This window comes from Vulpes vulpes, chromosome 15 (assembly GCF_048418805.1).
Source record: "Vulpes vulpes isolate BD-2025 chromosome 15, VulVul3, whole genome shotgun sequence".
NCBI lineage: Eukaryota > Metazoa > Chordata > Mammalia > Carnivora > Canidae > Vulpes > Vulpes vulpes.
In genome coordinates, this window is record NC_132794.1 from 67,244,217 (window position 1) to 67,532,574 (window position 288,358).

The 288,358-nt window shown below is 44.9% G+C and overlaps 2 protein-coding genes, 2 long non-coding RNA genes and 1 pseudogene across 33 annotated transcripts in view; 3 read left to right on the forward strand and 2 right to left on the reverse strand.

The window, feature by feature from the left end:
• Positions 1–39,608: 39,608 nt before the first annotated feature.
• LOC140595804 (uncharacterized) lies at positions 39,609–45,911 on the forward strand. Its single transcript, XR_011997685.1, has 3 exons — positions 39,609–40,889; positions 41,021–41,144; positions 41,473–45,911. It is a non-coding gene; the product is annotated as an uncharacterized lncRNA (long non-coding RNA).
• A 17,256-nt stretch (positions 45,912–63,167) lies between these two features.
• Positions 63,168–70,782, reverse strand: LOC140595806 (uncharacterized). Its single transcript, XR_011997686.1, has 3 exons — positions 70,688–70,782; positions 66,285–66,436; positions 63,168–63,650 (listed from the first exon to the last, which is right to left on the reverse strand). It is a non-coding gene; the product is annotated as an uncharacterized lncRNA (long non-coding RNA).
• A 6,596-nt stretch (positions 70,783–77,378) lies between these two features.
• Positions 77,379–190,547, reverse strand: LOC112917187 (histone H3.3A-like; annotated as a pseudogene).
• Positions 190,548–190,634: 87 nt separating this feature from the next.
• Positions 190,635–218,940, forward strand: TPM1 (tropomyosin 1). Of its 29 annotated transcripts, none has more exons than XM_026002886.2 (10): positions 190,635–190,948; positions 192,108–192,233; positions 204,723–204,856; positions 207,113–207,230; positions 208,502–208,572; positions 209,335–209,410; positions 209,873–209,935; positions 210,212–210,281; positions 211,700–211,778; positions 213,190–213,388. In XM_026002886.2, exons 1-10 carry the CDS (start codon positions 190,835–190,837, stop codon positions 213,191–213,193), a joined length of 855 nt encoding a protein of 284 aa, XP_025858671.2. In that variant the 5' UTR covers positions 190,635–190,834; the 3' UTR covers positions 213,194–213,388. The 29 variants fall into 29 exon arrangements, with proteins under 29 accessions (XP_025858671.2, XP_025858968.2, XP_025858887.2 ...); XM_026003183.2 differs by lacking the exon at positions 209,335–209,410 and adding an exon at positions 208,829–208,904 and having other exon boundaries at positions 190,636–190,948; XM_072738741.1 differs by lacking the exons at positions 211,700–211,778; positions 213,190–213,388 and adding exons at positions 191,761–191,886; positions 218,034–218,940 and having other exon boundaries at positions 190,667–190,948.
• Positions 218,941–272,691: 53,751 nt separating this feature from the next.
• The window catches only part of LACTB (lactamase beta), a 17,556-nt gene continuing 1,889 nt past the window's right edge, over positions 272,692–288,358 (forward strand). Inside the window, exons 1-5 of one of the 2 annotated variants that reach the window (XR_011997413.1) lie at positions 272,692–273,106; positions 273,541–273,607; positions 275,267–275,457; positions 275,752–276,103; positions 278,580–278,741. Coding sequence is in view for 1 of the 2 variants with exons in the window: in XM_025995052.2 (XP_025850837.2) it covers positions 272,735–273,106; positions 273,541–273,607; positions 275,267–275,457; positions 275,752–276,103; positions 278,576–278,741 (1,148 nt within the window). In the remaining variant the exon portion in view is untranslated. Of the gene's footprint in view, positions 273,107–273,540; positions 273,608–275,266; positions 275,458–275,751; positions 276,104–278,575; positions 278,742–288,358 lie in introns of both variants that reach the window. The other variant, XM_025995052.2, reaches the window with a different exon arrangement.

Sequence of the window (288,358 nt, forward strand, 5' to 3'; positions counted from 1 at the left end):
TTACCCCGTGAAATCCCCACCACATCTGTGTAAAGCATGACACAAGCATGACACTCTTTTATCTTGCAGATGACAAGGCCGAGGCACAGAGAGGTTAGGTGGCGTCCACGGCCACACAGCCAGAGCCGGGCTCTCCCAACCACCGCGGCGGATCGCGCAGCTAGAGAGGGGCCGAGTGGACACGCCAACTCCAGTTTGCATCCAGAGCTCCTGTTTTTTTTTTAAGATTTTATTTATTCATGAGTGACAGAGAGGCAGAGACACAGGCAGAGGGAGAAGCAGGCTCCATGCAGGGAGCCCGACGTGGGATTCGATCCTGGGTCTCCAGGATCGCGCCCTGGGCCAAAGGCAGGCGCCAAACCGCTGCGCCACCCAGGGATCGCCCTCAGAGCTCCTGTTTTTAACCAACTGTACGGAGAACCTGCCCGCGTGGCAGAGGGGACAGACATTAGGCGGGCAGAGGCAGGGGCCTGGACCTGCTAGAGGGGCTGCTGGGCGGGGGCAAGGCGGGGGTGAGCACCGGGTGCGACGGGACAGGCCTCGAGCCTGCAGGGTGCGGGGGGCAGCCCCGGGCCACCGACCAAGCGCCCAGGGCGCCTCCTCCACCGCCAGGTTCCCGAGAACCCGCCTTGGCCTTGTTTCCACCTGGTGCCTCCAAACTCCTGGTCGGGGGTCCTTTTCTCTGAAACCACCGGCCCCCCAGTCTAACCCCCAGTGTGGAGAGGGACTCCCGCTGCGAGCCGAGCCACGGCCCTGCCATCCACTGAGTGGCAGCAGGTGTGCTGAGGAGCCTCCCCGCCGCGGGCCTCCCTGGGCTCTGGGGTCTGATCCCCTTTAACCCAGAAGCGCACGTCGAAGGCGGTTTCTGTGCTCCCGGGAGGGCGAGCGGCCGGGCCCCAGGGCAGCCGGGGCAGCAGGATCCCCTCTGTGTTCTGGGCACCCCACTAGTGCAGGGCGTGCAGGGGCAGCAGGGAGAGGCGGTCGGGCTCCGGGCCTCGGAAGGGGGGCAGTGTCCTGGAGGGGGTGCAGGCCCCGGGGCCAGGGAGGCCTGGGGGCGCAGGGCCTGAGAGGGCACAGCCCCTGGGGCCGAGGGGGCGGGTGGGAAGCCGTCGGCCTAAGCATGCAGGAAGGGAGAGGGGTGGGCAGGGGCCACGAGGATGGCTGACACCGGAGGGTAAGTCGAGGCGGAGCCTCCGGGCGCACTGACTGTTCCAGGGGTTACAGGGAGGCAGGCCCTTTGCACACCCTCGGCCCTGGCTTGTTAGGCGTCCTGGCCGGTTTTGGCCGCAGGGGGCAGTGTGGCTCCATGGGACACTAATAGGGCCGCCTTCTCCCTGAGCAGGAAAAGGGGCCTTTCCCAGGCAAAGACATCAAAGCACAGGGAGTGCCTTAAGCAGTGTCTAGGAGGTGTCCTGAGGGCCGGTAAGGTCCTCTCTGAAGGACCCTATGATATGTGATGTTGCCAGAATTTTTCTGGCCTTAAACTAAGCCCTTTCTGTGTTCCATGATACCGTGAGGACACAGGTTCCAAGCAGGGAGGCTAGGGAAGCTCTGCTCTGAAGTCCCATTGGGATGACCACCTCCCTAACCCCCTTCGCACGCATGGCACACCCTGGGTACCGTTACCAGGGAACATTTGTGCAGAAGCCTCATCTAGGTCACAGGGATCACATCTTGTCACATGGATCTGCCCCAGCTGTGGACGTATGAGATATGTCATAAAGACTGATGCGCCGGGCGTAAACTTGAGACCATGTAGTTGGCACCAGCGTTTATGACCTGGGGATCAGCTCTTTTGGACTCTGGCTGATTTGAACTCAAATAGGATCAAAAAAAAAAAAAGCGGGGGATTTGTTCCCAAACAGTTCCTACAGCCCCCAGCAGCCCCCCTCCTTCCCCACCGCTTCCCATGGCCCCACCATGCCACAGGGCAACACTATTGCTCACACAGCGTCTCTGCAAATCGCTTTCCTAGGATTCCCTTCCTCGCCGAGCAACACGGAAACAACTTGATCCCAAATATCCTGAAACCTCCTGGTAACACTCGCCATTGTTCAGCAAAATCCAGAAGATGTGCTCCAGCCAGAAGGGGGTTGTTAATGAAACACTGAAAGGACCTCAGATGCTGTGAGCTGATCCCTACAAAATGAGGCCGGGGGCCCAAATCCCAGTGGAATGCAGAGGCCATCTGGAAGAAAAGGGAAAGGCTGGGGGACATGAGAGGCAGGTTCTTAAATAAACCAGAGTTTCCTCCGGCAGCTCCATCACCTCAAAGGGGCACCTGAAATCCAGCTCCCAACCTTTCCTTCCCTTGTCTTGCCTCAGAAGGCAGCATGGTGAAGTGAAAAGAGCATCCACTCTGGACTTCAGGTAGACCTGGTTGTGAGCAAGTCCTTTCCCCTCCAAGCCCGTGGAGATGGACAGTGGACATTACACTGCACACTCCAGCATCTTTTCTCTATGGAGCTGCGGCAGCATTTGGGGGCAGTTGGGGGGGTGTAGGAACTGTTAGGTGTAGGAACCTAGTCAAGGTCGGGCCCAGCTGGTCTAAGGCCACCATTCCCCTGATTGGCAATTGGCGTAGAACCTGGTCTGGCCAAGAAGCTGGGAGGAAATGTCTGCTGAAGGCGTTAGCCTCCCCCTGCCACATCAGTTGTGAAGAAAGAAGCTGCTTCTGACCACAGCAGAGCCAGCCTCAGGATGCAGCCCATCCCAAGCATGGACAGAGCGAGAAGAATCCGCGTCTTTGGTGACACTGTGGGTTGGCTTGTCTAACCCTAATTCTTCCAGAATTCCCAGTCCCTACCCAGTGCCATCCTGCCGCGTCTAAACCAGCAGAGTTGGACTTTGCTGCCAACGCACTGTCACAGGTCCCAGGCCGCAGTCGTATCCAAAAAGGCCCACAAGCATCTGGCCACACATTAGGCGCTCGGCAAAATCTTGCTTCCTTTCCCTCACATCTACATGAAAGAAACCCCCCTTCAGGAATTAATTCAAGTACTCCCTTGAGCCTTGTGGGCCTCACAGGATGCCAGGCTCATAGTAGGTCTTCGGTAAGTTTTTGGATGACTCTTACCCCCCCTCCAGAGTATGATGTCCGTAATGCCTGGATTTGGGTTTCTGGCTTGCTGGATGGGGGTGGAAATGGTAACAGAAAAATTTGTTGCAGAGGTCCGAGTCCTGTCTCCAGACTCTGAGAGAAGCAACTGGAACACAGGCCTCCCCCGACCCCACCCCTGCCCCCAGGCCCCCCTGTCGCACTTCCTACACCCCCAGTCTCCATCCCTGTGCTCTCAGATAGACATCTGCCCTTGGTAAGCTCCGGAGTCTGGCCAATCACCTACAAAGCAAACCATCTGAGGAATGTCTGGTATGCAGGGTATGCAGTTTGGTGTAGGTTTGTTTTTTCTGTTCATCACTTGGCAAGGAAATCCTTCACTATTTTGTCTGGAAGCATTAGCATGGAGGACCCAGGGAGCTGGAGGTAGGGGGAAGCAGCAGGACAGTTCTCCCTCTTCGTCTGCTTCTAGGACTGCATCCTTAACCTGCTTCCCTCCACCCCCTACTCTCCCCACCCTCTCCCACCCCCCAGGCGCCCCCATAGAAGACAAAGTGAAACAGAAGTAGGGGTGGCAGCAGGGGAAGACCTTTCCCTGGGGAGGAGAATAACCAGCAGCTACAGGGGAGGACGGCGCAGGCAGGAGGCTGAGCCATTGCAGGACACAGAGCAGTGTCCTTCACCTTCAGTGTCTAGCTCCTTAGCTTTGTACAGGGGACCAAATCTGGGCTGGGAGTCATGAGACCAGGTTCGAGCTCTGGCTGGGCAACCTTGGGCACATTTCTTGACTTCATGGAATGTCTTTATTTTCATCAGTGAACGGGCAGTCCACCTTCCGCCACGACTCCAACTGGGTCTGGATAGCGGACGTCCCTGATGTTTGACAGCTAGCAACATTTTTGAGTATTAATTATATACGAAGAGCTCTTCTGGGTACTTTATAAGCATAATCCTTTCCTTCGTCAGACCTAACACTCACCAAGTACTTACAATATGCCGGTCACAGTTCTAAGAACTTTGTGTTGCCTCATTTAGTCCTCACTACAAACCTACAAGAGAGATACCCCGTTTTATAGATAGTATTTGTCTTTTTTGTGCCTCAATTTCCCTTTCTCCAAGCTCACACAGCTAAAGAAGAGCACATCCAAGTGAACCCAGGTTGCCTGGCTCAGAAATGTATCGTCAAACACTGTGCTCTATTGTTATTCATTACTCCTTTTGCGTTAAAAAAAAAAATATATATATATATATATATATATATATATCTCCATTTTATGGATAACAAAAATGAGAGTAAGAGAATCATACAATTTGTCCACAGGCTTTACATGGTAGAACCAAGAGCCAAATCTCGATGTGTCGTTCAAAGCTTTTCCAGTTTTTCCATCACCATGGACTACCTCTCACTAGACACACTCAAAATTCTTCAGACTCCCAGGGAGATTTCTGCAGCTGCAGGTTTGATCTTGGAAGTCCCATTTGTAACCGTGACGAGAGTGTCCTAACATGATTTGCAACAAAGTCAAAAACGTGACTCCTATAAACACGTGGCCAATGTGAGTCAAAGATTTATTTCACTTATTAATGAAGGGATCAGTAGAATGGCAAAATTCATTCAAAAGTTATAGAAAACCACGAAGCATCCCTGAGAGAATGCTGGAATAAGATTGCCAAGCTGCCTACGAGATTGATTACCTGGAAGGCAATCAAAGGCTGGCCTCTGGGTTGTAATCTATTGCGCCAGACAAAATCATGGCACCTAAGACAAGAATCACGTGCATGACTATTGGTCTCCTACAATCTCACATAATAAAATGGCCCAAATGCTAGTAAATAGGTCAAAATAAAGGAATATATCACCAGAGAAGGAGATAAGCTCCAAATGGCTCTGTTAGATTATCCCCCAGACAGTCGTTCTTTTGCCCAACTCCAGGTTTGGGATACTTTGTCTAAACACAGGGCAGTGAGATGATGACCACCCAGAGCTGTTGTAGCATGACGTTGTAAAGCACGGTATTTAGGATTAGGAGACCCCTGGGTTCAAGGGGTGCCCCACCATTTTGCGTGCCTGTGCAAATCTCTATACCCTGAGCCATAGTTTCATCATCATCTGTAAAGATTTTTTTCTTTTTAAATTAGGATAACGATACTCTCTCTTCAACCTCACAGAATTTGGGGGAGGATCACATAAGAGTGACTATAGCATGACTGGGTCAGTTATTGTTCCGGCTTCTGATTTAAAGGGAGCCACTGGCCACCACTGGAGGTCCCTGATGGAGAACCTCTAATGTGGCAGGATACATTGCCAAGCGCCTAGCTCTCCGTGATGCCCGGCAAACACAGGTGCACCCAAATGAGCGTGTGGCACCTGCAGACTGAACCAGCAAAACCAGTATTGCGGAAGACTCTGGAGACCTGAGTCACGTTAAGGAGTCAGAGCTGCTGCAAGGGCGCTTTTGACAATGAGGCTTTGGAGAGAGACGCAATGATCCTGAATCACTTCACCGACCGTTCCAGAGTGAGCTCAGAAGCAGACATATGTCACAGCCTTAACCAGGGTTTGGCAAACTTTCCCCCCAGATGGTAGATATTGTGGGCTTGGCAGGCCACAAACAGCCTCTGTTGTTGTATATTCTTTGTTTTCATTTTTATTTTTGTTTTTCACAACCTTTTTCTTCTCCCTTTTTTTATAACCTTTTTAAGATGTAGAAGCTATTCTTGGTTTCCTGGCTGTACTAAAATAAGCAGCGGCCTGAATCTGGCCCACGGGCCAGGGATTGCCAACCCAGATGTTAGTGGCTTTGGAGTGGCGAGAACTGCCCCTGAATCCTACTCTCTTCATCTTCCAGCTGTGCGAGTTGGGGCAAGCAGCCTCGCCCCTCTGAGCCTCAGTGTCCTCGGTGATGAAATTCTTTCACAAAATACCTGCTGCTCCTCAACTCCCTTCACAGCACAAAAGAGCATCCTTGAGGCTGAAACAAAATGAAGAGGCCCGGGTACGTGAAAGGCATGCGGCATAAGGCACAGCTATTGCTTGAACCCCAAGGTAGCCAGGGGGGCCCCGGGCAGGAGCCAGGAGAGCCAACCACGCTCCATGACCACAGAACTTCCATGACAGTGGCCTGGCTTCGGGCAGGGCTATGTGACAACACTCCGAGGACTTTATTCAGTGTGTCCACATGGGTCCCAAGGACCCATATTTGTTGAAGGCCTTGTCTGTGGGTCTGACCTGCAGCCAAGGCTGAGCAGCCCCCAGAGCAGCGTCCCAGTCCAAGGGGCCTGAGAACCTGCCCGTGTCCTGGCGCCCTTCAACGCAAAGCCAACTCCCCAGTCCGCTAAGGGTGAGCTCGTGCCCGAGGCCCCAGCTCGGAAGACTGCTCCACATCAAAACCAGTAACAAGGGTTTCTCCGGGAGCCCAGGAAAGGGAACCTGCATGGTGGCCGGTCTGCTGTGACTGTCACAGGAAAGGAACCTGGCATTTCGGAGCAAGGCCTGATGTGGGCCCGTCGTCTGCCGTGTGCCCTAGCGCCTGCCCCTTTTACGGAGCCGGAGCCCGAGGCCCTGGAGGTCCCGCTAGCCCAGGCCACAGGCTTCGCAGCAGTTTTGATAGAGAAGTGCCGTAGCCTCCGACGAGGCTGGTTTCTCCTGCTGTTACCCTCCTGTGCTCCTACCAACACCTCCCTTTATGGCATTTTCCTGTGGCCATAAGATCAGAACCATGTGGGCGCCCGGGGGGCTCAGCCGTTGAGCATCCACCTTCGACTCAGGTCGCGATCCCCGGGTCCTGAGATCGAGGCCCACATGGGGTTCCCCAAGGGGAGCCCACTTCTCCCTCTGCCTGTGTCTCTGCCTCTCTCTGTGTCTCTCATGAATAAAGACAATCTTTAAAAAGTAAAAAAAGTGACCAGAACCATGAAACATTTAGGCTAAAAATTCCAAGGGGATTTTTTTTTTGTTTTTACTCTCAAAGGCTGATGATTCACTCTTATTAAGAAATAAATTCCTCCTCCCACCATGGAGATTCAGACTTGCGGCAGTTCTGAGCTGGAGACATCCAGCTTGTCACTAATTCTCTGCTATGTCCCCAATTTGTTCCTGAAAAGACTGGATTTTTAAAAAATCATTATATGATTTAACATCATTTAAAGGGAATTTATGTGTGTGTGGTAGGTTTTTTGGTTGGTTTGGATTTTTTTTGTAAACAGGAGAATTCCTCTGCAAAGAGAATAATGTGGTTTGCAAATCTGAATTTTGACGTATTTGGTTTTCTTAATTAGGTCAGTAACTTCAGCTACTGTTTCTTTAGTGACAGTTCCTGAGTTCCCACAGATGGGGAGTTTGTTCTGTGTGAAAAAGGACTCTTTAGTACATAGGATGAAAGCAGAAAATTGGGACGCTCAGGTGGCTCAGCGGTTGGGTGCCTGCCTTCAGCCCAGGGCGTGATCCTGGAGACCTGGGATCGAGTCCCGCATCGGGCTCCTTGCAAGGAGCCTGCTTCTCCCTCTGCCCGTGTCTCTGCCCCTCTCTCTCTCTCAGTCTGAGTCTCTCATGAATAACTAAATCTTTATAAAAAAAGAAAGCAGATAATCTTCACTGCTGGCCAGCCACTGTTAGACCAGATCACATATGCTTTCTCATTTGCTACTCTCAAAAAATCTGCAACGTACTGTCCCCATTTTGTAGATAAAGAGCCTGAGGTGCAAGCAAAGTGGTAGAAATGGCCCAGTTTTGTCTGACTCCAGGGTAAGTGCATTTTCCAAGTCAAAAAGCATGAGATTTTTTTCATCATTAAAAAAAAACCAAGACAGAAGAACTCCATCCTCCACCCCTGCATTCCCTCACCCCAAATGCCTTCAGTAAATCCAAATTCTAGGTTGACATGAGAGCAGTTTACGTTAACCCTGTACTCCTCTTGTGCTTTGAGAGAAAGAGCTGGGTTGAGCGCACAGAGAACACCAGTGTGGCTGGCTTCCCCCGAGTCGGTCAGGTCCTCACCAAGCCACAAGAAGGAGCGGGTGTGGTTCAGATGCGTCCAGACTTCGCCCCGAGCCCTGGCACTGTCTCTGCTGGACGAGTCTCTTGCTCTGCTACCCGCACTGCCCAGCGACCAGGAGAGGCAGAGCTGTCCTTGCCTGTAAGAGCCCCCTCGTAACCATGATGTCCTGACCGATGGATGCTCTCCCAAGCCACCCCGCTTCGCCCTCCCCACCAGGCACGCCCTGCAAATCTGGAAGGACATTTTTTAAATTTTTTTTTTTTTTAGATTTTATTTATTTATTCATGAGTGAGAGAGGGAGAGAGAGAGAGAGGCAGAGACTCAGGAGGAGGGAGAAGCAGGCTCCATGCAGGGAGCCCGACGTGGGACTCGATCCTGGGTCTCCAGGCTCACACCCTGGACTGAAGGTGGCGCTAAACCGCTGAGCCACCCAGGCTACCCCAAGGAAGGACATTTTTTAAATGAAATTTCAGATCCAGCCTCTGACCTGAACATCTGGGCAGGTCTCAGCCGAGTTTCCCTTGCTCACCACCAAGGCAGTCCCGAGGAATGACGTGCTTACCGCAGAGCCTTGCCGCTGCGACTGTCGTCAATACGGTCTTCGTCTGTTTCCCTGGAGCCAGTGCAGTGCTTTGTGCAGGGTAGGTGGTTGCAAAGGTGACCAAACTGGCCAGCAAGGGGGCTTCGAAGGCAGCCTGTAGCTCTGCTGCCCCGTGATTACCAGTGTCATAGCCCCGTTCCAGGCTTGCTGTTAAATGTAGTCCTGGTGGGGTACCCGAGGGCCTGAGAGGCAGGCCATGGGGACGCGAAGGACAATGACTGTGGTGATGGGCTGCATGCCATGTGCTTGGAATCAATCCAGGAATCAGCAAGCCTCTCAAGAGGAAGGAAGTTTGCTCAGGACAGGAAATCATGGAAGACTTTCCAGGAATGTTGCCACAGTCCTCTAACAAACACTTCCTGAAAGAGCAAACCCACTGGCGAGAGCAGGGACCCGTCTTCCCGACCTCGGCCGACACCCTTGCAAAGTCCTCTCGGGGTCTTGGCCTCCCGAGCTACAAGGTGGGGGATTTGGACAAATTGGCAGTTCTCACACTGAATTTTCTTGGAGCCCAAGGTTTTCAGGAGTCTCCCCAGGCAGGCGGATGTGAAGACCTTTGAAAGAGCTGCTTGTACCTGCTGTTTGTACCGAAACTCCATGGGTAATTCCACTTGCGAAAGGGTCTGGTGCTGGAGGAAGGCTTAAAATCCAGGCAATCTGCAGGGCCCAGCAGCCCTGTCCACCTGGGGAAATGTGTGCCAGGCATTGTATTCTCTGCGGAGCAGGTGCCCAGCTGGGGTCCCTGCCCTCTGAGCACACGAAAGCAGATGGGTAGGCCGGGGGAGAGGTTCCCTGGCTCTTCCTTCCCAGGGAACCTCTCTGGACCCACACTTGCCTCGCCAGAGGGCATGTCCCTTGGCGGGGGTGGGGGTGGGAGGTGGCAGGAGAGCGGCGGTGTAGGACCCTAAGAAAGAGTAGCTGTGGGCCAGGAGTCAGGAGTCCTGACTTCCAGTCTGGTCCTGGCTCTGTCCCTTCCTCCCTATGACTGGCGTTGGCCTTTAAACCCCACTGAGTGTCATTCTCTTGAGTCAAGGGCTCCTTCTGAAAATGAAATTGAAGGTAGACACGAGACTGGACACTCAGACATCAGTGTCATCGCAGGAGGAAAATCAAGGTGGAAGACTTCATTTGAAGCCAACTAACTCCAAGCTGCAGATCTGTACTCTGGGCTCCGCCGAGAGACACCGTCTGCTGAGGCAAGGGCTGCCGGGGTACCCCAACCCAAAGTGCTTTCTAAGCACGCTACCTTTCCTTCCTCCAGAGGGGTGCTGTGACTGGTGATGCCCCTGGCAAACTCTGAGCACCCCACCCCTACCACAGCCGCTTCTGCATGTATTCGGGGGTAGTAGGAAAATGGCTAGGAACCAGGCTGCCTCTTCAAATCCTTCCCTGCCCCTTAATAGCCTTTATGCCTCCGTTTCCCCACTTGCAAGAGAGGAATCAAACTAGTACCTATGTCAGGGGGTGTTGGTGAGATTTAAGCGCACAAGTCCACACAAAAGGCCTAGAACAGGGTGCCTGGGTGGCTTCAACAGTTGAGCATCTGCCTTTGGCTCAGGGTGTGATCCCAGGGTCCCAGGATCGAGTCCCGCATCGGGCTCCCTGCAGGGAGCCTGCTTCTCCCTCTGCCTGTGTCTCTGCCTCTCTCTGTGTGTCTCTCATGAATAAATAAATAAAATCTTTTTTTTTTTAATTTCTTTAAAGGCCTAGAACAGTACCTGGCCCTTAGAAAGGCCTTGCTATGGGCGAACTACCATCACGCTATTGTATGATGTACACCTGTCTGTCTAGAGCAGTACATTTGGGAGCTGAGAAATATCATCCCAACACGTGAACAGCAGCTAATGTTTCTTATGTCTATAGGAAGCATTTTACATATATTAACTCACACAATCCTCACACAAGCCTGTGAGATAAACCTTACCATTCCCAATTTCCACATGAGGAGGCTGAGGCCCGGAGAGGTTTGGGGCGTCCCCCAAAGGCACAGAGCTACAAAGTGGCAGAGTCAGGATTGGAGCCCACGCAGTCTGAGTCTGTAACCCTTACTCTTTCTGCTGGCAAATATTTTATTTCTCAGAATATTTACAGGCTTATGCGACTAATATATACTCAGGGTAAAATATTTAAAACTACAAGAAAGCATAATAAAAAAAAAATCCGTTTACATTCTGCTCCCCAGAGATGAACGGTTGGCCAACCACCCTTTTCTGCACGTGCTGGGGCTGTGTTTGTGCGTATGCCTAGTGCTTGCATAGTGAGATCATGACGGAGATGCATTTTTTCTTAATCGTAAGCGCTGTTACGGGTTGCGTTGTGCCCTCCCCTCAACATTTATATGTTAGAGTTCTAACCCCCACACCTCAGAATATGGCCTTATTTGGAAATGGGGTACTTAAGAGTGGCCATCAAGCTGAAGTAAAATCATTTGAGTCGTAATATTACAAGGGGAACTGCAGACGCAGAGAGACACAGAGAGGGAAGACCATGTGAGGAAGCATCTTCTCCAAGCCAAGGAGAGAGGCCTGGCACAAATCCTTCCCTCACAGCCCTCAGAAGCAACCAACCCCACTTTGGTCTCCAGACCTCTGGCCTTCGGAACTGTGAGCAAATACATTTCTTTGTTAAGTCACCCAATCTGTGGCATTTTTGTCACAGGAGCCCTAGAAAGTGAACACAAGCACCTTCAGTACTTTTTTGATCTCTGCTTACTTGCTTGTACCTTATCTCCAGCACCTCCCCTACACCTGGATTCTACTCCATTGGATCCAACATGGTTGCAGGGCCCCTGAAATTTTTCTATAGGATCCATCTTTTTTTTCCTCTAATTTCTATCATGTCCTGCTCTGGGTGATGGGACCAGAAAGGCCTTTAGAAAATTCCTCAGGAGTATCTCGATGTGGTCTACCTCTGGCCCCCTCCTGAGGCCTCTACTTTCCTAAAAGAAAGTCAGGAGTATGAGGGCGCTGGTAAGGAGGTGTTCCCAGCTGTGGAGTAGCGGAGGAGAAGGGATGTCCACAAGCCCTTGTCAGCATTTCAGAAAAGCCTAATAGAAATCATAGCTTTAATTCCAAACAGAACCAAATGAAGTACTGGAACAGCTACCCGGGTTGCAAACCTACGAAGCCTCCAGAACATCACCGAACTAATGTAGAAAGACGGCGCCACTTAACTCCGCTCTCCAAGGGAAGAACCTGCCTCATGACGTCCTGGAAGACACCAGAAGCCCGGAGCCCTGCAGGGCCTGTGTCAGTTGGCTAGGCATGAGACACCAGTGACGCCCTCATGGTGCCAACCACTGGAATGGGGTTAGCCAGGGTTTAAGTCCCTTTTAGGTGCCTTCCAGGAAGTTATCAGCTCAGAACATCAGAAGAGACGACAAAAGAGCAAATGAAATCTATGAAGGTCAGCTTATAAAAGAGAAAACATTTAAAGCCGCACAAATAGACTTTGTAACCACAGCCATGTTAATGTCTCTGCCCTCGGTGAGCACGTGAGACCCAGGCCATCCACTTATGACAGAAAAATGGGCTGGCCTGGTGGGCATTGATATGTGCAGCTGTGAGCGACGAGAGAGAAATAACATTACCAAGGCATCAGGCTGAGTACTTAGAAGCTTTCAAGATGTGAAGGCTCATGTTGAGGCTGGGAAGAGATGACTAAAAAAGATGCATCCTTGATGGTGCAAAAGATGGAACCCGCCAGATGGGGACCCAAGGGGTGGTGGATAACCCAAAGGCAATAAATAGAAAAACTCCTATGACCTGGTGTCATGCTTGGCCAGCAGTTCTCAGACTATGTGGTCTTTGGACCCCTTTACTCTCTTAAAAATTATTGATGATCCCCTAGAACTTTCTGTGTGGGTGGGTTCCATTGACATTTACCACTTTATAAATCAAAACTGAGGAAAATTTAAAAGCAAGAATACCCAGCACACATTCTACTAGCAATCAGAGCCAGCAGCCTTTGGAAAACTCTACTGTGCCCTTGTGAGAGTTAAAAAGGCAAATAACATCTTAGAATTTCCTTTTTTTTTAAAGATTATTTATTATTTATGATAGACAGAGAGAGAGAGAGAGAGAGAGAGAGAGAGAGAGGCAGAGACACAGGCAGAGGGAGAAGCAGGCTCCATGCCGGCAGCCCCACGTGGCACTCAATCCCGGGACTCCAGGATCACGCCCTGGGCCAAAGGCAGGCACTAAACCACTGAGCAACCCAGGGATCCCTCCCCCCCTTTTTTAAGTAAACTCTATGCCCAATGTGGGACTCAAATTCACTACCCTGAGATCAAGAGTCACATGTTCCACTGACTGAACCAGCAGGGCACCCCGATATCTAGAATTTTCAAGAAGATAGCTGTGACCTCACAGCCCTCCAAGGGCCTGGGGGACTCTCTAGGGCGCCTGGGTCACACTTTGGGAGCTCCTGGGCTAGGCCATTTAGAGGAGCTCATTGAAATCTCTTACCCGGAAATGTGGAGATTACTATTCTCATTTTCCACGTGAGAAAACTGAGCACTGGAAAGGTCTAGGAGACTGCCCTGGCTGGCGAGGGCCACCAACAGCAGTGGTACCAGGTCAGCCCCGCTCTGACTCCAGAGCCCGCGTGTGATTCAGACTTGACCAGTGGCAGGGCCAGGCCCGGGAGGGGAGCAGCTGGACAGTCCTCGGGCATCCACGAGGGACCACGCGGTGGGAAATCCAGGCCTCCCCGTCAGGGAGCTGACTGGCCATGAGTTGCCACTGGGGTGTCCAGGCTGAACCCCACCCCTCGTGCATGCCACAGGGGCACCAACCTCTGACCGTCTGTGGTCCGGGGTGGAGGTCATAGAAGGAACGGGCCAGTGGAGACCGAGCTTGGCCATCGGGGGGGTGGAGGGCTGGGCGGGGGGCACCCCGGGGGGGCTGGGCCGGATGGGGCCTTAGGGTAAATCACTGGGGACTCCCTCCCCAGGCCCGAGGCCTGTCCCAGATGGTGGGGGGGGGGGGCAGGAATGTCAGGGTCACAGTCAGCCAGGGCAAGGACAGCTCTGCTGCAACCGCACGGGTGAAGGATCAGCCCAGAGAATCTGGGGCCTCTTCCAGGACCATAATAGGTGATTTCGTTCCAAACCCTGACATCGGGAGTATCGCTGAAATCCACGGAGAGCGAGAGTTTTCTACTGGAACAGCATTCCAGAGCTACTGCCCCGCCAGGAGCTGTTTCCAATCTCAGAGCTGTCAAACAGTTAAAGGCACAGGAGCTCCGCTCCCCCTGCAAGGCTGCGGAGCGTCGGTGGGTGCCCAGGCGCTTGGCCAGGCCGCACCCCACCCCAGCCCATCTCAAGGTGACACCACAGCCCCACAGCCCCACCCCGCCCAGACCTTGGACTCTGGCCCCTCGGTCCCCAGCCCCCCGGGGGTACAGTGGGGGAGGCTGGGGAACATACAGTCTGGAATTGGCTACCCATTCAGACCCTTCGGGGGGGGGGTGTCCACACCTTCAGGCTTGCCCACTTACCTACCCACTGAGCCCCTGGGCACACTGTTTGGGATCCCCGGCCCCAGCCGGTCTGTGGCCCCCACCCCTGCCACCCCGGTGGAGCCTGCAGCAATCCCAACACTAGCAACAGATCACAGCGTGTGTGCTGCGCTTCACCCTTTGCACCTGGCCCCGCACCTGTCTCCCGGGTTTCGGGTTACACAGTTGCCCCCCTCCAGAGAAGAGGAGGCTGAGGCTTGGGAGGGGGGAATGAGTGCTCAAGGTCGCCCTGGGGAGAGAGGCACCAGGGCCTGATCTCTCCCTCTAGGCCCTGGGTTCTCCCTGCTGCACAGGGTGGTGTTTGGGGGCAGCATAGGGAGCAGGAGAGGCACAGGGCATCGGACCCCATACCTGGGGGGAGCTGGGGGCCCCCTCCTCACCTCTGTTTGATCTCTGGTGGCCCACCTGCCTTGAGTCCTGGGAGAATCTTTCTTTGGGGTTAGAAAGGTACCAGTTCCGAGTGTCAAGCAGCTGAGCAGTCTGACTGGAGTTCTCTTTCCTAAAGAGCCACCCCCTGCAATCCCACTTGGGCTCTGTGCTCTCTGGTTTCTGGGAGTGAGGAGCCTCCCCGTGATGATCTCAGGGGCTTCAGTGGGCAAGGCTAGCCTTGGAAATCCTTCCTGGGATGTGATCATGACCCCTCAGCAGGTTATTTAATAACGTGCCCTGTGGGAAGGAGACCCTCTGACCTTTTAGCCACCGCTTGGTAGCCCTTGCGGCTACCTTTCATGACAAGAGAGGAGCTGACCTCACCATGGGGCCTAAAGGGAACGCTTTCCCTGGCAAAGCCACCTCTGGGAAACAGCTCTCTGCCCAGACCAGGGATGGGGGAACTTCGGGAAGCCCTGCCAGGTACAGGCCTGGAAGACCTCTGGGGGCCCCTCTAATCGTGCAGCCATGGGAGGCGAGCCCAGGAATATCCTGAACCTTTGCACTGAATGGGCCTTCAGGTGTTCGCAGGTGAATGAGGCCCAGGGCAAGGCAGGCAGGCCTGGGAAGCCTCGGGAGGGGGGCCCAGGTGTGATGTGGACGCTGCCATCCCCGACGCTTTACTCAGATCACATGCAGGTGAAGCCAGCTCACCTGCGGCCTGGCCGGGGACTCTGGTCCTCGTGTTAGAGAGAGTTGTCAGAAAGGACCTGATAGGGGAGGGTCGTGGAGCAGCAGAGAGAAACCTCGAAATAATCTCGTTGTCACTCCCACTGGGCTTGCCAGCTTCCTCCAGCAGTTACAGGATTCTGGGGTAGACTGAGGCATGGAGATGCACTCACATGGGCTTTTTGCCTCTAGGAAAAAATGTTACACTCCACCCAGAAGCTGGCTAGGTCCTGAGCTCCCGGTAAGGGGCCCCTGGAGCCACTCTCTTGTGCTGGACATAAAGCTGGTGGACGAGTCCAACCTTCGAGCTACCCTGCCAGGGACAATCTCTGAGAACCTAAGGAAAGACGCTCTACCAAACAAACCCTAAACTTTATTCCAGGAAAGCCAACCTTGCCCTTCTGAAGTCCCTCCTCTTTGTAGAACTGTGTTCTTCAGCCCTTGGCTCCACACGGCTGCGTGAGAAAGACCACATCTGGGCACCTGGGGGCTCCGTGGTTGAGCATCTGCCTTCAGCTCAGGGTGTTACCCTGGGGTCCTGGGATCACGTCCCGCATCAGGCTCCCCAGGGAGTCTGCTTCTCTGCCTCTGTGTCTCATAGATAAATAAATAAAATCTTAAAAGAGAGAGAGAGAGAGAGAGAGAGAGAGAAAGACCACATCTGTCCTTCAGACTTGGGCATGTTTGTGTTGGGGTCAGCTAGGGTGTAAACTGCTTCCTGGATCACCACCCATGAGTCAGTCCCTGGTGGCCCAGAGCCCTGAGGAGAGTGGAAGGAGGCAGGTCAGAGAATGGATTTAAAAAAACAGCAGCAAGGAAAACATGATTTGCATGCTGTTGGGGGTGAACACAAGTCCAAGAGAGTGGAGGTGTCGCGACTAAGGCCTGTGGGATCAAAGGAGGCTCAGCAGATGCGCCGTGCGCTGTGGGACACGGCCCGGTGAGGAGGCTGTCCGTGGGCCCAGCCAGGCCCAGAACAGCTAGGGGGGAGGTGGGGCTGAACGTAGGAGTGAAAGCTGACCCCAACATGCTGGTGGCCCCTGAGATAGCCCCTGGGTAGGAGGCCTGGCCTCTACATGCTCCCGAGAGAGGATCATTAGAACAGGCTTCTGCTGAAGGTGTGGGAGTGAAACGGGGTACAAGTAACAGAAACTCACGGGCCACCTGGAGCAACGAAGAAATCTGTAGGGAGACCACTGGGGTGCCCACGGAATCAGCAGGACACCTGGAGAGACCAGACTTGGGAAACAGACAGGAACCAGGAGAGGCAGGGCAGCAGCCCCCAGGTGAAGGGTGTGTCACAGAACCACTCCTGCCCAGGAAGGATCTCCCAATTGTCCCTGCGTTTTGGCATCTTTCCTTCAAAGGTCTAAGTCCCAAATGGTAGAAACATGAATCCCTTCTCTGCATCCCAGCTGCCAGGGGACAGAGAGCAGGACCCTCTGGCTCCTGGAGTCTGGGGACGGGAGGCTCAGAGTTCTCTAGGGACAGCCATCAGCCACTCTCCCGGTGTCCTTTTCTCAGGCACAGAGCTGCTTCCTGTGGGGAATGGGCAGCAGGTTTTTCTGGTGTTTTATCCCAGGTCCTTAGCTATGCAAGTTCCTCAACGTCCTGGGGGACCAGGGGGAAGGGAAGGAGAGGTTAGTTTTCAGATTTCTTTCTACCTTTTCTAATGAACTAATTCATTTCTTTCTATGGCCTTTTGCAAAAAATGTCACGATCATCGGTAGGCATCGAGAGCCCACTCTGACTTACATGGTGTAAGGTAGGGGAATCCTAAACAAAAAGGAAGGAGGACATCTCTGTAAAATACTTATGATCATAGTTTATTCAATGTCTACTGTATGTCAGGCTCTGGCTAAGTACATTTGTTAATGTAGCAGAGAGAAAAACTTATTTTAAAAACTTGCTACATGCTATGTGTAATAGCCTCAAACTGCAACTACCTCAAAGTTCACCAACATTAGAATAAATAAATTGCTGTACATTCATCTAGAAGAACACGTTCTAGCAGCGTTCTCAGGGGTGGTCTGCCCCTGTACCTGCCCCAGACCCTTTCAGGAAATCTGCAAGGTCAAAAGTATTTTCATAATAATTCTAAGGCATTATTTGCCTTTTCCACTTTATTGACATTTGCACCGATGGTGCAAAAGCAAAGGTGGGTAAAACTGCAAATGACTTAGCGCACATCGAGGCAAAGACACTCAACTGGAGTAGTTACTGTGTTCTTCATTATCATACATTTTCAGAAAAAAAATGTGGCAGTTTCACTTAAGATTATATCTTGATGAAACAGTAAAAATTATGAATTCTATTAAACCTTAATCTCTGATATGCCTCTAGTATTCTGTGTGACAAAATAGGAAGCACACATGAAGCTCTTTTGCAAAGTGAAGTACAATGATGTAGGGGAAAGGCATTCATGTGATTGAGTTGCAAGCTAAACTAGCCACTTCCTTGGGTGTGATTCTTGATGCACATGTGCAAGACACTCTTGCACTAGGAATGGAATCACTGGATCATGGCTTATGTACACATTCAACTTGATGAGAAAATACTAAATTGTTTCCAAAGCATAAGGAATGTATATGAGATCTTGTGAATCCACATTTCAACACTTGTTATTGTCCAACTTTTACATTTTTTTGCCCAAATGAATGGCTATACAATGGTATCTTGTCATGATTTCCATTTGTGTTTTCCTAATTGTTGAGTTTGGATGTGTTCATTGGACATATGTTTTGTCTGCCACTGCTAATTTTGATTCAGTCTTGTCAGCCAACGTCCCAGAAAAATATGAGCATGTGTGGCACCAGCGAGGGATGGAGGCATGGCTTAGTATTACCATATTTAATATATTATAAGATGCCATCAATTATAAGATACGTCTTCGGGATCCCTGGGTGGCGCAGCGGTTTGGCGCCTGCCTTTGGCCCAGGGCGCGATCCGGGAGACCCTGGATCGAATCCCACATCAGGCTCCCGGTGCATGGAGCCTGCTTCTCCCTCTGCCTGTGTCTCTGCCTCTCTCTCTCTCTCTCTGTAACTATCATAAAATAAATAAATAAAAAAAAAAAATTTAAAAAAAAAAAAAGATACGTCTTCAACTTAATACAGGTTTCTAGAAAAAAAGAAATGTCAAACCAAATTATACCTTTTTAAAAAACTAATAATAGTATATATTATCAGTATAATCACACACCATTTTCTTTTTTAATGTCACCATCTATAATCAGTCTTTGAATTCAGGGTCTAAAAGTTCCTCCAGTTGAAGCAAACACTATCAAAGAAGTGTAGATGTATGGAATCTGTTCCCATGAATGGATGTCCTGAGAATACTTAATAAAGACAGTTAATATGCCAGGTTTTTGTTATTATTGTTAAAACTTGTATTTATTTATTTGAGAAAGAATGGGCATGTGTGTGGGATGTGCATGCACATGCTAGTAGAGGGAGGGGCAGAGAAAGAAAGGGAAAGGCAGAGAATCTCCAGCAGACTCTGCACTGAGCATGGAGCTCAATATGGGGCTTGATCCCACGACCCTGAGAACATGACCTGAGCTGAACCAAGAGTCAGATGCCCAAGTGACTGAGCCACGCATGTGTCCCAATACACTATGTTGCACATGCATTTCCTATTTGGTTAAACTCATAGTTTCATTTTCTCTGTAATTGAATTACGTATCATTGGAAATTTGAAAGTCAGCCAGACACTTCTGACAGATGGATGTGTAATGTCTAGTGACAATCTTCTGTAAGGCACAAATTAGCCACCGCAGCCTCTCACAGTTCTCCATTCTGTGATCTGCCCAGAGATCCTGGCTAAGTGTGCACAGCCCTGCAATGACAACCATGTCAGGACTCAATCCTCTGATTGTTGCTAGAAAATTTTGGCTGATATCAATTAAAAGACACAAGCCAAAAAAAAAAAAAAAGACAAAAGCCAATCCCAGAAGCATTCAAAAGTGAAAGTATGAGTCTTATCTTTCTTAGTCACTTGTTAACTAAATTGTAAATACCTATGGATCTGTGTGTGTATATGTGGCTAAAATTTATTGAGCATCTACTAAGTGATAAATTGCATGTCAGGGACTCTCCATCCATTATCTCTAATCGTTATAGTAATTTTATGACATAGGTAATATTATCTTCATTTTAAAGAAAATTGAGATCCAAAGAGACAAAATAACTTGACCAAGACTCCTTTTGTTTTGTTTTGTTTTGGTTTTGTTTTTACCAAGACTCCTAAGAGGGAGAATCAGAATTCAAATCCAGCTCTCTCTGGCTTCAGAGCCCATAAACCTTCTACCACCCGTAAAAGGCACAAATGTTGAAGATGATGAGTCTCTTTTTTTAGGTATTGAACTCCATGGGCCACTGGGTGAGATCTCAGACAGATCACTGGCCAATCTTCACCTGTGTCGTCTGATGGCTCCCTTTATGAAGGTTAGTGGCAGGGACAATGAGAGATTTACTAGAGAGTTGAACTACATTAAAAATAACAACAAGGTATTTACTCCTAATCCTGTTAAGCTCCTCTGAGCTGCACGCAAGCTGAGCAGGGGAGGGCATGTTCATTGGCCCCAGCACAGGTGGGTCTCATGTGGTTGCTACTACCTGCCGCATTTTCCCACCCCAGCCAGGGCTCTGTGTCACTGTTTCTAGAGTCGGTTAGCACAAAACCCTAACCTTTTTTGTTGTGATGAATTGTCAACACATTTTTTGGTTGTCAACAAAGAGGCTCAGGTTCAGCCCTGGAAATATATTTCTTTTCCTTAGGCACGTCCCGTGCGGAGGAAGGAGGTACTCTAGACAGAGGGCTGATAGGCGGTATCAGAACCCAGGGGACTGCGCTTTTGCCAGCCTCCAGTTTACACACAGGTCGGGTTTGGAGCTCCCACAGGCCTGAGCCATCTGGGGAGGGGGCAGGAAGGGGCCGGTCTGCCTTTTAACAGAAGAGTCCTGAGCTATCTTGGGCAAGTAAAAGCTTGTTTGGGTTTTCAGACTTTCCCAAAGGAGCATGTGCCTTCATCTCCCTCCAATGTGTGGCTTAGTCTGGACTTTTCACAAACTTTTCATCACCAAGAACCCATTTTATAATTTCTCCCCCATGGGCCTCTTCTTTTGAAGGACTTTTATCCACCAAGCTGTATGTTGGCTTTTAAACCACTATGAAGAAAAAACAAAACAAAACAAAAATAATAATAATAATAAATAAATAAAAAATAAACCACTATGAAGGGCACCTGGGTGGCTCAGTCGGTTAAGCATCTGCCTTCGGCTCAAGTCATAATCACAGGGTCCTGGGATCGAGCCCTACGTCAGCCTCTCTGCTCAGTAGGAAGCCTGCTTCTCCCCCTCCCTTTGCTGCTCACCCTGCTTGTGCTCTCTGTGTGTGTGTCAAATAAATAAATAAAATCTTTAAAACAGAAAAACACAACTCTCTATGAATTAGGTATGATCAGCAGGAAAAAAGGAGTCACAGCCTAAAGCAAAAGAACTTGAGATTTTACTCAGTACAGGTTTTCATGTGAAAGTAAGTTTCTGTTTCTCTTGGATAAATGCCTGGAAGTGCGATTGCTGGGTCATACGATAGTGCTTCTTAACTTCCTAAGAAGCTACCCAATTGTTTTCCAGAGTGGTTGTACCATTTGGCCTCCCTACCCATAATGTCTGGGAATTATAGCAGCTCCTCAGCCTCACGAGGACCTAATAACATTAATTTTCCAAAAATAAATTGTAGTCATGCTAACAGGTGTATAGCTTTAAGTTGAATTTTCCTGATTACTCATGATGTCAAGGGGTAGTGGAAGGGGAGCTGGGTGGGGGGATGGGGTGTCTGGGTGATGGGCACTGGGCGGGGGCACTGGACGGGAGGAGCACTGGGTGTTAAGGTATATGCTGGCAAATCGAACTCCAATAAAAAAAAAAAAAACATCTCATGATGCTGAGCATATTCACATATGCTTATTTGCCATCTACATATGTTCCTTGGTGAGCTGCCTGTCCAAACCTTTTGCGTATCTTTAAATGGGTTGTTTGTTTTCTTACTGAGTTTTGAGAGTCCTTTTTATATTCTGAATACAACAGGTCCTTTGTCAGATATGTGTTTTGCAATAACATTCTCCTAGACTGTGGTTTGTCTTTTTATTTTCTTAGCAGTGTTTTGTTTTCTGTTTTTTGTTGGTTGAGTTTTTGTTTTGTTTTTATTTTGATTTGCAGAGCAGAAGTTTTTTATTTTGACAAAGTCTGATTTACATTTTCTTTTATGGATTGTATTTTTGGTGCATTTCTAAGAAATGTTTGTCTAACTCAATATTACAAAGCTTTTCTCTATATTTTCTGCTACACATTTTAGAGTTTTAGGTTTTACATTTAAGTCTATTATGCATTTTGAGTTAATTTTTGTTTAAGGTACGGAATACGGATCAAGGGTCAAGTTTCTTTTCTTTTTTCCAAATGGATGTTCAGTTGGTTCAGCACGAAGCGTTGAAAAAACCATTCTTTCTCCATGAACTGTTGTTGTGACTTTATCAAAAGTCAATTGACCATATACATGTGGGTCTATTTCTAGACAACCCTCCTTGTTCCATTGCTAATACCACCTGATCTGGATTACTTTAGTTCCGTAGTAAACACTGAGATAAGTAGTATGAATCCTCCAACTTTTTTTCTTTTTCAGTTGTTTATTCTAGGCCCTTGGCTTTCCATATAAATTTTAGAATCAGCTTGTTGATTTCTACAAAAAGTCCACTGGGATTTTAATCGGGATTACATTAAATCTACGAGTTTGGGGAGAATTGCTATTTTTAGCAGTATTTACTCTTCCCCATCTGCATATTCTTTCCCTCACTTAGTTTTCTTTGATTTCTTTTATTAGTGGTTTGTAGTTTTCAGCGTACAGGTCTTGCATATATTTTGTAAAATTTATACTAAGACATGGGTTTTGTTGCATTGGTGCTATACGTGGTACTGTTTTTTAAATCCAAATTTTTAATTATTCGTTGCTAGCATATAGAAACACAACTGCTTTTTGCCTATTGACCTTGGGTCCTCCAACCTTGCCAAACTTACTAGTTCTAATTGCATTTTCTAAGATTGCTTGGGATTTCCTATGTAGACATTTGTGCCATCTGCAAATGGAGACAGTTGTGTGTGTCTGTGTGCATTTTGCAATCGATATTTTATTTCTTCTTCTTGCTCTATTACATTGGCTACATTCTAATACAATGTTAAACTGGCCTACAATAGCACTTTGATGGGAGGAAAGGCTTTGTATACCTCAAAGATGATGGTGGAATTATTACATTCTTCTGAGGAACCCTCATTCTAAGAAAATAGCAGTTGACATTTAGTTCATTAATAACAATAGTTAACACCTCTTGATCATCTGTTCTACTCTGCAGTTTACCTGTATTATTTTACTTGATCCTGATTTCAGCCTTATGAGATAGGTATTACTAACCCCTCTTTTAAACTGAAGAAACCGAGGCACCTGAGTGGCTCAGTGGTTGAACATCTGCCTTTGGTTCAGGTCATGATCCCGGGGTCCTGGGATGGAGTCTTGCATCAGGCTTCCCACAGGGAGCCTGTTTTGCCCTCTGCCTGTGTCTCTGCCTCTGTGTCTCTCATGAATAAATAAATAAAATCTTTTAAAAAATAAAGTGAAGAAACCAACACTTAACACTTAAGAAACTTAAACACTTAAGAAACTGGCTTAGGGACGCCTGGGTGGCTCAGTTGTTGAGCATCTGCCTTCAGCTCAGGTCATGATCCTGGGGTCCTGGGATCAAGTCTCGCATTGGGCTCTGTGCAGGGAGCCTGCTTCTCCCTCTGCCTGTGTCTCTGCCTCTCTCTCTGTGTCTCTAATAAAAAAATAAATTTAAAAAAATCTTAAAAAAAAAAAAAAACTTGCCTAAGAATTTCTCCTTTACAAATGGTGAATTCAGATCTCTCACTCCTCATCTCCAGAGTCTGTGTTCCTTGCACTACACTCTACTGCTTATGGTCCGAATCATTTTGAGCAGATCTCAGGTTTGTCTACACATGACAGGCCTCTGGGGAGCTGTTAAACATTATGGCTACCTGGGTCCCACCAGAGCAACTCAGTCTGAAACTCTGGGGCTGGGGGCTGGGCCTGGGTACTTTTTCTAAAAACACCCAGTTGATGCTGAGCTACAGACAGGGGTGAGGACCCTGGACCTGTCACTCCAAAAGAGAGCGGTCCTCCTGTCCTTACAACACAGTGACCTGAGGTGCTTGGCCTCTGGATCTGGAAGCCGTGGGTAATGAATGCTTAGCAGGAGGTAACTGCTATGTCTGCTTTGGGCCTGGGAGGCTCAGAGCTATAAAAGGCAAAGCTTTCTCCTTCATTTCTTAAATGCTAGTAAATCCAAGGAGTGTGTCATGGTATTTTAGCATCAACTTATCACACATGTTTGTGCTGGCTTACAGTTGAAGCCTTGATGGAAAACAGGTGGGACTCCTCAAAGCTGCTGTTAAGGACTTAATGGGTTACAAAAGGATGCTAATGAAACAGTTTGAGGAGAGGAATGTTGCTGTTTCAGAGGATGTGGGGGGACCCTCTTTTCTCAGAGAGATTTGGCCTGCTGGGGCATTTTCAAAGCAAAAGGCAAAGTTTCTTGCATCACTGTGGGAGGCAACAGCATCCCTAAAATGTGCTGCCTGGAGTAGCCATAGTTTAAGAAATGGAACCTTCTCTCTGACATGGCAGATGGAGTCTGAGGCTGAGTTATTGGCAGGATAAAATGATTTCGGGGCCAGCTATTACTAAAGCTTTAAGATGCCTTTAGAAGTTTTTCCGCCCCAGATATGGCATCTAATCTGGGTAACGTGGCCTTCTTTGAAAGATCCCTATAACATGGATCATATTTTTGTTGTGATTATTTTAAACTTATTTTTTTCCCATGCTAAGGGTAAAATGCACCATCATGGAAAATTTAGAAAATGCAGAACAGTAACCAGTGTAAGGATGAGGAAAATTGTTGCAAGACTAATACTTCACTAGAGCTTTCAGAAACTTCATCCCCTCTAATCCTCATGAGAAACCTTGGAGGGGATGAGCTTTACTCCTGTGTTCAGATGAGAACCCTGAGGCTCATGGATACTCAGTGGTTGGCTCTGGGCTCCCACATGGAGGTAGGTGGCCTAGCCTGGAAGTTCCTTCTCACCCTCAAAACCATAGTACATTCTGGAATATTTTTTCCCAGCCATTCTTAGGCAAGCATTTTTTATTTTGATGTGATGTTTGGGTCCATACTTTTGAACACAAAAAATTCAGTTTTGCTTTGCCTGTTTTTTTCATGTAACTTTTTCATAGAAACAGTTTTCTGGGTAGTCTTTAGCCTTGGGGTGTTCATTTGGTGGATGGTACACTACAAGAACAGGCTTTGAGGGAAATTCCTCCCAGGTGAAGTTTTGTCTTGGCAAACCTGGCTATGGATGAAACTCGTTCAAGGAAAAAAAAAACTCACTCAAGGGGTACACTGCTGTCGCAGACAGGAGCCGGGGGCTGTGGGAGTGAATGCTGGCATGGCAAGGCCCACAGGAAGGAAAGAACCGGGTTTTCCCACCACTTAGAATGATTGCACTTCAAATTATTTTTTCATGAACCACTCTCCTGATTGCCCATGAGAATGGATGCTTTTGAATAGGATTTTTTTTTAAAGATTTCATTTATTTATTCATGAGAGACCCACACAGAGGCAGAGACACAGGCAGAGGGAGAAGCAGGCTCCACACAGGGACATGGGACTCGATCCTGGGTCTCCAGGATCACACCCTGGGCCGAAGGCAAACACTCAACTGCTGAGCCACTGGGCGTCCCACGATTTTTTAAAATTTTTTAAAGATTTTATTCGTGAGAGACTCAGAGAGGCAGAGATGCAGGCAGTCCTGCAGTCCCTGTGCAGGACTCAATCCCAGGACCTGGGATCCTGACCTGAGCCAAAGGCAGACACTCAACCACTAAGCCACCCAGGTGCCCCAGGATTTTATTTTTTGAAGAGACAGGATGACATGGAAAATAAAAACAGGGCAGCCCAGGTGGCTCAGTGGTTTAGTGCTGCCTTCGGCTCAGGGTGTGATCCTGGAAACCTGGGAACGAGTCCCATGTCGGGCTCCCTGCATGGAACCTGCTTCTCCCTCTGCCTGTGTCTCTGCCTCTGTCTCTCATGAATAAATAAATACAATCCTAAAGAAAAAGAAAATAAAAACAGAATGATCCGTCCACAGTTATATGCAAACCCAGAAAAGGGGAGCCAAGGGCCTGTGCTGGCTGCCTGGAGGAGGTGCCTTGGAGAGCCCCCCATGCTCGCTCTGCAGGCTGGAGCAGGCCGAGGCTGTGGGAAGCCGAGCAAACAAACACGGCAGAGAGAATCAGGCCCTGGGGACACGAGGGCAGGCCGTGGAGAGGAGGCAGACCTGGATTCCTGGCCAGAAGGCAGGGGCGAAGACCACATTCGTTTTATTTTTTTTTTTCTTTTAAATTTTTTATTTATTTATGATAGTCAGAGAGAGAGAGAGGCAGAGACACAGGCGGAGGGAGAAGCAGGCTCCATGCACCGGGAGCCCGACGTGGGATTCGATCCCGGGTCTCCAGGATCGCGCCCTGGGCCAAAGGCAGGCGCCAAACCACTGCACCACCAGGGATCCCCCACATTCGTTTTAGAATCCTAAGCGGTAGTGAACATCCCCAAGCCAGGATGGTGGGAGTCGGCAAATCCTCTCATAACCTGTTTCAGGTGGAAAGGACAAAACCCACCTTTACGTGGTTCTGGCCAAGGCCTTGCCTTTTTCTTTACTTCGCTGTAGCTTCATTGATCTCCGCTGGCGTCTGGGGGTGGGTACGTGGGGACTGCACCCAGGGACACTGCAAGGACACAGCAACCAGCTTCCCCCCACCCCCATGCAAACTGGGATCCGTCTTTTCTGTCAAGGGGTGAGCTTTTTAGCTCCCGGGCTTCCGGTGGGTGACCAGCCCCAGCTCCCCACCCAACGTCCTGAGTTTTCTCCCTTTCATACTTTGACCCGGTGCATTTTGGCTGGAGAATAAAGAAAGGAAAAATCTGAAATGCTTTCTCTGACTCTCAGGGGCCCGATTCCTACAGGGGAGAATTGAAAACAAAGCACGCTCGGACTCCAAACCCAAGTGGCAGCAATATCTCCGCTGCGAGATCTGCAGGTGAAGGACGGAGTGAGAACGTCTGGTTCTCATTAGAATTCTTGGCAAAGCCCGTGGAGGCGCATCTGGAAAAGAAAGGGGAGGGGCCGTGGGTGAGGTTTGTTGAAGAAACCCCTCTCCCCCATCACAGGTCTCTTGGCTTCGACCCCTCAAGGTCACCTGGGGCCAGGTTTCCGATCCCTCTGCGACTCCCTACATGTGCGGGTACATAATCTGAGTCCCTGGACTCTAAAGTGGAGAATCCAAATAAGGAAAACCCAGTTCACTCTCATTTTTCTAAATGTCAGCTGAAGTTCTCCTGCAGACAATCCCACTTTCACAGATGCGGTGGATTCCAAGGGGAAGGGTCAATAGTAAGGATCTCTTATATTTATTTGCATGGGATTACCGTTTTCAGGGTGATCTCAGCCATTGCTTTCATCTGAGCATCACACCATTTGCATGAAGCAGCGGATCTCCATTTTACAGATGGAGGGAAAACCCAACAAACAGAAAAAACTCTGAGTCCCAGAGAGAGTGGGGGACTCATACATACTAAGTTTTGCAGCCAGTGGGAGCCCTAGCTGGGGGCTAAGCATCTGATTCCTGCCCACCACAGCGTCTTACAGGTCACACCACGGGTCATCCCTCCTTGGAGTAGCCTCTCCCCAGCCCCCATCTCCTTCCCCTTTCCTGAATGTCTCAGGTCTTAGCTTAAATGCCACTTCCTCTGGGAAGCTCTCCCTGATTGAGCCTCACCCTCACATTAAGTTAGTTCTCTCTGTCAGCACCCTGTGCACTTTCTCCTTAGGGCACTTATCACAATTTTTTTTTTTTTTACTTATCACAAATTTTAATCAGATTTGTGTAATTATTTATTTAAGATCTCCTCCCTCTCTGGCAAGACAGCCCCCGAGGACAGAAAGTGTGTCCAGTCTTGTTCATCGTTGTAAGGTGAACGAGACACCACTCAGCACAGTGCCTAGGACGTGATGCCCACGCCCCCCCCCCCCCACCAAAATGTTTGTGAGACAAATGAACAAAAACTTAAAAGTTGCCCAACACTGTGGTGAAGGCTGAACCCAGGCCAGCTTCCTAACTTCCTTGGTGACCTAGTCAGGAAGGGATTTTCCAGGGAAATTGCTGGAGATTCTCAACAAGGCTGTGTGAAACCCTTTGCTAAACACTGAGAGAGGTTCCGAAAGGTTAGAGGCTGGAAGACTGAATTGTGCAGGATTTCTGCTTATCGCCAGACTCGAGAGCATCAGGGATAAATAGACCAGGGGAGCCTACGGAAGTTAGTTCATGCCCCACGGGTCATTTCTTTCTTTTCTTTTTTTTAATTTATTTATTTATTCATGAGAGACAGAGAGACAGAGGCAGAGACATAGAGATAGAAGCAGGCTCCATGCCGGGAGCCCGACGTGGGACTCGATCCCAGGACTCCAGGATCATGCCCTGGGCCAAAGGCAGGCACTAAACTGCTGAGCCACCCAGGGTCACTTCTAGCTCCATCCTCCTGTGTCCTGGGGGAGCCATCGCCGTTCCCTGGCTGGATGCCGGAGGACATAAGTCAGCGGAGCAGTGGGCTTGCTCTTCCGGGCCCTGCCCGCCACGACGGTGGCCTGGGAGAGTCTGGCACTTAGCTGGCCAGAATCAAAGGGTGACCAGAGCACACATCACCTAGTTCACATGGGCAAGCAGGCCAGAGAGAGGGGAAGAACCGGTCTGGTAAGTGGAAGAGCTGGAGCCAGCATCCAGGACTCCTATTTGATATTCTCTCCACCGCTGCTCAGCCCATAGGAGGCTGTGCCCTGACCTTGGGGAAACAAAGTCTTGAAAATGAAACACACAAAAAAGAAACATACAAAAAAGTGCAAGGTATGGTCCCAACTTCCAGAACTTACAATTTTGTCAGACAGTGAAAGAAATTTCTTGAAATGGTGACCAATGAAACCTTGCAAGTTTAGGCCATTACGCTCTATGCTGTGTATAGAAGAGACTAGGTCCTGAGAAGTCAGAGGAAACTTGACAATTGTATCCCCAACTCTACAATACCTTCGGTAATTTTTTAAAATACTTATGTATTTATACATGAGATACGTAGAGAGAGAGGCAGAGACACAGAGAGAGAAGTAGGCTTCTCGAGGGGAGCCCGATGTGGGACTTGATCCCAGGACCCCGGGATGACAACCTGAGCCAAAGGCAGATGCTCAACCACTGAGCCACCCAGGTGCCCCTGCTTTTGGTATTTTTTAAAAGTAATCTGTAGGGGATCCCTGGGTGGCGCAGCAGTTTGGCGCCTGCCTTTGGCCCAGGGCACGATCCTGGAGACCCGGGATCGAATCCCACCTCGGGCTCCCAGTGCATGGAGCCTGCTTCTCCCTCTGCCTGTGTCTCTGCCTCTCTCTCTCTCTCTCTGTGACTATCATAAATAAATAAAAATTAAAAAAAATAAAAATAAAAGTAATCTCTACACCCAATGTGGGGCTCAAACCCACACCCCCGAGATCAAGAGCCAGGTGTTCCCCCACCAGAGCCAGCCACGCGCCCCTGCGCTGCGTGCGACTACAGCACAGTGAGAAATGTGTGCACGTGGGGAGGTCCTCCACCGTGCCGTGAAGGAAAGTCTTTGGAGTCAGACATCTAGGCTCTGCTGCTTCCAAGCTCCACGACCTTAGGCCAGTCTTTGGGGCTCTCTTTGACTTGATCTTCTCTTCTGTAAAATGGGTTGAGAAGATAATAAAGGTACTTCCCTCGTAGGGTTGTTGGGGGAATTGCATGATGTGACAGTTGTCAGACATAAGCAGATACTCAGTCTGATTATTAAGTAGCACTAAAGCTGTGTGGAGCGAGAACGGGTTATCTCAGGGAAGCAGGGGGGCTCCCGTCACAGTGGTGTTCATACCCTGGTTCAAAGCCCCGCACGTGCAGGCTTTGTCTTTTGAAGCCACCGACAGAGGGGTCAGTCCTCCCTGCCCCACAGGGGAAGCTGGACGGAAGAGCTCATTCCATTCTCTGCTGCTCACCTGGCCCATTCTGCCCAGAGACGTGAGGCCCGCGACAAGGGTGGGCCCATCCTGGCTCACAGCAAGGACTGTCATTCATCGGGTGGCCCCAGCACCAAGGACAGTGCCTCCACAGTGGGCGCTCCAGAAGCTCTGGTGGTGTGGGGGGCCGCTCTGTGCACGGAGGGGGGGCCCCCGGCTGCACAAAGCTCCAGCTGGTGTTGCGGGGACCAGGGGTAGGGAGGGTTGTGCTGGGTTATGCTCGTTTACAGAGAAGTAGGTGTACTGGGGGGTGGGGGGGTCCAGGAGATGGGGGGGCGGTGAGCCCTGAGAAGCACGCATCCTCTCCCACAAGCTCTCCTCCCTCATCAGTGAGCAAAATCTCACTTCCTGCCGTAACTGGGAGCTGTATTATTTCCTCACTCATCCTAGAAGGACAGCAGAACATTCCCTAACCCCCCAAAAGTGCAGGAAGATAAATGGCAAAGACGAGATGTCACACAGATGCTGACTTCACTGTGACGACACGCCAGCCCCTCCCAAGCACTAGTGCGCAGGAACTGCCTGGCATCCTCAATGACTGAGGCCGGGCCGCAGGGACCAAATGCCATCATCGGGGCCTTCATCAACAGGCACTTGCTTCTCACAGTTCTGAAGGCTGAGAAATCCAGGATGAAAGCGCCGGCAGGTTTGCTTCCCTGTGAGGACTCTCTTCCTAGGATGGCCTCCTTCTCCTGTATCCTCAAACTCGGAAAGAGGAGCTCTGGTCTCTTCCTCTTCTTCTAAGGGCACTAATGTCATCTAGGGCGCTAATCTCACCCTCCTGATCTCACCTGAACCTTCTTACCTCCCAAAGACCCCACCTCCAAATACCATCACCCTGGGAGGGGGGGGGAGGGCTTCAACAATGCGAGTGGGGGTGGGGAGGAAACACATTCAGTCCTGGGAGCTTAGAAACCCTTCCCAGAACGTACCAGGGTATTGACTGCGGACTGGTCAGTGAAGATAAAGGGTCCCAGGCTGCCTCTTGCCCCTCACGTGCTCAGGCTCCTGGGGACTGAGAGCAGGCCCATCCCAGCGGGCATGAAGGAAAGCAGGTCCAAGTGTAGTCTGTTACATTCCGCACAGGTGGGCGGGCTTGAGGGGCCAGTAAGGTCAAGGACCCTCCTTACCCTCTTCCCTTTTACAGATGAATACATATGCCTGAGCAAAGAGAAGTCAACCTTGAGTACTAGATTTCATTTTTGGGGTCTTTCTCTAAATGCAAGACTCAACAAGAAAAACTCTGGGGCTCACTCGAATGTATAGACTTTAGGACTAAAGATGGAAAAGTCAAAAATAGGACTCATGATATTTAACTGATTATGTACAACAAACTTTGCAAACCACACGTCATATAAAATAACAGAGAAAGACTGCTTTTTTTTTTTTTTGTCTCTTGTATCTCATGAAACAGTTTTGTTCAAACTCTTTAGGCTTATCTCAACATCACTGTCTTATCACAAGAGCCACTTTGGGTTCTCCCCCACTGTCTCCCAGAGCCCATCACCTTTAATTACTACATTGTTTGAAAGCAAGCGTTTTGTGTTTTTTTAAAAGATTTTATTTATTTATTCATGAGAGACACACACAGAGAGACAGAGTCATAAGCAGAGGGGGAAGCAGGCTCCCTGCAGGGAGCCCGATGCGGAACTCGATTCCAGGACCCCGGGATCATGACCTGAGCCAAAGGCAGACACACAACCGCTGAGCCACCCAGGTGCCCCAAATCAAGCACTTTTTTGAACTTGTATTTCTTGTCACTGGAAATTTATTCTGAGCCATAAGTACCCACATGCATAATCCACTGTAAGACAAACTTTCTAAGCTACAGGTATGAGTATATACAGGACTTCTATGACAGTGCCGTGGTGATCGATGATCTTTACAAAGTTTGCACAGAGGGGTGTCTGGGTGGCTCATTCGGTTAAGCATCTGACTCTTGATTTCAGCTCAGGCCATGGTCTCAGGGTCCTGGGCTCTAGCTCTGGGTCAGGTTCTGTGCTCTGGGGGGGGGGGGGGGGAGTCTGCTTGGGAGTCTCTCTCTTCCTCTCTCCCCCTCCCCTCCCTCAAATAAATAAAGAAATCTCTAAAAAATAAAAATAAAATAAAAAGTTCCCAGTACTCCAATCTGTGAAGACCTTGCCCAGCTGGGAGAAATTAGTACATTTCTATTCATTTCTTTGCTTCCTCAACAAATTATGTCAAGTGATCTCCTTACCAATCTAAAAATAACATTGACAGAGTTCCTTTGGGGACTTTGTATATTCTCCAAATAGTATTTTGTTATTCAAAAATACCATCATTGAGAGAACACCCTGTAACTAAAAGCTTATCTCAGGCCACTCCCTCTTTTCTGAAGGATAATTTTAGGGAAGTGGTACAACAGCACGACCTTTGGAAAAAGTGATACTGTCTAATTACTTAAGTCCTTGTTTCCTTCCAAGAAGATTGATGATGGAACTCTCTCGATGCCATTAAGGTCTTTCAGAAGGCAGCTGCCATCAGGGACCTCACTTCTTGACTGATGCATATTCCACCATTGCTGAGCTCCTGAGCCCAGCCTCTCACCCATCCAGTGGCTCAGGAATGTGTTCATGTTTAATCTAGACAGAGGACACCAACATGAGCTGGAGAATTATATTTCTGGATTATTGACTATGCAAAAATGTGTAAGATTTAATTTCTGGAGTCAGGCACAGAAATACCTCTGCTTGGTGCTATAGTTGTAAGATTCTGACACCAACCCCAGTGTGGGTATTCCCCTCCCCCCCCCCCCCCCCCCCCCACTGACCAATTCTCTGACACCAGCTGGGTGTCCTACAATTCACCTCAATTCTGACTCTGTCTACTGGGAGATAGCATCAGATGCCCCAAGTTAGGGGTTCAGCCACACAAGACTGGCATCTCCCCGACTTCAGACACCAATTGCAAATCTAGATTATTACCTGGGCCTCTGACTGACCAGCTATAGATCAGAGGTTCCCATGACTCCCTCTTTGGGTTCATTTAATTTGCTGGAGCAGCTCACAGACTCAGAGGGACTTTTCATTTCCTAGATTACCAGTTTATTATAAAAGAATAAAATTCAGAGATGGCTCAGTGCTTCTGCATCTGCCTTTGGCTCAGGTTGTGATCCTGGAGCTCTGGGATCCAGTCCCTCGTTGGACTCCCCGCAGGGAGCCTGCTTCTCCCTCTATGTCTCTGTCTATGTCTCTCATGAATAAATAAATAAAATCTTAAAAAAAAATAAAATTCAGAAACAGCCAGATGAAAGAAGTACATAGGGCAAGGTATGGGAAGGGAGTGCAGCTTGCTCTCTGAGCATGTCACTGTCCCTAAAATTTCATAAATTCACCAACCCTGAAGCCTTCTGAACTCCAACCTTTTGGGGTTTCATGGAGGCTTCATTGCATAGGTGCAATTCATTAAATCATTGGCAATTGCTGATTGAACTCAATCTCCAGTCTCTCCTCCCCTCCCCACCCAGGGATGGGATCGAAAGTTCTAACCCTCTGATCACATGCTTGGCTACCCAGGCCACCAGTCCCCAATCTTAGGATACTCAGAGACTTTCTAAAAATCACCTCAATAACACAACACAACAAGAGACACCTTTCTGGCTCTCAGTGCAGGAAATCCCAAGGGTTTTAGGAGCTCTGTGCCAGAAACAGGGATGAAGACCAGATATTTCTTTTTATAAATCACCTTAGCACAAGTTACTTATGAAATTTTTACATAAACCTTGAAAGAAAAACTCTCTTAATTGGAAGATTATGGGCAGAATAAATACAAGTACAATTTCTATTTAAGTGCCTTCCTCTACTGAGTATTTACTGTAGGGCAAACATTATGCAAAGAATCCTAAATGCAGTATCTTGTTTATTTTCTTGTTCTAGCATCTTGTATTAAAATGTCAATTCATTTATTTTCATTCTTGTTTTTCCAGTAAGGTAGTTTAAGGCTATACATTTACTGCTAGGTACTGCTTCATCTGCATCTCTCAAGTTTCGTTATGTAATCCTTCCGCAATTCTTCAGGTCTAAATATTTTGTAATTTTTATTAAGACTTTCTCCTTAATCCAAAATATATTTAGGAGTATGTTTGTTTCTAACTTAATAACATTGTGGAGAGAAAATATAATTTGTGGGATGCCTGGGTGGTTCAGTGGGTTAAGTGTCCAACTCTTGATTTTTGGTTCAGGTCGTTATCTCAGAGTTGTGAGATCGAGCCCCAAGTTGGGCTCCACACTTGGGCATGGAGCCTGCTTAAGATTTTCTGTCTCCCTCTGCCCTTCCTCACCTCAAAAAAATATATATATATATATAATTTGTATATTATAAATAACTTAAAATTTATCAAGGCTTCTTTGCTAAAATGGTCAACTTGCTTGAAAAGGATCTATATCCTCCATTCAAAGGCAGGCTTCCATACATACTGATCCATGATCCATACCGGGTCAGGTTTACTGAATTAGCTCTTCATATCCTACATACCTTTCCTCTTTTTTGGTGGCTTGATCTATCAACTCCCGATAAAAGTATAGTAAAAATATTTTACTATAAATATTAATTAATCAACTCCCATAAAGGAACTTATAAATGTACTCATGTTAAGCACACCCAAATTCATAATTGTTATATATTCTTAATGGGATGTTGCTTTTATAATTAAGTATTATCTTGGCTTATTCTTCATAATGCTTTGATCTTAGATTTTATTTGGTCTCACATAAATATTGCTGGACATAAACATTAATTTCCTGAACTTGCCATAACAAATTATCACAAACTAGGTGGCTTAAACCAATTGAAATTTATTCTCTCACAGCTCTAGAGATGAAATGTCAGAAACCAAGGCATTGGCAGGGCAGTGCTCCCTCCAAATCCTGGAGGAGAGGCCCCTTCCTGCTTCTTCAGCTCCTGGTAACCCCCCCCCCCCCACAATCCACGGTTGTGGCACTATCACTCCAGTCTCCGCCTTCACTGCCACGTGGCTGTCTTCCCCTGGGTCCGTGTCTCTCCCCTTGTTCTCAGGGCACCAGTCACACTGGATTAAGACTCTGACATCATAATAACGAATGATATCTGCAATGGCTGTCTCTGAATAAAGTCACATTCTGGGGTGCTGGCAGCTGGGACTTATTGGGGGGGTCACAATTCAACCATAACAATATTTTTTTGGTCTGCGCTGGCTGGATATATCTTTTGCCAATGTTTATTTTCCATCTTTTTTTGTAGTTTTGCTTTAGGTATACCTCAGAAATTCGTTTACCCTAATCTAATAGTCTTTTGATGGGTAATCTATTTACATTTATTGTAGTAACTAATATATTCTAATAAATTTCTGCCATATTTTGTTTCTATTTACCATCCCCCCTCTTTTTTTTTTTGTCTCCTTCCAGTTGTCTTAACTCAGACTCCCCACCCCCCCCCCCAAAAGCAGAGTCTGAGATAAGAGCTTGTCTGTAGCTTGTTTATTTTAGGAAATGATTCAAGGGGTAGGAGCAGAGGAGGGGGCTGGGAAGAGTGAAAGGAGGGTGAAGAGAAAGCCAATCGCCATCCCCCTGGGACCTGGGCGGGGGGGAGGGCTACAGAATCCATCACAGTTGTGCCCACAGACATGTTGATGTTGTTTTTTGAATGCAGCTGTGTCATTTTCACTTCCTCTCTCTAGGTCATAGGTGGCGGGCATGTGTCTGGAGCAGAGGGTATTCCTCACAGCAGAACCACCACCTTGGCTGTCGGCCATTTAGCTTTCACACAATCCTAGGGGGCACTTTATCACCTCTGTTTTAGAAGCGAACAAACTGAAGCTCAGAGAGGTGAAATCACTTGCCCCAAGTCATATGGCTAAAACCTGATGGAGCCAGGAGTCAGACTCTGGTCTGTTTGGTTCCACAGCCATTTCTCTTGACCAGGAGCTCCACCGCCCTGCATGGCCCTGGGTGTGCGCTGAGGCTAGCCCTCATGTACTTGAGTTTCAGTGTCATTTATTGCAGTCTCATCAGGGCAGATTTCCACAAAGAGAAACAACAAACAACCACACTACTACATGGTCTCTGTGTGGCTTTGAACCCATCTCTGTCCAAACAGGAGTGTTCTAGAGAGACTGGGAATGACGGAAGCCAAGAGATGTCTTAACCTCTATTCAAAGAACTTCTGTTTTTGTGTTTTGTTTGCTTTTGGCCCACAGCTCTATCCACTCCCCAAAGAGTATGGTTTTCTAAGTAAATCAGGTAATTATTGACTAAGGCAGGGGCTACCGTGATTGAGAAATTAGCCATGTCTGTTTTTCTTCTGCAGACTCACTGGAAAAGAATGTGAGGTATTCTCATCTCTTCCTCTCCAGGGGCCCTTGTGTTTTGCAGGCCCAGGCTTCTCTTGCCCCCAGGGGGCAAGTTAGAGGCCTCTCTTAGATTGTCTAAGCGTCTGGAGACTTAACCCTAATTCTTAGAGATAGAGAGGGCTGGGGAGGGACCCAGGGGTCAGAGGTCATTGAGGGCTGGCAGGACGCATGAGTGCTGGGCCTCTACCCAGCACCCTGGGGGTGGCAGGGCTCTGGGAGTGGCTAAGATGGGGGGAGGGACATGGCTAGGACTGACAACCGCCCCCCCCCACTCCATGGCCTTCGATTTGGGGAGGATGCTACAAGCAGCAGCAGGATTCAACTGGCCACCAGGGCTTGGATAATGAGCAACTTAACACTGACCAGAACGGATCCGATCAAGGTTCTGCCAAGGTTCTTGGAATCCCCAAGGTTCTAGAATCCTCAAGACCTCAGAGTTCTGTGTGGCAGGAGAGGGAAGGCCCTGAAAAGTGGCTGAGATTGACTTTTCTGAGGGCCTTGTAGGTGGGTCTTAGTATGACTTAATTTAATTTACAAAATCCGCAAAATGTGTCATGGAACACATTCCCAAGTGTCGTGGACTATTTATATCAGTTACGCTAATAACGACCAAATCCTGAAGGGAATTTTTCTAACATACTCGGTAAAACAGGTCTTCCCCCCCCCCCCCCTTTGGCAGTGGTTGCTTTATTCATATTCATATTATGTTGGTTTTACGTGCGATGCCACAAGCTAGGTAAAACAGGTCTTAGTTGTTGTTGTTGTTGTTGTTGTTGTTTAATCCTTTGGAAATGGCTGATCGATAATTGACAGGCTATAATGATTCTAAGCCCTTCTATTGGTAAAAATATCTGCTACCCTGGTAATTTAAATTCCAAATTACCTCCAGATGAAGCTTTAAAAACACCCTGTGATTAAATCCACACCAAATGGAGTTTCTGTGGGAACCTTTGCTGACTCTGAGGACGGCCTGAGTTTGTGGAAGGCTGGGATCTGGACTGGGCTAGAAATGAAACTTGGGGCCCCGAGAACCCTCATCTACAGGACTCGGCCAGGGAGCCATTAGCCCTGGAGGCTGGCCCAGAGCTGAACAACCTTTACCTGGAAATGCCTTAGGAGGAGGCACTGGGAAACCTCTCTAGAAGCTCACAACCTGTCTCACCTGCTCTTATTAGACCATAGAGGTAGGACTCGGGGGTGGGGGCCACTGGGCAGGAGGCCGGGCCCAACGGTTGGGAGGCAACTGCCTACATCTGTCTGTGCGTCTCTATAGCCGGTGAGTGCCAGACAGGCTGGATATGTGTCTCTCTGACACTGCATGTGTGTCTCTGCACGTGTGTGTCTGTGGGGTCAGGGATGCATTGAATCAAGTCATAGTTTTCTAAACCACGTGGTTCACAGGACAGAACAGGTGGCCCAACTTCTCAGCGGGGAAGCCACCTCCGGAGGCATAGACCACCTGCAGCCCAGCTGGGGGGGGGGGGGTGGCTGTGGGCAAGGAAGACAGGGAGGAGCAGTCTGGAACTTCAGCTTGGCTGAGGGGGAGGAGGAGGAAGGAGCAGGGCGGAGGGCGAGCAGTGAGCAGCACATCCTCAGCAAGGGGCTGGGGAAGCCCAGCAGCCACAGGGAGGCCAAAGGGCTCTCAAAATATGACCTCCAGTTTCTAGGAGAGGAGCTGGGCTTCAGAGGTGTCCCCTTCCCTGCACGGTCACATCGTCTCCTCCTTCCCAGTCCTGCCACCAGGAATACAGGGGGAACATCTTTATTTTCCGGTAACTGCTTTGCTTAGGCTCGGGGCTGGGCATTTTCCACTTGCAATCTCTGTGCGCTTGCTCACTGTGACCTGTGCTTTGTTTTCCCCATCCTAAAGACCAGGAAACTGAGGCTCAGAGGGAGTAGGTGGGTTGCTCAAGGTAACAGGCTGATGGGTGTCAGCTGAGGCGAACCTGTGTATGCTGAAGGCCAGAGTAGATGTATCACTTGACAGTCATCTACCTCTGGGCTGCCCTCTCTCTGCCGTGAATGCCCGCTCCCCGCCCCCCACCCCACAGACACAGTCAGTCCCTTGATGGAGGGTGACAGCCCAGATGGCCAGGGTATCCACATGACAGTTGTCTCTGTTTATGATATACACACAAAACAACAACAACACAATATTAGACCTAGTGAAAGCCATGCTTTTACACCCTTCTCTTCTTTCTGGGTATGATGAGGCAGTTGGGGGCCAGGGAGCCTCTAATTAGCATAGTGTTAAGAACATGAACTTTGGAATCAGACAGCCTGGAACCTGAATCTCTGTTTATGAGCTCTGGGATACTGGATGAGTCACTCAACTTTTCCAAGCTCATGTCTTCATCTGAAAAATGGGATAATAGTATTTACCTCCTTGGCTACTGTGTGGATTAAATGAAGCAAAGCGTATGCGTGCACAGCATTTGGCAGCCAATAACCACCCAATAACTGGAAGCTCTAATTATTCCTAATAATAATGGTGGTGGCAACAAAACCAACCAAAGCAGCTGGATGATCACAAAAAACAAGGTGAGCTGGGTTCTATGCAGAGACAAGGTTGTGACATCTGTGTTGTTGACCAAACCAGAGCAAAAGAGGATGTTGAGTAGCCTGCTGCCTGGCCTCAAAGAGGGAAGGGGCAGATGTCGGGGACCCCTAACCTTGAAGTGGAAAGTTCTGGCATTGATCTGGATGCATGGCCTAATTTTCACCTCTTCTGCTCTCAGAGTTTTAATGGGGCACGCTGAGTGCTGGGCATTGACATAGATAGGACAAGTGTGACCCACACTATGGGCTGGAAGCCAATACTGGGAGGGAATGCAACTGGCACCAGGTGCCACAGTGTGTCTGCTCTTTGTCCCGACACCTGTCAGCTGGGAATTCTGCATGTCATCAGTGCTGTGGGGTATGACCAGCCCAGAGTAAGACCCTACTATAGACCAGCAGTGGCATCTGTCAGTGCCAGTGTGTCTCAAGGGGGGATGCATTTTTAGTGGTTTATTGTCTTGACTACCAAAAAAGATTCATGAAAATTGTGAAAAAATATATTAAAACAATGTATAGAAAGTATGAAGGTAAAACAGTAAATGGATATATGTATATATGTAACTTTTTTTTTAATTCTGGAAGTTTTCAAAGACAGAAGTAGTATGAATGGCATAGTGAATCCGCATGAGCTCATGACTTGCCTTCGACCACCAGAATAGTGTGTGCATGGGAGTCCCAATTAAAGCAACGTGGCTTTAACATCTTCCCAGTGAGTTAATGAGCTCCAGTGATCCCTGTAGTGCAAATATGTTAAATTTCCTAATTATCCAAGTGCCTGAAATTACTCCCCGTCTCCTTTCCCAACTGCCTTGAGCATCACAATCTGAATGAAGTAAGAAAGAGTGAAGTTAATTTACCCCAAATCATACAGGAAGCTTAAGCAGTGCCTGAAACATGGGTATTCCATAAGAATTGAAGTAAAATAATAATGCTAGGACAAGAGCTCCTGTTTATTGAGCACTTACTATGTGCTTGCTCACTGAATTCTCACACCAGGCTGTACCACGTATCCTATCTTCATCCCTGTTTTACCAATGAGGAAGTTGGACACAAAGTTCATCCACTTACCTAACCTCACACAGAGCAGAGCAAGGACTTTGACCCAAGCACTGAGGACTCCAGAGTCTGTCTTCTTAGCCAGCACACCAGGGGGGCTCCAAATCAGGTGACCCCTGCACCAAAGCCCGACATGGGCAAAATGAGTGCTGCTGGGAAAGATGAGGATGGAGAGAAAGCCGCTTGTACGGAGCACTGCTGTGGGACCAGGCGCTGTGCTAACTGCTCCCCTGTAATGTCCTCACAAACCCCTGCCACGGAGCTGGGATCGCTCAGGAGGCGATGACACTAGCACTCTTCCAGATGAGGCACCCTCCTGGTTTCCTCAGTGCCAGGCCTTGGGTGAGATCCCGTATTTTTTGGGGGGGGGGGGGGACACCCTATTTGCAACTATGCATAGAAAAAAGTCAGGAAAACTATCTTCTACCAAATATCAACAAGTGCTTACCCTCACCCGCCCACAGTAGAAGGGTAAGGGGAGGGGGGCTATAGGGTTTTTCTTTTCTTTTTTGTTAATCTCAACTTTCTAATCTCTCTACAATAAATTCCTTGTGTTACAGAGAGTAGGGGAGGAAAAAAGGGGGAAGAATGAAAAAAAGAAAGGGAGAGAAAATGGCACCCCAAAGCCGGCGTCAGCAGGCCGGAGCTGGGGCTGGGGTGGGCATGAGGGCAGCAGGCGAAGCGGTTGGGAGTGTCGGGCAACATGAGATGGGCAGCCCCAGGGGATGGCAGGCTCAGGTTAGGCCCAGACTGGCTTTAAAGGTCATGGTGCATGGGTGCACATGTCCTCATAGGACCCGGGGGCCCCCAGAGGGCGCAGCAAGTCAGCCCGTGTAAAAATACGCAGTATGGCCAGCTAAGGTTTCTGGGGGGGCCGCCGCCACGGGAAGCAGCCACCTCGCCCTCGGAGGCCTCCAGGCCCACGCTCCCTTGGCAGGTCCTCCCACAGCCCCAGAGCCGGGGCTGTTTGTTCTCAAATGCTGCATCTTTGGGATTAAAAATAACCCTTGAGCTTGGCTGCCTTCTCCCTGCCCTGGGGGCAGAGATGGGCCATGCTCCCAGTCTGGGCATTTTCAGCCGGGATGGCGCTGTGACCCACCAGACCCTGCCCGCTTAGCCACCCTCCGTCAGGAACGCTTGATGGAAAGGGAAAGGAAGGGACTTGCAGGGTCTACCAGGAAGGAAAGTAACTGCCCCAGAAGAGCAACACGGATGCCACCAAGATCACAACGGAGCTTTCCTAAGAGAAATGACAGGCCCCTTATGGGCCACGCGGGGCCATACGGTGTCAGTTCTGCTGCAGTGTGGAGAGCGTTCGAAGAGGGCACGGGCCTGGCCGGCCCCCACAGATGTGTGTCAGTTTAAACTCCAGCAAGAGGGGCGCCTGGGGGACTCAGTGGTGCAGCGCCTGCCTTCGGCTCAGGTCATGATCCAGAGGTCCTGGGATCGGGTCCCGCATCAGGTTCCCCGCTGGGAGCCTGCTCTCCCTCTGCCTGTGTCTCTGCCTCTCTCTCTCTCTCTCTCTCTCTCTCTGTCTCTGTCTCTCATGAATAGATAAATACATCTTTAAAAGGAAAAAAAAAAGTCCATCATGAGCAATACTCCTTTCAGATGAAAAAGTGGTGCGACCAAAGATCCCTGTTACAATGTCCGGGAGGGCTGGTGCTGGTGACTGCAGGTAAGGCCACCTTCGGGTGGGCGAGGTTACTGTGATTTTAAAATCTCACACACACAGGCCTTCCTCCGTTCTGATCCTTGTCCCATGGCTGAGGATCCCCGGGGGAGCCTAGCTCATCTGCTCTGCAGCTGGGGAGCCTCAGAGAGGACAAGGCCGCTGGGGAGGTGCGGTGGCGGCGATTAGAACCCTAGCTCCCTCCCCCTCGGGGGACTCTGGGAGCTTCTTGGCTCTCCTTAGGTGGGGGCAGAGAGCCCACCTCTGGAGATCTGGAGGAGGGGGCTGCGGGCACAGCCAAGGACACACCTCGTGGCCTCACCCCACCTCACAGGTGATGGGGGAGAGCCGCTGCTGGAGCAACCCATCCCACCCTCGGGGTGACCAAGAGGGCTCACCTGGAGTTCCAAGTGCAATCGTTTGTGATGCTGCCAGAAGCGCTGTGTTGAGAAATCGGGCATGATAGACTGTTGACGTGTGTCATCCGTGCCAGGTTGGGATGTGAGGAGACATGTGTTTCAAGTGTTGGCCGTCCCTGCCTTGTCCCCACCTGGAATCCCACAGCAAGGGTAATGAGGCAGTGTCCCCGTGGGGGAGTGATCAGGGGGGCCAGACCACAACCAGACGCTTCGTGCCTTGATACCAAGACAGCTGCTTAGACAGCCCAATGCCTTGATGCCTCGAGTGGATGGCGCAGAACCTGAGTCCCCTTCCCATTAGAGAAATGGAGTCCCAGCTCACCCACTGCCCACTGAGACACCTAGGAGAACACCGAGGGAAAGGCCTGGGAAGCGAGGCATCACACAGGGGAGACAGCAGTCAGGACTCCACAGCCGTGCCTATCTTTAGCCACTGATGTTTTCTGGAGAATCCGTGTGGAGAAGGAATGGGGTGTGCAAGATGGGGAGCGAGTGCTCCGAGTGGTGGAGCCACAGGAGCCCCTTGGACAAGTGGGAAGGTTCCACCTGCTCTTGGGAGGTGGCTCTCCTGGCCCCTGAGAATTTCTGGATGGGGAGGAAGAATGACTCTTAGGTGGATAGGACAACTCCCAGAGCCCCAGCCCTTGGGGATCTCATGGGGAGAGCGGGGAGGCTGAGTAGCAGGTGTGAGGCCTAGCAGCGTCCCTGCCTGCGCCCAACCACCGTTTCCACGCACCCCGGCCCAGCCTGGCTTCGCTCGTCCTTCCCCAGCACGGCCACCTGCAACTCCAGCACACTTCTTTGCCTCTCTTGCTTTCCTTTCTCAAGGCCCCAAACTCCCTCCTCATGCCTTTAACATGATGCCCTCAGCTCCTTTTTTATTATAAGGACCACGCTAGGGCCCCTGCGGCCTTTCTCTTTCTTCCTATGCCCCACATTCACCTGCTCCCTCCCGCCACTGTGGTGGAAGGCTGTCCCCTCTGTTCCAAGGAGAGCCCCCCACCCAACTGGGTCTTCCATCCCATCAGCCCGCTGTTCCCTCCTCCAGGACTTTCCAGCTCTGTCTCTCCACAGACACCACCCTGCTTCAGAGAGCTCCCCTGACAGGCTGTCGCCTTGCACCTGGGGCCTTTGGAGCCACCTACCAACAGCTCCTTTCCCTTCATTGCCAAATACAACATGTCTCTGGCTTGATAAGTTGGTTGGCTGCTTGCTCACTTGGTTGATTGATTAATTGCTGCCAAAGCCACCTCCGCCTTCCCGCCCCTGACTCTGCCTCTGAGCCTCAGCACAAAGGGTTCCTTATCGCCACCCCTGGGCGCTGGCCAGCGCCTGGAGTCTCCTCCCTCCAGCCCACAGACGACTCACCTGCCTCTTCCCCACGGTTCCCATGCCCCGCGTGACCTCAGGCCCCCAGATGTTCCTGGAATTCTGAGCGTGACTCAGAATGGACATCTGTCACTCCACACTGAGGCTGCCTCAGCTTGTCACAAAGCCTCTGTTTCCTGAGTCAAATGGTGATAATCACACCTGCCTCACAGGGTAAAGACGAAATAGGATAATAACTGTAAAATGCTTAGCATAGTGCCAGACAACATTAAGTGTTCAATAAATGATAATAATTGTGAATTATCTTAGCTCATGCATACCTCTGGTTACGGGCAGCTCAGTCCCCCAGAAGGTAGCCTGTTCACTGCCGGACGTCACCCTGATTTTGAGCAAGCTTTTCCCTTATTGCTTTAAGAGATATGACCTAGCACAATATTCCAAGCACTCTCCTAGTGCTTTACAAATTTTACTATTGTGACCCTTATGGCAACACTATGAGGTATCCCTAATTTATAGATAAGGTAACAGAGGCACAGAGAGACTAAGTAACTTGCCCAAGGTCACAGAGCCAGGAACTGAACCCAGGCAGTCTGACTCCAGAATTCTTGGTTCACATGGTACACAGCTATCTGTTGGGTCACGTTTAATTAAAAGGACATAAACTAGCCCCTGCTCATGGGAGTGCTCTGAAGTAACACAGAACGGTTCCCAGACCGACTTCATTCAAGTCCAGGCACTGCTTTGTATTTACCTTTGTTTCTTCATTCATTAAAAAAGCACTTATGGAAATTCTAGTACGTTCCTGGCCATACGGTGCCCTGAGGCCCCGGGGTGAGCGGGCAGGCCGTGCCTCTCGCAGCGCTCCTAGTGCCTTTTGGCAGCTGACAGTGCCTGGCACCCAGTGGAGTTCTGGGGACCAGAGTGGGCTCAGTCTCTGCATAAAAGCCCCCAGCTCTGGGGGTGCCCAGGGATCCCTTTACCCAGAGGGCTTATGGCAGGAGCACAATGTCCACGGAAAGCGCAAGTTCAGTAGAGATGCCTTGAAGCCTCGTGTGCAACCAGGGATCTTTGAAGATCAGTGTTGGTCAGGCTTGTTTAGCGATGAGGGGGATCACTTACATTCTAGAGAGGTCCCCGAGCGGAGCCAAGTTCCAGCACGCTGATGGCCTCACCAACTCACTGGGCCCTGGGGAAACCTCCTGGGAGGCACTGGACTCCCTCCCCACTTGCTTCTGGACCAGCCAGCCCAGGGATGGCCCCTCCCTTTCCAGGCCTGCCCTCGGGGCATCCCCCCCCCCAGAATCTCTCAGCCATGCTGAGACAAAGGTGGGGTGGAAGAAACAACCGGACCCCAGGCTTGGAGAAGCTTGGGATAATGGGCTAAGGTGACCCAGTATCAGTAGGACTCATCGAGCCAAACAGAAGCGGGAACAGGGCTCCACTTACACAGGAAGCTTGACTCGCAGCCTGAGGGACTTCCTTTCTTATTATGAGGATGGAGCAAATTCCTCAACATCAGTTTCGAACTGGGCCTGATGCCCTGGCATGGCTGCATGGCTCGGCAGGGTCTGACCTGGAACCTTCCAGACTTCATCTATTCCCACTCTCTCCTTTCCTGCTGCCCCAGCCACACTGGTCTCCTCAAGTCCCCAGGAGCTCACCTGGCTCTTCCTGACCACTTCTCCTACCAGGAAGACTCTTCTCCCTGGTCTCAGGGTGCCCCTTCCTTCTCATCATCCTACTCAGATTTCACGCTCTCGATGATGTCTTCTCTGAACAGTCTAAACTACGACCAGCTCCAGCCGCCTCTACCTGCTTGTTCTGGTCTATGTTCTACATAGGGTTAAAGTATAATTTTTAAAAGTGAAAAATATGGCTCTCACACAAAAATAGAATAGATACATGTCAAAGATTTGTTAACTTAGGGGCACCTGGGTGGCTCAGTGGTTGAGTGTCTGCCTTTGGCTCAGGTCGTGATCCCAGAGTCTTGGGATCGAGTCCCGCATTGGGCTCCCCTCAGGCAGCCTGCTTCTCCCTCTGCCTCTCTCTCCCTGCCTCTCTCATTAATAAATAAAATCTTTAAAAAACTTTTTTTGTTAACTTGTTAGTGAAGGAAACAGTAAGATCACTTAGTGCTGGTTCCAAGAGCGTTTGAGGATTGTGTATGGGCATCAAAATAAACAAAAATGCTGTAGGATCTCTAGGTTAGGTACAAACACATCTACCATTTTGCAAGATTGGACAGCCGTGACCTTTGAGATAATCTTTCTATGGGCTTGCAACGTACAAGTTAACACATACCTTTGGTGTCTGAGTTTTAATCAACTAGCAAGTAGGTAAGTCAAACACAGGGGAGTCCTCTGGAGCATTAAGTGATTGTTGTGTGGTGCTGTTCATCAAAGCCCACATATGACTTTCAAAGGACAGAGTGTACTCTCTTTTGCCTCTCTCGAAGTTCTGGATAATTTTTTTCAGCAATAGTATGCATCTCTATCTGAGGTTGTCTTGTGTGTATCATTTACTTCTCACCAGCCTCAACCTACTAGCATAAAAGCTCCAAGAAGGCATAAGCTCTGTCAACCTTGATGATCACCAAGTAGAATCTTGGTGTCCCCAGATTCTACTTCAGTCCCAGGGGCAAAGTAAGTGTTTAATAAATATTTGTTGAGTAAAGAAAATAAGTTATAATCAAAAGTTGTGCTTGGAGTCAGAAAGTAGAATAGAACCTAGAAGGCGCTGGGGGTGCCGGGAACGGGGAATTATTGTTCAGTGGGAAAGAGGTTCAGTTTGGGATGACGAAAAAATTCTGGAGATGGATGCTGGTAATGGTTGCACAACAATGTGAATGTACTTAACGCCACTGAGCTGTACCCTTAAAAATGGTTAAAATGGTAGGTTTTATGCTACATATACTTTACCACAAAAAATTACATAATTATAATGGCAGCCTCTTGTCAAAGACCTATGCTCTGCCGACACTGCCCTGAGCACCTTCTGTATATATAAATCCTGTATTTCCCCACAACTCTGTGCCTGGGCATTTTTCACTATTTTCCTAGCCTAAGAAAAGGAATGAGGTCGAGAGAAGGAAAACAACTTGCCCAAAGTCACACACCTAGTTAATGATAGAGTTGGAATTTGAGACCAGACAGACTGTGCTCCTAACCATGGGTACACTTAGGGTCCAGGTTATCCATCCTGTGTGACTCTCTAAGAAGGAGCAATCTCCTTGTCTAGAGAGGTCAAGGAAGCCTTCCTGGAGGAGCTGGAGTGTCAGGCAGGAGCTATCACACAGAGGTGCCAGGTCAACTTGCCCTCTACTGTGGCTGCTCTACCTGACTCATTCCTGACTCATTCCTGACTCCAGCTCACTGAGGCTAGTTCTCCTCCCCTAAAACCCAGAGCCTCCCCAAAGCAGAGTGTTGTGGGCGGGCTCAGGAGCGGCCAGGATGCAGGCACAGCCTGTGCCTCTTCCCTTGCTTCTGGGAAGGGTATAGGGATAATGAGCAGAACTCAGTGAACAGAGTGGCCAGCACCTGCTTTCAAACCGTGGCTCCCCCACCCCACGCCCGCCCCCATTCCTCTACAGCTGCACAATGAGATTGCCCTGTGTGCTGCTGGGCCCCAAGGCCCAGGGTCAGGCAGGCAGCACTTAAATACTTTATTAGCCAGACAATACCCTGCATCTGGTCCAGCCCAGCAGCCCACCAGTGCCACACCTGCTTCTAAGGCCTGAGGGAGAAACGTAGACGTGTGCTCCGGAGTGTGGGTTATCCTTCTCTTTCTGACCCAAGCCAAAGAGGCGATTTCCCTGCAGATGGTTCCAAATTGGAGCTCTCAAAATCTTGATCCTGCTACTGTAGCCATTGGACTGCATGGACCTGCCCCTGGACCCTGAGTCAGACGGGTCCTACCCATGGAGAACGCAGGCTAGTCTGAACCCCAAGCACACATTCTAGGACCAAAGGAAAGGAGCGTGGGGGCATGGCTGTGATGGCAAGGTATGTGGTGTTTCTGTGTGCACAGAGGTGCGGGATGCCCCCATCCTGAACGGTGGTGCCTTCTCAGCCACTCTCCCCTGCAAGGTGCAACCCACCCCACACGGCTCCCTGACTACCAACCACTAGTGGCCGGCCTGGAGGGGGGTTCTCCGGGGATTGAGGAGGAATATCCCAGAGCTCCCACAAGAGTGATTATTTGCTTAATCATGTAAGCGCACTCTCCCCTGGGCAGGCGAGGGGCCGAGGGGGGCATCTCTCTTCTGCAGGCTCCAGGCAGGGCTCATCCCAGACCCTGAGACCCTGACCTGGGAGCCACCTGGGCACCCTCCCACCAGCTTTTAAAGGAGAAGAGTGTTGAGCAAGCAATGTCCTGGAGGCAGAGCTGGTAAAATGAAATCTTTATGGGTCAAATCTTATTTTCCTCCCGATGATACAATGGTTCTTTCTCTCAAGTATAACTAGTGAAGCTGGCAAAGACAGAGGGTATCGTCTGCCAATTCTGTTTGCTTAAAAGAAGGCAAATCGGGCTTTTGGGAGCTGGGAAAGCATTTTATGGCCCCAGCAAGATGCAGCCCCTCCCTTGGGGGCCCTCTGGGGCCTGCACCCTGGGCAGATGCGGGAGCCGGGTGAGGGGACGGCCCCTGGCAGGGACAGGGATGGGCCTGGTGGCCGGCACGGGTCAGGCCCACCTTCCACAGCTCTCCTCTCTCCTCGCCTCAGTCTTGCAGCTAAGAAGCTGAGGTTCAGAGTCGAGGTCCTTATTGGCTTCTTTAGACCAGAAAACCAGGCCATGTCCTCTGCATTCTCTTTTCCTTGAGGTCACAGGAGAAAGGCCTGCTTGCCCTGCCTGTCGCCCGCTCCCACCTGCTTCGGGGACCAGCTGGTTAGTGGCTCACTGGGGCTGGGTTGCTAGTAAATCCCCAGGAAGCGCCCCAGTACGCTGGAGGAATGTGTATGTGTTTGGGCGGGGGGGGGGGGGGGGGGGGATGTCTTCTGAGCACTGGAAATCCCAAGGAGGCTGGGAGGCTGGGGCCCGGGGAGAGAGGAGTGTCCCTCAGCTGACAGCCGTGGGCCTGGTGCTCTGACACCTGGCTGCTCAGTCCACAGAGCTGGGGGTGCTCCCGGGGAGGACGGACCAAAGGGCAAGGCATCCGGCTCTGCTCCGGGCACAAGACCAAGCCCTGCAGGTGCTTAATCATCCCCGGAGAGTGATGCCGGGCCACCTGCAGGCCCGAGGACTGTGACTGTGACGTGAGCTCCTGTGGGATGGCTGCCCTCCCCCCGCCCCCAGGCTTTCTATCTGAAGTTGGGCCAGGAGACCTGAGTTTTCCACTCAGACCGAGCATTCGGTGCCAGTCCTCTGTCTGTCCTTGGCCAGCCTCTCCTTGGATGGACACCGTGGCCCATGAGGGAATCGGTTCACTGGTCTTGTACCCCAGTCGCTGTGGCCTTACTCTCTGCATGAAGAGGTTCCCGGGTGCACACCTGTCCACCTGCTGGGCTCCCCCTCAGCCCAGGCCTCCCTCAGCTCTCAGGGCCTTGGTCACAGGCCTCAAGGGTTTCTCTCATCACACAAAATGCAAGCACAACTGGGGAAGAGGCCTGTTGACTCTTGGGCTCAGGAAAGACATGTGTTCTGGAAAGCCAAGGTCAGAGGCAAGCAGGGCCCCTTTGTTGGGTTAAATGCTCTGCTGCCACTGTCCTGGCATTCTTTCTTTTTTTTTTTTTTTTTCTTTAAGATTATTTATTGGAGAGAGAACTTGAGAGCAGGGGGAGGGGCAGAGGTGGAGGGAGAGGGATAGGCAGACTCAGCTCGGTCCCGATGTGGGGCTTCATCTCACGACCCTGAGATCCTGCCCTGAGCCGAAGCTAGGAGTTGGACACTTAACCAAATGAGCCACCTAGCACCCCTATCCTGGCATTCTTAATAATCGTATCTTCCAATTTGTGTTTTGCAAGTGAAGCCCAAAGGACGATGAGGAATACCCATGGGCAGAGGAGACACGCAGGCACCGAGGAGCCTAGCAATGTGCACGGGCCTGTTCCTTGCTGTTCCACGTGCACAGAGCATTCCAGCTGCCCTGCGAGCACAGAATTCGGGGGGACAACACATGGGAACCCAGCAAGACCCGTTGCAAGGGCTAGATAAGCATGCTCTGTCTCTGACACTGACAATGCCAAGAGGCCACGCTTTCAAATCAAATCAGAACTCGGCTCAAGTGCAGAAAGGAGGCAATGGTGGTCTAAGAAGAGGGAACCTCTAAGCAGGTGGTCCCTCTCTTTTCTCGCTCAGGTTTCTTCCCTGTAGGAACCAACCACTTAGGCTAAGAATGACCCGATGATTTGGCGATTCCACAGACCAACTAAAGACTCTTATTTGCATGTAACACTGGCATTGCAAGCTATAAAAACCAGTAAGATGGACACAAATAGGAGGCCCTATTTAATTTCTCTTTACCTAGAATGGCATTAAATAGCAAAAACAAACTCTCAAGACCATACAAGAGGTAGACACTGAAAGAAAGGAAAATCTTCGTATTTTTGTTCCCTTAATGGTCCTTTTTCTTGCTTTTTGAGCAAGGGGTCCCTTGTTTCCTTTCAAAGGAGGCTTGGCAGTTTACGGAACCGACCCTGGAAGCAAAGCTGAGGTCAAAAATCTTGCCTGGTGCTGAGGCAACCTCAGGCAACTCTTCACTCATTTGAGTTCTAGTTCCGCATCTGGAAAGTAGAGGAAGAACTTCAGAGCTATGGAGGGTTACAGTGAGTGATAGGACAGCCACACCTTGTTGACCCCTGGAGCTGGACAAGGTGCTGTGCTAAGTGCTTCACCGCTCCATCTCCTTTCTTCCCCAGAGCAACCCTGTCAGCGGGGGTATCAGCCGCTACGCTGGGCTCCCATGGTGTTTGGGCCCATCTGGCACGCGTGCTCTCTGCTGCTGCTGTACCCAGCTCTGTCCTGGGGACCATCATGGTATTACGTGTACAGTTTGGTGGGACGGTCTCATATCCTTTCTTAGCCACAGGGCAGGTCTGTGACCCCACTAGCTCCATCAGCAGGTCTGTGACCCCACAAGCTCGGTCAGCTCTGTCTCCCAGATCTGTGTTCATGAGAGGCCATACCCCCTACCCCCAACTGGATGCAGCCTTGGTTGGTTCTAGCTTCTGGGATCTCGGAGTATACCTCAGGGGCCTGAAGTCTCTGAGACCCAATTTCTGCATCAGCTCCCCTTATTCTGTGAGCCACCTACATCTAGCCCCCAAGTCTGCCTTTGTTTAAACAAAGGGTTTACCAGGGGTGAACCAGGGTCTGCTTCTGATGCCAACTCAAAACCCCTAAATGCTTACTCCTCCTCAGTTTCCAGATAAGGATGCCAGGCTCAGAGAAGTAAAGCAATCTGCTCCATGCCCCACAGTAAGTGAGTAGCAGAGCCAGCATTTGAACCCAATAATGTCAGGATGCAGGATGCTCACCTTCTTCGGTCTCTAATATAAGGTGCCCCATGCAATGCCCTGAATGGACGCTCCCTTCTACCCAATCGTGATAGCTGCTGTGCCAGGCTCATTGCCTCTCAGCAACCTCCACCTTTAGTGCCCTCAGCTCACAGATCTTTGCTCTGTGGGTCCCTAACAGAAGAGGCAGGAGGGGAATAGGGCAGGAGGCTCTAGGCCTGCACCAGCGTGGGAAGCTAACCCTGCCTCCAGCAGTCTTAAACTGAACTGAACTGAACTGAACTGTCTTAAAGCGGAATGTTACAGGCTCAAGCCCTCTCTTTAGGGCACCAGGAGCTGTAGAGGAAGACCGAGCCCCCACCGTAACCCACCCCAGGCTGGCTTTGTGACCCCTTGGGCTCCAGTGGGAGGTCAGGCTCTGTGTGACTAAGGAGAACTAGGCCCGTGGCTGCCTTGGATGATGAAAGGCACGGTCTCCTACCCTCTAAGCCCAAATATGGGACTCATCCGGCCGGGTGCAACTGACTTCTGGCCTGGCTGGACCCACATGTCCTACAGGAGGACGTCTGATGGTTTATCTGTTACACAGAGCAAACCTGCACACCTGCCTCCCCTGCCTCCTCACATATATCATCTCCCACTCTCCTGGTTTTTATAGTCACAAATGCAACTGGCTAGATTCCGGCCCAGACACGGCTTTGCAGCTCACGGGAGGTTCCATTTTCTCTACAGGGAAAAATCATGGTTCAGGGGAAAATGATCAGAGTGTAATATGATATTAACTTACAGACCATGAGACAGTCCTGAAATGATATGATTTTTGTTAAATGTTGCATTTATGTGCTTGTGTATGTTTGTTCAAGGAACCCTCTTGTTACTTTCTTTGGTCCTCATAAAAATCCCATGGTCAGTAGAGCCAATGACAGTCTCATTGGGAGATGAGGCCACTGAAGGGCAGAGAACCAGGACTATCTGAGGTCAACAGGCAAAGCTGCTGTAGGATCAAATGGAAACTCAGCTCTTTGCTGGCCAGCCAGGTCCCACCTCGGGGTGCATCACTGCCATTGGGCTCTGGGTGGAGCATGTGGCCAGGTGCCTCCCCACTTGGCTCTGTGGGAACCTGAGGGTGATGTGTTAAGTCCTCTGTGCTGGCACCCCCTGGTGAAACACTTTGCAGATCACATGCCCCTTCTGTCTGTGGGGCCCGGACTGGCATTCTGTTGGGGGCAGCTCCAGAGCAATCATTTCACGTAGCAAGCAAACACTGAGAGCAGATTCAGATTTAAATGACAGCTTACTTCTTTCCCAGATGTCAGATAGCAATTAAGATAAGGCAGAGGTTATAAAATAAAGCCCAGCCTACCATGCTGTGTCAGAAGAACAGGTCCACGTCAATATGCTGTGTATGACTTCATGGTCCCTTGTGTCTTGGGAAGAGTCCTGTGATGAAGAGGCACCAAGGCTGGAGGATGAGTTTCAGGAGAGCAGGGACCTTGCTGGTTTGCTCAGTGCTCTATTCCACATCTAGAATAGGACCTGGCCTACAGGAGGTGCTCTGTGAATGCTTGCGGAATGAAAGAATGATGGACTTCCAATATTTCTAAGCAAGGTTGATGAGATCCCCAGGCAGGGGGCACTTTGCCATCAGAGTTTCTATTTAATTCTCAGGATAGAACTCTGAGGTGGGGGAGACAGTAGAGGCAGAGAATCTGAAGCTCAGTTTTGCTGAAAGTAACACAGTAAAATCAGTAACCGGAAGGGCTGTCATCAATAACGCAGGTCCAGCTGATTCCAGGCCTCCTGCTCCCCACACTGAGCCACACCAATAACCCTCGAAGGCCCTTCCAGGCCCCCACGTTGACAGCACTGAACCCTCTCTTATCTGCAAGGCAGCCAGCGTCACGTCCTGCTAACTGCCACCGAGGTGGCTTCTGTGTCCTACCCCAGCGCATTTTAGATGCAGGGAGAAGAGCAATGACCACAGGGTCACAACTGGGGAAGGAGTGAGGATGTGTGTGTGTGTGTGCACAGGCACATGTGTGGTTTTAGATGTCATCTCTGGATTCTCAAGGTAGATGAAAGTGAAATGTCCGTCAGTCAGTTCCTGTACACACAGCCCTGAAGGGCGTACAAAGCACTGAAAATGCAGTAAATTAGAAAATAGAAATCATGCGATCTTCATCTTTATATCACTTTTCTATTAGCCATTATAGTGGCTAACACAATTTCTGGCACATCATAGGTTCTTAATCCACATTAAGTAGGATGAAAGGGTTCATGGGAATAATCCAACATTGACTATATAGCAAAATAACAATAATCCTATAGCACTTTTAGCTTTCAAAGCGCTTGGCGTACTCAACTTCCCTTGACCCCAAGGGATAGACAGACATCAACCCCATGATAACAGATCAGCTAAAGCAGAGACATGATATGATCTGGCTAAGGACCCCAGAGCTGTCACACCCAAGAGGCAGAACTGAAATCAGACACCGGTCACCTGTCTTTCCCACTCCACACTTTGCCCCACACCCTGCTCTCTCTCTGTTTGCATTTGGTCAGACGGACCTCTGTACCCTGAACAGACCCAGCAGGGGTCTCCTTTTTGAAAACACCACACCACCTCCAGCGCACCTCTGTAGGGACCCATGTGGGTCCCTTCTAAAAAACAGCATCAGAAAGAGAGGCTTCACATGTGAAAAATGAGAACCCCGGAGAAAATTTTCTTTCTTTTTATTTTTTTATTTTTATTTTTTCCATTTTATTCAACACCGTATTTTTTTTTAATAAATTAATTTTTATTGGTGTTCAATTTACCAACATACAGAATAACACCCAGTGCTCATCCCGTCAAGTGTCCCCCTCAGTGCCCGTCACCCATTGCCCCCCACCCCCCTCCCTCCTCCCCTTCCACCACCCCTAGTTCGTTTCCCAGAGTTAAGGAGTCTTTATGTTCTGTCTCCCTTCCTGATATTTCCCACACATTTCTTTCTTTTTAATCAAGAAGCAGTTTCTCAAGTGAGCACAGACTATCCTATAGTGCTGAAAAAACCTACTTAAAGGCATTGCTGGCAGAAGGAGGCTGGCAGATCTCAGGAGGTAGGTAGGGAGAGAGGCCGCAGCTGTTAATCTGCTGCCCTGTGAGAATGTGAACTGGCAAATCCACAGGGCGGGATGCTCCCTCCAGCTTATTCCCCAGACGGCTAATGTTACTGGGGACAACTTTGATTGCTCTACCCCCCACCCCCCTGTGGGGAACCAGCCTGGTTCCCTCCCAGGTATGTGTGAGCCCCAGCAGAGCGGTCCTTCAGCATTAAATGCCTTTCTAAAATAAACTGGCTCAGATTTTATGGGCAAAGCAGCTGGGAAGGGCAGGCTGGCTCAGTCACTCTTCCAGCACCGGGGACACAGGCTTCCTCTCAGTGGCCTGAAATCCATTCACAGGCATATAAGACCTCTGTCCATCACACCTCCCTGGGGGACGACAGGCTCCTGGCCTGGGTGCTCGGGGCCTGCGCCCCAGGTTCCTCCCCTCCCGCACTCCCGCCTGCTGCCCACGTTTCAATCATTACAAGGCTTTTGTAAAAATGACCTCATTTTCCTGTGAGTCTGCCAAGTCTCATGCATGTCAAAGAATTGTGGGGCCAAGAATCATTCCAGCAATTATGATGCTCTGTCAAGAAGGCGGAGTGGGAGTGGGGGATCCTCGCCAAAGAAAAAGGGGAAGGAGGCGCAGAACAAAGATTTCCAGGAGGTATTGATGGAACAAACACTGGCATTTATCTCCCCCATGCCACCCACCCACACGGAGCCAGAAACCACTGCCCTCTCCCTTTAGTGTCCAGATCTCTTATGCACGTTTCAGCCGCAGCACTTCTCCAGAACCACTGCAGGGCCCAGCTTCAGTCCAGGCACACCTCGTCTTATTGCACTTCGCTTTGTTGCGTTTTGCAAATATTATGGTTTTTACAAATCAAAGGGGTTTTTCTTGGGGTGTTTTGGTTCTGGTTTTTCTAGCATAGGTGACACACAATGTTCTATTAGTTTCAGGTGTACAACTTAGTGACTTGGCATATATTCCATTATACCGTGTTCACCGCGAGTATAGCTACCACCTGTCCCATTACCGTGCTGTTAAAATATCATCGACTCTGGTCCTTACGCTCTGCCTTTTACTCCTGCGACTTACTCATTCCATGTTTGGAGTCCTGTACCTCCTATTCCCCTTCACCCATGTTGTCCCCCCTTCCCCTCTGGCCACCATCAGTTTGTTCTGATTCTGCTTTTGGTTTATTCATTTGACCTTTTTTATTTTTTTTGGTTCTACTTATGAGTGGAATCCTATGACATTTGTCTTTCTCAGTCTTATTTCACTTAGCCTAATACTCTCTAGGTTCATCCATGTTGTCCCAAATGTCATGATCTCATCCTTTTTTATGACTGTGTAATATTCCATTTTCTTTACATATACACACACATACCGCATTTTCCTTATCCGTTTGTCTGTCAACAGACACTTAGTTGCTGCCGTGTCTTGGCTATCGTAAATAATGCTGCGGGAACAGAGGGGTGCATACATCTTTTTTTTTTTAAGATTTATTTATTTATTTATTTATTTATTTATTTATTTATTTATTTATTTATTTATTTGAAAGAGAGAGAGAGAGAGGCAGAGACACAGGAGGAGGGAGAAGCAGGCTCCATGCTGGGAGCCCGACGTGGGACTCGATCCCGGGACTCCAGGATCAGCGCCCTGGGCCCAAGGCAGGCACTAAACCACTGAGCCACCCAGGGATCCCCGCATACATCTTTTTGAGTTAGTGTTTCTGTTTTCCTTGTTTCACTAAATACCCAATAGTAGAATTACCAGATCATATGGTATTTATATTTTTAATTTTTGGAGGAACCTCCGTACTGCCTTCCATAGTGGCTCTACCAATTTCCATTCCCACCAGCAGTGCACAAGCGCTCCTCCTCCTCCACATCCTTACCAACACTTGTTTCTTGTCTTCTTGATTTTAGCCACTCTAACAGGTGTGAGGTAATGCCTTATTGTGCTTTTGGTTTGCATTTACCTGATGATGAGTGATCTTGAGCATCCTTTCGTGTGTCTGCTGGCCATCTGTTTATCTTCTTTGGAAAAATATCTATTCAGGTCCTCTGTCCATTTTTGATTGGATTATTTGGTTTTTTGGTGTTGGGTTGTATAAGTTCTTTATATATTTCGGATACCGACCTATTATCAGATATGTCATTTATAAAAATCTTCTCCACTTCAGTAGATTGCCTTTTTGTTTGTTGATGGTTTCCTTTGCTGTGCAAAAGCTTCTTGCTTTGCTTTTGTTGCCCTTGCCTTAAGAGACATATCTAGAAAAATGTTGCTATGGTTGATGTTAGAGGAATTTCTACCTGTGTTCTCTTCTAGGATTTTTATGATTTCAGGTCTCATATTTTCATTTGTCTCCATGTATTTTTTGACTTCTTCTTTAAATGCTTCATTGACACATTGGTTGTTTAGTATCAGGTTGTTTAGTCTCCATATGTTTGTATTTTTTCCAGTTTTTTTCTCGTGATTTATTTCTAATTTCATACCCTTGTGGTCAGAAAAGATGCATGGTATGATTTCAATCTTCTTATGACCTAATATATGATCTATTTTGGAGAATGTTCCATGTGCACTTGAAAAGAATGTGTATTCTGGTGTTTTTGGATAGAAAGTTCTGTATATATCTATTATATCCATCTGGTCCAGTGTGTCATTCAGACTTTGTTTTCTTATTGATTTTCTGTCTGGATAATCTATCCACTGATATTAAGTGAAATGGTAAAGTCTCCAACCTGCTACTACTATATTGCCATCAACTTCTATCTTTATGACTGTTAATAAGTGCTTTTTGTAATTAGGTGCTCCAGTGTTGGGTATATAGATATTTATCATTGTTATATCCTCTGGTTGGATTGATCCTTTTTTAAAATTTTTATTTATTTATTTATGATAGTCACAGAAAGAGAGAGAGAGAGAGAGGCAGAGACATAGGCAGAGGAAGAAGCAGGCTCCATGCACCGGGAGCCCGATGTGGGATTCAATCCCGGATCTCCAGGATCACGCCCTGGGCCAAAGGCAGGAGCCAAACCGCTGCGCCACCCAGGGATCCCTGGATTGATCCTTTTACCATTATGTAGTGCCCTTCTTTGTCTCCTGTTAAAGTCTTTGTTTTAATGTCTATTTTGTCTGACACAAATGTTGCTACATCAGCTTTTTTTTCCCACTTCCATATTTTTCCATCCCTGCCCTTGCAGTCTCTATGTGACTTTAGGTTTGAGGTGGGTCTCCTGTAGGCAGCATATAGATGGGTCTTGTTTATTGTTGTTTTTTAAATCTGCTCCACAATTATGTCTTGTGATAGAGCACATAGACCATTTACATTTAGAGTAATTATTGATAGGTAGGGACTTATTGCCATTTTAAAAATTTGTTTTCTAGCTGTTTTGTGGTTCTTTTTTCCTTCTCTTGCTCTCTTTCTTTGTGATCAGTGAGTATCTATAGTGTTTGGTTTGGCTTTCTTTCTCCTTATTTTCTGTATATCTGTCATAGGTTTTGGGTTTGTGGTTACCATGAGGTTCATATTTAGCATTCTAAGTAAATAGCATTTCATATTAATTTGGGCATTTAAGTACAAATACATCATTAAAAAGGAAAAAAAAACTTTCTTTTCCTTTTCCCTTCTCTTCCCTTTTTGTTCTCTTTTCCACATTTTATGTATATGGTATCATAGTTTACATTTTTCACTCATTTTTCTTATGTCTAATTATGGCCATTTTTTCCACTTAAAGAAGTCCCTTTAAGATTTCATGTAAGACTGGTTTAGTGGTAATAAACTCCTTTCTCTTCTGTTGTCTGGGAAACTATCACTTCTTCAAATCCGAATGATAACCAGCTGGATAGAGTATTCTTGATTATAGTTTTTTCTTTTCAGCACTTTCAGCACGACTATATCATGCCACTCTCTTCTGGCTTGCAAAATTTCTTCTGAAAAATCAGCTCGTAGCCTTATAGTATTTCTCTTGTGTATAACTTTTTCTCTCTTGCTGCTTTTAAGAATCTGTCTTTATCTTTAAGCTTTGACATTTTACTTATTATATGCTATGGTGTGGGCCTCCTTGAGTTCATCTTGTTGAGAGCTCTCTGTGTTTCTTGAACTCGGATGTCTATTTCTATTTCTATCTCTAGGGTAGAGAAGTTTTCAGTTATTATTTATTCAAATAATTTTCCTACACCATTCTCTCTCTTCTTCTTTTGGGACCCCTATAATGTGAATCTTTGTTCTCTTAATCTTTTCCAAGAGGCCTCTTAATTGATTCTCATTTTTAAAAAACTCTTTTCTCTTTCTGCTGTTCATCTTGTGTGCTTTTCATTACCCTTTCATCCAGATCGCTGATGCATTTTTCTGCATCATTTAATCTACTGTTGATTCCCTCTAGAGTGTGAGTTTTATTTCGGTTATTATATTCTTCAACTCTGATTGGTTCTTTTAAGATATTTTCTATTTCTTTATTGAAGGTCTCACTGGGTTCTTCCATTCTTTTGCTCTAGCCCAGTGAGTATCTTTACGATCATTACTTTAAACTCTTTATCAGGTATATTATTAATCTCTCATTTATTTTTCTAAGTTTTTCTTCCTTTTTCTTTCTTTTAGAGCATATTCCTCTGTCTCCTCATTTTGCTTGATTTTCTGTTTTTCTTTCTATGGATTAGGTGAAATGACTACTTCTCCTAAAGTTGAAGGAGTGGTCTTCTGTATGGTGTTCCCTGTGCAACCACACATACGTTGTGACTTTTGCTGGTTGGCTGGAGCTGCAGCCGTATATACTGGTTACTCTTTTAAACTGTGGCATGGCCCTGTCTCTGTTGAGTTCTCTTGCCATTCTCTCTACCTTTAGTTGTTCAGTAGCTGTTGAATCAGCCCTCAGTTCTTTTTCAGGAGGAATTGTTCTATTAAAAGGTGTAATTTGGTATGTTCCATGGAGGAGGTGAGTTCAGAGTCTTCCTACATTACCATCTTGAGCTGGGACTCTATACGTTGAAGATTTTATGGCCATCTTATGTCAAGCAACTCTATTGGCACCATTTTTCTTTTCTTTATAAAAGGATAGTTGACATATAATGTTATATTAGTTTCAGGTGGAGAACGCAGTGATCCAACAATTCTGTACATTACAAAGTGCACACCACAATAAGTTTAGTTACCATCTGTCACCATACAATGTTATTAAAATATTACTGACTATATTCCCTATGCTGTACTTTTCATCCCCATGACTTATTTGTGTTTCATAATCCCCTTGACCTAGTTTGCTCATTCCCCCACTCCTCCCTGCTGGCAACCACCAGTTTGTTCTCTGTATTTATGATTTTCCAACAATATTTTCCCACTTCATGTCTCCATCAGTTTGGTAATTCTCACAATATTTCAAACCTTTTCATCATTATTATATTTGTTATGGTGATCTGTGATCAGTGATTATGACTTGCTGAAAAGTCAGATGATGGTTAGCATTTTTAGCAATAAAGAATTTTAAAATTAAAGTATGTGCTTTTTCTTAGAAAGCCATTGCACACTTAATACTACAGTGCAGTGTGAATATAGCTTTTATAAGCACTGGAAAATAAAAAAAAACCTTTTGACTTCCTTTATTGTGATATTTGCTTCATTGTACTGGTCTGGAACCAAACCCTTAATTTCTCTAAGGTATGCATGTATCCACCATTCACAGGTCCAGCGGTTTGGGTGACTGGGACTTGGAGCTATGGAGTAGATAGCCTACATAGCCACATCTAGTGACCTTAGTCTTATCTCATTATATTAGCAACTATAATTTTACCCTAATCCCAATCTCCTGTACCCCTATTTACCCAAGACTATACCACTGAACACAGGTATTACAACAATATGTCTTATTCATTTGACAGCATGTCAAATAGTGTTTCTATATAGGAGATCTTCCCCAGGTCTGTCTTTGTCCCTATTATAACCAATGTTTTTGTCTGTGTATCCTCCAGGCTTTGCTCTAATAATCCAGAGCAAAAGGACTATTAGAACAAGGATCCTCAGGATCCCTGGGTGGCTCAGCGGTTGAGTACCAGCCTTCAGCCCAGGGCACGATCTTGGAGTCCCGGGATCAAGTCCCACATTGGGCTCCCTGCATGGAGCCTGCTTCTTTCTCTGCCTATGTCTCTGCCTCTCCCTGTGTATCTCTCATGAATGAATAAATAAAATCTTAAAAAAAAAAAAAAGAACAAGGATCCTCCTTGTTCTGTGTCACCAGGTCTGACTTTGCTGCCATAGCAAAGGTTGCAGCAGAAAGCTGGGTCCTGCCTAACTGAGACAGAAGTGTTTCTCCCCAACACACAAATCCTGATTTTCTTCTTCCTACACTATCTGTTTGGCCTTTATCCATGAATAATACTTAAATGCTTAAGCTTAGTGGAAATGAATGGTTGATAAGATGTGATAACCCTCTAAAAGATCAAGAACATACATCTAAGGCCATGGAGTTTTGCTCCAGATAGACCTGAGATGGAAGGGTGCGTTTTTGCAGTTTGTGCTTGAAATAGGCAATATTTAAGCAGTCCCCATTTTGGAGAAGTCTCTAGACTAAACTCTTTGAATTTCTTTTATTTTATTTTATTTTATTTTATTTTATTTTATTTTATTTTATTTTATTTTATTTTATTCATTTGAGAGAGAACACAAGCAGGGGCAGGGGAGGGGCAGGCTCCCCACTGAGCAGAGACCCTGACACAGAGCCCAGTCCTAGGACCCCAATCTGAGCTGAAGGCAACACTTAACTGACTGAGCCATAGAGGTCCTCCCCCCCTTTTTTTAAAAGATTTATTTATTTATTTATTTATTTATTTATTTATTTATATTTTTATTTTAGAGAGGGAAAGAGAATCCCAAGGAGATTCTGTGCTGAGCATGGAGCCTAATGCAGCACTCTATCTCATGACTCTGAGATCATGACCTGAGTTGAAACCAAGAGCTGGACACTTAACCAACTGCATCACCCAGGCTCCCTGTAATCTGTTTTCTTGTTTTCTTTCTTTCTTTCTTTCTTTCTTTCTTTCTTTCTTTCTTTCTTTCTTTCTTTCTTTTTTAAGATCTTATTTATTTGACACAGAGAGAACACAAGCAGGAGGAGCTGCAGGCAGAGGGAAATGGAGAAGCAGGCTCCCCATGGAGCAGAGAGCCCGATGACGGGCTTGATCCCAGGACCCTGGGATAATGACCTGAGCCAAAGCCAGCTGCTTAACCAACTGAGCCACCCAAGTGCCCTCGAAATATATTTTCTTATTTTGTTCTTGTCACAACCCTAGGATAGAAAATTATTATTCCTATTTCACGGATGAGAAAAATTAAGGCTCAGAATGATTCAGGAATTTGCCAAAGGCACATAGCCAGTAAGTAAGGGAGCAAAAGCTTTTCAGATCTTCTGGCTCTAGAGCCCAGGCCCCTTCCATTCCATGATTGTCAAGCTATACCCTTCCTTTGTACACCTGTGGAACAAGACACAGACCTGTGGAGGACCACAGACCCCTTCAGCACTGTGTCTGTGATGAAGTGGGTCATGTCTCACCTGGGCTTGATTATCAATAGCACAGAGTAGGGGATGAGAGACCACGTGCCCCGCCCCCCCCAGTGAGAAACTCAGCACCAAGCTGTCTCTTTAGACTAATGGATAGGAAAAAGCCAATTGGACAGGGTGAGGAAGGCAGGATTCTCCATGGAGATCAAGAGGCAGGAACACTGTTCCCAGGCCCATCAAAGTAGGATCCACACCAGGGAGTCCCCCGGTAAGACAGTCAGGGTCCCATCCTACCGTGGATGTGGCCTCCTCTCTTCCCTTAGCCTGTCCTGGATCTGCACCATGCCTCCTACTCCATTTCCTCCAAGAGACACAGGGAACAGGTGGGACCATGATCGACTGGCTGCTTCCCAGGCCAGGTCCTGTTAGCCACAACAGAAGCTTACCTGTGCCTCTCCTGTCCATCACTCAGGGATGCCTACTGCCTCTTTCCCTACTGCCATCCCTGGCCCCATGGCCTTTCAAGACATTGATTGCCAAAGTCCTCTTCCAGGCGCTCAGTGTCCAAAGTCATCTGTTTATTTTATTCCTCTACCATCGTGGTCTTTATATCGTTATTTACTCCTGCTATTCTTTAAAGCACTTCTTAAAATACCTTAAAGACCTATTGCTGAGACCCCCGAGTACAGCTAGGAAATAGGTTTTATTATTCTTTAGACTCCTAGTGTCTTCATGCTGAATGAGCCCTTAGCAGTCATTTCTCAGAGGAGGGAACTAAGCCCAGAAGGCTGGATGGCTTTCCAAGGACCCCATACTGTGTTCATAGCAGTTCAGGACCTGTGATGGGAAATTACCAGAAATAAATTCTATAAAATAATTTTCATAAAATAATTAGCACTATTCCTGTCATTGACTTCTCTGTGGAGTCAGGCATCATAGGGCAGTCAAAATCCTTCACCCATGGCAGTGGACAGAGCTGGGTTTTTGACTCCACCTCTTTATTGACTATAGGCAGGCCCACCACCAATATTTGCAAGACCCAGGCAAGGACACAAATGAAGGCTCCATGCCACACGCCTCGATACTGAAATTATAAAATATACATATAACAAACTGTTAAACGTGTGAATTCTACCCTCCGATCTCAACAAACATACCTTCATAATGACCTAGAAGGCCAGCTTTGAGAATTTTCAGGCTACTTGGAGTTCTGCTCTGATGTGATAAAATGAGTAGACCCAGCCTCTAGCTCCTCCTCTGTCTGTACATGACCCTCCCTTCTCTTCCCATCCTCTCCCCACTCAGCTCTATCCTGCATCATAAGAAGCCTCATGTGTATGTGTGCAGACTGCTAGCCCACACACCCCTGCCAACATCACCCCCTTGGCAACCCCAAGGCCTAGGAATACACATCAACACCCCAGTACTCGCTGAGGAGTATGAACCCAGGAAAGAGGCTGTGAAAGAAGGCTCGAGGCTATTTGGACAGAGAATTCCAGGGTTCCAGGTACCTGGAGCATCATCCAGTTGGTAAGCACATCCCTTGCCCCTGGAACTCTTTACTTCATGGAGAGTGATGTGGCCAGAGGAAGGCCAAAGCTAGGTCCTCTAGAGCATGAGGCCCACAGTGCGGACCCCACTTGCTTAGGGGAAGGAAGACTTGCCATGAGATTTTAGGCAAACATTAAATCCTTTGTCCAAAAAATAGGACTGTTGCCTACTTTGCAGAGTGGGTTTGAGGATCAAATGAAATACTTTATATAAAAAAAACCTAGCACAGAGTAGGTACTCAACTTCCTCTTCCTTTTTCTCTACCACTACTCCCTCCCTACACCCCCCACCCCCACCCTTTTTCTTTTCTCTATAAAGCCTCAGTGGGATTGGGATTGGCACACTTAATTATGGTGGCTCTGGGAAAGGGTCATTGTCCCCCTTTCCTGCAGGAGACCTGTGACGCTTTGAGTTCTTTGTCCATTTATAAAGTATTCTTGGGTCTTCCTGATGTTAAGTAAGGGGAGATACTATGGCTTACAGAGTGGGTTAGAAAACTCATACTACTCCCTGGCTTGCTAATGAGAAGCTTTAAAAAGTCCTTTGGGTCCTGACCAAAAACTCTTGGCTTTTCCTTGGCAGAAACTTGATTTCCTGTGAGATGTCAAAACTTGCCACTTAGCTTAACTCGCAGAAGTTTATATTTCATTCTATCTGGTTTTGAAATGGATGAGAGACACTTCCTTCGTGTTGTCCTCAGCAGAAATGCACACGTCTGTGTAACTTGCTCTCAGTTGGCTTAGGCCTGAGGGTCTATTGAGGGATTCAAGACGCTGTCAAGTTCAGATTTCTCTGGAAGCCCTCCTCTTCTCCAAAAATCCTTTTTAGGAAAAGCCTTGACATCTCATCTTTGTTCCCTGTGACTTAAGCCTGCCTTTATGAATGTTGTTGCTGCATAGACAGAGCAGCTCAACCTTAACTCCTAAAAACCAGATCCTGGCCCAGAGGTCAAACCCCCCACTGTCTTGTGTCCCCCCACCACCAGCCCACACCTTATCTGGAGTTCTTGAGGCTGGGTCTCTTAGAGATACTTGTCTTTGCTATTAATAAAATTTTCCAAATCTTCTCCCATGCATCCAGTTATTAAGGAATGGAGTTTAGCCTCCAGTCACTCAAACTTGTCCATTCTTCAGTTTTACATTGTTTAGGATGAAGGTGAGAGATCCAGAATTTCTCTGGGGAGAAGTGGCCACAAAATTAATAAAACATGTATGTTGCTTTCCTTATGTGAAATGTTTTCCATAAGTTGGATTAATACATGTTTTCCTCCAACTTTTACCAGACTACATTCATCTTGTTTTCCCATCTCAAAATGTACTCTCCTTTGAGCTGTATGTGATATAACCAATTCATGATCATTTCTATCTTGATTCCATCCATTTGGCAAATATTCATTGAGCACTTCCTAAGGAAAGGCACTGTGTTAGGTACTGTGAGTGATACAAAGAGTTATGAGCTATGACCTCTGCTCTCAACTTTTCAAAACAATCTTGGCTTAGCTATTCTTTCTCTTGAGGTATTTTGTCTTTCCCACATGTGCCCAAAGTCAGTGATTCTTTCCTAGAAACAGAACCATGTCTATGCAGCTCCTTGTGCATTCGAATAAGAAAGCATTCACATAATGGGTACTCTGCACACAGACCTGAGCCCCCAGTAGCATGGAGATACAAGGGCAAACCAAGTCATGAGCTGCTCCTCAATGATGTAGCTGCAAAGATAGTTATACAGCAATGTAAAGCAAATGCCCAGATATAAACAAATGCAAACTTTTATAGTCAGATGATTTTTATTTTTTTTTAAAGATTTTTATCCATTTATTCATGACAGACACACAGAGAGAGAGAGAGGCAGAGACACAGGCAGAGGGAGAAGCAGGCTCCATGCAGGGATCCCAACATGGGACTCGATCCCGGGTCTCCAGGATCAAACTCTGGGCTGAACGTGGCACTAAACTGCTGGGCCACCAGGGCTGCCCTAGTCGATGATTTTTATATTTTGATAGCCAAAATTTAAATTTGACAATAAGAGTATCTACTAATTTTTCACATATACATAGCCTAAAACTCAGTGATCCAGCTTAAATATGTATTAATATATATAACATATATTAAACATATATTTAGCAAATATATATATGTGAACATATATTCATCAAAAGACACCTAAAAGAATTTTCATGACAGCATTCTTCAAAAAAGCGCTGTACTAGAATCCATTCAAGTGCCATTGGCATCTGGTAGAAGGAATAAATAAATGGTTGTGTAATCATATAATGGAATACTATACAGCAATGGGGATGAACGATCTATCTGAATATGTGATAATATCGACGAACCTCTCAAAAATATTTAGCTACAACAACCAGAATAAAAAAATGTTTTTCCATTTCTAGAAAATACAAAACAGACAAAAGTATTCTCTGCTTTTGCAAGTCAGGATAGTGGTTACTTTGGGGGAACAGTGACTGGACTTCCAGGGCTGGGAATGTTGTCTTTCTTGATCTAGGCACTAGGCAGGTTGGTGTGTTCAGTTTCTGATCCTTTGTTTACTTTTCTGCATATATATTATACTTCATCTAAAAGTTTTAAAGATCCACCAACTTAAAAATAGTTAGAACTTGGGGTGCCTGGGGGGTTCAGTCATTTAAGCAGCCAACTCTTGATTTTGGCTCAGGTTTGATTTCAGGGTCCGAGGATCGAGTCCCACGTAGTGCTCTACACTCAGCAGAGAGTCTGGTTGTGGATTCTCTCTCTCCTTCTCCTTCTGCCCCTCCCACCACTTCTCTCTCTCTCTCTCTCTTTCTCTCAAATAAATAAATAATTTTTTTTTCAAAAAATAGCTAGAACTCTGAATTGCAAATCAAGAAGCCTGAATCTTAGACCTGATTCTGATGATTATTATTTACTCAAACCCTTGAGCAAATCATGCTAGGCAGTGTTTGATGTTGTGTTGATCATGCTCTAGGATTTTTTTTTATTATTATTTATTTATGATAGTCATACAGAGAGAGAGAGAGAGGCAGAGACACAGGCAGAGGGAGAAGCAGGCTCCATACACTGGGAGCCCGACGTGGGATTCGATCCGGGGTCTCCAGGATCGTGCCCTGGGCCAAAGGCAGGCGCCAAACCACTGCGCCACCCAGGGATCCCTGCTCTAGGATTTTTCATCAGTGAGAGGGAGAGAAGGCTTTCTTCCTATGTTCCCAGCTACATGCTTTATTATATACGGAGAAACCTGATATACCAAGAGGCAGGTGTGGGCTTCTTTGCATTATTTCACTGTATATTTAGAAGCCTGATTTAAATTGATGTAAATTCATTTGTGCAGTCTAGCGTTTTCAATGTAGGCTCTGACTTGGTCTTTGAATCATGCCTTCCATGCACTGTGTTTATTCCCTCCAGCTCCTCCATCTGAATGTCTTACCTTATTATGTTATGGTATTTGGCCCTGAAAATATCAAACACAATATAGCATCTGCCACGACGATGGAAGCTTGATTGGTTATCCTGGGATGATGCACATGAATGCTAAAGCTAGAGCCTATGAGAGGAAATTCTACAAGAACCCTTTGGCCTGTTCTTAGTTCAATTCTGAATCTTAGAGACTGGGGCTTGTTCAAGGCTGGCTTTGTCCTCTTCCTACACCCCCTGACCCCACAGTGCTGCATGACCAGGCAGTGGTGCCCACTTCCTGCCCAGGCCCCTTCCCAGGAGTTCTGCTCACCAGTGTTCCTGACCTCTGCCCCCCCTCATCTAATCTGTTCCTCTCTAACAGTCCCAATGGAAAGCACATGGGGCCTTCCCACTTACCATGTCTGCCTCCAAGTAGGGTTATAGGAAATTTTGCAACAGAATGGCTCCATTTCTCCATCCCTGGCCATGGTGCTTATGTCACACACATGCATCTACATATTTTATAAACTCCATGCTTCACCGTGATTATTTTTGCTCAGTCCAATGTCCTTGAAAGAAAGTTAAATAATTTTAAAATCTTACTTAGCTGTGAAGTTAACATTTCTGGAACTGTTTGTTCCTTTGCTTAGATCCATAATTGCCATCAAGGACCATTTTCCTTCTGTCCATAGAACTTTCTTGGATGTGTTTATACAGCAGTTCTGCTGGTGATGGAGTCTTTCAGCATTGGTATGTCTGAAAAGACTTTTTACCTCACCTTCAGCCTTGGAAAGTATTTTTGCTAGATACAGAATTCTAGGTTGATAGGTTTTTGTTTTGTTTTAATTTCAACCCTTAAAAGATGTTGTTCTACTCTTCTGTCACATTTATTTCCAGAGAAAAATAATTGCTGCCATTCTTATCTTTGTTCCTCTGTCCATAACTGCTCTTCTTTCTCTCCACCACTGGTTTTGAGCAAAGTGATTACACGCACCTTGACATAACTTTCTTCATGGTTCTCAAGCTCATGGTTTGTTGAGCTTCTCAGATAGGTGGGTTTACAGTTTTTAATCAAGTTTGGCATATTCTTGGCCATTATTTCTTCAAGCAATCCTTTCTGTTTCCTAGCTTCCTCCATTCTCCTTAGGAGACTTCTGTTACACATATAAGGCTGTTTTAAATTGTGTCCCGGTTTACTGATGCTCTGTCCATTTCTTTCCCATCTTTTTTTCTGTCTAGTTTCTATTGGATCATTTTCGATAGTTCCTATCACTGCCTTCAAGTTCACTATTTCATATTCTGCAGTGTCCAGCCCTCCATTCATCCAACCTCAGATATGGTAGTTTTCATCTCTAGAAGTTTGATTTGAGTCTTTTTTTTTAATCTTCCACACTAATACTTGACATTTTCCTTTAGCTTCTTGTACATATGGAAAACAGTTATCATAACTGTGTTAATGTCCTTCCCCACTGACTCTAACATCACTGTCACTTCTGGGTCAGTCTCAATTGATGGATTTATCTCCTGCATGTGGGTATTATTTTCCTACTTCTTTGAAGGCCTAACCATTTTTTAATTTGATACCAGACATTATTGGGCACTGGATATTTCTGGATTCCTATAAATATTCTTGGGCTTTGTTCTGGGACACAGTTGAATTACCTGGAAACAGCATATTGCTCTTAGGTCTTGCTTTTATTATTTGTTAGGCAAATCTGGAGCAGTATCCCACCTAGAATGAATTATTCCCCACTACTGAAGCAGAACTCCTATGTATTCTCCCCAGTGCCCTGTGAATTAGGAGGTTTTCAGTCTGGCTTGTGGGAACAGGCAATATTTTCAGTGCTACGTGACCTCTGAGGATTGTTCCTCTTAATCCTGTAGGGTGGTTCTTTTTCCAGCCCTGAGTAGTTTGTTCCTATGAATGTACTGTTCATATCTACTTAGATGGCTCCTTTATCGATCTCTGCAATTTCTCTCCATGCAGCTTTCTCCTACCTGGTATTCTTACCCTGTAAAATCTAGTCACCTTGGCCTCCCTGGACTCTCAGCTCCATCTTTTCATCTCAGAGAGACCACTAGGACTCCACCCGGGTCCCCTCTCCCTGCACCTCTAGAAACCACACAACAAGCTAGGATAATTACAGAGCTCACCTCTACAATGGTTTCCCTTCATTGCCTGTTGTCCAATGTCTTGAAAACTATTATTTCATATATTTTATCCAATTTTTTAGTTATTTCAAGTTGGTGGGTACATTCAGTCCCTGCTAATCCGTCTTGGCTAGAACAGAAATATGTAAAGCCAGTTTACCTGAAGATGTTTATGACTTCTAATGTTTTTGTTTTGTTTTGTTTTTTGACTTCTAATGTTTTCCTCATAATCTGGTAGAGTTTGCAAGGCTAGTATATTTTAAACTTTTATTTTGAAATATCTTAAAAGTTACAAAAGAGTTGCAAATATAGTAGAGAATTCTGGTACACCCTTCACCCAGCTTCCCCTCATGTTAGCATTTTTTTTTATTTGTACTTTCTTTTAGTGCACAAGTCATGAATGCTAATGGTAAAAAGAAAGAAAGAAAGAAAAGAAAAGAAAAAGAATAGGTATGCTTTAATGTTATAATTTATATTTGCAAACATAAATAATATAATAATCACATTATGATTTTTCTTTCCATGTTAATATATATTAGGGAGGAGGGAACACTTCTTCTTTTCACGTTCCTACTATAGCAAATAGAAGGGGGAGTATCTCTTCTTCCTTGGAGTGTTGGAAGGACCACAACCTCCTGTCTTTTGTTCTATGCCCTCACTTACTTGCTGGGCAGAAACAGATCTTTTTTAAAAAATGATTGCTTGAGGGCAGCCTGGGTGGCTCAGTGGTTTAGCGCAGCCTTCAGCCCAGGGCCTGATCCTGGAGACCCAGGATCGAGTCCCACATCAGAATCCCTGCATGGAGCCTGCTTCTCCCTCTACCTGTGTCTCTGCCTCTCTCTCTCTCTCTCTCTCTCTCTCATGAATAAATAAATAAAATCTTAAAAAAAAAAAGAAAAAATGATTGGTTGATTGATTGAGGAGAGTGAGAGAGTGCGTGCACACATGGGTGTGAGTAGGGAGGGGCAGAGGGGGAGGGAGAGGGACAAGCAGACTTTGTGCTGAGTGCAGCGCAATACAGGACTGATGTTCAGCTCTATCTATCTCTAGATCATGACCTGAGCCAAACCAAGAGTCAGAGATTTAACCTACTGAGCTACCCAGGTACCCCCAGAAATAGCTCTCATGGTAAGGCCCAACATTGGGCCACATTTTTGCTAGTGTGCAGGGTTTAACATGTTAAAAGTTCAGCTCTTACAAGGTGGGCTCATTTGACCTCTCCATGTGGTGAACTGCCCCAGGGCAAGGCCCAGCACCTGCTTCTCTTATCTTCCCCCTTCTGCTATAATCAAGCCAATGAGACAGGCCAATAGTCCAGGAAGCCAGTTGCGGAATGGGACTCAGTCAATTCTGGGGGTCCAGCTTTCCCTATAGTCAAGTCCTTAGGTCTCTATCCAGGGGTAAAAGGAAGCTCTACCTTGACTTCCAGTCCAAGTCTTGTTGTCCCAGCCAGCTTATCAAGACAGCCCCACACTCGTGGCCATGGGTGCTTGCCAGATCAGTAATAAAGCTATTATTTGACTCCCATTAGCCTAGTGATTTTCCATTGGCCAGTATCCTCAGGACAGAGGGGCAGATGGTAAGATTTGTGTACCCAACCTCACATCCAGACACCCAGAAATATGCTTTACATCATCATTTTTAATGGCAATACAGCCCTACTTTGTATACTCAGTAACTCAATTGAGTAATCTCAATAACTTATACTGATAATTTGTGTAATTCTCTGTCATTGTACATTTAGCATATTTTCATTTTCTTGCTATTATAAACAATATTGTGATAATCATTCATATATATGTATTCATAGTTGTCTAATTTCCTTTTTAAAAAAGATTTATTTATTTATTTATTTATTTATTTATTTATTTGAGAGAGAGGGAGGAGAGAAAGGAAGCACAAGTGGGGAGAAGTAGCAGAGGGAGAGGGAGAAGCAGACTCCCCACTGAGCAAGGAGCCCAACATGGGGCTTGATCCCAGGACCCCGGGATCATGACCTGAGCCAAAGGCAGACACTAAACTGGTTGAGCCACCCAGGTGCACCAAATTATTTTCTTATACCTGTCTTTCAGATAAGCTCTACCAACTGAGTATTGATGCCTATAGCTAATCTTGAAATCTCACAGATAGATCTCCCTTAGGCCTGGATAAATAATCCAGAAAATTCTCTTCAGTTATGTTTTCATAGAAAGATCATTTTTAAATGTCAGAAATGCAGAGAATGAGCAATTAAAAATAAATTTTAACTCTATTATATAAAAATACGCCATTTTAAGTGAGACTTAAACACACAATTTACAGCAACATAAAAGACACAAAATCTCCAGTTCAGTGTGGTAAGTTTCATGCGAACCTTTGACTCTTTGCTTTTACTACAACATTTAGTGTAGGTTGTCACTCAAGCCCAAATAGAAAGGAACCCTCTGATTTACCTTTTATTCGACATTCCTATTTTTAAGGTATGGAAATTGAGGGTTTTAGGGAAGGCTGACAGCTAAACTTCTTTCACAGTGTTCTTTTTAGTTTTGTTTCTCTGTAATGGGTTTGCCTCCCTCACTGTCTACTCAGGACTTACCTCAGATGGACTACCCTGACCCTTGCAGGCTCCAAGTCTGTGCCATACCTTTGCTTGCAGCACACAGAAAGAAAATAGCAGCCAGGCCACTCACCATCTCCAGGGCATAGCACCTGACACAGGGCAGGCACTTGCAAACATTTATCCAGTTTCTTACAGCAAACACTGTGCACCCAGCCACAGGCTGAGACCTCAAGAATGTGCTCTTCCAGGAAAGACTGTTGTGCTAACTAGTTCCTGAGCATTACCCTGGCTCTGTTCCCATGAGGAATTTGATCATGAGTTCAAAGGCTACACTGCAGGCACAGTGCAAAAATGTCTCTAGATATGCATGTTGGTTTGAACAAAAGAGAATCACAAGACCCCATTTCAGGAGAGGACTTTGGTAGGGGGTGGGGGGGTTCCCAAGTTGACTACTTTGAGACATTGAAAACTCCAGGTTTCCATGATGGGGGCTATTTCGTCAGAGCTGAATTGTTAAAAGAAGCTGGGTGGGGTGCAGGGGCCATTCCATTCTGTCCACCCTGTAAGCCTAGAATCACTGCTAGTCTGGCCTGTGTGTGCAGCAAGGGAAGGAGCCCCAGAGCGAATCTTCCCACCAGAACCAAGAGTCCATGATCCACACCAGGGCAATGTGGGAAGGGACATAGAAAGGTCAGTAATACAGAGAGGTCTGAGAAAAGAGGTTGTGCAGACTAAGGACCCGGGATCCTAAAGGCCCTCAATAAGGGGATGGCTTTCATTGCTTAGATCATAAGAAAGAATGACTTTCCTAGTCTAACTAATCTCTCTATCTCTTCCACTGTCTTCCTCTTCCTCTACCCTCTCAAATGCTCCTTCCTACTCTAAGCTTTCTCACGGAGTTATCCCTCTGACAGTTCCACAAGGATCCCAACATGACCAAGGCCAAACCCAAACCAGGCCTGCCCCTTAGCCTGTGACCTCCACATTCTGGGGTCAGAACATGGGCTCTGACCTCACCAGAATCATGGCCCTATTTGTCTCTCCTTCTCCATCACCCTAATGACACCAAGGTCTATTAGCTCTATCCCTGACATGCTTCTTAGACTAGCCCTTCCCTTCACCTGACCATCCCAACACTGGCACAGACTCATCCCGTCTCCCTGGACAATTGCAGTCTTCTCCAGCCTGGCCTCCATGACTCCAGTCCTGCTCTTCTCTGCACCAGACATCACAGTGATGCCATGATTACTTAGAAAATGCCAAGTCTCACAATACGCATCTGGCTTCCAAATCTGCTGTGGCTAACGTCCAAGATCTCCAGCAGGCATTCACCATGTACTGCCCAGTGTAGGGCTCACTCTCCTAGTGTGAATATCCTGTGTTAAAGTGTTCCACGTTGGTTACCACTTGTTCAACATTCTGCATCTGGTATTTCTTTCTTGGCCAGTCCCACAGGATTTCAGTCTTCTCATTTCTAATAGTTCTTCTCTTTTCTTCAAAATAAATAAAGAGGGTTCTTCATTGTAGAGTTTCAAACCTGTCTAACTGCCCTCTCCTTTAATGTTTAATTAATATTTCTTCCACAATTTCTCAAAGTTCCTACCATAGTTTATTTTTATACTTCTTACAATGTTCAAATCCATAATTAAACAAATAAGAGCTCCAAAGGCCTAAAATTCTTTGATTAAGTAAATATACAGCCCCAAATACCTGCATTTCACACACTTTCATGTGCGGTTCAAAAAACATTACACAGAGTGGGAATTCTAAGTTTAAATTCAAGAAGGTTAACTACCTAAATGATCAGAAATGTATACACTTCTTATAAACAGCTCTGTACTTGCCTGTCACCTCCCAGTGTCAACATTTACGAATTAACAGACATGCTTCTTGCATGATCACTGGATGTTTTGTATTCTTTGGCAGAAGTGATCAAGGTAAAAAATGTGACCAGATGAACTCTGAGAAAAAAGACTCAGTGTTTCATGCAGTCATATCACAGCCTGGAGCCCATTGTGTTTAATGAGGAGTGGCTCAGCCTGTCTCCGGTTACCCAAGTACAGTTTGGGCATTAGGGGGTGCTCCGTAAATGCCGTGGGGCCTTGGAGAGGGACAGTGCTGATATTTTTACAGCCAAGCATGCTGTCTCTAACACAGGACTGAGAAACAGCTCCTCAAAAAGAATAATTGCTCTTCCTGACATAACTTCAAAATTTGGGAGTCATTCCCCAAACATCTGTGTCTCCCTTTCTGGCCCAGGGGTCCAAGAACTTATGTTACAAGCATTTACCTTCCCCCACTTTTTCCAGTACTTGCCGTGAGAAATCCAATGATATTGGTCAGGTGCTTCCTTTCCTGGGTCCTAGAACTACATTGTTTCAAACCCTAGGGGACTTCTCTAGAACTGATCTCTTGAGATAGCCAACCAGTTCTACCATATATGCTTCTTCTTGACCAATACCTACATCAGCCTAGTCTAAGATGGTAACATGACTTTTCCCACCCGGCCACCAACCCTGGCACCTGGCACGGTGCCTGCCCTCAGTTGGTGCTCAATGCATGCTTATTGAATGAATGACTGAGAACCAAGTGAATACTCCTGTGACTCAGTGCAGACCATTTTATGTGTTAAAACCAGCTTCCTTGGACATATTTCTTCACAAGTCAACCATGGCTGGGTTAACGTGACTCAGGATTAATCAGTGACTAGACTCCAAGCTTCTGGAGGCAGGAAGGCAGAAGAGCAGACTTCCTGACTGAACAGTAGGCCTCAATTTGCCTGTGTGAAAAAAAGACCATATGAACTCCTGACCTCTCTTCTTTTTATTCCTCTGTCCCTTGGAGCCCACATAGGAGAGACAAGCTGCTGTCATCCACCAGGCAGCTCGGCTCAGCTGCTTGGTGTTGGGTCACAAGCAGGGAACCATAAACCGTACACAAATCCTTGGGCTGTTGTCATTGTTTGAAATTTCTAGAGAGGCCTCTCTAGACCAGAGCTGGCTCCATGCAGGAACATTTCCTCAACATCCCCTGCCAAAGACCATGCCACTGAAGATCAGTCTCGAAGGCTCTAAATAGTGGAGTTGCTCCATCATGAGGCTGCCATCGAGCTGAGCTGTCATTTTTGACTCTGAGCTGTCTAATATAACATAGGCGTCAAGATGAGGCCTGGCAGTCAGCAGGGTATGTACTTGCCTCTGCTCGGCCTTCTGCTTTCCACTAGTCACAGAGTCCACACAGAGGTAAGGCTGCTCTTTGAGTCCTGCTCTGTCACTCCTGGGCAAAAGGTTAAGCTAGGCTGTAAGATCAGATGCTGTTTCATAAAGCTCAGGCTTCATTTTAAATGTACTAGGTTACTCCTCACTCACTGAACAAGTGTTGAGCGCCTACTAAGTGCTCACAAGGCGGTAAGGGAACATTCAACGTGGCTCCTACTCTCACATAACTTGCATTTTAATGTAACCTGCTGATACACACTATGATAAGAGAAATGGGAAATGGTATATGATCTACCTTTTTTCTTCTTTCATTGGGCAGTATTCATAGAGAAACTCATGGCCTATCCACCATACAACCTAACAAACAATGACAAAGTGGACACTGATAAAACCATGACCCAAGTCTAGATTGAGGATAGTTGCTAATACCCCAGAGGCCCTCTGTCTGCTTCTCCCTAATCAAAAGCAAATTGCACCCCCAGCCCCCCACTATGGTTTCCATTCTCCTGCCTTTTGAAGTGATCATTTTCTTCCTTTTCTTTTTGTTTTATCCCTGTGTATGCATCACTAAAGAATGGAGCTTAATTTGGTCTGTTCTAGGTATGGAGTCCTCCTCTACATTTTCCTTAGCATCTGGCTTCTTTCATTCAAACCATTTCTTGTGAGATTCATTCATTTGGTTATGCAGGGTTATAGTTTGTTCGCTTTAATTGCTGTACAGTGTTCTATCATATTACTGTATAACAGTGTGTCCCTTCAACACTGACGAGCAATTGTATTGTTTCCTACTCTTATCTGCACACAGTGGGGTCATGTGATAGGTGTGTCAGCTTTAGTGGCTATAGCCAAACAGTCCCACAGCGGAACCCTATTCCTTACGTGTCCATCCTCAGTATATGTGAGTTCCTGTAGCTCCACGTCCTTACCTGCACTTGATACTATCTCATTTTTTAGTTTTTGCTATGTTTTTCACCATAAAATATTTCATTGGGATTTTATGTAATACATCCCTGATTACTAAAGAGACCAAGAGATTTTTTTTTCATATACTTTTGGACTGTTTGTGTTTCTTCTCCAATAATGTCTACTATATCTTTGCCTATTTGTCTATTGAGTTGGTTTTTTCTCTTGATGATTCATAGTTATTTTTGTGTTCTGGATGCTAATTGTTTAATGGTATTATATATGGGGCACATGTCTTCCCTTAATTTTTATTTTCTGTATGGTTTCATGAGGAAATTGCTAACTCTACGATGTAATTGTGTTTATTACCCTATATTTATGGTTCCTACATCTTCAGTCTTGGCTAAAAAAACTTCTTTCCACCTTGAAGTCATGCACATTTTATACTGTCTTCTAAATATTTTATAACTTTTCCTTTCATTTGCTTTTAATTTTGAAATAATTGTAAACTCAGGAAGTCGTAAAAATAGTGCATGAGTTCTGTGAACCCTTCCCTCAGCATTTATCAGTGATGATATCTTATCTAACAATAGGTAAAACCTAGAAACTGACACTGGTAAATGCTTGTAACTACACTACAGACCCTATATTAGTCTTCACCAGATTTTATATGCACTTTGTGTGTGTGTGTGTGTGTATGTGTATGTGTGTGTGTGTGGTTTTTATTCAATTTAACCCACGTATAGATTTGTCTTGCATTGTTTAGTGCTTAATCCACATGGAATCTAAAATGGAATTGCTTTTGTATATAGTGTGAAGCAAGGATCCTGTCTACCCCTCTCTCCCCATGGATAACCAATTGTTCTAGCATCATTCATTAAATAGTTCATCCTTTCCCCCACTGATATGCAATGCCTACTTTGTAATAAATTAAGTTTCCACATATGTTTAGGTCTGTTTCTTATCTCTCCTACTCCAATGGTCTATTTGTCCCTGCTCCTACATACTGTCTTAGTTACTTCATATGAGTATCTTGCTATATGGCAGTATCATTCCTAAGACTTTGCTCTTCTTCAGGAGTGTCTTAGCTACTCCTGACCTTTCTCTCTCCAGTGTAAATTTGGAATTGGTTTTTCAAGTTTTATGGATGAGTTTGTAAGGATTTTTATTGGAACATCATTGAACGGCATTGTGGAGAACTGCCATCTTTACAATAGTGAATCTCCCTATACCAAGGACATGACTTCACTCTTAATTTATCTAAGTTTTCTTCACTGCCTTTTAGGAAATTATTGCAATTTTCTCCATAAAAAGCCTGCATATATTTGTTTAGGTTTATTCCTAAGTAAACCTTTACTTTGCCTCTTTTGTTTCTCAAATTCTATCATTTCAAATACATTTCAAACTAATTATTGTTGGCATGTTGATGATATATGGTTGAATTTTGTGTATTGATTTTTTATCAATGTTGCTAAAGTGTCCTATTAATTTTAAGAATCATTTATAATAATAATTCTAATAATTATTTATACATTATTTGGGGTTTTCTGAGAAGATAATCATGCAGTCTGCAAATAAGGATGGTTTTACTTCCAATCCTTATTCCTTTTATTTCTTCTTGTTGTTTTACAATTGACCTAAACAAAATTAGAGAAATAGTGATGGTACCCATCTTTGTTTGAATTTGTAAAGAGAAAACATCTGACATTTCACCATTAAATATACTGCTTGCATAAGCTTTTGCAGTTGCCTTAGATCAAGTTAATAAATTTCTTTCCCTTCCTACTTTATTTGCTCATCATTTCTTTTAACATCCCCAATCTTCTTTCTCACGTATTTTTTTCTTCTTGCTAATGTATGTCTTCTAAAACTCCTTTATTAAAAAAAAATTCTCTTGCCAATAACCTGCCATGACTTTTGTCTCTCTGAAAACATTTTTAGTTTTACTTTTGCTCCAGTTCTTAGAAGAAAGGTCGGCACATAAAAGTCTATGTCTTTTAACTTTTCCACTCAATATCCATTTTCTCTCCACCCTGAAAAGACAACTCTAATTTAATGTTGTGTTCGGGGACGCCTGGGGGGCTCAGCGGTTTAGCGTCTGCCTTCGGCCCAGGGTGTGATCCTGGAGTCCCCGGATCAAGTCCCACATTAGGGTCCCTGCACGGGATACACTTTTTATAGTGTAATATATTATAACAGCAAACTTACAGGAACAGCACAAAAGACAAACAGCATTAGAAACATGTGTTTGCATGTAGGACAACTAGAAAAGTATAGTGAATGGTTGGAATCTACTGTATGATAAAAACGTTACAAAGACCATTAGCTGCCATCAATAAGAAATTTACTTGTTTTAGAAAAAATTCAGATTCTGGCATTGGCCATGTTTATAATTATTAGAAAGTTGAACTGCTGAACCGTGTTCACTGAAACATTTTGACTTGCATTAATGGTTTTATGTCCCTGCATTTATATTAAAGATTCACACACAAATTAAAATGGAAAAGATAAAGAAAAAAAGAAAAGAAAATGGAAAAGCTGCCAATACCTGATTTCTTTCCCCTAGCCTTCCACATGCAGTCATATACATAAGTACCTATTGGCCCCATGGGAAGAAAATATCTAACATTCAGAACTACCAACAACAGGAAGAAGAGAATTTTTTTAATAGAATGAAATATTTTCCATCATAGTGGATTCTTAAGCACATTCTCCATGTATGCGGCGTGCTAGCTGGATGTCTTTTGGCAGAATTGTTACGTTTGGCATGTATAGCATGTAGGTTGGTATCTTCAAAAAGGTCCACCAGATAGGACTCACTTGCCTCCTGCCGAGCACTCTGGAAGCACAGATCTGTTTTGAAGCCCTGAGCAGTTTCTTGCACCAGCAGCTGGAAAGGAAGTTTGTGGACCAGAAGTTCAGTGGACTTCTGATAATGTCTAATTTCACAGACAATGGCAGTACCGGGTCTGTAATGATGAGGTTTCTTCACCCCTCCGGTAGAGGGCACGCTCTTGTGAGAGGCTTTTGTAGCCAGTGGCTTTCTAGGTGCTTTACCATATGAGGATTTGTGGACCGTCTGCTTTGCACCAGCCACGGTACAGAGACTTCCTTACTTACCCCATCTTCTCTTTTGGCTGGAGCTCAGTGAGCTGGAGGTGGTGACGGCATTAACGAGCAAGAGCGGTGTGGCAGTGACTGTGAGCCTATATCTTTTAACTTTATTGAGCTATAGTTCATATACATAAAATTCACCCATGTTTTGCATGCAATTCAGTGGTTTTTAGTGAGTTTACCAATATACCAGTTGTGTATACATACATAGATCAGTTGTGTATACATACATTACCATAATTGACTGTTAGAATATTTTTTTTTAAGATTTCACTTATTTATTTGAGAGAGAGAACACAAGCAGGGAGGGTGTCAGAGGGAGAGGAAGAAGCAGACTCCGCACTGAGCAGGGAGCCTTACAGGGGGCTCTATCCCAGAACCCCAGGATCATGACCTGAACTGAAGGCAGATGCTTAACCAACTGAGCCACCCAGGTGCCCCTATTAGACCTTTTATGTTATCCCAGTAAGACCATTTACACCCATTTATCCCACTCTCAGGCACAGGCAACCCCTAGTCTGCTTTCTGTCTTCAACAATTTGCATTTTCTGGGCATTTCACAAAGATGGAATTCTATAATATGTGGTCTTTTCTGTCTGGGATCTTTCACTTAGCATTCCACTTAATATTCCATTGTATGAATATAGTTCATTTGATTTATCCATTCCCTAATTGGTTGTTTCCACTTTGGGCTACTATGACTAATGATGCCATGAACATTATGCAAATCTTTCTGTGACCATATGTTTTCATTTCTCTGAGAGTGGAAATGCTGAGTCATATGGTAAATTTAATTTTTAAGAAACTGCCAAATTGTATTTCCAAGTAGCTTCCCACCAGTAGTAGTATTTGAGGATTTTGACTTCTCTACATCCTTGCCAGTGTTTGTTATTGTCTGTCTTTGATGGTAGCCATTGTGGTAGGTGTGAAATAGTAGCTCACTGTGGTTTTGATTTGCATTTCACTGGTGACTTTGAGCATCTTTTCATGTGCTCATTTGCTATTGGGTTATCTTCTTTTTTTAATTTTTTTTAAATTTTAGTTTAATTCCATTATAGTTAACCCACAATGTTATATTAGTTTCAGGTGTGCAATATAGTGATTCAACAACTCCACATATCACCTGGTTTACATACAAGTGCACTCCTTCATTCCCATCACCTGTTCCCACCAATCCTCTCACCCACCTCCCCTCTGGTAACCATCAGTTTGGTCTCTAGAGTTAAGAGTCCATTTCTTGCTTGCTCTCTCCCTCTCTTCTTTGCTCATTTGTTTTGTTTCTTAAATTCTACATATGAGTGAAATCATATGGTATTTATCTTTCACGGACTGACTTATTCACTTAGCAGCACTCTTTAGTTCTATCCATGCCATTGCAAATGGCAAGATTTCATTCTTTTTATGGCTGAATAATAACTCGTTGTGTATATATACCGCATCGTCTTTATCCACTCATCTATCTATGGAGTCTTGGGCTGCTTCCATAATTCTGCTACTGCAAATAATGCTGCAATAAACATAGGGGTGTGTGTATTCCTTTGAATTAATTTTTTTTGTATTTTGGGGATAAATACCCAGTAGTGTGATTGCTGGATTGTAGGGTAGTTATATTTTAACTTTTTGAGGAACCTCCATACTGCTTTCCACAGTGACTGCACCAGTTTGCATTCCCACCAACAGAGCACGAGGGTTCCTTTTCTTCCACATCCGCACCAACACTTTTTTCTTGTGTTTTTTTGTTTTAGCAATTCTGACAGGTATGAGGTGGTATCTCATTGTGGTTTTGATTTGCATTTCCCTGATAAGGAGATGCCAAGATTTAAGAATCCATACAAAAATACAAAATTCTAAGCCTTGCTCAGGATTCTTTTTCTTTTCTTTTTTCTTTTCTTTTCTTTTCTTTTTCTTTTTCTTTTTCTTTTTCTTTCTTTCTTTCTTTCTTTCTTTTTTTTTTTTTTTTTTTTGTAAAATGTCTTTCCAAATCTTTTGCCCACTTTTTGATTGGGTTGTTTATCTTATTATTGACTTGAAAGAGTTCTTTGTATATTCCAGATACAAGTGTGTTATGGATTGAATGTTTGTCTCCCTTGAAAATTCATATGTTGAAATCCTAACCCCCCAGGGTGATGATATTAGGAAATGGAAACTTTGGGAAGTACTAAGGGGAAGGTACTGAAATGGAAACTTTGGGAAGTACTGAGGGGAGGGTAGAGTCCTCATGAATGGGATTAGTGCCTCTATATAAAAGAGACCCCAGATTGCTTTCTAGCCCTCTCTCTGCAATGTGAGAATACAAGAAACCAGCTGTCACGAGAACCTTAACCATGCTATTTCTCCTATCTCAGACTTCCAGTTTCCAGAGTTTTGAGAATAAATTTAAGTTGTTTATAATCAATGGTATTTTGTTATAGTGGCCCAACCTAAGATAAAATCCTTTGCCAGATATGTGATTTACAAATATTTTTTCTCAGTGCATATCTTGCCTTTTACTTTGAGTATATGTCCCTTGGAACTTTATCTGTGGAATTCATTGAGGCCTGAATAGACATTGCATTGTTCCAGGAATGAATTGTGTTTACTTCTGGCAATCACCTGGGACACTTGCTTGATACAAGATGACTCCCCCACCAAGTTTACTTTTCAGACAGTAGGAAAAGGGAGAAGGGCAGGACACACTTCTTTACTTTCAGGACAGATGAGGAAGCTGCACACTTACTCCCACTCACAATCTCAGGACTTAGTTGTGTGGTCATCTACGGCTGGAAGGAAGGTTGGGGAATGCAGCCCTCACCTTGGTGGCTGTGTGCCCGGCTACAAATCCTTTGCAAAAGTGGTATCACAGTCTAGTAAATAACAGACTCACATTCGATCTCAGATCTGTATGATTCCAAAGCCATGCCCTTTCCTCTATGTTACGTTGCCTTACTAGGAAGGAGCCAACAGGAAATTATTTGTAATAGGCTCCTGAGAACCCTCGGATCCCCCAGTCAATAAGTAGCAGAGTCAGGCTTGGACATGGATCTTCTCAAAGGATGAGATTCTCACAATACCACCCTGCCCCCTGGACTATTCCTGGAAGGGAATTTGCAGGGTAATCTGGGTGGCATTGGATTCATTCTGTATTTTTCCAGAGAGCTAGTAATTATCCTCCCAAACTTCATCCCTTCTCTTCTTTCCAGAGAACTAACTTTGTCTTGAGGCCCAGCATTGGGATTTTTTTCCACCTGCTTTGCAGTGCTCATCCCAATTTTGCGTCCCCCTGAGCATCCTCTAAGCCATGGGGCCGGAAGGTGGGGAGTCAGCCTGGAGCCTCCCTGCTAAGGACAGTACTTGGAAGATGATGCCCCTGCTGGAATGTCCGCTGTGATGGTCAGGCAGGAAATGCCACTGGCCTCCAGGCTGCACCTAGAAACATCTATTTTGGCTTGAGAGGGTGACTAAATTTGAAAATTATTGTTTCCTTCTTTTTTTTTTTTTTTTTTTGTCCTTTGAAGATTTTTGCAGATGTTTGAGAACCAGCGAAGGGGAGATAATTTCAAAAGAAGTTTCCTTCTATTGACAGAGCTCCTATTAGCTGTATAAGTATGTTTTGAGTTCCCTCCACTTCACTCTTTTGTCTTTTTTTTTTTTTAAGAGATCTTATTTATTTATTCGTGAGACACACACACACACAGAGAAGCAAAGACATAGGCAGAGGGAGAAGCAGGAGTCCAATGCAGACTCGATCCTGGGACTCCAGGATCATGCCCTGAGCTGAAGGCAGACTCTCAACCACTGAGCCATCCAAGTGGCCCAACTCTTTTTGTCTTATGTATGCACCGTCAGGTCTAGTTCATGAGTGGTTGAGATCTCTCTACCCAGAGATGACAAGCGCCATTTAGTGCTAAGAAAAAAGGTTAGAGAGGCTGTCTTCACATAGGAGAGACGCCATAGACAAAGTAAAGCAATTGGAGCTGCTCAAAACCAAGGAACTCACATTGCATCTGTACAAAACAGACATTCATGCCTTTTGTTCCCACCTTCATTAGGTTATTAACATATCCTAAAATCGGAGGCCACAATGAATTTGACTTGTCCCAGAGAGAAACTCTAAAATTTGAGATTATTCATCTCTCCCCAGCATACTAGAATTCATCCCCTGAGCCAGTAGGCAGCACTGGGGTAGGTGCTGTTGGATGGGTGAGGAAAGCACAAAAGAATAAGAGGACACTGCTTGGTTCAGCGAATATTTATATGGCACCTCCCATGTGGCAGGTACCACTCCAGGCATGGTGAATAAAAGAGCCATTCTCCTCCAGGGAAATGTGGTTTCCTGTCAGAGTTACTCATCCCAACAAATAATCAGAGCAAAATACATTAATGCTCTGCCAGAAAAATGAAATGCCAATTGGGGAAGCCCCCTCTCACCCTTAACCCCTGGAGATATATGTAAGCTAGGATTGAGAGCTGGAATACAGAATGAGCATCCATAGCCCAGGGAAAGAATTCAGAGTCCTTCAGTTCGCTCAAGGACTGAACTGGAGGAGGGTAGGGAGGGAGGGAGACATATCTGGGGAAGCGGTGGCCTCTGTGGACCCATTCTCAGCCTTTCTCTGCCCTGCTCTTGCCCTGGAGGCTGACCTGTAGGGACTGTGTTACCTGGGCTTTCACACTGCTGCCTGCCAGCTGAGTTCAGCAAACAGGAGGCCCAGTAGAAAATTAGATGGAGCACAGAGAGTGAGGTTGGCATATTGATTCCTGCCTCCCACCAGCGCCCTCACTGCAGGCCCTGCTGTTGGCTGTGGCTGCATTCTCTACCAGGCCACCCACCAGGCGGCCTCCTCTCTGTGGCTACAGTTTTCTCCAGATTTCACTAACACTGCTCCTCCTTGTAGGCCTAGAGGTGGGAGCAGTGCTATCATTTCTTCATATTCCACCCTAATTATTTATTATCTGCATTTAACAGTTATTTTTTTTTAAGATTTTATTTATTCATTAGAGACAGAGAGAGGCAGAGACATAGACAGAGGGAGAAGCAGGCTCCCTCTGGGGAGCCTGATGCAGGACTCCATCCCAGGACCCTGGAATCCCAACCTGAGCCAAAGGCAGGTGCTCAACCACTGAGCCACCCAGGTGCCCCTGCACTTGACAGTTATGAAAACAACATTAGCTAACAGTTACTGTGTGCTTCCCACAGTCCAGGTACCAGGTAAGACACATAGAACCTGTAATCTCATTCAGTCCTCACAATGCCTCCTGAGGGAGGTACTGTGATTATTACATTTTGTTAATAAGAAACCCAAAGCTCAACTGCATAGTATATGTCAAATCACTATGTTACATCCCTAAAACTAATATAACATTGTATGTCAACTATGCTTCAATTACAATAAAATAAAAAGAAACTTGAAGCTCAAAGAGATTCCCTGACTTGGTACATAAACATAAATTTAATTTTCTACCTTGCTATAGTTTGGATTTTTTTTTCATAGTATTTCAGAGTTCCATATTTTTTTTATTTATTTTATTTTATTTTATTTTATTTGATACACAATTACATACAGTATTAAATTAGGTTCAGGTGTCCAATGTTTATTCAACATTTATATACCTTACAAAGTGATCACCACAATAAATCTAGTTACCATCTGTTGCTGTATAAAGCTGTTACAGTGTTATTAACTATATTCGCCACATTATACTTTGCAGTCTTTTTTTTTTTTTTTAAAGATTTTATCTATTCATGAGAGACACACAGAGAGAGGCAGAGACATAGGCTGAGAGAGAAATAGGCTCCTTGTGGGGATCCTGATACAGGACTCGATGCTGATACAGGACTCGATCCCAGGACCTCAACCACTGAGCAACCAGTCCCTATTTGTAATTTTTTGAGGAAACTCTATACTATTTTCCATGGTGGCTGCACCAGTTTACATTCACACCGACAGTGCACAAGGGAGGATTCCTTTTTCTCCATATCCTTGCCAATATTTGTTATTTCTTGTCTTTTTTGACACTAGCCACTCTGACTGGTGTAAGATGATGATACCTCATTGTGATTTTAATTTGCACTTCCCTGATGGTGAGTGATGTTGAGCATCATTTAGTGTACCTGTTGGCCATCTATATGTCTTCTTTGGAAAAATGTCTATTCAGATCCTCTGCCCATTTTTTTAAAGATTTTATTTATTATTAAAAAGATTGTATTTATTCATGAGAGAGAGAGAGAGAGAGGCAGAGACACAGGCAGAGGGAGAAGCAGGCTCCATGCAGGAAGCCCGACATGGGACTCGATCCTGGGTCTCCAGGATCACACCCTGGACTGAAGGTGGCGCTAAACCACTGAGCCACCCAGGCTCCCCCTCTGCTCATTTTTAATCAGATGATTATTATTTTTCACCATTGAGTTGTATGAGTTGTAGCCTTAGATGTTTTCTTTTTTTTTTTTTTTAAGATTTTATTTTTTTAATTTATTTTTAATTTATTATTGAGAGAGACAGAGAGAAAGAGGCAGAGATATAGGCAGAGGGAGAAGCAGGCTCCATGCGGGGAGCCTGACGTGGGACTCGATCCCGGGCCTCCAGGATCATGCCCTGGGCCCAAGGCAGGCACTTAACCGCTGAGCCACCGGGGCTGCCCAGATGTTTTCAATATTAACCCTTTATCAGAAATATGTTTGCAGATATTTCTCTCATTCAGGAGTCTCCTTTTCATTTTGTTGATGGTTTCCTTTGCTGTGCAGAAGCTTTTTAGTTTGATGTTAGTGCCACTGGTTTATTTTTATTTTTGTTGCTTTTGCTTTTGGTATCAAATCCAAAAAAAATCATCACTAAGACTAATGTCAGAGAGCTTATCACCTATATTTTCTTCTAAGAGTTTTATGATTTCTTCTAAGAGTTTTATGTTTTCTTTAAACCATTTTGAGTTAATTTTTGTGTAATAGTTATAAAACAGTGATCCAGTTTCATTCTTTTGTGTGTAGATATCCAGTTTTCCCAATATCATGCAATGAAGACACTGTCCTTTACCTATTGTACATTCCTGGTACCTTTGTCATAAATTAATTGACCATATATGCATGGATTTATTTGGGGACTTTCTACTCATTTATCTATATGTCTGTCTTTAGGTCAATGCCTTATTGTTCTGATTACTATAGCTTTGTAATATATTTTGAAATCAGGACGGGATGAGCACTGGGTGTTTTTCTGTATGTTGGTAAATTGAACACCAATAAAAGTTAATTAAAAAAAAAAAAAGACAAATGTTAAAAAAAAAAAAACAAAAACAAAAAAACAAAAAAAAAAAACAAAAAAAACAAAAAAAAAGAAAGCACTTTATTGCCTCCACTTTATTGTCAAGATTGCCCTGGCTATTCAGGGTCTTTTGTAATTCTGTACAAACTAGGATTATTTGTTCTATTCTTGTGAAAAATGCTATTGGAACTTTGATAGGGATTGCATTGAAACTGTAGAATGTTTTGGGTAGTATGGACATTTTAACAACATTAATTCTTTTTAAAAATATTTTATTTATTTACTTGACAGAGAAAGTGAGAGAGGGAGATAGCAGCAGGCTGAGGGAGAGGGAGAAGCAGGCTCCCCACTGAGCAGGGAAGCCAATGTGGGGCTTGATACCAGGACCCTGGGATCATGACCTGAGTGGAAAGCAGATGTTTAATCAACTGAGCCACCCAATATTAATTATTCTAATCCATGAGCATGTGATACCCATTTATCTGTGTCATCTTCAATTTATTTCATCAGCATCTTTTTTTTTTTTTTTCATCAGCATCTTATAATTTTCAGGCAGTTCTTTTAACTCCTTGGTTAAATTTATTCCTATGCATTTTTTGATGCAGTTGTAAATGGGATTGTTTTCCTAATTTGTCTTTCTGATAGTTTGTTACTAGTGTATATAAATTTCTGTATATTGATTTCTGTATATTGATTTTACATCCTGCGACTTTACTGAGTTCATATATTCTAACAGTTTTTTGACGGAGTCTTTAGGGTTTTCTATATATAGTATCATATCTGCAAATAGTGATAGTTTCACTTCTTCCTTTCCAATTTTGTTACCTTTTATTTCTTTTTCTTACCTAATTGCTATGGCTAGGATTTCTAATTATTGCAATGTAAAAGTGGTGAGAGTGGACATCCTTGTCTGGTTCCTGATGTTAGAGGAAGAGCTTTGAGCTTTTCACCACTGAATATGGTGTTAGCTGTGGATTTGTCATATATGGCCTTTATTTTTGAGGTATATACTATATATTTTACTGTATAGTTTGAGACATGGGTCTCGAAGACTTTTTCCCAAGCTGTTACTCAAATTTTCCAGTGCTGAACTTTACTTCTCTTCCTGCTGTTTTGTTTTCCAATGCTGAACATGACTACTTTTCCCCCACTGTATATATTATGACAAATAAGCCCTTATCATATATTATAGTTTTATAAAGGTGTCCATTTTGCTTCAGAACCACATGATCTTAATAATTTTTGTTTGGAAATATGCTTTTGTATTTAGTAGGTCTAAAAAATCTCATCTGTTCATCCTTCTTGTAAGGCATCCAAGTAAACAGCAGAAAATATGGGTCTGCTGTTCAACACAGGACACATTGGAGGTTGTTGATAAGCTTTGGGGGGCATTCTATGATCCTGGGGGTGACTGAGACACCCAAGGAAAAGAGTGAGCAAGCAGCCTGGCCCTGAGATGCTCAGAACTAACAATGCCAGAAGAGCCTCTCAAAATAATGTCATCCAATCCCTTGAATTTATAGAGAAGAAAATCTAGGCGAAGAGATTAAGCTTTTTGCCCAAACCCACAGAGGCAGTTAGTGGTAAAATTGGGACTAGATCTGTGTCTCTTAACCACTGGTCAGTGGATCTCTAATGTTCCCCAAGAAAGAAGGGTTCATGACTGGGGGAGAGGTTCCACATGGGGGTACAGCATCAAGGAAAGCTTAGTAATCATGAAGATGGTTTATATATGAATGCCACTTCACTGAAGTCTTTCACACCTGGTGTCTACACTTGATCCTCACCTCAACCCTCTGTCAAGTCCTGTCAGAGCTGCTTAACCACATTCCCCTTAACCAACTGATCAGGTTAATCAGCCCTCTCTCTCTGTCTTAAATTTACCAACTGATGGTCCCAGCTAGGAGCTTACCTGTGATACACTTCTGTACATCTGCTCCCAACAAATGTTGACCAAGAACCAATTATTTTTGTTCCCAAACCTATTTATGCTACTTATACTTGACATTTTAATTATGCAATTTAACTAAAAGAGAGGAGTGTAGAACAAAAGAAACTCGTTGCTGTTTTATGATAAACATATTGCCTTGGGAAAAGCTTGATGAAGGAGAATCGCTAAAAATTCTTGTGGAATAAAGTGAACAAAATAACTGGTAAAAAAAGGGGGGGTAGCTTTGTATAAATCTTGAAGAATTCTGCATTCACACTATTTTGCAAGAAACTTAAGTTCTTTCTTCTCTTTATAAAAACAGAAACTGGAAATAATGAGCTTATATAAAACAGGGAAAATTGTCATCAGAGAAATCTTTTTTAAAGGAGAAGCCTCGGATCCACATCAAAATAATACATACTTATATGTATCCTGTTTTATGATTTCCCAGTACAAATTTTTTTATTAATCAACCAACTACTTGTCCTAGTCACAAAGGATACAAGGCTTCCATTTGCTATTAATATAAAATAATCTTTATTTTCAGATAAGTCGTCCAGGCTCCCAGCACTCTGGGAGACAGACTCTGAGAGGAAAGCATGTGAATGTGACACTGACCATAAGGCCACAGAAGTAACTAGGTCCAAATTCCAGCTCCACCCTTACCAACAGTATGGCCTTGGGCAAGTCATCTATTCTCTTTGAGTTCTGCTTTCTTATCTGCAAAACAACCTCCGTGTCTTGGGATTATTGTCTAAATGAGGAAATGATGTTGGTAACCACCCAGTATAGGGTCATACCCACCTTTGCTAATGCTAAATGAAAGAAGTGAAAATGAAAAAAGCCTTAGTGGGTAGATTGTATATGAATAAACAGGAAAAATGGGTGGCATCCCTACTCACTGGAAAATTCCAATTCACAGAATGAGGCAGTCTTTGGAGAGAGGCACCTGTCAAATGATTCTGGTAGGTTATGTTCAGACCCTGTATCCAAGGGTCAAGACAAGAGGATCCTGGCAACAGATAATGCAGGACTGTACTGGAACCAACTAAGGGGATAGTTTTAGGAGCCTGAAGGAAGGAGCTGCTACCCAAATGGCATTGGAGGAGTCCATTTGCAGGGATCCTAACACCTTGCAGGTGTGCTCTGTGGTACACTGGAGGGCATTATTCGCTGTTTTCCCTGATAGTCAACGCCCTGTGACTTCCCCAGCTGCCAGGTCAAGAACTGAGGAACTCCCCAGCTCCAGCACTAGAAGCAGCCCTACTCAGACCAGAACATCTCTCTCTGTCTATCTGTCTTTGTGTCTCTGTCTCTCTCCCTATCTCTGCCTCTATCTCTCTCTCTCTGTCTCTCCCTTAGTGGCTGAGTCAGATAGACAAGTCCTCACATTTCACTGCTTGGCAGTTCTTCCTCTTCCTGGTATACCTGTTTCCAGCCCCCAAGATGAAGAAAGAGCCTCTGCCAGCATGAGTTATTTTGGTCAGCTGCATCACCACACCAGAAAATAAGATATGACCCCACCTGTGTCTGGTCAGAGGGGCTGGAACCGGGTGGGACCACAGGATCTCTGAAAGCCCTAACTGAGCCATCACCCTTTTGAGTCAAGTGTCCACTCCCCACCCTTGTGACCCAACCCCTAACTGGGAAGGGGCAGCCCACCCCCTGCCCTGGTGATAAGGACTCTCAGGCAGCAGTGGTGCTCACCTGTCACAGCCCATCTACAGCCTGCAGGCTTTTATGTTGGGACCACTGCTCCCTGATGCTCCGGATTTGTATTATTGGGCATGGTACTCTGGGACTGGGCTGCCTGCCTCACTAGACACTGTGTTCCCTTGGTGAGGGGCCATACGTGTTTATGTCCTTCCACACAGTGGCTAGAACATAGTGGATATTCAACAAACATTAGCTTTCTTCCCCTTATTGTTCCTCTATGAACGAGCCGTCTGCCCTCAGCTCCCTCACCTTCAGGAATCTCTTCTGTCTAGAAGGATTTCTCGTTTCCCCTGTGTAGCCAAGTCCAACCCCCGGGCCAGGCCCCAGTCCACCTAGTCTGACTCTCCCAGTCCCTTGGGATTGCTGCCCCTCCGACCTTCTTCCATACTTGCTGCCTTATATCTGCGGCCCTGTGCACTGCTGCACCTCCTGAGAGCATAAGTGGAAATGGTCTGTACGTGGGCATTGGCATACTCTCCTGGGAAATCTCAAAGGAGTCCTTGATCCCCACAAGGCTTAGAAGTCTGGGGAGGGGATGAGGAGGCCTGGGGAGGCTGAACAAAGCAGCCCTTTAACCAGACTGGCCTGGCAGTGTGCATGTGGGTTCTCCTGGCACCTTTTGTTAACATTCACTTTTCAGGTGGGGAAACTTTGTGTGTGTGTGTGGGGGGGGGTGCTTTGGCATTGTGTCATGTCACTGTGTGTGTGCTCTTCCTGTGACAGCATTCAGATGTGACGAGTGATGGTAGCTATCAGAAGAGCCACTTGATGGTACACCTGGGTGGCTCAGGGGTTGAGCGTCAGCCTTCGGCTCAGGGTGTGATCCCGAGGTGCTGGGATCAGGTCCCACATCGGGTTCCCCGTGGGGAGCCTGCTTCTCCCTCTGCCTATGTCTCTGCCTCTGTGTGTGTGTGTGTGTGTGTGTGTGTGTGTCTATTATGAGCAAATAAATAAAATCTTTAAAAACTAGAAATAAAAAAGAATAGCTTCTTGTTAGGCTTATCATCTCTCTAGTTTTTCCTTTTTTTCACACTCTGGACATTTTTAAAGCAGAAAGCCTATTAGCTTGGCTGGAGTGGAAACCAGAGATGGAGTGAATTACCCTGTCTCATCTAAAATAGATAAGGAGGCCGAGTTTGGTGAGAGCTGTAGTCAGCCATTTGCTTGGACATCACACACAGCGGCAGGAAATGATACACCCTTGTAAATAAATCACCTGCTGGCAGCCTCACCTTGGAATATTTATTAGGAAACAGACCTGGAAAGGAAGACAGTAAGGCTACGAGAATTATTGGAAGAAGGGCTTTATAGTGTATCTAGAAATTTTGATTCTCGGTTGTCTTTAGGAAGATAGGAGAGAAAGAAAGGAAAGCTGCCAATTCCATCAGAAGGAAAATAGTGTGTGGGATTTTATTTCATTTTCATCAGGTCCTGTCCTTGTGTATGTCTGGGAGTATTTCACACAACAGGAGAGTGGAACTTAGTGGGGGGAGTCTGATTCTCTCCCTAACCTCCAAGCTTTCATAAAGCAACCTGGGGCAGGATTGCCTCAGATGTCTGAGGGGTCCCCAAGTTTCCTCTCAAATTATGCCAAAGCTCTGGCTCTGCTATGGGCCCCAGGAACACTGAGCTGCCCGCCCTCCCCCCCTCCCCACTTTCTCTGGTTCTAATGTTGAGAAAGCACCTTGGATGAAAGGGAATCTGCCATCGAGAAGAGATACAGCTGGACCTGGGGAAGTATCAGTGTGCACTTATCTTGGTGCAGAGCCAGGTGCTGCAAGTGGACCCCAAAGTGCAGTGACCCCCAAGTGTAACCTTAAGTATGCATCTTCCTCTCTGAGCATCTTCCCCACCTGCACCCCTCCAACTACCAACTACGCAGTCTGTCTCATCTATTAAATTCCTCCAGGGATAGGACAGCTGGGTGGCTCAGTGGTTGCATGTCTGCCTTTGGCTCAAGTCCCCTTGGTCCTGGGATCAAGTCCTGCCTCAGACTCCCTGCAGGGAGCCTGCTTTTCCCCTCTGTCTCTGCCTCTCTCTGTGTGTCTCTCATGAATAAATAAAATCTTAATTAATTAATTAATTAATCTTAATTACTTGGATTACTTACTTAATTAATTAATTCCTCCAAGGAAGATGGGGAATCACATCCCTCCCCCACAACACATATACCAGGAAAGCCCCAGAGAACCCCAGGAAAGGAATGTCTTGGTTTAGTAAGTACACTGAGCCAGGAACAGGGAGCATTGAGTGTCATGCCCTTGACCCGTTCATTTAGATCACACTGAATCCTCTACAGCCAGAGAGTAGATTTAGCAACAATTCATGTGTTGCATTCATAACCCACATGGTGTTCTAGGTATGGGTAATGAGGACAAAAGATGTAAACAGCAAGATCCCATGCCTCGTGGGAATCAGAGATGTAGGGGAAAGAGTGATACACGAGTTACAGCACAATAAACTACTGACAGAGATACATGGAAGGTTCTAGGGGGTTGAGTGGGGGGATGTATCACCCAGCCTAAGGGGAGGGGGTTGTAGCAGAAGGTAGCATCTGGGCTGAGGGCCAGAGGGTGAGTAGAGGTGAGCCAGGCCAAAGAGGATTGGCCTTCCAGGTGGAGAGAGAGTGGAGACACTCCCAGAGGTGGGAACATCACAGGACATAGAAGGAGAGCAGTTTCGTGTTGCGGATGGAAGTGGCAAGAAAAGGCTATGGAACAGTGGTCATTTGCAAATGACCTATCAGATAAAGGACTAGAATCCAAGATCTATAAAGAACTTATTAAACTCAACAGCTAAGAAACAAACAATCCAATCATGAAATGGGCAAAAGACAATGAACAGAAATTTCACCAAAGAAGACATGGACATGGCCAACAAGCACATGAGAAAATGCTCCGCATCCCTTGTCATCAGGGAAATTCAAATCAAAACCACAATGAGATACCACCTCACACCAGTGAGAATGGGGAAAATGAAACAACAAATGTTGGAGAGGATGTGGAGAAAGGGGAACCCTCCTGCACTGTTGGTGGGAATGTGAACTGGTGCAGCCACTCTGGAAAACTGTGTGGGGGTTCCTAAAAGAGTTAAAAATAGACCTGCCCTACGACCCAGCAATTGCACTGCTGGGGATTTACCCCAAAGATACAGATGCAATGAAATGCTGGGACACCTGCACCCCGATGTTTCTAGCAGCAATGGCCACAATAGCCAAACTGTGGAAGGAGCCTCGGTGTCCATCGAAAGATGAATGGATAAAGAAGTTGAATGAATGGATAAAGATGAATGGATGAAGTTTTTCCAATAAAAAATATACATATAAAAAGAGAACAGTGGTCATGGACAAAATATAAAAGACCTCGAACTTCAACCTAAGGAGCATGAATCCTAGAGATGATCTTTTAAAACTGTGACCCAGAGCCTGTCATTCCTCTGCTCAGAGCTCTCCAATGGCTTTCATGTTCCCCACAGTAAAAGCCAAAGTCCTTACAGTGGCCCACAGGCCCAGCATGCCTGGCTTCCAGATGCCTCCCTGACCTCATCTTTTCCTGTTGCCTCCCACAGCAGTCTGACAACCTCCTCCCTAGTCCTCAAAAAAGTGTCTCCTGCCCCAGGACCTTTGTACTGTCCAGACACCTACATGTCTCATTCCCTCACCTCCTTTAAGTCTTGCTGAAATGTTGCTTCTTGGTGAAGGCTGCCCTTACCCTCCCCCTTTTCAAAACTGCAACACCCTCCTTCTCTCATTCCACACTCGTAAGCTCCTGACTCTGATTTTGTTCTTTCAGAGAGCTGTTTACCTTTTAACATACTATATAATTTTCTTGTATTTATAATGTCTCCCCAACTAGAATATAAACTGGACCAGGGCAGGTGTTTTGGCCTACCTTCTTTATTGCTATATCCCCAGCTAGCACATAGTGAGCTCTCAAAGAGTATTTCTTTTTTTTTCCTCATTTTTTTTCTTTTTTTCTCTTTTTTTTTGCCATTTCAATAAATTTTTTTATTCATGAGAGACACAGGCAGAGAGAGAAGCAGCCTCCCCACAGGGAGCTGATGTGGGATTTGATCTCAGGACCCCGGGATCACACCCTGAGCCCAAGCCACCCAGGTGCCCTCAAAGATTATTTCTTAATTAGTAAGTGATAAGCTAGAGAGCCACTGACAGGCATTATGTAAGGGGAGTAACACACACTAGCTACACAGCATAGACTCATGGCAGTTTTTCTACTCCTCCCCCTTTTTTTAACATGATCCACAGTAAGAACACACTATAAACACACAAATAAACAAAAAAAAAAAAGCCTAACAAAAACAAAAACTCCATGAAGTAACAGTTATCCTTTTCACCTTTTACAATACTCTGTGATCTATCTATACGATGGCTACTTCATTTTTCAAAAATACAAAATAGTTGCACACTATTAAATTGATTTCAAAACCCATCAGTAGATCAAGACCCATAGTTCCAAAACCACTGCTACAATATTCTGGAATTAGATAATGAGGGTGGGTGTATAACATTGTAAAGATACTAAAAATGGCTGAACTATACACTAAAACGGTTGAAATGTGAGGTTTATGTTATATGAATCTTATCTCCAAAAAATTGTTTTGATGATATTGAGGAATAATTTGAAAAAGGCCAACCTGGTGACAGGAAGGCCAATTCGGAAATGATTATAGTAATCCAAGTAAGAGGTGATGAGTGGGGATGGCTCAGTGGTTGAGCATCTGCCTTGGGCTCAGGTGGTGATCCCACGGTCCCAGGATCAAGTCCCACATCAGACTCCCTGCATGGAGCCTGCTTCTCCTTCTGCCTATGTCTCTGCCTCTCTCGGTGTGTCTCTCATGAACAAATAAATTAAAAAAAAAAAAAAAGAGGTGATGAGTGGACAGGGAAAATCAAAATAGAGAAAGACAATTCTGGAACTATGTAGGAGATTAAATTGGAAAGCATGAGAAATAGGAAGAGTCAAGGATCGTTCTAGACTTCTGCCTTAGAAACTAGGGGGTAATGGCGCTATCGCTTGAAATCAAGAACACAGTTGGTAAAACTAGTCCGATACCACTTTTATCACAAATAAATAACCCATGTGCGTGCACACGTACTGTGTTGATGCGTGGAACAGCCACAAGGCTCCGCACCACTGCTGGCCAGCCAGGGAAGCCCACAGTGGGGGACTAGAGGTCTGTGGTGTTCGAGAGGGTGTGTAGAGTGGGAGGAAAGCACAAAGGAGGCCAGAAGGAAGTGACACAGCAATGTGTCACGGTGTAGAAGCCAAAAAAAGCAGAGACTTCTAGAAGGAAGGTGACTAGCCAAGACATCCAGAGATATGGGTCCTGGGAAGTGAGGAGGCAGCAAACACAGAGGCAGAAGGGCAGGAGGTGGGAAGATTAGGCCCACCTGGCCAGCCTCAATTTTTCAGGAACAGCTCCTCCAAGTGGTGCTCAACCTGAGAATTGAGCCTTGGGCCGTGATGGGCCAGCTTACCCTTCATTTCCTCCATGCTCAGCCAGGCTGTCCCTGGCTCCCTTTAATGGCCTTCCTGCATGGAGGTCCAAGTAGCCTCTGAAGGAAATTTCCTATAAGTAAATTTCCTCCCTCTGAGCGGGGCAAAGAGTGGGTAGTTGTCACTGTAACACCACCAAGGGCTGGATTAGGTGGAAAGAGGAAAATAGTCTTCCCTCTGGGGGAAAGAAATGCATATTTATTCAGCTAGACTCAGCCCTCCCATGATTCTGGTGATACAATCTTCTACCAGCCACCTGGTGGTGTGGTCGAGCTCAAGGACCCCACCTGAGGCCGGATCTGAGATCCTTCCAGAAAGGGGTCACAATGTCAGACAGAGTTCTTAAAGGCTTTCAGAGAAGAATGCAGCCTCTTCAGAATAGCAAAGTAAATCACCCAAGGACGTCCCAGAGACAGAGCTGAAAAACAGGGCAGGAGGGCATGACCAGTTGCAGTCGCCTTGAGTCACTATGCAGCGCTTACATCAAAGAACAGGACTGTGTCGATCCCACAAACAGTCATGAAGCTCCTGTCACCCACCAAGCAAAGCTCAGGTGTGTGTGAAACAGAAACAGAAACAAACAAACAAACAAACAAACCACCTTTTCCTTGGGGCCAATACAGACCCTTGCCAGGGAGCACAGCTTGGTGAGCCACAGGCAGGCTCCATCAGACCCCCTACGTCCCACTTCCACACTGTGTGCTCTTGTGCAGTGCCCAACCTGCACAAACATATACAGCAGCCCCAGGAACAGAGATGAAGACGGCAGAGTCTTCCATCCCCAGAAGCTCATAAACTGGCTGGTCAACACACACACATAACCGGCCAACTAACAGAAGCCGTCCCTGGGAAATGCTGAAACAGAAGTGCAAAGGGTGGCAGGAGGTTCCTACCGACAGGAGGGATTCACTCCGTCAGGGAAATCCGAGAAGGCTTCCTGAGAAGATGGAATTTGAGCCTTGAAATGTGGCCACGCAGGGGAGCGGAGAAAGGAGGCACAAGATTTCAAGGTGTCTTCTGGGAAAAGGGGGGGGGTAGATGGTTACAGCTGGGGGAGACGAGAGCTAGGGGTTGGCAAAGGACCGCTGGGGAGATGTGATGGGAGATGAAAATATGGATCAAATTGTAGAGAGCTTTGAGTGACTTACTGGGGAATGCGTGCTCCGATGGAGCTGGGGAAATGTGGGGAATGGGACTCCGCCTCCAACCCTCTATCCTGGGCCTTTCTCAGAAGGGGTTGCCTTGCGAGAGGAATGTCCCCCCCCCCCAAAGGGTGTCCCAGATGCTCTTTAGCACGGCCCTCAGTCAGGTGTTGGCATGACCCCATCCTGCAGAGGGTGGTGTGACACATCCCGTCAGCCTTAGGAGCAGGAAAGGGGGCGGTCTGGAGAGTGCCTGCCCAGCTGCATCAACTGGAGGTCATCTCAGACAGCCCTGGCCTTGTTCCTGCGGTAGAGGGGACACTCCTGCTCTCCTGGAGGGCCCGAAGGATGTCGCACACTCCACCTGGGAGTGTGATCCCAGAAGATCCCAGAAGATCACCTGGGAAAGGCTTGCCTTTCAAAACCCATAGGAAGGAACCTAAAGTCTGAGGCATCACCTCGTCCAAGATAACGTGAGGCATCCAGGATGCGCCAGTCCCCCCCATTCTCTGCTCCTGCTGAGGCAGACAAGCCCTGCAGGGCAAAATCCCATGGCCAACCACTTTCTCCTTCTGAAAGGCCTCTGCCCTGATTCCTCCTACACCCTTGCTTCTCCAAGTATGTTCTGCGGACCACTAGCAGCAGCACCTGGGAGCCTCGTGGACCTGCGCAGCCTTGGGCTCCGTCCCAGATTGACTGAGCCAGGTCTGCACTTTCACACAATCCTCAGGCCATTTGTGTGGGCCCTGAGGTCTGAGAAGCTCGACCTACACCATTCCTTCCCGCTCAGGCTTAGCTCCCTGACCACCCTTGCTCAGTGGCCTTACCTTTGCACTCACCTCCCCCTTTTAATGCTAGGGATCCTCTGCCTCCCCACCCCTCCACCTGCCCCTCTCCCTCAGTGATCTCCGCCACTCCCACAGCTTCAAATACCCCGCCTTTCCCGGACCCCCCAGTCTTCACAAGCAGCACAGACCACACTCTGGGTGTCGCTCCCTGTCCCCTCCCCGCCACATAAACCCAAACCCCTGTGAGGAGGCTCCATAAACAAGCCCTCAAATTCCACATGCATCTCTCTCCTTCAGCTCTGCAGCCCATTTCCTGTGCTCCTAGGGTCCTCAGGCACCCATCCAGGGATTGCTCCCAGACTGCTCTCTCACGCTTAGTTCCTACATGCATGCAGGGAGTCTACTTCCTAGACCATTTCTGATCTGAACCCCCTTCTGTCCTCATTGCCACTGACTTGGTCACAGCCTGAGGTCTCTGTCCCAAGTCCTGCCACAGGTGTGGCCACCTCGCCAGCACCACTGCCCTCCAAGTGGCAGCTCTGCTATCTTAGAGCTACTGGAACACGAAGACTCCTTCATTGTTGCTGCAGGGGAAGGGAGTGCTGGAAGCCCTGGCACCAACAAATGCTTTAGCTTCAAACTGACTTGTTACTAAGGCTCACATGCCATTGGTCAGAAAAAGTCACATGGGCCCATCTCCCTTGATGGGAGGAGGGGGCTGTTGGATATAGGTGAGCACTGGAAACCTCTACCAAACATCTCCCACCTTTCTCCAGAGCCCTTATCATCATCGACATACTGTGTATTTGCCCATTTGCGTATTTTTCTGCTGCTCCCGGCGCACCCCTCCAAACACTACAGCGTGTGAGCTCTCTGAGGGCAGATAACTCATTTTGTTCATTATTCTATTGCCAGTACCTGGGACAGGGTCTGGTCCATAGTAAACACTCAATACATATTTGATAAATGAGTAACTGATAAAATGAGTAAATGAATGGGTTGGATGGTATGTGTTTATGGGGGCCAGAGGTGGGGGCAGTGTTGAGAAGGAGAAGCCTGGAAAGTAAGAAGAGGTAATAACACAAAAGGCATTATAAGCCATTTAAAGGAGGTTTTACTTTCGCTGGTCGGGTGTAGAGAACCACTAGGGGGATGTTAAAAGGGGAATAATGTTCTGCAAGGGCCCTCGAGGTGCAGTTTGGAGGATTCATTGGAATGTGCCCCATGGGAAGCAGGTAGACCAACAGGAGGATGACACGTGGTGGCTTAGACCAAAGTGGTGACGGCTTGAAGGAGGAAAAACAATGCTGAGAGCTTGAATGTGGATTTGAGAGGAGTGGAGATGACGTTAAAGGGTTTGGCTTGAGTTCCTAGAAGGATGGAGTCCCTTTGTTCATCCCCAATTGAGGAGGACTGAGCCCTGGTGCAGATCTGGGGAAGGTGGGGATGAGGCCTTCATCCGAGACCCTTGAACTTCGACACCTTTTCAACATGCCCTGGCCTTGCTAAACGACACGCAACTCCCCACACACGTGATGCTTTTCTTTGCCACTGAAATTTTGCACATGCCATTTCCTGCCCGTGAATAGGGTGCCCTCCACCTCCACCAACCACTCCGAGCCCTGACCTCAGAGGACAAATCAGAGAACCTTAAGAATTTGGGCCTTCCCTTCTGTGTCTCCCTGAGAGCTCCCACCTGCCCTGTGGCCACAGAACTGCTCTTCACACCCTCAGGTGGGTGGAGAGGTCCCTAGGGCTGGAAGGGAGTGGCCGGCCTGGCCCCATGCAGACCAGGCCGTGTGGACGGACAACCTCCAGGCAGGGCCAAAGCACCCACCCTGTTCGAAGGCAGCCACTTCAGCCTACTGTGGGTAACGTAGTGATTTCTGGGTGAAGAGCAGCTCTCTCTCTGACACGGCTGCTCCCTCTCTGGATTCTGGTCCCCACCTTTGGCTCTCAGCAGTGCCCCTTTCAGTCCTCTTCTCTCTGGCCTCAGCTGTACAGTTGGGAACCAGTTCAGGGTCACAGTTCAGCCACAGCCCGACTCTGGTCGTCGTCAGGATAGTAATTTGGTGCATAGTTAGCTGCTCTCCTGCTTCTAACTGCTGTGCTGGCAGGTGATTGAATGTCTCCTCATATATTAACCATGCACAGGGGAAGGCTGCTGGAGCTCCATTACCCTCCCCTCCACCTGCCCCATCCCTTCGTCACAGGCCACCTGGATTGACACCTTGATTGATTAACAAGGGTTCCATTATGTGGAGCTGCCACAAGCACTACTGGGGGTGGGGGGTGGGGAGGGCGCTGGTAGCCAGCCTCTCTATACGGAGTGTCCCCTCTTTTGAGAGTTGGACACATCACGCTGGCATATTCATCAGAGCCCTTGTTTCGTGGGCACGTGTCTCCAGCTAGGACAGCATCTGCCACCCTGCCAACTGCTCCAAATTCTGTATAGAAGGGGCTTTGGCCAAAAGAATCACAATTCAAACTTAAAAAAAAAAAGATTCACAATTCAGCAGATTTGATCACCACCCCCCCGGAGAAGATCCTCCCTATCCCTGGGCCTGTTCGAGGGTGGGAAGTACTGCCCTTACTTGGGAATCCTAAAACACAGACGCAAAATTAAGGGTTGTTAGTCTGCAGGGGAGTTGGCACAGCTGGGAAAGACAACTTTTCCGGGAGGAGCAGCTCCGCTTCCCAAATATCAGTGGGCAAAGAAGAAATAGCAAACCCTGCCCTCAAAGCCTTTGGAAGACAAAAAGAATTCAAAATTGTGAATTTTGGTTGACGTGGAAAGGGCTGCTGCCTGGAGATGGGCAGGAGGGGAGTCAGAGGAGGGAGGTTGGGGGGCGCCTGGGTGGCTCAGCGGTTGAGCATCTGCCTTCGGCTCAGGGTGTGATCCCGGGGTTCTGGGATCGAGTCCCGCATCAGCCTCCCTGCATGGAGCCTGCTTCTCCCCCTGTCTGTCTCTGCCTCTCTCTGTGTGTCTCTCATAAATAGATAAACTAAATCTTACACACACAGAGGAGGGAGGCTCGTATTTGCTGAGTTCCTGCCATGGCTCAGAGGTGGTGCGGGCGCTGTCCTGTGCATCGCCTCACTGCGTCTGTACCCCGGCCTCGAGACAGGTGTCTCTGTGCTCATCGGTCAGGTGAGGTGACCAGCTCAGGGGCCGCAGAGCGCGGCCACAGCTCGCAGGTTGCATTGGCCAAGCAGTGACTTGGCCAAGGTGGTCTGGTTCCAAAGCCCACCCTCCCTCCTGTACCAGGCTCCCCCAGTTCATTTCAGGCCAGTGGGAACCATGAAAGGACCTTAACTCATTAAAACAAAATCAGAACAAAAAACTTGAGAGTGAGTACCCCTGGGTAAAAAATAGTTTGAACCTTCAAGCTATATTTCATTGAGGGTCTCATGAGGCATCCATCCAGAAGGGACAAATAATGGAGCCTCAGCACATACTGTGTTGAGTAAACCTATTTCCGTCAAGTACAAGAGTTATTGTCATTGAACACTCCTACTGCAGCTATTTTTTTTAAAGATTTTATTTATTTATTCATGAGAGACACACACAGAGAGAGAGAGAGGCAGAGACACAGGCAGAGGGAGAAGCAGGCTCCATGCAGGGAGCCCGACGTGGGACTCGATCCCAGGACTCCAGGATCACACCCTGGGCCAAAGGCAAGTGCTAAACCGCTGAGCCACCCAAGGATTCCCCTACCGCAGCTGTTGACCCTGGGGGGGACTGGACAGGGTTTAAAAGAGACACCATCGGCAGGTGAATCACAGGGAACTGAGACCTTGCCTGGTGGCCCTAGTACCGCTGAGGCTCTGAAGCTTCCTTACCAAGGTTTGGACGCACCGAGCCGGAAAAGGGTTGGAGGACCTTGTACCTGGAACTGCTTTAAACTTTATTTTTATTTTTTTTAACTCAAGTATAATTTAAATAGTGTTATATTAGTGCCAGGTGATTAGTGATATTAGTTTCAGGTGATTAGGTAGTGATTTGACACTTCAATGCATTACTCGGGGCCCGTCAGAAGTGTACTCCTTGTGCTCTTTATTCCTGCATCCCCCACCCACCTCCCCTGTGCTAACTATCCATTTGTTCTCTTTAGTTAGGAGTCTGGTTTTTTTGTTCATCCCTTTTTTTCTTTGTTTCTTTTGTTTCTTAAATTCCACATGTGAGTGAAGTCGTGGTATGTCTTTCTCTGACTTATTTCACTCATACCCTCTAGGTCCATCTGAGCTGTTGCAAATCACAAGATCATAGTCTTCTTTATGGCTGAGTAGTATTCTGTTCTGCATATTACATCACATTTTATTTGTCCATTCATCTATGGTTGGACACTTGAGTTGCTTCCATATCTTGGCTATTGTGAATAGTGCTGCAATAAACACAGGGGTGCATATAGCTTTTCTTTTTTTTTCTTTTGTCTTTCTTTTTTCTTAGGGATGGGGAGCAGAGGGGCAGAGGGAGAGAGAAAATCTTAAGCAGGCCCCATATCCAACATGGGGCCCGACATGGGGCTCAATCTCACAACCCTGAGATCAGGACCAGAACCAAAATCAAGAGTCAGATGCCTTCACTTCTGAGCCACCCAGATGCCCCTACATAGATCTTTTTGAATTAGCATTTTCATTTTCTTTGATGGTACATACCCAGTATAAGAATTATTGGATCATATGATAATTCTATTTTTAATTTTTTTGAATCCCCATACTGTCTTCCATAGTGGCTGCACCAGTTTGCATTCCCAGCAACAGTGCAAGAGGGTTCCCTCTTCTCCACATCCTTGCCAACGCTTGTTACTTCTTGTGTTTTTGATTTTAGCCACTCGGACAGATGTGAGGTGATACCACATTGTGTCAACCTCCACTGTGTTGAAGAATCACACTACTATGGTTAATGCTAGCAGTAACCATTGCCATGGGCTGCATGTGTCCCCCCATGATTCATATGTTGAAATCCTTCACCCCCTGTGTGATGGTATTTGGAGTTGGGACCTTTGGGAGGTAATTAGGTGATGAGGATGGAGCCCTTAGGAATAGGATTGGTGCCCTTATAAAAGAGGCCCCAGAGAGCTCATTTGTCCTCCTTCCATCATGTGAAGACACAAATAGAAGTCAGCAACCTGGAAGAGGAGCTTCACAAGAACCAGACCGTGTCCGCACTTTGACATCGGACTTCCAGCCTCCAGAAACTGTGAGAAACTTCTGTTCTTCATAAGCTATCTGGTCTGTGGTACTTTGTTTTAGTGACCCAAACAGACCAGGACAAGCATTATTTTTCAGCTGCTCTGAAAGCAGTATGAGACCATGTTGGGGATTTCAGCAGTGGTAGATGGTCTACAACTCAGGTATCTGTGAAGGTGAAGGGCTGGGAGGAGAGGGGTACAGAGATTCCTGGAGACGGAATGTTCACAGAACAGCAGATGGTATCTGAAGGCAAAGCGAGATGCCGACTTGCCAAAGGAGGAGACGTGCGGAGGAAGAAGAGGGAAGGCACTCTGAATACATCCCCCTCCTCCATGCTCACGTACTAGCCATATATATTGCCACATAAATAAAGCTCCGGAGTAGTTTAGAGCAGCACTGTCTGATAGAACTTTCTGTGATGATGGAAATATTCTTTATCTGCAATGTCCAATGTGGTGCCCATTGGCCACACATGGCTATTTGGCACTGGAAATGTGGTTAGTGTAACTGAGGAACCATATTGTTATTTAATTTCAGTTAATTGGGGACACCTGGGTGGCTCAGCCATTGAGTGCCTGCCTTCGGCTCAGGGCATGATCCCAGGTCTAGAGATCGAATCCCACATTGGGCTCCTCGCAGGGAGCCTGCTTCTCCCTCTGCCTATGTCTCTGCCTCTCTGTGTGTGTCCCTCATGAGTAAATACATAAAATCTTTTTAAAAAAATTTTTAAGAAAAATAATTTTAATTAATTGAAATTGAAAATATAAATGGCCACATGGGAGTAGTGGCTCCCAGACTGGATGTCACAGAGAGGAAACTAACCTAAAATTTGGGGAAATTATGGAACATAGGCCCATGTCTAGAGGGGATTGATTGGGCACCACATTGCAGCATGAGCAGCTCTGGGCATCTGAGGCAAAGAAGGGAAATTCCAGAGGCAAGCATGTGGCTGAGGGGTGTATGAAGACAACCTCACCAGCTCAGGTTTGTCCAGAAACAGCTCTATTCATTCAGCATCTGGAATTTGACTGGATAGATGTGGCTCCAGGGTATGCGACTGACCTCCCAACTTGATTCAAGCTCTGGGAGGTACACCGTTGTGCAGGAGGCAAATGTGCCTTGACATGAAATCTTCTTTGATAATAGGCTGTTCTGTCCATGCCATTTGATCCCACAAGCTGGGAGAGTCACTGCCCACTCCACTATTTCCCTTGATCCCTGTATGTGCCTCCTAGAGAGTACCCACTCTGTGATTCCTCCTTCTTTCCTTGCTTCCTTCCTTGCTTCCTTCCTTCCTTCCTCCCTCCCTCTTTCCCTCCCTCCTCTCCCTTCCTTCATGTGTTCTTTCCTTCCTTTTGTTTAAAAAACTTTTGATGCAATGAAATGGAATTTATTCACAGGCCCTAAATTTTGCTCTGTAGGTCCCATTATCCTAGCAATAGCCTCTCTCAATTAATGTTTCTATCATATTTGCCTGAGGCTTGCAAGTGTAGTCATAGAGGCCAGTTTTTGTTTTCTTCTTAGACCACACAGGGTGCAATCTACAGAGCATCTTAGAAATCGATGTGTCCAGATCCCTTATGTTCTGTATGTTATGAATGAAGCTCAGAGAGCAAGACTCACCCCAGGCCTTGCTGTGAATTGGTGGAAAGAGAGGGATTAGAAACTGCACATGACATACCCAGGCCCTTCCCATCCAGGAACCACTCACCCTCCCTGGCTAGGCTAAGACTTCAGATTTTGTCATCTTCTCACGTGTTTCTACAGTCTCTGGTCTCCTCAAAAAGGTATCCTTCACCCTGTGTGCAGGGATACAGCTGAAAGACTTAGAATTCCCAGCACCAATCTTCCCTCTTATCCAAGCTCCCAGACTCCAGTGAAAATTAGGCCACAGAGGAATCACTCTCCCCACTGTGCTCCATTCAGAGCTCATAGTGCTAATAATCTAGGACACCCTTCCCAGGCTGTACTGTGCACACACTTCTCCTTGGGAGCTTGTTAAATTACACATGCAGGTTCACTGGGTCTGGCATGGGGCCCAAGACTCGGCAGCACTAACCAGATAGCAGATAATGCTAAGACTGTCCATCCACAGACCACACTTTAAGCAGCAAGGCTCTAGACTCTAGCTTTGGTCCTAGAGAGCTGGATCTGAAAGGGATTGTCAGAGGTCAGGTTCTCTAGAAACAGAGCCTGAGCCAGCAATTCCTGTAGAAGTGCTCTCTAGAGAAACTTGTAAGACAGTGTAGGACGAGACCGGAGAAGAATCTAAGCACAAAGGTGGTTCAGATGAACTTTAACCTCAGCCTGATCCTCAGGACAGCTCAGAAACATAAGTGACACCACAGAGGTATCCTACCTTGAGGCAGGGGAGCCCCGGGTTTATACCAGCAACAGTCAATCGTTGACCATGGACTGCCACAGGGAGAAAGCAGTACCTCCCGTAGAGCCAGGCATGTCCAGGGTGGAGGGCTCCAAATTGGGCAAGGGCAAGTGTCTACAGAAGTATACAATGGTGAGCCATCAGCATCCAACATCTAGCAGCTGCGGGTTGCATACTTCCATGGTATAGGAGATCTGGGCAGGCCACCCACAGTCTACTGCAGAGGCCTCAAAGTCTTCCAGGCCAACTGCCCCTTCCCTACTTATTTTCATGTCAGAGATTTTATCTTTGAAAGTGTGTATATGTACATAGAAGAAGACAACTAGAAATATATATATATACTCAAATGTTCATAATGATGACCTCCCTAAGTTTTTCTATATCTTTCAAACTTGCCATAATGGACATGCCTTAATAGCAAGCAACAATCACAGTAAACCACTGATACCCCAGCTCAGGCTCTTAGAGGTGACTAACTCACAAACTCCAGTGTTTGTGTCATAATAGACATGATGATCATATGGCTGCATGATTCTGACCCGTGTTCACAATGCAATACTAATGACAGGGCAGTCTGAAATGCAGTTTGTCGCAAAGAGAAATTACAGACCCTTTGGTATGGTTTTAAGTTGGAATTTATTTACTCGTATTTTTATTTTTGTCCAATTCTTTGAAAATTGCTCATATATATATACATATATATAACAAATATATATATATGAGCAATTTTGTATATCTATAACATATATATAACATTTATATAACAATATATATTTTTATATAACAATATATAAATATATATTTTTATATAACAATTTTATATATATAACAAATATATATATATTTAACAATATATATATAAAACAAATGTCCTAGTAACAGGAACAGCCCTTTCATCAACCCCTGGTTTAGCAATGCTAACCTCTGTGCTTGACATGGGTCTCTGGGTCTTGGCAAAAAGGACAAACAGAACTCAGACTCCCAACTAACGCTAGTTCTCAAAAACCACACAGTCTGTGTGCCATGAGCAATTTTCATTTTGAGGATTTCCTCTTTTTCTTTTTTTGCACTGCTTAATTAAGCAGTCAAGTTAATTGAGATTAATGACTGGCTATTTAATAGGGATTAATAAGTTGCCAAAACTCCCTTGGGTTTGGGAACCCAGCTCAGAGCTGCAGAAATGCTCCCTGGGAAAGTTGGAGATGAGGAGGTACTAAGTCTCAGCCGTTGGGCCTCTCTGGTTGCTTTTTTTTTTTAAATTCTGGTACAATTAATATACAGTAGTATATTAGTTTCAGGTGTATAATATAGTGATTCAACAATTCTATACATAACTCCGCATTTCTTATGCTTAGTGTACTCTTAATCTGCTTCACCTATTTTACCTCATCTCCCCCCACCTCCCCACCAATTTGTTCTCTGTATTTCAGAGTCTGTTTTATCTTTTTCTTCATTCATTTGTTTCTCAAATTCCACATATGAGTAAAATCATGTGATATTTGCCTTTCCTCTGATGAACTTATTTCACTTAGCATTATACCCTCTAGGTCTATCCATGTTGTTGCAAATGGCAAGATTTCATTCTTCTTTCTGGTTAATGCTCCTGAGTGTGTGTGTGTGTGTGTGTGTGTGTGTGTGTGTGTGTGTGTGTGTGTTTACCATATCATCTGTATCCATCTATGGATGGATACTTGGTTTGCTTCCATAATTTGGCTATTGTAAATGATGCAATAAATATAGGGGTGCATATATCTTTTCTAACTGGTGTTTTCATATTTTTTCATAAATACCCAGTATTGGAATAATGGGTCATATGGTATTTCTATTTTTAACTTTTTGAAGAACTGCCATTATCTTTTCCACAGTGGCTGCACCAGTTTGCCAACTGTGCACATCCTCACCAACACTTGTTATTTCTTGCCTTTTTTATTTTAGCCATCTGACAGCTGTAGGTGATAATCTCACTATGTTTTTGATTTGTATTTCCCTGGTGATTGTTGATGTTGAGCATCTTTTCACGTGTCTGTTGGCCATCTGTATGTCTTCTTTGAAAAAATGTCTTTTTTTTTCTTGTGCCCATTTTTAAATTGGGTTATTCGGTTTTTTGGTGTTGAGTTGTGTAAGTTCTTTATATATTTTGGCTATTCACCCCTTATCAGATATGTCACATATCTTCTCCCATTCAGTAGGTTGCTTTTTAGTTTTGTTGATTTTTTCTTTTGCTGTGCAAAAGCTTTAACTTTGATGTAATCCCAATAGTTTCTGCTTTCGTTTCCCTTGCCCTAGGGAGTATCTGGTGAAATGTTGTTATGGCGAAAGTCACAGAAATTACTGCCCATGCTCTCTTCTAGGACTTTTACGGTTTCAGGTCTCACATTTAGATCTTTAATTCATTTTGATTTTATTTTTGTTATGTGTATGCCAAAAGCATGGTATAAGAGAGTGGTCCAGTTTCATTCTGTTGCAAGTAGCTGACCAGTTTTCCCAGAACCATCTGTTGAAGACATTTTCCCATTGCATATTCTTGCCTCCTTTGTCAGAGATTAATTGACCATATAATTGTGGGTTTATTTTTCTATATTCTGTATTCTGTTCCATTGATTTATGTGTCTATTTTTGTGAGTGTATCATAACGTTTGGATTACTATAACTTTGCAGTATACCTTGAAATTTGGGATTGTGATACCTCCAGTTCTTCTTTTTCAGAATTGCTTTGACTATTCAGGCTCTTTTGTGCATCCATATAGATCTTAGGATTATTTGTTCTAGTTCTGTGAAAAATACCATTGATATTTCGATGGGGATTGCATTAAATGTGTATATTGCTTTGGGTAGAATGGACATTTTCACAATATTTGTTCTCCCAATCCATGAACATAGAAAGTCTTCCCATGTGTTTGTGTCATCTTCAGTTTATTCCATCAGTGCTTTATAATTTTTGGTTGATAGTCTTTCACCTCCTTGGTTAAGTTTATTCCAAGGTATTTTGTTATTTTTGGTGCAATTGTAAATGGGGTTGTTTTCTTAATTTCTCTTTCTGCATATTTCTCTTATTGGCATATCAAAATGCAATGGCTTTCAGTATATTGATTCTGTATCCTGCAACTTGATGAATTCATTTACCAGTTCTAATAGGTTTTTTTTCGTGGAATCCTTCAGGTTTTCTATATACAGTATCATGTCACCTGCAAATAGTGAAAGTTCTACTTCTTCCTTGCCAATTTGGAGGTCAGCCCTCTTTGTTTCATTCCCACAGCTCAGGACTTCTGGAGGCAGTGGGATGCTGAGGGTAGAAAAGGCCTGAGGAAGGAAAGCGGCTGGATTCTCCTGGTCTTCAATGCTGCTTTCTGGTGGCAAGACACTACATCTCTCACCCACGCCACAGCCAGCGCCTCTCTGAGCAAGGCACACCTCTCATGTCCAAAGGCTATGTCCCCCACTCTGAGTGTGCCCCCAGGGGCCTGGACTCGTGAATAATGATAAGGAGCTTTCCAGTCCTAACTGCTTCTTGGTCTCATGGTCTCAGCCCAGGGTGTCTCTTAGAGCCCCTTGGCAGAGCTTTTAAAAAGTGCTGTTGCCCCAGCCATACCCCCAGAGATCTGATTTAATTGGTCTGGTGACTGGGGAACCCATTATCTGAAAGTTCCCCAGATGAGCCGAATGTGCAGACATGGATTATGAGATCCAGGAGTATTTTTAATTATTTTGAACCACCACCCCAATAAACCACTGACACAGAGAAGTTATCAGATTGAGAGGACTGAGCAATCAGCAGGGCAGGAGGTACACGGAATCGTGGCTGCCCCCTTTTGTGTGTCAGCTGTGGAAGGACTTTGGTTGCCTTTTCTCACCTCCAGTGGAAAAAGAACCAATGACCTGGGTTTTCCTGTCCTTTTTTTTTTTTTCTTGACTGCCCCCTTGACTCTCAGTAGAGGCTTCACAGAGGTGGGGACATTTGTCTCAGGTAAACTGCAGGCAGGCTGCATACTCAGATGAAGGGAATTTTGTATCTGCTGCCACCTGAACCCCTCCCCATGTGGAAAGCTCCATCCCCTCTCTGCCTATGGCCTCTCGGCCTGCAGGTGTGACATGGACACCAGAGCCGGACTCCAGGGGGCACATGGATCTGCCAGCAGGGTGAGGATTCTAGTGTTACCAGATCCTGGCCTTAACCTCCCTGTCCCTCCTTCCAAACAGCTGAGGCTTCTCAAAACTTAAGAGTGTGACTCTGGGGTCAGAGACCTTTCTGGAAGGAGGTGGGAGCTGTGCTCACAGAACTGAATGGACAGGGAAAGCTACATTGGCTGTTGATAGGAGAGGTGAAGAATTATCCTAAGAGGGAGAGGGAATGGTGAGAAGAAAGTTCTCAAGAGTTTGGGGGTACTTCGATGGGTGCTGAGAGATCTTGGCCCAGTCGCCCTGCTCTGATGAGAAGGGCTGGGGCAGATATGTGTAAGCACATAGTTGTCAACGTTTTGCAATGCTTCACAGATGGAGGATCCTCTTCAATGCTTCTCAAGTGACGGCAGAAACAATTTAAGTTGCTTTTCAGCTATATTTGGATGTAGGATTGTTGCTACTTCTGAATGCAATACCTTGAGAATGAGAGCTGAAGCTCAGACCAAGAATCCCCAGTTTATTCAGGACCCAGACATCTGCCAGGTGCAGGTGAGGACTGAACAGATGATGTAGCTACCAATGCCCAGCAGCACAGTGCCTGGCACAGAAGGGCAGACACTTGCCAAGTGCTGGATCTCACTACACCCTCCCACAGCCATCCTTCCCAAAGCTCATCCCATAGAACCATGTTTTGGCCGAATTGCACAACACAGGGTGTATTTCTCTAAGGGGTGACTGAGAGCGAGCCCTCCAGACCCTGGAAGCTGATGGAGGTTCTGTGGAATCCTAGGAAATGGCTCAGGGCAGTTGTGACCTGGTGGGGGTGGAGGGGGTGTATATTGGATGTAGTGTGAGCCTTCTGGGCAATTTACTCCAAGTGCCAGCATCACCCTTGGCAAGGTCAGACCCCCGGCAGCTTCCTCTGAGTAGCGGTCACCCCGATGACCTCTGTAGCCACTACTGGTCAGCCCATACCCATCCCTCCCCTGGCTCACTCTGCTTCTCCTGGCAGGCTGGGCCTCGGCCACAGGACCGGTGCTGTGGGAGGAAGCAGTGAGCTGCCTTGGCCCCTCCAAGAACAGCGTCTGTAATTTGGCCTAGAGAGAGTGGTCAACCAGATGCAGGCAATTTTGACTTTGATGTGAGCAGAATTATAAAGAGTCATAAAAGGAGCCTACAATTTGGGCTGAAACCCTGCCAACCCAGTCTGGTCCCAGCCCTGGTTTTTTTCCAAAAAGAAATACTTGAGAAGTCAAAATCCTTAATACGGGTTGGCAACAGACTGCTGGATTGACCCCTGCTTGGCGCCTCAGCCTCATTCTCCAGCCGCCCCCCCCCCCCATATCCTGGCACCCACATTAGCCTTCCCTGGCTCCTCAGACTGACTGGGCTCTTCACCCCTCCCAGCCTTTGCCACCTGGGTGTTTATTTTGCCTGAAGGTCCCCCTCCCAGCATTCACCCTTCTGGCCAGCTCATCATCTTGTCTATAGTTCCATTTAAACATCACTTCTCGGGATCCCTGGGTGGCGCAGCGGTTGAGCATCTGCCTCTGGCTCAGGGCGTGATCCCGGGGTCCTGGGATCAAGTCCCTCATTGGGCTCCCCGCAGGGAGCCTGCTTCTCCCTCTGCCTGTGTCTCTGCCTCTCTCTGTGTGTCTCTCATGAATAAATAAAATCTTTTAGGGATCCCTGGGTGGCGTAGCGGTTTGGCGCTTGCCTTTGGCCCAGGGCGCGATCCTGGAGACCCCGGGATCGAATCCCACGTCGGGCTTCCGGCGCATGGAGCCTGCTTCTCCCTCTGCTTGTGTCTCTGCCTCTCTCTCTCTCTCTCTGTGACTATCATAAATAAATAAAAATTAAAAAATAAAAATAAAAAAATAAATAAATAAATAAAATCTTTTAAAAAGATAAAAATTAAAAAATAAATAAACATCACTTCTCTGGGTAAGCCCCCCTGACTTCACCCTCCAGAAGAGTCTAGAAGTCCTAGTGTCCTTGCTCACAGCACCCACCCCCTCTTTCACTGCACTTACCACCTGTTCACTTCCATCCCTATTGGGGTGATTACTTCACCCTCTTTTCCCCTGCTAGTCTGCATTGTCCACAGAGACAGAGACCATGACTGTCCTGCTCACCCCTGCATCTGAGAGCTGGCCCAGGGCCGGCATGTGGCAGGGACTCAGAGCACATTTGTTGAACACACAAATGAATGAAAACGAGTGGTTTTTCAACAGAACATTTCATGTCACATAAAGGGTGTGGACACGGAGTCCCCAGAAAGGAATCTAGGTGGGGAACCTTCTCACCAGAGGAGTATCTAGACTTTGTGAACCCTAAAGCTTATACACTTTGGGGGTCCCTCTGAAGGAAAATAATATAACTGTGCTATAAACTTTACAAAAACATGATATGGACGCACACGGTCTAGGCTACTCTGGGGACTTGCCAGTGATGGACCCTACAGCTAAAGCTGCCTAAGCTTCCTGGTAAATCCATGCTCCTCTGGCTCCATGTGAGGATGATGCAGAGTGACTTCCAGAACACTTCCGTTGATGCACAGCTTTGGGGTCTAAGGAGCATGCAGAGGCCTCCATCCTCAGCAAAAACCCTCTCCCCTCCCATTCCTGAGCCTCAGCCCTACCAGATCATTTGGGCCAAGAGGTTAGAGGTGTGGGGGTGAAGGATAAAAACACACGAGGTCCCTTCAGGGGACCCCAACTACTTCTTGAAACCTCATTACCTGTAGTCCCTCCTGCCTTCAATCCTTGTAATGGGGGTGGAGGTCTGCACTGAGATTCTGGGCTAGCTCAGTGCTTAGCTGAGGAAGAGCCCTCCACCACTCTCTGGAACTCTCTCTGGGCTACACATTCTCTGAATTTTCAGCTCTGTTTTCTCAACTCCGGGAGACTGCTGGCTCTGTTTGGGAGCCCTCCCCACACTGTGGCCTGGCAACTCTCCAGGCAGCAAGCTGGAACACCTCATTTGTGACCCTTCTCCGAGGGTCACTGTCCTGAGCTGCCTATTGTCCGGTATCTGAAGACCATTGTTTCCTATATTTTGTCTGGCTTTTTTTTTTTTTTTTAAGTTGTATTAGGTAGGAGGATAAATACAGTTCCTGTGGCTCTGTTTCGGCCAATCATAAAAATCCACTTCATCCATTTTCAGGAAATTGTCTGCGGAATCCAAGTGTGAAGAAGCAGAGTTTGTATGTCAGTCATTCTGTGCAATAGAACTGGCATTCCATAAAAAAGCAGCCAGTTTAACCTGTGACTCAGATAGTCACCTGAGTGCGTTTCCTGGAGAGGCCCATTGCACGTCGGCGTGCAGCAGGAGTGCTTTATGGGTGCACCCCATTTCATGGCCCAAACGGTTCTACTCAAGGGCTGAGATTTAATAGAATTAATAATTTTACTGCTCCATCAAGGTCATTCCTCATTGTAACTTTTTCTTTCCTTTTTTTCCTGTGAGTGCACAGCAGCAAAGAATGATCTTTGGCTCCATTTGGGGCCACAGGCTCGGGTCAGGCCAGGGTGCCACTTCATACGCACTTTTGCCTTTGCACGGGTAGTGCAAATAACCATGTAGCCATGGTATTGTGATGAAAATAGTTTGGGCCTCTCAGATCCCCAGAAGAGTCTTAGGGACTGCTCAAGGGTCTATGGAACATTCTGTGAGAACTGCTAGTTCGGTCCCCCCCCTGCCCAAAGAACCCCCAAACTGCTGGTTTGTGGGACCTGATTGAGAAACAGCCTTGCCGTGGATCAGTTACAGCTTTCTTGGTCTGTTTCTCATTTTTCAAAGTGAGCTTTCCCTGCTGTGTGAGCTTAGTGGCACTTCTCTTGTCCCTGCTCACTGTTTCTCCCTCTTGGAACCAGGACTTGGGGTCCCAGGGCAGCTGCTTGAACCATCCCAGAGGAAGAAGCCCCCAGCAACCATTCACAACTTTGGCTCATTCCAACTGAGCAGATTTATGGACATAATAACAATAGCCAACACTTCTAGATTCCTTAACCTGTGCTAAGAAGTTGCAAACATTATCTTGCACGCTCTGTTTATTCTCGAAGGGCAGCAGGCTGAGCCTGTGGGTTTCCACTGAGGCAAGGCCTGCCCTGGGAAAACAATCCAGAAATGACCCCTTCCTTTCATGCTGTGCCTGAGACGTGTATGAGTGTGAGTGTTTTCCTTTATTGGGTTGTGTTTTTTTTGTTTTTTGTTTTGTTTTCTTTTTTTTTATTACAAAGTAATTCATTCTAGGAAGTAACAAATGTATTTATTTTCTTGTCTGCATTTTAATTTCCTCTCTGAATTTGTTCAGCAGCAAAGAAAATAATGGAGAAATTTTGTACAGTGTGTTCTCAGAGCTGGTTGCTGTTTTCTCACTCTTTCTGAGCAAAAAATGATCATATGCTACCTTTTACACCTACCAGACTTTTATTGGAATGGGTTTATGTGTATACTGAATGAATGAATAAATCCAGACTCTCATTTAAATAATGCCTCAGGAGCTCCTAAAAGTGCCTGAAAAGATCCTTCTTCATAGTTGAGGAGAGAGGGTGGGTGCTGGGGAAACAAGCATCATTTCATAGGATGGTCATAGGAAGGTTTCATGTCAAAGGACATGGGAGTCCAGAGAAACCACCAGAAAGCCAGATTGTGCTTATCAACCTCTCTTCTCGATCCTAGACTGTTCTTCCTGCATTTTCTCCAGTCCTTAGTCACATGGATGTCCCCTGAGCCATAAGAGGGAAAAGCCCTACCTGAGCCCTACCTTCCTGCCTAGGTTGGTGTGGACTGTGGCTGAAGCTGGCGGCTTGAATCAAATGGACCTGGATTCAAATCCAGCCTCTGGGGATCCCTGGGTGGCTCAGCGGTTTAGTGCCTGCCTTTGGCCCAGGGTGTGATCCTGGAGTCCGGGATTGAGTCCCATATCGGGCTTCCTGCATGGAGCCTACTTCTCCCTCTGCCTGTGTCTCTGCCTCTCTCTCTCTCTCTCTCTCCCTCTCTCTCTCTCTCTGTCTCTCATGAATAAATAAATAAAATCTTAAAAAAAAAAAAAAACAAATCCAGCCTCTGCTTCCCAGCTGAGTGTGCCCTTGAGAAATTACTTAACCTCCCTGGGCCTTAATTTCTCATCTACAAAAGACATAATAATAGCATCTCGCTCACCACGTTGTTGTGAGGATTGTATACGACAATTTAGGTAAAATGCATAGCATAATGCTTGCCCACTAAACCAGGGGCTGAGTTACTATTGCTGTTGCTCATGATGATATCAAGCTTCTGGTAATTCTCTGGAACAGTGGTTGGCAAACTACTACAAATCCAGCCCTTGACCTGTGTTTGTATGGCCTGTGAGCTATGAATGGTTTTTACAGGTTAAAAATGTAGAAAGGAAGAGGAGGAGGCGGAGGAAGCAGAGGTAGGAGAAAGACCATATTTACTATCTAGCCCTTTATAGAAGTTGGCCAACCTGCTCTAGAAGCCCAAAATAAGGAGCTTATTTTCAGATTATTGATACCCACCACAGCACAATATCCTCTGAAATGATTCCATCTGAGAATGAAGAATTAAATCAGACCTGGGCACCTCCCCTGTAGAGCTTTCCCTAAATTCCCCAGGTCTAGGTGGCCCCTTCCTCCCCCAAACCTCTTCATCTTATACTCTTCTGGGCACCTTCTCCTGTCCCTGCAAATAGGCATTCAGCATCCCGAGGACAGGGACCATCTGTTAGACTTCTGTGCTCAGTAAACATTGGGAGGATGGTCGAACTGATGATCTAGCAGACACTAATAGTCTGACCACTTTCTTGATTTTCTGAAACACTTAAAACCTCTCTATGAGGTAGACAGGCAGCAATTAGGTACAAATGCTGATTCCTGAGGTCTCGAGGCAGCGTCCATACAGATGCTTCATTGGTCTCTAGTGAACACAGTGCCCAACCCCCACAGAACAGCGGATGCCCTGAGCTAGCTGCTTCCTGCAGTGTCCCCACAGCTCAGCTCATCTGTGGGCACTCTCCCTGGTCACCAGAACCAGACCTGGGGGCAGCCCTTGCTAGAAGTGGAAGAAGCACGGGCAGGCTGGGGTGGCTTTGAGGGGAGACAACCAAGGGAGACCTGGGTTCCAGGAGGCAGCAAGCATTTGCATGCCCACCTGGTTACCACTATGGATGGGTACGCAGGGGATTGAGAGCTTTCGATGGGGTGGGCAAAAGTCTGCAAGCACAGGCAAAAACATGAGCAATGTTGCATCGGTATAGCATTACAATACTCCACAAACCAATAGGACCCATTTCCAGATGTGGTGGCCAGCCTGTACCTGTCTGGCAGTGAGTTAGAAGGACTTCACGTGTGTTTTTTAATGTAATCCTTACAATTGTCAAAAAAAAATTATTTATCACTGATTTACAGATGAAACTGAGGCTCAGAGAGTGCTTTGGCCCGTAGTCATAGAGCTGACTAGAGGCAGAGGCAGGATTTGCACCCCAGGCTATCTGACTGCAAAGCTGTTCTCAAAACTTCCCTGAGAACCCACCTATGTGGGAGACACCCTGCCAAGTGCTGTGGAGACCAGGAAGGGGATGGATGCCAGGCCCCAGCCAGAAACACCTTAGCCTGGGTCACAAAAACAAGAGGTACAGAGACCTGAAAGTTGGGGGGCTGGGAGGAGCCTTCTCCTTTGGGATCCCGGAAGGCTTCATCGAGCAGGTGGGTCTGACCCTCTACAGGCTTATGGGCCAGTCAGCTCTGCTAGGGGGCAGCCCAGGGGCAGGGGTGGGCAGCAATGCCCAGAGCAGGAAACCAGACAGTATCCTGAACCCACCCTAATCCTAGGCTGATCAGACCTGGACTGGAGCCAGCAATGAACTCATTTCCCCAGGCCGGCTCAGAGCTGTGTTGAAAGGGCTTGGCCCAGAGCTTGGGGCTCAGGCTCAGACCACTTTTCTGGTTTTATAATAGCAGACTCTCTGCTACTCCAGCCCTCCCTAAAACCTTCCCTAAAGCCTTGCCCCTGCCCAGCTGCTTTGTGAGGTGTGAAGGGACCTACCCCCGGCTTTACTCAGCACACTGATCTCCTACTGAAAAACCCAGCACCCCAGGCATGACCCAGAACCAGGGCTAGGGACATGCAGCCTCGGCCCATTGATCCCTTACTGGGCCTCAGGACTGAAAACTAAAATAAAGACCAACCCCACAAGGGCACCTGGGTGGCTTAGTGGTTGAACATCTGCCTTTGGCTCAAGTTGTGTCCTGGGATCGAGTCCCACATGGAGCTCCCCACAGGGAGCCTGCTTCCCCTCTGCCTGTGTCTCTGCCTCTCTCTGTGTGTCTCTCATGAATTATAAATAAAATCTTTAAAAAAAAAAAAAAAAAAACCTCACAAATATCCTCTGAGGAGCAAGAGGAAATCATTTACCTCACAAAGCCTTAGGAAGCATTTCCCAATGGCAATTATATTATTATTGCTGCTGTTAGATCATTGGCTTTCTTTGAAGTCCCTGATGCCTTCTTGGATGACTTTCTTTCCGTTTTCTCCACTCACTGCCTCCCTCCTTTCTCCGTAGCAGGGCATCTTTGGACCTACTGCTCCCTCTGAGCTTCTGCTCTGCCCACTGCCCCAGGCCTCAAAGCATCCCTGCGCTTGTCTCATTCCATCAGGGCTGAAGGAGTCCCCAAGGATCCAAGGGGACCTCTTCCAACAGATGGGCAGTTCTGTGAGTTCATCTGCTAAGCAGGCCTATGCTGATGCGTGGCTGTGGCAGGTGGGTTCCTGGGGGGCATCTCACACGAGCTTGGGGGAAGACACAAGGCCTTGCTTTAGTATGTGTTCACTGAGTAACCATTTAGTGCAACGTCCTGCGGGGCACTTTGTCAGTGTCCCCCAGGGCTGAGAAAGTTACTTAAGAAAAAGACTTAAAAAGACATTCCCCAGGGCCTAGTTCTTGTGTCCGTCTGTCTTTGCAACTTGTCTGTGTTTTTACGTGTCAGCCTTTAGACCTAACTCCTTTAGGCATCAGGGACAGAAAGGTGGCACCAGCAAGAACAAGGAGCTCCCAGAAACCCAAACTCTGTATGAGAAAAGAGATGCAATGTTGAGCTGTGGCCTTGGGACCCTTTCCCTTCTGGCATCAACCACAGTGGGGAGAAAGAGGGTTACAGATGTGGTTGGCCCCTACTGAGAGCCGGCAGGGATGGGAGTAGTATAGAAAACCCCACCAGAGGCCTGGCCATGGAGATTCAGTGGAGAGTCTGGCTTGTGTTTCCCATATTAGGCAATGAAAATAGGGTCATGAGCCCACTCTCTTCTCAATCCCTGGAAAGCCACATGCTCTGGATCAGTTTGGGAGCTAGAGAGAGAAAAGCCTGGGGATTCACACCAGTGTAAAGAGAGATCCATCGGTATGACTCAGCCCTGTGCCATGATAAACTTTCCTTGTTTCTGTGCAACCCACAGCAGGGCTTGTTTTCCTGCCCTGGAAGGGGACCTGGGAACTCCCTCTACTTCCAGCAGGATCCTCTCTCTCTCCCCCTTCCAAAATTCCTGGGAAGGGGCCCAGAGCAGAAGCCAAATCGATGCAGAAGATGCACCATGATGTGCTTGGAGCCCAGAAACCCAGTGTGGGCCCAAGGCTTCTTGGGGTCTTAGCAGTCAATCAGCCTGCTTCCATGTTCCAGAGGGGACCCCGCGGTGGATGCGCCTTCCTCCCAAGCAGGAAGGGCCACTGAGGAGAGCACATTACTAACTTGCAGAATAAGGGGTTCCTTCCCATCCCCGCACCTTTTCCTTTTTTTCAAAAAGTCTGGAAAAGTTTTCTTTATTTTTTACTAGCTATGTAAATAATATATCCTCTCTATATTTTTAATCAGACCACACCAAAAAAGCACAAGGAAAATTAAAATTGCCTGAGGTCCCACACATGAGCTGTCACCACTTAGCGACCATCATTTTATTCATCATTATACGCAATCTGTACATGAAGATATAAAAGCGATGTCACACATGCTATTTAATCACTTTGACAGGCTGTTTTTGTTTAGGTTTCGTTTAGTTTGGTCTGGTCTGGTCTGGTCTAATCTGTTTTAGTCTGGTCTGGTCTAGACTTGACTAGTTTGGTTGGGTTTAGTCTAGTTTGATCTGGTATGGACTGGACTGGTTTAGTCTGATCTAGTTTAGTTTGATTTGATTTGATTTGATTTGATTTGATTTGGCTCATTCAGTCTGGTCTGGTCTAGTCTGGCCTGATTGGTTTGGTTTGATTAAGTCTAGTCTGATCCAACCTGATCTGGTCTGGTCTGGTTTGATTTGGTCTTGTCTGATCAAGTGTGGTTTCTCTGGTCTGACTGCATTTGGTTGGGCCTATCTCCCCATTCTCCCTCCTTGGTGTACCCTCTCCATCACCTTGCTTCATGCTCATTCAAATGTGAGAGTGTTTAGAGCATAGTTCACATCACAAAAACTGGAACTTTGCTGTAAACCTACCTCTGCACCAGGCCTTTTTCATGATATACCCTTTGAGTCCCCCCAAGTTGGTCAGTATAAATCAAATTCATCCTCCTTAATGACTGCCTGATATCCCATGGTATCTATATACCCTATTAACCCAGCCATTTGTCCGCCAAGAGGCTGTGGCCCAATTTTGCATATTGGGCCCCTACCCACGTGCCTCGGTCAATGCCAGCATGTTGGGCACAGCTCCTAGGACAGCATTCACATGATTGTGCTACCCTGCAGCTCAGGCTGCAAATAATATCATCCCATGGCTCGTCTTACCCTCTGATACTTTTATTTCTGTGAAATGCATACCCAGCAGTGAGATTGCTGGGTCAGAAGGTAGGTGTGTTTTTACTTATAATTAGTGTTGCCAAGGGGATCTCTGGGTGGCTCAGCGGTTTATTGCCTGCCTTCGGCCCAGGGTGTGGTCCTGGAGTCCCGGGATCAAGTCCCACATCGAGCTCCCTGCATGGAGCCTGCTTTCCCCTCTGCCTTTGTCTCTGCCTCTCTCTCTCTCTGTGTCTCTCATGAATAAATAAATAAACTATTTTGAAAAACCTAATAATCAGTGTTGCCAGATTAATCTACATTTCCATTGGCAGTGTGTGAGCAAAAACTGCCATCATGTCTCCGTGCTGGTATTCCATGATATCTCACTGTTACTTTATCGTGCATTTTCTAGACGAGTACGGAGACTGAGTATATTTCATATGTTTATCATCTTGGATTTGCTCTTCTGTTTGTCTATTTGGATTTGCTCTTCTGTGTCCATGCTATGTTCCTCTTTGTTGAACATAGCACTGTTGAACACACAGGACGTCTGGGTGACTCAGCAGTTGAGTGTCTGCCTTCAGCTCAGGGCATGATCCCGGCATGATCTGGGAGACCCAGGATCGAGTCCCACATCAGGCTCCCTGCGAGGAGCCTGCTCCTCCCTCTGCCTGTGTCTCTGCCTCTCTCTGTGTTTCTCATGAATAAATAAATAAAATCTTTAGGAAAAAAAAAGAATTGTTGAACATAGAAGCTTCTAGTCTATAGAATAGAATTTTCTGTCATAGACATTAATCCTTTATCTGTCATAGGTGATGCAGCCCCCAAGCCCCCCAACTTAAACATTGGCTGTCTGATCTTGTTTGTGATATTATACATTAATTTCAAGTTTAATGTAGTATTTCATATCTATCTTTTGATGTATAGCTGTCAGATTTATTTCTTTAAAGGGTATTGTTATTCACTAGATTATACATATGCTTTCTAGATTTTAATTATTTTGCTTTATTTTTTTACATTTAGGACTTTAATTGATCTTGAATTTCTTTTTAAGTGCAGCATAAAGTAAAGATTCAACTTGATTTTCTTTCACATGGATAACCAGTGATGCCATCATCTTTTATCAAAGAAACATTCATTTTCAACTGAAATAAAATACCACCTTTGTCACATATTATAATCATTAAACTGTGACTCTTCTGGTGCTTTCTTTTTGTTTTGTTTTGTTCCAGTGTTGTATCCATTATTTTATGCCAATACTATGTTGACTTTGATTGCAGAGTCTTTGTGCTATGTTTTAATATCTTGTAAAGCCCTCTAGTCTTGTTTTCTAGAAGACAGATGAGCTATTGAGATTCTAATTAGAATTGTATTATATTCTTAATGTATTAAGTTTTCCAATCCAAGAATGTAGGATGTCATTCCATTTGTTCAGCCCCTATTAAAGCTTCTATTTTTTTTTAAAGATTTTATTTATTTATTCATGAGAGACATACACAGAGAGAGAGAGAGAGAGGCAGAGACATAGGCAGAGGGAGAAGCAGGCTCCATGCAGGAGCCCGACGTGGGACTCAATCAGGGGACTCCAAGATCATGCCCTGGGCTGAAGGCAGAACCGCTAAACCGCTGAGCCACCAGGGCTGCCCTCCTATTAAAACTTTTAATAAGATTTTGTTTTCTTCATGTAATTCTTGTACTTTTAAAAATTTATTCCTAAGTTTATTATAGTTTTGATGCTGTTATGAATGACTTACTTTCCATTTCTGTGTATGGCTAGTCTACTATTAGTATAGAAAAAAACTAGACCTCAAAATAAAGTCTATCTCTGTACCAAATGCCAAATTTCCTTGTTAATTCTGGGTTTGTTTCCCTTACTGTAGAGTACTCGGGTTTTCTAGATGCAATTATATAACATCAGCAAAATGGGCAATTTTACCTTTTTTTTCTAAAATTGTATACGAATTATTTCACTTTTTTAAAAGTATAATCAATATACAGTGTTATATTAGTTTCGGGTGTGCAACATATTGATTTGATAGTCTTCTACATTATGCAGTGATCGCCACAACGTTACTTTCTTATCTCACTGCACTGATTAGAAACCCCAAATCAGTATTGAATAATAATAGGGATAGTGCACACTCCTGCCTTGTTAACGTATCATCATTTGCAATGTTTATTGTTGGGTTTTGAAAAATAGCAGTTATCACATTTAGCTATTTCCTTCTCTTCTTCTTAGGGTTTTTATTAGGGAAGGCCTCTGAATTCTACTGAAAGCCTGTCAGCCTCTACCGATCTGGTCATGTTAGTGATTAATATAGAAGTAGAAACCTAAATAAAATATTTGCCTTATATTAAAAGACTAATACACTTTGACCCAAAGGGTTTACCCTAAACACATAAGGATGTGTCAGTATCTCTACTCATAAGTTAAATTATTTAGTTTTTAATTTCATACTAGATTTATCAGGTTTTATATATAAATTTATGGTATTGATCCATTCAAGTTTTTCATCTCTGGTTGTGCTTACTTTTGCTTCACTATTTCTTCTAGCTTTTCAGATTTGTTTTGCATACTTACACCTACATTTGCCTACAGTTACTCTAATTCCTTCTATACCCATGATTACATCTCTTTTCTTATGGGTTGGCCTTCTAACTTTGGCTCTCATTTTTTGCCTCTTGGTCACATTTGTTTAGTTGGGTTTCTTTTACTTTCATTGGGCTTTTTGAAACAGAAATAATGTTTAACACTGAAATCTGGCTACTTTAAATCTTATGTATACATTTTTAAGAACTAAAGTAATGTGGCCACTCTCCCATCTTGACCCTCTGTGACGGACACAACCCCTTAGGAGTCTTGACTCTTTGATCTGAAGAAGTGACACCACCACTGTGACAGAAGAGACCCCATCAGACTGTGCATTCCTTCCAGATAAGGACTCTGGTCCCCGGTTCCTAGCAGAGCGCCAGGCAGGGCCGGCACCCCCCAGAATGCTGAGAGGAAGGATGTAAGAGGAACTGATCCAGTCCCCTAAATTAGTCTCGAAGAAATGGGAAGAAGAAAGAGATGTTTCTTCCTCGTTTCAAAAGGTAATATTTATTCACTTAACGCCATTGAGAAAATATGGGTATACAAGAAGAAAAAATTTAAAACCATCCTACATCCCCCAGCTGGTGGTTAAAAGTCACTCAGTACCACAGCCCTACTGAGGAGGGTCTTCGACTACCCAGGCTCCAAGTGAGCACCAGTTCCATGGCCTATTCCTGTGCAAACTCAGGCAAGCAACGCCACCTCTTAAGGCCATCTGTTCCTCATTGGTAAAACAGGGAGACTACTGAGTGCATAGGCTTGTTGCAAGGATTAACTGAAATATTTGTAAAGCACTTACTACATTGTACGAACTCCACAAGCAATTCTTATTGATGACATTAGGGTTCATGTCTTTTCAGTTTTCGCTCTATGCAAATATATGTCATACAGACACATACGTACAGTAAAAATGCAAGCCGAGTCCCAGTACAGTTCTAGAATAAAGAGTGAATGCTATTATCTCAACACAGTGCACGAGAGCAGAGCCCAGCTGGCTTTCCACACCCTCCCTCCCACACACAGCATCGCACGCCTCTCCCTGACATTCACACTGGAGCATTCCTCCCACTCCACGGTGGGAGCTCCTCCTAAACTCACCTGTCAGCGGACAGGATCAAAGAAAACACAGTGTATGTTTTTTCATTAAATGTGACCCATATGTCCTATATCTTACTCTTTGGTGCAGTGACACTTGTTAAAATGAAGTAGAGTTCACTCTTCCCAGTGTCATAGGATACACATAATTTACATGTAACCCAAGGGTATTGTTTTAAATTAGACTGCCCAGGCAGGCTGGACATAGGAAAGTTGAGACAGTCCTTCTGTCCTGTCTGATCTTGTACCATTCTCTCAAGAATCTCACAGCACCTCCCCATTCTGATATTTTAAAAATTATATTATCTAAAACGTATGCAATTATTTCATCATTTGGCTATGGCTATGTTTCTGTCTGTCCCATAAGCCTTGAGCTCCTTATTACAGCTTCCATTGCCTAGAGTTAGACACTAAGTGGATATTTTCCACTGAATGAATGAGTGAACTAATAAATGAATGTGTGATTGCCTAACCAAGCTAGAAGGTTAAAAAAAAAAAAAAAAGAGCTTAAGCCTTAACTAAAACCCAGATCTCATCACCCCCAGCCCAGGCTACATATTTCTATCCTCTCACTGGGAAAACTGGGGTCTTGTACCAAAGCCCATCACTATCTGTCCTGTTCACTATCCATTCATTCGTTCATTCAGATGCATGAGTATCTGCTGTGTGGAGAGTGCTTCCTACATGGATGATGGCCTTGACAATGGTATTATTGGAGAGTCCAAGTGCTCCAAGACATGCTGCCCAGGGGCAGCCTTCTCATCCTGCTCTAGCCCAGCCTGATAAGAAAGTCAGGATTTGGAGGTGGGAGGTAGGAGGGAGAAATATCAATCCACAGACTTGCTGTGCCCTGATCTTTTCTTTGAGTGCTGTACACTAGGGTCCCAGGTCCTTCCTGCCACCACCTCAGCTCCCCTAGGTTACCAACTATTGCACTTCACCCAGGTCGCCCTGCCTCTGACTTCAGACCTTTTTCTCCTTAGATCCAAGGATCTAAGCCCTCCTGTACATATTCATCTGGTCACCTATAACATGGCCTCTCTTCCCACACGCTTCAATTTCTTAGCACATTCCACCTTCTGTTCTTGTTATCCAGTACATATCTTATCTCCTCTACTAGATTATCAGCTCCATGGGCTCAGAATCCATGTCAAATTCATCTTTGTATCCTCAACAGAGCCTGAGTGATGCCTCACAGTGGATATTACTTAATCTTTATTGAATAAATAAATGAATTAAGGTGTAACAGAAGGGGAAAATGTGACCTCAGGAGAAAGAGATTCGAGGAAACAATCATTTCCTCAGTATAAGAAATAAATTAGAATTTGGGGGAAACAGAGGAGATAAAAGAGGAAGGGAGAGAGCCAATAAATATGGTAGGAACCCGAGCAAATAGAAATAGCCAAGGGACTCTTTAAGAGCAGGAGAGTCTGGTGTTCGAATCCGTGGTCTCTGGGGTGTGATAGAACCAACTTTCACTGTATGCTCAATCTTCAGTGAAATATGCTACACTTCTAGACACCTTGTACAGGGCATGATTTCGGTTGGAAATCAAGGAAGTGGAGATGTGTTGCACAACTGGTGTGAAGCCAGAGAAAATAGTATGAGAAATTGGTGCGTCCTCAGAATGAATGCATCAGAAACTGGTCCTCAGAGCCCAGGATGATGAGGAAAAACTCAAGCCCCCTGCCCCATCAGATTCCATGGGAAAAGAAGCGAGAAGAAGGAGCAGAGGTTCTCACCATACATGGAATGAGGTTGAAGCTATTTATTTAATTTTAAACACCAGGATACTTGATACCTGGCATATGAACAAATGAACAAATGAATGATAAATTACTTATGGCTAATATGTCAATGCACTATAGTGTCTTAGTGTCCTTAACAATAGAACAAAACCATTTTTAAAGAGCACCAGTGTCTCATAGAGTAGCCTCGGGGTCCACACAAGAGATGCTTTTGAGCCAAGGCAGTTATTTTGGAGCTTGTTACATTTATGGGCCCTGATTCCAGCCCTGATTCAACCCTATCTCAGGTCACTGTCCCAGTGAAGCCACAAGAGCGCAGCTAGAAGTCCCTGATCATTGTCACATGCTGAAAGCTGACCTAGTGAGAATGGCAAGAAGCGGGTCATTGAAATGACCTGACTTCAAACCCCACTTCATGAGTTTAGGCAAGTCACTTAATATCTTGAGTTTCTGTTTTCAAGCCTGCCAGACTGTGGAAATGCCACTGTCTCCACCTAGGAAGGCATTGTTGGGAGGCATAAACCAGAAAGTTCCCTGGGAAGCCTAATCAAGGAGTTGTCTCAGAGCTTGTATACTCAGTTCTTCCTTGGTCACAGACCACATTTTACTTCTAAACGCAGTCCTTGGTCTTGGGCAATCTTTATTGGGCTCCACCCTAAATCCCAAAGAGAATGGGGAAATGCTGGTTTGTATGTATGGAAGTTATGGAAATAGATGCCCAGGCACCTGTCTTCAAGAAGAGAAGACAGAGAACAAAGAAGGTCACAGGGTGGGAATCTGAAAAAACAACTCTAAGGACAAAAGATATTGAGCTATTTATGGGGCTATAAAGCTCCGTCACCCCATAAAACTTAATAATCCCGCGAAGTATCTCTGGGGAGGGAGGGAGCAGCAGAGCAGTTTGGGCCAAGTCAATGATGGCTCAAGCCAATTACTAGATCCTTCCTTAGTGCATGAGCACAGACCACAGGCAATGGCTTATGTTCACAGGGATGGCGTTGAGGCAACAAGAAGAGGCGAAATTGCACTGTGCTATTTACTAAAGAAGTTATAGTTGAAACATAGTTTAGAAAGATTTTAATTTAAAATGGTAGCAAGGTGGCATGGGAAGGTCACACAGACCTGGATTCAAATCCAGCTCCATCCCAACCAGGCCACCGAAGGGTGTAAGTAACACCTGTGAGCCCCAGTCTCCTTAGATGCAGAGCAGGAATGGTGAGAGCTGCCTCACAAAATTGTTGTGCAGCTTAAATGACATAACAGAGATGGCAGCCAGCACAGATGTTGCCCTTAAAAGATTGGGTTTCAGTTAGCAGAGGAACTTGCAGACCCAACAGCATGATGCTGGGCAAGTTCAGCACGGCAGCATGGTGACGACTACCATTGCTGCTATCACTACCACTGTCTGCGTTGGTTTCCCATTCTCATGGAGAAGCAAGGGATCATAAGCTCAGGAAAGCTCATGGTTCATAGGCCACCTCCCCACTGGGGAGCTTCCCTCCCAGGAACACGGTCCCCCCTTCCTCCACACTCCCCAGATGTTTGTCCACACCTGTGAGTCGGGCTTTCTTGTCTCTGTGCCAAGGGTTTTCTGTGATGGTAAGGACCCTCCACTGCACTCAGGCAGACAGGTTCAAACCTAGATGTAGCCATAGCCAAGATATTTGACCTTCCTGTGCCTCATTTTCATAATCTGTAAGTGGGGGGGTAATAAAATACTTACCTCAGAGGTATAGTATGAGGATGAGATGAGTTGTTACATGTAAATGTCTTGGAACACTGCCTGTGGACCTAGTATCACCAAATATTAGGTAGTTATTATTTGTACATAATATGTACATATCTGCGTGTATGTTATATATAAGTCATGTGATGCATATAGCCATGGCACCTCATACAAATGGATACTATGGGGGCAGCCCGGGTGGCCTAGTGGTTTAGCACCGTCTTCAGCCTGGGGCGTGATCCTGGAGACCCGGGATCGAGTCCCACGTCAGGCTCCCTGCATGGAGCCTGCTTCTCCCTCCTCCTGTGTCTCTACCTCTCTGTGTCTATGTGTGTGTCTGTCATGAATAAATAAATAAAATCTTTAAAAAAACAAAAACGAAAAAATGGACACTATGTGTTTTATGAATGAATGAATGAATGAATGAGTGAGTGAATGAAAGTAGATGGTCTGGGAGAAACTCGACTGCTTCAGTGAATTGCTGGTTAGGTTTGTCAGAGAGGCCATGACCTTTCCTTTCTAATTAATAGGCTCAGGAGGCAGAAAAGGGTTGTGGGGCAGTAGACAGTGAAGCCCTTTCTTGATTTACAAGACTCCCTGTCTTGTGACGGCACAGAGGAGGAATTCAGAGTATCGGAGACCCTCACTCAAGGCATTCAGGAGAGGAATTCCATCTGCCATCCTGTATAAATAAACAACACAGCGGGGACTAGTCCCTTCTCTCCACAGGAAACCACTTGTTCCCATATTTTGTTTTTTGCCCTCTTCTGCCGTAACAGGATGATAAATGTAGCTTCAAAAAGCCAGAGGTGCATTTTTTTTCCCCAGCCAACTCAGGAGACCTTCACATCCATGGGAAGCCCGCAATTGCACAGACTGGGAAAGGTGCCCATGAGCCCTGCACCAACCGTCCCCACCAGAGCTAGAGCCCTGGGAGCTCTAGCCTCGTATTTAATTCCCATCCCCTTTTGCTGAAAGGGGGTAGGGGAGTCTAAATGACCCACTAGGAGCAGAAAGCACCAGTTAGGAGTCAGAGAGGCCCAGGCTGAAATCTCAGTGCTGCCACTTTCTGGCCGTGAGAAATTGAGTGAGTTGCTTCAAGTCTCTGAGCCCACATACCTACATCTGTGGATTGGCAACACCCCTACCTCCTGGGATGGTTGCATGAGTGAAATGACAGACGTGAAACAGTTGGCACCTGCTGGAGAGGGTCAATATGTGCAGCTGTCTTTGGCCTACACAGGAATGTATGGTCCCTGGAAAGACCTTCGTCCTGAGTCAGGACTCCTCTATGCTGATGCCAGCTCGTCAAGTCATCCTGGAGTTTGTGCACATCGTGTAAACTCTCTGCCTCAGTTTCTTCTCTGCAACATGAGGATAAAAATAATCATCCACCTTATTCTTTGGATTTACAAGAAAGCTAAAAAGTTACTTAATGTATATATTTTTAAAGATCTTTGAAAGACTGAAAACTGTTTAGCTTTTTTCCCTCTAATGTACCAAGACCAGAGTTTCTTTAAATAAAGCAAGATTGGGGCACCTGCGTAGCTCAGTGATTGAGCATCTGCCTTCAGCTCAGGGCATGATCCCAGGTCCGGGATGCGTCCTGCATCAGGCTCCCCGTGGGGAGCCTGCTTCTCCCTCTGCCTGTGTCTCTGCCTCTCTCTGTGTGTCTCTCATGAATAAATAAATAAAATCTTTAAAAATAAATAAATAAGGCAAAATTTGCGCCATGGCCTTTGATTAACCAAACTAGACCACCTCTCACAGATGAGTCTTTAACTCCCTAGAGTTACATTGAGAGAAAAGGCTCAGTGGCTTTAATTCTCACTATGGTATACGTGGCTGATAGCAGATCCTTTGTGGAAAGAAAATTTGGTTAAAGTAGAGGAGGGAATGGGTACAGGAGAATATGCAGGCTCAAATGAGCCCCACAAGGGGCACCCAGAAACATAATTTGCCCAATTCATCCATAACCTCTAGGCTGGTCTGGACACACAGTTGTTCCAATTCCTACGTTGTGTTTGTCCTGTCTCAGGACCAGCTGCCTCCATTGTTTATAACTGGAGAGGCAAGAGCTGGTTATTATGAGGTATCTGATTGCAAAAACAAGTGCTCTTGCTACAAATATTCTAGCAACCGGCAGCCTCGCGTCCCCAGTTTACCTAAATCCAGGACAATTGGCCCTGCCAATCTCCAGCTCTCTATCTCTCCAGGCTGATCTACAAATCATCGTGGAAGGCGAAGAACCGCAGGTGGCCACTGCAGCGTGGGCACTGAGTGTTCTGGATCCTTGCTCTGACCCCCCAAAGCTCCCTGGCCCGTGAGCCCCAACGATGGCAATTCCGGACTCTTGTCATCAAGTCCAGGTGATGAGCTCAAGGAAGGCCCCGCAGTGAGCCGGGAATGGCCTTGTCGGACTTGGCACGTGGCTTCCCTGCCCCACCGTGGCCAAGAGGTGGGGGTGGGAAATTATTTTTGTTTCCTCCTGGAAATGACCGCAGTGGCCGAGGCCAGGCACAAATCCTTTAAGTGCCCTGAGGGAGACTGGCCTCCCTCCAGAGGACAGAGAGAGATGAGGCCACCCATGGCCAGGAAACCCAAGGTGTCTCCCCGCGGCCACCTTCTCCCCGTGAGCTGTGAGCTGAACCCAGGAGGGCCTAGCTGGCTGAGAATGGACCTGCCTGAATCTCCTCACTAGACCCTGGCTGGGACCTTCCAGAACCCCGCCCCGAGCTCTGTGGCCACGCCTGGGGTTGACCTGCCTTCCCAGGGCCGCTCCATTCATTCCCCGGGCATGGACTGCGGCCCTGTGTGCCCATGCGTGCCAGGTACTGCGTTCACCCACAGCGGAGGGACTCAGGGGAGGAGCCCCACTCCGTACCCCAGGTCCCCTTCCCTGACGTGTGAGGAGGTGAGAAAGGGAAAAGGAGGTTGTGACTGTCACACTGGCCTCGGGATAATGCTTCAACACGCTACCCTCACTTCCCCTCTGCAGGTGGAACCTGTTGAAACCTTCTACAGGATTTCTATTAGACTCTAAGGGAGTCTTTCTTTTTTTTTTTTTTTCAGAAACAAGTTTGTTTTTTTTTTTTAAAGATTTTATTTATTTATTCATGAGAGACACAGAGAGAGGCAGAGACACAGGCAGAGGGAGAAGCAGGCAGAGGGAGAAGCAGGCAGAGGGAGAAGCAGGCTCCACGCAGGGAGCCTGACATGGGGCTCGATCTCGGGTCTCCAGGGTCACACCCTGGGCTGAAGGCGGTGCTAAACCGCTGAGCCACCCGGGCTGCCCCAGAAACAAGTTTTAGTGCAAAACTATGTGAGATACAGGATCCTGTCTTGGGGACCCACTACCATGTCTCCTTTCCTTCCCCCTTGGACCGTCTCCTCCCCGGAGCCCAGACAGTTTCTAGGACGCAGAGTCAGCCAATTCCTCTAGAGGGAGGGGGAGGAGAGATGGAACTATGTATTCAACTGCCCTTTGTTCCACAAATGTTCAAGGAGCCCGTGTTCTGTGCCAGGCACCAGGCTGGCAATGGGAAAACAGATGCGAGAGCGCTGAGCGCCGACAGGGAACTTGATGAGCCCAGGTGCTGGATTCCCAGGTGGCCCACTGGTTTCCAGGGATCAGCCCCCCACCCCTATCCCATCCCTTCCTTCCATTGCCAGCCATTTGATTAAAACATGAAAGCCTAACATAATTTGCTCTCTCACGTGAAGTAGGAGGGCCTAAACTCCCACAGCTGAAAGTTCACACTCACAGGCATGATTAACTACTAGTTGTCATGAAAATGGAATGTGATTAATTATGCAATTTGAGGGATCCCTGGGTAGCTCAGGGGTTTAGTGCCTGCCTTCGGCCCAGAGCATGATCCTGGAGACCCGGGATCTAGTCCCACATCAGGCTCCCTGCATGGAGCCTGCTTCTCCCTCTGCCTGTCTCTCTCTCTGTCTCTCATGAATAAATAAATAAAATCTTTTTTAAAAATTATGCAATTTGAAACTATTCAAGCCCACTTCCATCGAAATTGCATCCTGAAACTATCAGGCATCAGAAAGCCTCCACATATATTTGACTCATATTTGACTCGTATTTGAGTCCTATGCACTTACATACTAAATATCATCTATAAAATAACCAGCGTTATCAGTGTGTGTGTGTGTGTGTGTGTGTGATGGGGTAGGAGAGGTGTGCTACACGCACACAGAAGGATAACCGAGTATGTGAACCATTATTCAAATGTAATGCACCATCGGTACGTCCATTTTGAAGTGCAATGCATCCAGACCGTTGTCTGGTGGATGGAGCCACCACTGGGCCCCATAAACTGTGCAAGGTGCCCACATTGTCGTTGCATGACAAGTCACCCCAAAACAGCAGATTAAAACAATAATCACTCAATATTTCTCGCAATTTCTGTGGGTCAGGAATTTGGGAACAGCTCAGCTGGAGGTTCTGGCTCATGGGCTCCCACGAAGTTTCCATCCAGTGTCATCTGGGGCTGTACCTGAAGGCTTCACTGGGGTGCAAGGATCTGTATCCAAAGTGGCCCACTCCCATGACTGGCATGTTGATGCCGGATATCGGCCAGGGGCCTGTTGCTCTCCATGTGAGCCTTTCTAGGGGGGTATCTTGAGGGTCCTTAAGATAAAGCAGATGGCTGCTTCCAGAGTGAGCAGTACAAGAGACCACCACCAAAATGGCAGTGCCTTGTAGGACCTATCTTTGGTCTGAATTGTCATTTTCACAATATTCTGTTGGTCACACAGGCAGCCTCGGCTCAGTGTGAGAAGGGCAACCTGCCAGTATGCCTCATCACAAATGCTTCACACTCAGCCCTCTGCTGACCAACATAGGCCGTGGGACATTCCCACCCATCAAAGCTCTGCCTATCTCAGTGAAGCTATGTGTAAAAGGACACAACTTAGAGAATTTTGTAGCAATAAAAATAGACAACGCCAAAACTCTGTCTCGAACATCATTTGGGCTGGCTTTGAACATCCAGGATTCTCTTGATTCCGTTACCCACAGACAACCACTGTTCACATTTTGGCATATGTCCTTCTAGGTCTTTTCTCTGTCCTGTCAACTGGCTGCCCTCCCAACAGCATTTAAAGAGTTTTACATCTGTCCCATCTTGACAAAACTTTTTCTTCTCCTCTGTTACCTTCTCTCTCTTAGCTGCCCTCAGAGCCTAACTTCTTAAACACTTGGCTAACCTCCTCAAACCACTTAATCTGGCTTCAGACTCCAGTATTGCATGAGAATTATCCCTGCAAAGTCAACGGTGACCTTTTCACTGCTAAGTCCAACAGACACTATTGAGTCCTTTTCTTACCTGACCTCTTAGCACCATCTAATGCCACAACCTCCCTTCCCTGGTTTTTCTCTTACTTCTCTGACCACCCCTTATCCATTCCGGGCTCCTATTCTTCTATCTACCTTCACATGTTGGGGTTCCATGAGCCTCTGTCCTAGATTCACTTCTCACCCTACACATGTTGCCAAGGCAGCCTCATCCGTTCCTATGCCCCCAGCTAAAAGCTGGTGCTTTTTAAGATCTAGGCCTCTGGCTCAGATGTCTCTTCTGAGCTTGGGGCCCATGTAACAAACTGTGCAATGAATAGCTTTATTAAGATCTCACGCTTATCTTTGCAAACCAGATCTATCATTCCCCCCAACCACATCGGTTCCTCCCGTGTTTCCCCATTTCAACAAATGGCACCTTTATCCACTCCAGGAGTCCAGGCACTCCCTGACACTTACCTGTCCTTCATGTCTCACATCCATCAGTCACCATGTCCGATGGACTCTACCTCTACTATAGCCCTAGAATCCATCCGGTTTTCTCCATCCCACTGCCAACTCTCCAATACCACTCACTGTCGCAACCTCCCAGCTCTTAGCTCATCTCCCCGTCTCCAGTCTTGTCCCACAGTAGCTCCACTCTTCTATCATGGGATGTCTCAAGGACTGGGGGACCAGCGGGCTGTACGTATCATACTTTTAAAAAAAATGTGGCAACTTGAGTTCTTTGTTAGGTTGGATTTTTTAATTTCATGATGTCAATACATTTGGCTCTAAGGTATGCTTTATAAATAAAACATCAAGAGTAATCATCTGATCCCCTTCCATGCAGAACGAATCTATCTCCAAAGTCCAATGTGGCACAAATTCAAGGGAAATGGGGATTCCAGTGTGTTCCCATGAGTGAACACATCACTCTTCAGTCTGAAAAAGTCCTTCCTAACCCACTCCAGCCACATGCAGCCAGTTTCATTCCCATCCACACACCAGTCTTTGTTCACTCACTCATTCACTCGTAGGCATCTAGTTGTTCCTTATCAGGTATTTATTTAGGACTGAGTCCAGAGCAGGCATTGTGCTAAGGAATACCCTCACTTTGACCAGTTTCTACCCTCATGACATGCTCCATCCCACCTCCCAAACCACATTTGATTTCTGGTTCTGGGTCTTTGCTCCCCACTATCTCGCCACCCATAATGTCCTCTTTCATCCCCTTCTCCATCATTTGATGGCAGCCCGTTTACTGGCATCCTAGTCTACAGTAATCCTTAGACCTTTCTTATCTCTTCCCTCATTTCAAAGACTCACCCTCTCTAGCACTGCAATTTAATTATTTCTCTCTCTGTGTTCTAGCTATAGCTATCTTCAGCTGTATCGATACTGTCTCCCCATCTAGACTTCTATTCCCCAGAATCCTATTATACATGTTTCCTTTTCTAGGGAGCTAGTTAAGTAGTTAAATTACTTGTTAATAACTGCATAGTTAACTAGTTAATTACTTCTCAGAGACTTAAGCTCTTCCTGTCTAGGACTGGAGACAGTACTTCCAACATTATAGGGTGGTTGTGGGAATGCAATGTGACAACAGATGAGAAAGGCTGGCACATAGAAAGTAGCCAATCAGTGTTAGTTCCCAGCCCTCATCTAAGCCTGAGCTAAAAATACCATGACTACAAAGCAATTATTTGCAGAAGGAATGAATGAGTAAATGAATGACAAAGAACTGAAAGAAAAAAAAATAATGCATTCTGAACACACCAGAGTGGTCCTGTCAGAGAAACAGAGGGCCTTGGCTTGGCTGGCATGGGAGACATTCTGACAGAGGGAGAACGGCGGAGGGCATAGGTCCTACTTGGCTGGAAGATCATGAAGTGGTGATTAATGGGAAATCAAATTTGATCTGGGTATTTCTGCTGCTTTTCTAAGTTTGACTGAGTTTGTGATATGTCAGGATTCCCAGAAGAAAGTGGGCAGGCAAGTGTTTCTTATAAACTGAAAAGAAATTCTTGCGTAAATTAATTTTCACATGGCACAGGCTTGGCTTAAGGCTCTATAAATAATGAGAATATGTTGGTTTCAGAGCCCAGGCTATAAATATTTATTCCCACACTGCCACTGGTGTTTGTAGAAACTTCTTTTTCACTAATGGGCATTCCATTTGTTTTGAAAAAGACATAAAACTGTCGAAAAAGCACTGAAAGGTCATGACATAGAAGGCCATGGGGGTGGAGGGGGGTGGCAGGCCCTGAAAGGAGGGAGTGTCATCTCCAGATGCTGACCATTTGGTTTTCTAACTTCATACGTTGAGTTTATGGTATTAACTCTGAGTTCTTTGTGAAGGGAATGACTCTGTGGTCATTCACTGTGGTCCCCAGTGACAACCCCTCTCTTCCCATCTTCACTACAGAAAGTGACATTCTTTTTGCATTTGTCGCCACAGACATGGCAAAAGTTTCTTGCCTTCTTCTGATCCCCTTCTTCATTCTCCACTCTCTCTGCCTTCCCTGTTCCTAGACCTCCCCATCACCCCCACACTGCATGGGACATTCTTGAAGAAGGGGGATCAGTCTTGGCACACAGATGCTCCACAAGTGCCTGAACAAATGGAAGAAATGTATTTTATGTGGTCACATAATGGCAAATCTGGGACTTCACAGATTACCTCACAAAGGGCGATTCCTCACCAGGGTCCATGCAACTCTATGGGATCTGCCTATAGCAATCAATGAGTCCATGGATGGAAAAAGATTGCACCTTTATTTTCACTAACTACTAAAATTTAGCACTTCCTTCAATTAGGAATGAAAGCAACACACCACAATTACTTTAGCAGTACCCATGACTTTTTCACCCAAGAAATCATATTCGTTTTTATATCTCATTAGAGCTATTACAAAAATCTCAAAATACCTTTTACTTTCAACACAATTGTAAAATCATAACATTATAAGTGAAAAAATTACCTGCCAGCAGAGCTTGTTATTTGATGCTTTGGTAATGTAGCATGTTCTTATTAGGTCAAGCATTTGTGCTTTTTCAATTTTATTGAAAACTGTATCAACATAACTGGTTTCTCTTATAATCCTTAGTACTTTGTTTTATGCATTTAAAAACTTTTTCTGGAAGGAGAATCTATAGGTTTCACCAGATTTCCAAAGGGGTGGGGGAGGGGGGGCAGCGCAAAGAAAGTTAAGAACTCAGGTCTGCTCCCTGGAGTTACAAAGTTTGTCTGACACACATATTCCAGGATCCCCGAGAAGGATAGGGCAGAGAGACGCATCAGGGTGGAGCTGCAAAGAATAGCGATCGATTAGCAATGTCTGTCTTGAGCACACTATGGAGAACAGTGGTGGAATATAATTAATCACAGGTTTCTCCCACTATCTGGAAGTAGACGGTTCCTATGAAACCTCTTCCAAGCCGAGATGGTAATTGCAAAGAAGCAATTACCATTAATTTACGTGGAAAATTTTTTGAGCATGCCCAGACCCAAAAATAACCCTCCCAGGCTTTTCTGATACCTCAGGACACATGTTGCTCACAGAAGCACAAAATAAATCCAGATAAAGCCCAGATGCTCACAGGCACAGTGGAAAGCTGTGGCAGCTTGAGGCTGAGATGCTTCAGGAAGGGGCTCCGCAGCACCACTCTCGCTCCTCCTCTGCAAAACAAATAGTTAATGCCTTTTTTTTATAAAAGAGAAACCCTCTTCGGATATCTTTTGGTGAGCAAACAAGGGTCTTTTGTAAAAGTAAAGTGGCATAACTCGAACTTTGGAAAAGAGGGGATACCTGTACTCTCCAATCTAGGCCCCTGGGCTGCAAATCCAGCTTTGTGCATTGATGGAAATAATTAGTCTGCCCTGTCCCATGTGGTGGCCGCTAGCCACACATGGCCTTGGAACCCTTGAATTGGGGCTGGTGCAACTGAAAATCTGAATGCTTAGTTCTGTTTAATTAATTTACATTTAAGGGGATCCCTTGGTGGCGCAGTGGTTTGGCGCCTGCCTTTGGCCCAGGGCGCGATCCTGGAGACCCGGGATCCAGTCCCACGTCGGGCTCCCGGTGTATGGAGCCTGCTTCTCCCTCTGCCTGTGTCTCTGCCTCTCTCTCTCTCTCTCTCTGTGCGTGTGTGACTATCATAAATAAATAAAAATTAAAAAAAATTTAAAAAAATAATTTACATTTAAATAGCCACATGTGGCTAGTGGCTACCACACTGACAGGGCTCTAACCGAATCCCACCCACGCCCACCCCTAGTCACCTCCCATCCCACCCTGCCGCCTATCACAGAGGAGGAACCTGAACCCAAGGAAAAGTCGTTGGACCTCTCTGTGACAAACCCAGACCAACATCCTATTTTGTTTTTCTCATTGTTGCAGTGCTCCTAAATAATCGTTTAGCAGACTCTATCCCCTGAACAGTGCGTAAGTGTGCCACGAGAAAAATAATTCAAAGTTACGTATGTCCTCAGGAAAACAAGGTAAGACACCATCTCTTCACTACAGCAAGGTCCAGGTTAATGGGTTCCTTTTTGTTTTTGTTGGATATGTCAGTTTGAAGGGAAAAGGGGTGGAATTTCTTTTGCCTTTTTTTTTTTCCGGCTAATTTCAGAAAATGTTCACAGGTGTTTTGGATAAAAAATATATTGTTTGCTGTTTTGCAATCTGCAAACATTTAAGAAGCCTGCGCCGAGCCAGACAGCTTCTGGAGATAATGTGGGCCCGAAGCAGGGTTCCCGCTGTGACTCAGAGGACACCCGTCGTAACGTGCCCACCCTCCGTTTGCCGGAGGGGCAGCTGTCGACCAAGAATTTTGTGGTGGAAAGTTCTGGGCCGAGGAGGGGACAGTTTCTGGTGAGGTCATGGGGAGGGAATGCCTTCCTCAGCAGAGGTGGGAGCCTGGGACAGAGGCCAGGAGTGTGGTCTGGGATGCTCGGGCCCTCAGACACAGGAAAAGGAGTCCTGCCCTTGCCCTGGCGCATAAGACCTCTTTGGGGGTCCAAATGAGGGGTTTCATAGTTTGGCCCTCCTGCAGGCCCAGGCCTCAGGGAAAAGAAAACAAACAGTGGGCTCCTGGCTAGGAGAGGGCTTAACCTTGAGTTAACACGGTCCTTCTGTTGACAGCTAAGGCCTGCCACAGCTCAAAACACTCAGACGCAGCACAACTGCCCAACACACTGATTATGATGTTTCCTAAAGTTTCTGTGGCATATAAACAATTTTCGGAGACTTGCAGACTAGCAGACCCTTCTCCAGACAAGCTGAATCAGAATTTCACAGGGATGTGTTCTGGGAAGGTAGGTTCGAAACAAAGCTCCCAGCTGATTCTGAGGTGCAGAGAGGTTTTGGAACTACTGGCCTAAAGGATGGCAGCGTACCCTTCATCCCGGCACTCAAGGCCTCTGGGAGCGGGCCCTACTCTACACAGGTGGGGCCTCGTAGTGAGAAACACGAATTGTGTAATAATGACCTAAATGACAACAGGCAACATTTATTGGGTGCTTGCCAGGTGCCAAGTATTTGACTAAGAGCCTTAAATGAATCCCTATTTACTGTGCACACTGGCTCTGTTATTACCATTTTGCATATTTTAAAAAAAATAGGCTTAAGATGGTTAAATAATTTGTCCAAGGACACCCAGGGAAGGTAAAAACAGAATTCAGACTGGAGTTGGTTAAATTCCAAAGTCCAGGCACTGGACGCAGGGCAACCAACTGTGCCAGTTTGCCAGGGACGCAAGGCCTCTGGAACCCACGAGATGTTTTGTGCTAGAACCTGCAAAGTCGGGGATCCCTGGGTGGCTCAGCGGTTTGGCGCCTGCCTTTGGCCCAGGGCACCATCCTGGAGCCCCAGGATCGAGTCCCACATCGGGCTCCCTGCATGGAGCCTGCCTCTCCCTCTGCCTGTGTCTCTGCATCTCTCTCTCTCTCTCTCTCTCTCTATCATAAATAAATAAAATCTTGAAAAATAAATGTGCCCAGGACTTTGCAGGTTTTAAGAGTTGATCACCCTGGGCAGCCCGGGTGGCTCAGTGGTTTAGTGCCACCTTCAGCCCAGGGCATGATCCTGGAGACCCAGGATCAAGTCCCACATCAGGCTCCCTGCGTGGAGCCTGCTTCTCCCTCTGCCTGTGTCTCTGCCTCTCTCTCTCTCTCTCTCTCTCTCGAATAAATAAATAAAATCTTTACCAAAAAAAAGGGGAGGGTGTTGATCACCCTGTCTGGACTTGGAGATTTTGGTCTGAGACGGAAACTCAGCTGCACCATTCATGACCGTGAGACCTCAGGCAAGCCTGCCCCACCTGGCCTTCCAGATTCCTCATCTGAAAACAAGAATGGCCACATCTGCCCCGGAAGGTAGCTGTGAGTATTAAATGAGATGGTGCATGTAACCACGTCCAGCTGTATACCTGGCACTGCAGGAAAGGCTGAGCTCCCCCCACCCGCCCCAACCACCCCACCCCCTGCATCAGGTCTGCCCGGTGGAGCCGGGCCTTGCAGGGCCGGAAAACACTGGCCATTTTCTCTTCAAATAATTCTTCTCTTTCTCCATCCCCTCCATCCACATCTTCTGGAACTCCTCTGTAATTAAATGCATAGTGTCTCGGAGCCAAGCCTCCGGTCTGACCAGTTCCCTGCCCGGTGTGGGGGGTGGCCTGTGGGTACTCGGGCGAGGGTCTCCCTGCTCTGCCATCAGCGGCCCCCAGTCCACCTTGATCCTGACCCTGGATTCATCTGTGCTTGTATTTTCATGAACAGGACCTGCAACTGGCTTTTCTTCATCCCCACCTGGTCTTGCCTCATGTCTGTCAGCAATTTGTTTTACAAATATCTCGGGTTGTCAAGGGTGGTTTCCTCCTTGGGCCTCTCTGAAGCACTTCTCCTGGCTGTCCATTGTGTTGACCGTCTTCCCTGGCATCTCTTTGCCTCCTGGTCTGGAATTTCCATTCACAGGTGCCTCTGGAGATGGAGGCTAGCGTGTTTCCCCCCGTCTGTGCTCCTCTGTCCCTCCTTCTCTAGTCTGGCCTCAGCCCCAGTTCGGAACCAAGTGTCCCTGGGGCTGACTGGTGAGGTGACAGGTCTGGGCAGAGCCAGGCCCGGCACTGCCCAGCACACGGCTCCAGGGAAGTGGTGGGCAGTCCAGGCAGCAGGCCCCACCTTTCTTCAGTCTCTTTGCCTGGATAGGGGAGGCCTGCCCTCTCTGGCCCACACAGGGCCCTGGCTCTTGTGCCCCCCAACTTGGGGTACTTTAACTCCCCGTTATGTCAGGAGGAGCTGAGGCGGCCGATGTTCCCTGCATGCCCTCTGCCCCAGGGCCGCTCAGCCCCAGCCCCATCCACCCTCTCTCGTGGGTCTGTGTCCTAGACGGTTTACCATACCCTGGGGCGTTTGTCTTGCATCTGAGCGCCCCTGTGTCTTTTTGGTATTCTTTTATCTCTAGTCTTTCTTTACTGGACATTTGGAGAACAGAAGATCCTGAAAAGATCATCCCTCAAAGCCATCCTGACTTAGGTATTTCCCTGAAATTGTCTTGTAAACAAAAATGAAAGCCAAGGGAGATGCACAGTTCTCCTGAAACTGTTTTTGGCACTTAAAATAATAGCCCCAAGCAAGCAAGCGAAGGAACTAGGCAACCACATTTTTAAAAAATATTTTATTTATATATTCATGAGGGACACACACAGAGGCAGAGACACAGGCAGAGAGAGAAGCAGGCTCCAAGCAGGGAGCCCAACGTGGGGCTCGATCCCTGGTCCCCAGGATCACACCCTGGGCTGAAAGCGGTGCTAAACCGCTGAGCCACCCAGGCTGCCCCTAGGCGACCACATTGTGATGCTAGCACCTTCAACGGACTTTTCCAGACCAATCCAAAGTCAGACAGGGAGGGACGAGGAAAGCTCCCTGCGCTGGGCCCTTATGTGAGAATCCACTGTGAATTCACTGCAAGGTCTGGGGTGCTGGTGATTTAGCTACTGGTCTGTCCCTGCTAAATTGAGCCCTCTCCTGAAGATCTGTTCGGAAAGTGTGATTCTCTAACCAAAGGGCAGGAAGCCCTGCATCCTCTGAGCCTGCAGCAGCAGTCCCTAGGGTTTCCTTTGAACCACCCCCACGCTCAGATGACTGCCCGGCCACCACCTCCAGGGCTGCCATTCCATAAATTATAGAACTTCGCAAACCCAAACAGAGGCCGTTTGGATTTCACCGAGGGAACTAGTGCTCAAATACCACTTATGCTTTTCCTTTTTCTTCTTCCTTTTCCTCTGATCCAAACTCGAATTCCTAAGTATTGTTTCAGAAAGTCCCCGTTGGGGGCAAGAGGAGTTGTTAAAGGGAAATAGGGGTTGCTATTTCCTATCCACAGAGGAAGACCCTGCAGGCAGCAGAGGTTAAGGGACCCGCACAAGGTCACTCTGCACATGGAGAAGGCAGGACCTGAATGCGGGTCCAACTGTTCCCACAGCGCCCTGCCCCCCCCCCCCCCACTGCCTGGGGGATGGAGGGGTGAGGCCTCTGTGCCGTTGGCATGGTAACATACTCCCCATCCTGCTGGCTCCCCAGTGGCTCTTTAGCCTGGGAGCTGAGGCAGCCCACGGGCTTCACCAGCAACCCCCGTTCCCACCCTGGGTTCGGGGCCAGCTTCTACAAATACCCCCCTAACTCTGGCCACTCTGGGGTTTTATTGAAATCACAGGGTGCACATTTTGCAGATCTACTCTGGCAATCTCCCCCTCTTTCTCCACACACCATCACTTAACCTCAGGGCAGTGTTACAACCTCAGAGCAAAGCTCCGTTGCCAAGGATAATAACGCTCAACTTTCTGTTGTCCTGGCCTCATAATTCCCAGCTCAGGGCAAAACCGTGAAGCTGGCAACACTCGTCCCCACCACCCCCGTGCTTCTCTGCTCCATACCCTTTTCTCCCTCAGAGGTCCCGTCATCCTCACCTCCACCCCCACCCCTGGGCCTCATTACCACCCACTCTGCACCCACAGCAGCTCACACCACAGAAGGCAGAAATCAGCTGGGCAGCAAAAGGGTACTCTGTCCCGGGGGAGGCCGTATTAAAGTGAGCACATGCAGGCGCACGCACACATCATTTAATGTGTCTGTAATTAGGTAATGAACACATGCCCAGCATAGAAAATCTGAAAAGTACAGAAAATATAAAGAAATAAAAACCCATAATCCCACCACTCTGACAAAGCTCCATTAACTCTTTAATGTATTTCTTTCCTGTTCTTTGTCTTAGTGTAGATGTGTATTCATGTATATGTGGATCTCATATATACAAATTCTAGAGTCTGTTTGAAGGCTGTGTGGTTGCATTGCTGTGCCTGCCAAAACCCCACGCCACGGTGCTCACATTATCATTGTTTGTTTGTTTTTTTCATTTTCTTTTCAGGAGAGATACAGAGAGAGAAGCAGAGACACAAGCAGAGGGAGAAACAGGCTCCCTGCAGAGAGCCTGATGTGGGACTTGATCTCAGGACCTTGGGATCACGATCTGAACCGAAGGCAGATGCTCAACCACTGAGCCACCCAGGTGCCCTGTCATTCTTTTATAAAAGATGTTAATCCCTGATGGGTCAAATCCTCCCTCATCACTTTTTCTCAGGATTTAAATTTTTTTTCTCCACAATTTCTTTTTCCTGATGAGTTTTAGGTTCATTGTGATAAACAACTAAATCCAAAGCTCTGTAGGATTGCAAGTTCATTACATTTATAATTGGTTAAACTTAGCATCTTTAGCAATGTTCAAATTTCCACCCAGAAATATTCCATGGCTACCTATTTAGTCAGACCTACTTCAATATCTTCCAAACAAGTAAAAAGATTTTCTTCAAATGGAGCCTAAACTTTCTGGTTGAGGTTTTTATTTCACTTTTTTAAATTGGGAATTGGATCTTTTTTCTCAAAATGCTCCCAATTTGAATTATGGATTTGGAAAATGTATCCTGCAGCTAGCTCTTATCTCATTTTCTCAAACATGTGAATACACTTTCAGTTGATTCCCTCTCTTTCCTAGGAAGATAACTGTACCATCTGCAAATAATGATGATTTTATCTTCTCCTTTATATGTATAATTTTGTTTTGTGAATGATGTATAACTTCCAGAACCATGTTAAACAATAGCAATAAAATCAGTGATCTTGTATTCATTTACTCTGGATTATTTTTGTCCCATTAAGGAGATATTTTTCCAATCTTAGTTTTTAAGACTTTGAAGTCAGGAATGGATATGGAAACTTATCAGATACATTTTTGTTATCTGTTGACATTATCGTATTTTTTTCTTACTTTACTTTTTGCTGCTAGGAATTGCCTTCATAGTTTCCTAATGTTAAAATATCCTTACATTTCTAATCAAATCCACCTTTTCTTGGTGAAATGTTTATAGGTAGTATTGAAGTTGATTCTTTCATATTCGATTTAGGATTTTTACAACTGCTGTATACCCATGTAAGGTTAGTTTATAGCAGCATGTCCCAAAGTGTGTTCTGTGGAACACCATTGCTCTAAGTTATGCAACCAGAAAAGGGAAAGAATGAGAGGGAAAAAAGAGGGATGGGGAAGGGAGCGAAGTTCTGTGTTGAAATTGATCTCGAAAATACATATCTTTCTTGGAGATTCACAAGGTACCTTCCCATTTTAAAGATTCTGAGACAAGCTAGAGTCTAAAAAAGAAAAAGTTGTGCTTAAATTTGTATAATCCAGGGATCCCTGGGTGGCGCAGCGGTTTGGCGCCTGCCTTTGGCCCAGGGCGCGATCCTGGAGACCCGGGATCGAATCCCACATCGGGCTCCCGGTGCATGGAGCCTGCTTCTCCCTCCGCCTGTGTCTCTGCCTCTCTCTCTCTCTCTGTGACTATCATAAATAAATAAAAAAAATTAAAAAAAAAAATTAAAAAAAAAAAAAATTTGTATAATCCAGCATTCCCCAAATGATTGGCCGTGGAATCTCTATTTGACATAATTCCTATTAATATCTTGCAGAGTTCATGTATGAGGCATGCACTTGGAAATACTGTCTTTGTCAGTTTGGGTATCAGAATCACATTGGTTTTACTGGATAGCCTCTCCCTTCTCTGAAGTTCTAATGAAAGGCTTATAATCAGTTAAATCCCACTGCTGCCTCCCTGAACCATAAGATACTGCCTGTTTTCTGTAGCCACCTTCCAATCTAGGCTTATGCCCTTCAGTTTCATGGCTCTGAGATACTATCTCACTCTACTGGGTCCTTTTGAGATCTCAAGGATGCAGAAAAACTGAATCTTCAGATGGCTTCAATGTGGGGGTTGTCTTTATTTAACCATCCGGCCATGCTTGGGTGGGTCTTCTTCCATCTTCTCCTCAGTTCTCGGAGCTAAATGGCCCTGGCCGTCTACCTGCAATGTCCTCATCCCAAGCAGCATGACTCTCCAACTCCAAGTGCCCTTGTGGGGCCAGGTGACTTTCCCTCCATCCCTTGACATTCTAAAGCCATCAGACCCCCACTCACCACATCTTTTGCTCACTCTTCTCTCCCAACTCCAAAATCCTATTTTTCTACAATCCTCTAGTACTTATTCAAGACTCAGAAACACAAGCACTGACATCCTCTTAGTTGTAGGAAAAGGTTGCCAGAAGCGAAGTCTTTCTAGGCATCGTAGGGAATATACTCATTTATCTTAAAGCCTCCACCCTCAAGGAGCTCAGATTCTCATGCGGTAGTTGGATAAGTATCTAACCATTACAGTAAAGCTTTGGCCCAGTGCCTGGCTGAGGAAGAGTTTAGTAGCCATTGACCGACATGTTGAACGTAGAGGGGTAGGTACCATAGTAGAGTTAGGTGTACAGCACAGAATTCTTCTTCTGAAGAATTCACGGAGAGGTAACATTTGAACTAGGTTTTAAAGGATGGATGGGAGCTCATGCATCAGAGCAAGGGGGCAATGCCAAGACTAGCAGTTGAATCAGACTTTCCAAAGCTCTTTTACACACCAACTCCATTTGATCTTTTTTTTTTTTTAATTTTTATTTATTTATGATAGTCACACAGAGAGAGAGAGGGGGGGGGGGCAGAGACACAGGCAGAGGGAGAAGCAGGCTCCATGCACCAGGAGCCCGATGTGGGATTTGATCCCGGGTCCCCAGGATCACGCCCTGGGCCAAAGGCAGGCGCCAAACCGCTGCGCCACCCAGGGATCCCTCCATTTGATCTTTACAATACCTTGAGGTAAACTTCGTCTGTTGTAAAACCCATTTTACTGTTGAGGAAGCTAAGAATTGCTTGTAGCAATGAGCTTCCCCAACTCAAAAGATTTCAGGGAAACATGAGTAGCTGTTTTAACACTGATAGCAAATAGTCATTCTTACAAAATGCCGAGGTCCCAGGAAAACAAGTCAGGTGTGGTCCCCCTCCTGAGCTTACAGGCTAGACTCACAGAACTTTGGGGAAATAAATTCTCCCTGTGTAGCCATCTTTAGCTCAGCAATTAGTGAAAGAGCTAAAGAAATTGTTTTTTTCTGCAGACTGAAGCTGTGAGCATAGGAGTGAATGATGCAGCAACCCCAGTGGGAGGCCTGCAGGTTGAGGGGCTCAACCTGGCCTCCGTCTGAACCACTTGGGGAGCCATAAAAAACACCAGTGCCAGGCCTGCCCCCAGACCCCTGAAGTCTGAGGGGATGGAAGAGGACAATCAGGGATGCCTGGGTGGCTCAGCAGTTGAGCATCTGCTTCAGCTCAGGTCATGATCCTGGGGTCCTGGGATCGAGTCCCGCACTGGGCTCCCCTTAGGGAGCCTGCTTCTCCCTCTGCCTATGTCTTTGCCTCTCTCTCTGTCTCTCATGAATAAATAAAATCTTAAAAAAAAAAAAAGGGAAGGGGACAGTCAGGGATACATTTGAAAGCACCCCTGCCTTGATTCCAATATGCAGCCAAAGAAGTAAACCTGCCAGAAGTAAACCTGCCATTTTTTTTTTTTTTGATTCTGGAAATAAAATATTTAATTCAGTTCCACTTAAAAAATAAAAGTAGTTTCTTACTCCCACACTAAGCACATTAACATTTTCACATACAGAAAGCTTAGGTACATTCAACTGTTTACAAGACATGTCTCCATATAATACAATTACATTCACGTGAAGTATACAAACTTATATAGTTGTATATAGTTTGTGACTTCTGTATCTGGTACCTCTTAAAACTAACATATAATATGCTTATTTTCAAAAAGTCAATTCATAGATGATGATCTAAAGCTAGGAGAGTCTTCTGAAGAATTTTAATAGTTGTGTTCATACGAGAATTCAGTAATTTCCTAAATGTAAGCTTCAAACTAAAACTTTAGCAATTTAAGTTACCCGACTGGCAATGTATGGAATTCTTATCAGGTTGTACTGTTTGGTTTACAGTTTAAGTCATTTCAAGGGGCTTATAATTATTTGTACATTAGGGGGAAAAAAGCACCAAGTATAATAAATACCTTTTTTTCACATCATGGATGAAATCATGGGGCAGTATGGAGACACAGTTGTGAAGTTCTGATTATGTTTCTTTTATTATGTTTCTTTTTCCTTTGCCTCCCTTCCTCTGTCCCTGAAACTCTCCTCTCCTGGTCTCGTTCTCTGAGCTCCCACGTCTGCTCCATCCCAGCTACCCAGGGGACTGAGGTGTGCTACTGGGCTCATTCCCACCAAGGGCTTGACTTGTTCTTCTCTGATCCCAAGGTTGTATTTAGAAGGGACCTTCTAGGGTATGACTCCATGGTGATGATGGTGGGTGAATGCAGCACAGAGCCAAGGGGTGATGGGGCTCTAAGGATTCTCTTCAGGCACACCACAGAAGCGGCTGCCTGTGGGGTGTACAGAGGTAGACCAGCTCTCCCTGGTGAGACTACCCTCCCCCACTCCTCTCCCTCCTGTTCCCTCCCTCCTCCCCATCCCTGCCTCAGAGTTCTCAGGAGAATGGGAGACCCATACCCTGCTTCCTGCCCATGGCCAGAATGACCCAGGTGCACAGCCCAAGGGAGGCCAGGGCTTGGAGCTCAGCGGGGGCCAACACAGATGGGGAGCTGATCTTCCCCTCAGTGTCCTCCCCACCCCTTACCTCTCAGTGACCCAGAGAAGGAACAAGGAACACCAGTGCCTGCAGTCCCTCAAAACTCTTCCCCATGGTGTTAGGGGCCTTTGTGAGGTCAGCCTACCCTACCCTAAGTCCTTGATGCTTTCTTAGGGAGCGAGCAATTCTCTCCAGCCAGCAGCAACCAGAACGTGTTCTGGAATTCATGTAGATTCACCTGGGAACATGAGATGAGGGGAACAAGGGCATTGACCTGAGGCCCCAGAGCAGTGCTGTCTGGCTAATCGGATGCCATCCAATTAAGCCATTGAGAGTGAGATATGGCAACAGAAGCCAGCTTTAGACTGTCATCCCAGATAATCATCCTAGGTGGATTATTACTACCGTTACCCAATTTACATATTCCCATAAATGATTCACTGCACTAGATCCCTGTAGCCTTAAGTCCGTGGTGTAGCATGAAAAGGGAATCCTAGGGGTGTAGACTTCACCAGCCATCAGTCGGATGGAGGCGGCTAGGCCCACTGAAGCATCACTGTGACCCTTCTTGGCTTCATTTCTGCAACTGCAGAACCAAAGGAGCACTGCTAACCTCAGAGCAGCTCCCCTAGGATGCTGTAAAAGTGAGCAGGTTACTGATGGCCAAGAGTTAGCCATCTCCCAGTGAAAGGGGCCAATGAATCAAACATTCTCATAACATTCATTATGCCTTTCAATGAATATTTACTCATTGTCTACAATGCAGCTCTAGTAATGCTAATCATTTGTCTGTCATAGGTAAAGAGCAGAAACTCAGGATGCAGACCAATGCAATTTTCACCCTAGCTCTCTGATTCCTAGCCGGCGGTGACCTTGGGTAAGTAATTTCCCTCCTCTGTGCTTCCTCTGTTAATAGTCAATAAGAATACCTACCTCAGGGTTATAATGGAGAACAAATGAGTTAATATAGGTAAATGGCTTGAAATTGTGCCAAGCCCATAGTAAATGCCCAATAAATTTTCACTGTGAAGATGATTATTACATAAAACTCTCAGAAAATGAGCCTACGGAAGCTTATTTAATTTGTTTGGCATCTACACTCTAACATAGTGTTTCTCTAACTTGTCTGATGATTAAAAAAAAAAAAAACAACTAGCCAAGGCACTTGTTAAAATTCTGATTCAGCACATCCTGGATGGAACCCAGGAGCTATGCATCTAACAAGTGGCCCAGGTGATACTAATAAGTTTAGGGATCCACTGCTCAGCCAGACCAAGAGGAACACCTGGCCTCTCCTCTGCTTCTCCATCCTCACTCTGTTAATCTAAAATGCCAAGGAGGGGAGAGTGCTTGAATTTGGGGCTTCAAGAAAGCTCACATTGTGTTCCCCATCTCATTTCCTTAGAAGAGGCTCCTTAGAGGAAATGGGGGGTTTGGGGGGATAGAGAGGGATGGCTTCCGGAAGGACCAGAACAAAGGGAGTATACTGGGCTCATAGACAAGGACGACAAGAAGGTGGTGAACTATTGCAGGATCAGGGACAGCAGGGGAGGAGGTAGCCACGGGAGGGTGGGCTGGGGTGCCCAGGGGTCACACACATGGCCCGAGTCTGGCACTGCATTGAGAATCACACACGTTCAGAGTCCTGGGCTGTAAGGCACCTGGGAAGTCCCTCCAGGCATTTGTCCTTTCCTATAGCACCAGTTTAAGATTTGGATAAAATCTTGAGGTTCTACAGGTCCATTTCCCCAGAAATTCTGACCTAGTTATTGAATCATGTCTTCATTTATTCAAGCACATCTATAACTAACTAAATAATAATAAACAAAATCTTTTTAAAATTTTATTTATGAAAGACATACAGAGAGAGAGAGAGAGAGGCAGGCTCCATGCAGGGAGCCCCATCTGGGACTCTATCCCGGAACGTCTGGGATCACGCCCTGAGCCAAAGGCAGACGCTCAACCACTGAGCTACCCAGGTGTCCCAATAAAATATTTAGTCAATCTAATCGGAGGAAAGGCACCATGGTGTTAAAAGGCACAGATGTGGCTGGAATGCAAAAGCTGGTCCCAGGGCTGGGCAGGTAGGTGGGTCGGCCTCCCAAACAAAGTTTATGAGCCAGTCTTTATGTTCTGTCTCCCTTTCTGATAAAGACTCCTAACTCTGGGAAACGAACTAGGGGTGGTGGAAGGGGAGGAGGGTGGGTGTGAGGGGGAATGGGTGATGGGCACTGAGGGGGGTCACTTGACGGGATGAGCACTGGGTGTTATTCTATATGTTGGTAAATTGAACACCAATAAAAAATAAATTTATTTAAAAAACATGGTTGCTAAAAGACTATACCAAAAAAAAAAAAGTTTATGAGCCAGGAGTCTGGGTTTCACCTGTAGGCGATGAGAAACACTGAAGGACTTGGTGAATGTTCCATTAACCAAAAGAAGAGTGAAAGAGGGCAGAGGTCAGGACAAAGAGCCTGAATTTGGTTTCAGACGTGTTGAGTTTGTGTCACCAGTAGGACTCTACATGGAGGCATCCGGGAGGCTGTTGGATATCACGATGTGGGGCTCCATAGAAAGGCCCAGACTAGACATACACACTGGAGAGTTTTTTTTTACGATTATATTTATTTATTCATGAGAGACACAGAGACGCAGAGACAGAAGTAGGCTCCCTGAGAGGAGCCTGATGCAGGACTCGATCCTAGGACTCCAGGATCACCATAGGAGCCAAAGGCAGATGCTCAACCACTGAGCCACCCAGGTGCCCCTGGAGAGTCTTTATTATGAAGGTGAGAGCTGATACTGGGAAAGATCAGACTCCACCTCCCTCCCCAGGGAGAGCAGGCCTCTGCCTCAGAGAGGAGAGAGGTCCTTCACTTCCATGGTAAATCCAACCCCTCACTCATCCAGGAGCAGGAGATGGTGCTCGTGGTAATTGCGCCTTCTGAGTGAACCTGCCTCCTCCACCATCAAATCCTGGCCTAGTCTCTACCTGAGACCAAATTAGGTCCTGGTGTTATCTGCTGGACAATTCTCCTCTGGTGAAAGAAGTGTGGTTTCCTGGTCAGTTTTTAACTCCGTGATGGGATCTTTAAAGCTTGGGGAAAAAGCAGGGACCTATTTTTTTTATATTATTGGAGTTAAATTTGCCAACATATAGCATAACACCCAGTGCTCATCCCATCAAGTACCCCCCTCAGTGCCCGTCACCCAGTCACCCTCCCCCCCGCCCACCTCCCCTTCCACCACCCCTAGTTCGTTTCCCAGAGTTAGGAGTCTCTCATGTTCTGTCTCCCTTTCTGATATTTCCCACTCATTTTCTCTCCTTTCCCCTTTATTCCCTTTCACTATTTTTTATATAGGGACCTATCTCTGCCCTCAGATCTCTACAAAGGAAAGGGTATGGTTAAAGCCATTATTTCCAGAGTGAGCTGGGCAGGCAGAGTGGAAAATGGACCTCTGCCCCCCACACCACGATTTCCCCCACCCACCTATCCTGATGCTTTAAGGTCCCCCATCTGTGTCCCATCTGCAATCCTCTAGAAGTGGATAGGACTGTTACCTTGGGTTGGTTCAGTTGGCAGGTGTTTATTGGTGCTCCAGCCCTCTGCTCCTTCCACACTCCTCTGACTTTCCACCTGTCACCTCTATTTAGAGAACTGTCACATTTGCCAGATGATCAAACCTCTTAGTCGTGTCCGGTATTTCCGATTGCCAGCAGGACATTTACAGCTGAGAGACAGTATATCTTTGCCGCTAAGAACAAGGGCTCTGGAGTCTGAGTTTGGAATCGAGTTCCACTTCTTACTACCTATGTGACCTTAACATTTCCTTGCCTCAATTCCTTAATCTGTAAAATGGAATAGGAAAGCACCAAATTCATAGGACTATGGTAGAGAGAAAATGAGCTCATCTACCTCGGTCTGTACCCCGGTACCTGGACACCGTAGACACAATAAAAATTTGCTATAATTACTATCTCCTTTCAGAAGTCCTGCTCTCACTTCAAACTCACATGTCAAAATGGAGACCTGAGTCTGTGGTTCTGAACCAGTTCCACCATTAAGAAGTTCTGGAAGCTTGTTTAGCAGACAAGGCCATGAAGCCCAGGGTGGGGAACTGACTTCTCAAGGTCACGCAGCAAGCCGAAGGGAAAGGTGGGGCTCAGGACTCCTGGTCCTTCCCATGTGCCTCCTCACACCAGCTCGGCTACCCCGCAGGAAGGGTTGGGCACCTGCAGAGCCCTTGAAGAACACTACCACATCAGTAGGCTCAAAACCAAAATCGTCTAGGCCACTTATTAAAAGTGGCAATTGGCACTTTTAATGGCAATTAAATGGCAATTCCTGGAGCCCCACTTGGATTCATATCAACTAGTGCCCTGAATTAGCATTTTAACAAGCACACCCCTGCCCCTCCCCACACCCAGGTGGTTCTGATTCAGGTAGTGCACTTTGAAAAATGCCTCTCAAGAGTCAGTCTCCCTCATGTGCCTCCACATAGAGCTGAAAATCCTGAGTAGGACCCAGGAAGGCCCTCTGGCCAGCCCAGGGACTGCACTTTCCGGGGAAACATCCATGCTGGTGCAGCTCCTGGGCATGGCTGTGGTCCCTTCGTGGTATCTCAGGAATCTGGTCACATTCTTTCCTACCCTCATCCTGAAAAGGAATGCCACTCTTTCAGACAAAGATGCACCTGTAAATCAGCGGGACATTTGACACCAGGATTATCATTCCACTGGGCATTGTTTACTGCCCTAGGAACTCTGGAGACTGGAGGGATTGTGGGTAATGTTACTCATAGCACCTGCCTCCTCCATGGGTGACCTCATCAGAGCCTCGGAAGCCTCTGTCCTCCCTTCCAACAAAGGCGGCTATGTAGCCCTGTGTCTGCCTCTCACTAATCCCCATCCTTAGACCCCTTCCAGGGGAGGGGAGATCAAAGCGGAACAACCTGTTTGAAGAAAGAACAAATATTTGGAGAGCAGTGTGTAGAGACAGCGGCAAGAACTACAGTTACTGCTTAGTAAAGGGCTCTGGCTGTGGACGCCTATCTGCTGGGAAAAGAGAGAAAGTGTCCCACAAAATAGTTAAGTGGTCAAATCTGAGATATCATTTAAAAAAAAAAAAAGTTGACAGTCATCCAGCTTGAGGAGGATTCATTTTGGAGAGTTTTAAGAGCCCTGTTTACTTCTCAGCTTTTGACTTTCTCTTGCTCAGAACTTGTAGCCAGGCCTGTGTTCAATTCATTTGCATTTCTGAATTATCACTGGGACACAGAGATAACAAAGTCGGCTGATCAGAATATGGCTGGGGGGACTGAGAAATACGGTGATAACTGTCCTCCAGCCATCTGCAGTTGGCCTTTGTCAGCAGTGTGGCCGCAGTGGGAAGCGCATAACCTCCAGATCACACAGAACAGGTTCTAACCTCAGATCTGCTGGTCCCCGGCTGTGAGGCTTTAGGTTACTTAACTCTTTGAGTCTCAATTTTCCTATCTGTAAAATGGGGGTACTCATACTGAATTTATAAGATTTTGTGCTGATCGAAAGACATAGTGAAAGCAATTATGCCATTACTGAACCAAAGAAAAGAAAAGGTATCAGTTTCAGGCTAGAAGAGAAGGAAATAAAGTATATCTAACCAATCTAGTAGAAGGCAATAAAGCAGGAAAAAAGAGATACATCAGAAAACAAAGTGATATAAGTCAAATACATCAGTAATCATGACAAATACAGATGAAACTCACCTGCTAAAGGACAAATTCTCAGATTGGATTTAATTTTTTCCCATTCATTAACTCATTCAAGAAATAATTCCTGAGTACCTACTATGTTCCAGGCACTCGTCAAGGCCCTGGAATCCAGCTAAAAGCTATTCACATCTTACACCAAAGACAGAAAAAGGTTGAAAGCAAAAGATTAGAAAAAAATATATCAGGTAAGTAATAACTAAAGCTGACTTGGCAATATTAATTTGAAACAAAATGGGCCTTAAGACAGAAACTTGTCAATAAAGAAATTCTTTTCAAGGGAACAGTTCACCAAAAATATAACTATCCTGAACCTATATGCATATTACAATATAGCCTCAAAATACAGAAAGCAAAAACCTAAGCATTATATAGAGATATGGACAAGCCACAATCATAGTGGTAGATTTTAATTTCTCCCAGAATATGTTCAAACAGACAAAAAGATTGTGACATCTATAGAAGATTTGAACAGTTATTTATGGACCCTTGCATCTCATAAATAAAGGATAGTTTTTGAAGTATATACTTATAGGAATCAGTCACATACCTTAAGCCACAAAGGAAATATCAAAAGGCACTAAAAAATTGATATCATACAGGTCATATTCTCTAATGTCAGGGCAATAAAATTTCAAGTCAATAACTGAACCATTGGGCAGCCCTGGTGGCACAGCAGTTTAGCACCGCCTGCAGCCCGGGGTGTGATCCTGGAGATCCCGGATCGAGTCCCACGTCAGGCTTCCTGCATGGAGCCTGCTTCTCCCTCTGCCTGTGTCTCTGCCTCTCTCTTCGCTCTCTCTGAATGAATAAATAAATCTTAAAAAAAAAAAAATAACTGAACCATTTCCACACAAAACCCATGTGTAAAGAAAATTTCTAAATATACTTCTAGGGGCACCTGGGCTGGGCTCAGTTGGTTAAGCATCTGCCTTAGGCTCAGGTCATGATCCCAGGATCCTGGGGATGGAGCCCCACATCTGGCTTCCCACTCAGCAGGAAGTCTGCTTCTCCCTTTCCCTCTGCCCCTCTCCCCACTTGTGCTCTCTCAAATAAATAAGTAAAATATTTAAAACGGAATAAATATACTTCTAAACAATGGGTCAAAGAAAGAATACTCATGGAATTATAAAAAGATTTTATAACTGAATGATGACAAAATACAATACAGCATAGAGCAACATAAATATGGTTACTGCCCTACAGACAGCTTCAGAGCACAGGGGCATTTCAAGAGAGTGGACTTAAGACAGCAGATGGGAGCCCTGAAAACTAGGGCAGGGGAACAGAAGGAGAGGTGCAGTCGTGCTGGACAAGATTATTTGTCAACACTTTTTATTCCTTCCTTCCTGCTTTTGCTTATGTTGTCTCTGTGGAATGCCCTTCTTCGTCCTCTTACCCTCCAACCTGCCTCCCCATCCCAAACCTCATCTGTTGAATTCCTTTTCGTATCTGAAGACCCAGTTCAATTCTCATTGTCAGTTGTCACTAACTCAGCTTACCCTTGGCTCCCAAAGCATCTTTTTTTCTAGAGCACTTTTTGATCACAGGTAGTTACCTGGGCACATGTTTCTCCTTCACTAGCTATAAACTCTAGAGAACAAGGGCTGTATCCTGGTCATCTACACAGAGCCACACACAGCGGGTGCTCAATAATCTTAAGAGCCCCTTAAGATCTTCATCTCTACCCTATGTTTTTAATTAGCTGGGGCATTTCAGCTGTGGCCTGCCGGTCACAATGGGAGGGAAAGCATCCACTCTGGCTTCTAGAGGTGTTCCACAAAAGCTCCCACCATTTCTGTGCCAGAAAGAGCCAGAGAATCACATTCCCACAAGCTAATGGCCCTCACAGCTAAGATGCAATGCCACCCCGAAGGAGACTACTTGAAATCGGAGCCCAGGATTTTTAGCAGATTTCATAGTCTAATTTGCCCCCTGGAAGTCAGTAAATTTGGACATTTCGCCTGAATCCTGTCTAAAAATTGGTGCTCACCTGCTTTTGCAGGAAGAAGTAAGATTTTACTCAGGGCAAGGGAAAAACCTCATTAAGGACTGTCGTTTATCTTCCTGGGGAGCCCTTTGCCTGATATGAACTGAGTCTGAAAATGCAAATTCTTTCTTGGGGAATGAGTATGGCAGCTGATGTTACAACATCACTCAGAATAATTTGAGAGTAATTCTTTTATTATTACTATCATCATCATTACCATTTTTCAACCTAGCAATTAGGCTAATATGATTTAGTCAGCATTTTCAGCAAATTACTATGGTGTGAAGGAGTGTGTGTGTGTTTGTATGCTCGTGCTTGCACATGCTTATGCATGTTTCTGTGTGTGTGTGTGTGTGTGTGTGGGATTATCATCCTGTTTTAGGGGTTAATGCTTTAAGTACAAATATGTGCCCCAGGCTGAATCCTGTTGAGTGAGAGGGAGCCAAGGAGGGGCTCCTTAACCATACCTTTCTTTATTAATATGAAGGCAATCAACATGACTGCCTAATAAAATATAGCCTTTATTTTATACCTGGTCTGTGAGGCCACAGTAGATCACACGTGCACACACCAGTGTCTCAGCACCTCCCATATATCCCGGCATCCTCCATGGCTGAGCACTGTGACAACCCCAAAGAAGGCTAAGATGAACTTGACTTAAGCAAATGGAAGTAACACTTGTGGTTTGTATCCCTCAGGAGCCATTGCTTGATTTATTACCACATCCCCAATTACCCAGTGCTTTAACACACCTGGTAAAGTGGCGGGGGGGAGCATGATTAGCATTAGATCCCTTCCATGGTAAGCCAGGGAGCATCACTGAAAACGTTGGAATGTTAGAATCAGTGAGACCCGAGTGTGAATCCCAGCTGTGTGATCTTGCAGAGGTGCTAAACCTCTCTGAGTCAGCTAGCCCATCACAAAATGAGGACTACAACCCTCTCACCTAGGGTGGTTATAAGTGTTAAATGGGATAAAATTCCCATATCACTGTATGCCCATGCATTTAGGCATTCAGTAAAGAGTGGCTATTTTGTTGTGATAATCATTCTGTTCTCATTAATTTATATCATCTTGTTTCCTAGCTCCCACAGTGCCTGGCTCGTCATCTGTCCCAGGGCTCCCATGCTGCTAGCTGGCCAGGGCCTTACAGAACTTTCATGGCCAAAGAGACTGTCCTGAAGACATCCAGGAGGAGGCACCCCACCCCTGGGGAATCTCTCTCCTCTCTCCCCCTGGCCCTGGGCAGTAATTTGAGATGTCAGGCTGGACATTTCTCATAAAGGACAATGATGTGTTTTCAAGCCCTGCCAGGGTAGCAGTGTGCAATCTCCCTTTCCTGGGGACTCCCTGTTGATCTGTAGTGTTCCTCAGTGGGCACTCACTTGACAGGCCTCTAAACCCTATTATGCCTCAACTTTTTAGAGACTTTGGGACCATCACTCCCAGTCCAGAGAGTAGACATAAAAGAAACATAAATAATCTTGTCGATGGTTTAATCCCCCACTTAAGCTTTCAAACTTGGAAATAATACAGAGAGAGAAAATAAAGGGGAAAAACTATAGTTCTGCTTTCTAAAAACTTTTGCTAGCATTTAGCAATATCTCTTACATCTTTCTTTTATGCATGTTTTATTTTACATAGTAATGGCCATCCTAAGTATTTAATAGTCATGTGTATGTGCCCTGCTTCTTCCCTTCAACTTTACAGAGTAAGTTTCATTTTAATAGTCACATAATATTCCATAAAGAACACATCATGATTTATTTGTCCCAATCACTAGAACTCTCACTGGCTGCCAAAACATTTGCTTAGGGCATTCATAAATCTGTAAATGTTTGTAAATGGCACTATGAAATAAATCAAGCTCTTTCTGCTTTGGGAGTAATCTCAGGAATTATTTTCTAGAAGTGTAAGTATAAACTTCAATATTGTAAGGCTCCTGACACATATCACCACACTGATTGCTAAAAGGGTTACACCAATATATAAGCCCCCAAACTTTTGTTCCCTCCCCGCAAAATCCCAGCATCCTTAGTGGATGCCTCAATTAAACAGCAAAACACCAGCTTCTCTACCAAGGTGGTTCCCATCCTGTTGAGTACAGGAGGGGACATTAGGATATAAACAAACTTTTTAAATGTATTGGGAAAACTGTGACACCAAAAGATCCATGTTTCTGTCAATATTATTATTTAGGACCTGGCTATAGAGTGTGTACATGTTTCACTTAAAGTATGTGTTGAACCAAAGAAAAACAGCTACGTACTAAGAGTTCAGGCTGTACACCGTTGAGATAGAAGCTGTAATAGTAGAGCAGGAATCTCTGCCCTTGTCAGATAGGTGGGGCCCAACCGTGCCCTTAGAAGAATGGGGGTGAGGGAAGGAAAAGTGAGAGGAGAAAATTGCTTTCCACGTATAGGACCACATGCTAAGAACAATGCAGGGACCCTTGGAGGGCTGAGAGTGAAGCAAGGACAGCATTTTATGTTGTTACCTGACACTGTGACCTTGGTGGAAACAAGGGATCTAAGAAATTGAAATGGCCGGAACAGACTTTAGGGTACCAGATTCCACCACCATGGGGGTGTAAGGCATAGAGAGGAAGGAAAAGACAGGAACAGGCAATTCACAGGGAAACCTTGTAAACTAATTCGACAGTTTCACAATCTTGCCTTGAAAACAAGTAATGTCAAATGAAAACCAGAGCTGGGGCCTATGTCTGCTGCTGAAACTTCCACATGTGTGGCAAGAGCATGAGCTTCGGATCCACCAGACCTGTGTTCAGACCCTGGTTCTGCTATTCTATGCCCAGTTCTGTAACTTTCAGTGGGAATGGTAATACTACTGACGTCATAGTGCTAGTGGGAGAAAGGGAAATGATGGCTGTATCTAGCTCAGTGGCCAGCACACAGGTCAACAGAGTTGAGTAGTGAAGTAGTAAGAGTTAGGGGGAAGAGGGGTGGGGGAGTGGTAGGGGCATGTCAAGTGGTGTCAGTAGGGAGGGAAGAGGAGGATATGATACAGTGTTGAGTGATAGCCGTCCCTCCAGTGGTAATTCCCACCCAGGTGATTTTTTACTCTCCTTCACAGAGCTCAGAGGATATCCTACCTCACCCAATCTCTACCAAGGAAGTCCCAGCAAAAGAGAGGTGCCTGGCAAGGGACTTCTGCATACCCACCGACTTCCAAAGTCCTCGGACTGGTAAGAAGTATTGAGACCCTATAATCCAATTGGGTTGAATAGTGTCCCTTCCCCCTACAAAACTCACAACCACCTGAACCTCAGAGTGTGACCTTCTTTAGAAATGTGGTCTTTGCAGATGTAATTAGTTAAGGATCTGGATGAAAAGTGGGGCCTAAATTCAGGGATGGTGGCCTCATGGAAAGAGGGGAGGACACACTGAGGTATAGGGAAGAAGGCTGAGTAGAGGAGGAAGCAGAGATTGGAGCTCTGGGACCACATGCCAAAGAACACCAGGAGCCACCAGGAGCTGGAAGACAAGGAAGGATTCTCCCCTAGAAACTTCAGAGGGAGCATGACCCTGTGGTCACCTTGATTTCAGACTTCCAACCTCCAAACTGTGAGATAATAAATTCCCATTGTGTGTAGCCACCAAGTCTGCAGCAATTTGTTGCAGCAGCTGCCTTGGAAAACGATACACCAACCGTGGGGTGTACAGAGAAGGAAACTGAGTCCCGAGGAGGGTAATCCCTGTCCACCCACAGAAACGTAGCAACACTGCAGAGGCCACAACCAGTGCCCTGATCCCCATCCAGGGCTCTTCCCTCATTTTAGGGAATCCTCCAAGCCTTGGACAGAAAGCCCTGTTCTGACAGGGCCACTTACCCTACTGTGCGCATGTCCTCCCCAGAGAGTGTGCAGGGAGGGGAACCCACTTCTCCTGAGAATGACTTATCGCTCCCTTGCAGGGAAAAGCTCTGACTGGCTCATCACCCTGAGACTGGTGAGTTTGCTCAACAGCTGGTATAAGACAGAAAATGCCAGAGCGCTCCCTCCTCCTGCTGAAACCAATGGGCAAGAAGTTAATTCCAGAGATTTTGCCGACTACCACATGGTAAGCATTTCATAATAAATGAAAAATAAACAATCACATATGATAAGTATCTATTGAATCAGTAAGTGTTGTTGGATAAATATGCCCAGCTAGTCCTTTAACAGGACACAGAGTTTTCTACTCTGCATGTAAATAATTGCTTCCACTTGTTGAGCACCTACTACGGGCCAAGTACTCTGCTAAGTTTACCAGTCGGGCTCCACAGGAGGCAGGCTGAACACTCAAATCAGGTCATTTAAGGAGAGCTGGAAAAAGGGGCTATTTACAAAAGTGTGGCCGAATGTGGGGGACCCAAGTAGGAGAATGCAGTGCTCCAAGGTGGATGGCACAGAGCTCCCTGGGCCATGACATGGGGTAAAGGGACACAGCCTACTAATGATGATGGTACCCAAAAGGGAAGTCAACTTTGCCATCTCAGAATCTGACTTGCCTTAGATCATTTAACTTCTCACTGCAGCCCTGTGAGGTAGGCACTTGTATCAGTAGCCCATTTCAGACGTAAAGAAACTAAAGGTAAAAGATAAAACAACTTCGGTGGGTCAGGACTTGAACCCTAATCTCTCTGACTCCTTGACCCACAGAGATCTTCTGTGCTCATGTGTTGGGCCATACTTTGCTGTGAAATTAGCCAAATGAGGTTTTTTAAAAAAAAAAAAAATTGGGGCAGCCCGGTGGCTCAGCGGTTTAGCACTGCCTTCAGTCCAGGGCATGATCTGGAGACCCAGGATCAAGTCCCACATTGGGGTCCCTGCATGGAGCCTGCTTCTCTCTTTTTTTGTGTCTCTGCCTCTCTCTCTCTCTCTCTCATAAATAAATAAATCTTTAAAATAATAAAAATTAAAAATTATAAACTTAGATTATCGCTTTGCCTTAGCTTTTAAAATCAAATATATACTGTGTTGTTTGGGGATGGGAAGACTAATCCAAAAAGTAACTGGCGAGCAATGTAAAAATATATTAAGTCACTAAATAGTGGGGACCTGAATGTTCTGTGTGATATTCAGAGAGAAACGAGACAAAGAACAGATGAAGATGTAGGCTGAGGGCACCAGAATGGATCTCAGTGATCTGCAAGCTCAACCCCCTCCCTGCGTAGGGAAGACCCAAGAGGGCGAGTTGAGAGTCATGAAAGCCATGAGCTAAGACAGCATTTGAACCTCACCTTCCACCAGAGTATACCATGGCCTCACTACATGGAGCAGCCTGTCCCAGGCTTTGGGCTTTGCTCACGTGTTCTCTCTGCTTGAAATGACTGCAAGGAACAAGCGCTAAGGCTGCTCCAAGTGCTGTCCACACCTCTAATTTCATCCCTGAAACGACCTATTAGATAGGTACTATTTCTGGCCTCGGTTGACAGCTGTGGAAAGAGGCACAGAGCAGTTAAGTAACCTGCCTAATACTTCACAGTTAATAAGCAGCAGAGCAGGAATTCCAACCCAAGGAATCTGATCCAAGCCCTTGCTCTTTTCTATTGAATTCTACTTTCTAGAATCCCCTCACCACTTCCTTCCAGCCTCTCTTGAGTTCATTCCTATGGATATCTCCAAGACCTGTAGCTCGAGGATGCTCAAATTTTTCAAAAGACAATGTCAGAGGAGAAGGAATAAGTACTCCTGGAGTCTAGAGCTATAGCTGAAGAGGCTGTCATGGAGGAAAAACCTCTTTGCATCCCCTGTTCTAATTTTAGAATTCATCCAATTTTCTACATAGTGTTTTCATGTGTGTTTATTGGGGGTTTTTTATAAGTTTATTTTTTAAAAGATTTTATTCATTTATTCATGAGAGACAGAGAGAGAGAGGCAGAGGCAGAGACACAGGCAGAGGGAGAAGCAGGCTCCATGCAGAAGCCTGACATGGGACTCGATCCTGGGACTCCAGGATCACACCCTGGGCTGAAGGCAGGCGCCAAACCACTGAGCCACCCAGGAATCCCATGTGTGTTTATTGTTAAGACAATGTTTTTAGTTACTTACCACTGAGTAAGCTGATGCTCTAGAGAGATGCACCAGGTTTATCCTCCGACTTCACCCAGCCTACAATGCAACCCCATACCCTCCAGGAACAGGAAGTCCCCCTTAGCTCCAGCACGGTTTCCTCAGGCAAACCTGCCTTAAGTCTACTCACCAGGCTGAACTAAGGCCTGTGCTCACCACGCATTCAACACACATCTCTCATTTCTAGAACAACTGTCAACTCTCCCATCCCCTAAGATAGTGACTCAGCCCTTCCTTGAGCAATTAAGGCAACTGCCGTTAAGAGCCGTTAGTTCCAATAGGCACCAGGCAGGACAGGCAAGAAGCCAAGTGCAATCCTGCAAAATGACGTGGCATCCTGAAGAAGGCGGAGGAGTGCCATTCCTGCTGAGGAACCTTTCTCAGTTTCTCAGGCTTCGCTGAGGCCTTTCTCAGCGAAGAGCAGCTAAAAGTTTAGCAACCAGCTGAGTGGGGGGTGGGGAGCCCTGATGGGTGATGCCTGCCACTTGCCATGGTGCAAATATTCCCACCATGGCTAACTTCAAGCTACCCATGTGATGTCACTGAATGTGGAGTGAGATAGTGATGCACAGTAGCACACATGGAGCATCCCACCACACAGAGCCAATAGATGTAAATAACTTCAAGAACACAGATGACTGTAGAGTAAAACAATTAGAAAGTACTGAATATTTATTACATTTGTTTTTAGTATATTTGCTTATGTTTATAAAAGTTACTACTTCGTAATGGCAATGTTTAACAACTGGCTTGCAAAATTCCTAACAATGCATCCACCAGCTCTTGCAAGCCAGGATGAGCTACCTCCAGCACACTCCTAAATGGATGGATTTGTCTTGCATGGTTTAAACAATATTATCTCCCAAAATCAATTGTTTTAGGGAGAAATATATATTCATAATATAATAGCTCTATTGGATCACAGAACCCATGTGTTGGCAGCTCACACTGATGGGAATGTTGAACAGAAATCCCAAGAGAAGGATCCTTATCCACTGCTGATCATGGGCTGCCGGACTTGGAACTTCTCCCACCTTGGTCCTGACTAGTCCCTAGGATTTGAGTGGCCCTGAGAGGGTTTAGAGAAGAGAGGATGGCTAAATGGGAAATACTCCAGAATGAATGTCCCAGGGCAGGCATATCAGGAGGATGGAAGTTAGAAACTTCAAGGGGAGAGGGAGAGAGGATTCCCAAAGGAGTTGGGTAGAGAGTTGAAGACTAGACTTGCCAAAGCATGGGAGAAACTCCAGGTTTGGTGAAACAGGTCAGGTGTAAACAGATGTCATCAAGGACCCCTGCTTGTGATAAACTTAGTTTTAAGTGCCTCTCCTTTAAGATTCAGGGAAAAGTTTAACAAGAAATTTGGGGTTTTTTCCCCTATATCATAATAGGGGAAGAACCCTTCCATAGAGAACTCAGCTCATGCCTGTTCAGCACGATGTGGCCATTTTAGGAAGCCCAACAAGATGGGGGTAGCAAAGGAAAACTCATCTAGTCACTGGCCTCAGAAAGAGGGACCATTAGGTTCTCAAGTGTCCAGTGGGTGAGTTGGGGTTCACAGAGGCAGACCCACAATACCAGGGGAGGCCCTGAAAGGACAGACAGATGACCCAACCTTCTGCTCACTCCTATAGATGAGTGGATGCTGCCTTCTGAAGGAGGTAGAAGGGGCCCCCATGTCTGCGTGACACCCCTGACTCTACCCAGCACATGATATGCCATTGTTGCTTTTCTTGCCTGCTCCCTCTCTTAGCTCCTACACTCTTTGAAGGGAAGAGAAGATGCCACTCTTAGCATAGGCTGGTATGCAGCAGGTACTCAATACACTAGAAGGAGGTGCCTTCAGTCTCCTCAGGAGAAGAAAACCCAGAAAAGCTGGACTAGAACCATCTGTGAGGCAGCGATGAGCAAGTCCAATGCTCAGGAGCTCATAACGAAATGTACTAGTCAATGGCCAAATGTCGTGTTAGGCCCCTAATGAGCTCAAGGTCTTGAACTTCGTACTTGGAGAAGACAGAGAAGGAGGGAGTCAATCCTGGCCTTCAGGGAGTTTCTTGAAGAAAGGAACCATGTACACTTGAGGAGGTCAGACCAGTTCAAGGCAAGCTCATGGGCATCCCTGTGAAGTTGGGTGACACCTAAGGTCTCAGGGGCAGGACAAGGACTCTGCCCAGGTTTCTTGCTCTTTTGCCAGCTCTGGCCTTGCCCCCCTCTCTGGACCAGGCAGGAACGCTGAAGAGAGCTGGCAAGATGCCCTCCAACTGAGGAGGCTTTTCAGACATGCAGGATTGTCCCAGGGCCCTCTGGGGGGGGTGGAGGTAGCTGGAGGGGAGAAAGGAGGAAAGGGGGAAGGAGGCAGCCCAGGGGAACCGGAGGTGGGAGAAGAGAAATCATACACAGGGCAGTGCATTGAGGGTCTGGATGGTGCTGCGGGCCAGGTGGGAGACCCACGTGGGTCAACATAGAGAGGAGCCCGGAGCTTGGTAGCCAAGAGCCTCGACTGCCCCACTAAGAACCTGGCACTTCCCAAACCAGTTTCTTCATATGTTTCAGGGGAGGAGCGAGTCAACATGTATTTGTGTCATTATTTAATTAATGTCCATCTCTCATACCACAGTGTGAGCCCCATGGGGGTGGGAGGAGGGCTGTGCTGGTTTTGCTCACCGCTGTACCCCCTATGCCTGGAGAAGGGCCAGGTGTGGAGCAGCCACTTAGTAAGTGTTCATCTAATAAATGTGATTTTCAATTTGTATTTCGTGATACGTTCCAAGGCAGCCTCAGGAGCCGGGGAGGCACTGCCAGGAGGTGCCAAGCCTTGCAGCTATTCCTCCTGCATCCTCTGTATGCAGTAGACACCCCCAGTCACTCATCTGAAGCAAGAGTTCCTTAAGTAAAAATCAGAATAAGTTCAGTACCCACTGGAGCAGTGTCTCCCAAGAATTTCATTGCTCTATCAATTGTGGGCATCACTAGCGGCCATCAGCCAGAGGTCTATGCCATGTTTCTCTGGGTTAGTCTGTCCCTAAAGCTGGTTGGACCAGGACATTTGCCCACTTTGGCACCTTTCTCTAAACTCAGTGCCTAATCCCCAAACTGGGCCTCTCCTCTCCTGTTGCCAGAGACCCCAGGAAAATGATGCTCCAGTCCCTGCTCTACCTCTACAGGCCCACTGTGCTCACCCCCTCAGGCTGGCAGTTGCCCTGGCCCTGCCGGAAGGTCACCCTCAACCATGCCAGCTCCCTGGATTTTTCAGATGTAGACTCAGAGCAGCCAAGTTAGTTGAAAAGAAAAAAATATATATCCTCCCTCCATGCCCAGACTCCTCACACTCGAGCTGGGGAAGTGCCAACAAAAATAGTATGATGTCATCCCCCCTACACCCCCCACACCACTGATCCTGTTAATCCCTTTCTGCCAAATATCGAGTCTTGGTTTTTATTTAAAAGTGATTTTATTGTCAGAGGCTGGTTAGAAGCCTCTGAGGGCTGTGCTGGGAAACCTGGTGGTGTCTTTGATGTGTAGGGTGCTGCAGACCTCAACCCAGTGAGCCCCAACAAGGAAACAAATGGGATTTGCAGAAGGCCCGGAAGCCAGAGGAATGCTGTGTCAGACAGTATGCGTTACCAATGGCATCAGCCTCTAAGGGGCCTGTGTGGAGCACTACGGTTCCACTCTGGACCACCACCTTTCCTGCCCCCATCATGAAAAACATTTCTACCAGGGTGCCCTGTCCCCACTCGCACTCCCATCACCAGGTATCCAAATCCGAACCTATTCTAGAAGGGTTGACTTCAAGAACAGAGGTAAACCAGGGGAGAGGAGGCAGAGGTTTGAGGCTCAGATCTGGGCAACTCTGGGCAATCTCTCTCTCTGTGTCTATAAGAAAGAAAGAAAGAAAGAAAGAAAGAAAGAAAGAAAGAAAGAAAGAAAGAAAGAAAGAAAGAAAGAAAGAAAGAAAGAAAGAAGAAAAGAAAGAAAGAAATCTTAAAAAAAAACAAACTGCTCTAACAGACAGTGTGAGAAGGGACGGTGGCCCCATGGGCTGGAGGGGTGGCCCAACTAGAGACTAGATGAGAGCTGAGGTTCAACCCACCTCCGCCACTCTGTGATCTCATCTTTCCAGTTGTCCCAGGGATGGGCCCCAACTCTGAGCTTGAGGCTGTTGCCATTGCTTGGTTTCTAATTTCAGGTAGCTGTAACAGGCCTGCAAGTGCCTTGACCACAAAATGCTAAAAAAGGAAATGGGTACCCCAACCTTCCCCAGAGGTCTGAGCACAGACACCTGAAGCCCACCCCAGAGGGAATCAGGAGGGGTCTAGACTAATGGAGAGAGGGAACATATAGAAGCTCCTCGTTCTCAGGGCTCACAGCAGACTGTGGAGTTGGAGATCTTCAAGTTGGAGGTAATACTGCCTTTTCTGCTGCAAATAATAACAGCTACTACTTATTGGGCACCTTGTGTATATTAGGCATATAGGCATATTACATGACCTGGCTAATTTCTTTTTTTAAAAAAAGATTTTATTTATTTATTCATGAGAGACACACAGAGAGAGGCAGAGACATAGGCAGAGGGAGAAGCAGGCTCCCTGTGGGGGGCCCGATGCAGGATTCAATCCCAGGACCCCAGGGTCACGACCTAAGCCAAAGGCAGACACTCAACCACTGAGCCACCCAGGCCCCCCCTGGCTCATTTATTCTTCACACCACCTTAGGGAGGTGGTATTCTCATCCTTGTTCTCACAGATGAAAAAGTTGAGGTCCACAGAAATGAGAAATTGGCTAAGTGGTGGGGACTTAACCCCCATGCCACATTGACCTGCTTGCAAAAGATTTTCTTATTCACGGATGAGAAAACTGTAGCTCCATCACAGATGTGGCCTATCCTAGGGCCCTCAGAAGGTCAGGGGCAGAGCAGAACTGATGCTCAGATCTTCTGACTGCCATCCCATAGTTCTCTCCATCCCACCATGCAGAGACCACTTAGAGTATCCGTCTCTTTCCTTATCCAAAGGACACTTCCTACCATGCGTGAGTACTCTTATTTGAGGGGAGATGTGTGGTATCCAGCCTCCAAGACAGTTCACAATGAATCTTGCCTTTAGGTATTCACCCTGTTTGTAGTCCCTCCCTGCCTACTAGGTAGCTAATAGGATGTCATAGAAATGACAGGGTGCTTTCTCTTAGGAAAGTCAGCCACCATGTTGTGGGGACCCTCGAACAACCTGTGGAAAGGCCCATGTGGGGTAGTAGTGAAGCCACCTGTCAACAACCAGCACTGACTTGGTAGCCATGTGAGTGAGCCACGTTATCCAGCCCCAGTCAAGCCTTCAGGTACTACAGCCCCAACATCTTAACCTGATGAAAGACCCTAAGCCAGAAGCTATGTCTGGTATGTTCATCATAAGCATCCTTGCTGCAAGGATTTTTGCCACATAATTAATTAACCATAAGGCAATTTTGATGTAAAAGATAAAATCACAAAAAACGAAAGGGGGCATTCATTAAGAAGGACATAATGAAACATGAAAAGTGAATAAAAAAAATTTTTAACTCCCTTGTGAAATGCAAAACATTGAATACATCTAAAACGTGTATAGATTGGTAGCAATTCTGTACCCAAACAAAAGGTTTTATGTTGTGGATTTTATCTAAACACTTGTCTTCAATGTCTTTCATTCATAACATCATACATTTTGTTTGCTTGTTGATTCATCTTCTTGTTTAGCACATACTTTTTTTTTTTTTGCTACAATTTCTTTCTCCATTAAGAGACGTATCCGTTTCCAAATACTAGGATGTATATTTGTAACTGAGCTTTGAATTGTTTCATGAAAGCCTTCTACTCTCCTGAACTTGTTTGTTCACTGCTGTTACATGTCCGTTGATAGATGGTCTAAAGTTCTATGGGAAATGTAGGTTCAAAACTCTGTGCCACTGTACAAACCATTATAAGGGCTGAGAGTATCAATGGGAGAAAGAAACCAAACTTTCCACTGGTGACAAAACCAACAAACTGTCAACCAATTATTTTTTTCTTTTACAGCAAAGTTGCCTTACCACCAATGACTTATGTTGCAAAAATGCTTGTGGCTTACAGTGAAACTTCTAGAATTGCCAGAACAACCAAGCTAAGCCATCCCTAGATTCCTGACCTACAGAAACTGTGAGAGATAATAACTGTTTACTGTTTTGAGGAATCACATCTTGGGGTAATTGTTAAACAGCAACAAGTAACTAACACAGGAGGGCAGACCTTTATTGGCTCACATGTCAGGATTTGGTGAGATCCTCCTTGCTATTTCTACTCTCTTGTCTTGTTGGAAAGTCCTGGTTCTGATAGAGGTAAAGAGAACGATGGTGCTTCCTTGTCTTCTGTAGAGCTGGGAAAACAGAGATTAGACACCAGAGCTGCCTCTCTGGCTCTCAGCTGTGCTAGCCAACAATGGTTTGGCCATTTCTACCAGGAGTCAGCAAAATGTTCTTCAAAGGTCAGAGAGAATGTATTTTAAGCCTTCCAGGCCACGTAGGATATTTGCTACAACTACTCAACTCTGCCATTGTAGCACAAAAACAGCATTGGAGGATACACAGACAGGCGTTTTCTAATAAAGCTTTATTTATAAAAACTAATGAGTGATTCATGGGCCATAATATGCTAATCCCTGGTCTACACAGAGGGAAAACATAACACACAAAGGTCTTTGGTCAGGTGGGCTTAGGGAAGGACACTCCCCATAGAGAGAAGGCTATTCCTCAACTGCCTTACCCTGGGCCCTACGAATCCTTACCTTTGTCCCAGGATGCCAAAATATTTGGCAGCTCTTAAAATCACAACTACATATGAAAAACAGATGAGGGAGCCCCAGGTTTGCTGAAAACCTGGGAACCTGTCACAGCTATTACTGAGGAAATGTCCATACCTGCTGGAAGATCCCTTTCAACCCCAGTAAAGACTATGTGCCGTCATTGGTTATTGCTTTCCTACTTATTACCTCCTTTCTTTCTCACCTCTAAATATTGTTTTGTGTAGCAAATTACTCCAAAATTCAATGGCTCACTCATGTGGCTAGTATGTGGCGCTTGAGTGTCCTCACAACATAGCAACTGGCTTACCCCACAGCCATCTATGTAGGAAACCAAGGAAAAAGCTGCAGTGCCTCTGTGACCAAGCTCTGGAAGCCACAAGTTATCACATCTATTGTATTTCATTGTTCACATTGGCCAACCTTGATTCAATGTACCTGGACTATACAAAGAGGCAAAAATCCTTGGGGGCCATCTTGCAGGCTGGCTAGAGTGAGTAGGTCCTGAGGTCAGCACCACACTAGGGGTGGTCACTACAAAAGGTCAACCACTTGAGGCCCCTGGGTGGCTCAGTGGTTGAGCATCTGCCTTGGGTTCAGGTCATGATCCCAGGATCCTGGGATCAAGCCCTGCATCAGGCTTCCCTTGGAGAATCTGCTTCTCTCTCTGCCTGTGTCTCTGCCTCTCTGTCTCTTATGAATAAATAAATAAAATCTTAAAAAAAAAAACCACCTCAACCACTTAAGTTTGGTTGTTGCATGAAGGGGGGCAAATAGAAGGGACACTATCACCTGTTCAAATCTATATAAGTGACTTGTATTTTTAGGCCCTGTATCAAGGTACTAAGGCTCAGGTGCCAATGGTTGTGGGTTTTAGCTATATTTGAGCACATTATTTTCATTGGGGCTCCAATACCACCAACCTTGATGCTCTACCATTTCTAGGAGCCTGAAGTAAGTGTTTACCTCTCTATTTAGCTTCCCAGCATCCAAATACTTTCCCAGAGGAATTTCCCATGTGTAAGTCTTCATAGGGGCAGGTTCCTACCTGGGTCTTCAGCCTTTCTGTCAGTACTTGATTCATCCTATGACTCTCCAATAAACCCCTTTGCTGTTTAAATTAGCTGCACTCAAGGGAAGCTCACTTGATGCCAAAGCCGCTACACCTCTGCTGTTGTTGTGGAAACAGTCACCAAAGTAGAACATCCACTTGAGAGTCAGACAGACCTGGGTTCCGGCCCCAGCCCTGACTTTTTAATGCAATAAATTAATTTCCAACAAATTATTTAACATTTCTGAACTTGAGTTGTTTCCCTTACAAAAGCAACTTTTAGCTTGCCAGACTGCTATATAAGGATCAGCACATAGCACCGTGCCTGACACATAGGTGGTGCTTAATGACTGCTCTTCTATAACAAAGACGATGCTAACAATAATGGCACGTGGGTGGTGGTCCCTCCTTACGTGACCCCTTTCAGGTTTCATGAAGAAGCAAAGTGATGACATCTGATGACAGGCCTTTCACACCGAATGACCTGGTCTCTCAGTTATAATTGCTCTTTAGAACTCTCAGAGCTGGCCCTACTTGTGAAGTTGACTCTTCTAACAAGGAACTTGCTAAACCCCCCCCCCCCCCCCAGAGACTAATCCAGAGCGTGATCAAGAAACAGCCTACCCCCCTCATCTGCAATGCTTTGCAAATGGAACTCTTCTCGGCCTATCCTGAGACCCTAGAGCATCCAAAATGGGCTACTTTACACCCCATTGTGGTCCTTGCAGTCTGGTTCCAGGTCAACCAGAACTTTGGGCCCCCGCCTGCTGTAACCACATGGCTGCTCGAGACACATACTAGATGGAAAGCCACACTCTGAGATGCTTTGCCCCTGCAGCAGCTCTTTCCCTTCTCATCCCTTCTTTGAGCTGAGGGAAGCTGTAACATGGTGTGTCACCTTTCCTAAGGATTATCCCAAGCCTAGCGTGTTCATAAGAAGTGATTTGCAAGTCTCATCCCAGGCTGCTCTAAGAATTACAATCTCATACCCAACTGAGCAAGAGACTATCACCTCTCCTCTGCCCCGTACCCCAAATCCTGGCAATCGGGTGGTGCCACCTATCCTGGTTACGGGGTGTCACTGAAGATAAATGGGCAACTGCAAGGTCAGAGAATCACCCTAACACAGCAAAAACCTCACTTGTTCTCAGATTCCCTCCTAGAATATCCCAGTTGACTCTATGGGGCCCCTCCTTCGCCCTCCAAAGCATTCATTTGACACTTAGGACAGACATTTATTACATTAACAGCTGACCAGCACCCTGTTATCTTTCCCCAACTCGAGTCTAGGCTACTGGGAACAGAGAGCCTTCTCACAGTCTTCCTGTCCCCTGCACACCTGGCATAGCGCCTGGAGATGAATCAGAGCTTAGAAATGTTGCAGTGGCTGCTCCACTGAGGGCACAGAGCACGGGCTGCAGACCCTGCCTCCCAGAGCCCGAAAGAGGCAGCTGCTCACCCTGCTGTGGTGAGTGGGATTTGGGAAGCCAAGGCATTTCTCAGGACAAGTCAGCTGACAGATAAGAACACACCAGCCCATGACCGCCTGAGTGTTTTTCCAAGTTGCAGAGACAGGATGTGTCCTGTGCCTGACCAGCAGGACACAACCATCGTTGAAGCACAGCTGAGCCCCAGCAAGTCTGCTGCTCTCAAAGCTGGTGCTATCCTGCTGAGATTTCAGGCCTGCCAGGATGGGGTCTCAGGTTACATCCCCCTCTGGGACTCCTCAGCTTGTGATGGGAGCTGCCTTAGGACAGGGCCGTCACCACCACCCCATTAGTGCAGGAAATATTTGCCAGAGAGCGTCACTGTCCAGCAGGAGAATGACAACTGAAGAGCTACATTTCATTTGTTCCAGGACGGTTTTAGCCTAGCAGATTCCTTCATCCTCTCTCCTTCCCCATCAGCTCAAAGACCTGCAGACTTTCCATACACTCAGTGTCCCTTTGGAGATTAGAAATCGACCTAACAATAATGCCTCCTTGCAATATTCTTGCAAGTGCTTGCCCCAGTATGCACTACCTGGTGTGTCTGCATGTCAACACTGTGAGGCAGGATGAGGAGATGGTTTGGTTGGGATTAATAGTGGGAATGACTACAACACCTAACATCGTACTAAATATTTGACAAATACCGTAAGTCAGCCTCAGAACAACCAGATGAGGTGGGAATGCCACTGGCCCCATTTTCAGATGAGTAAACTGAGGCTTAGGGACATTAAGAAATTTCTGAAGTCACCCAACTGGGAAGTGGTAAGACCAGGATTCAAATCCAAGAGTGGCACCAAAGCATAAGCTCTTGACACAGTCCACTTCTGCCCACATGCCCATCATACATCAGTGGCTGTGCTTCACACAGGAAACATAGGGACAATTAAGATACCAACCTGATTCCCAAGTTTTCAGACTAGCCAGGGAAACGAATATTAACATATTATTAAATTATTTATTACAATGTGATATTTGGAATAATAAAAAAAAATACATATATGAGTGGTTCGAAGGCTGATCATTAATCCTGTCTATAAGGGAAGAGGAGAGATTAGCTAAAGCTTCACAAAAGGACACTCAAGAAAATGGAACTTTCTTTAACTGTGGTTCAACTTCTTTTCTACTTTGAATGTGTCATCTTTAGCCAGCATTCACCCACACTGGCATCTCTTAACTGTACCATCCAACATCTGGGCAAGACCCAGGCAAAAGGGACCCCTTCTCTGAGCCCTTGCATTACTGGGTCTCATATGTCACTAACACAGAATAAGTTAATGTATAAAACAACACAAGAGTGCTTCTGTCACTCAGGATCCTGAGCTCAGCATTGCCACAACACAGCCGATAACCCTAAACATCCACTCTCATGAGTAACACCATTCAGGCCCCAGGGAAACATTTCTCCATATCTCTTGGCTTGGGTCTATGAATCAAAAGGAAAATCTGCCCAAATGCCAGGGTTTGTGGGTTATGCTGCTGCCAGCATTGGAGATGGACTCCTCCCTTCAGGGACTGGGCAAGCTTTGAACAGTGGTTGCATAGATAAGAGTAAAGGCAAATTAATTTATTTTCTTCTTCTCTGATATGAACACAACAGATTCATGCAAAGTGAATGTGGTGCTGAGTGTCTGTTTCTTCTACGCTCTCTTGTGTGGTTTGAAGACAAAAATTACTGTAGTATTCACAACAGTTATGCATGATGGCTAGAGAACAAACCATAATATTTTAAACTTGTGTATTTGCAGGCCTATCCATAACATACTGGAAGCATGATACTAATTCTTTATGTTGACCACAGGCAGACACTGAAAGGAAGAATTTAAATAGTTTTATTTTTATAAAAGTATTTTTAAAGATTTAACTACATTTTCAAAGGGCTATATAGTAATTTTTACCTAAATATTGATTTTTAAAGTTGACATGAATTTATTATCATTTATACTTTGTCTTTTAATTTCAATAGATTGTTTTGCATGTTTATTTGCGTAACTATTTAGTCACTTGAAAACATTAGATGGGCTCCCTCCCTACTCTCTTATCTCCCATAAGACCCCTCTTGGGCCAGCTAACAAAATTGGAATTGGCCAGTGTGGTCTCATCATCAGCCCTGGTTCAGCAGGAAGCATGTAAAAAGTTCCCTGGCTAAGGCAGGAGAGGCCTCAGTTGCAAGCTAGTTTGCTGTTGCTATATATACTACTCAGTTTCTCACTTTGTCTTGCTTTGACCTTGACCTTCTAACTGTCTCCTGATATCTAAGTATTCACCTGGCTACCTGGTCTACCTCTACTGATAGCTTCAGCCACTGTCTTCCTGAGCCAGGTCCCCATCAATCTTCTTTGGTGATCACATTGCCTGCTTCCTCCCCAGTAAGTACCCCCCATTGACATCCATTGGCCTGGACTGATGCAGTTCACTAATACAAATACATGCTCTAAAGGTAAGTCCTCTTTTTTCCCTCCAAGAATATTCAGAGAATGGGCTTCTCATCACTTATTTCATGTAAATCATTTTACAAACTATCCTGATTTTTGTCTCACCTTGTCCCCTTCAGAGTGAGTCATATAAATCGTTAAATCTCAAAAGGAGGGACTCCTGGGTGGCTCAGCGGTTGAGCCTCTGCCTTTGGCTCAGGGCGTGATCCCAGGGTCCTGGGATCGAGTCCCACATCAGCCTCCCTGCATGGAGCCTGCTTCCCCTTTGCCTGTGTCTCTGCCTCTCTCTCCACGTCTCTCATGAATAAATAAATATAACCTTTAAAAAAAATTTTTAACTTAAAAAATAAATTAAAAAATAAATCTAAAAAGGAAATCAGCAAGGTCACCACATCCTTTTTATAATTGGAGAAACTGAGGCACAAAAACAGGAAATGACTTGCCCATGATCACAAAGCAAGAAACTCAGATTAGAGGCAGTTCTCCAGTCTCTGAGCCTAGCATCTATTCTCTTGCTCCATACCACCTTTTTTTTTTTTCATACCACCTTTTTGGATAATCATGTGGCATTCCAACAGCACCCCTCTCCACCGACCCCAGTAAATCTCCCCATGACATCCCAAAGGGATGTGAATTGTTACTGCGAATTCCTGAATTTGATGGTGGGTGCACAGAGGAAAAGCAAGAGAGGTCATTTCATAAATGACATAATGACACTCTCCAAAGTTGAGTTGCAGGGGTTCTGCATGCCTGTCTGGAGACTAAACATTTTCACAGTTCCTTTGGCCCAAGGATTATTTTCTTGTTGGAAAAAATGGAAAATCCTCCTTACAGATGGTAAGAAAACTAACTTCAGCTGAACTAATCCAGAGACAAAGATTCTTGTGAAACTGGAGAAGGATAAGGGAATGAGGGGGAGCAAATATTTACTTTAACTACATACAGAATGATTCTTCTGGGTTTCTTTTTATTTGCTCATGCCCAAGAACCCCTAACTAGCTCATTAAAGAGAGGCTGGGTCGTGTAGGTCATAGGAGGAGCTAGGTGGTCATAAGCCTGCAAGAACCCCAGGCTCACATGGGGTCTCCACCTGGCCAAGACTGTTAGGAGCTGCATTGTATACACCTTGGCTGAGAAGAAGACTATCTTCCAGGGGGAACCTCCCTTCACCCAGATGAACCCCTCCCTAAAGATGGGATTGTCACCAGTCGATGACCCTATTTGTTACTTATCTTCAAAATGTACTTCTTCTTAAACAAAAATTGCCTCTGACACAGAAATTTCAGTTGTTAAAATGCGTTTCTTGATATCAGAATAACTTATGCCCATTTCATTGATTTCATAATATGTTAATTTATTTATCTGATTTTCTCTCAGTTATTTAGCTAAAGAAAAACTAGTTTCTTTAAGGAAAAAAAATCCCAGTTTTAATATTTATATTTTACATAGCCCATCTATGACACAAACCTGAAAAGAAAAAAATGCAACTATTGGCAAACGCTGAAAATATCAATAACTTTAGGTATCATGGAAGGGAGATTTCTCTGTGAGACCAAGGAAATCAGCTGGACCTAGCACCTATCCTGAGAGCTCTTACTGCTTTCACAGCACACTTGTAGCTACATTGTCAGGGTGTCTGCAAATGTTGTTAAGAGGGGGTGACCATCTTCTATAATTTGTGTCACAGAGAGACAGTTTGCACCTGGCAAAATGTTTGGAATTGACCTGGAAAAGCCCATGTAAGTGACTGGCCTAAGTGTCTCTAGTTTCACAGTAAATGACCCCATCAACCAGAAAAGGGGGTTGACCCAGCCTCTGCCGGGTCATTTCACCTCTACTTTAAGATACCCACCTCACAGCCCATGCTCATGGACAAAGCCTATGAAACAGGGGTCATGGGCAGCCCAGGTGGCTCAGCAGTTTAGTGCCGCCTTCAGCCCAGGGCATGATCCTGGAGACCCGGGATCGAGCCCCATGTCGGGCTCCCTGCATGGAGCATGTTTCTCCCTCTGCCTGTGTCTCTGCCTCTCTCCGTGTGTGTGTGTGTGTGTGTGTGTGTGTGTGTGTGTGTGTGTCTCATGAATAAATGAATAAAATCTTTTAAAAAATGAATAAACAAATAAATAAACAGAGGTCACATCCTAATTGTATAGATGAGTAGAGCATGCGGGAAAGAGCAATAGGTTCGGGACCATGTCTCATCTGATTGGATGATACTTTATGTATCATACAGAAAGTATATTAATAATACTATTAATGCTTCTATAAAATAATATTAATAATACTATCCTTACCTACCTCACAGTGGTGAGGATCAAATTGTATAAGATCAAGAGAAGTACTTTATAAACTACAAAGCACTTCCTGAAAGCAATGTATATTGTTCATGCAATCATGTGTTCACTAAACGTTTATTGAGTGCCTACTATATGCTAGGCACTACTCCAGCACTGGAGATAAAGCATTAAACAAATGCTATTATCTTTTTAATATATAAAATTGATTCTCTTTCTGGTCTTTAAGCTGAATGGCTTTTTAATATGATGAACAGTCTCCAAGATGGCCCGCCAATGATCCTCGCCTGTTATGGGATGTTGTCCCTACCACATTGATTCTGACCTATGTGACCAATAGAATATGGTAGAAGTGCCAGTCTGTGACTTCCAAACCTAGGTCAAAAAACACACTACCTCTTCATCCTTGGTCTCTTAGATGACCTGCTCGGAAGGAAGCCAGCCATCTTGTCATGGGGACATTTATGAAGTCACGAACAGGCTCGTGGGAATAAATGTGGTGTTCTTTCAGAATCCAGCACCAAACTGCCAGGTATGCCCTACTGTGGAAGCAAATCCTTCAGCTCCAGCCAAGCCTTCAGATAACTGCAGTCTAGCTGACATCCTGACTACAAGCTAATGAGAACCTCAAGCCACTTGCCCAGCTCGACCACTTCTTAAAATCCAACTCTTAGAAACTGTGACAGATAAGTATTTATTCTTGCTTTAAGCCATTATACTTTGAGGTAATTTGTTATGCAGCAATATCTAACTAACACATTCATCAAATAGTTCTTCCAAAAGGTTAAATGAAGATAATTTCAGATTACATCTCATATTGCTACGAACTGACATTTGTTGCCTCTTACGTGTCACTTGTTTGAGGAACTTTGCCCCCATAGCACCAACCATGTAGCCTGAGCCTATGTCCCATAAAGAATTATTTTTTGGCTGCTGAATTATTGATTTTAAAACTGCTTAGCACAACTATGGCTTATAAAGCAGGGGAGAGGTCATCCAAGAGAGGTGACTGGCCAAGACCTACCAAGGCAGGCATGGTGTTCAAGAATGGTCTTAATGATGGGTAATCCTGGAAGTCCAGAGAGGTGGGCTGGTAGTTTGGAAACAATCAGTGGACATCCTGGTGGCTGGCAGAACACAACATTCAGGTAGATCCAGGCTTGAGGGTCTGGACAGAGGAAAGTAATGGACAAGTATAATTTGAAGGAAGGGCAAAGGACAGGTGCTGAGACTCCGGGCCAAGACTTCAGACCAAGACTTTGAGGCAGGTTATTGGGGGGTTAGCTAGAGGAACCCAGTCTCAGAGACTTAGGGAGTCAAGGTAGAAATGGTAAGCAAGTCAGAAGCCCACACCCGGTGCTGAGGCCTAGATAAAGCTGACGGGTACAGCAGATTACCGAAGGAATGGCTGCCATGCTGACTCAGTAGGTATTCATAGAACTGTAGCTCCAGATCCCTGCCATTCTCCCTATTGAAGATCCAGCTTGATCCCAGAGCCCAGAACATAGTACAGTGTTCAGAAGAGACGGCTAAAGAGGCTCCTGTCAGGTGAAGTGTAGAGAAAAGAGTGAGCAGACATCAGACTCATCTGTACTTTGGGAGAAAGCTCTGACTAGTATGTACTTCTAGATCTCATTCCTCAGAGTAGAAGCCAAGGAGACATAAACAAACCATGAGTTGAAATGCTTGCTTATTTCAACCTCTGATCTTCCATTAAAACTGTTGTTGTTGTTGTTGTTACTGGTTGGTGGCCAAGGGGACTCTTTCTCTGTGCTTCCTTCTCCCTGGTCACTTTGGGATGGGCGGGGAGGAGGGAGTCAGGTAGACAGATGGATTCAAACATTTGGAGAACAGAGCATAGACAGCAAGATGGCTAAGAAAAGCACATAGGCATGAAGATGAGTTCCATAGATTCTCAAGGGACGAGAGTGAATGTTCAGCTTCTGGCCCCTGAGGATCAGCACTCTCCTCTGGGGAATGAAGCAGCTACTGAGTGTCATGGGTGCCCTAGCACACCATCTCACTTCACAGATTTGGTCCTGACTACAACTCAGCTTCTTTCCCTCACTCCCCCTCACCTTTCTGCTCCTTCTTCTCTTCCATCTCAGCCACCTTTTGGATTTAACATCCATTATGGTGCCCTTTGGCTTTGACATCCTCCCACTATGATTCTTCATCCTCAACCTTATAAAATATCCTTGAGCCCCTACCCTAAGGAACATCCTTCCCCTCTTACCTGGCACTTGGAACTTCTTAGCCAAACCATCTTGCCTTCCCACTAGTAGAGCTCCCACCATATTCACCTTGCTTATATCAAACTCTGATCCTCCATCATACTGGCTCCTAAATCTGAATTCACCCTGATTTAGGATAGGGGACTTTTTTTTTTAATTTTTTTTAAATTTTTTATTTATTTATGATAGTCACAGAGAGAGAGAGAGAGAGGCAGAGACACAGGCAGAGGGAGAAGCAGGCTCCATGCACCGGGAGCCTGATGTGGGATTCGATCCCGGGTCTCCAGGATCGCGCCCTGGGCCAAAGGCAGGCGCCAAACCGCTGCGCCACCCAGGGATCCCAGGATAGGGGACTTTAACACAGTCCTTCCATATCAAAATAGCAGGAGAAGCTGTCTCTCCTTAACCATACCTTGACGATTTCCCCTTTAGTAGACCCTGGATTCCTGGGGCAATATACAATGTCCAAACAGGTGACAATGACAATCTAGTGATGACACCAGATTGTGAGAGTCTGGTGGGGAACCAGGCAGGAAACTTCACTGACAAAAGAAGGACTTAGTGTTGGAGCTCTGGAGATAAGTGAATGGAAACAAAATATAGAGGAATCAAAGTAAGATCCTCACTTCCCAAAATATCCTTGCTTTCCCCTAACGCTGGATACTCTAACCACAAAATTATAACACAATGTGAAATGATAACCTCAAATCCAAATTCCCTCCTATGGTATCATATAGACTACCTGTGGTTTTGTAGCATCTCCTAGTTTTTCAAGTATATCAAAGATACAGATTTTCTAGGCATTCGTCCCAAAAGTAAACTCACCAAAAAAAGTTTATCACCCAAAGATTATGCAGATTGATGCTGAGTTCTTTCATGTCAACATCTGCCCTCTCCCAACCTCCACACACAATATTCTGGTCCAGGAGAGTTTTTCTATAGCAATCTCTCTACACAACATTCACCACTGTTAGCTTAACTGACATGGATTTTTTTTTTTAAAGATGTTATTTATTTATTTATTCATGAGACACACACACACACAGAGAGAGAGAGAGAGAGAGAGAGGCAGAGACACAGGCAGAGGGAGAAGCAGGCTCCCTGCAGGGACCCGATCCCAGGTCTCCAGGATCATACCCTTGGCTGAAGGTGGCGCTAAACCGCTGAGCCACTCGGGCTGCCCTGACATGAATTTTTTTTTTTTAATTTTTATTTATTTATGATAGTCACAGAGAGAGAGAGGGGCAGAGACACAGGCAGAGGGAGAAGCAGGCTCCATGCACCGGGAGCCCGACGTGGGATTCGATCCTGGGTCTCCAGGATCGCGCCCTGGGCCAAAGGCAGGCGCTAAACCGCTGCGCCACCCAGGCTTCCCCTGACATGAATTTTTGTTCCTTGCTTGAGCTGTAAGAATTGTTCCTGCTGAAATGTTTTTGAATTAAATCAAATCAGGCTCCAGTTCCCGATTAAACCAACCTCAGTGGGAAGTCCCATGTTGATCATGTTTTGCGTCTCCCTGCCCCTTCCCCAGGGCTTTCATGAACCCTGAGAAGATAGGAGCAAGCCCTCCAGTTGTGGTCCATCATGGTTAGTTAGGATCCCTGGTCCAAGCTTATAGGATTCATTCAAAGGAGGGCTGCTCCACAAGCATATCCATCACCACCATACCAAGCTCAGCCATGGGATAGAAGCCAAAACTCCATTAAGTGTGGTGTTTGGGCCATGGTCCTTAAGCATCCACCAACCCATCCAGGAGCCACCCTCAGGAATGAAGGTCTTCCATCCTCTTCCCCACCCAAGCCCTAAGCTTGATCCCTACTCCTCTAGGATAATCAAGCCTTCCTTCTAGCTGAGCCTAATCCTTCCAAAAAAGCCCTGATGCTTGATGTTTTTCCTCTTGATCTTTTAATCACACACACAGAAAGCTTTTACCAGCCTTCCACCCCAGGCCCCAGGGCAAGTGGTGCAGACTCAAGAACAGGAAGGTTGGTGCCCTATACTATACAGTGAGGCTAGGGGGTTGGGGGGGGGGGGTGAGGATTAACTGTTCTGCTGATGAGCCTGTAGCAACAAAAAGGACAAGACCCTCATTTTTTTAATAACTTGGTTGTTAATTTATCATCACCTAAACACATTTCAAGTTCTTGATTCCAAAATAATCTATTTCTTTAGAGCAGAAGATCCAGTGTAATAGGACTCTCTCATGGCCAGGCCTGAGACCTGGCTTATTCCAATCTCAGGAACTAACTAAGGTAAAGCTCCAAGAAAACTACACCCAAGGACGGGCATGCCATGGATAAATATGCCTTACTAAGAATTTTTCCATTTTGTTTGTTGAGACAATTTGTTGTGTGTTTATCAGGCACTGTCAAAGATTAAAAGAAGAAGATGACATGGCCCCTACTCCCCCAAAGACTGTGATTTTCTAATTGGGGAGGTATGCACCCATGAGAAGACTGAAGCTTAATAATAGTATAAAATAACAATGAAAGTAATGTCATGAGACAAATTGGCACATCTCATTGGTTTCTTGCAGCAATCCTGAGTGGTGTTATGACCTCCCATTTTGTAGATGAGGAAACTGAGACTCAGGAAAGGGATCCTGCCCTCCCAATAAACCAGATTTCTAGCAGTGGAAACTAACATGGGACCAGAGAGCTGTTACAGCCCCCCACCACTCCTCACCAGCTTGCTCCCCACCCGCCCTGACCTGCAAACTTCCCAGCACTTATACACACAACCTGCCTCTACCTTATGGTGCAACTGACTCTGCAACAGTCTATAAAAGTTTTATTGTTCCTTCTTTTAGAAAGTTGCTGGACCTCCCCAGCACTTGTAAATAATATGGCGCTGCACCCCTGCCCCCACCCCATCCCTAACCACAGGCACCCAGGGAAGTTGAAGAAACATGGCCAGGGAATTCTGAGATCACAGACCTCCACCTGTAGGTTGTTGACACACTGTCCCATCTGCTCCCACCTGTCAGAATATTCCCACTGTTTCTCCTTCTCCCCAGGCTCTGGCTCATGTCCTTCCCTCCCAGAGAACACTTCCTTCAAATTATGCCTGTCCCAGTAAAACTCTGTATATGAACTCACCAGTCTCTGAAACACCCAAGTTTTACCAGGATCATTCGAAGGCATGCTTCCCCATCTGCTGCAGCTTAGTCATCTGTGGATTTGCCGTAGGGGATGGAAGTCAGAGCTCTGAATCTGTGTCCCCCCTCTGCAACATATGACCTATAGAAAATTGGGAAACTGAGCCAAAAGAAGTTCATCCACAAAATGGGGTGTCTCAAGGATGAAATGAGATAATTGGGAAGAAAACATTTTGTTAATGGTAACAGGTTTTACTTGTGTTATGCATAACCACTCTCTGCCCCAGTTTCCATATTCAGAAAATTGAAGAGTAGGAATAGTGTCTCCCTCTTGGATTTGCAGCACGGATTAAACGGGCTCTCGTCTGTAAAGCAAACTGAGCACAGTTCCCTGCCCCCATCTCGGTTTCACCCATGCTATAAGCAGAGCTGGACCCATAAACCCAGCATTATGCTCTTCAGTCTGACCACGAGGTTATGCAGGATTCAGGACGCCTTTGCAAACACCCCTCCACATGGGTGACTTTTGGCATCTGGGCAGGAATTCCAATGCTGTGCAATAATCATCATCATCATAAACAGTTGGTGGTCCCTGCATCTAGGAAATTAGTTTTTAGGGGCCAGGTCTGGCTGTGATAGAACACGCACCCCACCCCCCAGAGGAGAGACTGCAGAGCATGTGTGTCTATAAAACCACAGCTGATCCTCAGGGCGAGATGAAAGAGCCGCCATCCTGAGTGGCTGGCCCCTGCATCAGAGCCAGACGTGCTCCCCCAAATGAGAGTTTGGAGAGCATCCGCCTTAGTCCTCCATGAGCATTGTTCTCTCTGAAGTGCTCCAGTTCAAATTTGGTACAGAAAGTGAATAAATCAGTTTGGACTTTGGGTCAAGGATCTGTATATGAGAAGGAAAAGAAATCATAGACTATCAGAGCTGCAAGGGGCTAGTTTGGACCATGGTCCTTGTTGAGAACCTGAGCCAAGCCCCTCCGCCTTCCTCAACAGCACTCCCTCTTTTCAGGGATGGTTCCCTAACTGTCTAGCTACAGTTGGTGTAACCAAGAGTGGGCCAAGCTAGGCCAACCAGATACTTGTCCTGGAATTCTGGAGTTAGAAATCAGACACACTGGTAGGTTTCCACTGGGACCTTTACCAAAAAAGACTCACTTCCACGGATAGAATATAGAGTGAACGCCAGACAAGAGAGAAGAGTATGGGGAACTTGGACCTCATTCTGGAGAGAAACAGCTCAGGGAGGTGGCCCTATGCAAGGAAGATTGCAAAAATCACTCTCCAAAGACACAATTACTTTTGCCTCACTGCTTTAGTTAATTAACACGTGTCTTGCATGTAGTCGCTGCTGAATAAAAGCTTGCTGACACTTGAATTAATAATCAAAAACACAGGACGCCTGGGTGGCTCAGCGGTTGAGCCTCTGCCTTTGGCTCAGGGCGTGATCTCAGGGTCCCAGAGTCAAGTCCTGTATAGGGCTCCCTGGATGGAGCCTGTTTCTCCCTCTGCCTCTCTCTCTCTTTGTGTCTCTCATGAATAAATAAATAGAATCTTTTTTTAAAAAAAATAATCAAAAACAGGTGGAAATCTAATCACAGGGTAGATTTTGAGGAGAAACAAATAGGCACTGAGCAGCTCATAATCGAGACAGATTTATATGAAGTTCAAACCCAGGAAACAGCTAATTAGGATAGTGGTTATCCTTAGATAGTATATGGAAGGAGCACAAGGGGCTTCTGGAATGTTCTGATTCCCAATCTGGGTGCTGGTTACACAGGTGTGCTGAGTTTGTGAGAATTCAGTGAGCTGTTTGTTTATGATCTATGTACATCTCGGTATGTATAGTACATGTCAATACAACATTTAAAAATAAAATAAATAAGGGTCAGGTCTTGACTTGCCCCCAGAGCCTACCTGATACAGCCCTGGCAGGACTTCAAGGATCCACCTCCCTAGTATTTCATGCAAGTGATTAAAAGCATAGGAATCAGAAGGCCAAGTCACAGAAGAGCAGCTTTGTTCTCAGAAGAGTTTGGGGTGAAGAGCTCATGCTAAGAAGCCAAACCCAAATTGGTGTGATAGCAATGTGTTTAATAGCAAATGTGTGATGGCTAATGTTTTATAAACAGACCAACAAACACACATATATGTGTGAGCATATGCCTTGGACCTTTTGATAATTTCAAAATAATTATGAAAGTAGTACTTATTAAACCTTTCTAGATGGCAGGCACTTGTGGTTTACATTCGCTAAATAGTTGAAGTATCACAACAATCTGATGAAGTATCATTATTTATCCTCATTTTTCAGATGAGGAGACTGAGGCACAGACAGGTTTTAGTGACTTGATTAAAGTCAAAAGCTAATAAATGGCAAAATCAGGTTGGTCTAATTCCAAAACCTATATTTTTAAAAGAATAATTCCCACCCCCTAAAAAGGTATAAACAATGGTTTGTACGCTTGACTTCTCCATGTAAAATATAAGAGAAGAAATAGTTTCAGGGCAGCTGGGTGGCTCAGTCAGTTTAAGCGTCGGCCTTCGACTCAGGTCATGATCTCAGGGTCCTGGGTTTGAGCTCCTGCATCAGGCTCCCTGCTCAGTGGGGAGCCTGCTTCTCCCTCTGCCCCCCGCCCCCCACTCATGCTTATGCTTGCTCTCTCTGAAATAAATAAAATCTCAAAAAAAATACTTTCACTTATCAATGCCTTTTACTGAAGGCACATCTGATAGCAAGATCAGTGAGCTTGTTTGTTTCAAGGAGTAAATAGGAAATCATTAATTTGCTGGTCATTTTTCCATATGTGAAAGTCAGTAGGGAAGCAACAGACACAGTGGTTCTGTTCTCACACTTACTCCTCCTAACAAATTTATGAGGTGGGTGTTATGGTCTCTAGTTTGTAGGAGAAACTGAGGCTGGGAAAGATTAAGGACCTTTATCCTCATTCAGACTCCTGCCTGGATGGCTCCAAGCCCAAGAAGGCATCCCCCTTCCCCCAAACACGGCAGTCTACATCCTTGTGTTGATCTCTTAACTGGACTCTCTCGGCTGGTGTGTGGGACAGAACGGTTAGTGTGTGGCCTGGCCTTGCACTAGACTAAGTATGCTCCAAGGCTGGGCTCTTACCTCTTGGCTTCTATTTGTCTCTAGCAGTACCAGGAGACCCAGGTCCATTGGCTCAGCAAGCACCAACGAGAAAGGATCACACCAAGGAGCAAACTAACAATGGGTTTGCTGGAGTGGATGGACCCAGAGAGCAATCACCAGCACTCATACCTTGGAAGAATCTGGTGGATGACTGAGAAGAACCCAAGTAGCAGCTTCCACACTAACCACACACCTGGGAGAAGCACATCATTCCCAGCCATGAGTTCACCCTCCTCGCTCAGACTTCCAGGCTGACAGAGAGTGAGCAGAGGTGAAAACAAGCTCCAGTGAGCTTTGCTTTCTCTCTTCTCTTGGCTGAGAAGATCCTGGCTGTTGGCTTTCCTGTTGTCATTAATGACGTGACTGCACTTTTTTTAATGCACACACGGAACATTTGTTCATTTAATAAACATATGTTGCAGGCATATTCCCGGCAAACATTAGGAGGCGGGATACAGTCTAGCAGTCAAGAAAGGGAATTCTGGTGCCTGTCTGAAATGAGTTCAAGTCCTAGCCTTGTTCAGTCCCGGTCTAGTGAGAGTCTGCTGCTATACTTACTCCTGTTACTACTCAGTGGAAGTCCTAAGCTGGGTGCTGGTGGGAAGAGGGACAGTACTCAAGGAGCATTCCTGCTAGAAGAGGCATTAAGACAAGTACACAAATAGCCCACGATTGTGAAATAGGAAAGATGCAGAATATGACAGGTAACCTAATAGGCTATTTAGAATTATAAGCACTGTCTCTTTCAAGACTGTTCCTTGGGGAGGCCTCATATTTACATATAAAGCATTGCTGCTATGGTTATAGGAGCTTTTAAACATTTATTGCTTTATCATTATTATAAAAGTAAAACATATTCATTTTTTACTTTTTTTTTAAGTAATCTCTACCCACAAGGTGAGGCTCAACTTCATGACCCCTAGATCAAGAGTCACATGCTCTACCTACTGAGCCAGCCAGGCACCCCCATATTCATTTTTTAAACTTTGGAAAGTACAGAAAGTATTTCAGAAATGTCTCATAATCCCATCATCCAAGAAACTATAGTCAATATTGTGCATATGTTCTTTTATTTGAATTTTTTCCAGAAGTCGTCTTGAGCTCCACGTTTAGAGCCTCTATTCCCTTAGACTCTGTAGCACATTCTTTTGACTTTGCCTAGTAAAACAGATCTTTATCCTTTGAAGGTAGGTTGCATTTTGGAAACATTCGTAAGTCATCAGGAGCCAGGTGCGGCGAATTTGATGTGATCAAGCCAAGGGCACGTTGCTTTGGGTCCAGACACAAGATGATAGAGTAATGAAACTAATTTTATTGGGGGGCTTGTAAAATAGTACTGACGGCAGTTCCAGTGAATTGCTTGAAATTTGAGTTTGCCACAAGCAGTGATTTAGAAATAAAAGATCTTGAGGAAGGTCAGAATGTTGGGTTGTTCATTTTTAATTTCTAGTGCCCAGTGTTATGCCTGACAAATAACAGGTATTAAAAACAGTTGGGTGCCCTGATGGAGCTCCACCACTTTATTTTTTAATTGATTTTTAATTGCTGTTTGGCTCTGGCTAGCATTCTTTCCTCTAAGAGACTCAGGCAATTATAAACCCTCCAGAATTTTCCTTAACATACTCAAGAATATGTATATATTTTGAAAGAAAGGTAAAGGGAAAATAAGAGATTGTTAACACTTTAATTATATTATTCATAAAAATATCTCATAAAAATGAAACCTTAAATATATGGCTATAGTCCCTTTTGACTACCATATTCAATCTTATTCCCCCCCCCAACTCCTCAGAGGAAATGAATTCAGTTAACAGATTGATATGCAATTTTGCAATTATTTTATGTTTGTGTATGTATCCATATATGATGTGTATTACATAAAGCATACCTATTATTTTTTACTAACTTGTATCACTGCATGTATGATTCACTGCTTACACTTTTTAGCCAAGTGAATTAAAACTGACCACTTTAAAGGGGACAAAATCCATTTAAATATGTAAGTTCTGGTTCACTTCCTTTGGAAATAAGCTCTTGACTTCATAACCAAGCCTTCTAAGGCATCTGGGAGAATTTAGAGAAGGCCAAGATGTCAACAGATGGACATAAGAACTTACCCCACAGGCTAGCCCTAGAATTTATCAACACAGTACTGTACATGTGACAGGCACTGAGGAATGTGGTGGATAACATGGGCTGATGTCAAACTCCAGAATTAGAGACCTCCTAAGACTTCCTCATCGTCCTTCATGACCCATGATGCATCTGTCCTCCACAAATGTATCAGGCTCCTTGAGAACATATTTCTATTTCCAGCTTGCACCATCTTTAGGGGGATAATGAGCTCAATGAGCTCTCTCTGCAATAAGAAAGATGTTTGCATCCCCATCATCATCATCATCTGATCTACAGCATTAGCTGGACTTTGTCTCTCATCTTCACATATTTTCATGGATAGCAAAAGAGGATTTTGCTTCAGGGAAATATGTGTTGAGAGTCTTGTTGCCTCTGTCTGGCAATAACAGTAGGGAAAAACTGAAGATGGGAGTCAAGAGTAGACTCATTATAACTAAACTGGCTGCCATCAAGGTAGACAGATCCAATGGTTTTCTCCAACCTCTTCCCAAGGCATATGTCACACATCTGGCCAGGATCTGTAATAGCCGTAGTTTGGGGAGGAATAAGAAAAGGAATGGAGCTAGAAATGGAAATGGCTCTTGCAAGAAAAGCCTCCCATGGGTGATATTTTAGGACATTAGCTCAGGCTGCCTTGTCCTCAGTCATCTTGCTAGCATTTAAGTAGCCCCTTGGGTTACAGATCACGGCAGGTGCTGGGAAGGAAAGAAGGCCGTGCTAAAAATAACCAGCCTCTTCTGGAACTCTGCCTGCCACCGGGAACTCCCTCCTCAAGCTGCAGCACCTCAGAAAAAGAACAGAGTTTCCTCCATCTCAAGCAGTAAGAAAGGTCTGGCTCTTTCCTCTATTGAAGTTACTGAGGTGGAAATGGTCCTCTGGAGAACATACACTCAAAGAAGCATTTCTACTGAGAAATAGTGATTTCTATTAAATTAAGAAAATGGGCTCTCTTAAGGAGAAGCCAGGGGCCCAGTAGAAAGTGCTGGGGAAGGGTTTTGCTAGTCAGTCAAGAAAGGGTCCTTACAGGGATGCTTGAGTGGCTCAGTGGTTTAGCACCTGCCTTCAGCCCAGGGTGTGATCCTGGAGTCCCAGGATCGAGTCTCATGTCGGGCTCCCTGCATGAAGCCTGCTTCTCCCTCTGCCTGTGTCTCTGCCTCTCTCTTTCTCCCTCTCTCTCTCTCTCTCTCTCTCTGTGTCTTTCATAAATAAATAAATGAAATCTTTAAAAAAAGAAAAGAAAAGAAAGAAAGGGTCCTTAAAAAACAAGGAAGTCCGCTGCTTCTTTTCAGTAACCTGGGCCCACCCACAGGCCTCCAAACAAAATAATCTCAACTGAAAATTAAGCTGTTAGCAATGAGTATGGCCAAGTCACAGGAACAAAAAATTTTAGAGATCCCAGGTTTGAGCATGCCTAACACAGCGGCCCTCCGAGAACCTGGATGAGTGGTAGCTAGACGTCAGCTAGGGCAGGAGGCACTGGCTTGCCCACCTCCACAGGTACTTTTTGCATCAGATTTCACGGTCTGCAAAGTAAGAGTGGAGTTCCGCCTGCCACTCGGGAGGCTGCAAGGGTCACTTTCACATATGTTCCTGTTAAGGACATCAGGGGAAACTTGAGAACCAAGTATAAAAATATAAAAATGAACAGGTGGCATCCAATACGAAAAGAATGCGGGGTTTGCCGGGAAGTAATGATTAAAACCATTCCGAAGCTGAAATGTGGCCCTTGAGGCTGGCTCAAGTCTCTGGACTGCAAAGTCTGCCGATGCTTTTTTCTGCACAGTCTGGGGCTTGAGGAAGCACTAGCTGCTGTCCTGACCGCATATTTTGTCTTCGTTTCCCCCCAAACATACTACTTGGATTGACTGATGGCTCATTCCTTTGTCAACCCAAGGGTTTTGAGAGAAGTAGGTGTCGATTCCTAACGCTTACCTCCAACTCTTCCCTGAAGCTACTAGGAACAAAATTAATGTACCTGCCTCTCTCTCTTCATGAAGATGTCCTTCCTGTCCCATCCTGAGCCATAAATGTGAGAGCCGGAAAAGGTCTACTGGGCCCAGCCACACCTCTTCACCAGGTTCTCCCAGCAACCGAGGGTGCAGGAGCTGGGGCTGCTGTACGGAGGCTGGCCCATAAAACATAACACACCCTTTTAGTCCCAGCCTTGTTACTGTCACTTGTTAACCATGGTCATAAGCAGAAAGGACCTCTGGTGGCCCTCTGTTCTCTCTTCATCTTGTAATGTGTTGCTTTGAAATATGACATTGAATATTCATATAAACATGGCTGGGGAAGGGTTAATGGAAAGAGCACCATTGCTGGGAGCTGGGACATCCATGTTCTTGTCCCTGCACTGCCACCTCCCAGCTGGGTGATCCTGATATTCTAATCTGTAGAATGGGAATAAAAGTCCTTATCCTGATGCTGTCATAAGCTGTAAGGAGATGATAAACATGAAAGTGCTTTTTAAACTGTACAGACATAGGGAATATCGCCGTGCTGGAGACTGCTAAATTCCACAAGTCAGGCTTGATTAATCCTATACAGAGTTGTAAGGAGAGAAGATGTAAGGCAGGAAAAGCCATATGCCCTTTTTCGTCCTGGGAGAACCATCTTGCCTATGCAAGCCCTCCAGGTAGTGAGTGCACTCAGAGGGCCTCTCAGAGTTCACTCAACAAAAGGAAGGAAGCATCCACAGAGCTTGAACCCCTCCTGGAAGCTGAGCATGTTCTCCTTGGGTCCTTGGTGGTAGCATCACAAGCCCTTGAGAAAAAACACTCCCTCCCCTGTGGATGAGGAGAACATGCTGTATCTTGTTCCGTGAGACAATGAGCCATGAGCATAATAACACACTGCATTCCAAAATCCAGTAGAAGAAGCAATTGTCTCTTGGGTTAATTATAGATTCTTCACTTTCCCTTAATTGCTTGAGTCAGCACTGTTGACTCTAGGGCAGTCGCCATACACAGGTAGAGCTATTGCTGTGAAACAAGGTGTGACTATTAGGTAATGAGGTTTTTGTTTTATATTGTGTTTTTAGATAAACAAACCCACATGTACATATCCAAGTAAGTGTTCCCATTAAAGGTGTCCCGGTAGCAAGCTTTGCTTATGTTAACTCTCTTTTTTGACCAAATATTGGGAAATGTAGTGTGGCAAGTATGGGTGCTCTTATGGGGTTAAAGGGACAGTATATGTAATATTAAAGTTCTCTTAGAAAACCTAAGATAAAAAAGAAAGAAAGAAAGAAAGAAAGAAAGAAAGAAAGAAAGAAAGAAAGAAAGAAAGAAAGAAAGAAAACCTAAGATATGTGATCCTCATAGCTATAGGGGGCTCAGATAGCATTTGGGAAAATGGTAGTAACATCATTGGAAATACACATTAAATGACTCCCAGAGAAAGGAGAGAAAATGAGCGGGAAAAATCAGAGATGGTGACAAAACATGAGAGACTCCTAACTCTGGGAAATGAACAAGGGGTGGTAGAAGGGGAGGTGGGCAGGGGGATGGGGTGACTGGGTGACGGGCACTGAGGGGGGCACTTGATGGGATGAGCACTGGGTGTTACACTATATGTTGGCAAATCGAACTCCAATAAAATAATAAAATAGAATAAAAATAAACATCGCCTACCAAAAATAAATAAATAAATAAATGACCCCCCAGAGAGAGGGTTTTTTATCTGCAACATACATATTTTCCTGGAGGAAAAAAATCCATGTCTCTTATCTACCTTCCCTGACCTTGTAAACTTTAGTTAAATGCCCTGCACACCAAAGTGTTCCATAAATATTTGAGGGACATCGGTCCTATTCTATCACAATAATGATATTTATTCTTCCAAAAATAAACCATGGAGTCCATGTATTCAATGGAAATAAATCTTTTTGCACCTAGTTTTGTTATCTTTCCTTCCCGGTATTGTGTCTCCTACTTATTCATATGACTAAGAGCCAATAAACAGTCATTCAGCAAACATTTACTGAGAAATGACTGATACCAAGCTCTGGAGAAATCTGGAAATTCCGCGGACGTTCTTAGTGTCCACACAGAAGCTTGGGGCCAAGGATCTTGTGCAGGCTTCTACACCAGCATGATTTGGTCAGCTTTTTTACTTCCAAAGAACACAGATTCTCTCATGTACCCCAGGAAAGAAGGAGAGTTATTATAAGGACCCTTGAACTGAAATGTGATCAGATTCTCCCAGTCACTTTCTCTCAATGGTCTGTTTATCTTGATATGTCTCTTCCATTCTTTCTCCATAACCAAATTTCTCTGCTTCCTCATAATTTAGAGGATGCATCAAGAGAAGCTAGTTATGCTCCAGGAGACTCCGATCTCAGTGGCCAAAGGTAGCAAAGGTTTATATCTCACTCGAGCTACTTGTTCACCAAGGGTTAGTTGGGAGAGAGGAGGAATTCCTCTTATCATAGCAACTTGGGAACCCAGAATGACAGAGCAGTGACAGTCTTTAAAAAAAAGAAATGAGGATGCATGTGCTCTTAAAGTGCCCACCTTATGTCAATTCTGCTCACATTTCCTTGGCCAAAACAAATCAATGACCACAACTAACTTAGCTGGGTGGGGATGTGCAAGCCTACCAAGACCTTGATTGGAGAGAAAGCCCAAATATGCCTCAATAGCCTTAATCACCCTCATTCAAGGCATCTCCAGCCCAAGACTGCAAACCACTTTTGTTTCAGCAGCCACAGCTAATGATTCATATTTTCCATGTTCCTTCATTCCAAGTACAGTAAGAGAGAAGCTGAGTGGCCTGCAACCTAGGTCCCTGGTTAGCCTATGGATCTTTGTGTCATGGCCAATCTGCTGGGAACAGGCATGTACACGGTAGTACATGACTGTCTAGCCCAATCCTCTTGATCCTCTCCAGCCACCAGAAGACCTGTCCGGTACAGTCATGATGTTTGAAAAAAAAAAAAAAAGTCATGATGTTTGTTTGTCCTAGCTCTTGATGACAGAGAGGCCATGAATGGTACAGTCCATTAAGCTGGGTGGGGTCTGGCTGTCAGGCTGTTTATGGGGCAAACTCAACAGTGGTGAAATGGAAATGACTGAGCCCAGGGACCTGCTATGTTAGCCCACCAGTCTAGAGATCAATGATGTGGTACTACAGGATTTTTAAAAGTTGGTTCTATGCAGCTCTATTGCCACACTTGGACACAGTCTTCCTCCTCTGAACACAGACTTAGGTGGGAAGGGCAGAGGGGGGAGCAGAAGTGAGTGGCTTCAACCCACACAAGAAGACCTGAATGTGTGAACCCAAAATCAAGTTCCATATGCCCCCTCATCTATCTTTCCAGTCTCATGTCCCAGTTCACCCCCAAATAAACCTTCTGTCCAACTACTGTCAAACATTCCTTGTTCTTTTTTTGGCTCATTCAATACCCTCCTCTCTAAATGCTACCCTTCCTCTAAAATCAGTTTAAAAACTACCACTTTGGGATTCCCCGGGTGTCTTAGTGGTTGAGGGTCTGCTTTTGGCTCAGGGCTTGATCCCGGGATTCTGAGATGGAGTCCCACAACAGGCTTCCTGTGGGGATCCTGCTTCTCCCTCTGCCTATGTCTCTGCCTCTGTGTGTGTGTCTCTCGTGAATAAATAAAATCTTTTTTTTTTTTTTTAAAGCCACCACTTTTCAGGAAAGTGTTTCTCTGACGGCTATGACCTGTGGTCCTTTCTAGATCTTCCTCCTCTGAATTCTTGTGCCCCTGCTCATGCTGAACACCTGGAGGGCATGAACGTGTCTTACTCATTTTGGAATCCCAGAGCTTAGTGTCTGCCTAGTACATAGCAGGTGCTCACCAACTATGTGTTTAATGAATTGTCTGTAGCACCAGACATTTAAGGAAACTGTAACCAGTTCCTCTGCTATATTAGGCACAGTGGAGAAAAGTCGGTAATAGATGATCTCTCCAGGAGTTTCACTAGTTCAGTAGCCTGGTTTCATAGATGAGAAAATTGAGTTCCAGAGAGGAGAAATGATTTGCTGTCTGCCACCCAAAAAGCCCCTATCGACCAAGCACTTCGCTATGTGCGAGACAAATGCTTTTCACTCTTTATCTCATTTTCATCCTTGTGACAACCCTTAAAAGGAAGACTTTTTACACTTACTTTTACAGAAGAGGAAATGGAGGCTTAAAGAAGTTGTAACCTGGCCAGGGCATTTGATTTTTTAATTTTTTTTTTAATTTTATTTATTTATGATAGTCATACAGAGAGAAAGAGAGAGGCAGAGACACAGGCAGAGGGAGAAGCAGGCTCCATGCGCCGGGAGCCTGATGTGGGATTCGATCCCGGGTCTCCAGGATCGCGCCCTGGGCCAAAGGCAGGCGCCAAACCGCTGCGCCACCCAGGGATCCCCTGGCCAGGGCATTTGAAAACGTACGGTCCAACTCCTGAGTCCCTACTCTTGCCCCCTGCACTGAGCCCCACGCTATGGAGTCAGTTCCCTGTGGCCCATGAAGGTGCGTATTGCCCGGAGGGCTTGAACCTTTTCTGTGCTCCAGTGGCTGGGTTGACATAAGGTGATTAAAGGATCCTGGTGAATTTCTGTGCCACCAGGTCCCGTGCACACCGGTCTAACGTTCTGACCATTAGGTCAGGGTATTTCTTCCCACCTGGGCAGTCGGGTTAGTGGAAGAAACCCGATAAAATCCTGGAGAGGAACTTGATCATTCTCTGAAGGACTTACAAGTTGTTTGGCCTGCCTAATCTGCTCCGACACCGTCTGGGGAATATTGGGTATCCATGTAGTACAGGTTGTGAATTACTCTGTGGGGACTGTTAACAAGACCCTCACCAACTCCGCCTTGGCCAGTGTCAGGGCCCTAGGGCGGCCCCCTTTCTTCTCCTCCCACCAAAGTTCTAGAAAAGAATAGGCTTCCCTCCCCTCCCCTTGGGGGGCAGGGAGGAGTGAGAGATGGAGGGGAAATCCATCTGCCTCCAAGCAGAGCTCACTCTACACAGCTGGACCTGATCCCTCCTCAGAGCTAAGGCTGTGGATACAATGACTTAGCTGGGATAACACTCAGCCAGCGTTCCGGCAACCTGGTATCTGAGTACCCAAACATGGAAAGAGGCCGACTCCCTAAAATCAGTGCAAGAATAATGACCGGGAGTTAGATTTAGAGGCACAGCAGGATCATCCACCCCCTGGATTTAAAGATACTGAAGCTAAGTTACTTGTCAAGGTCGCACAGCTCCTGGCCTTAGAGAGGAAGACCAGGGTGCCTCAGTCTAAACTCAAAGTCCCCTTTCCTTCAACTCCCACCCAGCCACCCACACAAGCCTACCCTTTGCCATATCGCCACACACAGGCCCAGCACACCTAAGCCGACCGGGTCCTGTGTTCCTGAGGCTTTGACTGTCCCTTCCCTGGGGAGAAGCTCACGCAGAAGACAGAGCCCCCTCCCCCGGACCCGCACTAGCAGGAAAGTCTCAGGAGGAGCCCCCCCCCCCCCCCCCAGGCCTTGCTCTCAACGCAACGCTCCCTTCCCTCTTCCAGAAAGGGAGCCCCCAGATGACACCTGGCCGGCTGGGAGCTGCGGGGGAAGGACCTGGAGGGTGCAGGGAAGGCGCAGGCCTGGGGTCGGGCACGGCGGCTGCCGCCCCCCCACCCCGCACCCCCCGCACCCCTCGCCCCGGGCCGGATGCTGAGAGCGCAGGGGTCTTGGGGCTCCCTCCCGGGCACGCGCACCCACTACCTGGCCCGCTCCCCGGGCCTCCTGGGGCTCGGGCGGGCCCGGCTGCGGGCCCGGAAGGTGGGGGGCGCGCGGGGCGCGCGGGGCGCACGGGGCAGGGGTCAGCGCCGCCCGGCCCGGCCCCAGCGAGGCCTCGGCGCCCTCTCCCTGGCGCGCAGGTTTGGAAACAGGGCGGCCTCGGCGGGCCGCCGCCTCGGCGCTCGGGTCCCCATATATAGTCATATCCACCGTCAACTGGGAGGCCGGCAGGCGGCAGCGAATGGGCGCGCGGCCCCCGCGGGAAGGCGCGGGGAGGGGGCAGGGGCGGAGGGAGGAGAGGGGGAAGGGGCAGGAGAAAAGAGCTTTTCCAAAAAAGTATTGGCTGTCTCGAGGAATGCGGTCGCCCCCTTGGGAAAGTACATATCTGGGAGCAGCAGGCGGCTCCGCGCCCGCACTCCGCCTCGGCCGCCCCGCCGCGCGCTCGCCTCGCCGCTCCCGCCGCAGCCGCAGGGCCCCCAGCCGCCGCCACCATGGACGCCATCAAGAAGAAGATGCAGATGCTCAAGCTCGACAAGGAGAATGCCTTGGATCGAGCCGAGCAGGCGGAGGCCGATAAGAAGGCGGCGGAGGACAGGAGCAAGCAGGTCTGCGCCTCCCCGGCTCTGCGCCCGCGCCGGCGCCCCCGAGCCCTGGGCGCCCCGCGCTCCCCCTCGCGCTCCCCCTCGCGCTCCCCCTCGCGCTCCCCCCGGGGCTCCCCCTCGCGCTCCCCCCGGGGCTCCCCCCGGGCCGCCCCCCTCCAGCCCCGGCGGCGGGGCCGCGCAGCTCGCAAGGCGGAGGGGGCAGCGAGCGAGACTCCGGCTCATTCTAACTTTTTTGGTCTCCTCGGGGGACGTTTATTTCCCTCCTCGGCTTCCCAGAGCCCTCGAAGTCCACTCAAGTCCTAGAGGCACTTGGTCCTCAGGATCCGGGATCACGGGGGGCGGGGGGGTCAGTCCCGAAAGTGCTAGTGGTTCTTCTGGACTTTAGGCTGGAGAGAAGAAAAGCTTCACCTGGGTTAGAGGCTGGGCGGGGAGAGGGGAGGGTCAGGGAGTTTTGTTTTTGGTTTGGGTTTTGGGTTTTGGGTTTTTTGGGGTTTTTTTTCCCTAAGAACAAAGATGGAACAGAATAGAGAGTAGGGCCCGAAGGCCAGGGAGACAGCGGCGTGTTTCTGCACCCCCAGGTGTGGAGCCTTGTCCCCGCGGGGGTGGGGGTGCAGGGTGGGCCGCCCCTGCAGCGCGGTTCCAGCTTCGGGGGAGAAGCGGCTACCGAGGGTCCCCCGAACCCCGAGTCGGCGGCGCCCCGAGCCCCGGGGCCGCAGCCAACCAGGCGCTCGTGTGTGTGTGTGTGTGTGTGTGTGTGTGTGCGTCTAACACCCGGTCCGTGCCGGCCGCCCGCGCCCGCCCGCCGCTGCCCCCAGCTGGAGGAGGACATCGCGGCCAAGGAGAAGCTGCTGCGGGCGTCGGAGGACGAGCGGGACCGGGTGCTGGAGGAGCTGCACTCGGCGGAGGACAGCCTCCTGGCCGCGGATGAGGCCGCCGCCAAGGTACCCGGGGCGCGCGGCGCGGCGCGGCGCACGAATGGCTAACTCTGTCTCTCTCTCTCTCCCTCTCCCTCTCCCTCTCCCTCCCTGTCTTTCCCTCTCTCTCTCCCGCTGTCCCTGTCCTTCTGGTTCTGTGCACCCACACCCCTCCCCTGCGGGATCACGCTGCCTGCTGCACCCCCACCCCACCCCACCCCTCCCCGTCCCCCACGGCCAACTCCCAGCTGGAAGATGAGCTGGTGTCGCTGCAAAAGAAACTCAAGGGCACCGAAGATGAGCTGGACAAATACTCCGAGGCTCTCAAAGATGCCCAGGAGAAGTTGGAGCTGGCGGAGAAAAAGGCCACTGACGTAAGTGCACGCTCACACTACCTCCCTCACCTCCTGCCCGGTGGCCACTCTGCGGTCACCACAATGGCCAAGGAGCAATGGAGGAGGGTCGCCTCCTCCTGCTGGACACCCGCACACAGCCCTGACATGGCCCAGAGCACTGGATGCTGCCTCAGACTTCTGTTGCACACATTCATTTATATTTCATCCACTCCTCTTTCTTTTTCTCTTTCTTTCCCCCACTCCTGGGGGGTGGAGGTGGGTGGGTGAGAAGCTGGGAGTGGAGTGGCTGAAATTGGATGCTGGAGGTGAACCTTGCCTCCCTGGTGGCAGAAGACCTCTGAGGTGTCATCTCATCAAGGTTTGTGCAAACAGAATACCTCGGTTTCTTTCCTTTCCTTTGCCGCCTCTGATGGGTGGGAATGCCTGGTTTTCCATGGTGAGTCTGGTCAGAGTACGGAGGGCCCAGTCTCTGAATCAAAGGAAGGACATGGTGCTACTACTTTTACTTAGAAGGCTGAGCTTGATGCTGGGGTGCAGAGACACTTGAGGCCTCCTTTCTTACTAGGGGAACCTTAATCCAGCCCTTAAGATCTGCCTGGGAAGATGATACTTGCTTGGGTCTGCAGTCTGACAGCACTAGATCCTGAAAGTACCCTGGGAGTTATATATAGCTCAGTGCTTTATATGGTATAGTGAGCTAACTGCCCCCAGCCCCTCCTGCTTGCCCCACCCCCACCTGTCAGCCTTCTGACAACCACCACATAGTTTCGGGGGTGATGCACACACTGCAAAAACTCTACCAGCACTTTGTCCCCTGCACTTTGGAATCTTTTTAGCCGAAGAGCTTGCCTTGTCTGCTCCCTAAGTCAAGCCAAGCTTTAGATTTCCAAAGGAACGACTTCTTTTCACACTGTTGGATTCCATTGTAGAAGCTCATTAAGGCTGGAGGCCCAATTAGGAAAGAATTCCTTGGGAAGTTAGTAACAATTCCAAGAATGTATGAGCACCGGGGAAAGCTGTGCCCAGAAGTTGAACTACCAAGCACAATGGCAGAATTTCTTGTAGGAGAGTAAGATGCAAATTGCTGGAGGGTCTTGGGTTCTTGAAACCAGTAAAGGCTTTTTGTGGCACGAAAGGCTTAAAATGTAATATCCAGGCATGCTTTATAAATGAGAAATCCAGACATCGGACATTTAGAATCAACAAAAATACTCCAATGGCCGTCAAGATTACTGGAAAAGGGGTTCACAGAAGCACTGACTTAGCTAAAACATTAAAGCTACAAACTACCTGGCTTTAGAAAAAGAGCCAAAAAACACATACAACTGCGCCTGCTTTGTATAATGTAGATCAGATGTCTGCTCCGTATAAGGTTAAATGGAGGATGTCTGTCTCCCCCAAATTGTCCAGCAGGACGTTTATTTGGCTTTTTCAAAAGAGCCGCTGATAGATCAAGGAGAGATAGTCCTTATAAGGAAAAGAATGCAGAGAATTTGAAAATAGCCCTGTAAGACTGAAGGCAAGAGAAGGAGAAAAAAGCTACTACAATTCTTAGAGGGGAAAAAAGATCATAATTATTGTAACTATGCAGCGCTATCATGTCTTTATTGAAAAGTCTTGTTTAAGGGAATGCTGGTATGAGGTGGGGCAGAAATGGAAATGAGGATATTTAAAGCCACCTTGGGCAGGGGCGTGGTTAACAGGGGAGGGGAATTTTTGAAACTGTTTTGGTTCTTTTTTTCTACCGGAAAACTATGCTTAATATGGCACTTTTTTTGGGGGGGGGGGGGTAGTATATATTGATCATCTTCCCTTTTAAGACCTTTTAGGTTGTTTAGAAACTGTAGGGATGTTGAAGAAGAACATTTGCGAAGAAATGCTATGTTTAAAGTGATTCCCAACTAGTAAAAATAGTCAAGACTTAAGGAGGAAGAGACTGATATCACTAGAGAAAGAGGGAGGTAGGAAGTTAGCTTCCTGAAGTAGAATCGAATTACATTTGGAATTAGGACACTTCGCTGTCATTACTCAGCAGTGTAAAAGCATTTCCATATTTTCCTACTACTAAAAACATTTTTCTACTTATTTACCAACATACTTTGTAAATCTTATTCCAGACGTAGGGGTCTTCCTAGCTTAAAAGATTGTGATTTACAAGGTAGCACCCTGATGGTTTTGGTCTGAAATTTTTTTGGTGTTCTACCTAAATGAGGCTGAACGTTTTCTATCTGGCCTCCCACCGCTGCCCCAATAATTGTGATGTGTCAGTTATCTGCAGAATGTGAGTCTTTAGTCCTTGTAGGTCTTTGCTTCCTACATCAGCGATTCTCAACCTTATGTAAACAGAATCTCCTAGGGAAGTTTTAAAACCCTAGAATCCAGGCTGCACCCCAGCTCAATTAAAGCAGAATCTCTGGGAGTGGAACCCACGCATTAGTATTTTTTAAATGTGCAGCCAAGGTTGAGAACTGTCCTAAACTCTTGTATAGTGACATCAGCATGAAAATGAACTCACCTGAAACTGTCTTTCCCAGGTGTTTGAAATGCAGGACATTAAGTCATTAGTTGGCTGCGGAGAGCACTTGCAAATGTCCAGCAGTTTCCCTGGCTCCTCCGGGACGTCCCCAGACGCCCCCATCCTCCACTTTCAAAGTTGGAGTCTCACTGTGTACTCTAGGGGAAAAGTTGTAACCTCCCGCCGGACTAGATGAACTGTGTTGGAAACAAAGCAGGAGGCTCCACCTACAGGACGTGGGGGCACCTGCAGAGGTTTCTGAGACTCAGTAGAGACCGTGACAAAGTCCAAAGAAAATGAGTCTGGAGAGCACAGGAGGTTCGTTGTTAGGGCTTTGGAGGAGGAGGAGGAGAGGGTCCTCAAGTATGTTTTTTCTTCATTATTCCCACACTTAAACACATCAGAAATTGACTTGAAGGGCTTCCTGCGAGAAAGGTGAGGAAGAAAGCCATGACACATAGAAAGCATTTATTCTTTTTAAAGATTTTATTCATAACAGAGAGAAAGAGGCAGAGACATAGGCAGAGGGAGCCCAATGGGGCCTCCATCCGAGGACCCCGGGATCACGACCTAAGCCTAAGGCAGACGCTCAACCACTGAGCCACCCAGGTGCCCCTAGGAAGTTCTTAAATACATGGCCCAGTGGAAGAATTGGCTGAGGATGGTTCCCAGAAACTGGGTTTTCATCCAGCTGGAGCCAGGGGCTCTATTAGGGTTCTGCAGCCTTCACGCTTGTGCCTTTTAAAGACCTCCCAGTCCAGCCCAGAATTGGTCAGATTCCAGATCTTTGAGGCTGACCTAAAACCAGAGAAGTTTTAAGTATAAGGGATCCTCGAGATGATTGTTTTTACGGAAAACGAGCCCCAGAGAGGCTCGAGGCCCTGAGAACACAGCCGGGTATGCGCCCCGCCTGAATCTTAAGCCAGTGCCTGCATTTTTTTATTCACTTAAAGCCATTTAACTATGTACAACGTATTGTGTTAAGCGCTTTGTATTTCATGACCCTCACCACTGCCCTATGAGGAAAGTACTCCTGTTAACCCGTGCTTACAGATGAAGCCCAGAAAAGTCCAGTCATTTGGCCAAAGTCAACAGCCAGGAGAGACCTAGGAGCGGATTCGAACCCAGGAAGCCCGCACTTGGCAGGTCTAACCACAATGCAGTATGTTAGTGGTTTTCGCTTCGTGAGCGCGGCGAGGGAGGCAGGTTGCTGTGGTTCGGCTCGGGCGTGCTGGGCTTCTTGGCAGCGAGGCACGGCCCTTTGGGGACGCGTCTCTCCCTCTCGGGCGAGGGCACCCAGAACTCCCGAGCGCCGTGCTCCCGTCGCCGGCAGGCGGCACCGCCGCGCTCCGCAGCCAGGTCCGCTCCCCCGCGTCGCCGCGGAGCCGGGGAGGGGCGCGGGGAGCCCCAAGTCCTCCCTCCCGGCCGTGCGCGGCTCCGCAGGCGGCCCCCCGGCTCGCGCAGCACCTCCGCGGGCCCCGCCGCCGCGAGCATGCGCAGTGTCTCCCGCGGCGCGCGCCCCGCCCCGCCCCGCCCCCGGCGCTCGCGCACCGGCCCGCGGTTCGCCTGCGCCGCCCGGGAGCCCGCCACTTCCGGGCTGCTCCTGGGCCGCTGGGGGCGCCGCGGTCGCGCGGCGCGGCCTGGGCGGGGCGGGGCGCCGGGCGCTCGGGAGTGCGGCCGCGGCGGCGGGAGCGCAGCACCGGCCTCTGCCCGCGCAGCCCGCCGCCGCCCCGAGCCATGGCCGGGAGCAGCTCGCTGGAGGCGGTGCGGCGGAAGATCCGGAGCCTGCAGGAGCAGGCGGACGCGGCGGAGGAGCGCGCGGGCAGCCTGCAGCGCGAGCTGGACTACGAGAGGAAGCTGAGGGAGACCGTAAGGGGCCCACGCATCCCGCCCCCGCCCCCGCCCCGCCCGCCGGGCCCCCCGCGCGGTGCGGGGCCTCCCGGAGCCCACCTGCCCCTGCCCCACGCCCGCGGGGGCGCACCTGGCGCACCTGGGGCAGCCGGCTTCTGGCTCTGGGGAGCGGCCCCGCCTGTTCTTTGCAGCCCTTCCTTTGCATCTCAGCTGCTTTAAAGTAGAAGCCCCAAGGGAAAGCAGCAGTTGTCTTGAGAAGGTTCTGGAAGCAGCAGTTTCCCAGAAAAGGCTCTACTCTGGATTCGGCCCCGGTGTCTGGGGTCCCCCGGGATGTGCACTTTGCGCTGCTGGCAGTATTTACTCCGAGGGTGGGGAGGGAAGAGGGAAAACCTTGCGGAAATCTGTCCCTTTGGGAAAGGGGCGCCGACCGGGCGAGTCTGGGGTGCTGCTAGACTTTGGGGCCTGGGGATGCTTAAGTCCATCCCCAGTGACCATTGGTTTTCTGGAAGCCTGTTTCTTTGTGGTGGTGGAGACCTTGACAGCGCCGGGTTCAGACGAGAGTATGTGACCCGTTCACCTTTTCCCTTTGTATCAGCCATCCCTCCTCCCTAGTGGTCTTCTACAGACATTCCTTTGTTACCGAGTATTGAAAAAAGTTGGCTGAATGTCAGCGATTATTGGGTGTATTCTCCTGCCGGCTTCCCCCTCCCCCATGGTGAATGTAATACCTGGCTTCCTTCCTTTCTCCTAAGGCAAACGTATCCAACAAACAGGAATAGGATTTCAGAGGTAGTCCGGGCATTTACTATTTGTTGGTTTTTGAGCCTGTGTTTTAAATCAGGATGCTCAAACACCTTGGGAATTTTACAACAAACATAATAGGGTGCCCAGCTGTGCTTAATATGGACCCATTCAGAGTTGAGTAAATTGCATTCGTTAGGTGTTTGTAACTGCAATATGGCTGGCTGCAGAAACTTCAAGACCTGTTTTGCATAAAATGCCGGGAAGCAATGGATTCTCTTAGGAGGAAGGCCTAGCTGGAGGAGATTTCAGATGAAATGCAGACGGGAATCAGGAAATCAATCAGCAAAAGATAATTTTCTTGAGAACAGGTCAGCAGAGACCGCATAGATACGTCTGAATTTGGCAGGGCAATAAATTGATTCCAGGGCCCTCTCTGACTGGCTCACAGCTGTCCTTGAACTATTAAAGCTAATAGAACAAGATGGATAAGAATGAGAACTCTGGACCCAGACTGCCAGAACTTGAGTTCTGGCTTCTGTTATTTACTACCTGTGAGACACTGGGCACATTAACTTCTCAGTCTCTCAGATCCCTAACTTTAAAATGTGGGTAATACTAGTACCTGCCGGTTAAGGTAACGAGAGGAATTAGTATGTGTAAAGAAGGTACAGCAGTGTCTGGGCAACAGATTAAGTACTAGGTGTCAGCTGGTGTTAAAATTGCACAGCCCTTGGCTTTGCCCCTTTGCCTTCATCTATCAGAGGGTCTTAAAAATGGCCTGCACGTTTCACTGCATTTTAAAACGCTCCATGTAAATGCTTTTTTTTTTAATCAATTTTTTTTCTTTTGGAACTTGAATGGAGAGAGGACATGGACAGACTGGAGGAAACATTTGGTTGAAGTGGCATTAGTGGCAGAAATCAGTAGAACTCCCCTCACCGTCCTAAGAAAGGGAATATGTGGTCCTATACAGGAGAGCCTTGCATTAACTTCTGTCCCAGTGACTGATGTTAGACACAGAAGATTTAATTTTTATGAAGGGCATGTTGTTACTCTTCTCCTCTGCATCATTTTCATAACCGTAGTCTTCCTGTGTCTGTTGGCTAGAGATGATGCTTTCATTCTTTTCAAAGTTCTGTGCTTAAAGTGGTTTAATTGGGCCGGGTTTTTAAAAGTAATTTGGAAAACACTCCATCCAAGTGACTGGACACAGAACCTTTTAAGATATTAGTTTGAGAACTGAATCAGACCATTAAAGAGACCACTTCAGATTGAGAGTTGCTCTGACTTCTGCAGCTGGACCTTGGAAGTAGCTTATTGAAGCCAGCCTCTTGGTAGTTGTCAGACGGAGCTGTGAGGTAAGCTAGTAGTCACAGTTTCTCTTGGCAGCAAAGATACAGGTTTAGAGTCAGAATCATGAGCCACTGCAAAAAATATTTGACTGGAGAGTTGGCCCTAAGTTCTTATTCTCAAAAGTTCAGACATGCTGTAGTTAATTGGCTCTATTATGGCAGCACTTACCTTGGAAAGTTTGGCTATCACTTATTTCCTACTGGTTTGTTTTTCCAAGGTGTGTGGGCCCTTGAAACGGTTGGAATGAGGATACTTTGCTTGATAGAATGATTGACTCTAGGTCTTGTGACCCACCAGGGTTTTATATGTTTGTTGTCATTATCAAAGGAAAAAGTAGCAAGAAGGAGCCAGTCTTTCCTCCTTTGTGGATAGCAGTCCAGTAAACAAGGAGACTTAATGTTGTAGCCTATAGGTTTTGAACTGATAGTTTTATTAAATTGTGGGAAATAACCAATTTATAAAAATCCCCTGCCCTCTTCCAATTCCAAGTTGGTAAATATCTCTGGGACCAGGAAGCTTGAGAGTGTGCTTTGTGCTCACACTGGCACCCCCAGTTACTGGCAGTAACTGGAATATACACTCATGATGTCTGTTTTGATATGTAGGTAAGGCAAGGGCACTACAATGCCCTGTTCTTGTCCGTTCTCCCTCATTATACAAATATGCCTCATAAATTATAGGCTTTGGCACAGATAGAGGAGGTTGTGTTTATCTGTTATCCATGGGAGTGCCCCTTAATGTCCTCAGTGGTTTTTTTCCTCTTTCCTTACCATATAAGGGCATAAGTTTAACTTGGCCGTAGTCACTTGGTCTTACACAGCAAGTTGGGTGAAACCTTCTCTGTAGAACTACAGTTTGCATGAAATAAAAATGCTTGACCTTTGATCATCCCATGTTCCACCGCTGGTTCAGGCAGGACTTTGAAAACATATTCCAGAGGATCACTTTTTAGGATAGAATATTATTTGTTATTCTCCTACAGTTATTTTTTTCTTAATAGTCTTAACTAGAATGCTTTTTTTTTTTTTTAATTATTTATTTGTTCATGAGAGACAGAGGCAGAGACACAGGCAGAGGGAGAAGCAGGCTCCATGCAGGGAGACCAACATGGGACTCGATCCCAGGACTCCAGAATCACGCCCTGGGCTGAAGGCAGGCACTAAACCGCTGAGCCACCCAGGGATCGCCTAGAATGCTTTTTTAAAGTAAATATCATTGCTGGGTTTTTTTTGTTTTGTTTTTAGTTGTGTTGGCTGTAACATCTGGATTTCATGAAAATCTAGGCCTAAAAGTTTTCTTTCAAATCTGATTTGGAGTAATATTTTGCTGTATTGAGGTGGCCGTACCCTTGATTTCTGTGTAGTACCGTACTGTATTGGGTGGGGGGCAGTTGTGTACCTACCCTTGTTTTCTGTGTGGGCAGCTAGTACCTTCGGGTTGGGTGAGGGGACAGGGGAGGCACAACTGCGAAGTGTCTGGTGGTTGTTTAACAACAGATCTGCAGGAAGATAATTGGTAGCCTTTACTAATATAGCAGTCTCTTCTGAGTAGCTCATTACACGTTGGGACACAATAGCACTTTTGAAATAAAAGAAACTAGCATCCCAAACTGAAAGACTCCACCAGCAGTGTCAACACACAGCCGTTGTTAGAAGAAGCTAACCCAGCACACTGAGGGTGATTTCCATGCCTGGAAATAATTTGCGTCTTGGGTCTTGACCCTTCCCAAATGCCTTATTTATATGTGCTTTTAAAATAACAGCTACTCATGTGGTTGTGGGCTTGTACTGACAGAGGTAAACACAGGCTAAATCTTCAGTAGACTGCCCAGGTTCTGTGATGAAAGGAACCTTAGAGAATACCTAAATAAACCTCAAAACTTAAAAAAAAAACACCAGGAATAAAAGCCATTAAAGGTGAGGGGGGCCTTTTGTTTTTTATTTATTTTTTTATTTTATTTTATTTTATTCATGAGAGACCCAGAGAGAGAGGCAGAGACATAGAGGGAGGAGCCGGCTTCTTGCAGGGAGCCTGATGCGGAACTCAATCCATGGACCGAGATCATGCCCTGAGCCAAAGGCAGATGCTCTACCGCTCAGCCACCCAGGCGCCCCACGTAGGGGCCTTCGGAACAAAGGGCATAATCCCAAATACATACACACAAAAAAATTGAAAGAAGTACCCTTAATTTATTTGTGGAATTAAACTTCATTTGAATTCTAGGGACCCAAACAACATTGCAACCATACCAATATGGTAGGGCTTGAGAAGCTGGTAAGAGTCCAGATTTTTCCCAGAGAAGGCTTTCATGGGACAGATGTACCCCGAGACACTGCTCTCAGGTCCCAGCTGTAGCCTATAAGCACCTTAGCCTGTCCTGGGAAACCCCAGGAGCAGCAGGCATTGATTTCCTGGCTTGAGAGCAAATGTCCTGTGTCCCTATAGGAGGCGTCACTCACCCATGAGTGCTGCGTGATGAAGTTATTTCTGAAAGGACTGAGAGGACTTAAGAGGATGGCGTTCAATATAGTAACTTCTCTAGTCCTGGCTATCCTCTGTTGCGGAAGCCTCGCTTTTGTGTGGGTAGTTGTGTTAGTGGAGGCTGTAGAGGATCTCCCACTCTGATTTAGGAAGGCAGAAGGCACCCGGGGTAAGAACCACCAATCCAGCGCTGTCGTGAGATTCCTGGAGAAGTAACAGAACCCACACATGAGGACCCAGGCAACTGGGGTTCTAGTCTTGTTCTCCCACTGATGGCTGTACGGCCTGAGCATAGTCAGCCCTCTATCAAAAATCCTCTATCAAAATCCTCTATCAAAAATTCTTTTGAACAGAGAGCTCAGAGAGTAGTTCCCAAAAGATTTGCCAGCTGCTGTGGATGGTGGGGCAGGGAAGGGGCAGGAATGGAACAGGTTGCTTATATTGCAGATGCCTGCCCTCCCCTCTGACCTCCTGAATTAGAATCTCTGGGGATGGGGCCTGAAAGTTTGCATTGTTAACGCGCACCTCCTAGTGGATTCTGGTACTCAGCCCGTTGTAGGAACTGCTGAATGATGCCTAGGGACCTTTAAAACAATTGAGACCCCATTTTGTGAACCACCCACAGGTGTGATCTCTCTAGTCCTGGCTCCTAGAATGGACCTCCATTCCCAGCTGTTGCTTGGGTGCCCTGGATGAGGCCCTCTTGGGCCGTATTCCTGCAAGACCCAACCCATAATGTCAGGAAGTCTAAGTAGTTCTGCAACATGCTCCCAGGGAAACAGTGAGTGACATTTATAAAACAGGGTCCAGGACTAAAGGAAGAATGGTTAGAGTTAGAGGCAATAAGAGGGAAGATAGAGATTGATGAGGAGAACCTTTCAGGTCAAGAAATCTTGTGTAGAGTGACAAGAACAAGCATTGGTCTTTCCCCTCTGGTGCCCCAGCTGGGTGAGAAGCCAGGGACCTAGGTTACCCTGTCACCCTGAATGTCGTTTCCCTAGAGCATAAACAGGCTTCTTCCTGTGAGTACAAAGTCCTCAAGGTTGGGGCCCAGATGAAACAGAAAGCAGAAATTTAAAATGTGGTGGCTACAAGAAAACATTTTAGAGAAAATCTTGTTGACATTTCTCTGGCCACAGCACTTGTAACAAGGATACTTGCCTTCATATTAAAATAATAATTATGAAAGAAGGGGAGGAGACTAATACTTTTGAGTACATGACATAGACATACTACAGTATTTGTGGTTTTGCTCTTTGTTTTTTCAGCTTTCAGACTTGCTTATCTCCCTCTACCCCTCATTCATAAAGGACATAGAATCTTACTAGAAATGGAAAATACAGAAAAGTGACCAAAGCAGATCTGACCCAAAAGTCAACCCTTTTAATGTATACTTCCTTCCAATTTTGAAAAAATAAGGTTGAGAAGACAGTTGCTTCTACATAAGAAATTTATCGTCCCGGGATCCCTGGGTGGCGCAGCAGTTTGGCGCCTGCCTTTGGCCCAGGGCGCAATCCTGGAGACCCGGGATCGAATCCCACGTCGGGCTCCCGGTTCATGGAGCCTGCTTCTCCCTCTGCCTGTGTCTCTGCCTCTCTCTCTCTCTCTCTGTGACTATCATAAATAAAATAAAAAAAAAAAAGATTAAAAAAAAAAAAAGAAGAAAGAAATGTATTGTCCCTATTACCCTCCCCCCTCCTCTAGAAAAAACCCATACTCACCTGCCCATTAGTTTTAGCAAAACCCATTACTAGCTGTGCACTGGGAAGGATTTACCGTGTAGGCCAGTATGGTTGTAAACTGTCGTCCTTGGATCCATTTCCCTCTTCCCCATGCCCTGTCTCGTCAGCCAGTTATTATTACATAGTTAATTTTTGACAAGATAAAAGTATATTTGAATTTTTTTTTTTTGTAAAGTCCTTCACCCCAGTTGGAGGTGCCCTAATCACCTCTTCCCTAGACAAAACTTGGCATTTAAAATTTTACAAATCCTGATGGGCAAATGGTTGAGTGTTCTCGTATTAATTTCATTCAAGGCCGTAATCTCAGATTCTAACTATATGGGTCTTTCAAACTTTGTACATCGTGGGTCCCTAAGAAAGTTTCTTTTGTTTAAATTAGGTTGGTTTTACTTGTTTTATTCAGTAGACATTTACTGAGCCCATATTGTGTGCAGAGAACTGTGACTCCCTACATGTAAGGAGCTTCCTGTTGAGTAAAGAAGATGGGAATATAGATAGAACTAGCATGGGTGCTTAAGTATGTATCTTAGTTTTTAGAAATCTCTCAAGTGTCCTGAAAACTTGATCACTCCATGATACCCGCATATTCAAAGTGGAATCGGTTGAGGAAATGGAACCTGATTAGTAAGTCCTAGCTTTGACTTCCACGCGTAGTATTTAAACAGACACCAATGCAAGTGTCTGCAGTGGACCATCACAGTCCTACAAGTGTTCTGAAGCTCATAATAGCAAGTGTTTATAATAGTAAGCAATCATTGCATCCCCGAAAAAGAAACATCTTAATTCGGATACAGATATCAATAAAAATAGTCTCTGTACTGCTTTCCTCCTTAAGGAGTTTGAAACTTTTCTTGTAGCAACCTTGTAAGAAATGCCAGTAAGCTTATCTCAAAAACACTTGGGAAATTTGTCTTGGCCCTGTTCTAGGGTGGCCGAGTTCTTTTACACCGGTTGCTGAAAAGAGGGGGGGGCGGGGTTACTAGATTTCCTTGCATCTGTAGGGTGTATAGTATAGAATGGCTGAATTTGGGCAGCCTGGGTGGCTTAGAGTTTAGTGCCGCCTTCAGCCCAGGGTGTGATCCTGGAGACCCGGGATCGAGTCCCATGTCAGGCTCCCTGCATGGAGCCTGCTTCTCCCTCTGCCTGTGTCTCTGCCTCTCTCTCTCTCTCTCTCTATCTCATGACTAAATAAATACAATCTTTAAAAATGGGGGGAGGGGCGCCTGACTGGCTCGGTTGGTAGAGTATGTGACTCTTGATCTTGGCTTCATGAGTTCAAGCCCCACATTGAGTACAGAAATAAATAAATATTTTTTAAAAATGGCTGAATTTTTAATTATTTTAGTTCCTTTATAAGACTCCTTTGAACCAATGGCCAGGAGAAGGGGGATTGCAGACTCCTGAGTCTGGTTTCTGGCTGTCATGCTCTTATCTTGTGTGGCCGAGCCCGGGTAAGTGCTGCCTCTGTTCGGCCCCCACCCCGTCACCCCTCTGTGAGTGAGGTGGCCACAGTGGCAGTCAGGGTCAGTGTGGAAGTTCCAAGGAAGAAAAGAACCCAGTGAGAGAGTGCGCTCGTTCACAGTCCCTCTGTCCACTGAAAACTGTATGTGCAGACTTGTAAACACACCAGTTCATTGTATCAAATCATCATAGCCTCGCAGAACTCCAGAGTTGACCAGGGCAGGTGGTGCCCTTGGAGGTAGGTCCCCACGGGGCCCGGCTTCCTGTCTGAAATCTGTGTTTCAGTCTCCACCACTTCCTGAAGGCACTCCCCTCACTTTTCTCTCCCAGCCTGAAATGCCTTTCATTCTCTCTGCCTAGGCTGAAGCCGATGTAGCTTCTCTGAACAGACGCATCCAGCTGGTTGAGGAAGAGTTGGATCGTGCCCAGGAGCGACTGGCAACAGCTTTGCAGAAGCTGGAGGAGGCTGAGAAGGCAGCAGACGAGAGCGAGAGGTGAGGGTGCCTCTCCCAGCCCATCTTTCTGCACAGGCCTCCCTTCCGGGTGTGACAGGGAGGCTTCTCTGATCTGGGGCTTAGGAGTTTTACAGTCCCTTGAGGGAATCATTTCCTCGTTCAATCCCAGATATAACTTTACTGGGTTTGTTTGTTTAACATTAGTGGGATACCTGTGTGCCAAGCACTATTTTTAAACCCCGAGGTTACAAAGAAGAAAAAGATCCTATTCCTGCCCTCATGCAGCTCCCTGTCCAGCAAAGGAGTTGGACATTTAAACCAGACATTCTAGGGATGCCTCTTGGTTCATTCAGCTCCTGCTGACCACAGAGCAATTAGGCATTTTTTAAAAGATAAACTTTATTTTAAAATACACAGTGGAGACTGGGCCTCAATAATTGAACCAGGGACTCTCAATTGTCAAATAACCCTAAAAATAAGTGGAAGAGGAAGCACAGATAAAACAGTAATATGATCTGTGACAGTAAATTGTTTTGGACTTAGTACTGCTGATAAGACACTCATGCACATGTAAATACAGAAGATACCTGTGTATTCTGAGCCCGCTCCGTGTAACGAGGCTCTTCCTGACTTACTACTCCAAGATTCAGCTTTGTGGTAGTAAAGGAAAACCATGGCCGTATAGACGCACAACTCCATGTATCCTAGAAGGTATTCTTTCTTATGCTCAACCATTCAAATTCATATATTCCTATTACATAGAAGCATTCCAAGCATGACTCATTGAGACTAGAGAGTTCTGCTAGAAGGATGAGAGAGTGGTGTGGTGGTTCAGAACCCGGGGAGAGTGTATCTGTGCTGTGACCTGGGCAGGTGAATGCCATCAGCCATTCTTTCCATTTCTCCCTCTAAGATAGAAATGAGTTTCTGCTCCCTGTCACCAGGGATAGAGAGTAATTTCAGACTTGAAGATTAAAGAAGCTTTTAAGTTGAAGTTTCCAGTTCATTATTCACTGTTGCTTATTGTTTCTTCTCTAATGGAGAGTGTTGGAATTCCTTAAGATGACTCATCATCTCTTGCAGTGCACACATACCAGTGGTTTTGTGGCTGATCCTTCCTGAAATATACTTGTTAGTGAGCCTAAAAGACAGTCTGGCAATGTTAGAGTTTGTAGGAAAAAGGAATTTAGAGATGACTTACCCCATCCCTTCGTTTTACAAAGGAGAAAACGAGGACTCATCGGTTAATGCGACCCATCCAAAGTCTCACAACGAATTTATGGCTAAGCCAAGACGCGAATCTTGGTTTCCTAATATATACCATAGTACTTCATCCAAAACTACTGGTTTATTTATATGAACTGTCTGCTCAGATTTTATTAAATGAATCCCGTTTTAACATGACTTATGCCTTGGGCAGCCCAGGTGGCTCAGCGGTTTAGCGCCGCCTTCAGCCCAGGGCCTGATCCTGGAGACCTGGGATCGAGTCCCATGACAGGCTTCCTGCTTGGAGCCTGTTTCTCCCTCTGTGTGTGTCTCTGCCCCCTCCCCCCATGAATAAATAAAATCTTCTTTAAAAAAAAAATGACTTATGCCATAAAATGAACATATTACGGAACAATTCATGTTTTCCAAAACTTAACACCAAACGTATGTGTTCAGCGTAGACAACGGTATCAGTGTGTCTCAACACCTCTATGGTGAAAGAATTCTATTAAAGGCAGAATTCATAGTTTCTTATCTAAAGTATCTGTTGACCCATAGGAAATTGCCATTTTTACAGATCTGATGCAGTCAAGTATCAGCAGTTTCCTATGGTTCAGTCACATTTGTAGCTAATGGGGTAAGAACAGCTACCTTCTTAATAAGGAAGAAGAACATGAAGACAAAATTTGTTTTTGTTAAAACTTTGGTCTATTTTCAAGCTGAAGCTTCTCACCAGGAAAAAGAAGAAATCCCATGATTTATATAGCAAGTAAAGCATGTTGGTGTTTCCTGTTTCTGTGCCTCCCAGTTTCAAATGGGATCCTGACGTCGCACCTTTCATTTAACATTAGATCCCTGGACGGTTTTCACCAGTATTGAAAGTGTGAGGTTTCATTCATAAAAAACAGAGATGTGAATGTCTTTTTCTGCCTTGAGCTCTGGAAACTCTTACTTCATGGTTTGGAAAATAAGAGCAGCTCTGTGCTCTATTTTGGTCTACCGGTTACACCAAGCCTCACAGACCAGTGAAGTGTGGGCCTATGGCGATCTCCTCTAAACCTTGGATCTTCCTGCTTGTCTCCTTTTCAGAGGCATGAAAGTCATTGAAAGCCGAGCCCAAAAGGATGAGGAGAAAATGGAAATTCAGGAGATCCAACTGAAAGAGGCCAAGCACATTGCTGAGGATGCCGACCGCAAGTATGAAGAGGTCAGATCTTGGGACCCAAAGCCTCATGACTTGCCAGCAGTGGCCTTGGTGGGGGCTGGGGAACCATGCTTACGAGCCTTGGGTTCTTTCGTGAAACACTGCTGTATTGGTGGAAATGGGTGGTTTTGAGAAACAGAGTTCCCTTGTCTCCAGAAAATAGTTCTTATTTGATCCTGCTAGGGGATCCCAGGCTTTATCATAAAGCCAATCCATAGCATTGCGAAAGACCAAAGTTTCCCCCAGGATCCCCGCCCCCCACCTTTGCAGCAGCCAGACCAGGAGAAAAGGCAGTTGGGCCTCTTGTCACTTGCGGAAAGAGCCTCTCATATTGTCACCACGCAGGCAGCTCTTCCTGGTGTGACTCACCTAGCACCATCCACTTCAGGCAGCATGGAGACACAGTCCATTGCGCTAAAGTCCGTGTAGATTCAAAAGGCTTTTTTCAGTCTGTCCTCTCTTTTCCAGTTGATAGAATCCCATTGTCAAGAGAGGTTCACAGGTGAATCAACTTCTGGTCCTGTCCCCATGAGCACAACCTCCTGTGATAACAAAGCTAATGATTTGTTTTAGTTTTCCCTTAATGTATCATGGCTATCTTGAAATGGTATTGACACTCCTTTTTTTCTACTTTTTAAAATTATTTTATGACCACCATTATTACCACTCTGGTTACCCTATACCCACTACTTGAAATCCTTCAGAGGATCCCTTCTCTCAGGTTCTTTCCTCCATGAATCGAGAGCTTGATTAGTCATCTTACCAGTTCATCTTATGTTAGCTTCTGTTGCTATTCTGTTGTCATTTTTAACGTCCTCCACAAAGAGAAGGTTGAGGTACAGGGCTCTAAATTGGTAGAGTTCTCAGGATTATTTTCAGTATGTTTTGGCAGCCCCTACCTTTACAGCATCAAATGGATCATGTCTCATCGTGCTGCTATTTTTGAGATTGTAAATTTTGTATCTCTCCCTCCTTCCACACTTAGGCTGGCTATGTAATTATAGGAATTTCACCTGGGTTAGACTTAAAATGAGACTGCCTACTCAAAACCAACCATTCTGGATCTTTGTGAGCCGAAGCCTCTGGTCTACTCTCCATTGGCCCTCCCAGTAGAGAGTTACTTCTTTCCAGTCCATGGGAAAGAGAGTCATCTTATTTGTCTTTAAGAACTACTAGGGGCTGGTAGATCCGTTCCCCACCTCTATGCCCATGCCTTGCCCCCTTACTCAAAGCTTGCCACCCTCATGATGTGTGTATGTGTGTCTGTTCTACAGGTGGCCCGTAAGCTGGTCATCATTGAGAGCGACCTGGAACGCGCAGAAGAACGGGCTGAGCTCTCAGAAAGGTAAGTAGGCCTGGTGCCGGTCTGCTGTGTGTGGGATGCTACAGAGCAGTGACTAAACAGCATGACCTTCTGGCAGCTGCACATTTACCTGTTTCAGCTCCGGGCTCCTTCTGTGCTCATCTGCCGTGGATGAGCTGCGAGTACGGAACACAGAGGGCTTGTGTGGGGTGTCTGTGTGAATGCGTGTATCACTGCATGCCTTACCTGCACACTGATTTTGAGAATGGCCTTGTGCATTTCCTGTGTCCACTAACAGCCAAGTTCGACAGCTGGAAGAACAATTAAGAATAATGGATCAGACCTTGAAAGCATTAATGGCTGCAGAGGATAAGGTACTGATGGCTCATGTATGGTTTTAGGTTTAACTGCAACGCAGACGTCTTTCAGCTTCCAGTGTCTACTGGTTCGTTTGGTATAACGACACCCTCTGCTGTCTTCTATCTTGCTTTAAGTGCTTTCTTTGGGTCCTTTATACTCCTTTGTTTTTCCTTCATAAATGCTCTTTGGTGCAGCCAAAAAAGAAGCCAAATTATCACACTTCAGAATTGTTGGATTTTGTCACCCTGCCTTTCTGCTGTTGCAGGGTTGGGGGGCAGTGTCCTTGGCAAAATTGAGCATTTTACTACCTGACGATTTGGCTACTTTAAGGCAGCCCTTTGTTCTCTAGGACTCAGTTCTCACTTTTTCCCATCCCTCTCCTTTTTCTCTCCTCCTTCCTTGGGCTTGTCTCCCACCCTTTCTGCCTCTGATCGAAAACATTAGCAAATGTGCCGAGCTTGAAGAAGAATTGAAAACTGTGACGAACAACTTGAAGTCACTGGAGGCTCAGGCTGAGAAGGTAGGCCAGGAGCATGGTGTGGGGGAAAGGCGTCTCGTAAGAGCTGCTCAAAAAACACGTACTTTTTCTCATCTGAGGCCCCGCCGATGAAAGCAACAGTCCCTTAGGCGTTTTATTTAGCAAATGGCATCATTTTGAGGTGATGTCCTGATGGTTATTGGATAACATGTTTTTTTTTTTTTAATAGGGAAAATATTTTATGTTGAATATGTGGATCGTCTGTAACAATTTAATTTAAACCAAGCACCACATGGCTAAGTTATCTTGTTCTTAACCCATGTAAAACAATAGGCAAGAAAACAGAGAATGTATTGTAGCATGCCATTTGATATCAGAGGCTCCATTACCTCCTAAGAGATCCTCAACATCTGTTGGCTGGGCTGGCACTTTCTTTGTATTAGAAGACCTGAGTATAGAGTGAGCTCTATAGCCTGACATCTGGAATGCTCTTTCTAATTACAGTACTCGCAGAAGGAAGACAAATATGAGGAAGAGATCAAGGTTCTTTCTGACAAGCTGAAGGAGGTAATATGAGTGTTTTAGAATGAAGCCAACTGGATTTTAACTGAGCCCCATTCTTATGGAGCTGAAGTATGGTAATCCAAGAAGTATGGTAATCCAAGTCAGGAATGTTCAAAGGCAGTCCTGGCGTTAATGTGCTATGCTAGCGACTGACAGGTCCTTCTAGATCCATATTACGGGTGCTGTGCTTCATTTTCATGCTCTAGGGTTCCCTATATTTGTAGCTACTAGTGACATAAAGCTTCCCAATTTTGACTGAAATAAATGGAATCATTGCAGGCCGAGACTCGGGCTGAGTTTGCGGAGAGGTCAGTAACTAAATTGGAGAAAAGCATTGATGACTTAGAAGGTAAGATCTTAAGGTTTGTTTTTAATTTAGTCCTATAGTTGCATACTGACCTTGCAAAACAGTTCTCCAATCCAAGTGCATCCTCCTTGATACACTTTTTTGCTCTTGCATATTCTTCCTATCTGTCCTTTGGGGTTTTCATTCTGTGACTCTTAAAACTCTTGGACCTGAGTCCTGTGCTCACCAGATGACTCAAGCCACCAGAAGAGGCCCGTTTCTCTCTAATGGCAGATGCCATCCAGCTTTATGTCACACTCTGGAGAAGTATGGCAGGTTTATTTGTCATTGTGGGTGAGGTGGTTGTAGGGTGATAGCAACTAGCTTATTTTCTGCTATTAATACCTCCTAATTGTCAGAGTGGCATGGATTTGTTTTTAGACACAATTCATCTTCTAAGTAAGAATCCAACGTAAGGGTGGGGTTTAAGTCCTTAATGTCCTCGAGATGCTCCACATTTTGAAAGGGGTGTGGGGATAATAGGACTTTTCTTTTTTTTGAGATTATACTTAAGCCTTTCTCCCCTAAGGTACGTAGGTTTTGTTTTAGGAACACCCACCTTAATCTCACAGAAATGCTAAATGTGGAACTCTGAGTCGTGAGAAGGGTCAGCTATGAAAAAGAAAGGGAAATACTTAAATTCAAGAAAGGCAGAAGGGGCTGGCAAAGGCCCCAAAGGTTGGTGCAGACAATAACCAAGCTAGAGAGGAAGAGTGGGTGACAGATGCAGAACAATCTGCCTAAGTGCAGAAGTATGAAATCTTCATCATTACAAAGACTAAATTGCAGATTTGGCACAGCACCACCATAAATGTGTAGCTCTCCTTCTCAAGCCTCCTGGGCCAGGAGCAGGGTGGCTTAGAGAGAAGACTTCACAAGGCAGCTTCCAGGGTGCCCAGAAACCCATAACCCAGAAGTCCATTTTGGTCAGGAAGTCAGTGGTTTGAAGGTGGAGCCAGATAAGAATGACAGACAAGAGTCACAAGTTGTCCTTCCAAAACACTGTCCTTGGATATTTTTCCCACTGTTTATAGTCGCAGGTGGCTGACCGTGCCAACACCATTAAAATACAGCTATAGACAGGAAGTGTTCTATCACCTACCCAGGAGACAGCCTTCTGTGGTCTCATTTAGGATTTAACATGGTGTACTGACATACCAACCACATTTGTGATGATTTTCATATTTGGTCTTCTTGTTTTATTTTCTAATGGCTTTTGTTCTTTTTGTTTTTGTTTCAATTCATTTAAAAACAAAACGCACGCCTCCTGCATTGGCCACCTGCTGCGATACCACTTCCTTCATGCACTGCCCTTTCCTTGCTGCTGTGTCGGGATGGCGTCCGCGCCACCCACCCCCACCCTCCATCTCTTGATCACTCTCCATGCCCTTGCATCTCTGCCTTCCACTTCCTGGTCATAGACGAGCTGTACGCTCAGAAACTGAAGTACAAAGCCATCAGCGAGGAGCTGGACCACGCTCTCAACGATATGACTTCCATGTAAATGTTCATCCACCCTGCCTGCTCACATCCGTGCCCTCACGCTAACATGATAAACTCACCGCTGCTCCCTTCTCTACCTCCAGAAGCTCCATCTTTACGCTTTTCTGTTTATTCTTTGCATAATCTTAGGATAGTTATTGTTTGTTCACAATCTACTAATATAAAAGCCAAGCAGATTAAGTCTAGCTATAGAAATCATTTTCCTTTCAGAATCTGTTTATTTCACAATCTCTGAGCTAGATTTTTCCCACCAAGCAGTGAATTGAAGTATGAACGATTGGAGCACTACCCTCTTAACGAACTTAAACCAGGTTCAAGTAAACTCAGAAGGCTATGGAATTGTGCGGGAACTTCCCCAGAAGTATCAAAAATTGGCTTCCTGAGACTCAATTAAATACAATATAATTTTTGTAAAAGAAATTAAGGAACCCTAAAGTGTCCAGTTACTGATGATCTGAGAGGAAATTGATCCAGTACAGCCTAAGGAATGATGCTGTGAGGGATCATCTCTTCCTTGCTTTTAAGAATTCTGGAAAGAAATGGTTCATCTCCTGGATACCAGAGCCTTTAATTTTCTGTGTTTAGGTAAAAGAAATACTTACATCGAACACCCTAATTGGTGTCAAAGTATTGGGAAATAAAACACTGATGACATAGTATGAGTTTGGGAGTTAATGGCCCACCTTTAACTGTGTGAGACAGTGAGCATTGGAGTAGATCCCTCTTTCTCATGAGAACTTTGAGCAGACACAACTAATCCGCATATGGCTAACCATACCTTAGCATTACACTTCTGCCTCTTTGAATTCTAACCTCCAGTGTTCCACAGAGGGTTCTCTTCATTCTAATAATAAGGCACTGAATTCTGTATAAGCTAGGAATCTCCCCACCCACCCATGCAAGAAATTGGTAGCCTGAAGAGTGTGGCATGTCCCTGCTGCCTTCCAGGTTATAGAATCTCCACATCACCATTAGAGACAGTGACTGTCACCATGGAAAGTAGAATTGCATCCTCTCCTCCCTCATTTGTCAATGTGGGAGTAAATCAGAACGTCTGTCTCTAAGGAGTTTTCCAGTGCTAAAATGTGGTGATTCTATGGGGAAAACTTATAGCATCAGGTATGGATTGAATATCCTAAAAGGTGGGTTAGCTTAAAATATATTTTTGAACTCTGTTCTTGGGTCGTCTTGGCCACGGCCCCTCCCCTAGAGGGACTTGCACTAGCCCTGGGTCCAGACGCTGGTGGGTGAGGACGGACATGCTCCTGCAGGTGCAGCTGGCAGAGGGTTTTGCATGTGTGCTTTCTGGCCTGTGTTTCAAGGGCTGCTCTCATCTGTTAGTTTGGTTTTCCTTTATTCCATTGTGCCACTTTGTTTTCTTTCTCTCCCACCTTTTCTCCTCATGCAGATAAGTTTCTTTGCTTCACTCCTCCTGAGACCCCTTCATCAAGCTGGCTGTCCCACCTCTCTGAGCTCTGCAGGTGGCTGTATGTTCCCCAGCTGCCGTGGCTCGCTCTTTTAGCACCCTGCCCAAGAGCCAGGCACACCGCTTTCCATTGTACAGAAGCTCCTCATTTCAGTGTCAAATAAACACTGCATAAGCTCTCTCTGTTTGCCATTCTTTTTACTTCTTACTTCCTGACATTTTAGTTTCAACGCTGAATAAAATGATAAATCTATTTCACACACATGAGGATTAGTTTTTGGCCACTACCTTTTTTTTTTTTTTTTTCATTCTCAACATTAATGTTAAACATTCCTAAACCAGTAGTAGTTCCTTACGGAACTTTCAAAAAATATTCACGCATGGTTCCCTCATAGAGTTTTGGTTTGCAAAGGTTAGAGTGAGGCCTGGGTATCTGCGTAGGGGGGTTTGTTTTGTATTGTATTTTTGAGGTGGTGGTGGTACTGGTATGTAGTCCTCATTGAGAACCTCTGCACATTTGCTTGCTTGAGTGAGAAGATGTGCCTTGAGCAGTGTCTTCCCCTGCCAGAGGTTTGGCATTGGACACGGAGAGCCCTCTATGTTGATGTTGAGGTGGTCCTACTTGTAGGGACGTGGCTAACTAGCATCCCACACTGCCGGGAATTCACATAATTGGAATCGTGAAAAAGAACTTGTATTCAACAGCGGTAGTTGAGGTTACTGTCAATCATCCTTTCACGGCACAAAGAACAGTTAGAGCATTTTAAAAGTATATTCATTACTCAGCCACCTTCATTTGGATCAGGAAAGACATCATAAGTTTTCTAAATATGATAATGTTTAGGTCCAGATTCATTTTTGTGCCCTTAAGGACATCACATATTTATTAGGAAGGGATAGATAGATAGGTAGATATAGATATAGATGATACAGATATAGATCTATGTGTATAGATATATAGATATCACAAAGAATATATATTTGTGATAACGGGTTTTTTCCTTCATTTGTAGACATTTTTGAAGTATAGTCATTAGAGTTAATTCTTTTTTTCTCTCTGAAAGTGTAGTTAGTAGTAGTTGTTCAGAATACAGTTCTATTTTTTTTTTTAATACAGTTCTATTTTATGTAGGCTTCACTAGTTCACTCCAAAAACAAGAGCTAAGTGATTTTAAAAGAGAAACACATTGCAAAATTAGAACTTTAAAATGGTATGAACTTTTGTTTCTTAATTCCCAGCATTTCTGCATCCTCAACAATCTGGCTGTATTTCTCCTGTGTTTTAAATGTGGGTGATTTTCATCTGTTTTTGTTAGACTGAGAGGGTTGATATGTACCACTATACTCAGACAAACTGAAAATAATGTCAATCACACTATAAAGACTTCAGAGCAAAGGAAAAATACTTTTTTTAAGAGGACCACAAATTAAAGTATTTCAATAGTGGTATAGTAGACTTTCTAAAATTTAGAATCAACATCTCTCTCTTGAGAGTGTAAAGACTTCTAAAATTTCATGGGTTTTTTTTCCCCCCTAAGGCTTTTTGGGTCTGCTTTTGACTAATTCCAAACCCCCCTCCCTTTTTTTTTTTTTTTTAGCTCCTAGTGATTGAAGTGAGCCCTTCTTTGAGTGACCCTGCTTCCTACTAGAGACAAAATGATGAGTTTAAAAGTTCTGCTGAGCAGATGTGCAGTTAATTCTAGAGGCACATCTTTTTTTCTTTTTTTTTTTTTTTTTAAACCAGAGACTTTCACACTTTTTCTAATACATTCTAAAGGGGAAATGGGAAACTGATGGTTTGGAAAGGCAAATCTAGAATAGCCCAAGAAGGTAAGGGTTCACGAGTGGATAAATAGCAACTTGATTCTGTCAAGAAATTGTTGGGATCCAGGTTTCTAGTTTAGAGGGCCAGACCATAGCTGCTCCTACTGCAAGAATCTGGTAGGACCAAACAGAAAGCATTGCTCAGTTTGGGGGCTAGAGGTTCCAGATATCTGGGAGGTAGGAAAGGAGGAGAAAATACTCCTAAATGTATGACTGTTTCTGGTCCCTGCCCTCAGGCCACCCAGGCAAACCAGCTCCATGGTAGCTGAGTGGAGCAGGTCCAAAGGGGGATGTGGTAGGGACAACTGTCATTTAAGCTGAGTTCACGTTGACTGGGTTCTTTAGGGTTTCTCTAAAGTTATTTCATCCCAGTTTGGCCAGACAACTGGCTCAGCAAACTGAGACATCCTGCCTATGGCGATTGCCCCACATGTAGTAGTGTGAATATACAGGTAGGGTTTAAATTTGCAACCCCGGAGCATGTGCCTTACACAGGACACTGTAGAAGGCAGTGGAGATGTGAAGAGATGAGCCAGAAATGCTCTTTGCCTTTGATGAGCTGGCCATCTTGCCGGAAGGTAGAGAAGTGAAGTGTGTCTGAACCTATAGATGGGTATACATTTGGAGCTACCTGGAGAAGGTGACATTTGGCTAGGTTTTTGAATATCTAGAGGATATGGTTGAGCAAAGAGGATAAGTAGCAGATACTCTGAGCTAGAAAGCATAGTGTATATGGCATCTTCCCCATCACCTACCACGTAGGAGGGAAAGCCAAAATAAGAATTGATCAGTTTCCCAACACATGCCAGTCTGGAGGCTGATCATGCATTCTCTCCAGGGATGGGATTGTCAGCCTTTCAAAATCAGTATGTAGAATTTCTAGGTCCAGGTTGTCACTGTCATTTGAACCAATTTTATATCCTCCAGCTATTTATGGTAAGTGCCAGGTTCTTATCATTTGGGGAGCATCCCTTGGACCATCAGATACAGCCTGATGACCCCTCTGGTTGACCGCCCTGCCATGTGAGCAGATTATATGCCAATGTGTAAAATTCATCTTGCACTAGTCTCTGTGGAAGTTTGAGATTTTGTTCACTCGGTACACCTCCATCTCACACCACCATGAATGTCATTCTCTTCAACTAGTAAGCAAATGAATTTTAAGTCAGTTTCCTTTGGAAATGAGTGCCTGTTGTGTTACTTTTTGAGCAAGGTAGCACCCTGTATGGTGGTGATAGGGAGAGGCACAGGGAGCTTAGTTCTGCAAAACTGCATGAAGCAGCCACTGGGGGTCCCTCTTGGTACTGCCTGAAAGGAAAGCTCTAGCCACAGGAGTGGAAGTGAAAGGGGTTCTGGGAAGAGGTGGGCAAAATGGGCAGGTTGAGGTTTCAATGTAATATCTCCACTGTGATGCTCTGCCTCGGTTCCTCAGGCTGTTGCCAGAAACTGCATGTGGTTCTGTTCATGCAGCGGTTTTAGTAAGGTATAAAAGGAACATCCCCCTCCTCCTCTCTCTTCCTTACCCCTGTCACTCCCTTTCCCTCCCCGGTCACCAAGAGAGAAATCCTGGCGGCTCCTAAGTCTGCCAGGCCTTTCCTGCCCACCCTTCCTGGGCATGGGACAGATGACCACCGGGGAAGGGTGAGCTGCTCGGCAGGTGACCTGAGGTATCTCTGTGTGCTGTTAACTCCTTTACCAAGTCTGGCTAACCTCTCTTCCTTCTGCCTCTCTTCTGCTAACCTGCTTGCTGACCTGTACAGATCAACTCTACCAGCAACTTGAGCAAAACCGCCGCCTAACTAACCAACTAAAGCTGGCCCTGAATGAGGATTAAACTTAGGAAAGAGCTTGGGCTGAATTCTAGGAATGGAGCCCATGGGCAGGAAATCTTATGACTGCCGTACCTTCAACCAGTAGGGCTGACAACACTTGCTTTCTGCAGAATTGTACATGGAAGGAATTAGCTAAAAAGCTGGCTTCACCTGCATTTTCCTCTATATCTGGAATAATTAAGTTCTCTTTAAACCCCCAAACTGCTTTTATGGTAAAATTACATATATGTATATGGATTAAATACTTAGAACAATTCAGCAACTGCAGGTCCTCTTGTTTGAACTGATACATAATGAGGACCAAAAATTGTTTTGTATTTCCTACAGAGAACTGAGTCCTGCTTTAAGTTAGAAAGCCAAAGCAGAGGAGTGACTATATACATATATATATATATATTATATATTGCATCGTATATATAATATATATATATACCCACATAGCTATTACATATTCATATTCCTGACTTCTTAATATCTGGTATAGTGTTTGATTAAATGTACCTATGCTTGGGCAAAATAGCTTTTGAAAACAGGAGCTCATGTCAGAAGTCCCTGATTGTCTGAAAGGTATGCTTTTATTCCGTCTAATGGTGTTGTTGGAATCTGGTGAGAATGTCATGCTAATAATAAATAGAACTATAAGAATAGCAAGAAAATGTCCTACTGAAGTGTGCATGAAATATGTTGATAATTCATTTTTTTAACGAGCAACAGAAATAAATCGTTTTAAAAGTTGCCAGAAAACCTACTTACGTCCTCTTTGTCTTCTGTGAGATTGTGTTACAACACAGCTCCCAGACCTTTAACTGCCTGTAACTCAGAAACATCTGCTGTATTAACTTCAGTGCTGCTGGCACCCCTCCCTGTCCCTACAGCATAGGGCCAGCAGACCTTCGCCAAGCGCCACCTGTGCTTTTTTTCTGAGTGAACGTTTGGTGAAAGTTTACCTGACCGCCCTGTGAGACCCTGCTGTGCCTGTAGCTCCTTCAGGTCAAAGACGTCTTCCCCCTTTGTAGGTCCTTGTCTGGAAATGAGTAATATCTTACCAGCATGCCTTGTCCTAATCATCTCATCCTTGTTTGTGACTGATGTTTGCCTGCCTAAATGTGCAAACCGCCACTGTGTCCAGAGTGCAGCTATTTATGACTTAATTTTCTAATCCCACCACAGAGAAAGTGGCTCATGCCAAAGAAGAAAACCTTAGTATGCATCAGATGCTGGATCAGACTTTACTGGAGTTAAACAACATGTGAAAACCTCCTTAGCTGCGACCACATTCTTTCATGTTGTTTTGTTGTTTTTTTTTGTTTTGTTTTGTTTTATTTTGTTTTGTTTTGTAACACCATACTTACCATGAACCCCCCCCCCCTTAAACGCATTTTTATTTACTTTTACACTGTCACAGAAAACATCCACGAGATACCAGCTAGATCAGGGGATGAGGAAAACACACACACACACACACACACACACACACACACACACAAAGGCAAGCCCGTGGCAGGGCCGTAATGACTTAAATGTGCCATTTCCCAGGTTGACGTTGCCACACTTCATAGACAGTTTTGCAACACCGCGTACTCCGCCAGTCTAGCGATCCTCACTAAAGCAGAAAGATTTCCATTCAAAGTGCCAACGATGTATTCAACAGGCAGATTAATGTTGAAAATGCAATCAGGTGTGGTTTGGTGCTACTTTAAACAAAAAGTCCCACTGTGGTCTTTCGTTCAATATTGTTCAATTTAGAATTCTGTCCAACACTAATTTATTTTGTCTTGAGTTTTACTACAAGATGAGACTGTGGGTCCTGTATGCCCGAATTCACTAAAGCCAAGAGTTTGTAAGGCACGCTGCTCCTGTAAGACTTCTAGCCTCCTCATTGGCACATTTGCAGCTCATTACAACTTATAGGATAGCATTCGATGTGGATTTCCACTCTCCATTTCTCTGTTAAAGTGAAAGATTTAGGCACTATGTACAATTGGTAAAGAAGAAACATTTTCATAAGAGTTATAACTATATGTAAACATTGTATAATGGTATGGAATAAAATGCACATTGTAGGACATTTTCTAAATTTGGTGGTCCTGTCATTTGTATGTTTTTACTTTGTGAACTTTGGATGGTGTGGTCGACCTACCTTCCCTTGTGAATGGTTTCTTAAAACAATGTCCCAAAGATTAGGGGGCAAGTGGGTTTTGTGCATCATCCTCCCCACTCTCTTAAGGCAGCATCCCTTTGGTCTGTTAATGTTATAACCCAGCAGGAAAGACTTTTCCAAAGACCTTTCTCCATGTTCCAAGTGTATATCTGCACATTCATACAGGCTTTTGCAGTGGTTGTGCTGCTTTGAGGATTTTCACCCAAGTTAGCTAAGTCGTCTTCAGCAGTGACATATACATCAGCACATTGTGGGTGAAGGCACCAAGTGTGCTCTCCTCTTCTAGCTGTGTGACTACTGAAAAGTATTGCTTGAAAGGGTCTTCGTGATTTCCTGTTTTCTCACTCATGCTGAGTTCGAAATTCCAATACATCTTCATTTTCTCAGAAATGGAAAATAACACAGGTCACTCCTGAAGACTTGAAGCAAACGAAAGTAGATTACAAACATGAGTTGGCCAAACTTGAGCTGCATGGCGGAAAAGGACATTCTCTTGAAAAGCAAACATGATAGAATGGAAATGAAAACTCCTCTGTGACAGATGACATAGTATTTTCATTGAAAAGTATTAAATATATCTGTAGCTGTTCTCCAAGCCCTTTGATCAGGTATTTTCTCTCCACAGAGAGGAAGGGCGTGGAAGGCAAAGAAGAAGCCTGGAGGCCAGGCTTCTGGTTCCCACTTCTAAAAAGCTGTCCCCCCCTTGCTCAAGGTGAAGAAATGTCCTGGGCTCGCTGCTGCTGGTCCTCAGCTAGGCCAGGACTGGTCTCTGCCTCACTACAGTGACAGGGGCCTTTCCCAAGCCAGCACTCTTTCCCGTGGGGAGCCAGCTCTGGCTTCACCTTTACTAGCTGCCTAGCCAGTCAAGTCTAAATCTGAGATTCTTCAGTTATGAAATGAGGATGAGATTAGCACCTAGCTCCTAAGGCAGTACCATGGGACTGGAACGTATCGCCCACATCCTAAAGTACATAGTGCTGCACCCAGGACACGCCTGCTAACCATTAACTGCTGCTGTCCTCCTCACGCCACATGTGCTCCAGAGAGCACCGCAGGGGATTGAATTCCTGACTTCTAAAAGTGGAACAACACTAACTTCGCCCCAGATGATGATGGCTGTTAATACTCTTCTCAGATATCCTATGCCAGAACCTATAAGTGCCTTAAAGAAGTATTATTTCAGTTCTCCATCATTCGCTGTTGTATTTACACAGAAACCGAGGCTCAGGGAATCCGTGAAACTACTCACAGTCCCGTGGCTCACAGGGAGTGGGGTCAGCCTTCAGATCCAGGCCTGTGTGACGCCACAGCCCTGTTCGGTCAGGTTCTCTCACCTGTTTCAGATGTTTTGCATCAGAAGAAAAGCCACTGCTGGAGATAGTTAAAAACATGATGCCGCAAATACAGTTGGGGGAGGACACCGGGAAGATGTAGGTGGAGTCAGCTTTGCGGCTGACATGACTGCCAGTGACTGGCTTACCACCTGACTTCCTGGGTTCCAGGGATCTGGTAGAAATAATGAATTCATGAAGTATCATGCCAGTTTGAAGAGTTATTACCTGATCTTTCTGATAGGAAGGAACACCCTGTCTCCTCATGGCACACGCCTTGGGGCTGCTCCAATGTGATAATCTCTGAACATGCCACCGCTGTGAGGTCAGGAGAAAGATAAGGGCTCTTCCAAGTGGAAGCACAGAGGCTGGAAGCTGATACAGTCACCGTTTAGAAAATCATGAAGTACATAGAAATAGTTCAAGATTCATACCCCAAATTCCATTAGCAAGCCCAGATTTCAGAATGAGCAGCTGAAGAAGCTGCCATGTTTAGAGTAAAACATTCGGGCCCTCCAGAGAGGAAGGGTACAAGTGAGAAATAAGCATTTCCCCAAAATGTTTCAATTTATGATAAGAGTTCCATAATCTCTCTGGAGGAAAAAAAAGCACTTACTGGATACATTCTGAACTTTTTGAGACTAGCATTGAGAACAAATCCTCTACTTACTGCCCCTGGTGAGGTCATTAGCAGAAAGAAAATTAATTTTTGTGTATGCTGGTATGTATCCAGAGTTTAATACTTTTGGCCTAATTTTTTTTTTTTTCTCCAGGAAGGAAAAAAATGTCTTGAACAAATATTTGAGTGTATGTTAACCATTTTTTCAACTTGTCGACACTACTTGTAGATGTGATTTTTTTTTTAAATCTGCAGTCAAATGTACATACAGGGGGGAAAAAGTCCGAATTCTCCAACCAAAACAAAAAGCACTGAGGTGCTCAGGGAGCCATCATTTCCAGAATTGGAGACAGGGTTTTGGGGGAAAAAATTAGAAATGTCAGGCAATGGAAGAAGTGTTCCTTCCATTATATATACTTTTTGACATTGAGAATTTTCAGAGCTACATTCCTCCAACAGCTGTCATAAATTTTATGTGTCAAACAACGAATGAAGCTAAGTTGAGGGTTCACTAATATGAATGCAACTTTTGCCAAATTTTTGACAAATGGGCATCAACCTAGAGGCTAAGTCCAGTTCCTGCTGCCTGTGAGAGTTTTATTTCCATCTGTTTCCAAGGCCATGGAGAACAAAGAGTCAAGTCAAGGCCTTACCAGGCCTGCCAAGGCTGATGCCCTAACCAAAATGCTGATTCACAGCCGAGCTGGAAGGAGGTTTATAATCAAGGCCCGGAGAGGTTCGATGGCTTGCTCAAGGTCTTTCAGCTAGTGGAGTTGAGCACTCCTGCAGGGCCTAGAAACCAGATGGGCAAGCTCTGAAGCCTGTTCCACCACTCACCTCTGTTAATTTTCCCATTTCAAGCAGCAGTGTCTTCAGCCTTGAGGGAGAAGTTTTGCCTCTTCACATCTTCTGCATTTCTCACAAGCCTGGGAACTAAACGAGGTGGTGTGGTGATGCTCCCACCACCTTCAGTCCTGTTTCCGCTCCTCAGCCTGAGCCTTTCCCCCCCTTCCTTGGGGGCCCTTAGGGAAACAAAGAAGTAACTTGGTTCCTTTTAAAGTGAAAATCTCCAGGACCCCTTCCTCGCCCCCATTGGTTGCATGGCCCTGGTACCACACATAAAAGGCATTCAGAATACGTTTGTGGATTGAACAAATGGCCCAGACACAATTGCTCAAGTAACAATTCTGGAGTCCTTACCCACCCAAGCAAAGAAAGTAAAGAATATTTCAAAGCAACAGATTCAAATTTCATTTTTAAGCACAACACTGGCCTTTGAAAATGAGTTTCTGTTGCTGGGCTCTCGAACTGCATTTGGACATGCTACAGAGTGAAGCAGACAGTAGGAATACTGCCCAGAGCCCCTGGACCAGATGTGAATGAAGGTAGGCAGCCCCGGTTCATTCTTGAGCAGCCACTGGGCAGGACCACCGTGGAATCCACTCCTCCAGAAGAAAGCTAGTGAAGACAAAACAAGCCCTTTGTGTGTGTGTGACCTAGGATTGATTGTTCTGTCTCCCAAGGGCCCTCCTGGGCCTTATTTGGGCCAACACTCCTCTGGGTGGATGCTACATGATGGTCGGAAGGTAAGAGGGAAGCACACTTCATGATGGAAAGTCCTGATCTGTTTTCAACTTTGGAATGCTAGATGCTCAGGAATTGGAATTCTTGTTCCTTAGACTCATAAATTGGATAGTAAACACTCAGGTACATGCAGGTAGATGGTATAGTTCTGTGGCTTTCCAGTGAGCTAGGTTTTGATGAGCTGACCACATTTTGCATCAGCACCCTCCACTCTATCCCAAGCCCACTTCCTCTATGAAAACCATTTTTCACGTTAAAACAATTTGCCAAATAACTACTTGAATCATGCAGTGGTCAATGACAGCATTACCTGAAGCAAGCCCAGTCACTATCCTAAAAGGGTTTATTTAGTACAGGTGCTAAAATCCCAGAGAATATATTAGAAGTATGAGCCAGCACCCAGGCAATAGGGTTTTTCATTTTTTCTCTTAAAGGACTGCTATAGAACCCAAATGGGAAATAATGAATTACTGTTTTTTTCACTTCGAGGACTGCCATTCCCATGATTTGTCTTCTTCCTTTGTTCTCACAAAGTACTCCTTTCTGGAATTCTCCAGGGTTGTCCATCTTACCACCTTCACAAGAAATTAAAAAGGAACAAGTCAGGGGATCCCTGGGTGGCTCAGCGGTTTGGCGCCTGCCTTTGGCCCAGGGCGCGATCCTGGAGTCCTGGGATCGAGTCCTGCGTCAGGCTCCCAGCATGGAGCCAGCTTCTCTCTCTGCCTCTCTCTCTCTCTCTCTCTCTCTCTCTCTCTCTCTATCATAAATAAATCTTTTAAAAAAAAAGGAACAAATCACAATAACTTGTCTAGGAATAGGAATATAATAAATCTAAAGAAAATGTGCCTCAGTGAAGTGTTTCTAGACTCAAATCCTGGCAAAACCATTCACATCTCTTCAGTTATTAGTCCTATACTTGAAAGTTCCTTTTTCTGGCTTGTTATCTCCCCTCTTCCAGCTGCAGTTTTCTTACTACACTAATCTCTTGTTCTGCTCACTTTCTCTTAAACACAGAAATGACTCCCATATTGTCTTCTAGAGAATATATGATATATGGAAATTAAGGTTATGCATGATTTGGCCTATGGGACTGAAAAAATCACACCTAAGAACCATGCACATCATTTTAGGAACTATAGGTTGGGGGGTTGTAGAACAGTATAGAAAAGGCATAAAATAGACTCCTTCTAAAATAGACTTGCCCTCAGAGTCTATAGAAGAACCAGTGCACACACACTAAAAAATAATGGGATGTGATTACATGGCAAATTGAGAGTAAGTGATACAGGAGTGCATTGAAAAATGGGCATCATGCTTCCTCCTTCCTGGAAGATTGTTAACCACCTAAACAGTGGAAGAGGCCGGGCCCTCCTGGGCCTGCTGCATCATTTTCTTAGAAGTGCTCTCGTCACAGGCAGTTCATGATTCAACCTAACCTCTCAAACCTTAGAAACAAGACCTCCACTTATTTACAGATGCTTTGGTTTTGCTCTTTGCTCAGGCCACCAAGTTTGTTTTTCATTGTAGTTTTTCTACCAGACTTTAACTGAAAAATTCTCCCTTCTTAACCACCTTCCTACTCTTTGTTTTATGCTGTTTAACTTGTTTTAAATTAATCTTGGTTTTGGTCTTAACATACCTTTGCTTTTATCCAAGAGCATCTCAATCTTTAGAGGAAAGACTAGAGTACAAATAAATTATTATATAGACTCTTAGAGACTATAAACTCAGCATTCTATGCCAATAGGGAAATTTGCAGGGAGATTTTGATTTCTGGAAAAACAAATGGATGACAGATGCCATGAACACACCTTTCTTCCATGGGAAGATTCCCCAGCACTGTTTCTTATAGCCCTTAGAGAAGACAGTGACCTGATCTGCTGGGGTTGCCAGACTTCAACCTTCCTAATAGGTGAATTACCCGAGTGTCTCCAGGTAATTCATTTTCCAACTTTCATGGAAAGATGAAAAGTAAGGTGATGTGTGAGAGAAAGTTGAATTTCACTACTGTTATTGATAGGAACTGCTGGGAGGTGGGATCTCTTCTTTTGCTCTTCTAGTTTCCTACTCAAAAAAGGTAAGTGCTAGGGATAAATATGGCATAGCTAAATTTGGGTGACAAAGACTCTAACCCAAGGAATTACTCCTAATTTGTATAACAGCAATGGATGTGTATTATGTATTTAAAGGAATATGTAAATTTCATGCAGCAATTTGCAAGTTCAAATGAAAAGCTCTGCCATATTTGGATACGAGGTTGCAAGATAAGGAGGGCCAAAATATATACGTAAGGTACAAGCCGCCATATAATTATATACACTTGGAATTTTTCATTTGTCACATGCTATTAAAACTATAGAAAATCCATAAAGGAATAGTCATTCGTTACCTCACCAGCACTTTTTAAAAATAATTATTTTTCATAGGTCGTGCCTGTGTTTAACTTGTTTTAAATTAATCTTGGTTTTGGTCTTAACATACCTTTGTTAATTTTAATTTTCAAAACTTCATATTTTTTATTACAAAAAGTTTTGCACAGGTATCTACCTCCTGTTACTAACCTAGCCTTCATGGTATTATTATTATATGCTGCTGCATCTGGTCTATCTGCTGTAATTTGTTTGTTTGTTTTTTAAGATTTTATTTATTTATTCACTAGAGACACACACTCAGAGACAGAGAGAGGCAGAGACACAGGCAGAGGGAGAAGTAGGCCCCATGCAAGGAGGCTGACGCGGGACTCGATCCTGCGACCCCAAGATCACGCACTGGGCCTAAGGCAGGCGCTAAACCACTGAGCCACCAAAGGATCCCCAATTTGTTATTCTGATTCTATTTCTGATCATTTGGAATATTTCTGATTTTTTTTCTTTTGTAACTAGAAGTGATAAGGATTCATTGTAATTTTGGATATTTCCTGACTGACAGGACATGAAAACATATACTTTAAAAAAAAAAAAAAAGAAGTTATTTCTTTTTAAGTCCCAACATAACCCTAAATATCATGCTCTAGCCAGAACTGGGTAGCCCATTTGGGTTCCAAGCTTTGGGTTCTTAAAAAAGAAACAAAACAAACACTTCCCAAACTGGTTGAAATAGAGACTTTTGAGAAATCTAGCTCCACATGTGATCTCTGTCTCTCCCAGCTCTCCTCCTGCCAACAAAAACACAGAAACTTGAACTTTGAGCAATGTTCACACAGCAGTTACCCACTCTTTCCTATACCCCATGTCTAGACCCAGAACTGATAAAAGTGAGTAATTGGTGTGTGGGCCCAGAGGCAGTGTCGAGGGCCATTCTGGCTTCAGTTTTAGGAAGCCCTTTCCTTACTTACAACGAACAGTGACAGAGGGTAGCAGCAGCAATAAAAGTAACTTCGGCTGTACTACAGACGACACAGCCCAAGACAGTGGTTACAATCCCAGGGTTTGAAGTTAGAGCAGAATTTCAAGGCCACCTGTGGTCATGTGACTTCAAGTAAGCTACTTAATTTTTCTGTCTGCAAAGTGGGGGTAATACTAAATAGCACCTCTTTAAGGTCATGACTAAAGAAGATGTCAAGTTGTTAGTACGGTTCCTGATACAAAACTTCACAATGGACAACTTCTTATGTTATCATCACTTAAACGTGCCTGAGTCTCATGTCCTTGCCATCAGCCCTTATAGCCACTTTTCTCAGGCTTCAAAGGAAAGGCCGCCCTTGTCCCTTCCATACTCACCTGTGAGGCGGCCTCTGATGTCCATCAGGATGGTTCAGGGCCAGATAGTTCAGTGGTTTCTTCCCCCTGAAGTCACAAGGAGGCAAGGCTTCATGGCCCTTGAGGACTCAAATCCAGTGTTGGTAAAGAGCACAGCCCCTCTCCAGTAGGGACCTCTCAGTAACCAAAGGATGGACCAACCATCACCAGCTCTCCAGGAATCACCTCTTCCGTGGTATCCGGAAGAGAGCACCCAGGTCTTGTGTCTTCACCAGAGCATGAGAGGGGTTTGGTTCCCTGGGGACTTCTCAATAACACTATGAACAACCCAGCTCACTTGGTTGTTGATCTTATTCTCAGACACTAGAAGGTTACCAAGGGCACTTGAAAGTTTTCTTCAGACCATAAAATACCCTCATCCTCCTCTGATAAAATCCTTCATACCTAAGGACCTGCTTCATGGTGTCCTCCATTGGGATGCAGTTCCTGCCTTCTGTATCTTTAGCCTTGAAAGAAGGGGTTGGCAGGAGGAAGCAGGCTATTCTCTGTTGGAGTGGTTCCTAGATATCTGGGAGGAGGCAGGAGCTCAAGCTTCTTAGCTGTGGCTTTTGTCTAGAGAGGTGTGGGGTGTGGGGCAGGGTGCAGGGACCCAGCCAGCACCAGGAACGAAAGCCAAGCACCTGCTCTGTGCTTTTGGGTCTGGTTGGCCTGGGTATCTGACACTAGGGAACATCTTTCCTTTCACACCCTATTGTCTGGGGCTTCAGTTACATTCTTGACTCAGAGCCCAGGAATGGGGTGAGCAAGCACTCTAAAAATCTTTAGAGCAGTGACTCACTTAGGTTTTCAGCTTCCTCACCTCCCTAACAATGAGGCATGCACTGGTCCTCCCAAGTGGAGGGTGTCACCACCACCTCCAAATAGCCGGGTGAGCATCTCTTGGCCTCAGCACTGGTGTTAAGATGGGTCCTACAAGGATGGGTACTGAGTGCATCAGCAAAAGAAGAGCACCCAGAAGAAAAAAAAAAAAGGATAGAATTTTTTGTATTTCCCCCCAAAAAAAGCATTGATGAAGTCCATCATTGGAAGAATCTCAATATCCTTGGTCTATTTCCACTTATTCTATAGTGATCTTTTATTTTGAATTGTAAATGTGTAAATGGTGTCTTCAGCTGTCTACATACCTCATTGATGCCGTGGCCCACCAGCAAGAGGAGCTGGGTTCCTCTGCAGGCGTCTCACTTGTGCCCTTGACTCTCCTGAAGACTCCATCCCACCTTCCCCCAGTGCACACTCACACCTGCCCACACCCAGAGCCGTCATCACTGTCACCACCACATGGGACAAATGCCAACCACAGTTCCATCTCATGTGTTAGATTTCATGTGTTTTTGCGAGTCTGCAACACTGATGAAACCTGGTTCTATCCCTGGTTCTTCTCAGCAAGTAACTGGGGAACTTGAGGCAAGTTACTCGGCTTCTCTGAATTTCACTTCCCTCCTCTGTGAAAGCCCATCCTTTATGGTTGTGTTAAAAAAAAATAAAGAATACAAAAAAAATAAAATAAAGAATACTCGGCAGCCCAGGTGGCTCAGCGGTTTAGCGCCGCCTTCAGCCCAGGGCCTGTTCCTGGAGACCTGGGATTGAGTCCCGCGTCGGGCTCCTTGCAGGGAGCCTGCTTCTCCCTCCCTCTGCCTGTGTCTCTGCCTCTCTCTCTGTGTCTCTCATGGATAAATAGATAAAATCTTAAAAAAAAAAAAAAAGAATACTATTTGCTGACACCCTGGTACATGGTAGGTGGCTGGTACAGAGCAGGCCGTCAGTAAATAGTAGGGACGTTAATGTCCCTTCTTCACTCCTGGCCCATTCTAAAAAGTAGATACAACAGGTCCCTTCTCTAAGAGAACCACCCCCACCTCCCCCACCATCCCAGGTTAGTCCGAGGGACTTTGTAGGGAAACGTCACCGCTCAAAGTAGCTTCTTGAGACTCCTGCCCTCATTACCCCAAACTTTTAAAGGGGAAGAGCTTCCTGGAGAGAGGCTCATTCCAAAAGGGTGACACTCTCACCATTTTCTGAGGTCAGTGTGTATTTTTTTTTCTTTTATTTTAGCATCAGCCTTGAACTGGAGATCGCATGATGTATCCAAGGAGCCCTGGGCTGAGGATTCCTCAGGGAGCCAGGCCATCTGGGAAGGCGAGGGCCAGCCCAGAGCCTCCTTGAGTTTCAGCAAGTTATGCATTTCCCAGGAAGGCCCTTTCCCAGGCCCCTGTGACTGTGAAGCCCAAGGGGATTCAGTGGCGGGAGAGTGGGGGAAAGGTGTATATTAGCGCTTCCCACATTTAAATGAGCACAGGAATCACCTGGCTCGTCAAAATGCAGCTTCTGGCTGGGGTCTGGGACAGAGTCTGTATTTCCCATGAGCTCCAGGTGATGCCAGTGCTTCTGGTCTGTGGACCACAGCCGGAATAGCAGGGCTCTGAGGTGTGACTTGGAATGTACCACTGTCATGTGGGTGGTGAGAAGAAACAGAAAACAGCTCACTCGGCTTGGAAGTCAGTGCAGGAAAGGAAGACACGATGCCCCACACCATGCTCGGGGCCTCACACCAGCCTAGGCTCTGGTGGTGAGGCCAGCCTGGAGTTGTACAAGACTATACCATGAGAAAGAAGGAATTCCTCACCAGCAAGTCAGGACATCCGTTCACATGACCATGAGGTCACCCAAACCCATCAAAGCCCATTCCAGCCCTCCCAGAACCACAACTGGACTTCAGGGAAGCTGAGGCACCAGCCAGGACTAGTATGAGGGAAGTGAGGCATCGGGTGCAAAACTTAAGGAGGTGCTCACTCTCAAGGTCATGCAGTATTTGTGTGTGAAGCCTCCTTGACCCCTATGCCCTTGAGGCTTCACTCACCTCACCCTAGTCCCAGCCTGCTAAGGCAGGTACTAGGCATGCTCTGCTTTCTCACTCTGATATTACATCCGGGACAGCCAGCTAGACCTCTTGTCTCTGGTTTTCCCTCAAGAAAATAAGATAAGAACTAAGTGAAAGCATGGAAGAAAGTCACTTGTCATAAACTTCTTTGGAATTTATCTTGGAAGGAAGGTCTGGCACCTAATCCAGGGCCTAGCATGAAGTAGGTGTTCAACAAATGTATTGTTGAATGAATGGTCGGATACTATTGCTAAATGGAAAGGACCTTTGATTAGCAGGTGCCCCCTGTCAAAGGGCAGGAGCTGTCTTTTCAACGTCTTTGCACTTAGTGTGTTCCTGGAATATAATTGAGGTCAACAAAAGTCTGTTGAATTTGATAGAGGTGAAACCCATTCTGTCTGAAGGTCAAGTCAGTACTTGTTTTACAAAGCGTCAAATGAGAGGCTTTCTTCAAAATATTTTTCTTTATTCTTCTTGAAATTCCTATATTAATAATTTATTCCTTTGACTTTCATTTTCCTTACTCACTTGTCTTATTCTAAAATACCAGAACCAGGAGCGCCTGGGTAGTCCAGTTATTTGAGTCACCAACTCTTGGTTTCAGCTCAGGTCATGATCTTAGAGTCGTGAGATTGAGTCTGGCCTCGGCCTCTGCACTCAATGGGGAGTCAGAGACTCTCCCTCTTGCTCTGACCCTCCTCCTCACTCTCTTTCTCTAAAATAGATAAACGAAATCTTTGAAATAAAATAAAATACCAGAATCAGGGATCCCTGGGTGGCTTAGTTGGTTAAGCGTCCAACTCTTGGTTTAGGCTCAGATCAGGATCTCAGTGTGGTGAGATGGGGTCCCATGTTGGGCTTTGTGCTCAGTGGGTAGTCCGAGATTCTCTCTCTCCCTCTGCCCCTCCCCCCATTTGTGTGCTTGCTCACTCTCTTTCTCTAAAATAAATAAATAAGTGACGCCTGGGTGTCTCAGTGGCTGAGGTCTGCCTTTGGCTCAGGTCTTGATCCTGGGGTCCTAGGATCAAGTCCTGCATCGGGCTTCCTGTGAGGAGCCTACTTCTCCCTCTGCCTCTGTCTCTGCATCTCTGTGTCTCTCATGAATAAATAAATAAAATATTTAATAAATAAATATTTATTTATTATAAACCAGAACCATAGGGAAAGGATTATATTAACCAAAAATAAAACTTTACCTGCATTGTGTCTTTGTCCTGGGAATTTTGTAAACCAACCAAATTATCATCTGTGGGCCAAATTGAACCCACCACCTGTTTTTGTTACAGCCTGAGAGTTAAGAATGTTTTTTAAATTTTTTAATGGTTGAAAAAATTTCAAAAGAATAATAGTTCATATATGTGAAAAGTATACAAAATTCACATTTCAGTGTTTATAGAGTTTTATTGGAACACTCACATCCATTAATTTGTGTGATGTCTAAGGCTGCTTTTTGTGCTACATATATAGAGCTGAGTAGTCATAACAGAGACTTACAGTCTAAAATACTTACTATCTGGCTTTTTACAGAAAAATTTGCTGTCTACTCTGCAGAGAGGCTCTTATAATTATCCCATCAGCTTGTTCCAATAGTTTTTTTTAAATTACAGATATAATCTGCTGAGGAAGTAACCTTTTTTATGAGATACATAGATTCCCAGAAAGTTTTGTGTACATAGAAGTCTTTTGAATAAAATCAATTTTTTTAAAGATTGTATTTATTTGAGAGTGAGAACGAGCAGGGGGAGGAGCAAAGGGAAAGGGAGGAGCAGACTCCCCACTGAGCAGGGAGCCTGATGTGGGGCTTGATCCCAGGACCCTGAGATCATGACCTGAGCCGAAGGCAGATGCTTAACCAACTGAGCCACCCAGGCACCCCTAAAATCATATTTTAGAATATTTCTTATTATTCCTACTTATTTCTATTTAGAGAAATAAAAACATTCTCTAAGTTTTGGGAGTCACGTTTGTCTGAAGCAGGCACTGCATTGGTGCAGAGGCACCTTCACTTTATCTTATCTTTTCTCTGCTCCTAATTCTTGGAGCTCGGGCCATCGGTGCTGATGCACTCCATACGTCATCTCAGTCTCAGCTCACTGGAGGCAGACTGTTTGAATTATGATTCAAGCAAGAGAGAGACCTTTCCCAGGGGTAGAGAAGGAAGTGATTTACTCCAGGTCCTCCCAACAGTATGCCTGGGAAATCATCTGTCTGCAGCTAAATGGTTTCCATCCTGTAAGGAGATTGTGTGTGTGTGTGTGTGTGTGTGTGTGTGTCTGTGTTGGGAGGCCAGAAGGTAGGGGGGATGTGGTGATAACAGGACAGGAAACAAAACAAGGATAGGAATTCCAGAATTGGTATTTCTCCCATTGTCCCCCACCCCACCCTCAAGCTTATCTGTAAAGATGGGATTATCATTTTGGCCCCCACATCGCCACACGCACTCTCTCCCCAGACTTCTAGTTTTGCAGCTGGTCAACTTCAAGGCAAGTGAACTTGGGTTGAGTTGGCAGCCCAGGGATTTTCAAGATAGACATCACCTCCCAGTTAGGAAAGTTGCTGAAGTTTGATCCCGGTCTGAAAGTTGTGACTTCCCCAGACTTTCTGGAATTCTAGATTTTCCTGGATTTGCCAGAGGGATTTTGTTGGTCTCACCAGTATGAGCCTTGAAGCTCCATTTTTCCCTTCTTACCTAAGAGCGTCACAGCCGAGTACTGTATGAGACTTCACAGAGCAGTAGCAGCGTGGGAGTCTTCTAGCCACACTCTGGATTGCTGGTGAGCAATTTAAAAGTCAGCTCCACCTTCAGGATGTGAACTGAGGAGAGTTAATGGAAAACAGCAGGCTTTCATTCTGCCTCCACCGGTGAATTTTTCCATCTCCCTGTTTTCATAGTGTAATGTGTTATATGTCATGAAATACCTTTAAACAAAGAATCCTCAATCTTTTCCTGATGTGAAGAAACTTTGTGTTTGCCCAGAATCATAAAATCAAAATACTTCCATACTCGCAACACTTCTGACACCAGATGTGTGGGTTTTCCACGCTTTAGGCAATTCTCCGATACTAGGGGTGTCCTACAGTTCAGTTCAGTTCTGACACTATCTACCTGGAGTTAGCAGCAGATCCCACAAGTTAAGGGCTCAACCCACGAGACTGCCCCCCACTTACGGCACCAGTCACAAATCCTAGGCTGTCACCTGTCTTTCTGACCAACCAGCTATAGATTGGAGTTCCTATGATCTTCTTCTTGGGTTCGAAAATTTGCTAGAATGGCTTCCAGAAATCAAGGAAACAGTTACCAGCTTATTATAAAGGACATAGTAAAGGTAATGAATGAATAGGCAGATGAAGAGATACATAGGACAAGATCCAGAAGGGTCCTGAGCACAGGAACTTGTGTGCCTGTGGAGGTGGAGTCGGCCACCATCCCAGCATACAGGTGTGTTCACTAGCACCAAAGTTCCCCAAACCCCCTTTATTGGAATTTTTATGGAGGCTTCCTCATATAGGCATGGTTGATTATTAACTCCATTTCCAAGCCCCTACCCTCTCCAGAGAAAGGGGATTGATGCTGAAAGTTTTAAGCTTCTGATTATCCGTGGTCAGATGGACCAGCCTTGATCATCCAGAATTCCACCAAGAGGTCACTCTTGGTGGTATTTTGTAGAAAACAAGGAAGGAGATGAGCCTTGTGACCAGTTTTGATATCAGCTGAAACCAAAGCATGAGCAAATATGCAGGAGCAAGGAATCGAAAAGATGCTAGAAATCAGGTGAGGGACAGGCCAAAATCTTGGGAAGGGCTTTTAGCAACCTTCAAGCAGGGCCTTCTGGTGTGCTGGTCCCAATGGCACAGGGCCTCTGGCAGATGAACAGTTTTCAAAGGCCTGTGGAAGCATGTGAGATGAGAAAAACAATGAATGGACGTAACACAAGGAGAAACATAAAAATTGAAAGTAAAGCATTTTATTTATTTTTTTAAGATTTTTATTTATTTATTCATGAGAGACACACACAGAGAGAGAGAGAGAGAGAGGCAGAGACACAGGCAGAGGGAGAAGTAGGCTCCACGCAGGAAGCCCAATGTGGGACTCGATCCCGGGTCTCCAGGGTCGCGCCCTGGGCTGAAGGTGGCGCTAAACCGCTGAGCCACGTGGGCTGCCTGAAAGTAAAGCATTTTAATTAAACATCTATAAAACATATATTTATGTCAACGGCATTTTTAAGTTTTGCATTTATAAATTCTTTATATTTGAAAATAATGCTGTGGTTTGATTTTTCTCACTCCATAAAATTTCCAATGTGCATGTGATGACAGCCTAGAAATCATAATCATATAGTAAATGGCTGACTAGTAGCGAAATAATTTCAAAAGCAGAATTCAGTTCGATTTTTTTTTTGCTATGTGAAAATGTTATATTTACTGTGAAATATGGGTATACTCCAATGTGTTTGATATGATGTGGAATGTGAATTCCATAATGAATTGAAAGGCCATGGAGCCTGTTATGGACTACAACCAGCCCTGGTCACAGGTCCTGGGATTAGGGTTTGGGCCAAGTTGAACCAGATCTCTGAGGGATAAGATGGAGGCCCCAGCTGATACCAGATAGTAACTGCATTGAGTAAGCTCAACACCTTTCCATTCAGAGCCCATCTATACACTAGTGGTTTTTTTTCTTTTTAAAAGATTTTACTTATTTATTCATGAGAGACACACAGAGAGAGAGAGGCACAGGCACAGGCAGAGGGAGAAGCAGGCTCCATGCAGGGAGCCCAATATGGGACTCGATCCCAGAGATCCCAGGATCACACCCTGACCCAAAGGCAGACGCTCAACCCCTGAGCCACCCAGGCATCCCTGTACACAAGTGCTTTAAACCCTGAAGGGCTATTCCAGTGTATGAGCTTTTAGATGGTGGGTGTGAAGCTTTCTGGGAAGAAGTACCTTATAGGTATAGTGAACTACTATGTTGAGTCTCTGCTAAGGCTAATGTAAGTTATGAAAGAGAGAGGAAACCAGAATGAGTAGGTGATATGTTTTACTGCTTGGCTAGTGGCCAGAGACCTGCACAGGTCAGATGGCCTGGCTATGAGGCAAGGAGCTACTGGGGGGCCTCTGGCCTGGGTGGGCCAGCCTGCAGCATCACTGAGCTGAGGTAGGTCTCCTGATGGCTGCAGGAATGTCCTGTCACCCATGCAAATTCTGAAAGCTGACACTGGTTGCTATATTCCCTTTGAAGAATGCTCTCCCCCTCCCTTACCCTTGAGAAAAGAAAACAGTGCTCTCCAGCCTTCTCCCCACATCCCCCCAATACCACCAGTTTTTTGTCTTTGGTGTTCCCAGGCTGTCTTATCACCCCCAGCTGCATTCTGTCCTATTGCCAGCCGTCCCCAGCCAGATTTCCTTGAATATAGGTTTCTTTCTGGGAGGCAGCACTATGATTACTACAGTGGGTTTGGCTAGCATCCACATTCTCATATAGATACAATAAGAAGAAAAGGAAAAAAAGGAAAAAAAATTTCCTCCTTATGATGAGAACTCTTGGGATTTATTCTCTTAACAACTTTCCCATACACCATTCATACAGCAGTGTTAGTTCTAGTCATCATGTTGGACATGACATCTCCAGTGCTTGCTTATCTGATCACTGGGAGTTTGTACCTTCTGACCCTCATCCTATTTCTCTGTCTCTTCTTCTGCCTCTGGTTACCACAAATCTGATATCTCTGTCTCTCTCTCTCTCTTTAGTATGAATGTAGTCAACACACAATGTTACCTCAGTTTCAGGTATGCAACATAGTGATTCAACCACTCTAAACAGTATGCTGTGGTCACCACTAGTATAGCTACCATCTGTCCCATTACATCCCTGTTACGATATCATTGATTCCTTATGCTGTGCCTATTTAGTCCTTGTTCATTCCATAACTGGAAAACTGTGCCTCCTACTCCCCTTCATGCATTTTGTGCAACCCCCACCCTCCCCTCCAAAAACCGTCAGTTTGTTCTCTGATTCTGCTTTTTATTTGTTTATTCATTTGCTCTTTTTAAAATTTAGATCCCACTTATGAGTGGAACCATATGGTATTTATCTTTCTCAGTCTTACTCATTTCACTTAGCATAATACCCACTAGGTGCATCCATGTTGTCTCAAATGGCATGATCTCATCCTTTTTATAGCTGTGTGATATTCTATTTTATATATATGTATATATACCACATTTTCCTTATCCATTCATCTATTGGGGGACACTTGGGCTGCTTCCATGTCTTGGCTAGTGTAAATAATGCTGCAGTAAACACGGTGCATACATCTTTTGGAATTAGTGTTTTTGTTTTCCCTGAATAAATACCCAGTGATAGAATTATTGGATCATATGGTAGTTCAATGTGTCACTTTTTGAGGAACTTCCATCCTGTTTTCCACAGTGGCTGCACCAATTTACATTTCCACTATCAGTGCACAAAGGTTCTTTTTTCTCCAAATCCTCATCGATGCTTGCTATTTTTTATCTTTTTTCTCGTAGCCATTTTAACTGATATAAGGTGATAACTACTTGTGGTTTTGATTTGTATTTCCCTGATGATTAGTGATGTTGAGTATCTTTTCATGTGTATGTATCTTCTTTGGAAAAATGTCTATTCAGATCCTCTGCCCATCTTTTAATAGGATTGGGGTTGTTTGGGGTTTGTTTTTTGCTTTTTTTTTTTTTTTTTTTGGTGTTGCGTTGTACAGGTACTTTATATATTTTGGATATTAACTCCTTATCAGAAATACAATTTGCAAATATCTTCTCCCACTCAATAGGTTGTCTTTTTGTTTTGTTGTTATGCAACAAAGTTTCCTTTGTTATGCAAAAGCTTTTTATTTTGATGTAGTCCCAATAATTTATTTTAGCTTTTGTTTCCCTTGCCTTGGGAAACATAGCTAGGAAAATAACAAAGTTTCCTTTGTTATGCAAAAGCTTTTTATTTTGATGTAGTCCCAATAATTTATTTTAGCTTTTGTTTCCCTTGCCTTGGGAAACATAGCTAGGAAAATTGCTACAGCCAATGTCAGAGAAATTATTGTGTGTGTTCTCTTCTAGGATTTTTATAGTGTCAGGTCTCACATTAAGATCTTTAATCTATTTTGAGTTTATTTTTGTGTATGGTGTAAGAAAGTGGTCCAGTTTCATTCTTTTGCAGGTAGCTGTCCAGTTTTCCCAGCATCATTTGTTGAAAAGACTGTCTTTCCCCCATTTATATTCTTAACTCCTTTGTCATAGATTAGTTGACCATATAATCATGGGTTTATTTCCGGGGTCTCTCTATTCTATTGATCTGTGTCTCTTTTTGTGCCAGTACCATACTGTTTTGATTATTACAGCTTGTAATATATCTCAAAATCTGGTCGTACCTCCAGCTTTGTTTTTCTTTTTCAAGATCGCTTTGGTTGTTCAGGATCTTCTGTGGTTCCATACAAACTTTAATATTATCTGTTCTAGTTTTGTGAAAAATGCTATTGGTATTTTGAGAGGAATTTATTCAATCTGTAGATTGAAAAGCCATTGAATTTTAGAAGGAAAGAATATTTTGTTTATAGCAATATTCAGTGCATTCATTCACTCATGTATTCATTTACTCAACAAGTTTATATAGTGAACACTACTCCATGTCCAGTAAATACAAGCCAATTTGCCAAAAATCAGTACACCCCAAAACCCAATCTGCTGAATTACCAATTCAGTTTGTCAATTTAATCAATTTGTCAAAAGACTAGTTTACTGGTTTTACCAAATTTACTCGTTATAATTATAACAGTTTGAACAGTAATATTTTAGCAACTAAAATGTTGGCTACACAGAAATGTGCAGAAATAAATTTTTTCCCACATGAAACACTACTTTTCCAGGCAAAATTCCAGCCTTTAACTGTATGATAGGATTATTTTGACTACTTCTGGTTTCTTTACATGCTTTTGAATGTAAGTGTGTATTTTCAAACTTGAAACATTTAAACATTTCTCATCAGTTTCTCAAGTCATGTAAGCCTTAACTTTATAGAGGCAGTGTGGAGAAGCGGTTACACAGGACGGCTCTGACCTGGAGCCAGCCTGCCTGGTATACAAGCCCAGCTCTGCCACTTTTTTAAAGGCAGAACTTCTACAAGGCCAGGTTACTTCTACGTATGTGATATAATCTCAGCCATATTACATATAAACACTGAGGGAGGGGTTCCTGGGTGGCTCAGTTGGTTAAGCATCTGCCTTCAGCTCAGGTCATGATCTCAGGGTCCTAGGATTGAGCCCCACATCTGGCTCCCTGCTCAGCAAGGAGCCTGCTTCTCCCCCTCCCTCTGCCTGCCGCTCCCCCTGCTTGCGCTCTCTCTCACTCTCTTTCAAATAAATAAATAAATAAAATCTTAAAAAAAAAAACACTGAGGGAAAAAACACACCATAATAATAACAGTTATTTCTGGGTGGTGGGATTGTGAGTAACTTGCCTTCCATATAATTTTTCTGTATGTTTGATTTTTAAGACATAGTTTTGATAAAGTTAAGTGTTCCTTATTTAAAAGGAACTACACCAGAGAGCTCCAGATATGAAACTTTATTTAATCCTCATAACAAACACACAAGATAGGTAATATTATCACTATTTTACAGACAAAGAAACTGAAGCTCTGAAGCATTAATTAACTTGCAGGTGCCCTATGACCCAGCAATTGCACTGCTGGGGATTTACCCCAAACATACAGATGCAATGAAACGCCGGGACACCTGCACCCCGATGTTTCTAGCAGCAATGTCCACAATAGCTAAACTGTGGAAGGAGCCTCGGTGTCCATTGAAAGATGAATGTATAAAGAAGACGTGGTCTATGTACACAGTGGAATATTCCTCAGCCATTAGAAATGACAAATACCCACCATTTGCTTCAACGTGGATGGAACTGGAGGGTATTATGCTGAGTGAAATAAGTCAATCGGAGAAGGACAAACATTATATGGTCTCATTCATTTGGGGAATATAAATAATAGTGAAAGGGAATAGAAGGAAAGGGAGAAGAAATGGGTAGGAAATATCAGAAAGGGAGACAGAACATGGAAGACTCCTAACTCTGGGAAACGAACTAGGGGTGGTGGAAGGGGAGGAGGGCGGGGGGTGGAGGTGACTGGGTGGTGGGCACTGAGGGGGGCACTTGACAGGATGAGCACTGGGTGTTATTCTGTGTGTTGGCAAATTGAACACCAATAAAAAATAAATTTATTATTAAAAAAAAAACCTGCATGTGTTCCCACCTCTTGGAGGAATCTGACTTCGACTGTCTGACTTCAAAGTTTATGCTAATTTTTTTTTTCCTCTGACTCGACCTGAGTCCTTCTCTGTTAAATGGACATAATATCTGCATTTAAAAATATGGATGGAATGAGATGATAGTTATGAAAGCCCGCTACAAATGATAAAGCCCTCTACAAAGAAGAGTACCAATGAATGGCATGTGTTGTGTTCACTGTGCTATTGTAAGGCTTTGCATATGTCATGTTTCTTCAATCATCTCAATGACCCTGTGAAGCAGGTGGCCAGTATCATCCCCATTTTACAGACCAGAACATCAAGGAACAGAAAAGGCAACATAACACGATCACACAATTATACATGACTTAACTATCTAGATGGAGCCTTTCCATTGTAAATAACTTCTGGGTCATTTTCCTCAGTCTTCCACACTGGTTCCTCGGGGATACTCACTGCAGAGAAAGGGAAACACTCTACTCGGTGTCAGGTAGTCCACCTGGCTCAGGAGGAAGTGGATGGAAGGTGGGAGACAAGTCAGAGAGCAGAGCATTGACCTTGCTCTCCAAGGCCTCCCGGGAGAACCACGACTCCAAGGACACTGCTGCCACCTGCTGTTCATACATTCTCCATCCAAGGGCTTCTCCAAGGCTTTGTGCACGATTCTTCAAGATCCTCATCACTGTCTTTTCCAGACCTCTTCTAGGACCTACGTAAAAGAATATCAACCTTTGCTCAATGTCAAATATTATAAGAAGAGTAAACCGTTAGCCGAAGTAGAAAGGCTCAAATAGGAGAACAAAGATATGCTCTGGGCCATGCTAGATACGCTCTTGGAGGCAAGGAGCTTCACTCCTTTGATTCTGTGTCTTCATCTGTAAAATGAAGACAATGGTATTTCTCCTTCATACAATTGTTTTAAGTTGAAATAAGTTATCTTTTCCCTCTACAATCCACTTTCTTATCAAAAAAATTTAGATATTTAAAAGACCAGCCAGGATAGGGAACAAGTAATCATCTCTAACATGCTCCAAATCACCTCTGCTTACATTAACATTTTTAACAATTTAAAAACATTTTTTCTGGGGCACCCAGAAAAAATGTTTTTAAATTGTTAAAAATGTTAATGTAAGCTCAGTTGGCTTAAGCATCTGCTTTCAGCTCTGCTTTCAGCATCTCAGTGGCTCAGTTGGTTAAGCATCTGCTTTCAGCTCAGGTCATGATCCCAGGACCCTGGGATCAAGCCCCACACTGGGCTCCTCACCCTCTTTCTCTACCCTTCCTACCCCCACCACCCCGTTGGTTCACCCAGGCACCCCCACTCTCTCTCTCTCTCTCTCTCTCTCTCTCAAATAAATAAATAAAATCTTTAAATAAAATAAAAATGAAAACATTTTTTCTTGTAAATACCTACTGGTGCAATTGCTGGGTCATAGGGTTGCTCTATCTTCAACTTTTTGAGGATTCTCTATACTGTTTTCCAGAGTAGCTGTACCAGCTTGCATTGCCACCAACAGTGAGAGGGTTCCCCTCTCTCTGCTTCCTGGCCAACATCTGTCATTTCCTGTCTTATAATTTCAGCCATTCTGACTGGTGTGAAGTGGTATCTCATTGTGGTTTTGATTCATTTGTATTTCCCTGATGCCGAGGGATATTGAGCATTTTTTTATGTGTCTACTGACCATTTGTATGCCTTCTTTGGAGAAATGTCTGTTCATGTCTTCTGACCATTTCTTGATTGGATGATGTGATCTCTGGGTGTTGAGTTTGATAAGTTCTTTATAGATTTTGGATACTATCCCTTTATCTGATCAGACATTGGCAAATATCATCTCCCATTCTATCAATTGTCTTTTGGTTGCGTCAACTGTTTCCTTTTTTATCTTGATGAAGTTCCAATAGTTCATTTTTGCCTTTGTTTCCCTTGCCTTTGGAGATGTGTCTAGCAAGAAGTTGCTGCAGCTGAGGTCACAGAGGTTACTGTCTGTGTTGTCCTCTAGGATTTGTTGGATTCCTGTCTCACATTTAGGTTTCTCATCCATTTTGAGTCTATTTTTTTGTATACGGTGTAAGAAAATGATCCAGTTTCATTCTTCTACACGTGGTTGTCTAATTTTCCCAACACCATTTGTTGAAGAGACTGTCTTTTTTCCATTGGACATTCTTTCCTGTTTTGTCAAAGATTAGTTGACCATAGAGTTAAGGATCCATTTCTGGGTTCTCTATTCTGTTCCATTGATCTATGTGTCTGCTTTTGTGCCAGTACCATATTGTCTTGATGGTTACAGATGTCATATAATTTGAAGTCCAGAATTATGATGCCACCAGCTTTGGTTTTCTTTTTCAACATTCTTTTTGTTATTTGGGGTCTTTTCTTGTTCGATACAAATTTTAGAATTATTTGCTTCAGCTCTGTGAAAAAAGTTGATGGTGCTTTGATAGTTGATGGTGCTTTGCATTGAATGTATAGGTTGCTCTAGGTAGTATAGACATTTCAATAATATTTGTTCTTCCAATCCATAAACATGGAACATTTTTCCATTTCTTTGTCTCTTATTCGATTTCTTTCAGGAGTGTTGTAGCTGAGTACTGATCCTTTATCTCTTTGGTTAGGTTTATTCCTAGATATCTTATGGGGTTTGGTGCAATTGTATTTGGGATTGATTCCTTAATTTCTTTCTTCTATCTCATTGTTAGTGTATAGGTATGCAACTGATTTCTGCGCACTGATTTTATTTCCTGCCACTTTGCTGAATTCCTGTATGAGTTCTAGTAATTTTAGGGTGGGGTCTTTTGGATTTTCTATATAGAGTGTATGTCATCCACAAAGAGTGAGAGTTTGACATTTTTGCTGATTCGGATGCCTTTTACTTCTTTTTGTTGTCTGATTGCTGAGGCTAGGACTTCTAGTACTATGTTGAACAACAGTGGTGAGAGTGGACACCCCTGCCATGGACTTGACCTTAGGGGAAAAGCTCTCAGTTTTCCCCCTTTGAGAATGATATTCACTGTGGGCTTTTCATATATGGCTTTTATGATATTGAGGCATGTTCACTCTATCCCTAAACTGTGAAGAATTTTAATCAAGAAAGGATGCTGTACTTGTCAAATGTTTTTTCTGCATCTACTGAGGGGATCATATGGTTCTTGTCCTTTCTTTTATTAATGTAGTGTATCATGTTGATTTATTTGTGGGTGTTGAGCCATCCTTCCAGCCCAGGAATATATCCCACTTGGTTATGGTGAATAATCCTTTTAATGTACTGTTGCGTCCTATTGGCTAGTATGTGGTGAGAATTTTTGCATCCATGTTCATCAGGAATATTGGTCTATACTTCTCCTGTTTGGTGGGGTCTTTGTCTGGTTTTGGGATCAAGGTGATGCTGGCCTCATAGAAAGAATCTGTAAGTTTTCCTTCCATTTCTATTTTCTGAAGCATCTCAGAAGAATACAAATTAATTCTTCTTTAAACGTTTGGTAGAACTCCCGCTGGGAAGCCATCCTACCCTGGACTCTTGTTCGTTGGGAGATTTTTGATTACTGTTTCAATTTCCTTGCTGGTTATGGGTCTGTTCAGATTTTCTATTTCTTCCTGTTTAAGTTTTGGTAGTTTATAAATTTCTAGGAATGCATCCATTTCTTCCAGATTGCCTAATTTGTTGGCATATACTTGCTCATAATATGTTCTTACAATTTTGTTTGTATTTCTTTGGTGTTGACTGATTTTTCTTTAATGGAACAAGCTTTCATAATTAAAATTGTCGCTTCTGAGACTGTCAGAGTTATTTCCAAGATTCCAGTTCACACGTTTCATAGCACTTCTTTCAGGCAAAGCATCTAGCAAATGGGCAACATAAAACTGAGAAAACGTAGGGCTTTTGCCACCCAAGTTCCCTTGGGAATTTGTGCAACTAGCAAAGTGAGGAGGCCTGGCTCCTTCTAAGTAGCAGTAAACATACCAGATTCTGTTTGCCTGAAAATTCCTTCTTACTGGATCTAAATGCCAGTAGTTGGGTGATAATCAACTTCCATGTTGCCAATCTAATATCCTTTCCTGGAATATTTGTAACTTGATTTGCTGGTTTTGAAGTTCAGCAAAATTGAAAGTCTCTATTGGTGAATTCCAGCAAGTATTTGTAAACTATTGCAGGACTGTTCCTCTACTACATACTCTAGGCCTGGGTGCCCTGTGGATTCCAGGGCAAAGCCAGCTGTTCTTATCCTCTAAAACAGAGACTGGGAGTCAGCTCACACTCCTGTCTCCTTGTAGTAGACAAAATGTTAAATGAAGATACTGTTGCCTGGATTTCTTTTCATGGTGCCCAAACTTTCTTCTCTGAAAAGTAGCCCTTGAAACCTTTCTTTCCTTTGTGGAAATAAAAATAAATTAACTCTAAGAAAGCATTTTATACTTATTCAATCAGTAAAATTTTACAATTAATTGATCAGTCATAGAATGTTTGCAATGAAATCAAACACACACCTAATGGCATTGTAATTTGGGAAATCCTTTTGGAAAGCAATAAAAATATATTTGCAAGAATCCTAGATTTTTCATACCCTTTGAGTAGAATAATTCTACTCTTGGGACGCCTGGGTGGCTCAGCAGTTGAGCATCTGCCTTTGGCTCAGGGCGTGATCTCAGAGTCTCAGGATAGAGTCCCACATCAGGCTTCCTGCACTGAGCCTGCTTCTCCCTCTGCCTATGTCTCTGCCTCTGTGTGTGTGTGTGTGTGTGTGTGTGTGTGTCTCTCATGAATAAATAAATAAATAAAATCTTTTTTTAAAAAAAAGTAGCAAAAGAGAGACCTGGAAATAACCTAAATCTTGACCCAAAGGGCATTATGAGGGATCCCTGGGTGGCGCAGCGGTTTAGCCCCTGCCTTTGACCCAGGGCGTGATCCTGGAGACCCAGGATCAAATCCCGCGTCAGGCTCCCTGCATGGAGCCTGCTTCTCCCTCTGCCTCTCTCTCTCTCTCTCTCTCTCTCTCTCTCTGTGACTATCATGAATAAATAAATAAAATCTTTAAAAAAAAAAAAAAAACAAAGGGCATTATGATTAACCCAAAAGCACTTAAGTTCATGGCACTATTTTGCCATTTCAATGATAAACATGGAAACTATGTAGAAATGTGGAGAAACGTTTGCTACAATGGTAAATGAAAAAAGGTAGTATACCAAATAGTGTGTATGTTATAATTACAGCATTCTTAAGCTATCTGTGTTTATGAATGATAACTGGGCAGTAATGGGCAAGTACACAAAAAGTTGTACTCAGTAGGATTCTGGGTTATTTTTATTTATTTATTTCTAAGTTGTCTTAAGTATGGTAACATTATAAAAAGAAACTTGGCCTTTCAGGATACAGATATTCTATTTCTAAACTGAACCTAGTTACTCTACAGAGGACCTCTTTTTAGAACAAGGAGGCAGTTACGATCTATTTGGAAAAGCAAATGGTTTCTCATTTCCATCAGTAATACTTTGCCAAAAAATTTCATCAACCACCACAACATTCAAACATGATATACTGCAAATAAAAGAAGCAGATACTATGCAGGGGAAAAAATCCTCTAAGAATCTTATGTTCCTAAATCTTCAATCCATCAATTGTGCTGAGATGACACTCTCGTCCACCCTGAATGGGAGGAATCATAAAGTGGCTATTAAATATGTCAGTTTCTGTCTTAGTACCAACTTGCCTTTGACTAGCACTTAACAATTTTCAAAATACTTTCACATCCTTCAGATGATCAACTTTGAGTTTCACAACAACTCCACACAACAGATGGTACACAGGGTATTATATATGACCACTTTATAGACAGGGACACCAAGGCTCAGAAAGCTAAGTGATTTGCCCAGTTCACACAGACAGCTGGTAAGTGAAGGAGCTGGAACCAAATATTTTGAGAAATGTTTGACATAAGAGGACCTGACCAGACTCCCTGTGACAATCTACATTCAACTCTGTAGTACAGGGAGTATGGAAGAAATATTGATTGACTTTTTTAAGGGAAGAAAGGAATGTTTTGTCTTTAGTGTACCTGGGAAACATGTATAATGGCCTGTTGGAGAGCTTGATAGCAAGGTAGGGAAGCCAGAGTGTGGAACAATTGAAGGAAGATGACTCAGGACCTCTGTACGCACAACAAGGAGGCATCTGTGAGAGAGAAACAAGGCTTAGACACATCCGATGGGAACTTTAGGAGGAAGAATTAAGGGCAGACCTGGATGTAGATCTCTGGTCCATTGGTGATCAAGGAAGTTGAGAGGAGGGATGCCTGAGTGGCTCAGTGGTTGAGCATCAGCCTTAGGCTCAGGGTGTGATCCCAGGGTCCCAAGATCGTGTCCCACATCAGGCTTCCTACATGGAGCCTGCTTTTCCCTCTGCCTATGTCCCTCTCCCTCTCTGTGTGTGTCTCTCATGAATAAATAAATTCTTTTTTAAATAAAAAAAAAAAGGAAGTTGAGAGGAAAACATTTCAAACTGAGTTCCAAAGCATAGAAATAATAATTCTTAAGATCATATTTAGGCACAGCTCTTAAGAAACTACTAAGTAATTATGTAATTGGTGCTGAGAACAGTGGCATTTCCAGTATCTCTGAGGTTCATTCAACGCATGGCTCTGGCCATTGTGCTTGAGCCACCTAGCTCAGGCTTCTCACACTAGGAGCTGCAGACTCACCTGCAGGTATCTGTGAATGCTCCATGAGGACTTTGATATTTTATCCTGTCATTTGATGCCTATTTAAAGTAATATTAATGTTTGCAGATTCTGGGTCATCTGGACAACCACTGAATACCATAACATGATTTCAGTGTCTACAGCAGGCACCGTGTTAGATAGTACTGGGGCCAAATAATGCTATGTGAATTGTCACAACTAGAGGGAAAAAGAATAGACATCTGTGTGATATCTAAACAAGTAGAGGTCAAAGACATCACATAACATTGTACGAAGAAAACTTTCCGAGTCATTCAAACAGAAAACTGTTGGGTATCTAAAGTTGTAGAGACGTAGAGATATACCAAATATGGAAGAACCCTGTCAAGAGAAGATACCCAAAAAAGGTAGGCAGCATGTCCCTTTTATACAGGGATAAAAGCCTGCCCAAGGATGATCTTTTGGGTTTCAGGATCGATTCACACTTTTAAAAATTATTGAGAATCTGAAAGAGCTTTTGCTTATGAGTTGTATCTATCAGTATTAGAAATTAATATTGATATTTGTTTACTATTTTATTTTTAAGTGCCATTAATGAACTCATTATATATTAACATATCTAACATTTTTGATGAAAATATATTTTGCAAAATAAAATTTTAGTGAGAAAATTAGCATTATTTTACATTTTTGCAAATCCATGTAATGTGTAGCTAAGCAGAAGACAGCTGGATTCTCAAATTCACTTATATATTCAATCCATTTTTATATATTGCTTTGGTTGACATATATGAACAAAATATGACCTCATGCATAGATGTTGTTGGAAAGAGAAGAGTATTTTAATAGACTTTCAGATAGTTGTGGACATTCTTCTTTGATATTACACAAAAATTCAACAAATGATAGTTTCCTTTTCTTTTAATAAAAGGAGGGAGAGAAAAAGAGAGGGGGTGGAGCAGAGGGAGAGGGAGAGAGAATCTCAAGCAAACTAGGCACTGAGTCCAGAGCCTGATGAGGGATTCCATGAAGATATTGACACAGGGCTCGATCTCATGACCCTGAGATCACGACCTGAGCTAAAACCAAGAGTCAGATGAGCCACCCAGCCACCCCTAGCAAAACATCTTTAAATTGATGTTGCCAGTTTGAATTATTTTGGGTTCATGGTTATATTCATTTAAAAGGAAATATCTTTTAGACTTCTCGGCTTACCAAAATTAATTTTATTTGAATGCTATTTAAATATATGCTAGCCCAGAATTATGTATAAACTCCTTATGCTTTTAACTGTTACACAGCTATAAATAAAAAACATTGAATATATACAGAGCCACAAAACCCAGACAATACATACCTGCATCTGCAGCACCATGTGCCCAAGATTGTGAATCCGAGAAACCACCACGGAGCCGACACCAATGCAAACACACGAGGGTTACAAGCTCGAGCTTGGGTCCAAGTATACTCCACACAGCAGAGCAGGGGCTTGGACCCCGAAGTGGGTTACAGCTGGGTTTTTTATGGGCTGGTCTAGGGGATCTTCAGAAGGGGTGGAGAATTTTTTCCATTCCAATATGGGGGAAAGGGTGGGGGAGTTTCTTAGGATCTGATATGGGATTCCCTGCCTAGGACATTCTGCAGTTTTTCCTGTAAAGTTCAGGTCTTTTTTTTTTCAGGTCTTATTCCCAGGGGCCTAAGATGGCTGTACTTGTGCTAATGCTAAACTTGAGGTGGAATGGCCTTAATTTTTCTCGGCCTCCACACCATGAAAAACTCCTGACCCAAGAAAGACAAGTATGAGCAGAAAATTAACACTTGACTTGTGGCTGAAACTCGTACAGTATTCGTGAACCCAGAGACCCTGACAATGCTATTATTATCAGTGGAAAATCCACCTGGACATGTGACCACCTGCCGAGAAATTTTAGGTGCTGCTAGACAAGAAATTTTACTTCTCCGAGATCCTCTGTAAAATAAGAGTGTGTCTACCTATCTAACGGGATTCATACAAGGATTCACTTAGAAATGAAAGCATGCAGTCATTTTTTATTTCTAAGAGAGGATTTTATTATTTCTTTCTTTTTATTTATTTATTTTTTTTCTAAGAGAGGATTTTTAGAAAGCATTTCACTCTTTGATTCTTCTCTTTCTCTCCCCTTTCAAGAACTGTCTTATTCCCTAATTTTGTTCTCAGGACTGACCCTGGAACCAAACAACTAGTTCTACCCTAGCAATAAGACCTTAAACAAATTATCCAATCTCTCACTTCAGATTCCTCATCTATTAATTGGAGGTGATTATAATCTCTATTTATAAGAGTATTGGATGGACTATTTAGAATAATGCGTACAAAGCACTTGACACCTAGGAAGAACTCAATAAATGATAATTATTAGCATAATGGCTGGCACTAAGAGCTAAATAAACATTGGTTATCATTAGTCAGATTTCAGATGATAACTAAGGGTATGGTCCCCCTTACAATGATTTTTTTTTTTTTAAGGAGGATAAGAAAGAAAACCAGCATTTAGGGAACATACACCTTGTGCCAGGCACTTTTCAGACATTCTATAATTTCATCTTCACAAAGCCCTGTGAGGCAGGGCAGAACTGGGGTGAGGGAAGTGAGGCACCTAGGGTTCAAAATTAAGGAGGAACATTCAACACATATTTAAGGAGGCTCTCCTTCTTAGGCTTATGCTCAGGAAAAAGGAGACTGACACATGGGAACTTGGTAACAAGACAGTAAACCATGAAGATGGGATTGGTCTACCAGCTGGACGCAAAGTGGGTCCTCTGAAGTAGAGGGATGTTGGGGCTTCTTTCCTATGGGTTCTTACCTCCTCACTGCTTTCAGATAGAACAGAGATATCTGAGAGACTGCCTAACCTGTTCTAGAAATTTCCCAACTGTGATTTTCCGAAGTGTGATTCAAGTCCCTGACATACTAGCATGTTCTAACTTTTCTTTCACAGGCGGGCCCTGATAGTGCTGCACTTAAGCTTCTTGTGAGTATCATAGCAAGGGCCTCTTAAGATTTTCTCAGTGAGCCTGGATTCTAACAGCTTCCAACAACTTAATAAGAAAAAGCCTCTTAGGACAAAAATGGGAAGTTATGACCTTTCAGAGAGAAGCTTGCCCTCATCCCATGGAGGATGCTTTTGAGGCCCCTACCATCATGGGGAGGAGTCTTTCAGGCCTGAATTTAGGATTGTTCCCCAACATCCTCTTTACCTAAAGTATAAAATGGCTCTGGGGATAAGAAAAGCTGCCCTGCGGTTTAGTTTTTTCCTTCCTTAAAAATTGAGAGATTGGCTGAGTGAACTATGGGGCAAATCACTGAATCCAGGGTAGAAGCCAGCTTCTTAGAATCTGGGGGGCTTCCTCTGGGAATCCCTAATACATTTGTGTGACTAAGTAACCAGAGAGCAGGAAAACCTTTGAAAGAAACAATTAACGTCTGTTTGGATAACCTTTCCTGGAGCCTGAGGGTAGAATCTAGACAAAAGGTGCCCCTCCCTCCACCCTACTTCAGGAAAGAAGGCTGAGCAGAGCAGTGAGTTACTGAGAAGCAATGTGCAAGAAAAGAATGACTTTGTGTCATTTCCAAGATTTAGTGATTCTTGTAGGAACATGCTACCCCCAAAATTTGTAAATTGAGGCTCAAATCCCCAATATGACTGTACTAGAAGATAGGGTCTGTAAAGAGGTAATTACAGTTAACTGAGGTCACAAGGTTGAAGATCTGATACCACAGGACTGGTATCCTTAGAAGAAGAGATGCAAGAGGTCCACCATGTGATCAAGTCACAAAGTGGGTCACCACTGGATCCCGACCTTGCTGGCACCCTGACCTCAGACTTCCAATTCCAGAACTGTGAAAAAAACAAATTTCTATTGTTCCAGATATTCCTGTTATGGAAGCCAGAGCTGACTAATACAAAATACTTGAGGTAGTGTTTCGTGCCCACAGTTTATTCAGTTGGCTCCCAATAATCCAAGCCTTATTTATGCTTGTCTCCCTAATTTTACATTTCTATCTTTCTAATCCTTACCATCCAAATAATCACAATCCAAGTGGGTAATACCTTTTTTCTGTTTCGCAGCTGAAACTAGAATAATAATTTGGATTATAGACTTGAAAGCAATGAGGTTCAGAGCTGAGTGGTATTATATGGATCCCTTAAACTTTCTGGGTATTAATTTCTCCAGCTGTAAAATAGGGAATATATTAGTTCCTACTTCACAGATTGCTCATGTGGACCTAAGCATCTGCCCCACAATCCCCAGTGGCAGAGGTAGGCACTGACCAAGGAGTTCAGAGCCAAGATCTGGTCCTTAGAAGCGAGAATTAGAGGAGACCAGAAAGGAAAGACCCAGAGAGATGAGGGAGTGTTCATGTTATTAAACAGTACAAGTCTTCAGTGCAAAGATAGGGTATAGGAACTGGGCTCAAATAGTGTGTGTGCCTTTTGGAGGCAAAGAGTGTGCTTGAAGGCAGAAGTGGCCACAGCTTGCCTTATAGGCCATCAGGAAAGATGGAGGCCACAAATAGAGTGGGGTGACTTACATATTGTGTGGTGATGAATGGGGTCATTACCAAAGGCATTAGTTTTTTGTTTTTTGTGTTTTTTTTTTATACCCTCATCCCCACCCTCAACGCTACTCCACGTGATTCAAAGTGCAAGTTGAGAATCATAGGTGTTAATGATGACGTAGGGGGTTTGGTGGGAGGACTCAGGTGTGCATAGATCTCAACCATGAAATATTAGAGCCAGAGTTGTGTATTGGATGCAATGGTTATTAAGTATTAATTTGATTTCCTCATTTTTCCCCTTTTCCTGATGTGTAATTGAACAAAAGTAATGGCCCAGTTCGGAGCCCATGGGCCACATTCCCTGTTTGGGATCTGTCATTGTTCATCCCAGGGGACATACTCCTATCCCCACTGCCTCTCTGCTGAGCTGAGAGCGGAACCCGACAGGATATTTGTTCCAAAAGTACCTGCTTACCCTAACAAGTGACTTTAACTGGGACATCCAAGTGTACCACCAGGATATTTGGGACCTGACACTCAAGTTTAAAATCTTAGAAATTCTCTCCCAATGAAGCAAAATCAAATGCCTTGTCAGAGGAAAGCATATTAAGAAAAAATGTTTATGCCCATTCTCATTATACCAGAGAAAACACTCTAACTGAAAAGGGAAGAGGACAAGGATTTAGAGACATCTTCTCCGAAACGATGAGGCAGAGATTGTTCTGGACCCCATAGCCTTTTGCACCCAGAGTTATTTGGTTTGAATGACTGCCAAATCCTAGAGTTCAAAAGACAGTCACAAGTGGGGAAGGGGGCCAGCATTCTTGGGGTTGGATTCCCAGAATGCTCCGATTTATGGTAAGCCTCTTGCTCTGAGGTCAGCAGGCTCTGACTGGGGGTTCTGTTTTAGAGCCAGCCCCTCCTCTTACGACAGAGATTCTTAGAGGGGTTCTAACAGGAAAAAGTGGCAACTATGTTGGCCACCCAAGGGCTTGAACTGGGGTATGTAAACTTCTTCCGGAAACCACCACTGTGGTCCTGTCTGAGCTTGACAGGGATGTGCGGCCCTCTCACATGCAAGGCAGTTGTTCTCATCGGGCCTGTCATAAAATACACAGAGCGGGCATATTGTCCTTTCAACAGTGTTTCACTGCAATTGAAGTAAGCATCAGTTCAGCTAGTAGGAGTTTGTGTAAGCCATGTTAAGCTTGGTTTCATCTTTGAAATCTTCCACTCTTCGCCCTCATATTCAAACTGTCACCATGCCCTCATGGGTTTTACCTCCAAATTTCCACAAAGAACCAATCACTTTTCTGCTCCATGGCCACCATGGTGGACAAGTCACATTCATGCCTCGCCTTTGTTACCTTGAGAGCTTCCTAACTGCTCTCTCTGCACCAACTCTGCCTTCTTCTTGCCTAAAATCTGTTCTCCATGCTCTTACTTGAACCCATCACTCTCAGGCTGAAACTCAAAACCCTTCCCTTGGCCCCTGCCTGCTGCTGCTGCTTCATCTTGACCCTTTATCCTGTCCATCTCTCTTGGCCTGGAGCCACATTAACCTCACAGCTTCCTCCACCTCTCCCCTCCACCCACCTGATGATGACAGTTCAGATGGCATTTCCTGGAGAAGTTTCCCTTGAGGACCTCCAATCTAGGACAAGTCTCTTCAGGTTTTCATTAACCACGTTTTTTTTTTTTTTCCTTAAGAGCAATTACCCTCATGTTTAATTACACATTTATGAGTATGATTATTTGATAAAGATCCATCTTCCCTTCTGGTCTCTAGGTTCCATGAGAGCTGGGGCAAGTCTGCTCACTACTGTATACCTACAACTTTCCCCAGTGCCTGGCACACAAACAGGTTCTCATAGAACATTTCTGAATGAATTTCAGAGAGGTGGACACTGAATGGGAAACACAGACAACTGACTTAGGCTTCCCTAAGGTCCTTCCACTGGGACGCCCAGCCTAGCTGGAGGAACCACTGGCTCTGCTTTGTCAAGACCACATTGGTGACTGATAGTTATTCATTATATGTGGGCTACTAGGGGAGCTCTGGGAGACAGAGCATAGACTTTGGCACCAGAGAGAAAGCCAAAGTTGAGCCTGAGTTGAAATCCCTTCCCTATGCCACTTGATGGCCATGTGATTGTAAACAAGTTGTTTCCTTCAATCATCATTTCCTAAACCTGGAGAATGGAGATGATGTCTTCCTAGTGTATAGTGTTGTTGTAGGTTGATAGAGATAATGTATGTCTAACACCAACCCCAGGGTGGGAACCAGAGCAGACATCGAACCAAGGTTGCTTTCTCTCACCTTCTTGCCCTCCACCACCCTGATCTCCATGAACTTCACCTGTGCTCACCTCTTTTTATGCAGGACTCTTCAGCTACTTCCTCTACAGCTGTGTAAGCCACATGGTGGCCCTGTCTCTTGTTAACACCAGGGCTACACATCAATGTCCTTGGTGATCACATTTCCAGTGGCCTGATGTCTCAATCGGGGTTTCCCCAGAACTAGCACCTGAGACAAGGATTCCAATACAGGTGGTTTGTCTGAGAGATGGTCCAGAGAAGGGAGACAGGAAGAGGCATGATTTGTGATCATGCAGGCTACCACTGTGCCCATCTGGAGCTTAACCCCACCCCCCACCCAGGGAACTCTAGAAGATAGTTATTCTGTTCAAGGGGCAAGGGAACTAAGGCTTACATCTGATCCCATCAGTCTGTCTTTTCGAAGGGGTGAGGGTGGCATGGCAATGATTCTCTGACCCCTCAAGCCTGCTGCACTCATGTGCAGGATTGGCTGTGGCACCAGAGAATCCTCAGACACAGACCTGCAGGTGCTGACAACTGGAAGAGGGTGGTGTGGGAATATGGGCAAGACACTAGCAGCTTCTACCTCAACTAGGGAGCATCTTCCAAATGCATGCCTTCCTCTGACAGCTCCCACACTGGTCTTACCCTTCTGCTGACCAGTAGTAAGTATAACATGCCTATTGCCTTGTTCAGGACACACTACATCCTAGACACAGACCCTTCCAATCTGCAGACTGATAAATGGAGGAACTTTATATCTGTCTTTTGATATGGGACAGGAAGGAACATCACTTCCCAAACCAAAGCCTGCTTTTATTATACTTTCAAATATTTCACATAACTACCTTCATTTGGCAAGTTTATCTCTTTTAAAGGTTTTATTCATGTATTCGTGAGAGAGAGGCAGAGGGAGAAACAGGCTCCCCATGGGGAGCCTGATGCAGGACTCGATCCCAGGATCCCAGAACCAGGACCTGAGCTGAAGACAGATGCTCAACCACTGAGCGCCCCAGACGCCCCTCACTTGGCAAGTTTAAAAGACACACTCTGAATATATTAAAGGCTGTGTAAGTCTAAGAGAAAGTTTTCATCACCTTTAAAATCTCTAATTGTTTCCCCTACCCAATCACATATAGGTTACAGCCAGCTCAGGTTTATGGTACCATTACCTGAGGCTGTTTTAAAACATCCAGGTAGGGATCCCTGGGTGGCGCAGCGGTTTAGCACCTGCCTTTGGCCCAGGGCGCGATCCTGGAGACCCGGGATCGAATCCCACGTTGGACTCCTGGTGCATGGAGCCTGCTTCTCCCTCTGCCTGTGTCTCTGCCTCTCTCTCTCTCTCTCTCTCTCTCTCTCTCTCTGTGACTATCATAAATAAATAAAAATTTAAAAAAAAATAAAAAATAAAACATCCAGGTAATCGAAAACCCTAATTAATAAAAGTCTGGGTAACAGGGGAGCACTACATAAAATGCCTGCCGATAATGTAGGCTTGATAAAGCACAGAGGAGGAGTTTCAGATGTGTCCTGCCCTGAAGATCCAACGACCCTCAATGCTGTTCACCATTGCGATCTGTACTAAGGGCCTACCAGATGCAGGGCACTGTGTTAGGTGCTATGAAACACACAAAGAGGCTCCAGAAGGTTGCAGAAACAAAGAACTTCCCTTTCTCAAAACAACTCTGAGCCTATTCTAACTTCCACTATTAGAGGTTTTTTGTTTCGTTTTGTTTTGTTTTTAACTGATCCAGCACCCTAGGGGCACCTGGGTGCCTCAGTGGTTGAGTGTTTGCCTTCGGCTCAGGTCATGATCCTGGGGTCCTGAGATCAAGTCCCACATTGGGTGCCCTTTGGGGAGCCTGCTTCTCCCTCTGCCTATATTTCTGCCTCTCTCTGTGTCTCTCGTGAATAAATACAATCTTAAAAAAAAAAAAAAAAAAAAAAAAAAAACTTATCCCGCACCCTTTTATACAGTGAACTTCTCAGTAGGAGGTATCAAAGCTCCATACCAGACAGCCAAGAGGGGCCTCAGGGTTCCTGTTGCGTACAGATAGAGACTCGGGAAATGATTAGCCTGAAATGACCCAATCCACAAGTGGTAGAGCTGGGCCTGAAGTGTTTGCATCTGCTTTCTTAGTATTTTAAAGCTGTTATCTGACCTTGGCACTTGAGGGTGGATCAATTAACGGAGGGGCTCTGAGACCACTTTCTAAGTGCCTATACTGGCAAAGTGGATTTCACCAGCTGCCCCCAACTCCCCACTTTGCAGCTGGTGTTCTTTGCTCTGGCAAGCCCAGCAGACACTCTGCTCCCCTAACTCCTCTGAACACCCTTTGTAGCTCAGTGCTGTTTCTCCTCTGACTACTGGATCAAAATCCAAGGGGAAATCATTTTAAGCGTTCATTCTTAAAACCCCCACCCCTACCCAGAATCTCCTGAATCAGAACTCATCTCTGGGGCTTGGGCCAAGGAAACTACACTTGTGACAAGCCTTCCGTGTGCTTCGGGTCACGCCAAAGTTTGAGGACCATCAGCCTACCAGCTGAAGCCAGGCAACCTCAATGTGGCTTAGAAGACCTACCCACTTCTGGCCTCACCTCCATCAGCCAGTCTGAACCACTCTCTATTCCAGAAACAGGCCTTATGTTGTCAGGCCTCTGCATCTTTGCTCATTCTGCTTCCCCTGCCTGTTTGCCTTTTTTTTTTTTTTCACCAATTCTACAGGGTTAATTCCTATTCTTCCTGTTCTCCTCCAAGGCCCTCCTGAAATGTCCCTCCCTTTCTGCCACTCTCCTTAATTCCTGCCCTGCTCTCTCCTCCTTTCTCATGGTCATGGATACCTGTCTCTATTATAGCACTTGTGTTACCGTATGAATGAGTTCTAGGTCTGTAACTCGGTCCAGGGCTACTGGGAACACACATTGCTCCTTTGAGCATATTAGAAAAAGGCAGCCTTTCCTCCAGACACAGACACATGGCTTGACAATAAGAGCGTAGGCTAGATTTCAACCCACTCACCCCTCCCTGGACACCCGTGTGTGGGACAGAGCCTGCTCGACCAAAGGCAGGGTCTCTCCACCTGCCTTCTCTGCTGTGAGCTCCTGAGGGTTCCCCAGAACTTGCTCATCTTTTTCTATCCCCAGCATAGAAGTCTGGCCCTGTAATGACTCTCTGTAAAAAGGTTTTATAAGCGAAGTGAATTATATACGAGCTGGGAGCATGCACAGGGTTGCTCCTCACATGAGTCATCAAGTGCTGGGAATTGCAGGAGGCTCCCAGAGCTGCATGGGCAGGATGAATAATGTCATCTCTTCTGTTCTCCATGGATTCTGGATATTTTAACATCTGCAACTGGAAATTGTTCAGAGCTGTGAAGCTAAAATAGATGCCTGCAGCATTCTATTACCTCATCGTTTGCTTTTTGGACCTAAAAAGAAAATCTACTTTCCCCAGAGTTCATCTGTCTGAGGCTAGTGGTTAGTAAGGCCGCAGGAGAAATCACCTGCCTGAAAGACCCTCTGGTGTGGATTCCTTCTGCTGCACAACCTGCCCATCAGCCAAGTGGGGATGCCCATCAGGTCTCCACGGCTAATTCTGGAGACACAGTCGCAGTAACAGAATGGAGCAGAGTTCCCGACCCCCTGCTCATCTGTAGAGATGGGGCACAGAACAGGGCTTGCATGGTTTGCTTCCAGGTCCCAAGAGTTTAAAATTCTCACTACTCCAGTGAGAATGCCTTCATGTGTGACTTGATTCTTTTCCTTAAAAAGATCATTATGACATTTCAAGATAGGGCTGTTTGTTAACTTTCCATCAGTCTCAATCCAAGAGAGGCATAGGAATTGAATTCCTATTTTGTCTTTCATCACTGAGGCAGTGACCAAACAACTAAGTTTACATATGGAGGGAAAGAGAGGTGGGAAGAAGATAAACCATCTAAGTGTAAACTGAAAGATGCAGCAGGAAAAGAACTGGTGACTTTAGTAGTAGACATCTCTCTTTTTTTTTTCCACTAAAAGTGATATTAGAGGAGAATAAACAGTTCTAATTTTGACTCCTGATCAGCCAGTCTCCTCACTAAAGTTTGTATTTCATCTTTTTTTTTTTTAAGATGTTTTAATTTATTTTAGAGAGAGAGAGAGAGAGAGCAGGGAGGAGGGGCAGAGGGAAAGAGAGTCAAGCCATCTCTGTGCAGAGCACAGAGGAGATACAGGGCTCAGTTTCGCAACCCTGAGATTGGGCATGAGCCAAAATCAAGAGGCAGATGCTTAACCAACTGTGCCACCCAAGTGCCCCTATATTTCATCTTTTTTACAAGTTGAAGCACATTTTATCATCACAACAAACCTCCAGTGTCATTATGATGAGCTTTAATTTGCAGATGAAGAAACTGAGGTATAGGACTCCTCACCCAAATTCAGACCCACAAAACAGGTCCTGAGATTTGTATAGGAGGAACACAAACATGTCTAAGTCAAAGTTATGCTTTCAGTGGTTCGCAAACTAAATCAGAATAAGCAACATGGACAGTAATTGGAAAACAAAAGATCAAGGTAAAGGAGAGAACGTTTAGGGCTGATATTAATCAAAGAAGTCTCCATGCAGGAATCAGAACTTGGAAGTTGTGCAATAACCACATTCAGGAAAAAGACATGAAGACATTCTGCAGGTGGTAAGATTTGGATTTCTTAATATACAGTTAGTGCCAGAGCAGGGGTTTGAACCCACTTCAAAACTAATCACAATTTCATTTGTACCCTCGGTTTTCTAAAATAGGCTATTTTTAGAGCAGTTTCAGAATAGCAACAATATTGAGCAGAAGGTACAGAGATTTCCCATATATCCCCTCCCCAACCCATGCATAGCCTCCTCCAGCATCAACATCCCCCCACCAGAGCAGTACATATGTTACAAATGACGAACCTACACTGACATATCATTATCACCTAAAGTCCACACTTTGCATTAGTGTTCACTCTTGAATTTTTTTTTTAGATTTTTAAAAAATTTATGTATTCATGAGAGACACACAGAGAGAGAGGCAGAGACACAAGCAGAGGGAGAGGCAGGCACAATGTCATCCCATGATGACACAGTGATGACACAGGGAGCCCACTATGGGACTCAATCCCAGGAGCCTGGGATTATTCCCTGAGCCAAAGGCAGATGCTCAATCTCTGAGCCACCCAGGCGTCCCTCACTCTTGGTTTTGTACATGCTATGGGTTTGACCAAATTTTAATGACCCTTATGGTATCATACAGAGTAGTTTCACAGCCCTAAAAATCCTGCTTTCCATCTATGTCTCCCTCTCTCCCCAATGATCCCTAGCAACCATTGATTTTTTTTAACTCTGTGTAGTTTTGCCTTTCCCCGAATATGGTATAGCTGGAATCATATTATATGTAGCCTTTACAAAGTGGCTTATTTTACCTAGTAACAAGCTGGTAAGTTTCCTCCATGTCTTTTCATGGCCTAATAGCTCATTTATTTCTTTTACTGTTAAACAATATTCCATTGTCTGGATGTGCCACAGTCTATCCTTTCATCTACTGAAGGACGTCTCTCAATTGCTTCTTAGTTTTGACAATTATGACTAAAGCTTCTATAAATATCCATGTACAGGTTATTGTGTAGACATAAGTTTTCGACTCCTTTGGCTCTCTTACCAAGGAGAGAGATTCTGGTTTGTATGGAAAAATATGTTTAGCTTTGTAAGAAATTGCTAAACTGTCTTTCCAGAGTTGGCTATATCATTCTGCATACCAGACAGTGAATGAGGGTTCCTATTGCTCCCTATCCTTGTCAACATTTGTTGATGCAGTTTTATGAATTTTGACCATTCTAATAGGTGTGTGGTATCCCATTGTTGTTTTAACTTGAATTTTTCTGACCAGACATATGATGTAGAGCACTCTTTCATGTTTGTTTGCCATCTCTGTATTTTCTTTGGTGCGGTATCTGCTAAGGTCTATGGCACATTTTTAATTCAGTTGTTTGTATTTTTATTGTTGAGGTTTTTTTTGTATATATTTGGGTAACAGTTTTTCATTTTGTTAGAGAGAGAGAATATATGCAAGCATGGCAGGGGATGGGAGGGTGATGAAGAGGCTGAGGGAGAGGGAGAAAGAATCTTAAGCAGACTACAGGCCCAACAGAGCCCAACATGGGGCTCAACCTCATGACCCTGAGATCATGACCTGGGCCAAAATCAAGAGTGGGACACACTTAACTAACTGAGCCACCCAGTTGGGTTTTTTTTTTTTAATCAGATAATGTCTTCTGCAAAGGATTTCTCCTAGTTTGTAGCTTGTCTTATTCTCTTGACAGTATCTTTTGCAGAGCAGAAATTTTTTATTTCAATGATGCCAAGCTTACCAATTTTTTTCATGAATCATGCATGTCTTTGGCGTGGTATTTATAGTTATGGCTAAATCTAAGGTCACCTGGATTTTCCCTATATTATCCTTCAGGAGTTATATAGTTTTGCATTTTTAATTTAGGTCTGTGACCATGTTAATTTTTGTGAAAAGCATAAAGTCTATCTCTCTCTCTCTCTCTCTCTCTCTCTCTTTGAAATATGAATGTCCCGTTGCTCCAGCACTATTTGTTGAAAGGCTAACTTTTCTCCATTGTACTGCATTTGCTCCTTTGTCAAAGGCCGGTTGACTATAAGGGCACTTAGTGGTTTAGCGCTGCCTTCAGCCCAGAGTGTGATCCTGGAGACCCAGGATCAAGTCCCACCTCAGGCTCTCTGCATGGAGCCTGCTTCTCCCTCTGCCTATGTCTCTGCCTCTCTCTCTCTCTCTCTGAGTGTCTCATGAATAAATAAATAAAATCTTAAAAAAAATAATTTCCTAAGATAGAAGTTTTATTTCTTCCTTTCCAATCTGTAAACGTTTTATATCCTTTCTTGATGGATCTAAATGATTGATTTTAGAACTTTTTTCTTATTATATATATAAATATATATATAATTTTATATATAAATATATAATATATAATTATATAACATATTATATATAATTATATATAAAATTTTACATATATATAAAATTTTACATATATATATATTCAGTGGTGTAAATTTCCCTTTAAGCATTGCTTTTGTTGTGTCCCACAAATTTTAATAAGTTATGTTTTCATTTTCATTTAGTTCAACAAACTTTTTAGAGGGAGAAGAAGGCAAGGAGCAGAGGGTGAGAGAGAAAGAGAGAGAGAGAGAATCCCCAAGCAGACTCCATGCCCAGCATGGAGCCAGATGTGGAGCTCAATCTCACAATGCTGAGATCATGACCTCAGCCAAAATCAAGAGTTGGATGTTTAACTGACTGAGCCACCCAGGCACCCCTAGTTCAATAATTTTTAACTTAATGTCCCTGGGGTTTCTTCTTTGTTCTGTGTGTTTTTTACAAGTGTGTTGTTTAGCCTGGAGAGATGGTGTAACGTAGTTTTAGAAGTGGTTGTCTCCAGGATGAATCTTCAATGTGTCTGTCTCTCTAGAGTCTCTTACATTTTGGATTTTTCTCTTTCATTTCCATTTTTTTTTTTTTGCACTCCATAAAATATAAGTACTTTGAAGGTAAGCCAGTGTCTTATTTATCTTAGTATTCCCTGCACCTATCATAGGACCTGGCTATAATAGGGACTAATATATATTTTCTGAGCAAATGAATTCAGAATCTGAATACAGGCTGATTCTAGACCATGTAAAATATAGTCCTACTTTTGGAAGGATTAAGTGATATATAAATTCTGTAAGATAATTCTGTAATTATTTAAAGAAAAAAAAAAAAGAAGTGTCAGAGCACCTCAGTGGCTCAGTTAGTTAAGTGTCTGCCTTTTGTTCAGGTAATGGCTGGGGGTCCTGGGATGGAGCCTCACATCGGGCTTCCTGCTCAAGTCTGCTTCTTCCTCTCCTTCTGCCCCCCTGCCCAACTCCTCTGCTTGCTCTTGCTCTTTCTCTCAAACAAACAAAGTCTTTTTTGTTTTTTAGAAAGTGTGTTGTTGTTTAGCTCTAAGTATTTTGGGATTTTCCTAGCAATCCTCTGTTATTAATTTCTTTAAAAATTTTTTTTTAATTTTTAAAAATTTTTGATCTGGTACTAATTTCTATTTTAATTCCATTGGAGTCCATGAGCAGCTGTGTAATTTCTATTCTTTTAAATTCATTAAGGAATGTTTTGTGTTTTATGGTCCAGAATGTGGTCTACTTTGGTGAATGTTCCATCTAATCTTGAGAAGAATATATATTCTGCTTTTATTGGATGAAATGGACTATAGTTGTCCATGACATCCAATTTACTGATGGTGTTATTGAGTTCAACTGTGTCCTTACCAATTTTCTGCCTGTAGGATCTGTCCATTTCTGATGGAGGAGAGTTGAAATGTCTAACTATGACAATGGATTCACCTACTTCTCCTTGCAATTCTATCAGTTTTTGCCTCACATCATTCGGCCCTCTGTTGTCAGGTGTGTACACATTAAGAATTATTATGTTCTGTTGAAGAATTGACCATAAAGTTTCTTTTTACTTATCTTATTTATTTTTTAAAAAGATTTTATTTATTTATTCATGAGAGACATAGAGGGAGAGAGGCAGAGACTAGGCAGAAGGAGAAGCAGGCTCCAGGCAGGGAGTCCAATGTGGGACTCAATCCTGGGACTCCAGGATCACACCCTGAGCCAAAGGCAGATGCTCAACTGCTGAGCCACCTGGGGATCCCATAAGTGTTCTTGTTAATTACATGTTTTAAGCTAAACTTTTTTTTTCTGAAATAATTGTAGATTCACATGCACTGATAAATAACATAGAGAAATCCCATGTACCCTTTATGCAGTTCCCCCAGTGATAACATCTTGCAAAACCATCTCACAACCAGAATATTCATATAACTGCAACCCACCCAATCCAAATCAAGTTCCCTAGTTTTACTTCTACTCATTTGTGCATGTATGTATGTGTGTATTTAGCTGTATATACTTTAATCCCACGTGTAGGTTCATGTATCCACCACAGTCAAGATAAAGAACAGGTCCATCATCACTATCACTACCCTTCAAGTTGCCTTTTTATAAACATACTCACCTCCCATCTCTCCTTCTCCTGCCCCATCCCTAACCTCTTGTAACCACCAATCTCTATTTCCCTAATTTTGTCATTTCAAGAATGTTATATAAATGGGCAAAGGATCTGAACAGACATTTCTCCAAAGAAGATGTACAAATGACCAATAACCTCAATATCATTAGCCATGAGAGAAATGCAAAGCAAGCCATATCAGATACCACTTCCTACCTGCAAGCATGACTATTATCAAAAAGATGATGTTGACAGGGTATGGAGAAATTGGGACTCTGATCCACTGCTAGTGGGACAGTGAAATGTTGCAACTGCTTTGAGAAACAATCTGGCAGACTTTCAAAAGATTAAACATAGAGTCATCATAATGTAGCAATTCTACTCCTAGGTATATGCCCAAGAGAAGTGAAAGCCTGTGTTCAAGCAAAACTGTGTACATGAAGGTTCACAGTAGCTTTACTGGTAGTAATCAAAAACTGGAAACGACTCAAAGGTCCATCAAGCAATAAGTACATAAACAAATTGTGGTGTATCCATACAAGGCAATGCCACATATCAGTAAAAGGGAATAAACTATTAATGCATGAATTAGCATGTATTAATTTCGAAATAATTATGCTGAGTAAAAAAAAGGTAAGTCCAAAAAAGAGCATATACATACTTATTATTTCATATATCTAATTCTAACAAATGCAAACTAATCTATAGTGACAGAAAACAGATCAATAATTGGGGAATGGATAGGGGAATAAGTAGGAAGGGGAGAAGAGATTATAAAGAGGATGATGGATATGTATATTATCTTGATTGTGGTGGTGGTTTCACAAGTGTATATATGTGTCAAAACTTATCAAAGTGTATATGTTAAATATATATAGTTTATTATATTTCAGTTATATCTCAATAAAGTGTTCTGTAAGGACACAATTAAATATACTTCTGAAAACCCTTATGATCATACAAATTCCTCTTCCTGCATGTTCTAATGTCTTTTTTTAAAAAAAGATTTTATTTATTGATTGATGAGACACAGAGGGAGGCAGGGACACAGGCAGAGGGAGAAGCAGGCTCCCCATGGGGAGCCCGATGCGGGACTCAATCCCAGGACCCCGGGATCACAACCTGAGCCAAAGGCAAATGCTCAACCACTGAGCCACCCAGGTGCCCTGTTCTCATGTCTTTATACACATTTGTGTTTTTGTCACTGAAAATCAGAATGCCTTATTTTCTCCACATAACATCACTTCAATGGTTATTTCTTAACTTATCCTTCACTGTTATTTTTTTTCAGGCTCTTATTTTTTATATGCAAACTTTTATATCAAAATACAACATATAAACAGAAACACGCAAATTAGGAACGTACCTCTCAATGAATCATCACTTATACAATTTGCACTTATAGTGCAAAGTGAACACACTATAAGACCTCGCTTTGAAAACAAGGATCCTTGTTTTGGAAGGGTAGCATTTGGGGTTGAACAATCCCCTGGGTGTCATCAAAGATCAACACAGCAGGGCATTGGTTAAAGTAGTGAAAACATTTTTCTCAGAAACTACCGATGAGGGGCAGGGCAGGGCAGGGCAGGGCCGGGAGGGGGGTGTGCAGCTGAGGGCCATTCTGATTTTTGCAGAGGTAATGAGAGCATTTTAAAGGAACAACGAGGGAGCAGGGTCGGGGCAGAATGAAGAATGAACAGAATCAGAGAATGGAAGATTACTAAAACCTGGGTGACGGATGCCTGGGTGGCTCAGTAGTTGAGCGTCTGCCTTCGGCTCAGGGTGTGATCCCGGGGTTCTGGGATCGAGTCCGTATCAGGCTCCTCACAGGGAGCCTGCTTTTCCCTCTGCCCATGTCTCTGCCTCTCTGTCTCTTATCAATCAATAAATAAAATCTTTAAGTAGTAATAATAATAATAATAATAATAATTTAAAAACCTGGGTGAAGTTGTTTGTCTTTGTGAAAGCTGTCTGGGGTTAAGTGCTATTCCCTGAAGGTAGGTCCCTACCACCCATAGAAGCTGGAAGACAGATGGCCTGTCTTCAGGTGTTGTCTGAAACAAACCCTAAATGCTTCTGGCAGTCTTGAGTTTTGTCAGGTAGGCACCTTAGAAACTGTTGGTGGCGTTTGATGTCTTTTACAACCAAGATTGAGGCCTTGTCAAGAGGGCTCAGAGGACACCATCCAGAGTTTGGTCAGGGAGGAGATCTTGGCCAGCACAATTCTCCTACAGATTGGGCCCCTTTCCACTGAATGGTAGGGACCCCTTTCCCCCTCAATTTTTCCCCCCAATTAGGATAGGAAAAAAAAGAAAGAAAGAAAGAAAAAAGCTCAATGCCTTTCCAAATGCCCCATCCATGAAAATCACCACACTAGGTCATGGCTAATAGGCCTTTCAGCTTTGCAATCCTACAGTAATACCACAGGCTATTTTGTCTCCATTTGTTTCTACAGACTTTATTTATTGATTGATGAGAGACACAGGGAGAAGCAGAGACAGAGGCTGAGGGAGAAGCAGGATCCCCACAGGGAACCTGATGTGGGACTCCAACCCAGGATCCCAGGATCACAACCTGAGCCAAAGGCAGACGCTCAACCACTGAGCCACCCAGGTGCCCCTATTTTGTCTTCATTTGAAGATAGAGCCAAAAAACAAAAATAAAAAACAAAAACAAAAACAAAACAAAACAAAACAAAAAACCAGGCTGAAAAGACAGTATACAAAAATACTAGACAGAGAATGGAGGATGTAGGAGGTGTGGCCCTTCCTCCTCTGTATCTCTTCATGTCAAATGCCTACTTCCTTGCCTGCATCACTTTGTACAGATCCCCAGGGAGCAAAGCAAGGAAATGGGTGGAACCCAGAGCAAACCCTAATTCCAATTCCAGTTCTTCATTTAATTTTATTTCTGTAAGCAACTTAGCCACTTGACCTCAGTTTTCTTACTTGTCTGGGAAATAATACCCACTATTAAATGAACAAATGTGTATAAAGTAGCCAGCACATAATGAGGTCTCCTAATGGTGAGCTCTTCTCCCCACAGGGATGAGTTAGCCCGGTGGTATTAAGGTCTTCTTCCAATATGAATTCCATTTTCCAGTGCTCCAATAGGATTCTCTCAAGCTGAAAAGGAAGACTAGCAAATGAAAACCTTCAGAAAATGAAACTTTACTGGCAGGCTGCAGTTATTTTTCTATAAAGAGTACAATTTTACACTCAATCATAGAAAGTTTTCAACACATACTTGTTGAAAGCTTACCATGTGCCAGGCAATAGAGCTAAACCCAGATGAAACAGTTTGTACTCTGAAGGAACCCACAGATCACTGGCAAATCCAAAATGATAGGTAAAAAATCCAAAAAGTTAGGTCAAATTGCCCTGCAGGGCTAAGTGCCACAAGAGAGGAATGTAGGGCAAGATGGAGGCAGGAAGGGAGCGCCTGACACCCTCCAGGGCGGGGCTTGCCCTGTGAACACTGGAGATGAGAACATTCCAGGAAGAAAGAAAACTCTATGCAAAGGCCTGGAGGCATCCAGCAGCCTGTTTTCAGAGAACTGAGAGAAGAGCCCTGGTGAGAAGTGGGCGATGAAGGAGGTAGGAGAGGAGGAGGCATATTGTTAGCTGCAAATTACAAAGACCACTATAGCCAGTTCATTTTTTTTTTTAAGATTTTATTTATTCATGACAAACAGAGAGAAAGAGGCAGAAACACAGGCAGAGGGAGAAGCAGGAGCAGGCTCCACGCAAAGAGCCCGATGTGGGACTCGATCCCAGGACTCCGGGGTCACGCCCTGAGCCAAAGGCAGACAGCTGCTCAACCGCTGAGCCACCCAGGTGCCCTACTATAGCCAGTTCAAACAGAAAAGGAATTTGCTGAAACATACTGGGTGGGATGACCGGATATTTTCTTGCCCCATTTGAGAGGGAAGGGGCGCTATTTTTAATTATTCCTGACAGCAGATGTGCGGGAGACACACACACAGAGTTGTTAACATTAGGGCACTCCCCGAAGCTGGGAAATTGGGAGCGGCTGTGCAGCCTGGAACACCGCCCAGGCCTGCAGTGAGGCAGCCCTGCCGCCCAGCTAGCCACTGGACACCGGGCCGGGCCAGAATCCCTGTCCCTGCTGCCCAGGAAGCGCCCTCAAAGCCATTACCAGCTTCCAAAAATGGGCACCCATGAGTGGCAAAGCCTACTTCACACACCTGCCACGAAGGGAAGGGAAACTAGGAAAATAAATTCCTGACACCAACATCCCCTGGCTTTGAGGCTTGAGGGAAATTGCTTCACTTCCCTGTACCTCTAGTTCCTCATGTATAAGACAGAAAGGATAAGAACACCAGGCGCCTCGAGAGTTGGCGTGATGTTTCAGTGAAATGATGTGTAAAGAGTTTAGGCCTGTGCCTGGCACAGAGCAGCACCATGTAAGCGTTTGCTATTGTTATTCCTTAGGGAGGAATAGCATTCGTAAGACAAGAAATTCTCTCAGAGAAAAAGTGTTTTGAAGGGCCCCAAAGGAATGACAAATATCCCCTACGCCTGGATTCAGTGCTGAAGAATGCAACAAAAATGAATTATTCCACTCATTTATTTATTCAATAAAAATGTCAGTGTCTGGGGCACCTGGGTGGCTCAGCCAGTTAAGCAGCTGCCTTTGGCTCAGGTCATGATCCTGGGGTCCTGGGATCAAGTCCCAAGACTGACTCCCTGCTGAGCAGGGAGTCTGCTTTTCCCTTTCCCTCTGCCCCTCCCCAACCCTGGCCCTGACTCTGGTGCTGTCTCTCTCAAGTAAATAAATTAATAAAATCTTTTTTAAAAAATGGCATGACCATGGGGCTGAGGGTAAAAAGCACTATATTGACCTTCTTTGTAGGGCAGGAACTCCTTTTACCTCCTTAGTATTAAACAGGAGCCCCAGAAAGTTGTGGGGTCTTGTTGGCCCTCTGTCAATGGTTGTTGCTGCGGTGCTCTGTGGGAGTCCCCAGGCCTGTGGAGGCCAGTTGCTGGTGGGAATCCTCTCTGGCCACTTAACCCTATCACCATGCAACTTAGTCCTGGGAGGCCTTCCCTGAGCTTTGCAAAGCTGTGGGTTTTGAGACTGCTGCTTTAGGTACACAGGTAACCATGCCTCTCCAAGACTCTGCCGGCTGCATGGCCCAGACCCAGGGCCACACTCGGAGCTTGCACCAACCACTGTTCTCCTCTGGGCTCTCAGTCCACAATTGCTCCTGGTGGTGTGAGTGTGAGAGTAAAGGACCGGAAGGAAGGGAAAGAGAGATGAAAGCAAGCAAGCAGAAGCCCCCATTCAACCCCTGCCGGGGCCTCCAAGCAAGAGGCAGCCTGCCCAGCTACTGGAGAGAGGATATTGAACCTCATGTGGCAAAGGAAATAGTACCTAAAGCCACTGAATATTCCCTTGACATTCCGGTACTCTCATAACTAGATATGCCTGAAAAGGTTTTGGACCAGAGATGGCGCTAAAGTTCCTTTCTACCCGTTCAAAAGGGATGCAGCCCAGCAGAGTAGATAACTGGGAAAGACCAAATCTTTGGATTTGAGACCTCTCAAACAATCAGTTGCAGTTGTTAACAACCCCCTAGGTGGGTAAGGAAAGCCCTTACCTCTGAGTAAGTCCTTCAGGACTCAGAGGCCTGGCTACCCTCTTGGCAAGAAAGGAAATGTGGTTCATTCCTTTGTGGTGAATCCAGTTCTGAAAAGGAGGGGGGACTAACGTTTTTCTCAATAGGTTATTCTAGCACATGATGAATCACGGGAGTCTAGACTTTCTCCTATTGGTAAAGGGAGCTTTAAAGCTTCTAAGTGATTGAATTTCAGTTTCAGAATATTCATCCTCTTCATGCTACATCTTTTATTTTTATTTTTAAAGATTATTTATTTATTTATTTATTTATTTATTTATTTATTTATTTATTTGAGAGAGAGAGAGAGAGAGAGAGAGAGAGAAGCAGGCTCCATGCTGGGACTCGATCCCGGGGTCTCCAGGATCACACCCTGGGCTGAAGGCAGCGCTAAACCGCTAAGCCACCGGGGCTGCCCCATTTTTTATTTTTAAATAAGCTCTTTTAAAATTTGAGATAATTGTAGAATCACACACTGTTCTGAGAAAAAAGATGGATCTTGTGTACCCATTTCCCAGTTTCCCCATGGTAACATCTTGTAAAACTATAGCATGATATCACAACCAGGATACAGACAACTGATATAGTCAAGATAAAGCAAAGTTCCATGACCACAAGGATATCTCATAGTCCTTTTTAAAAGAGATTTATTGATTTATTTGAGAGAGAGAGAGAGAGAATGTGCATGTGCATGTGAGCAAGCAGTGGGGTGGGTCAAAGAGAGGGAGAGAGAGGGTTTTGAGCAGACTCCCTGCTGAGCACTCATTTTTCTCACGTGCTCTCTCACATGCTCTCTCTCTACAAAAAAACCACAGATTGTTGGGCACCCCTCTTAGAGTGTCTGATTTAGTAGATCTGGGTGAAACCTGAGCATGAGCATATCTAACAAGTACTCAGGTCATGCTAATGATAGTGGTCCAAGCACCATATTTTGAAAATCACAGCTCTAGAGTCTACAACCTAAAAATGATATTGCTGGACAATAAGTTATAAGCATTTCTTTAATGGGAAATAGACACTCTGAAGCTTCCATACAACATCAGTGTACCCTCAATTAAATTTTAAGGGATAAAAGAATAAACCACCCAAACAAGACATTAAAACCGGATAGTATGTAGCAAATACAACAAAGAAAGTTGCAACATGAAAGAGGAAGTGCTCTGCAATTCTTGTGGTTGGAAGGTGGGGCAGGAAGCTGATTAGCAATCATATTTATGACCTCTGGTATCTCCACACCAAAGCACAGAGTATGTGTGATGAAGCAATTTTGAGATTATCCAAGAAAATAAATAGTATTTCATGAAACTAGATATTAATAGTTTATACTGGACTGAGATATTGTAGAACAGGACTTGTGGCAAGAAGCAGCTATAGAATATCCTTTCTTCCAAAGAAATAGGACAGGGAGATAAGGTCTTGAATGTCAGTTCTAAGCCTCATCACTCACTCCACTCCCCTCTGTCCTCCATGGCAGCCCCATGACCTCTTTTAATTCTTTGAATGAAACCTCCTCCCTCCTACTGCAGGGTCTTTGTTCTTGCTGGTTTCTCTGCACAGAACACTTCCTCTTCCTGTCTGTACTCCAACCAAGTTAATTCTCATTTATCCTGAAGATCTTAGATCTAATTTTACCTCAATAGAAAAACCTTCCTGAATCTTCCAGACTAGATCAAATCTCACCATTATAACCTCTCAACACACTATGCATCTCTCCTTCACAGCACTTATTACAGTTGGAATTTTACATTTACCTGTGTGTTTATTTGATTCTCCAGCCTATAATCTCTAGGAGGGCTGGGCATGTGTCTCTTTTGAGTAAGCATTGTAACCTCAGCACCAACTTTGTCTGACAAAGAGCAGATACCTATAAATATGTGTGGGAAGATTTAAGACTAGGGTTCTGTGAAAGCCTTTGATGAACCCGAGATTAAAAATGCAATGGGAGACATTCTGAAGATGAAAATAGGAGAGGAAACAGAACTACTTTCAAGACATCACATACTAGTGTGTCACAGATGGCGATGATGGGCTCCTGTTTGGACAAACATATCAAAGAGTATTGGCTACTGGGGGATGCGTAGGTGGCTCAGTGGAGTGAGCATCTGCCTTTGGCTCAGGGTATGATCCTGGGGTCCCAAGATAGAGTCGTGCATTGGGCTTCCTGCATGGAGCCTGCTTCTCCCTCTGCCTGTGTCTCTGCCTCTCTCTCTCTCTCTCTGTGTCTTTCATGAATAAATAAATAAAATCTAAAAAAAAAAAAAAAAGAGTATTGGCTACTGGATCTCTGATCCCCTGGAGAAAAGTTTCCATTGGTGTACTATAGGTTCTACATGAGGTCCAGTCATATTCAATATTTGAATAAGATAGAAGGCTTGCCTATGTTGTTTGCAGATGATATGAGAGTCAAAAGGTTTATAATATAGACTATGACAGAATTTAGGTTAAAATGGAGGGGCACCTGGGTGGCTCAGTCAGTTAAGTGTCCAACTCTTTTGAGATCTACTTGGGTCATGATCTCAGGGTCGTGAGATTGAGCCCCATGTCAGGCTCTGTGTTGGGTGCATGGAGCCTGCTTAGGGATTCTCTCTCTCCCTCTCTCTCTGCTCCTCCCCTGTGCACCCATACTCTTGCTCTAAAATATTACCCTCTCTTTCTCTCAAATAATAATAATAACAACCAGTGGAAATACTAATCCAAAACAGATAAAAGAAAGTTTATCAATCTTACAAATACATAATATGGAAGAGAAGCTGGGTTTGACTATATTATGGAAGAAGAAGAAGAAGGAGGAGGAGGAGGAGGAGGAGGAGGAGGAGGAGGAGGACTTGTTTGCTGACCACGTATTTATTATGAACCAATGTTGTGATACAACTGGTCAAAATGCTAACTGTCCAGAGGACAGGAGGTGATGGGCTCAGTTTACTGGTGGACCCTCAAGCACTGTGTCTGTCTAATTCTTAGAGCCAATCTGGGGTCTGGAAACCTTGAAATATAAAGATATGAGATATTAAGAATGATTAGAGCAGCTGGAGAAGACATTTAAGTGTCTTCAAAATTAACATTGCCATTAATTGTTCTGTTGGGATTGTACACTCTTTACATTTTGTAGCAATTTGACGTTAGATTTCTTATTTCACAAGAACCTCTGATAACCTCCAGGTTAGCAGCTGGAGAAGGTTAATACTGAAAAAGTATTAAGGGAAAATGAAAGCTGACCTCAAATAGATATAATCCACCAATTTCATACTTGTAATTTCAGAAAAGATACTCTTTATATCTCTCATGATTTTTTATTTCCACAATTTGTGATAAACAACATCTTCATGTTATTTCATTTATTCCTACTTTTTTTCATAATTCCTGGTTTATTTTGTGAATACAAGCATTTATTTCTGAGGATTCTTTGAAAACCTATTTTGTTTCCTGTTAACACATTGTATTTGGGGGAAGGCCTGTTGTTTTTCAGTCAGGGAATAGACTTTTTCTCTCTTCCTATAGACTGTTCTTTTTTTTTTTTTTTTAAGATTTTATTTATTCATGAGAGACAGAGAGAGATACAGGCATTGTGAGAAGCAGGCTTGACGTGGGACTTGATCCTGGGACTCCAGTGGGCCAAAGGCAGGCACTAAACCGCTGAGCCACTCAGGGATCCTCCCTATAGATTGTTCTATGGCTTTCATTTGTTTGAGGTGATTTCACCTTTTGATTATTGATTTTGTTGCCAGAACTTCTTAGAAATATTTTCCTTCAAATGTTTTTGGGAATTTGGTTTGCAGGTTTATTTTAGTGGAAAATAAATTTTCTTCTTCCTTTTTCTTTCTTTCTTTCCCCCCACTCCCCTCCCTGTGTAGTTGTTTACTTTTCTTCTATCTGGTTTCTGTGGCTCCCAGGCCAGAGCAAGCTAAAACAGTGGAGTTCTGGGCTCCTGCCCCATGGGGTGGTAAAGAGCCAGTCAATACACGTGCTAGCTGCTTGGTTTGGTTGCCTCCTGGGTACTGGGCTTCCTAGGTACTTGGAGAACATTTATTCTCTGTTACCTTCACAGAAGCCATACATTTGGTGTTCTCTCTACCTGCTTCTGGTGGAAGTCCACCAGAAACTTGGCTTTTGCTCTCTGTGTGGCTCTGTGCTTCTGTTCCATTTTTGATCCAAGGAGAGGTACATAAGAGTATATAATTTTTAAAAGAATGATAAAATGAGGGGCAGCCCCGGTGGCTCAGCGGTTTAGCGCCGCCTTCGTTGGCCCAGGGCGTGATCCTGGAGACCCAGGACTGAGTCACACCTAGGGCTCTCTGCATGGGGCCTGCTTCTCCCTCTGCCTGTGTCTCTGCCTCTCTCTCTCTGTGTCTCTCATGAATAAATAAATAAAATCTTAAAAAAAAAAATTAAAAAAAGAAGGATAAAGTGAGCACTCATTGTAATCACCACTAGCTGTGTCTTTTACATTTTTCTCTTGCTATCATGTGCTTGGAGTAATGGGGCTCCTAGGATGGGAACAATACCATCTTGAAAGAATGCACCTGTCCACTGTAACTGCAGGTGGCGCTCCAGAAACCTCTATTTCAGTGCCAAACTGCTGAGTGTTAGGATACCCTGATCTCTTGCAGTTGGTAGCTTTGTTAGCAGCCCCAACACCTTATAATTATTTAGCCCCAGTATCCCCCGACTAGGTATAGTTACCATTATTGACTTTTAAATAATTAAACAATTATTAACTCAAGTTGTTTAAAGCTTCTTCTCCTGACAATAGCTTGTTGATTCAAGTATGTGAACTCTCTATGTATATATCCCACCTGCAAGGAAAGACAGAGTCATTATATGCATTGGGTATATTACTCCTGTACTTAAGGACTAGAAGCTTTAAAAAATATTTACATATTTATGTATATATATACATGTATATTGTAAAAAATATTTTGTATATTGTAATTTATATATAGTATATATACATATAATTTTATATTATATATGTATATTGTCAAAAATATTCACATATACATACATATATATGTGAAAAGTTTTTACAATATACATAAAAATATATGTATATATACAATATATATAAATTACAATATACAAAATATTTTTTACAATATACATGTATATATAAATAAATAATTGTAAGATTGGAATGGATAAACATTTAAGTGTCTTCAAAATTAACATTGCCATTAATTGTTCTGTTGGGATTGTACACCCTTTACATTTTGTAGCAATTTGACGTTAGGTTTCTTATTTCACAAGAACCTCTGATAATCTACAGATGTCAGAAATTATAGCTAATTATAAATTATATTACTTTTGGGTTAAAAATTTTCAAGTGAAAAAAATTTTTTAAACGTCTACAGCAACAAGAAATACTGTTTTTAATGTAAGTCCGCATATAACCTAATGTTTGATGTGGTGGGGCAACGGACCTCCAGAAGTTAGATATTTTATTTTATTTTATTTTATTAATATTTTTTTAATAAAAAATTTTAACAGAAGTTAGAGATTTTAAAAGGGACTTAGGGCAATGGAAGGAGCTGAAAGTGATGGCAAAAGAGAAAAAGAGAGTTCTAGGAGAAAAGATGCCTGCTCGCGGATGCTGGGTGCCAGCTCTTCCAGAGCTGAGGATACAAAAGTATGAAAGTCAGGGCTCTCCAAAGAAGAGGGCGCAGCCTGGTAAGGAATCAGGGAAGCTGGATGAAACCAAGTGTTCAGTGTTATTAAGGAGGGTCAAAAAGGTGCGGCCACTGGGATGGCAGCTGGGAAGGCTTCTCGGAGGAGGTGAGCCTCGATCGGAGGACAGGCACAGGGGAGGGAGGAGAGCAGCGTGCGGGAAGGTGAACCACCAGGGCCCGGAGGGAGGGAAGGCGCAAGGGCTCGATGCGATCGACGCTCCGGCATCCGGCGTCGACTGCTCAGGGCTGCGCGGCCCCGCCCCCGCGCCCCCGCCCCCCCCGCGCCCCCGCCGCGGGCCGGACCTGCGCGAGCTCCGAGGCTGCCGGCTCGGGGCGGACGCCATGTACCGGCTGCTGTCAGCTGTGACGGCGCGGGCCGCGACCCTCGGGGGCTGGGCCTGGGGCCGCGGGCGGCGCGGGGCCCACCAGCGCGCCGGGCTGCCGCCGCTCGGCCCCGGCTGGGCCGGGGGCCTCGGGCTGGGGCTGGGGCTGGCGCTCGGGGTGAAGCTGGCGGGTGGGTTGAGGGGCGCGGCCCCCGCGCAGCCCCCGGCGGCCCCCGACCCCGAGGCGTCGCCCCAGGCCGAGCCGCCGCCGCTGCCCCCGCCGCCGGAGCAGCCCGTCGCTCCGGGGGCTGCACAGACCCCGACGCCGCCCCTCTCCCGGCGCTTCGCCAGAGCCATCGACAGCAGCCGCGACCTGCTGCACCGGATCAAGGTGCGGAGACCCCGGCGCCCCACCGCCCGCGTCCCCCCGCCCGCGTCCGCCTCCCCCCGGTGGTCTTCCCCCGGACCCAGGCGGACCCCATCCCAGGCGGTGGGATGCCCGGAGCAGGACTTCCCGTTCCCCGACCGCCCGGCCACGGCCAAAAGCTCCTGCGGGTTGCCCAAGTCGGGGCGGAGGTCACACCGCCCGCCTCGGGAACCTCCACTCCTCGCTCGGTGCAGACCAGGCACGCCCCTCGCCGCTAGGGCCGGGCCTGGTGGAGCCGAGGGGGCGGGGCCCGGGCGGGGAGGGGCGGGGCCCGGGCGGAGGGGGCGGGGCCCGGGCGGAGGGGGCGGGGCCTGGGAAGGCCCCAGAGCTCCGCGCCGTCTGCTGTGAGAAGCCTGTAGTCCTGATTTCCAACTGTGCCCTTTCCCCTTCGCTCTTAGGATGAGGTGGGCGCCCCAGGCATAGTGGTTGGAGTCTCTGTAGATGGAAGAGAAGTCTGGTCAGAAGGTAGGCTCAGAAAATACACTTGCTGGCTTGTTTTGTACCAGTTGATGAATGAAATTATGAGGTTTTTACTGCTGGGAGTGAATCTCATGAAACGTTCATGGCTTTTCGTGAAGCCATACCCATTGTAGAGAAGAATTTGTCTAAGGGAATAAAGAATCAGACTCTCTGTAAATCGCAAGTGGTTTTTTTTTCTTTAGCTTTATTTTATTCATAAGAGACACACAGAGAGAGGCAGAGACATAAGGCAGAGGGGAGAAGCAGGCTCCCTGCGGCAAGCCCCATGCGGGACTCCATCCCCGACCCCCGAGGACCAAGCCCTGAGCAGAAAGCAGACGCTCAACCACTGAGCCGCCAGGCGCTCCTGTAAACAGCAAGATTTAAATGTGACCCTTGGAGTTTTATAGGTGACTTTTTTCTAAGGACTGAATTTATTCTTCTGAAAGTTGTGTATAGAACAGTCTGTTAACTGCATGTTTGTAAATTCTTACTACTAGATAAAACGTCAGAAGTTTGTTTTCTATTTTAATTATCAAGCGATTGAGTCCCTTAGTCTGTAAAATACACTACCAAGAACTAGCGGTATTCATGATTCCTTGACCTTAATGAGTTTACAATCTACTTTGTTTGTTTGTTTGTTTGTTTGTTTGTTTTAGTGGGCAGAGGTGTCAGCCTTTTTTTTCCCCCCCAAACAAAAAGTTAGAAGCTTTGGGAAAGAGTTCTAATTACTTTATGATAATTTCATCAAAGCATATTTTATGATTTGATTTACTTACCCATTGGTCCCACACAAATTGGTCCAACTGGTCATCCTAGATTTTTAGGAACTCTACTTTTGGGAAAATGTTCAGACATCACTTAAAAGAATTAGTACTTTTAAGAGAAAATGATAGGAGCAATAAGGTTTTGAATTTAAGAAAAATAATTCTTCCCCCAAGTATAGCCCAATTTATGAAAAATACTCTAATCAAAAACTATATAAATGTCAGCTTTATGGGTGAGGGCTTTGTTTTTAATGCAAATATTTTTCAGCATAATCTATATTTATAGTTTAAAAACAATCACTGTATGCCTTTCGTTCTTTTTAGATCTAAGGTCTTGTCACTTAGATTTTCATCCTTTCAGAAACTCCAGAAGATGAAACCAGACTTTTAAAAAAATTCTCTCAACAATACTTTAAATTAGTAGTGCTTTTCTTTTTCTGGTTTGCAGCTGAGTTAAACTGTTACCTAGAGTGGGTTTGCAGGATACCTTTTCACATTAGCTTTTATTGGGTGGTTATTTTAAGGAGTCCAGTGGAAACTCAAGAATCAAAAATAAATATAATCTGAAGAACAGTGATGTTTCCCTTAAAGAACATAGAATAACTTATGTAAAATGTGGACTAACTAATCTGTCTAGATAAACTCAGAAAAATTAGCATGGATAGAAAATTACTGTTGTACAGAGTGCAATTTCGGTTTAGTTATAAGATTAAGTTGTGAGGCTTACTGTTGCCCCTGTTACTAAGACTCTCATCCACTCTTAATTTATAAAAGCAGCATATCTTTTCTTTTAGATAAATAGATGGGACATTCTAAGGTAGTGTTATTTCAGTTTTTGAAGACTCCTTTGACCATGAAGCCTGTTATTAGTGACTTTTTGCTTCTCTTTTTTCTAAAGGTTTAGGTTATGCAGATGTTGAGAACCGTGTACTATGCAAGCCAGAGACGGTTATGAGAATTGCCAGTATCAGCAAAAGCCTCACCATGGTTGCTCTTGCCAAACTGTGGGAAGCCGGGAAGCTGGATCTTGATGTTCCAGTACAACATTATGTTCCTGAATTCCCAGAAAAAGAATATGAAGGTGAAAAGGTAATGAAACTCACAGTTCATTTTACTAACAGCATGTTAAATGGTTTAAAAGGTTTCAGAAGATTCTTCAATTTGTTTTTAATCATTGTTAATGGATTAAAGGGTTTTTTTTTTTATTATCCAGGTGATAACTGATGGGGTATTTCTCTGAAACTTAAAGCTGAAGGTGTGTACATGACATGTTTTTCCAGCAGCAGTTTAATGGAAAGTATTCCTGAGGCATTATTCCCAGGCTACCAACTTCTTATTATACAGTTTAATATTGTAATTGAATTTCCATGTTTTCACAATTAGGTTTCTGTCACAACAAGATTACTGATTTCCCATTTAAGTGGAATTCGTCATTATGAAAAGGACATGAAAAAAGTGAAAGAAGAGAAAGCTTACAAAGCCTTGAAAATGATGAAAGGGACAGTGGAATCTGACCAAGAAAAAGAGTTCAGAGAAAAAGGAGGCAAAAGTAATGAAAAGAGTGACTTTGCCAAAGCTAAGATAGAGCAAGATAGTGATGCCAAAGGCCGGAACTTAAAACCTGGAAAGAAAAAGAATGATTTTGAACAAGGCGAATTATATTTGAAAGAAAAGTTTGAGAATTCAATTGAATCACTAAGATTATTTAAAAATGATCCTTTGTTCTTTAAACCTGGTGAGTGTTAATTCTTTCTCTTAACAAAATCATCATTATTGAAATATTAATTTTCAGAAAATCTGAAATGATCCATCCAGAGTGCATTGGATGTGGTTGATGCTTATGTTGTGGGTTTCATTGTCAGTCTAATATGCACCTTCTTGTCTGTAGTTATTTTTTTTTAAGATTTTATTTATTTAAGAGAGAGAGAAGCAGAGACATAGAGGGAGAAGTAGGCTCCCTATGGGGAACCTGATGCAGGACTCCATCCCAGGGCCCCAGATCTCAACCTGAGCCAAAGGCAGATAGATGCTCACCCACTGAGCCACCCAGGCACCCCTTGTCTTTAGTTCTTAACAAAGCCTAGCATCCAGGTAGCCAGTTGTTCAGATTTAGCCTCATCATTCATTTAGTGGATTTTCAGGATAAAGATATTCGTGGAAAATTATGGAGAAATGTTGTAGTAATAATTGTTCTTCAAATAAAGTCTGGACCAAAGAAAGCATGATAAAATATTGCTAATATGTCAGTATCTACTTAGTGTTTAATTTAGTATTTAAATTGCTCAACCTATTTTGTGCCTTCATTTCTTTTTTTCTATAATAAATTTATTTTTTATTGGTGTTCAGTTTGCCAACATACAGAATAACACCCAGTGCTCATCCCGTCAAGTGCCCCCCTCAGTGCCCGTCACCCATTCAGCCCCACCCCCCGCCCTCCTCCCCTTCCACCACCCCTAGATCATTTCCCAGAGTTAGGAGTCTTCATGTTCTGTCTTCATTTCTGATATTTCCTACCCATTTCTTCTCCCTTCCCTTCTATTCCCTTTCACTATTATTTATATTCCCCAAATGAATGAGACCATATAATGTTTGTCCTTCTCCGATTGACTTATTTCACTCAGCATAATACCCTCCAGTTCCATCCACGTTGAAGCAAATGGTGGGAATTTGTCATTTCTAATGGCTGAGTAATATTCCATTGTATACATAGACCACATCTTCTTTATCCATTCATCTTTCGATGGACAGCGAGGCTCCTTCCACAGTTTGGCTATTGTGGACATTGCTGTGCCTTCATTTCTTAAAGAAATTGGTTTTCAACAATTTAATTTTATTTCCCAAAAAGCTGATCTATAAAAATACGTTTTAGGGATGCCTGGGTGGCTCAGTGGTTAAGCGTCTGCCTTAGGCTCAGGACGTGATCCTGGAGTCAGTCCCAGGATTAAGTCCCACATCAGGCTCCCTGCATGGAGCCTGCTTCTCCCTCTGCCTATGTCTCTGCCTCTCTCTCTCTGTGTGTTTCTCATGAATAAATAAATAAAATCTTTTAAAAAATAAAATAAAAATATGTTTTAAATGTATTTTTTGGCAGGATGACTACCAAAACCACTTAATATCTTTCAATTTACTATAGGTTTATGTAATTGTATTACATTTTCATTTTGGAATTTGTTTTTTTACCATGAATAGATATAAGTGTAATTAATAAGGGCAAAGAAATACATTTGTGGATTTTGTCTTAAAAAATAAAGTTCCAGGGGTAGCCCTGGTGGCGCAGCGGTATAGCACCGCCTGCAGCCCAGGGCATGATCCTGGAGACCCTGGATCGAGTCCCTTGTCAGGCTCTCTGCATGGAGCCTGCTTCTCCCTCTGCCTGTGTCTCTGCCTCTCTCTCTCTCTGTCTCTATGAGTAAATAAATAAAAAATCTTTAAAAAATAAAAAATAAAAATAAAGTTCCAGTTGTTAGTACAGATCATACACTCTGTATTTCTGGAATCCCAAATGATAAAAAAGTGTGTATTTGACATAATATCTATATTTGAATATGTGTTTGTATTTTATTTTTACTTTTTTTGTGATAGTCACACAGAGAGAGAGAGAGGCAGAGACACAGGCAGAGGGAGAAGCAGGCTCCATGCACCGGGAGCCCGACGTAGGAGCCCGACGTAGGATTCGATCCCGGGTCTCCAGGATGCACCCTGGGCCAAAGGCAGGCGCTAAACCGCTGCACCACCCAGGGATCCATATATATATATATATATTTGAAATAGAGTATTTATACCTACATATACTTTATTAAAATAGGAATGTGGACAACTAATTTATGACTTAAACAATGAGTATTAGATATATTAAGAATAAGACCATTAACTCAAGAAATCAATTTTGCTTTTCTTTCCCTTCCTGTTTTGGTACCAGTTTGAAGGATTTTATTTTAGTTTTGAGGTAGGATTTATTTGCTTATTTCATTATCATGGAAAGGAGTAGATTCATATTCTGATCATTAAATCATGGAATAAGCAGGGCCATTGCAAAGTTGACTAAATTTATTAATATGTCATCCATGATCTGTTTCTAAATGATGAAGTAAAATACTCTGGTTTTAAAGGTATGTCAATTTTCAGTGGGAAATATTTTACATGCTTTGAAATAATAAGTGTTTTTTTTTCTCCTCCCCCCACCCTCGCCTTGCAATGATGTCTCAAGGTAGTCAGTTTTTGTATTCAACTTTTGGCTATACCCTATTAGCAGCCATAGTAGAAAGAGCTTCAGGATATAAATATTTGGACTATATGCAGAAAATATTCCATGACTTGGATATGCTGACAACTGTGCAGGAAGAAAATGAGCCAGTGATTTACAATAGAGCAAGGTAAATGATACTTTCTGGTGTGTCTAGCTATATCCCATTCTAACACTGTGTTGTTAATTAAAAGTCAAACTTTCCTTGTCTCCATTCCAAAATCACACTTGCCATATTTTGAGAGCTCTATATATGTCTGTTTTTCCATCTATAAAGTAAGGGATGGGATCCCTGGGTGGCGCAGTGGTTTGGCGCTTGCCTTTGGCCCGGGGCGCGATCCTGGAGACCCGGGATCGAATCCCACGTCGGGCTCCCGGTGCATGGAGCCTGCTTCTCCCTCTGCCTGTGTCTCTGCCTCTCTCTCTCTCTCTCTGTGACTATCATAAATAAATAAAAATAAAAAAAAAAAAAACTAAAATAAAATAAAATAAAGTAAGGGAAATTGAAAGTATTAGCAAAGTACTCCAGGATCCTTGGACGAAAGACAGTAATAATTTAAATCTATGCATAATTAAACCAAAATTGCACCTGTCAAGGGCATCTATAGTTTGTTCTTACATCATCCCTTTTTTTATGTTGTAGCTAATACTTTATCTTTTATTATTTTTAACTGTTTTTTTTATTTTAAAGTGATTTAATATTTGTAGATAAGTTATAAGGCCAAGTACAAAGAATTTCCATATGTCCTTCACCCAGACTCCTCAGATATTATCGTTTTACCACATTTGCTCTGTTATTTTTTTTTTCCTCAACTGTTTGGAAATCAGTTGCAGATTTACCCATAAATAATTAAATGTATATTTTCTAAAAATAAGGACATTCAGGAAACTAATTTCAGCACCAAACTTATATCAAATCTACAGACTTAGTCAAATTTTTCCAGTTCATCCAATAATGTCCTTTATAGCCAAAGAAAAAGGAAAAAATGTTTTGTTCTGGTACAGGATCTAGTCCAGGAACACACATTGCATTTAGGTGTCTTATCTCAGAAGTCACATGAAGTTGGAAGTTGGTTTGTTCCATTATTGGTGATGGTGATTAATTACTTTGTTGAAGTGGTACCTATGTTTTCCCCTTGTAAAAGTTTGAGTCATTTCATTGAAATATATCAAACTAAAATTTTATCATAATTTTTACTAGTGATTTGTAAAAGGGGCATTGGGAGAGAATTTTGAGACTAAACACTATTATGAGTTCTATGGCTACATTTATTTCCTTTTCCATTTTACTCATTATTTGGTTTGTTAGAAAGATAACATTTAACAAATCAACTGTTACTTTTACTTTGCATGTTTTTCTGAGTACTGCTTTGCAAATAGCTTAATGGTGCTTGAAGTAGATGAAATGGTGGGGGTATTTTAGCTTTATCTTCTTAGTGTTGTATTAGTTTTGTTCAGTTTTTTGTTATATTTAGTTAAATTACCATTTTTAAATTACCAGTTTATTTAAAAGGATTAAGTGTGCATTGCAAATCAGCCTGAAAGAGGTTTTTTGAACCTAAAAGAAATTAGGTTAGCAGCAAGCAATGAATTTTAATTTTAAAATGGCCTGTAGTTCTCAACCACTTCAATTAATGTTTATTATTTTTAGGTCCAACACTACATTCTACTGGAAAGCATAAGAAAAATTGACAAATACCAGAGGTTGCTGATTGAATCTAAAAGATTCACTAGTAAATGTGGCATAGATGGCTGACTTTATTTTATTTCAGATCTAGGCATTTGATAATGAATGCCTACACTTATATATAAAGTAGAGAAGAACATTAGATATAATCACTGAACTGCTTTTCTAAACTGAAAATTAAGACTCTATGAATGTACAGACTACAAGGCAGTTTGCTGTTTTCTTAATGAGTAATTTATAGCTTGCACAAAATCAAAATATGGCATATGATGATGAGTTAATTTCATTTTTTCTTCCATTCTTTTAAGGGGGAAAAAAAAAGGTTGTGGATTTCCATTTCTTCTATTAAAGGTTCCTATAAGCTCTGAGTTTGTTAGATTTGAAAGTACCCAATGGTGCTAAAGGGGTAGTGAATTCATTTTAGTTATATTAAATGGGCTGCTGAAAAGGGGCACTGAAAAAAGGAGGGAATGTTGTTACCTTTGAAAATGGTTTGTCCGTTTGCTTCATTCTTATTTTACTTAATGCAGTATCTCCTGGGGCCTCTAAAGCTCAACTCTGGTTCTTTCTTTGGTAATAGCTATTTTAAAAGAGCTTAAATACACCAGCTTTTTAAGGGGGTTCAGGGTGTAAAAGGAAACTTCAAAGATATGTATTTATTTTTTTAAAAATTTTTTCAAGGATATGTATTTAAAAAGAAAAAACTTAAAAAGTATTTAAAAAGGTAAAACTTAAGTGCATATGTTTCTATTCATTTATGTTCATATGTTTGCAGGAGATAAAATTTCCAGCAAAAGTTTGCAGCTTTGTTATTTAGTCTATTGAATCTTTGACCATAATCATATATTAAATATATTTATATTACCTTAACCTAGGCTTTTTAGAGTTATTGGTAACCTTAGAGTAAATACTTGCCATCTTTTTGCTCGTGTGTGTGTGTGTGTGTGTGTGTGTGTGTTTAAAATAATGCATCCCAGTGTCTGTCATCTTTTTAAGGTATTTATTTCCCTAGAACCCTGCCTCAAAATACTACTTAGATTTCTTCAGCCAAAATTTTAGCAACAGGCCACACTTAGCTGTGAGAAATGCAGAGAAATTAGTTTTTAGCTGGGTACATTGTTCTGAGTAAAACTGGGATTTTCTTAAATGGAAGGCTAGGAACATTGACTTAGTATACACAGATGTATTTGTAACAAGTATATTCTATATGGGCAAGTAAACTAACCTTTTAAGTAAATACCCACTGGGGAGTGGACTAAAAGACACTCATTTTGTTGATAGGGCAACCTCCCAGTCAATGCATTAGATTATTTTTACACTCTTCATATGTCCTGTGTTTGGCACAATACTTGCAACAAAAATCTCTTTTATAATTGGATAGGACCAAAAGCAAATATAATGGATATTTTCTGAAGTGTTTGCCTTATTTTGACAGTATAGATATGGTTTTTACTTTCTATCATTATCTCTTTGATTATTATTTATTATCTTTATTTGCTAAAGTATCTTCTAAAATTAAGTATTGTTCTTTATGAAGATCTTTTCTGTGCCATTAGCTGATAGACTCCATAGTAATAGGTTCAATCCAAATGTTAATACTAAATGATAAAGTGGAATTGGTTTTTATTATATACATTTTAAATTCTATGGGTTTTTAAACTTCCCATAACAATAAACACAAGCCAGTACATAATTATTTCTAAAGGCATTTAAGAAGCATTGTAAAAATAAACGTATTTTGAATTTCTAGGTTTGTAGATGTAGATTTCTGTAGTTATATACTGCTCTTGTGCAGAATCTAAACATTTTTAAACAAGAAGAGGCTCTTTGTCATTTGGCATCATTCCATCAGTTATTCAGTTACAGAGATGTCTCAGTAACTTACTCAAGAACTCGTGTCTATATTGCATTCTTTTTAGAGCAGAAATTCTTTCAGAATTTGAAATAGGAGGGCAGCCCCGGTGGCTCAGCGGTTTAGCACTGCCTTCAGCCCGGGGTGAGATCCTGGAGACCCAGGATCAAGTCCCACATCGGGTTCCCTGCATGGAGCCTGTTTCTCCCTCTGCCTGTGTCTCTGCCTCTCTCAATCTCTCTGTCTCTCTCTCTCTCTCTCTCTGTCATGAATAAATAAATAAAATCTTTAAAAAAAGAATTTGAAATAGTAAACTTCTCTTTTAGATGAACAAAATTATTTTCATAAAAAGCCATTAACTTGTTCTCTGTGAAAAGGAGTCAAGAGAATAAAGCTTAGAATTTATTTAAAGTTAAGAATTCTAGATTGAAGTCTAGAATTCTCCACATTTTTATATTTTAAAGGAGGAATGACTGAGGAGTCCTAATTTCCAGTCTTGATATAAGCAGTTTGAAAGGCTGTACTGTTAAAAGAAAGTTACACAAAGCTGATTATCAGCCAAAATATGCTGGTAGTTCTCTGCTAGTTTACAAACTTGAAGTTCACTGTAAGAAATATATATTTTATTATGGGGTTTCTTTTATATTTGATTGGCTAGAATTAGAATTGTAATCAGAATGCGGCACCTGGAGGCTCAGTCAATTAAGCTTCTGACTCTTGATTTCTGTTCAGGTCATGATCTCAGGGTTGTGAGAATGAACCCATCAAAGGGCTCCTCACTGGGCATATAGCCTCCTTAAGATTCTCTCTCTCCCTCTGCCCATCCCCTGATCTCCTCCCAAAAGAAAAAGAGAGAGAGAGAGAGAGAGAGAGAGAGAGATCAAGCAGAAAGTAATGAGGACCTAAAATGTGGGAAAGTCCGTAGGAATGAAGGATGAGAAAAAGGTAAGTCACAAAGCAGAGGTTGTGTAAAATAGTATTTAGCATCTTGATGCATGTGAGAATTGAGGGCAAGAGAGTCAACCAAGGTTTTAATGAAGAGGAGAAATATGAGAAGAACACTTGGAAGAGATTAGTTTTAGGCATGTTCACTTTGAGGGGCACCTAGGTGGTTTAGTCAGTTGGGCATCCAACTCACTGTCAGTTCAGGACTTGATCTTGGGGTCATGAGTTCAAGCCCTGTGTTGGGCTCCTTGCTGGGCAGGGAGCCTACTTAAAAAAAAAAAAGAAAGAAAGAAAGAAAGACAAATTTATTTTGAGAAATGAGAAGACCACACACATATCAACTCATTGGTTCTCAAGAGAATATATTAAGATTCTCTGTGGGCTTTTTTTTTTTTTTTTTTTTTAATCTTCGAAGCACATACCTTTGGTCACCCTTGCTTCACCAGGTATTATGACTTGGATTTTGGGGAGACATATATGATTCTTGAAGGAATAAAGTAATTTTTCAATAATATGTGCCCACAGTCCCTTCAAAATTATGAATTTTGAGGGAAGGATACAGTTTTGAGAGAGAGGAGGCCCATAGATGATTCTGATAAACAACCTTCCTGCCTTCCTCCAAAACCAGATTTGAGAATTATTAAGGCTAGTAGAAAATCTGATTGTAATTTGGAACAGGGGTTGTGGTACTAATGCAGGCCTGTAGTTTTTTGTGTAGAAGAGAAGATCTGGGAAAGTGGGGCTGCAGTGATTAGAGTGATATAGGGAATCATAGGATTGAGATCTAGAAGAGACAACTCAAGCAGCAGACTGGCCCAAGGTTGAGTATCAAAGAAGTGCTGGTTAAACAATGCTATAGGAGGCAAATAGGATACAAACAAAGTAGGGAAATAGGAGAGCCTTGAAAACCCACGAGGGAGCTGTTTAGGGATGGAGGACCAGACGCCAGATATTAAGGAATTGAATGACTAGAGGAGGTGAGTGCATGGAAACAGAAGAGGTGGGCTGTTCTGTGTAGTTTGGCAGTAAATGAGGAGAAAGGATTGACGGCTGGAAGCTATAACAAAGATAAAAAAAAAATTTTTTTTCCTTTAGGATACAGAAAATATAGAGCATTTTGTTAGCTAAGGAGAAAGTCCTTTGTGACCTGTCCCCTGTCTTCTCCTCCAGCATCGCCTTCTGCCACTTATCCCCTCAAGCCCTCTGTTTCAGCCAAACAGAACCACTTTGCTCCCCAGCTTGGCCTCTGTAATCAGCTGTTTCTTTCTCTCTCTCTCTTTTTTTAAAGATTTTATTTACTTATTCATGAGAGACACAGAGAGAAAAGCAGAGACACAAGCAGAGGGAGAAGCAGGCTCCCTGTGGGGAACCCAGTGCAGAACTTGATCCCTGGATCATGACCTGAGCTGAAGGCAGTTGCTCAACCACTGAGCCACCCAGGCGTCCCTAATCAGCCGTTTCAACAAGGCGTATTCTCAATAGTGCTCAGGATTCCTCTCATCCATCTTGATAGTCACCCTACAACCTGTTCATTAAAATGTGGTCCAGGGTCCAGCAGTATTGACACCACCTGAGAGCTTGTTAGAACTGCAGAATATTGTGCTCCCTTCCCAGACCTACTGAAGCAGAATCTGCATTTTAACAAAATCCCCGGGTATTTCATGTAGTGCTTTGCGATTTAGAACTGTCTGACAAGACTATTTGTGCCTTGAAAGCAGCCACAGTGTATGATTTAACTAGTCTCTCCAGTGCCATGCAAGGTGTCTCCATTAAATATTTGGCCAATAAATGATGCTTTCACGTATTGAACTTTTTAAAAAAAAATTTTTAAAGATTTTATTTATTCATTTGAGAAAGAAACAGCATGAGCCCGGGAAGGGACAGAAGGAGAGGGAGAAGCAGACTCCCTGCTGAGTGTGGAGCCCACCGCGGGGCTCAATCCCAGGACCCTGAGGTCATGACGTGAGCCAAAGTCAGACTCTTAACCAACTGAGTCACTCAGGCTCCCCTAAATACATTAATGAGCACTTAGTGAATGGCAAGCACTGTTCTGGGTAGGGGAATCATCAAGGAGCTCTAAGATAGGTAAGGTTCCTGCCCTTAATAAACTTATATTCTATGGGAAGAGACAAACATGTAGATTAAGAATTTTAGATACTGATAATGAAGAAAATAAAGCAATGGGATTTAGAGTAACAAGGAGAGAATGTAGGGAATCTATTTAAAATACAGTGCTTTTGGACATGACTGATAAGAAAAGCTAAATTGCCTTGTTGCAAATACAGAAATAAGCCTGACATGAAAAGAAGCAAGGCAAGATGTGACAAGATCAGAGAAGTAAGTAGGGGCTGAATCACATTGGACAGTGAGTCTCAATGCTGTTAGACTCCCTGCCCCTTAGTTTAATAAATATTCTATACCTCCTTTAATTTCCTGAAACAAAAGTTATAGATCATATAACTTACACTCACTACTCTTAAATAAAAATAAAAGGAATTTGTAAAAATTATAGATATTTCAGTATGTTCAAGTTTATTCACAACATTAGAAGACATAAAGTCAGATGCAACTTAAGACATAAAAGCATCATAAATGTAACAACAAATGCAGACCCACACGGGTATATTGTATTGGTGCTTCTTCTGCTCATGCCTTTGGTGTCCTCCTCTGGCTAAAGTTGTGAGCAAAATAAAGTACAGTCTTTTGTCAATTTTCACACTGATTACTTTGAAGAAAATGTTGTTACAGCATAAAATGTTCAAAAAGTCCTTTGTGTTTATATATAAAATGGGGAGGGTTCTGGTCTCAGCTCATTATAAACAGCTATTTTACTTACATGATTATCTAGTAGGAGAGTTGAAGGTCTTACATGATAAAAAAAGGATACACTACTATGTGGGACTTTCCACACATCCTAGGACATTTAGGACCTTGTCCACTAAATGTCAGTAAGAACCCTTTAGTAATTGTGACAGCTAAAAAAATCCCTCCAAAAATTTCCCTTAAGGAGTTGATACTGCCTCTGTTGAGGACCATTGTGTTGCAGGCCATTGTAAGAAATTTGGGTTTTGTCCTCATTACAGTAACCATTGGAAGGTTTCAAGTAGATTTTTTATTGGAGTTCAATTTGCCAACATATAGCATAACACCCAGTGCTCATCCCATCAAGTGCCCCCCTCAGTGCCCGCCACCCAGTCACCCCATCCCCCCGCCCACCGCTCCTTCCACCACCCCTTGTTCATTTCCCAGAGTTAGGAGCCTCTCATGTTTTCTCACCCTCACTGATATTTTCACTCATTTTCTCTCCTTTCCCTTTATTCCCTTTCACTATTTTTTATATTCCCCGAATGAATGAGACCATATAATGTTTGTCCCTCACCGATTGACTTACTTCACTCAGCATCATACCCTCCAGTTCCATCCACGTCGAAGCAAATGGTGGGTATTTGTCGTTTCTAATGGCTGAGTAATATTCCATTGTATACATAGACCACATCTTCTTTATCCATTCATCTTTCGATGGACACCGAGGCTCCTTCCACAGTATGGCTGTTGTGGACATTGCTGCTAGAAACATCGGGGTGCAGGTGTCCCGGCGTTTCACTGTATCTGTATCTTTGGGGTAAATACCCAGTAATGCAATTGCAGGGTCGTAGGGCAGATCTATTTTTAACTCTTTGAGGAACCTCCACACAGTTTTTCAGAGTGGCTGCACCAGTTCACATTCCCACCAACAGTGCAAGAAGGTTCCCCTTTCTCCACATCCTCTTCAACATTTGTTGTTTCCTGTCTTGTTAATTTTCCCCATTCTCACTGGTGTGAGGTGGTATCTCATTGTGGTTTTGATTTGTATTTCCCTGATGGCCAGTGATGCAGAGCATTTTCTCATGAGCTTGTTGGCCATGTCTGTGTCTTCCTCTGTGAAGTTTCTGTTCATGTCTTTTGCCCATTTCATGATTGGATTGTTTCTTTGCTGTTGAGTTTAATAAGTTCTTTATAGATCTTGGATACTGGCCCTTTATCTGATATGTCATTTGCAAATATCTTCTCCCATTCTGTAGGTTGTCTTTTAGTTTAATTGACAGTTTCTTTGGCTGTGCAGAAGTTTTTTATCTTGATGAAGTCCCAATAATTTATTTTTGCTTTTGTGTCTATTGCCTTCATGGATGTATCTTGCAAGAAGTTGCTGTGGCCAAGTTCAAAAAGGGTGTTGCCTGTGTTCTCTAGGATTTTGTTGGAATCTTGTCTCACATTTAGATCTTTCATCCATTTTGAGTTTATCTTTGTGTATGGTGTAAGAGAATGGTCTAGTTTCATTCTTCTGCACGTGGCTGTCAAATAGATTTAAGAAGGCTAAGTAAGACACAATCTCAGGCTTCTGCTTGGAAAATGGACTGCAGGGAGATAAAATGATCTAGGAAGTATAACTGGTATAACAAAGTTGTAGAGGCAAAAAGGCAGAGATGCAGGTAGTAGAATTAGAGAAACAATAGGAAATTTTCCTAAGTGACTGGAGGGAAGGAAAAAAGAATGCATGGTAATGTAAATACATTTTAAGATAAAGATGGGAGTTTGAAGCCATCTGAAGCACACCAGAATCTTCTCTGTAAAACAAAGGATATAGTTGTCTACCCGCTGGCCAGAGGTGGTGTAGAGGACAGGAAGAGATTGGGAATAACTACTGTGAAGAATATACCAGAGAATAACCAGGAAAAGAATGAGATTTGATAACAGCAGTGCAGACCCGTAGCAAGAGTATGAATTGATACCAGTCAGCTTTGTGATGTGACTATCTGCAGCTTTTCTTGGCAGATAAGGAACCAAAGAAAGGGGTACCTAGATTTATTCAGGATTGGCAGACTGATGTAGTGTCAGGTCAGAAGAGCGAGGAACCCAGAGATGCTAGTGAGATCACAGCTGAAGTAGTTCAGGCTAGAAGAGAAAGTTGGGTGAAATCAGGGACTAAAAGATCTGGGAAATTGGGAAGAGTCAAGGGCAACAGATGGAGGTCACAGTGAGGACAGAGAGCAGGTTCAGTTGAAGAGTTGGCAGGATTGGAAATCATAGTCCTAGGAAGAAACTTCAGAGGTTGAGACCTTAACCATCTGGTGATTGAAAGTGATGGTGAGACTCAGTGTGACAGTGCTTTTGAACAGCCAAGGAGGGATGAAGAAGATTGTTACAGATGGGACAGCACACTGGAAGCCTACGAGCACATCTTACTATGAATCTTGAAAGAAAAGATCCTCACGAGCCACATTTC

What these genes read in the sequence shown, in the direction of transcription:
- TPM1 (XM_072738741.1), top strand. Translation starts at nt 190,835, where the DNA reads ATGGACGCCATCAAGAAGAAGATGCAGATGCTCAAGCTCGACAAGGAG. An exon ending in CGGAGGACAGGAGCAAGCAG is followed by an intron (nt 190,949 to 191,760) that starts GTCTGCGCCTCC and finishes CGCTGCCCCCAG; the next exon opens with CTGGAGGAGGACATCGCGGC. An exon ending in TGGAGGCTCAGGCTGAGAAG is followed by an intron (nt 209,411 to 209,872) that starts GTAGGCCAGGAG and finishes TTCTAATTACAG; the next exon opens with TACTCGCAGAAGGAAGACAA.